This window comes from Thunnus maccoyii, chromosome 7, assembly GCF_910596095.1.
Source record: "Thunnus maccoyii chromosome 7, fThuMac1.1, whole genome shotgun sequence".
Taxonomy (NCBI): Eukaryota; Metazoa; Chordata; class Actinopteri; order Scombriformes; family Scombridae; genus Thunnus; species Thunnus maccoyii.
In genome coordinates this window covers 17,575,387-17,863,744 of record NC_056539.1, presented here as the reverse complement: position 1 = coordinate 17,863,744, position 288,358 = coordinate 17,575,387, and the positions used below count along the sequence as shown (strand labels likewise).

General features: G+C 39.7%; 13 protein-coding genes and 1 long non-coding RNA gene across 24 annotated transcripts; 8 read left to right on the top strand and 6 right to left on the bottom strand.

Annotated features, from left to right (window-relative positions):
* Positions 1-20,334: 20,334 nt before the first annotated feature.
* On the bottom strand, positions 20,335-24,455 carry LOC121900869. The gene is made up of 2 exons (XR_006097121.1): positions 23,963-24,455; positions 20,335-22,035 (listed from the first exon to the last, which is right to left on the bottom strand). It is a non-coding gene; the product is annotated as an uncharacterized LOC121900869 (long non-coding RNA).
* Positions 24,456-120,268: 95,813 nt separating this feature from the next.
* ttll7 (tubulin tyrosine ligase-like family, member 7) lies at positions 120,269-196,764 on the bottom strand. 4 transcript variants are annotated; one of them, XM_042416762.1, is made up of 23 exons: positions 196,481-196,763; positions 195,106-195,798; positions 190,021-190,405; positions 189,444-189,575; positions 187,326-187,447; positions 184,392-184,459; positions 183,902-184,060; positions 179,683-179,899; positions 177,512-177,676; positions 174,127-174,285; positions 163,034-163,128; positions 160,942-161,089; positions 159,413-159,486; positions 156,173-156,308; positions 143,749-143,835; positions 141,023-141,251; positions 138,781-139,076; positions 137,323-137,457; positions 133,482-133,562; positions 131,496-131,656; positions 128,350-128,523; positions 122,657-122,761; positions 122,042-122,128 (listed from the first exon to the last, which is right to left on the bottom strand). In XM_042416762.1, the coding sequence occupies exons 3-22, from the start codon at positions 190,043-190,045 to the stop codon at positions 122,701-122,703; spliced, it is 2,724 nt and encodes a 907-aa protein (XP_042272696.1). In that variant the 5' UTR covers positions 190,046-190,405; positions 195,106-195,798; positions 196,481-196,763; the 3' UTR covers positions 122,042-122,128; positions 122,657-122,700. The 4 variants fall into 4 exon arrangements, with proteins under 4 accessions (XP_042272694.1, XP_042272695.1, XP_042272697.1 ...); XM_042416760.1 differs by lacking the exon at positions 122,657-122,761 and having other exon boundaries at positions 120,269-122,128; positions 196,481-196,764; XM_042416761.1 differs by lacking the exons at positions 122,657-122,761; positions 195,106-195,798 and having other exon boundaries at positions 120,269-122,128; positions 196,481-196,764.
* Positions 196,765-199,269: 2,505 nt separating this feature from the next.
* On the top strand, positions 199,270-211,858 carry prkacba (protein kinase, cAMP-dependent, catalytic, beta a). Of its 2 annotated transcripts, none has more exons than XM_042416699.1 (10): positions 199,270-199,619; positions 203,247-203,308; positions 203,670-203,798; positions 204,890-204,988; positions 205,249-205,331; positions 205,582-205,708; positions 205,899-205,994; positions 206,288-206,410; positions 206,547-206,711; positions 208,492-211,858. In XM_042416699.1, exons 1-10 carry the CDS (start codon positions 199,574-199,576, stop codon positions 208,615-208,617), a joined length of 1,056 nt encoding a protein of 351 aa, XP_042272633.1. In that variant the 5' UTR covers positions 199,270-199,573; the 3' UTR covers positions 208,618-211,858. The 2 variants fall into 2 exon arrangements, with proteins under 2 accessions (XP_042272633.1, XP_042272632.1); XM_042416698.1 differs by lacking the exon at positions 199,270-199,619 and adding an exon at positions 201,292-201,515.
* Positions 211,859-211,990: 132 nt separating this feature from the next.
* On the top strand, positions 211,991-215,040 carry samd13 (sterile alpha motif domain containing 13). The gene is made up of 5 exons (XM_042416700.1): positions 211,991-212,211; positions 212,601-212,727; positions 213,706-213,748; positions 213,851-213,962; positions 214,052-215,040. Exons 2-5 carry the CDS (start codon positions 212,700-212,702, stop codon positions 214,193-214,195), a joined length of 327 nt encoding a protein of 108 aa, XP_042272634.1. The 5' UTR covers positions 211,991-212,211; positions 212,601-212,699; the 3' UTR covers positions 214,196-215,040.
* Positions 215,041-215,655: 615 nt separating this feature from the next.
* Positions 215,656-220,452, bottom strand: uox (urate oxidase). Its single transcript, XM_042416002.1, has 8 exons — positions 220,404-220,452; positions 219,394-219,606; positions 218,068-218,184; positions 217,039-217,117; positions 216,475-216,661; positions 216,188-216,311; positions 215,816-215,899; positions 215,656-215,730 (listed from the first exon to the last, which is right to left on the bottom strand). The coding sequence occupies exons 1-8, from the start codon at positions 220,422-220,424 to the stop codon at positions 215,656-215,658; spliced, it is 900 nt and encodes a 299-aa protein (XP_042271936.1). The 5' UTR covers positions 220,425-220,452.
* Positions 219,365-226,556, top strand: LOC121900070 (deoxyribonuclease-2-beta-like). Of its 3 annotated transcripts, none has more exons than XM_042416000.1 (6): positions 219,365-219,531; positions 222,318-222,492; positions 222,955-223,033; positions 223,590-223,751; positions 224,643-224,840; positions 225,554-226,556. In XM_042416000.1, the coding sequence occupies exons 1-6, from the start codon at positions 219,521-219,523 to the stop codon at positions 225,886-225,888; spliced, it is 960 nt and encodes a 319-aa protein (XP_042271934.1). In that variant the 5' UTR covers positions 219,365-219,520; the 3' UTR covers positions 225,889-226,556. The 3 variants fall into 3 exon arrangements, with proteins under 3 accessions (XP_042271934.1, XP_042271935.1, XP_042271932.1); XM_042416001.1 differs by lacking the exon at positions 219,365-219,531 and adding an exon at positions 221,748-221,775; XM_042415998.1 differs by lacking the exon at positions 219,365-219,531 and adding an exon at positions 222,034-222,158.
* Positions 226,557-228,263: 1,707 nt separating this feature from the next.
* LOC121900067 (deoxyribonuclease-2-alpha-like) lies at positions 228,264-231,723 on the top strand. Its single transcript, XM_042415995.1, has 7 exons — positions 228,264-228,351; positions 229,805-229,902; positions 229,990-230,152; positions 230,244-230,328; positions 230,429-230,587; positions 230,680-230,871; positions 231,154-231,723. Exons 1-7 carry the CDS (start codon positions 228,334-228,336, stop codon positions 231,522-231,524), a joined length of 1,086 nt encoding a protein of 361 aa, XP_042271929.1. The 5' UTR covers positions 228,264-228,333; the 3' UTR covers positions 231,525-231,723.
* Positions 231,724-233,417: 1,694 nt separating this feature from the next.
* Positions 233,418-237,834, top strand: rpf1 (ribosome production factor 1 homolog). Its single transcript, XM_042415997.1, has 9 exons — positions 233,418-233,762; positions 234,362-234,418; positions 234,592-234,672; positions 234,762-234,857; positions 235,100-235,253; positions 235,530-235,612; positions 236,232-236,413; positions 236,552-236,678; positions 237,012-237,834. The coding sequence occupies exons 1-9, from the start codon at positions 233,520-233,522 to the stop codon at positions 237,051-237,053; spliced, it is 1,065 nt and encodes a 354-aa protein (XP_042271931.1). The 5' UTR covers positions 233,418-233,519; the 3' UTR covers positions 237,054-237,834.
* On the bottom strand, positions 237,828-239,434 carry LOC121900072 (guanine nucleotide-binding protein G(I)/G(S)/G(O) subunit gamma-5). The gene is made up of 3 exons (XM_042416003.1): positions 239,251-239,434; positions 238,911-239,062; positions 237,828-238,137 (listed from the first exon to the last, which is right to left on the bottom strand). The coding sequence occupies exons 1-2, from the start codon at positions 239,329-239,331 to the stop codon at positions 238,937-238,939; spliced, it is 207 nt and encodes a 68-aa protein (XP_042271937.1). The 5' UTR covers positions 239,332-239,434; the 3' UTR covers positions 237,828-238,137; positions 238,911-238,936.
* A 127-nt stretch (positions 239,435-239,561) lies between these two features.
* Positions 239,562-245,674, top strand: spata1 (spermatogenesis associated 1). Of its 3 annotated transcripts, none has more exons than XM_042415993.1 (12): positions 239,562-240,534; positions 240,659-240,765; positions 241,308-241,425; positions 241,645-241,698; positions 242,104-242,527; positions 243,064-243,229; positions 243,332-243,392; positions 243,710-243,827; positions 243,909-244,034; positions 244,510-244,685; positions 245,031-245,129; positions 245,333-245,674. In XM_042415993.1, the coding sequence occupies exons 1-12, from the start codon at positions 240,475-240,477 to the stop codon at positions 245,480-245,482; spliced, it is 1,659 nt and encodes a 552-aa protein (XP_042271927.1). In that variant the 5' UTR covers positions 239,562-240,474; the 3' UTR covers positions 245,483-245,674. The 3 variants fall into 3 exon arrangements, with proteins under 3 accessions (XP_042271927.1, XP_042271926.1, XP_042271928.1); XM_042415992.1 differs by having other exon boundaries at positions 245,016-245,129; XM_042415994.1 differs by lacking the exons at positions 239,562-240,534; positions 240,659-240,765 and having other exon boundaries at positions 241,314-241,425; positions 241,645-241,694; positions 245,016-245,129.
* Positions 245,675-245,769: 95 nt separating this feature from the next.
* ctbs (chitobiase, di-N-acetyl-) lies at positions 245,770-250,408 on the bottom strand. The gene is made up of 7 exons (XM_042415996.1): positions 250,198-250,408; positions 248,678-248,816; positions 248,274-248,482; positions 247,980-248,151; positions 247,791-247,888; positions 246,666-246,827; positions 245,770-246,283 (listed from the first exon to the last, which is right to left on the bottom strand). Exons 1-7 carry the CDS (start codon positions 250,309-250,311, stop codon positions 246,095-246,097), a joined length of 1,083 nt encoding a protein of 360 aa, XP_042271930.1. The 5' UTR covers positions 250,312-250,408; the 3' UTR covers positions 245,770-246,094.
* Positions 250,409-250,540: 132 nt separating this feature from the next.
* LOC121900064 (vitellogenin-2-like) lies at positions 250,541-261,876 on the top strand. 2 transcript variants are annotated; one of them, XM_042415988.1, is made up of 34 exons: positions 250,541-252,744; positions 253,150-253,170; positions 253,348-253,499; positions 253,647-253,898; positions 253,988-254,149; positions 254,244-254,392; positions 254,490-254,640; positions 254,735-254,892; positions 254,972-255,137; positions 255,227-255,352; positions 255,439-255,657; positions 255,757-255,974; positions 256,076-256,173; positions 256,257-256,381; positions 256,475-256,576; positions 256,699-256,818; positions 256,918-257,104; positions 257,192-257,285; positions 257,417-257,602; positions 257,691-257,841; positions 257,929-258,145; positions 258,239-258,756; positions 258,844-258,888; positions 258,977-259,045; positions 259,139-259,345; positions 259,434-259,576; positions 259,839-259,977; positions 260,085-260,214; positions 260,305-260,488; positions 260,622-260,716; positions 260,814-260,908; positions 261,033-261,198; positions 261,406-261,567; positions 261,666-261,876. In XM_042415988.1, exons 1-34 carry the CDS (start codon positions 252,705-252,707, stop codon positions 261,776-261,778), a joined length of 5,160 nt encoding a protein of 1,719 aa, XP_042271922.1. In that variant the 5' UTR covers positions 250,541-252,704; the 3' UTR covers positions 261,779-261,876. The 2 variants fall into 2 exon arrangements, with proteins under 2 accessions (XP_042271922.1, XP_042271921.1); XM_042415987.1 differs by having other exon boundaries at positions 250,541-253,499.
* Positions 261,877-267,429: 5,553 nt separating this feature from the next.
* Positions 267,430-276,995, top strand: LOC121900073 (vitellogenin-1-like). The gene is given in 31 exon segments (XM_042416004.1): positions 267,430-267,995; positions 268,086-268,337; positions 268,422-268,583; positions 268,673-268,821; positions 268,910-269,314; positions 269,398-269,563; positions 269,637-269,762; positions 269,858-270,076; positions 270,164-270,381; positions 270,473-270,570; positions 270,660-270,784; positions 270,870-270,971; positions 271,082-271,201; positions 271,307-271,493; positions 271,879-271,972; positions 272,060-272,245; positions 272,357-272,498; positions 272,581-272,797; positions 272,885-273,375; positions 273,491-273,535; positions 273,646-273,726; positions 273,834-274,040; positions 274,137-274,279; positions 274,370-274,505; positions 274,595-274,718; positions 274,817-274,997; positions 275,080-275,174; positions 275,402-275,496; positions 275,703-275,868; positions 276,002-276,163; positions 276,251-276,995. Coding segments are annotated over 31 exon segments (5,199 nt in total). The 5' UTR covers positions 267,430-267,803; the 3' UTR covers positions 276,364-276,995.
* A 190-nt stretch (positions 276,996-277,185) lies between these two features.
* On the bottom strand, positions 277,186-287,641 carry LOC121900065 (afadin- and alpha-actinin-binding protein-like). 2 transcript variants are annotated; one of them, XM_042415989.1, is made up of 14 exons: positions 287,543-287,641; positions 283,178-283,292; positions 282,546-282,700; positions 282,056-282,259; positions 281,353-281,463; positions 281,105-281,240; positions 280,892-280,967; positions 280,380-280,560; positions 279,897-280,044; positions 279,338-279,474; positions 279,028-279,198; positions 278,770-278,887; positions 278,286-278,433; positions 277,186-278,175 (listed from the first exon to the last, which is right to left on the bottom strand). In XM_042415989.1, the coding sequence occupies exons 2-14, from the start codon at positions 283,194-283,196 to the stop codon at positions 278,031-278,033; spliced, it is 1,749 nt and encodes a 582-aa protein (XP_042271923.1). In that variant the 5' UTR covers positions 283,197-283,292; positions 287,543-287,641; the 3' UTR covers positions 277,186-278,030. The 2 variants fall into 2 exon arrangements, with proteins under 2 accessions (XP_042271923.1, XP_042271925.1); XM_042415991.1 differs by having other exon boundaries at positions 282,546-282,697.
* Positions 287,642-288,358: the final 717 nt, after the last annotated feature.

Here is a 288,358-nt window from a genome sequence, read left to right as displayed (position 1 = left end):
CATGTGAGCTGAAAAGAATAACACTATAAGGACTTATCTGAGGAAAGGGCCAAGGAAGAAAAATAATTACAAATGCAGAAAACCATTCTTCAAGCATTGCGGGAAACAAGAAGAAATGTATAGTGAAGGTCTGCAGCATGTGTCAGGTTTCATGTCTGTCACACTCGATCAGTGACCGGAGCTAATGAGATGCTACATGCTGCCTGGGATTCGAGCTGGAAAACTGCTGTTCTGGTGCACATTAGAATCCAGGGAATTCCAAAAATCTAGCATCTGGTGAAAAACAGAGCAACCCTCTGTGGCACAGCAGTCATTAACTTCTGGGATTTACTGAGATACGATACCCTGTTGAGAAAAAGTTTCCACACTGATGAGAACAGTTCTTCCAACTTTACCAATTTTCTGCCCAGCGGAAGCAACGCGAGTTAAGAAAAGAAGCTGCCAATGCCTTTCTATTAGGAAATGTAATGGATATTAAATGATGACATACAGATGTAGTCAAAGAAGTATGTGTGCCGCAGTGGAGTGGATTAAGGCACAGATCAGCAAGTTGTAGAAACAGTAGAAGGATTGATATACATTTGCTTGAGGAAAGCTGAGGGATGACCAAAAGTCAAGGTTTGAACAGTGATTATAATAAAGCATGTAAAAGAATCATTTAAAAAACAATTTGTTAGCATGACAAATGTAAGCTTATATTTTACTCTGTTGATCATTTATTCAGTTGTGAATTATATAGACTTAACAAAATAAAGAAAACTGATCCTTTACTTAAGATTTTGAGAGCATTTTCCCCCAGAGAGCTGACAGTATCAAGAATTTTTTTTTTCTTTGCATGAGTGGTCCCACTGGGAATCAGACCCCTAAGCCCAGTACTGTTTGCAGTGTATTCTGCCTACTGATGTATGCAAAACCACTTAAACAATTTGACATTGGTGTCAGGAAATGGAAAAATCTGAAATATCTTTACTGCCAGAGACAGAAAATTAATCTGCAGCTATTTTGATAATTGATTAACTGTGTTAGTAATTTGTCAAGCAAAAATGCAAAAAAAAATTCACTGCTGTCATGCTCTCAAATTAGAGGATATGATGCTTTTATTTGCCACTTATGGTATTAAGCTAAATATATTGTGACTGTTGGTAGGATAAAACAAGCAATTCAATGACGTCACCCCTATCTCTGGGAAAATGCAATGGGCATTTTTCACTGTTTTATATTTATCTACATTTATAGACAAAACATTTAATTAGTGAGCAAATTAAGCAACAATGAGATTATTTGTTTATTGTTGCTCTAATTAAAACCACATTTCTCATTTCTTTGGTGGTGCATTCTTTGCTGTTAAATATGAAAAGTGAAATAATTGCTGTGATCAATTTAGACCACATTTAGATATTAATTTTCTTAAAGTAATTGCCAAATTGAATCCCAGGGGAGTTCTGTAATACACAATAAAAAATAAAGCTTTTTTAAGTCGTCTCCCTCGACTTAACAGTTCAAATTGTTCCGTTCACACCATTTTACTTTTGTGGTGATGACTCAGATGCCAGTAGATTACAGTTAACCCAGGGCCTTACCTGGTGACTAAAAACATGGTTCCAACTTGATTACATTTCAACCAAGGTAATCCCTCAGAAGATAACAACTGACCCAGGAAATATTCACTGTTGTTGTAAGTCTGAAACACCAGTCGCTCAGTCACTGAACTGCTGCTGCCTAATCGATGGGGATCTTTAATAGCAATTTCCAGGCACCCTGATGCTATTGATTTCAGTCAACAAACATTTCACTTTGATCATTATGATCCCAGGCTTGCAGCACACTTCCCGGGGTTTCTCCTCACGAGAGGCTTACAATTGGTCTTCAAATGGCAATCTAGTGATGGCTGCCACATTGACTTTGTCTAGCCATGCCAGAGAGAGAAATTGAATTGTATTTGAGGAAATGAAGTACACAAACAAGTTAACATTCATGAAAAATTGAGTGTTTAGTGGTTACTTTTTTTTCTCTTTTGAATGTGTCTCTAGAATGCATTCTCTTTTCCCACTGTGTCAAAACTTGTTGCCAGCTTGAGCCAATTTTCCTTCGCCTTCCCATTCTTTCAAATGGTTCATTAATTTCGCATGCACCCGTTGGTTAGCCTTATTGTTCAGCAAACCAATATCATATGATGAGAGAAAGAACACAGAAGGAGCTCTGGAGACTAATTAGAAGTCCTCAAACTTAAAAATCTGTTCAAAGTCTTGTTGTTGCCAGCACACAGAGGCAGTGACCCAGGGTCTCATTTAATGTTTCTAAGTATCTATTAATGTTCCTTGGGTTATGTTTAGAGCTAGGGGAGGCACAGGAGCAGGAGCTGATGGATGAGAAACATTAGACGCCCGGCAGGCACTGAACTCTAATATAATGCAGTCATATGGCTATTTTTTCTTTGGTGTACTTCATTACATTTCTCTTCGGTTGAATATGTTTCTATTTAAATAATTTATTGTTCTCTTTCTTCCAGGTTTCTCCCAAAAATCAATCAGTGGCTGTCTTCCCAGAGATAAGCATGCCTTATTAATGTTAGATCTTTATCGTACCAGGAGGACCACCAGCACTGCTGCTGAGTCTGCTGATAATTGACATTTTCTCTAGATGAGGGTATTTATCATTCTATCATTGTCCGTGGGAGGCCCCACAGCTGACCATACCCATAGAATATTCTGAGAAAGTAGCTGGGATTTTGCATTCTGTATCCAGTATGCCATGCAGTATTCATGTTTCCTCATGAGAGAAAAAAGTTTGTTTCTTAAGGGAGACAGGAAGGATTACCATTGCAAAGCAAAGCATTGAGCAGAATAATACAGGTTGAATGTGAGCTAATGAAAAGGTGATATGCACTATGTGACCTTTAAATCTCACTCTTTTTTTGAATGACTTGGGAGGCGCTTTTCAGCCACACTTAAGTACACACAAAGCAATGTCCCTCCTCCAGAGGACAGTGCATATTGGAAACATCCCCTGCAGCTGACAGTGATAACAGTATACATAACATTGACAGAGCAATGTCACTTTAACCATAAGAATTTGCATTTATATTACATAATTGGGAGATTAGGGCCTTGAATTGTATCATTCTGCACAAATGTAATGATGTAGATTTGGATACATCTCAAAAATAATGCGCTTAGTAATCAAAGGTTTGTTTGTAAAGCTTAGTACTAGCTATCAACACTGACTGAAAGCCATGGTTAGGGTTCATTTTAAGCATCCATGATAACTTTGAATTGGATATTATGAGAGAGAAAAAGAGCAAATTGTTAGAAAGATACAGCCTTTTCAGACAAATTGGTTTAATAATAGTGTCACCATTGTTTGTACAGTACAGACCAAGCAGGGATGGCCCTCAGACAGGACAAAGTGCAGCCTTTGAAAAAAGAAGCACTCTAATGTTTGCTAATCAAATTCAAGACATATGCCAGCCCAGTCATTAATTTTACACTGTTTGGCTGTCATTGTCAGTGGCACATGATATTAGATGCTACACAATGAAATGAAAAGCTAAGGAGTAAGATGTGATATATTACTGAAATAAGTCCTATCTGGGAAATGCATTTTGAATGAGATCACTGTAACTGCATTTGACACACTTCATTTCATCCTCATCTGTCAAGTTTAGCGTCAGATGATGGTAGATGTGCATGGCTTAATGGAAGAGACGTGACAACTTATAAAGTTTGAATGCTGTCTGAGTGACTCCAGGTCACTTTCTTTTCAGGATTGAGCATAGCCCACTTAAAAAACTGTAAAAAAAAAAAAAAAAAAAAAACTTAAAAAAAACTAAAGACCTAAATACCACAGTGAAAATGTATTCACTTTACATAGTGTATTTTTTGATTTTCTATCTGTCTAGTTCTCAACATAACCCATTATTAGATACATAGAAACGTCTCCAGAGCTCCTCATTATAAAATAAAAGATAAAATCCATATTGTAATATAATTTTATATCATGATGTCAATTAGGGCTAGGAAAATACGGTATAAATATCATATAATGATATTTTTCGCAATATATACGTATGACGATATGACGATATTGATGGTATTTGTTTAGTTTTTTTTCCCCATATACAAATGCCATGTGAAAGGAAACAGCAAGCTAAGGTTCCTATTAAAATTGTTAACTATTTGTCGTTGCTTAAGTAAATACAGCTAAAATATGCTAAAGATAAATAAGGATCAATCAAAAATGCTATATTGAATTTCACAGTTTTTATTATTATTAGTTTTGCGGATTAAATCCTTGTGGGTGTCAGTGCTGGTATTTGCCTCGGACTGCATCTTGTTTAAGGTAACAACATGAACTCAAACGGCCACTGTACGTGAACGATGCGGTTTGCTACATTCCGTTGCCATTTTATTTTTACTTTTTAATCAAATTGTGCTAATTTATTTTGAAATATATTAAGTTCAGATCACTAATTCTGTCGTACAGTTGCTTTTAATTGGTTTATTGCTAATTGAAATGTGTAATGACAAAATACTGTTTGACAAAGGTATTACAAAAATGCATACCTTCACATGAATCATTACTGCTAAGCCCTAAATTGTCAATATATATTGTGACATATACTGCACCCTCAAAACGGACTAAGGCTACTTTCCATTTTCTTGTGACAACTTTTATTTTAGGCTCGGTTCAGTTACAAAGCATACTGTTCGTTTTTCTTTAACAACAGAGAAAAACTTCCAAACACAAAACCAGTGAACTGGGTGGCATACAGTTATAGTTACACTACCGAGTACTTCCCAGACTACAAAGCACGATCACAGGAGAAATAGCCAAATATCTTACGCCTGTTTCAGTGTACTGACTTACTTATTGGTACATTGGTAGGCCTCCCAAGTCCTCTAAGTCACAAATGGCAAAAGCTACCACTCCACCTTGCTTAATACATTATTGTATATTACATGCCCTGAGTTGTAGTATTACAATTTACTGATGTAGAGCTCTAAATTCTGTTACACATCCTCTGCACATCATACTAATATTCTTGTGTACTCCATTGTGTTTGATTTTAATAATCTCAGGTAAATAAACCTTTCAAATGACTATATCATAACTGTATCACTCAGCAAATGTCCATTCAATACACCATGAACTAAATCTTTTCTTAAGTACTGTTTCTGTTCTTCCCTCACACTATTTATTGCTTCACTGATGTGTATGTAGGTTGTCCTAGGTTGTCATAAGTGTAGATAGTTCTTGGTCGGTGCCTCCTTGTGGATCATCTTGGTCTCCCGACCTCAGAATCTTCCTCTGACACCTCTGCTATGTCCTCTTGCATTTCTGAATCAGAACTTTGCACTTCAGGCTCCAAGTCCTGCTGGATAGTCTCCTCAGCTTGACTCACATCCTGAGCAGGTACCTTTTCCTCCTGAGTCTGACTCCTCTCGTCCTGGTCAGGTGTCTCAGTCTCAGCTTCCCCTCTCGGATGTTGTTTGGCTCTTGCTACCTGTTGTGTAGGTCCAGAGACTTGGGCTTGTGGTTCAAGACTTGTGTCCTGTGTCAGTTGAGGCATCCACACAGCATACTCTTCCTCGCTGAGGCTATCAGAATCTTCAGGATGAGTATGAATCCTTGTTTTCTCTCTTTGTTTGTTTGTTGTTTTTCTTTGTTCTGTTTTCCTCTCTTTCAGAGGTGTAGCTCTCTGTCCAACAAGGAGGTAAGGGCAAGGTAGCAGAAGGTTTCTGTGTAAAACCCTCTCTCGATTGTCTCCATCCAGAGGCTTCACGACATATACCGGACTGTCAGTCCCTTTTCTTTCCTTAACTACATGTACCTCGTTTTCCCAGTAAGCACGGATCTTTCCTGGTCCTCCCCTTTCTGATAGGTTCCGGATCAGAACATGGTCACCACGTTCAAGAACCGAACTCCATACTCTCTGGTTATAATGTCTCTGTCCTCTTTTGGCCGATTTTCTCATGTTCTTTCCTGCAATGTCGTATGCTTCTTGCATTGACTTCTCAGCATATCCCGCTTGAGATGTCGTATTTTTCTCTCTTCATTTGGAAACATGAGATCGATGGGGAGTGTTGGCTCCCTTCCAAAAAGAAGAAAGAAAGGTGAGAAACCTGTTGATTCATGCACAGTGGAGTTATGGACAACTTTGTTTAGATAGTCTTTCCAATTAGACTTCTGGGTTTCTTCCAGCTTGCGGAGCATACTCAACAACGTTCTGTTGAAACGTTCTGCTGGGTTTGACTGTAGGTGGTATGGCATTGTCCTTGAGTGCTGTATACCACTGTAGCTCTGCAGTTTGCGAAACATCTCATTTTCAAACTCCCTCCCTTGATCATGATGAATTTTGGATGGAAATCCAAATCGTGGGATGAAGTCATCAAAGATCTTACGTGCAGCTGTTTTCCCAGACTTATTTGGTGTAGCATAAGCCTGTGCAAACTTTGTAAAGTGGTCTACTATCACAAGGATATATTCCATACCGCCTTTGCCCCCCCCCAAGTGGAGATAGTTGATTGATATCATTTCAAATGGAGCAGATGTTGTAATACTTTGCAAAGGAGTTCTTGTTGCTCTGTTTGGCTTTCTTTGCTTCAAGCAGCGACAGACTCTTGTCACATAATGTTCAATCTCATCCCTCATTTTAGGCCAAAAAATCTCTCTTTGGCTAAGGACACCATCCTATCTGCTCCCAAGTGGCCCATCTCCTCATGAAGCTGTTCATATATCACTGGCTTTAAGCTTGCTAGTAATACAAGTTGATTTCTGGAGGTAATTTTACAGCGTAGAACGTCATCTTTGTCTAGGTACAAATGAGGCCACTCTCTAAGCAGGGATTTCACTGATGCAGACTCTTTCAGCTTCTCTCTCTGTCGCAGGCGTTCATGCTGCTGCTTAAGTGTGACCACTCTGCTTATCACCTCATCCTCACTCTGTGCAGCTTTTATGTTTTCAGCTGGGATTTGTTTGACTGTGACTTCACAAGTGTTGACGAGTTCTGGTAGCACGTTAACATGGCATGTGATAGCAGAGATCCAGTTAGTATCCCTCTTACTCTGGGCTTCCAGTCCTCTCCCTATTCCTGCTAGAACATCTGGCTGACACTCACCAGTGCATTCTCTCATCATGTCCTCAATCTTTGGAGGTCGGCAGGACAGGAAATCCGCATCACGGTTGCAGGTCCCAGGTCTGTACTTCAGAGTGAAGTGATAGTCTGCTAACTCTGACACCCAGCGGTGCCCTACAGCATTGAGTTTAGCTGATTTCATTACATATGTTAGCGGGTTATTGTCACTATAAACTGTGAAGTGAGGGACATGAAAGAGGTAGTGGTGGAATCGGTCTGTCACAGCCCACTTGAGAGCCAAAAACTCTAGCTTCCCAGAATGGAGTCTGTAATTTTTTTCTGCGGGAGTAAGTGTTCGTGATCCATGTCCTATCACTCTTAATGCTTCTCCCTGCCGCTGATATAGGACAGCCCCGAGGCCTTCTTCAGAAGCATCAGTGTGCAATATAAAGGGCTTCTCAAAATCAGGGTATCCCATTACAGGGGGATTTGACAGTGCATTGACCAATATCTCCACCGCTTGCTGGTGTGGTGCTGTCCATTCAACTGGTTGAGATGGCGGAACCTGAGAGGAACAGTGTTGCTTGTTTCGTTTTTATGTGACCACTTTCTTTTTCTCAATCTTTGGTGGGACAGCAACTCACAGAGAGGCTTAGCGATCCGAGAGAAATCTGCAACGAATGATCTGTAATAGCCAAGAAAACTGACCAGCGATCTCACCTCTCTGACTGTTTTTGTTTTTTCATTTTTCAGAGCTTGTATTGCCGCCACTTCCTTCGGGTTCATCCGATATCCTTCCTCTGAAATGACACGACCTATGTAGCACACTTCCCTCTTGAAGAAGTCACATTTTTTGGGGTCTCAGTTTGATTCCACAAAACTTTTGCCTCTGCAGCACTTTCCGCACATTTTCAACATGAAGGTCAAAGTTCTTACTAAACACCAATATGTCATCGAGATAGGGGACACATACCTCATCCCTTAGATCTCCAAGACATCCCTCCATGTACCGCTGAAAAGCAGCCGGGGCGTTTGTCAGCCCGAAAGGGATCCTGAGCCACTCATATAATCCCCAGGGCGTGATGAAGGCTGTGCACACTCTGCTTTCTTCACTGACAAAGCCCTGGTGGTAGGCTTTGCCCTGATCAAGTACTGTGAACCATGACTTTCTTCCGAGATTTTCCAGTGTCTCCTGGATTCTTGAAATTGGGTGACGGTGAGCCAGTGTCTTTTCGTTTAACTGCCTGTAGTCCACACACAGTCTCATTGTGGAGTCTTTTTTTCTCACAACTACGATAGGAGATGAGTAATAGGAACTGGATCTCTGAATCCACCCGTGACTTAATAAGTCTTGAATGTGATTTTTCACCTCTTGGTACAGATGCCGTGGAATGGCATTGTATGTTTTCTTCACTGGAATGTCATCCTTGAGGTTTATTACCATCTGTAGATCAGAAATACACCCAGTGTCCCAGTCATTCCTGGCAAAAACATCACACTCTTCTCTTAACATTTGTCTCACCTTCTCTTGCTGATCCACTGTTAAGTGTAAGAGGCCAACCGGTGGGTCCCAGTACTCCTTCTCAGTGGTGCCTTTATGGTGCTCATTCACTGTGGTTGTGTTCTTTTCATTCACTTCCACTTTGTTTGAGTTAATAGTTTCACTCTGTTGACCTGAGGTATGAGTTGTGACTTTTTTCACAGGGGAAAATGGCCTCTACCTGATATAACCAGCCAATTACAGTCCGGTTTTGTAGTCTGATATTAGTCTCTGTATTATTCTCTACTGTCACTGTAATCATGGCGTTATCTTTGGTGGGGAGCTGCACAAGTTGTTGATTCACTATCAGTCCAGTAGGCCATGGTGTGTTCTCATTTGGTTCCAGGATTACATAGTCACCTTGCAGCATTTTTTTATTTAGTCTGCCACAGTTCACTTTTATCATGCTATGCTTTGGGATCATGACATCTTGTCTGCCCGTTCGTGCAATTTGAGTTTCTGAGTCATTTTTTTTTCTTCTTTAGGACTGTATATACAGCTCTTGCCTTCTTAGGCCCTATATCCAGTGCTGCACCAAGGCTATGGACAAATCTACGGCTTACTGTCCTGTCTGGAGGTGCATCAGTGGGAGTCAATTCCTCAATAACATTGAAACCAATTATTGATCTTTCCAGTGGGTGAGTACTTACTAAGATAGGCACAGCTAACTCACTGTCTCTGTTTTCTGGTAAGCTAAACTCCACCTTTATCCAGCCCTCATATGGAATGTCTGTTCCATTTGCAGCAGACAGATCCAGCACCCCCTCATCGCAAAGTTCTTGTACTGACTGAATTTCAGCTTCTGGTAAGCATTTGTTTTTCCAGTCTAAGTCACCTATTGACACTTGTGATCCTGTGTCCCACAATACTGTAGTCTCGATTCCTCCAAGATTGCACTGGACAAGGCTTCTGCGTCCGACTAGTTTAGCTGTCTTTTGCTGTTTCTTTGACATTACAGTTTTATCATTCAACACTGCAGGCTGGTTTGTCTTAGTGAGGGAAACTTCGATTTTACAGGTGTTAGCCGTGATGTTTTGTTTCCTTCGACAACCAACAGCCCAGTGTTCACTGCTTCTACATTTGTAGCAATTGTGCATCTCCCCTCTGGGTGTGACTTTTCACATTCTGGGCATTTTCTCTGTTGGCGTTTAGCTCCACCATATTCTTTCTTCCAAGCTTTAGTCTGTCTGTCTTCCTCTCTATTTGTTCCTGCTTTACTGAGGCTAGCAACATGTGTAGTGAGGTTCTGAATAGCTTCACAGATTACTTTGTTTCCAGCATCAAGCTTCTCCAGTATAGGATTGGGTTTAGATGTATGCTCCTTTATCTTCTGGAGTCTTCTGGCCTGCTCAATATCACAGCTATCTTCCTCCTGAACTGCTGCTACTTTCACAGCTTTGGCTTTGGCTACAGATGACAGCTTTTAAGTCTTTAAGTGACAACGTCACAAACTTCGCCATAATATCAGTCATTAATGATTCCCACTCAGGCTCCATACTTTTCTTTGGATTATCTTGCATTGCCGCAGTGCTAGATCCGACATCACGAGCTAATGTGGCTAGCTGGTTCTCCTTCATGCGGCGCACCTCTAAAAAGAAAAACATCGGGTCTTTGGCTCATTGCTCTTTGTAAACCGGGCAGAAACACCAATTTATGTTGCACCCTCAAAACGGACTAGGGCTACTTTCAATTTTCTTGTGACAACTTTTATTTTAGGCTCGGTTCAGTTACAAAGCATACTGTTCGTTTTTCCTTAACAACAGAGAAAAACTTCCAGCCCACAACAACAACACACTTTTTTTTAGAATTTCTCTTAAAATGGGGCAGCGTTCAAACAAATGCAACCTCCTCTAATGACAAAATATGACACCATCATAGCCATGTGATGCCTAATATGTTAGCAGAGATGTTAATAGAATAAAAGAATATATAAACATCTATAATTCCACTGCAAACATAAAGTCACTCCTCTTGATCAAACCTGAGATAACAAGCCTAGGGGTCATTTTAGACTCTGCTTTGAGCTTTAAGTCCCATATAAACAAAGTGACCAAAACAGCATTCTTTCATCTCAGAAATATTGCCAAGGTTTAAGCATTCCTAACTCAGCAAGATGCTGAAAAACTAATTAATGCTTTTATATCAAGTAGGTTGGACTACTGCAATGCATTTTTTATGGGTCCTCCTAAAAAGTACATTGACAGATTACAGTTTATTCAGAACTCCGCTGCTAGACCGCTAACAAAAACAAAAAAGAGAGAACACATCACTCCAGTCTTGGCTGGACTACACTGGCTCCCTGTGTCTTCCAAAATCGATTTTAAAGTCCTTCTACTTGTTTATAAAGCTCTCAATGGGTTAGGGCCGACTTACATCACAGACTGCCTGTTGCTTTATGTTCCTTCTCAAGCCCTTAGATCTTCTACTGCAGACTTGCTAGAGACCCATAACCCTACCCAAAAGAAAACTGGAGATACAGATTTCATCAGTTATGCTCCCAAATTATGGAACACCTTACCTAAAGAAATTAGAGAGGGAGGCTCGGTTGAAACCTTTAAACAACACCTAAAAACATATGTTTTTAACCTAGCCTTTCTATTGTCCCATTTTGCACCATTTTTAGTGTGCCATATCCCACCATCTTTAAGACATTTTATTCCATTTTATTCTGTTTTCATTCTATTTCATTGATTGAATATGTGATTTACTTAAAATTTTTAGCTGTGTTTCCTTTTTAAGTGATTCTCATCCTCTTTTTAATGCAAAGCACTATTTTTCTTGTTTGCCTCCTTTTAATCTTCTCATGTTTCCTGTTTAATGTTCTTAATGTCTGTTTTTTTGCTTTTTATCTCTTTAATGTAAAGCACTTAGAGCTGCATTGTGTATGAAAAGTGCTATAAAATAAAGTTATTATCATTATTGTTATCTGAAGTCCAACTATGCCTTAAAGAAGTCTTGCTCATTGATAGGTAATGTTGTCTGCAATGATAACAACAGAGATGATAAAGGGAGAGCTACCATGATATAAACAGCACATTGCAAATTCTGATGGTTTACAAAATTATATTGTCTGACAATATGTATTTTTATAATGCCCAACTCTAATCAGGACCCTAGAATTGATACATTTAACTATCAAAACTAATTCCATTGCATAAAATTAACTTTGAAGATTTATCACACAGATATTACCTTTGAAGTTGCAGTGAAAGAATTCAAGAAAGACAGAAAAGAAACAAACTAACAAATTGAAGTGAAAGAATTAGAACTTGAAATAGGTCAAACAAATCAAGTAGTTTTCCATTTGTTGACTGTACATTAGAGATATACTCACTGTGATACCCTGTCTTTTAATACTGTCTAACTAGAGCTAACAATAGAACAAGCAAGGGTGAAAAAGTACAAGAACTACACCAGCTGTTGGATTTTGGATTTGTCCTCAAGTTGCTGACTGCCCTTTTTTCATAGAAACATGGTTCCTCTGTTGGAGTTTCTGTGCTTTGGTTTATGGAACGACTGTGCTTCAACACGCTGCTGTGGTTTCTTACTCTACGTTTTCTTCGTGTGCATCACAGTAATTTGCTGTGATAGAAATGTCTCATTGCATAATCCATATCACCTTACCCGGCAGCCATGAACATCATCATGACACTGCATGTGTAAGGGGGGTGAAAAGATTTTGTTTTTCTCTCTCTGTCATATATAATCAGATTATGGACTGCTGATATAAGACTCCATTAACACTGCACTCATTTAACCCTGCATACACAATATTGTTGACTCATTGGCATTGAGTCAACAACGTGAGCGAACTCGGTTGTTCCTATCACTCATCAAGGCACTGCTATTTATGCTGGCAGTAAAACTTTATTAAATAGTATTAGTTTCATATAATAAAAAGCTACACCCAGCTATTTACCTACGCATAGACACATTCAGTACATCACACATTTAACATCTGGCCTTCAATGGCCTAATTATTGCAAGTAATGAGATGCTAATTCCAACACTCATACTGCATGCATGAGCGGCCAGATTCATGTGAAACAGAACTTTATGACAAAACTAATAAATAAAACATCTTACTGGTGGTAAACATTAAGCAACTGAGGGAAAGAAAACAAAATGGGGAGGAGCATGGGACCCGATGATTAACGCTGCTTTTGGATAATCACGCCTGTGCCTGAAGGATGGTTTCTTTTGCCCCACTGTTTACTGGTTTATGAGGAGAGTGATGGGCCATTTCATTAGCTCAGTAAGTAAGTAATGCTCAAAATTAAGCAGCCTTTGATCAATTGTAGGGGCCAGTGTTGTCAGAGCTTTCATTATTTAACTATGAAAACAGAGTGAAATGCTAAAAAGTTAGCATGTCAGCATATCAGCATATGGTACAGTAGAAGAAGTAACCGTATCAGATTTTGGTTAACCTTCCCTTGTCTGGATTCTTTCTCACACTAATGCACAATGTGCAATCGTGAAGTCTGAGATTTGTGTCCTGGGAAATAAACTAGCTCAGTGCGGCAGTATAAAAATTGACTCTGATATCTCCGCCAGTAAGGCCTGAGTCTACCCAGCCCATGTGAAGAATAGATCTCTGGGGGTAATTCCTCACAGCAAGATAAATGAAAACTGTTATATCTCAACACACATATTAATGCTATAGAATCATTTTGTTCACCGACTGTACCTGTTGATAAGCCAGTGGTAGCCACCCATTATTTGGTAATGGCTACCATCTGTAATAGCATTTGTATGAGAGATATAAAAGAATGACTGGTAATAAAGACTAATGTGATCGCAAGACAAAGACTTCCTCAGACTTATCTCAGATAGCTTAATGCATTGTCTTGTAAACAGCGTCTTGTAAGCATCTGTGTCTCTCAAAGAAGAAATATCTGGGTTTATTGTAAATACAAGGTATTAAATAAGTTTTTCTTTCAGCACAAAAGAGGATGTGTACTCTTGCACATTACTCTGTTTAACCTTCAACAAAAGGATAAAGATTGAACTCTTTGAAATGTATATTACAGAGAATATAGCTCAAACATGGGTTATCATTTGCACAATAGAGAGGTTACAGGGATTATTGAGAGGGAAAATATTATGTTACCCAGACAGAGAAAAAACTATAAAAAAACTCATTGTCAGTGTTCACAGCTCTCAAAGTTATTGCGATCACAGCTTTTGCTGATGGTAAAGGGTGAAGAAGAGGTGTTTGCAGCCACTGGTAAACTCTGTGCTGTAAAGCTGCACTTTACATTTCTTGCTGTGGAATCAATGAATTGATTTTAATTTAACTGAATTGAGTTTAAATTAACTTTTTAAAGCTAGCTTGGTGAGATGATAGTTCCAACTGCAAAACAGGGTAAAATACATTGCAGTAGAGCCAACACTTTTTCCTCTGTGGTTTTGACAGCATTAAAAGATTTTTCCCACTCAGTCCTAGTGGTCTTGCAGATAGCTTCAGCTTTCATTGCCAAGATTTTAGATATTTGCAGCTGAGGTTTATGCCATCACCTCATTGCAATAGTGGTAAATGGAATTGTGTTTGTAATACTCGAAGCAATGTCAGACTACATATTGTAAAACTAAATTGCAACATACCATTTTTCCTTTTATCTGAAATACAGGGTGTATGTTTGCAAAATCTGAAATCATTCTTGACAAGGTAATATTTCACACAAGCAGTTATAAAGCATTTTTTTAAAAATCAAAGTAGTCTTTGACTCATGAATTATTTCCCTGGGTTACTGAGGTCTTTGGCACTTGATCTCCTACTCTGTCTAGAGAGAGGATTTGAATTGATGTGACTAATGTAAAACAAGGCCAACTGTCAGATGTAAGCCAGTCACTGCTAGTGCACTTTTGCACCCTCCATTTCCAAGGCATAATGATGCATAGCCATCACACTTAAGCCCAGTCTAGTGCCTACATATGGAAAAGGTGTCAGTTGCACCGAAGGAAATTATGCAGTCAACTAGTTCCCTGTCTAGCGTGGCATCTCAGCTGCACAGCGCTCTCCCTGAAGAAGAGATGACATGTTTATGAGTTATTCCCCTGATGGGGTCTACACCTAGGAATACAGACGTGTCCTTTACCCCTGACTGGCCCACTGAGGGAAGTCTATTGTGAATAACTGAATAAAAAGATTTATAAAATATTCTTTTCACCAAACCAACTATCTAAGAAGCCGAGCTGCTTAATAGTCATACAGAAAGTATAATTTGACACTGAAGAACTGTAATCCCCCCCTCATAATTTATATAATGGAATTAACCTTGAAGGTTTCAAATTTTTGATCCCTTTTCCTTCTGAGTTTTAAAAGAGTGGCAGATGGATGCAGAATATTAGAAATTAATCACAACATACCAGTCATTTTAGAAGCAGATGTACAGGGAATGTTGAGTGTTTTGCAAGCTCGCAGGCGCGGACTGTGAATGTTAGAATGTCACTTGAATGAGAAAAACCTGACCCTCAGGGCTATTTGTCTTTTGTGGCCAACTGTACAACTTTATAAAGCTCCCATGTTCAACATGATCCTATTGCCTTCCTGAGTGACAACAAGTTGAACATTATACTCAGTGCTGTGAAAGTAAAACTCACTATTACTGTAGTTATTAAGTTACTCAGCCATCTTAAGAACTCTGCTCGCAAAATAGATACTAAGAGGACGTAACCATGTGGAAATACTGAGCAATGAACATGAGCCAACATGTGTTGTCCATAAACTGACAGAAAGCATTTTAGAATGAAAGCCTTCGTATATTCCACAGTCTCAGATGAATAACCATGGGTTTTGAAAAGAAGAGGAAAATAACCTGTAATAATTTGTCCCTCCAGTCATGTGGAGATACTGCTGTGGTGTTCCTCTATTTGTCACTGTCAGCCTCCAGACTGAGGATATGAGAAGGCGGCAGAAAGAATGGGAGCAGTGGCGGGGTAGTGGTGGTGAGAGGAAGGGGAGTGTGAAGAAAACGCTGAAGTATGTGATTAAGAATAATGAGTAAAAAATTGCATAAAGCCTTCTCCCAAATCACATATCAACTCCACGCCTGGCATTATCCCTGAAGCATCTCATCAGTCCTGGACCAAGTCCCCATCGTTCTGCGATGCAAGTACACGTGCACCCACCCACACACACACACATACACAATAACAGTCCATTAGTAGCTAACACATGAGCCAACATCTCTCTCTCTCTCTCTCTTTTTCCCTTCCTCTCTCGTCCTCCCTCTCTCGCTCTCTCTCGCTTTCTCTCCCTCTCTCCCTCTCTCTCTCTCTCTCTCTCTCTCTCTGTATCTATCTTTCTCTCAGTGGATCTACATTGTCTTGGGAAGTGAAAGCAACGGCAGGAACAAGACCTGTCAAGTTTCATATCAATACAGTGACCTTCCGTCCCTTGCTGCTGTTCCACCACTCCAGCAAACACAGCCAGGCCTGCCTGTTATCTCCAAACCACTGTTTGGAGAGGCATCTCTATCAGAACAGTGGGAAAACATCCAATGCATATCAATTGGAAGACTTTGATTTTTATTTGTTCTGCATTTGCTCTGTCTTGCTATGGTACATGGAAATGACAGCAGGGTCCACTGTATAAACTTTCAAACCACTTGATTCTTGTTGGACTTTGGTGGAGAAATTCAATCTGTAAATGTTGAACATATTAGTCATTTTACCTCATGCCTCCCCTTTTGTTACACAATATAATATATATGTGCAACTGAGGGTTGAAAGAGCTTCAAAATTTGGAGGGGATACTTAAGCAAAGATAAAGCATGCTTTTACATATTCATTCAATGACATTTTTAAATGCTAAGCAACTCATAAACCCACTAAAACATGAAAATAAATTGGCTTATCAAGTTGTTACAGCTAATCTGTCAGCAAACATTTGCCTTCTTATTCATCTAGCAGACAAAAACATTCCTTTGGAATCCTCTTTTCTCACCACCTGTCCAATAATATTCACTGCCATTTTTATTCCTGGTCTGGTTTCTAACTATAGAGAAAAATATCTTACTCTTGTTATATTTGATTCACTAAATGTTCAGCTTTCTTTGCAGTTTTTGTTTATTTTGGCTCTCTGCTATTTCATGCTGGGCAGGTAGCATGCAACTGGCTTGTGGGAGCTTGTGAGGTATGAGCAGCTGCTCACACTTTTTTACATCTGTTACAATGTTGATAATTGACAAATTGTTTCATTCATTTTCAAGCAACACTTCCTGATTCGAGCTTCTCAAACATGAAGATTTGATGCTTTTCTTTGTCATATATGATAGTAAACTGAATATCTTTTGAGTTTTGGATGTTGGTAGAACAACAAGCAATTTTAATATTTCACCTTGGCCTTTGGGAAATTATAATGGGCATGCTACATTCTGGCATTTTATAGACAAAACTATTAATTCATTAATAATAAAAAACAGATTAATCAATCATGCAGTTAAATGTCACTTCCCTAATAATCCTTAATCACATCTCATTAAGTAATTACACTGAATCATGTCGTATGAGCATATGAACTACCATCCTCTGGTCATAGTCACCTGACCATGACATAGAGTCTCACAACTTCATGAATCAATAGATAGAAAAAAAAATGTCTAGTTGAGCTTGGTACAAGGAGAGCACCAGTAGCGTGTCTTCCTACTCTCAAAAACAATTTAGATTCTAACAGTTTAGATGTTATCTGCTTCTCAGTGTTAGGGGGAAATAGCAAACTAGAGATATAAGCTCAAGTGATTGTCCCATTTCTAACTGTTAGGGCTAAAGATCCTCGACACCGAGTCAATATCGAGCAAATGAAATGCAATCATTTGTAAACAAGGAGACAAACTGCAGTTTCATACAAATGGGATTGAATGACAGACTTCCTGAATGACGTGAGTTGTGTGTTTGTATGTGTTTATCTACAACCCCATGCTATTTCAATGAGAAAAAGATTTGTGTCATGAGACATTAGCCATGTTATTTCAATGTTCATTATGTGTTAATACATAAATATAATTTTAGACACCTGGTGCTGTTAGTGAACAATTATACCAGGTGGAGGATAAAAGCCATCTGTCAGTGGGCAGGTCATATTGACTGCCTCTGGAAAAAGGAGCCAACTTTCTGCTCCCTATGACACAACTGAAGGTGTTATATGAAGACCCACATGGGGGAAAAGGGCCCTGATATTTTAATTAAACTGCTGTCACTCGCCCTCACCAGTGCCAGTCAACTTCATGTCACACTGGCATGCATACATAAGGTGAAATAAGTGAGTGAAAGGATATGAAGAAGTTTTAAAACGTTGTGGGTAGTTGGGGGCAGATGAGTTCCAGTATGCACTGTGAATTAAAGTCATGTCTGGAAGTCATTATTGTATTACTGAAACTTTGGGCAATAAAGGGGGTGGGTCAGAGGAGGTCTGTCTATATCCTGGTGAAAGAGTGACTGAAGATTGGAATCATCAGATTTTCAGCTGTTTTTATGTTCTTGCTTCACTGCAGAGATTTCTTTTCTGTAACCTACAATTTTTTGTTTTGTATCCGTCAATCTCTCCTCTGCCAAACCAATCATCTGGGAAGGACGTCACATTTTGAGAGTGTGAGAGGACAACATAATATCTGTCGACTTCAGCCTCTTTCTCTTTTGCTGTCAGTGAACACCGCATCCCCTCAACAGCTCTTTTAGAGTCCCTTCACCTTCTTCTCTTATCACCTTACATTTTTTTCTTTCATCTTTCAGTGGGATTTTCACACCCTAAGAAATGACAAAAATGCTCATATGTTCTTCTTTGACCTACGCAGCTGGCCATTGTGATCTTGCCAGAGCTGTAGTCTCTAAACTTATAATTGGACTTGAATCAGATATAATATGCTGAAATGGACATTAAAAACTCAGTTTTATGAAGACTTGACCCGCAGCTTGAGAGCAAAATTGCTATGCTTCTTAATTAACTTATTTGTGCTAGTTTTCTTATTTATTGATGATCATACATGTTCTTAATTTTTGTTCAATAGAGAAAATACTGATGCCCTTTCATGTGTGTACTGTACCATGAGTTATGAGACAATCTAGGACAGTTGTAGCCATCCAACACACGGTGTGTGTAATTATTATAAGTATATTCTGCAGGGCTTGTATTTTATCTAACAGATGGCCATGCCTACCCAAACGTTTTTTAGCACCTTTTTGTATTAACAGTTTGGTGACTCTCTATCATGGTGCTACTGGAAAACACTGTTAAGATACTAAAAGAAAATGCCCTGTTGTGATTGGTGTCATTGTAATGGTCATGGACAACATTCAAATGCCAGAAAATTAGCGTTCCGACTTGCTTGCTTTTGAAGACTTAAGACTTTTGTTGGACTTCCCCTTATGGACCAGCGGCCTTACTTGAGAAGACTTGAAAACAATCCCATAAGCCTCCCCATAAAAAATCCTGTGATCACTCTTTGTGGTGGATCCCTTGGGTGTGTGTAGATGAAGAATGTATGGGGCTTTTTTCCTATCTTTATTCAAGAGCATGGTCTTTCAATTTGAGAAGATATTGATTTCACATTCAGATTTTTAATTATATCCCTCAAAACCCTGCCCTCACACTCAAATAGCACGTGCTTGTGCGCAGATTTGCTCGGCTTCTGCTCAAACTGAAATGAATTGGTGAAGTCATATTTGCGGCACAACAACACATCCATGATAATATGTTTGGCTTTCAAGTGTTGTAAATAACATGAACACTGTTGCTAGGCCAATAACAACAAAATGGATGCTATATTTCTTTATCTTTTTTTCTTCTGTATTTTAGTGTTTAGGAATTGATTTTATTTATTCCAATTTATTCCAATCCAAGTTAATGCTACAGTGTGATTACTGGAGATTAGTGTCAGTCAGGCTTCTCTCCTGAGGAGCCATCTTCCAGTTTGGGTCTTGGAGGCAGACACCCTCTCTATGTTTAAGAGTAGGCTAAAAACTTTTCTTCGTGATAAAGCTTATAGTTAGGGCTGGCCCAGTCTTGCCTTGGACCGGCCCCTAGTTATGCTGCTGTAGGTCTAGACTGCTGGGGGACTTCCCATGATGCACTGAGCTCCTCTCTCCTCCCTTACTTCTCCATCTGTATGCATTCTTGCCCCAATAATACATGTTACTAACTTAGCAACGGGGTTTTGTGCTTTCTTGTCTCACAGGAGACCTTCAGTTGTGGACCGCCTGCTGTCCCCTTGGTCCACCTTGACACCCATGGCTGCTACTTTTATTATTAGTCATATTTCTATTATTATTGTTGTTATTATTATTGTTGCTGTGCTTCTCTATGTCCCCCTCTCCTCTGTCCCCCTCCCTCTTTTTCTCTCAACCCAACTGGTCAAGGCAGATGGCTGCCCACTTAGAGCCCAGTTCTGCTTGACATATGTTCCCGTTAAAGGGGAGTTTTTCCTTGCCACTGTCACCAAGTGTTTGCTCATGGGGGAATGTTGGGTCTCTGTAAATTAAAAAGTACAGTCCAGACCTCCTCTATGTGAAAAGTGCCCTGAGATAACTTCTGTTCTGATTCGGCGCTATATAAATAAAATTGACTTGATTTGACTAGTGTTGTCATGACACCAAAAGTTTGATTTGATATCAGTTCCAAGTTTTGCATCACTTGATACTGAAACAATATTTGAAACTGAAACAATACTGATTTGATACACAATACCTAATAGATCAGAAACAGAATGTCCACAAGGGTTAATCACATTTTCGAAATCACAGTTTATTAACAACCTTGTAAAACTCTCAGATTGCTGGACAAGTCTTAAACTGAAAAAATATATATGAAATAAAGCAATTTGAAAAAAAAGAATCTTTCAAAAGTATAAAACATTTTAAGAACAGAATACAGCATCTTTCTATAATAAAGTCTTTCCAAATTAGAACACTTTCACGTTTCAAGTAGGCATGCACATTGCACTCTTCACAATATCCTGTGATATCAGTCTATGTTTAAGACAGGTTCTTTGCCTGTTTTAGGTTCTTGGCCAAGAATACAAGTATATCCACATGCTTCTCTGACGGCCTTATGTGCCTGGGACCGGCAATGATGACAGAGGTGCTTAAAACACATTCTGAGGCACAAGTGGAAGCTGCAATACACATATATCTTTTTGCACAATTTGCAAGGATGGACAGGCTTTTTTCATGATCTTTCCACCAGGAAAGTGCTCCACTGCATGTATCTCTTTACTTTGGCATTAGACCTCAAATTCATTCATGACTCTTTCAGTGGGGTTCTTTTTGAGATCCACTCTCTGAGATTGTATTGTTGTCCCCCTCTTTTCCAAAGTTATGCTGGACAGAAAGCTTTTCAGGCCTGTTTTTCTGCTGCCTGTTCTCCTCTATGGAGGTCAGCCATGAGAGCTCCCTGTAGGACCTCATCCTTCACCTCCTTTTCCATTGGCACAATGGTCATCTTAAACCTTGGATCAAGATATGTTGCTGTGTTGAGCACAAATTGTGGCCTAGGATCTTCATATCTCCTCTTTATGTCATCTCTTATCTTTCTTTTCATGCCACATGTAAGTGTCTCATCAGGATCTTTGCCTGCTAGACAGGAATGGATCTTCCATAGTAGAGACAGGACAGAGGAGAGAGTTGGATCTTTCTTTCCCCTCAAAGCATCTGTGAAGGCATTCAGAGGATCTAGAACATCCCTCACTGTTTCCAAGATGGTGATGTCTGTGTCTTTGGGTATGAGGTGATAATTTTTGTGGTTCTCCGCCAGGACTGCTGCTGCTCACAGAACCTGTCCACCATGCTGAAAGCCGAGTTCCATCTGGTGGGCTCATCATGAATGAGCCTGTACTCTGCAACCTGCAGTGCCTCTTGTTTCTCTTTCAGTGATCTTGTAAGTTTGTTTAACGTAGAGAAGATTGAGGCTGTTCTACAGAGCCTGGACAGACATGTCCAATTCCCATGTTTCACTAACAGTTTCTTCTAAGGCTTCAGTCAGGCGGTCAGAATACATTGCTGTACGGCCTAAACACCAAGACTGCATCTCCCATGATACACTGATAAACTGGATGGTAACAGCCATGTAGGTGTCTACAGCTCTGCTTGTCCATAGATCTGTTGTGCATGCGTAGAATTGTTTCTCTGCCAGTTGTGCAGCAAGGATACTTCTGGTCTCTTGGTAGAGCTTTGGTATTTCAGTGTACATAAAGTAGTTTTTTCTTGGCATGTCATACCGTTTGTCCAACTCACACACAAGACTCCTGAAGCCAGTTTTTTCCACAGTATACACAGGTACCTCATCCAGACAAAAAATAAATTCTGCTACTACCCAGTTAAGTCATTTGGCATCTTTCCCATTTTTGGGGTACTTTTGGGTCAATTGAAGGGTGGTGGTAATGGTAGGCTGGCTTGTGGTCGATTGCTTGGTGGTTTCGCTTGAACTCTGTAATTAAAACAAGAGGACCCGATGAGACACGTGGACATACAGTATGCTGTTGCAAAACCTTGAGACCCACAAAATGTACAAAATACATTTACGATTAAATCTTTACTATTTCATTTTAGTTTCATACATATCAGGGCAAATTGCTAACCTATGGTTATATTTATTGGGGAGTGTGCCGTCTTTACTGGCCATTCTGTCCAAGGCAAGACTGGACCAGCCCTAACTATAAGCTTTATCAAAAGGAAAGTTTTTAGCCTACTCTTAAATATAGAGAGGGTGTCTGCCTCCCTGACCCAAACTGGAAGATGGCTCCACAGGAGAGAAGCCTGACTGACACTAATCTCCAGTAATCACACTGTAGCATTAACTGGGATTGGAATAAATTGGAATAAATAAAATAAACACTAAAATACAGAAGAATAACAAGAAAAATAGCAGCGTCCATTTTGTTGTTAGCTGCCTAGCAACAGTGTTCATGCTGCTTGCAACACTTGAAAGCCAAACATATTATCATGGATGTATTCTTCTGCTGCAAATATGACTTAACCAATTCAATTTGAGGGAAGTAATAGCACCATGAAAATAAAAAATCTTAGTTGAGGTCCTTGACTTTGACGGTCCATGTTGGCCAACAATCCGCTAGACTCTCCTGAGTCATGAAGGTGATGTTATTTTCTCCTCTAGCACACCGATGTGAGGCTGGTGTGCTATACGGCTACTACTATATGTAGCGATTATAGGAAAAAAGTATGGGCGCTAGTATATATATTAACTGTCCTTTTATTCCAAAAGTTGTGCAAGAAAGCAAGGGAAGTACATATAATAAAGCCCTGGAGGATGGGAGTGGATGAACCTGGTTAAAGAGTAAGTGCCCTACAGGATGCTCGAAGAAGTAAAGTGAATGTGCCCACAAGGAGGCAGAGATCATTTCATTGGTCAACACTACACCTGGAATTCTATTGGTTGGGGAATTTTGACAGGGTTGTTGCACAAATAATCCTAAAGCAGAGGAGAAATCTGAGAGCAGACGTTTCACGAGCGCACAGAGGCAGCCTGAGTGCGAGGAGAAGAGCTGAAGCTGAAGCTGGAAATCTGTGCAAGCAACAATATATCTGAGTGCAAACATACAGTTTGAGCAGAAGCAGAGCAAATCTAAGTGCAAGCAGGAGCTATTTGAGTGCGAGGGCAGGGTTTTGAGGGAAAGAATTACAAAATCTGAATCTAAAATCAATAAATCATGCTCTCAAATTGAGAGACCACACACTTGAATAAAGATAGGGAAAAGGCCCATAAGAATGCAGCTAGCTGTGAGAAGAACTAATGTGAATTTCAGGACACACTGATCATCAACACTGTTGACCATTGCCTTTCGCCCTCCTAAGTGCAGATGATGTAGATATTTGAGCGTGGGTTTTGAAGCAAATTCTTGAAATTAATATGTGCTTTCATAATGTTAATCTAAGAAGGAGGATGTAATGCATTCTTATGACAATGTTTCATGGGTTAGTAGTATGAGATTATTCACAAAATGCATTAATAAATTCTGAATCGTATCTAATTGCACTTGCTTGTTGCACAGAATACATGTTCATCATTAACAGGCAGCATCTATGATGACAGCATGATGGTCTGTTAACAATAGGCCAAAGATAATAAATCCAAAGATTATAAATCTAATCAGATAAATCAGATATTCCAAAAACATGATTGATCCCCATGGAGAAACTGGGACTTTGTAGCAGAAAGTGCAATGAGATACAGAATAGAAAAATTTCAGCATATTTCAGGAATATGTCAAACATTTGAGCATGTCAAGAAAAAGAGTAGAAGACTAATGTAAATAAACAGCACCATTATAACAGCTGTCCAGTAAATACAGTTGCAGTGTAAGATGTAAAAGTATATGAAAAAATAATAGCCGTACAAAATAAGAAGGAAGGTCACAATCTGCTCCTCAGTCCTTCTCTGCAGCCACACACTCTCATCCCCAGCTCTCCGCATTACGACTTCCCGGCCATGTTCGTTCTTCTTACTTCCCAGACTTGCCATTTTCCACCAGTCCACCAGATGCCCTCAGACTTTTCTCCATGTTTTGTGAAGACTGGACTGAGTGGGAGAAGTGTTATTTGTGTACTTTTCATGTATATTTTGTCAAGCTATGCCAGTCTGTATTAACCAGGATTGAATGCTCCTGTCTTTGTTTGAGGCAAATTTTGCTACTGCCATCTCATAGTGCCTTTAAACCAGAGTTTATGACATTACCTCAGGAGCTTATATATCGTGAATTTAAATGGGCTAGCAGGACTTTACCATCAGACTCTGATACAATTGGCTTAGTGGATAAATAAGAGTATTGTGTTTCTGGGTTTTTGGTTTTCTGTTTGCCCTGTGTTTTCCCTCCTGTGTCCTCAGCCTACGTTTCCCTCCACACATTCCCTCCACACCTGCCCTGCCTCATCCTTTTTAGCCCTGCCCCACTCCCTGTGTCTTCCCCAGCCAATCAGCTCCTTTCTTGTTCTCCTGTTCCACCTGTACCTCATCCCCTCGTCAGTTTAGTTTGTATTTAAGTCCTGGTTTTAAGTTCAGTCTTATTGGATCATGAATCATTAGAGAAATTTGTTTTTACAAGTTGTCCTGCATTTGGGTCCATCTCCTGCTACTCCCCTGACAGCAACTTTGTGCAATTATTATCAACAATATGACCACTGAGCAATTAGCAAACAATATAACACCTATAAACTGACACACACCACAAACTGTGCATATACAAGTAAACAGAGAAATGGATGCTTTACACAGAAGAAGCTTTCTGTATGGTTCATCACTTGCCAGACTGGTTTCAATACTAGCCGCCTTTTTTAAACAAACCAATTTCGTGTTTGATGCTCTTTTTACATTTGACATAAAACTGGATTTGAGGAATCTCCAAATATCTGAAATAAACAAACAAACAAGCTCCCTGAAGAAATTTAAATTGCAGGAGCAATTGTCTTTCCAGGTGACAAGATAAAGGCTGCAGTTTGATTTAATTTTTATCTCTTTGAAAAACTATTTTCACAGTATTGTGTTATCACATTTTACAACACTAATATTACTTTTAGGGGAACTCATGTTTTACGAGGAGATCCTCTGAAATAAGATCCTCTGAAACTGGTAACAAAGGGGTGCATGTTTATTCCTGAATTTTATGTACGTTTAATTAACCGATCTACTTAACAAGCTTGGCAGGTTGAGATGTGGTTATTAATACTGAACATTTATTCAGAGCAGCTAAAAGGTTGTTTAAGGTCCCCAGTAACCCAAATTTCTAGCACTGAAGGAATTTCATGACTGTGAAATAGCAGGAAAATCTGAAGATATGATTATCATTTTCATGTAACAGCACCAACATGTCAGCTTTAATATCTGTGGTTCATGAAGGCTTTATACAACAGAGAATGTGTCCTCTTTTTCTTCTTTGACTGGGATGTGTGTCAGACTGGTCAGTCTTGGTAATTAAAGCTCACTAGAAATGCAATAACAAGGCTTTTCTTGGAAAGGCCTTTGGATTTTGGAGGTCTAACTAAGCAAACAACCTTCAATTAAAGAGGATTTCTATAATTCTGTCCACTTCCCTTGCATGACTTAAAACATTTAATGAGCCTTTTAAAGAGAAATAAGGTATAGGAAAAGTCACAGAGGTACACATTGCTATATCAGTACTCCATAAAATATGTCCACCTTAATGTTTTATGAGAATTTAAAGATAACTAATGATAGACTAATAACCATAAGGGACTCACTTCGAGACTTATTTTTGGGTTCCAAAACTCATCATTTCAAACAGTTTTTATACTTAAATTGATACTGTAAACAACCATCATTACAAAATAAATCCTAACCCTTGACCAAAATAAAAATGATGAACTAATAATAGAAATACATGCAAACAAAAGGAAACATGCCTTTTTCCCAGAAAATGTACTTGCTTCAATAGATCTGTCAGAAGAATCACTAGGGTTCCTGCACAGTGGAAGTTTGTTAGATAGCCACTAACCTATTGTTTGTCCTCTGTTATATTTATATTTAAGCAGTATACATATTGTATTGTGTGTGTGTACATAGGCGTGTGCTGTAAAACACAGTTTATTCATGCCTGCAAACCCTAATCCAGCGTGTCAGAGCAGCAGCCCAACACACTAAGGCCTGTCTGAGGAGCCTGGACTCCCAACTGAGTCTCACATGAGCAGGCCAGTAAAATTAGGTGATGATTGATCCGACTCTAGTGGGAGTGGAATGTTTTTCTTTTTCTTACTTCTAAATAGATATTGTATTCAAATAGAAGAACAACCATTGACTCTGTAGTCTCTGTACAATAGTAGCTGACGATCAGGAAAAGTCAAGTGTTGTATTTGTCTGTGTGTCACGCTTATCTCCTTTGGTCTCCACAGGCCTGACCATGACATATAGTCTCACATGTTCATGAATCAATAGATAGATTTAAAAAAAACAGTCTAGTTGAGCTTGGTACAAGGAGAGCACCAGTAGCGTGTCTTCCTACTCTCAAAAACAATTTAGAACAGTTTGAATGTAATCTGCTTCCCAGTGTTGGGGGGAAATAGCAAACTAGAGATATAAGCTCAAGTGATTGTCCCATTTCTAACTGTTAGATCTAAAGATCCTCTACACCAAGTCATTATCGAGCAAATGAAATGCAATCATTTGTAAACAAGGAGACAAACTGCAGTGTCATACAAATGGGATTGAACGGCAGACTTGCTGAATGACGTGAGTTGTGTGTTTGTATGTGTTTATCTACAACCTCATACTATTTCAATGAGAAAAAGATTTGTGTCATGAGACATTAGCCATGTTATTTAAATGTTCATTATGTGTTAATACATAAATATAATTTTAGACACCTGGTGCTGTTAGTGAACAATTATACCAGGTGGAGGATAAAAGCCATCTGTCAGTGGGCAGGTCATATTGACTGCCTCTGGAAAAAGGAGCCAACTTTCTGCTCCCTATGACACAACTGAAGGTGTTATATGAAGACCCTCATGGGGGAAAAAAGGCCCTGATATTTTAATTAAACTGCTGTCACTCGTCCTCACCCGTGCCAGTCAACTTCTTGTCACACTGACATGCATACATAAGGTGAAATAAGTGAGTGAAGGGACATGATGAAGTTTTAAAATGATGAAATATGCCAATATGTGAATTAAAGTCATGTCTGGAAGTCATACTGGAACTGGGCAAATGATAATAAAGGGGTTGAGTCATAGGAGGTCTGTCTTTATCCCAGTGAAAGAGTGACTGAAGATTGGAATCATCAGATTTTCAGCTGTTTTTATGTTCTTGTTTCACTGCAGAAGTTTCTTTTCTTTACACTAACAGTTTTTCCTTTTATATCCGTCCATATCAGTTTTTGCGACCACCAAGCCTGCACAAGTAAGACAAAAAAAAATCCATATAATTCATAAGGCACCTGCAAAGGTGTATTTAAATTGGGTAATATGCATACGTTTGGTGCAAAATTGTCCCCTTTCCATGCAATTGACATTATTGCAACAGTCCAATTCACTTATTAATGTCTTCAGAGAGTTGGTGGTAACTGAAGCACATTTATAAGGGGTGTCACACTGAGACTTTCCAGTGATCATGGCAGCAGTGATTGCAGCAGCTTACAATCTGGCACACATCATAATACAAGGTGTGATTGAGCACACCTTTGGCATTCGAAAAAGCAGATTTAGATGCCTGCATAGTAGCAGTGGAGCAATGCTGCATAGTCCTTCCAAAGTATGCCAGATTATAGTCATGTGCTGCATCCTTCACAACATAGCCATGAGAGCTGGTCTGCATCTTGTTGAGCTCAAAGATGATCAAGACTCAGAACAACATGAAGAGGAGCCGCCTGCCCCACTGTCTCATTTGCGAGCAGACCAGGGTAGGTATGTCTGACAAAACATCATTCAACATTATTTCCAATAACATGCTGTTTTCAGTTAGGTTGTTTTACCCCTTCAAACATCTCTGCAACAATTCCACCTTTTTGTATGACCTAAAAAATTAAATTGTCTGTAAATACAGTTTGTAAATAATATTTATTATTGTTATTGTTGTTGTTATTACTGTTGGTGTTGTTATTGTTGTTGTTGTTGTTATTACTACTATAGAACTTTTCAACACGGAGTGCTTCACAAACAAAAGCAAATAAATCAGTAAAACCAAACAATCAATACAACTCAATTTCTCACTCTGAAAATAGCAAGTCACCAGCCTTATTGATCGGTCAGCACAGTGGGCCTTATTTTGGCCTAAAGATTCTGAACCATGGACGGCTCCACTCAAACTCATTTATTTTGTTAGAGGATGCAGTGACAGGATGCAATGACAGTTGTGTCATGAAAAATAAATGAATAAAGCTCCCCCACATAGTCATTTTTGAAAATACATGAGAATAAAAAACAAGAAAAAAACAAATGAAAAATAAGGTTATTATAGATCGATAGATAAATAGAAAACTTTATTAATCCCCAAAGGGAAATTGCATTGTCATAGCAGCCATGACAGATGACAAAAATACATGAAAACACAAGTAAGGCATTAAATCACAGTAGGACATTTAAAACATGATAAAAACACAACAGATACAGACACAGAGGCTATGGTGATTTTTTAAAAAAGCAGGTGACTGAGTGAATAAATACATGCTCATCAGGTAAAGTTAATTCACAGATAGTGTGATGTCACCGTGCCACACAAACTCAAATGAATTGTAAAGTCTGATGGCACTTGGCAGGAATGATCTCTGGTGCCGCTCTCTGAGGCACCGGGGTTGGGTCAGCCTGTTGCTGGTACTAAGGCTACCAGCTTAGTACCACTGTAATATGTATTACATGTTACAATGTTACAATTTCATTTTAGCAGATGCTTCTGACAGTTAATACAACACAAGGAAGGATCTAATCAGGAGAGGACAATGCAAGTATGTGCCATAAAGCTAAGTTCAAGTCCGATAGGACATTGGTGCCAACAGGCAAAGGAGTGCATAGAAGCAGATTTTTTTTTTTTCTTCATCCATCAGTTGCAGAGGTGTTTGTGAAAGAGCTGGGTCTTTAGCTTTTTCTTAAAGATAGAGAGGGACTTAGTGGATAGAATTGAGTTTGGTAGCTCATTCCACCACCGGGGAACTACAGAAGAGAAGAGTCTGGCTAGCAACTTAGGGCCCTGTTGTGGTGGTAGTACCAGGTGCCTTTGAGTGTAATAAGTGGGAGGGAGTGTAGACCTGAATAAGGAAGTTCAGGTAGGCAGGAGCTGTTTTAGTTTCTGTTTTTTAAGTAAGCATCAAGGTTTTGAATTTGATGTGGGCAGCAACTGGTAGCCAGTGAAGGGATATGAACAGTGGGGTGACATGCTGTTTTGGGCTGGTTGAAGACCAGACGTGCCGCTGCATTCTGGATCATCTGCAGAGGTTTGAATGCGCATGCGGGGAGACCTGCCAGTAAGGAGTTGCAGAAGTCAATGCTTGATATTACAAGAGCCTGTACCAGGAGTTGTGCTGCATGCTCAGGCAGGTAGGGTCTAATCTTCCTGATGTTTTACAGGGCAAATCGACCTGACGGACCAATCAAAGCCACGTGAACCTTTAAGGTTAGTTGGTCATCAATCATGACACCCAAGTTTCGGACAGACTTTGTGGGCATGAGTTGAGTTAATCCAGCTGGATATTGATCTGTTGTTGTATAGAGGGACAGGCTGGGATGACAAGGAGCTCAGTCCTAGAGAGGTTAAGCTGAAGGTGGCATGCTTTCATCCACGCTGAGATATTGGTAAGGCATGACGGGATCTGTCCCAAGATTGTGTAGTGAAGTCTTCCAGTGGGAATGTAATAGGAAGAGCTGGGTATCATCAGCATAGCAGTGACATGAGAAACCATGGGAGCAGATGATTGTACCAAGTGAGGTGGTGTATATTGAGAAGAGAAGAGGACCAAGCATTTACCCTTGAGGAATGCCTGTGGATAAAATGTGCAAATTTCCTCCTCGAAGATACTCTAAAAGCTCTCCCGGATAGGTAGAACATGAACCAGTGGAGGGCAGATCCTGAGATACCAAGTTCAGTGAGTGTGGAAGGGGGCTTTGGAAGTTAACCTTGTCGAAGGCAGCTGACAGATCTATCAGCAATATAGCTGAGGACTGACCAGCAGCTCTAGCCGAACGCAGTGATTTCATTAGCAAACAGGAGTGCAGTCTCAGTAGTGACCCTGCTTAAAGCCAGACTGATTCAGATCTAACAGGTTGTTTGCAGAAGAATTCAGAGACTTGGTTTAAGACCATGCACTCAAGTATTTTTGATAGGTTGGGTAGGAGTGAAACCGGTCTGTAGTTTTCAAACTGGGCTGGGTTGAGTGTAAGTTTCCTGAGCAGCAGGGTGACCTAAGCTTAATTGCAGTGGGAAACACCCGTTGTAAGCAAGGAGTTGATGATGTGTGTCACTGCGGGGTTAAGTGCGGGGGAAATGGTCTGTAGTATAAACAAAATTAGAATAATTTGTGTATAAATTGTCTATTCCTTATATAAATGAATAAACAAATTTCCCTCTTTTCCAAAATCCTGGGCTTACATTTTTCCCTTTCCTCTCTCTTAATTGTCTTCAGGAGCTGGAAGTGGCACTCTGGCAAGCCCCTCCTGACAAGACCTCTGGCTCAGGCTGACTTTCACCCCTCACAAGTGATGCACTGGCCTCGAGCGCAGCAGCGATTTAACCCATGACCCCCATCATTTCGGCTGGCCTGCTTTTGGGATCTCAAGCCCAAGATGTTCCTTTTCAAGCCTGCCAGAGCACTGACCAGCTGACTTGAGTTACTGGCTACTGGCCTAAGTTTCGACATATGGCTCTCAATTCAGTTGTTAGACCCTTTAATTGGGAAGCATATTTTTTCTTCACAGACATTTGTTTTTGCTGTTTGACATAGAGGAGTTGGCCAATCGCTTCATAATTCACAGTCACTGAGGAGGGTGGAATGTCCACCAAATTTTGGCTGGGCGCTGAGGTTTGAGGTGGGATGGGGGTTGTCCTCCAGATTTTGGGTGACCACAGTTTCGGTATTACAGGAAGGGCCAGGCATTGGCTGATCTAAAGAGGTGGCACATTTAAATATGTTATATTTTTAGACAAACTAACCCCAGTTAAACAAATAAAACATGTTGCATATAGAAAAAAGGCAGTGTTTTCGAACATAGTAGCTTATAGTCTAAACATACTTTAAAAGTCCTGTAAAAGACATTTGCCTGTGTGAAATCCCTCCAGACCAAGAACTTGCTCAGTCTGGAGAGTTTGCTGCAGTTTCCTCAATGCTATTTAAAGGCTGTTCTTAAGGTGGACCTCTGCCCATTTGAGAAGCTTGTGAAGCATTAAATGATATTTTTGCTTTTGTCCTCTTCAAACCATGCCATTGCAGTCTGAAGGTGTGCGTTTGGAAAAACCAAATGCACACCTTGGGCATGTTTGCACTGTAATATCATTAGCACAATATCCTTTGTGAATGGGACCTTGAGACGGAACAGAGAGCGGTTGCAAGTGATGCACAATTCGTGGTGCTATGAGTGGCTGCAATCTATTCTTTGTGAATTCGCCCTTCAGTTTTCTGATGACTTTACCTGCAGCAAATTTCATCAATTTTGACTCACTAAAATCATTAGCAAAATTAATATGCTTCTTAATTAACTTATTTGTGCTAGTTTTGTTATTTATTGATGATCATACATGTTTTTAATTTTTGTTCAATAGAGAAATTACTGATGCCCTTTCATATGTGTACTGTACCACGAATTATGAGAAATTGTGTAATATTCATGGCCTTGTCTGTTGCAGCCACCCAACACACTTTGCGTGTGTAATTATTATATTCTGCAGGGCCTTGTACCCATTGCTTACAACACTATGCTACTAGCTAATACTTATCAATATAGACTAACAATACAGGTTTATTTTATCTAACAGATGGTCATGCCTACCCATGTTGTTTTGTAGCACCTTTTTAACAGTTCGGTGACTCTCTGTCATGGTGCTATTGGGGACAAAACTTAAGACAGAAAAATACAATGTCTTGTTGGGATTAATGTCATTGTAATGGTCATGGACAGCATTCAAAGGCCTGAAAATTAGCGTTTTGATTTGCTTGCTTTTGAAGACTTAAAACTTTTGTTGGCCTTACTTGAGTTTTGCCCCAAAAGACTTGAAAACAATCCTGGCCTCCCCATAAAAAAACCTGTAACAACTTATGCATCCGTGTGCATCTTATGCATCCGTTGGCTTGTGTGTTGATGAAGAATGCAGCTACTTGTGAGAAGAACTAATATGAATTGCAGGACACACTGATCATCAACACTTTGAATGTACCTTGCCCCTCCAGGTTCCTCTTGGTGCTAAGCCTATCTCTGGGTTGCTTTACTATCAATTGGAAATTGATAGCAAAGCAACCCAGTGTTTCTGCCCAGCGTTTCCACAGCTTGGGCAGTTGCAGGCACCCATTGTCTTTCGCCCTCCTAAATGCAGATGATGTAGATATTTGATGGTGGGTTTTGAAGGAAATTCTTGAAATGAATATGTTTCCATATTGTTAACAATCTAAGAAGGAGGATGTAATGCATTCTTATGACAATGTTTCATGGGTTAGTATGAGATTATTCACAAAATCCATTAATAAATTCTGAATCATATCTAATTGCACTTGCTTGTTGCACAGAATACACGTTCATCATTAACAGGCAGCATCTATCGTGACAGCATGATGGTCTGTTAACAACAGGCCAAAGATAATAAATCCAAAAATTATAAACGTAATCAGATAAATCAGATATTGCAAAACATTATTAATCCCCATGGAGAAACTGGGACTTTGTAGCAGAAAGTGCAATGAAATACAGAACAGAAAAATATTTTAGGACTATGTCAAACATTTGAAGAGTAGAAGGCTGTGTGATGTGAATAAACAGCACCATCATAACGGCTGTCCAGTAAATACAGTAACAGTGTAGGATGCAAAAGTCAATGAAAAAATAATAGCGGTACAAATTAAGAGGAGGGACCATATGGATACAACTTTGTGCAATTATTTCAACAATATGACCACTGAGCAATTAGCAATCAATATAACATCTATCAACTAACACAAACCACAAACTGTACATATACAAATAGAGTGATAATGGGTGATTTACCTTGATGCACAGAGGAAGTTTTCTCTATGGTTCATCACTCACCACCTGCCCTTTTTTATACAAACCAATTAACTTACTAGTGTATGGCACTCTTTTAGCATTTGACATAAAATCGGATGTGAGGAATATCCAAATATCTGAAAGAAACAAACAAGCTTCCTGGAGAATTTAAACTGCAGGAGCAATTGTCTTTCCAGGTAGGCTGCAGTTTGATCTCATTTTTATCTCTTTGAAAAACTATTTTCACAGTATTATGTGTTATCACATTTTGCTACACTAATATTACTTTTAGGGGAACTCATGTTTTACAAGGAGATCCTCTGAAATAAGATCCTCTGAAACTGGTGACAAAGGGGTGCATATTTATTTCGGAATTTTATGTACATTTAATTAATCAATCTACTTAACAAGCTTGGCAGGTTGAGATTAGGTTATTAATACATGTATTCAGAGCCGCTAAAAGGTTGTATAAGGTCCCTATTAATCAAAATTTCTAGTACTGAAGGAATTTCATGACTGTGAAATAGCAGGAAAATCTGAACATATGAATACATGTACATGAAAGCTTTACCCAACAAAGAATGTTTCCTCTTTTTTTCTTGTTTACTGGGATTTGTGTCAGTCTGGTCAGTCTTGGTAATTAAAGCTCACTAGAAATGCAATAATGAAGCTTTTCCTGGAATGGCCAATGGATTTTGGAGGTCTAACTAAGCAAACAATCTTTAATTAAAGAGGATTTCTATAATTCTGTGTATTTCCCTTGCATGACTTAAAACATTTAATGAGCCTTTTTAAAGAGAAATAAGGTGTAGGAAAAGTCCTAGAGGTACACGTTGCGTTTTCATTTCTCAAATTGAAGACAGTACTCCATAAAATGTGGCCACCCTAATGTTACATGAGAATTTATTTTGTCCTTCAGCAGACTAATAACCATAAGCCATCACTTAGTCATCATTTCAAACAGTTTTTACACTTAAATTAATACTGTAAACAATCATCAACACAAGATAAATCAGACTAGAATCTAGACCAAAATAAAAATGATAAATAAATAATAAAAATACATGCAAACAAAAGGAAATGTATCCTTTCCTGTAAAAATGTGCTTGCTTCAGTAGATCTGTCACACAAGATCTGTCTTCACAAGATGAAGATACCCTTCATGCATAGAGGAAGATTTAAGTTATAACATAATTCTAATACTGACATATGTTCATATAATAATAATAATAATAATAATAATAATAATAATAATAATAATAATAATAATAATAATAATAATATAATTGTATATTTCTTGTTTGACTTCATGAAAAAAATGTGCAGATGTGGTGTTCTCTTGCACTTTTTCTCAGTTTGATATTCTGTTGTCACTGATCAATGATAATTGGATTAAATATTTTTACAGCTTGAAAATAACCTTAATTTCTGAGGGGTGCGATTGTTCATATTTGTCTATTTTCACAAGGGAATATATATTATAGATGTTAACAACATACTATAATATAATATGACAACCTTGTATGAGAATACGCTGGACTCAGAAAATTCAGGACTGTGTTCTTTTGTTCATCTCACCTTTTTCCTCTCACTTTGACAGGAATTCCAGTATATCTATTGACTTGTATCACAATTTGACAGGTCTAGTGGGTAACAGACATTTTCTTAGACTTAGAGGCTGAATAAGTTTGTAGTCAGATCATAAGACTGTTTTAAAGTCGAGGTAATCCACCAGAAGCTGTCAAAAGGGAAGTAATCTCTTAGCAGGTTATTCTCAGGTTCCTTATTATTCCCAAGGACGAACTTTTCAACAGTTGCATTTCATCTTGAACTCGATATTTTCCTGTAGGAATACAGATCAAAAAATTAGATTAACAAAAAACTGAAAATAAAATCAGAATAAAACAAAATATTGCAATTTATATGGTAGTGTATTTGATATTTGATTCAGAATTCAAATATACAGTAGATCTAAGATCACACCATAAGAAGTAAACAGCAAAATACAGGGGTTTGTGTAGTATTGTGAATGTTCCATTACAGCGAGAAGTATATTGAATTATACTGCATTGTAATTGTTGATTTCAATGCAAAGCACAGAACTACAGCTCGAATCATCAGCTGTGCATGACATGACAAGACACTTAGGCCCGTGTGGTTTTTGAATATGATTCTGCTTCATCCAATGCGCCTGAGTTGCAAATTTCATCGTTTTTGTGTGTCTGTGTATTTTAAAATATGTGTGTATGAGGTAGCAAGGAATGCGTGTCAGCGTCTGAAACACCCTATGGGTCCCTCGAAGTGTCAAGGCGCTCACTGCTGCTAGCATAATTGACTGGAAAGATTTCATTTTCACCGTAAGATGGAGCAAGACAAGAAACTCAAACACCTTGTGGAGTCAAACGTTGCATGGACAAGTTTAGTTCACATTTTATCATGGCCCCAGTGAAACACACACACACACACGTAGAGGCAATTCTTTCTGGTAACTGGCTCCAATTGATTTCTACATTTGTGGAAATCACTGTGGTTGTCCACTCTCTCCACTCCCTTAAAATGTTAATTTAGAGCTATAACGTTTTTACAACATATAGGTAACCTAGAGGAGAGAAAGTGTTTTGCCCATCGGAAGGCACAAATATGAGAGTATTGGAGTGACATTATGACCCAACATGTAGAGGCAAGGAATAAGAAGAAAGTTGGCAGCAGGTCTTATCAGTCCCCCCTGGGGAGAAACCATTGTGAGGTGTTCTTATACTGTAGGCACTATCAGATGCTGCCACTGGTGAGAGAGAGAGAGATTGTGAGGAGATGTGAAAAATCCTCGAACAACTGGCAGGTGAGTTGTTTTTTTTTCTGCCATATCTCTCCTATTTGTTTTTGAATGTTCTTTTTGTCCTATGAAATTCTGAAAATAACAGATGCAGTTTTAAAAATAATTACTGAATCTTTTGAAAACTTTTAATGGTTTTACATTATTTGCAACTTTTTTGTTAGCCACTAAACTATTTGTCCTGTTTTTATTTAAGCAGCATTTATATTTTATTCTTATTTTGAGTGTGTGTGTGTGTGTGTGTGTGTACATAGGCGTGTGCTGTAAAACACAGTTTAATCATGCCTGCCTGTGAACCTTAATGCAGCGTTTCAGAGCAGCAGCCCAACACACTAAGGCCTGTCTGGGGAGCGTGGACTCCCAACTGCGTCTCACATGAGCAGTCCAGTAAAATTAGTTGATGATTGATCCCACTCTAGTGGGAGTGGAATGTTTTTCTTTTTCTTACTTCTAAATAGATATTGTATTCAAATAGAAGAACAACCATTGACTTTGTAATCCCTGTACAACAGTAGCTGACGAGCAGGAAAAGTCAAGTGTTGTATTTGTCTGTGTGCCACGCTTATCTCCTTTGGTCCCCGCAGGCCTGGCTTGTCAATGTCTGTAGCTTCAAGCTACGCTTAGCTGTCTCTGATATTAAAGAGCACTATCTCTGAGGTGGCCATTTGGGGAGACAGGTTTCTTTTCATTTCAACAAAGACACTCTTTGCCATAATATTCTGAGCATTCTTACTATGTGAAGCTGGATGCACTTTCATCAGAATATAAGATTTGTGCACTCTATCTCTGTGTATATAGATTTCACTCAATACAAATGCCCTTTGTGTAGCTTTATGTAAAATATCCTTTATTGTAGCAGTATTGTAATAAATTGAATTTGCAATATTTTATTTTACTCTCAATATTTTAACCGTTAAAATACATTGAAATTTACAAAAAAAATATAATATAATATAAAAAATGAATAGGTACATTCTTAAAATAATCAACCTGATTACACTTAGTTCCAGGCTGAAAAGATTTTAATGAAGGGTTCTAATAATTTTGATGAAATGCAAAGGTTGTTTCAGTCTTTTGAAATCCTGCATTAAAATCAGCTGCCCTGCATGCACCAATTAGGCAGTAATTACAAAAGCATCCAGTTTTATCTCTACTGTCGTGAGTCCGGTGGTCTGTTATGTACTTATTAAAGTGAATTATCTCTGATAATCATTCTAATCGGGGTTCAGCTCATGTTAGCAGGCTTCCTGCTGGGTGCTAATGTCTAATTACACTGGAGCACGTCTTGATGGGAAGGGTGCCCCGCAGCCCTCCAGCTTCATGTTCTGCTATGCCTCTCTATCCTTGTCTAATCACACACTGGACTGTCAAGTACATATCATGGCCAATCACTAATGATAAGCAGCTGATCAAAGCAACCAGAAAGAACCTGATCAAAAAGACTGTGAGATGTGGAGAGGGAGTACATTCCAGTGAGATCATATTTTTCCCCTGAAGATGACCTTGATACCCTGAAGATGAGTCATCCATGCTCTTTGCTGCTGCTGCTGCTGCTGTGTGTGTGTGTGTGTGTGTGTGTGTGTGTGTGTGTGTGTGTGTGTGTGTGTGTGTGTGTGTGAGACTAAATCCTTGCATATGTTTCCGTGTGTGTCCATCCATGTTTATGCACACAGTGTGTACAAACAAGAATGTGTGTGTTTTTCTGGGGCATGTGTGTAGATGTACGCTCTCTACAGGCAATCAATAAATAAGCATATGCACCTATAAAGAGACACATGAAAAACTTGTTAAATATTTTTCATTCAGTTCAGCACCTGCTGACATAAATAAAATGCAATCCCAGAGAAGAAAAAAATATCTTGTATTTCATATATATGTTCTAAAAAGTAATGAGCATTGCAAAAAAAACTGTTTATCTTTATATTTTAGGCAATCCATCATTACCAAGACAGGCGGTGTATATATAGTCTGCATATTAAAAAATATTAAAAATATGAATCTTCTTATAAAAACCTTTGGTCCACGACAGAGATTTGTATTTCCTCTACTGTTGTCTTTCATGAAAATAAATTGAGTGGAAATCCGCTTCTAAGGCTGGTCATTACCAAGGATAGGTAGAGTGATTTCATGGCAGCAGATTGGAAAATGGCCCTTTGTAGCAACTCCATTTACATAGAGAAATGCTGATGGTTCACAATAACAAATGTGCCATAGTCGACAGAGAGCTGCTCTGCCTGTTGTCTTTCACTGACACTTGATAGTAGTGCATGTACAATTATGCATAATGCACTAATGGTGGTTTCTCATAACTGTCAGAGAAGCTGTGGGTAAAGTGTTTCCTTTGCAGACAACTTGATGCTAGGTCTACCGCCGGCACGTTTTGATTTTTGCTGACGCCAGTACCCTTGACAACAAAATAGCATTGTATCAGCTGAACGTCTGCCTCGGCCATCCTTGCAAAGTTATTGAATAAAAAGTTTGAAATTGCTTAGTGAGAATGGACTGTCACAAGTTGTCTGTGCTTATTTCTCAGAAAAAGAAAATCTTAATAGTAAGAATATGAACACAGTTCACTATCTGGATGTAAGGTGTTTGCAATTATTCAACATTGTTTTAATTTACGGGGGGTTAAAAATCATTTTTGACAAACTTAAAGGATGATGTTTCTAAAACTGCAGGGAGTGAAGCAGATTTCAGCACAACATTAATGTATTTATGGAGATATATATTTCATGCTGACTAGTCCATAAGGATTACAGCGGGACACATTAATGGGGGGAAGCAACCATTACAACAACAAGCTGATGAAAAATTGATTATGTTTTCTTGTTTAACTCTGTTAACTATGTCAGAAGGTAATTAGTGACAACAACAGTTATACTTTAAATTATACTGAATTGTTCGGAATTCATGTCAGCAATAGAAACATGAGCTCTCCTACACAATATTTTTACTCTGCAATACAATTAAAGTAAGAAATTAGAAATTTTATAACTTTTTCAAGAGCTGCGTTTTGAAATATCATTTGCACATTTTAAAATATGTCAGCAAATACGGTATGTTGATGATCCTTAATATTTCAAATAATTTCAAACCCACTGGGAATGGAGATGTTTCAAACATTGAATACACAGTTTGAAAGAAGGAACAAAAGCAGATTACAGAAGGCCTTACAGTGTAATTTGCAACTGGAGAATTTTATTTGAAACAGTACAGTAAGGATAATGTATATACTTACTAATATAATCTTGGTGTCGTGTATATATAATTTTTCGTGCTCACTGGGTAAAGCAACAATTTAGATATCTGAGATTTAGAAAGGTTTTTATTTTATGGCTTTTTTTCTCCCGTTTGCTTAGTTATTATCACTCTTACAAAATTATATTCACTTCTGTATTCCATGTGCCAATATCTAAGCAATTTGTAGGTCAAACAGCCTTGAACTCTATTGTAACTCTTACCTCGCTAGTTCTGCTTTGCTGAATCTGAAACTTTGGTGCCAACATGGATCTAATGTAAGAATAAAGTAGCAAGTCTTTTGAATCAAGTCAAAGGTTTGAGTTTCCCTTTCAAAGCTATGTTATGAGACCAGCTCTGGTTGCCACAACTTCTTTTTGTATGCAATGAATGGGGAAAAAAGAAAAAGAAGAAAAAATGTTTTAAGTGTTAAGGAATTCATGTCGCAATCCAAAGGTTTTAATCATTGCCACAGGAATTTGCTTGCCAGTGTCTCATGAAGTCAGCTGTCACACAAAGAGCACTCTGAGTGGCACTGCCACAAAATCACTGAATTAGAAAGAGTATTCCACACACTGTAGTCCTTAGAAGAAAATGTTATTTATTTATTCTGGGCCTCCCCTCGAGTCCATCTCCAAAATCATGCAGCAAAACTCTAGGGGTGTGATGTTTCTCAATAGTTTCCACTCCACTGTTCGCAGTTCAAATGAATTTCTCTGAAGATTTATTCTTCACAGCTAATCACTTGTTACTTGGATCGAATGAATACAGTAAGTCACACTTGCTTGCACTTTACAGAAAAAGAAAATAACTACGACTGAATCATTGCGTGGCGTGAGGTGATTCTCTCCAAAGTGATTGAATTTCAGAGAACCTCCCCAAATGTATAAGCACCTCATTGCTTTTTAATTTAAGATTAACTTTACTTTCTCTGTCTAACTCCAAAGACAAGGGTTTAGTTTGTACTCCCTTTGTCTCCTGGCTGTCTCTTTCTCTCGCTCTCTCCCTAATATGTTTTGCTCGTTCAGTGCCATCAGTTAGACGTCTGCCAAGCATCACACGTCGTCAACTTGCTCCCAATGACATCCCACTGTTCTGACCATTGATTGGCAGGTCAAGCAGCGAGCGCAAGCAGGAAATCAATAGCAGAGGACCTCTAGACAGTACAGGGGGAGTCTTCAAGGAACTGGCCCGCTGGTCACTGCCAATCACCAACCACAAAATGTAAGGCCAGCCAGCCATGAACAAAAGCTATCTCCAGGCAGAAACACCAGCTTGGATAGTAGATGGATTTATGTTTAGGGAGAAGTTTCTCCGATAGTCCGAGAGGAGGAGAGAAGGACAGGCAAAGTTTTCTGGAAATATATTTGCATTACTTATGCTCATTCATATGCTAAAACTCAAGTGGGATCTAGGACCTTTGGGATTTGGCATTACCAAATGTAGGCTCTTTATCTTAACATGCAGTTGCACCAGGTCTGACAGTCTAAGCATGACAGAGCAAGCTTATTAGCATCTAGTCAGCCATTTCCAACCAGTGAAAGACATAGGAGATAGAAGCGGAGTATACACAGCTATATTCACCCTCTAGCCTCCTTAAAATATGGCCTGAGGGACCCTTGAGGCTTAGTGGAGTTATGCTTTGTCCTCCTTGGTGATGCTTTTCCCATTTTTCTCAGACACACTGTTGGCTGCTGTTGGCGTATCACCAAAACAAACACTCAACTGACACTGGTAACAATAATTCTGGGGCAGGGTTGGAAATAAAACCAGAAAAGGAAATAAGAAGACTGTAAATTTAGCATTGACACTCAGGTCTGCCTCCTCATCAGAAACAGTGTTGTAGCTTAGGCTCTTAGAGGACATGGAGGAATGTTTGTTTTTTTTTCTTTGCCCAGACAAAACACACTTCTCTTGGAGACATATCTTCATAACTATGAGCTCTTAAAGCCAAGATCACTTTGTGCTTTTTTTTATTGTCCTTCAGTTGCTGAGTGTTAGTTGTGTTCCACCACCATTGCAGTTTTATCCTCAGGCATATGCCTCACAATCAATGACCTTTGAACCCAGTCATTTATTTCACTGGTCAACATATATTAAGATGACTCATTGTGCATAATGTTCAAGGGCGTGAACGTGAAGAATCATTAAAATTAAGAACTCCAGATTTACAGGTTTTTTATGTTTACACCTTTTATGTCACACTGTTTTTCTTTAAATTTCTGTAGATGCCAAGTTGATGATTTCAGTAGGAGCTTCATTACTGACCAAAATAATGTGCTTCTCATAAATTTTAGCTTTCAGCAAAGCACCCAGGTGCAGACAAATAGTAATTGCATCTTTGTACATAATTTACAGTTGAAAGATTTGAGAAGTTTGTTTGTCATAAGAGAAGTTCACTCCATCGGAGAACAGAAATGCTATGACCTTGCTTCTGGACCCTGGCAGTTGGTGAAACATTTGAACGTGTTTCAACTACTGTCACCTTGGGTCCCTGCCATGCACCTGCCTTTCACAGTGCAGCTGACAAAAAAAAAAATACCTTGCATTTCCATGGTAACCACTGGAATTAAAAATGCATCAAAACTTCCCAGTGCAAAAGGAGAATGGCAGGAAAAAGAAGCAATGACAGCAGGCGATAGCGTGTTCTCCAAATGCCTGACAGAAATGTACCACATTACGCCAATGTACAAAACAACCTTTCCCTCGCATACATGCACCAATATCCTAACAATCACATACACACATCCTCACCCTCACCTCACCTGCACACAGAACAATGGAACTGCGCTCAGCATAAATTCTACTGTTGCTGACAATGGCTTCTCGCCAGCCTCTGCCCATCTTTTTATGATCTCTTGTATCTACAGCACATTCCTAATGCTCTGTGGATAGATGTTGTACTCTGAGCTCTTGCCTTCACACTATATTTCAAATGTGGATGTTTGTGAAATGGACTGGAATGAAATGGAAAAAAAAAAAGAGCCTGTGTCTTATTTCCACCTCTCACCATCTCCTGCTCTCACTTCAATTTCATTTGCTGCTCTCACTCTCTCCCTGGTGATTAATGATAAAATGTCCAGCATTTGAATTGGTGTCTTCTCTTCGCCCTCAATGACTGCTCAAGACAGGGTGATAATAACAACCACTGAAATGGGTAAATTATACTAAGGACTGAGACAAAGTGGTCTGACTTGGACTCAGGAAGCATGGAAGCCGTTGCTTGGGCCAGTTACAAGGCACTACGTGGAGTGACTACAAGCCTCAATTTCTTACTGAACTCTTCTGCATCTGTTGAGTGTCAGTCAAACTTGATTCTAGCTTTGGATTCTTTGTCCAATATTCCCATCTGTTGAAGTTCTGTATTATTTTGGCTTTGGCGGTGTCAACATCTCTGAAGAGCAACACACTGGTGGTACATGACATCTGTCAAAACACCTGTGCCAAGTGTCTTCTGGTAGCATTGTGATGTGTGTCATTGCAGGTTGATGCATGTCACTGCTTCAAGATATGCCACTGTTCTGTTTCTTATCTTTACTACACATCACTGCTCCAAACAAGCAATCATTTTATCACATTCGCTCCCTACTTGGGCATATTCCAGGTATTGTACTGCAATTACTTATTATGTCTGTATGTCATGTAGGGCTGCATATCAGCACTGATCTCATGATTCGATTTCAGTTCTTGATTCAATTAGATCAGATAAATCTCTTGCTTCCTTTTGTTTTCCTTGAACATTACAGGCTCAATTGACAACACATTTCCCAGTCAACTATGGACTAAGGATTTTCTTCTTGAGCAAATGCAAAAAGACTAAATATGATATATTTTTTAGGCCTACATGCAAAACAGTTGAGCAAGAATAATAAAATACATGCATCGCTAGCAAGGGTTTCATCATTATGCATATTTTAAGAAATAAGTGCCATCCCAGTGTGCAGAGTCTTTTTTTCAGTCTGTTCCTGTCGTAGATGTGATCTCTAGATCCGCTATGAGATAGCCAGAGTCAGCTGACCACCCTGAGTCACGACAGTCCTGTAAACTGCAGCGGGTCTATTGACTGTAACTATTCACGTCACAGTTTATGGACTGTCGTGACTCACGAAGGCTCTTATTGCAGCCATCATCTATGTTACTATTTTACTTAAAATAAGATTTTTGTGCATGCTGTAATAACTAGATTTCCACAAAGTAAACATTTTACGCATCGTGCAGCTCTAACTGAACCATTTACAACAAGTAAACATTGTATATACACAATATTAAGTGCACATGTACATGTTTACTGATTAAAGGTGCAAATGCAAAGATCAAACTCTGGATTTCAAGTTTTAATTATTGATCATTCAAATAAGAATCGTGATTAATCAGAAAATCAATTTTTTTTTTTTTTTTTATCCAGTCCTAATTTCATGTGTGTTATGGGTGTCAAATGACACAATAGTGCTTGATAAAACTGATGTGTTGCCTTCATGAATAATCATAAAGTGACTGGACACTACGCCTGCCTGTGCAGGCATGGCTGTTAAATTTACAAGCCTGGAAGTTGCTGTGGTGATTTGCCCCATAAGCTTTTTATATTACTGACAATGGACCTGTATTTTTTTAATGACAAAATATTGCTGGCTTTTAAAAATATCACCCAAGTACTCGATTTTTGTTATACCTTTGTGAAGCTGCACACAGTAGGCTAATTGGAAAATAGCTGTAGCATCAACTTTTCTGCATTAAGCTATTAACCATGTCAAACAGCAATAACAATAGCTGTTTAATTGTGGGCGTGGTGGGAAGGGCACTTCATCCTCCCAGTACCATTTCATTAATCTTTATGGTACAGATGTCCTGAGCCACCTCTAAGGATCTGTATCAGGGACAATCCAGGCAGATTCTTAAGGATTGACTAAAATAAACCCCGTCAAATGCCGATCCTTTCTTTACTGTCCTGTACTGTGTTAGTGCACCCCAGCCTGCTGCTCTCTTTTATGACAGCCAGGTTCTACTGTCACTGAAAATGCAAGTGAAAATCAGAGCTAACAAATCTGTTATCAAATCTCATCATTCATCTGTCCTTCATGTTACAAAACATTCTGGTAGCAGCCTCTCAGTTTTAGTAGGTACTGAGTGTTGTTTTCCCTGGTTAAAATGTCAATGCTCACTGACAGGTCATTTCAGTTGTTGCTAATCAATGTTTAATCCATGAGTAACTTGATGATATGGCAAATCAATATCAAAATTTTAAGATAATCAGTTTAATAGTTTTGAACCAGGACCTTCAGTATTTAGATCAATAGTGAATCAATCGTGAAAAGTACACAGAGCATCTTTGGCACAGACATTTATCTGTGGGTGAGTTAAATTCTGCCCTATCTCATTTTCAAGTTGTTACTTGAGTGTGTACTGGGCAGCTGTGCCATCTAGGTAAATATAAGTACTGGATCAGACTTTGTATCAGCAGATACTCGGGACTGCAGGCAAAACCCCTGATTGGGACATTCTTACTTTTTTATTTTGCCCAAACTCTTAAACACAATCTGTTTTTCTCACATTTTTTATTCGCCTATTCTACTTATTGTCTGAACACTGCCTTTTGAAACAAAGCATTTGTCATGAGTTCCTGTGGCATGATTTGTCTGTCATGCGCAAGATTATCTGTGACACAGCTTGAAATAATGCATACCATAAAACCAGAAATCCGTATAATGAAGCTTATTGATTCCAAATGCTCTTTGTATGCACATGTTTCATGTATAAATGATAATTGAATTGTTTCCACTGTTCGAAATAAATCAAAATAAGTAAATTAATAAAAGAGTAAGACATACTGTAGCAATTATCATCCAAGAATTAATCATAACAATCTTTGCTGGTTTACCATCTTTGTTGGTTACAGATTTCACACATTGGTAAAACATTACATGTCACTAATTGGCTTAATTTACCTTTAAGTGGGGTTTTATTTCTGAGAGAAAATGGCAGCTGTGTAATCAAAACCATCGCATGCACGGAAATGCAATGTCGTAAATTTAACTCAACCCCTTTAACTGCCGCTTCTTTAAAAGCAGCTTTATAGAGTACAAAGACACATTATGACTCAGAGCATATGTAGAGACTGGAAAAAAGGACAGTTGTACACACAATACAAAGCATTTGTTTGTCCTCATTTGAGTAGTAAGGTATAATTTCAAACAAACAGTGTTTTTTTTTCATTTTGCTCGTTGCTCATGCTCATGCATGAAAGCACATCATGTTTAAAATGACAATAACAGTTGACAATAGGATTGGTGTAGTAGTTATAGTGGTAACAAGTTTATACAGCCCACACTGTTACCCAGTTTACTTTTTAATTCCACCAAAACTGAAAATCAGTGAGCACATCTTGAATCTTTGTTTCCTTGTCTGGCATCTAGAACAATGTTCAATGTCCGTTTCCACAGCTCAGGGTCAGAAGATCACCCGACAAAAAAAAACAGTCATTCCTCATCTCCTTTACAAGGGAGGCGACATCATCAACTCCCAAACTCCATGTTGACAAGCCAGGGACTTCTCAGACAACCGGTGTGCTGACAGGCCAGTGTTTTGGCACTCTGGTCCAGAGATACCCCTCCTCTTTGCCTTCGCTTCAGCGTGGAAGCCACATGTCATGGGTCAAGCAGAAGAAAATACTTCACTGCTTGTTATTCCTCTCTGCTGCCGCTCGGAAAGGATCTGTTGAGAGACAGATGAGCCTATCTTCATGAATTGAACGACAGACGGTTTATAAAGTACTTCAGCCTTTGCCAGTACCTGTGTTTGTTTTACCGCCACTCTTTGCCTTGGGGACACAACTTGAAAATATTAAATGACTGAGTTTAAAGTTACAGCTCGTGGACAAACCTTCCCAGGAGCACAACAGAATAATGAAATACCAACATTCATCTTGTTGTCCCCGCCTGCCTGAAATGGTCACCTTATCAACAAAACTAAGGAAGTGTCAGTGTACTGAGAGGTTTCACAACATCAAAATCATGAAAAATGATACACCCAATCTTAGACCCTTGAAAAAATTCAACTTTGTAAATTAAAATTATTAGAGCTGCAACTAACAATTATTTTCCTTATCAATTATCAATTATCTTCTCTATTCATCATTTTCTCTGTAAGTGTCAGAAAATAATGAAAATTGTCCATCACAATTTCCCAGAGACCATGGTGATGTCCTTAAATTGTGTTTTTGGGCTGTTGGTTGGATAAAACAAGCATAGATATTTGATTTACTATCAAGTATCAAATCCTCATATCTGACTGGCTGTATCAGTACTTGCTGATACATTTTCTTTCAATTAATAAGCTAATAGTTTCAGCTTCAAAACTTAAGGCAAAAAACAGAGGGCTGAAACATATGCATAAATGCCTCGTATAGAGTATCTTAACTTGTATACTGTTAATGCTGTTCAACATTGTCATTATTCTAATAAAAATGATTTTTAACATCGATTAAATATTATGTAATGATGTTATGTGATTATAATGTGTTAAGATGTGTCACAACAATTGCAATACTAGTGCACTGTTAAAGAGCAACTCGATTAAAAGTGTTGGCAAATAGTTTCTGCAACTTAATTGGCTATGTTTATTAATAAGTAAGTCAAAAAGCATTGATTTTGACAGTGGAGGGTGAGCTTCTTGCTGTGCGATAGCTAGACCTCTTGCTGTTTTCTGCAAGCAGGACTCTTGCTGTGTAGAAGTGATTGCAACATATCCTTCTGATTACTGTCAGCGAATGTTATTAGGTGTTTTCTGATTGGGCTTGCATCGGCTGCAGGGTTCACTCTACAGGCTTCATGGGAATATGCAAAGTGCTTTGGCAAGTAAACCTCCATCTTAAATACAATGCAGCCATCGCTACTGCTTTTGTGGGCATAATTTGACACAGATGCTGGGGCTGTCACAAAGGCAGTGGAAAACACATTAGCAATGGAAAAGCCAGCATGTCCCTTTGCCCAAAGACAAAGCTGTTTGAGGATTGTGGTGTAACCACCAAAGGATGCCACTTGATTTTTCTCAATAGCGTTGCCTAGTTTTCCTCAGTCCTGAAAATGCCTTTCCTTGTGTGAGTATGGACTCACTGGAAAGCATATGTTGTTGGACACCCTTTAATAATATGATATTTTGGAGAATCATATTCATTTTTTTGGTGGGAGGGGGGTTGATGCCTTGGTGTTAATCCCCTTGTCAAGCTCCGGGAGGTTCCCCTACCACAAAAAGTCTCGTCTAAGAAAGCAAAATCCAGCGTCCCTTCTCTCTCCTCCACATTACTTAGCAATAAAATACTAGCATCCACTATTTGCAGCTTTCATCTCACTATATCTTTAGCAATAAGGCAAGCCAAGAAGGGGGATATACAATATCATCCCAGTCTGCCTCTCCAATGTTGTTCCACATCCACAATTCTCAGAGGATTACATGCACACTGAAGTATATACATGAAGCCTTCAGCAGATATTTTCATTCCTTTGTACTCTTTGTATGAGTGAGTGTGTGTGTGTGTGTGTGTGTGTGTGTGTGTGTGTGTGTGTGTGTTTCCCATTATTCAAATACTTGGCTAGTATTCCTGCACGTTAAACCCAGACGCAACATTCACACATTAAAGAGGGATAGCATGCTGCATGTTGGCATTATTGGTGCTTGATAAACAATCATAACTCTACCTGAACCTGTAATGGTATTACACAGGATATTATGGCACTAACAAATTCAAATACATGTCTACACCATCGTCTCATCTATCCAGTTTCTTTTCACTTCCTAGACGTAATGCTGGTCATTCAATCTGAAAGCAATTTAGTCCATTAGCTTGACGTTTAGAAGGCCAACTAAACCATGTGCATCTACTCTCCAGCCTTCATACGGAACTAATTTGTTTGTTAATAATGCGGGCAGTGTTTCTCAATGTTGGAAACAGAGCATTTCTTACAATAATGCAAACAACAACAGGATGTATGCAGGGATTGGGTAAATGCTCATTGAGCAGAAGGAAGCATTTACAGAGATCTCCACGAGGGTTAATTGGCCGGGTTATATTCAACACTGTAAGCTCTTTAATTAGTAAGGTTCTTACTCTGTTGAGTTATTGTTTTAAGATACCATGAACTTCAGCAGGGGTGTATGCAGTTGGAAAGACTTTACTCAAACACAGAGATTCTTTGAAGAATCCACTCCATGAGTATGTTTTTAAAATTTTTGCATTGAGAGTTTTAAAGAGCAACAGTGGTAAAGTGTAGTTTTGCCTCCCACCATGGACTGGTGCATTAGTTCTTGTACTAATGCACTTGTACTACTTGCAGTGCTTGTGACCCCTTAAAGCAAAGAGATGGCCCCCATGTGGATATGAGCTGTGAGCAGTTCAGTTATGTGAGTGTGAGCAAGTGTTTCATTTGAATGCTTTTCAAAAGCCAGCAGAGAAAACCTTATTAAACATTTCACAAAAAGGCAGAAATTGGAGAAAATTTTTTTAAAAAATCTGTGTAAGTGACATGTTTTATCTTGGGATGTCTTGGTGATTCTGGTTTTTTTTTTTGTGAAAAAAACACACAAAGAGCCAGAAAACTTCTTAAGATGATTTGAAGTAAAGAGAGGGTGTGAAATTAATTGGCAACTCTGCTAAATAAGCATCCAGTAATTGGCATAGCCCCAGTGATTGGCATTTGTCATTAGGGTTATCGTCTTGTCTTCCCAAGAAAACATCCAGCTTTATTTTATTTAATCAGTGAAAATCATCAAAATATTTTTGCCAACCACTGCTTACACCACAGTCAGTGAACATTTTAATGACTTCATGCTAGCTTAACGAAAACTGATCCCAATTATTGCACTTTTGATTTGAGACCTCCCGTACTCAGGGGTTATTAAACTGAAGTGTTTTCTTGCCATTTTATCCACTTAACAGTGGCAGTGAACCAGTGTATATGGATTTGATGATCATCTCTATTAAATGTGAGGTTGTGATGAAGAAGAAAAAAAGAGATTTTCAGTATGCCCTAAGTGACCAGAAGATTGTAATATTGTGGCATAAAAAATGGATGTTGCATTTGAGAATGAAGAAGACTATACAGTATATACTTATTTTCTACTTTAATGTAACCACAAAATCGAACATCAAACAATGCAAAGCATTTAGCCTCAATATCTGCATATGATCTGTGTGCTCTGTTCTTTATGTGAAGAATGTTTCTGTGCCAGACACACTTGAAGCTTTCAGGTAAGAAGTCATCAATCACTGGCCCACTTCTGACATTAACTTTTTTGTCAATGCCACTGTCTCCAGTTTGTCTGCAGACTGAAAGATTTGAGAGGCACTCTTTATTTGCACGCTTTTAACTCCGCCCAGCTGGGGTAATGGAGCTGGTTGTGTGCAAGCAATTAATGCAACCACAATGCCAAAAGTGGTGATTTGTCATACACCGGTGATACATAATCATTATATGGAATGTAACGCTCCTAAACTGCCCAGCCTCAGTTGATGTTGTGATTGTGTCTTTCCTCGGATGTCTACGGTCTTGCCTAGTACTCCCATTTCCATATGCACAGCCAAAGACACACACAGACACAAGCAAAAAATGCACACAATGTTTCCTTGAGTTTCTATTTTATTGCGTTCTATTATCTATGATTTCATCTATGGTTACTTTTGTGCAAAGCAATATGGCAAAAAATGGCCCTTCACAAATATACTTAACCCCTTTAACTCTCTGTCAAACACAGCTAGTATTTCTTGGTAACTGCATGGTATATGAATGGCTATTGCATGTTGTTGTGTAGTTCCCGCTTGTCATTTGTTTTGACTTTATAAGAAACAGTGCAGCCAATTTATCGTACCTCTAATTTTAACTCCCTGGACTCTCTAGCTCCTGTCTACTCTTGCCCTTAATATGAAGGCATTTCAATAGCAGTGAAGCCCCTAGGCTGACAGCCATGAGATTAGTATGAATGTATTACCCCCTTGGGTGCCATAGCCTGTAATAAGTTCCCCATTAATCGTATCCGTTGGGGAAAATTTGTTTAGGCCTTAATTACATATCATTAAAATTGGTCTTGATTCTCTGAGATTTAAGCTCAGAATTAGACTGCACATTTTATGCTTTCTTTGCCTTTGGCCAATCTGCAAATTTATATTATTTTGCTTCCTCCACCGGTGTGATTTCTCTTGGCCTCAATGATTGCTCTAATGTTTTCCTGTTCCTTGAAACACACTTGTTTTCACTGGCATTTAAATTAATAATTTTATAGTTCTGGCTTTGTTTGTGTCTGTATTTTGCATTTAGTCTTATTTTTATGTTTCCTTTGTCTCTTGTTGCAAAGCTCTTTGAATGGTTTTGAAATGTGCTACATAAACAGTGTACTTACTGTGGATAGGAACCCCTCAGCGATATAAGCTAGATTCTTGTTTCAAGTGCAAGACTATCATTCACCATAGAACGGTGAGGTTTGTCAAGCCCAGTTAGTCCGCACATAACATGTCTTAAATGGAGGCTTAAATTTCATACTGTTGTCTTCAGGGGGAATTTCTGTTTACACTACTGGAGCTTTAAGCAGAATCGTGGTTGTCTTTAAATCCCTTTCCTCGATTTGCCAAAGCACTCTGAAGTCAACTGCCAGCAATGAAGTTCTCATATGACTTTGGCTGAAATGTGCAGTTGAAGAGCTGGTGACCTCTAACAGTTTCACATGACTACTAATCCATTTCAAACGATATCCAGAATATTCTACTTGGAAAACCGTCCAGTATTGTAGGGTTCCATAATGGTCATCACAAAGGTCTTTTATAGTTTTTCTGTGTTTACATCCAAGAGACAAAGCTGAATGCTTGTCTTGGATTACAATAATTTGATAACAATATGGTTAAACCGATCAGATTTAATTTTAAGATTAGTACTTTTGACTTTTTTTTTTTCCTCCAGGACAAAAACAAGACTAAATCAGAATAAGAAGTAGTAGTAGTATATTTATAGTATACATGTTTCATCAATGAATAAAAACTCAACAATAATGTGACAAATGGACGAATTAATTAATGTGTTAATGAAAAGTCTTATTCAGTGACCTGCATGCATCTGTAGAATCACAAACTGTAGCTCCTGATTAATAAAACAGTATCCTCCACCTCCCCAAAAATATCTGATGATCAGAATTTAACTGAGCTGCTTGACCTGTTGCACTACCATTAATAAGAAGCATGTGGCATTCAGTAACATTATGTCTTTGTCCAGAGATATAGGCATAGTTTGCAAGATGGTTGGTTAGTACTAACTAAAGTCAGTAGCCATCTCTCAATCTGGTTGTTTAGTCCTCTGGCTCGCTAGCTAGTCATGACTTATGTAGAGCAGACTGCAGACCTCGATGTTGCAAGATAGGATGGCTGATCTGATTGTCATTGCAGTCGAGGCAGAGAGGAGCCAGGAAGTGAACTTGGAGAGAGTTAGGGCTTCCTTTTGGAGTCTTGCAGACAGACGTCAAAGTATGTGTAAAGGAAAATCAGAAATTTCCTTTTAAACACATTATACATATTAGAAAACATTTTTTTAAAACATGTGAAAAGACTGAACCATGTAGTACTGAACTGTGGAGTTAGAGTGTTAAACTGGGCGAGCCTGAAGTGGTGGCTCGATGACATAGAGGGGTTACTAGTATGACCCCTCCCCCACTATATAAACACTAAAGTGCACGTACTCATAGTTACTATTTTTACACCAGTAGTTTTACAAACTTTTATCAGAGACAACTGGGATTCACTTTGGATAATCCTCTGTCACTGCTGAATGCAGCCATTTTCAGTCAACATTAGCACTCAGTTATTTTAAAACCAACTGTAGCGTCCGTTGACAGGTGGAGCCGCCAGCAGCTTCAGCCCCGGCTGTGCAGCTGGGAGGATGGGTAGAGTCAACGGACGCAGCGCTGGCAGTGGCCGACACCCGCTGCCATCCACAGCTTCGGCTTCAACACCGGCTGTGCAGCTTGGAGGTCCCCGGCCAGAGGGAGAGCATTTGCAGCACTTCACCAAAAAGCACAGCATAAGAGGCTTCTGCTCCAAGGGTGTTGGTCACGATGAAGCCACTTTTCAGCAGAGAAGTGAGTAACGTTAAGTGCACCAAACAAAAAATGACAATTTAACATAACAATGATTGGTGATGGATCACTTGTTACCTAGTCATTTAAGTTACATTTTTACTGAAACAAGTCCACATTAACCTAACAGGTGCCAAATTAAACAATGGCTCCTAACATTATTTTATTTTTAAAATATCATCCATGTTTTTTGCCTTACACCTACAAACAAGGCCTATTTTAAATTGCGTATTTTTATGTGGGAGTTTGGTATGAGCGTTCAGTTAGACACGACCTAGTGTTTCAGAGCAGAGAATACTGCTTATGTTTCCACGGTTTTGAAACCTAATTTTATATACTTGGCAATTTTTTAATCATTCAAATTTGTCCGGGTGGTTAATTACACATTTTTCTGTGGTGTGACAAACTCAGAACACATTTATTATTGCTTTACACAGACTTTAAGATAGGCATAAGGATACTGCACTTGGCTATAGCTTCCCCCATCTCTCTCTCTCTGTAGTTATATCAGTGTGTATAGGTGTGGTTACAGGTTATATGTACTTAGTCTAGTGGTGATGATGGATCTTTCAAGGAGGCTGAGTAGTTTGGAAAATAGGTTACTACTGCTCAGTCTGAGCTTTTACTGGCAATGGAGTAGACACTGCTATGTGATGTCAGCAAAGTCTCATCTGTACTCATGCTGCTTCCTGTGCACCGTGTTTGAAAATACAGCCATTACCATGTTGGCAGGTTCCTTTCATCTGTGGCTTTATTATCTATATTCTTCTTGTAGAGGGTAGTGTAGAGGTGAGTGAATAAGTGTCATTTTCAATAACCATAACAGCACAAATAATTGACATGAAAACCTCTAAATGAATATACAGCATTTACACTAATATAACATGGGAGATTACTGAGCTGCAAAAATTGATTTAGTGAAGTTTTAAAATAATCCCCCCAAAGTCTTTGAATATAAAGGTCAAATTGCAGAAAATTGCATCATTATTTTCTTTTCTTTTTTTTTCTGGGGAAGGACCTCCATCCCCTCCGCTCTAATTGTAACCCCCCCCATCTCCTCACCCCCAGAATTTTGGCTTGTATGCTTCCCCTGTCTCTGTCAGTAATGTTCTCTGACATTACCAGTTGTGGGAAGAAACAGATGTGTTGATTAACTTAATCTACAATCCCTTAAACAATAGACAAGAAGTGGCAACAAAACAGCTGGGACAAGCTATGAAAACATGCAAGCAGTAAGCCAACATTAATATAAAAGGTAAGCTAATGTAACATTATCAGGTGCTGTGGATGTGGATGTACTGTTAATGTTACTTTCAGCTATCGTGGGTTTTGCTATCAAGAAATTCCAGGATTAATGTCAGTGGTCAGCCATCTAAATCTTCCTCTAGATGTTCACCAAAGAAATATCACTACGTTATCCAATGATTTAGCTTCTTCTCTAAATCTAAACCCAGACAATTAATTTTAGTGAACAGTACAAGTGAGTGAATCCAGCTTCAGATTGATCAGCTGCTCTGCAATGGAGAAAACAGGTATAGTAGCTGTGTTAATGCTGGGTGAGCAGAGATGACAGAGAGTGAGCAGCTCTCAGTTTGGAAAATAATGTATATAAATAACAGCTAGATGCACTAAGGAGAGTTACTCAGTTATAGCTGTTGACGAGAACAACACTTATAACCATGGTAACTGTACACAACAAATATGGCAACAAAAATTTAACTAAAATGTCTTTAGTTTTTGTTGACTAAAATTAACAAAACTCAAATTACTAAAATTTGATAACTAATATACAGTACATTTCCCTCAAATTTAAACTAAACCAAAATCAGGTGCCAAAATCAACACTGCTGCCAATAGGAAGAAGTCTCTGAAAGTAATTAGATGAAAGTGCCTCTAGAAATGATGATGACTCAGTGTTTGTTCATGACTTGTAACTTAATCAAATCCGCCTGACAAAATCATGTCCTCTCAGAAGATGTCAAGTAAGTGACTCATAACGTAACATGCTCTCTATTATGTAGACATCATTAGGCAGTCTTAACTGGGCTTCTCATTTGTTGCATGTTTCTGGCTGGATGCGTGTTAATGAATGAATCATGAACATCAAGTTTTGCATGCCCGTTCACAAGGTTTACACGTCTTCGCCTCAACTAGCAGAGTTTGGAGTCACCATATGTTAGCGTCATAACTGCCTGTTATTATTATTATTATCATTAGAGGGTGCAATTTTATATACTGAATAACTACATATGTACATTTCGAAATTATCATTTATGATTTCCATTTACATTGCATTCTGCATTTTAGCTCTGTCTTAAGTTAAAAATGTGTTGTCTTGTGTCAGATTGTTTGTCAGACATCAGGTTTTGTGACTATAATGGTTTCACAAAATGAGCCCAAGAAAGGTGTTGATTTAATCCAAGTCCTGCCGGGCGACAGGTCAAATGTCTATTGTTTTAATGTCAGCGGTACAGTGACACTGTACCAGTACATGTAACGATAGCTTCAGCTCAGCTGTCACAAGATTTTCTCTTTAAAATGTTTCATGCAAAGAGACTAGAGTAGTGGTCCCTGAAATAAAACAGGTTTAAAAAATTGACAGGCATTTATTTTAGCAATAAGGTTGTTGAAAACATCTGTATGTTATTGTAACATAATGAATTTGCTTTCTACAGACCAAAATATATAGTGTAACTTTGTTACATACGGTTTTCTGTGGCAGAAAAAGATAATCAATTAATGTAGAGTTTTATTTAAAAGAAATAGATATTTCCTTCTCAACTACAATATTCTAATTTTAGGATATTAAAGATAGGGTACCTGAAATATATGTTCAGTATTTCACAGTGTTGACTTCTTTGAGTCTTAAATATTCCCTGATTTACAGATAGATAACTTGTGATTGAATAAAAACGAAAGGTGTCCAGAATTAGGGAATCAGTATCTTGGGTTTAAATTTTTCATCCCACATATTACTCTTGTGCTGGAACGAATAACCTTTTACCTTGAATTACAAGTAACCTGAGTCAAGCTGTGAAGAAGATTATAGCAGCTGAAGTTTCTCTTAATTGTTATCTATGGCAACAGGGATGCCTAGTTATATAGTATCAAAGCTGCATATAAGCAGCTTAACTGATCAAATGAGACTTTAAGCAGAATATGGTCAAGGGATTTGCTACCCCATCCATTTAAATGCAGCCAATAACAACACCTGCAATACCTGCAGCACATAATGTTTACATTTCCTGATAGCATTTAGCATGAGAGGAGCCCTCAGACAGGAAGACTGTTCAGATAACGAGCTGTCAGCGGTAACCTTTTCACAGCTTCATTCTCCAACACAGACCACCTGTAGAGCAGTGGATGTTTTCTTGGCAATGTATTGTGCTTTATTAAAGATCCAGGGCAGAGCTATCATGCCTTTTATTTGGCTGTTTAGATGCCTTGTTTCCAGGAAAAAGACACACAATTTAAAACTGAGAATGTTTCACAAGTCTCTACAAAGAAATGGTGATAATTTTGACTTTTTTAACATGACCTGGACAGGATTAAGGGTTATTTATATTGGCTCGCTACATCGTCTGCTTCTCCAGTTAGAAACCTGGGAATGGCAACAGTTCATTGGTGCAATCTGACTCGATATGCCGATGATTTATCAGACCTCTGGGACCATTTGGGCTTGTAAAACATGAGGTGAAGCCAAGACCATTAAGCTATGTAATCAGCCATGGTCAGCCTGATACAACACTCTCTACTTCAATACATTCATGGTCCAAGGACCAAAGCACATACTTATTGGTTGTTACTACTGTTCTTCAATGTTTTTCTTCTGTTTGTCTGACCAATTATTTCCTCTTTTCAAAGGCTTGGTGTATGCCCCATTGGTACAAATCGAGCATGTGTGGGAACCAAAAAGTTCTCCACAAAGCACTTTTTTAAATGCATTTCCTCTCATTGGATTTAATGGTGTTGTTTCAGTGTAATAACACAGCACAAGAGACATTTTATGTCTAAGCAACATTATGTTCACCACATGTGATTATTCCACATACTCCTGCTTGAAAAACATTATCTTCTCCAATAACAACAGCTAAATACACCTTCTAAAATACTCCTTAGCTTCCATCAGAGCTAAACACATGGAAATCGGTTCACTGGTTCAGACTTAGTTATTATTCACATGGACTGGTTCACCAGTATAAGAGGCTGTTCCATAAACTTTTCTCCAAGATGGATTGTATTTACTGATTTTCCCTAATGATGTCTCTCAGGGAGACTGTCGTATTTGTAAGCAGCTAAAGGGGAGACACTTCAGTGTAGGCATGAGTTTTTTTAAGGTTCATTACAGTAACATAATGGTTTAACTTTTGTGGAGAAACGTCAAGGCAATGGTAATTTGTCCAATAAGTTTTCATCTTGCCATACAAGATTAATTTCCATATCCCATAGTATTTCCCTAAAGACTTTTCTTTTCAGTAAGCAAGCTGTAGGTCATAAAGGTATCGAGCTAGACTAGAAAAAAAGAAAAACCTGAAGCACAGACCATACCTGTATGTGAGACACTCAGACATGTCCTTCCTAACAACTTTTATAGAACTGCTTTCATTTTAGTCAAAGGAAAAACTTAGAAAAAAGTAGGTCTTCAACAAAGTTTCACCATTTGCATTTGATGCATACACTTTATAATCCTCACCCTGATTATTAGTTTATCCTTCATTGTAAGACTGACCCTATAGCTCTGAAACTGAATATACACATACTGGTTATCACACAACAGTATTACTAGAAACTCTGTGTATTTGTTTATGTGCATGTAATAAAAGTAGTTGTGTGAATGCTGAAGTATACATTTACACCGCAACCGTAACATATGATCCATTACGTCGTCTGATTAGACAGCTGTATTAATAAAACAGAAGCATATCTGTTCCATCAGAAGTGCATCAGATGGACGACAAAAAAGTGTGACTGACATGCCTCCAGTGTATTCAAGCTTTTAGTCTTTTGGTTGCAGTGTGTGAATAAGGTGACAGACAGTACGAGTGGGCTTACAAGACCTGAACATTTCACAGTTTTATGTCTTTTAGAAATGTCCATAAAACTTTAAACTAACAATTCATGTGGTTATTGTGAAACACATATATTTTATTTAAGTCAATATTTTTATAAGACATTTTAAAACAAAATTATTGCATGCAATACCTTACAGGTACAACTAAATAGATTCTCCCAAACTGCAATTTTAAGGCAATGCTGCTAAAACCAGGATTTCTGTATCAAGACATCAAAGCATAACTGATTTGTGTGAGGGATGAATCTTATTTAGAAACCCTGATGAAACTCAGGAGAAATGAAAATGTTCTACATCCTTGATCCATCCTTCAGTGCAATTTTAGCATTAGGTTGCTTCATAATAATATAATTATTTGTTACTGTCACTTTAAAGGAGGTTGTCATTGTTTGGCCTTATCACAGAGATGCAATGTCATTAATAGAGCAGCAGTAGACATGCACAACCAACTACACACAAGTGCACTACAAAGTAAAGCAGGTCGGAGTGTTGGGTGCTCTATAAATGTTAACTATGTGTAAATGATACTGTAAATTGCTTTGGAAGATAATTGAAGAAGAATAGCACAACAGTTTAAAGGGAGTCTCATCGCATCTCCTCCCAGATTTCTACTCTATTAATACAATAACTATCATTTGTTTAGCAGTTCTTGGATGTGCGACTGACTCCACGGTTACAAATCGTCTTGATCTCTAATTACCTCAGTCCCCTCAGAAAGAGCTTACCTCTCAGAGGGAAGGAAGCCTAAAAATTACTATTCCATACAATACCATGAAAGAGGTGTTTTCTTTTGATGATAACAATACGAGGAGTGATGAGTGGAAGCTGTTAAAGGATCTGGACTCACACCCTTCCCACGGGATAAAATGTATTTTAACGTGACTGTAGGGGAAATGCATTCATCCAACCACTAGTTCACGTGTAAGCAACAGATTTCATAAACCCCAAGGTAGAGTACTTGTGGAAAAGGAGGAGATTTGAGGTCATGTTCCTAACATCTGTGCAATACATCAGTTTTAAAGTCAATACAGTAAGAGACTGCAAATAGGATCAGGGGCAGGAGTGTGAATGTAGAATCTCAATACCCCTCTCTTTTTCTGAGAAAAATAAAAACTGCAATGTAATGCAATTCAGCCTAACAGCTCTGTAATCAATGTATTTACTTTACTTTTTAATTTGGTTGATACTGTGTATCATACTCTGTCCTCAAAATATTAGAAAGGTCTTAATTATAATGCAGTCCAATGCAACAGCACCACAGAAATTTCAGCCTCAAAACATTAACTGTCTTGTCCACAGTCTTATACTCAGATATGACAAGATACCAAGAAATAGTTTCACTTGACTTGTTGCTACATGACTGCATCTATATTGTACTCACAAGAAGGTGGCTCACCTACTGTGAACCTCTCCATCCTTTCCTTTCCCAGAATTCCTCTCTGTATTTCAGCCGTCTACTGGTCTTCTCATTTCTCTGTGGGAGGTTGGAGAGCAGAGGAAGGAAGCCTTTTGTGGTTCACTTGCACTGGAGTGTTATCCGAGACCTTATCAGCATGCGGCTGCCTCAGACAATGGGAAGTACATGTGTTGCAAGCCAGTTCATGTCCAGCATCAACACACCCCTGAGTTCCTGCCCTCCATCTTCTCTCTGAGGAACCTGCAATCATCTTAGCTCTCAGCTTATGGATAGATAGCAGGAGCCCTGCATTTAATGTTTAGCTAGAGCTGCAACGATTACTGAATTAATCAATTGACAGAAAAAATTGGTTGGTTTCAGCCTCTCAAATGTGATCATTAAATGCTTTTCTTTGTTATACACAATAGTAAACCGAATATCTTTGGGTTTTGGACTGTTGATCAGACAAGACATCTGAAGACATCACCTTTGAACCTGGGAAAAAAGTAATTTTTCAGTATTTTCTGACATTTTATAGACCAAACGATTAATTTATAATAAATTCTTACACTCTATTTTATATTGCTCTACCTAAACTAAAGCACTGTGTTGGACAAGGTATTTTGTACGATAACATTTTATTTGACTGGGCTTAGAGCTGCAGCAGTGCTTGTCCTGCAGGGGTTTTCTGATATTAAGACATGCCTGTTGCACAATGTGCAATACAGGCCCTCTGGAAGAGACTCTCCTCTCTGTGCGGCTTTGAACTGAAGCCACATGGCCTGCAGTAACCATGTGCAGCAGGAGGCTTCGCTGCTGTGGAAGTCAATGGCCTCCTCTGAGAGGAGAGGCAAGTGAGCTACCAAGACGGAAATCAAATTCCACCTACCCACTTCGAGATTTATAAGTAAATATGTCAGTCTCAAGATGTGAAAGCACAAACCTTTTAATGCCAGATAACAAGTCCAAAGATATGTGTTGGTGTTTAGTATTACTGATCTCTGCAGGAGAAGAGTATATCAGAAATGTAAAGTAGACCATATTACTGTATATTCAAGTAATTACAGCTCTTCTGTGCAATCAGTGAGGCCTCAGTTCTGCACTCAGAATGCTTGTTTCTATTGTTAGATATTTTCTGAGACACATTCGTGTTAACTCCTTATCTTATAAATGCATGTGTACATGTTAGTTAACCCTGTGTGGCTTAAAGCAATGGGTTATGAGAAACTGTATTTAAAATATTAATATTATTTTTAAAAATGTCCTTTTCATAACATGTACAATTTAGGTTTACAAATTGCTATGTGTACTATTGTCAATACCATAAGTTACAAAAAAATTCACTTTTAAAAACCACTGTAATTAAGCATTTTTTACAGACTTGACAGGATGTTAGTGGTGTTCCTTCTATATGCAAATTAATCAAGAAGGCTACATGAATAATACTAACAACCTCAAGATGTCACACAAAAACAAATGTGGTTTGTGTTGCTAGAAGACTGCTGGTGACATACGCTGTAGGCTTTTATTTTAGAGCATTAAGAGCTGAACCCCTCAGCACAAAAAGCAAGTCAGTGTTAAGTGTGTGAGAACACTGATGGAGCAAAAAGTCACCTGTTGTCGGCACAGTGCCAACAATTGAACTCTGTCCTGCACCTTGTTTACCAGGCCCATTCAATGCTACTGGTCTTCTATTGACTGCTGGCTGAAATGCACACTGGAGACATAATTTTTGTTGTCACAACACATTTGTTGAGTGGATTTCAGTAGCTGGTCACAGATAGTGGTGTAACAGAACGTAGTTGATCCGTGATCCGTACAGATCGCCCTCACGGTCCGGAATGCATGTGAACCTCGGATTAGTTGCAAAATTTAATGTCTCATTGGAGACAAAGTAAACAAACTGCTGTATCTACAAGTCACAGACAGACAGCGTGTCACTAACAGGGATTTTGAAGAGCAATGACCAAACCAGCATCTATCGGGTCCGAAATGATATTTGCAGGTATATTCACATGCTGTTTAGCTATCTAGCTGCTAACTGATGTTAATATTCCTCTGTGAATATTTGTTTGGTGGCTCATTCAAGAAGCTAAGCTGCAGGACAAGACATGTGTTCATGTTTGTAAGTTATCATCAAGTTTCGATTTTTTTCATTCACTACCATGTTTAAAGAAAGAGGGTATCATGTCTCTTATTGCACTTTAATTTAACAATTGAGTAATGAATATTTTATATATTTTAAGATTTTATTTAAACATTTTTTTGCTGTGACTCCAAACCTTGATACAATCTAAAGCGTGAGTTTTGTGATCCGTTGCACCACTAGTTTCAGACAGACATTTCACATAGCATCCAGTGTAACAAAATATATTTGTCAATCATATATCAAATTTGACACCTAGGAAGGAGCAGCACTCCAATATTTGGAAACTTTCTATCGACAAAAAAAAATTGACAGTTGTTTTGAGTTGCCTGCTGGTACCAGGAAATGAAGATAGAAAATGAAGGGAAAGGAACAGCAAAGAAGAGCTGATGATATTTCAGAAAGTTAATGACAAGATTTTCAACACAATTAACACCTGATGAATAACAAATTCAAGTATTGCCTTAATAAAGTTATTAAATCTCAAAAAATGAAAACTCAACTTAGTTTTTGACCTTCTAACTGCTTACTTTTCACTTTTGAAGGAATTCAGTGTCTCCTGCTTATGCGTGAGGGTGTATAATTGTCAGTATTCTCAAAGTTAAACGCAGTTGTTTGGGTAAGAGAAATAGTATTATCTGATATTCTTATTCTGGCGCCGGTGCCTAGCTTTAAATCCTCCTTAGAACTTGTGGTACTTTCTTGTGGGATAATGTTTCATCCATCTTGTCAAGACAAAAGTCACACTCACTCTATTATAGTCTTCGGGATCTCTCGTCACATTCTTCCTGTCTCTGTGAAAGCAAACGTGCTAATGAGTGAAATCCCACAGATGGACAGTCATTGTTAAAATGCTTAAGCAGTCATCTGAAGTCTTCAACCCTGACTTACCACATGACACGGGCGGGTCTGTCATTTGGAGTCATCAGAGGGAGCGATATATGGAACCCTGGGAAATCAGGGCATATAATACGGTCATTGTTCTGTGGGGAGTTGCAATGCACTTCAGTTTTTCCCACTGTACGCATTATGATTGAAGCCCTAAATGGCCAAAACAACGAAGAGAATATTGGACTTGAATAATTCTTTCATGCAGGGGTGGAATTCATATTGTGACACCGACATATTAACTACACAGCAAACCTTTGATTCAGCTCCTTTGTAAGTTCTGTTTGCAGTATTCATTGGAGGTAACTAAGGTTCATCCCCTGTTTGCTGTTCTACTAGTTAATGATGTAGTAGTGGAGGGAATAAGTTGGGTCCACACTCTCCTTTATTCATCTTTTTACTTTGCTATTCCTCATTTTCAATAGAAAGATGTGCATAACAAACTAGTTGATGAAAGGAGAGAAAAAAAGACCAGCCAGCAGGTTTTATTTATGGATTCTCAGAGACTTTTTTTTCTTTTTTGACCAGGCCCAGCTATGGGCATTCTGGCCACCAGTGAATTTATTCCACACTCTCTAAAATGATGACATACACCAGGCTTTGTTGTGGGGGGGAGTGTGTTTACCGTGAGGCTGTAAGCTTCCCTGTGCAGTTGTTTGGTCTGACCTCTCCTCCCCGTCAGTGACATACCATTAACTACTACACATGCTTCTCTGTGCACCCACCATCCCTCGTCAGCGCAGGCAATATATTTTGTTTGTGTTTTTCAAAGGTGGCACTGCTGGTGCTATACTCCCAGCTGCTTTCTTGGCTTCACTGCTTACCATACAGTATGTTAATGGGCCTTACAGATGTCCTTCAAAGGATGGGGAGAAAGGAGTGTATTTTGTAGTCATGTCACATTACTGTTCTTTCAGAACTGATGTTAGCTGCTGACAGTTGCAATTAAGTGTAAAATAACATGCTGTTCCTTTCCTGTCAAAGCAAAGGGCTTGGGCAGAATGCCTTCACCCGAGAATGGCCAGAAGGGTAACTCTACATAGTCCCATTTAATGGAGATGCTGGAGTGTGCCAGTATGCTGGCAAAATGTAAGTGGGTTGCTAGTCTCTTCTTTTTTTCTTGCCTTTTTTTTTCTTCTTATGTGACACCTATACAGTCTCTCTCACTCCTCCTCTTTTTCTTTTCTGCACACTGTCTTTCTGCGTCAGGAGAGCACTGGAAGCTCATCTGACACTCAAGCTGAGATTTAATGTAAAAGTGTAATAAGAGCTTTGAAGAGAGTCAGCTCCCTTCTAAAGTGCTGTCCCTTCTGATTTCAGTGTTTTCGGAGGGTATTGTTATGGGTCGTTGAGGCACCGGCGCTTCTCTCCGGTGAGAGTGGCGTCCAACATATTGGCCTGTCGTCCTCGGTGATGATGGAGTCCATATTTTATGGGAGTTGCACTCTAAGTGAAACTGAGAGGTGTTCCTGCAAAATGGGAGATGGAGGGGGGCGTGGGGTCACAGTGATGGCCCCTTTATTCCCAGCTGCCAATTTCAACTTTGATACAAGTGTTTGGGTTACCATGTTATCAAGGAGAGCAAAATGACTTTTCAGGATCCAGACGAGAGTCGTGTTTCTCTCACACCTTAAGTCTGAAATCCAAATCAACTTGTCAATTACACAGTTCATACTGTGACACTGCAGCTGACATTTGTGGCAGAGTGAACTATGAAAGACGAGCAGGAGTTGGGTGGTTTTAAATCTGATGCCCTCATGACTTCTTAATAGTTTCATTATATGCATCTGCATAAGGGAATATGTTAAAATACTACAAATTAGGGATTTCTTGTGGTTGGAGGAACTCGCTATACTCCACTGCACAGAGTAAACTTGATTTTATGCTTAAAAGACGAGCAAATGAATTCCAATGCTCTTGTGTTATTTTCTCAGCCATTCTATATTTTCTTTCCTAGATTTAGTGTTCATATTTATAAAGTGTGTACTGTAGAGAGAAATGAATGGCTCAGACTATCTTTTAATTAAGTTTTTTTGCATTCCACTGTTGCTCAAAAAATGTCAGGACAGAAGGGTCAAGGTCAGAACAAATTAATTACATTTTCATATCAAGACAGGGAGTAAAATGTTTTGTGAAAAGTACTGTGTGTCAGGATTTTGGAGGGGATGGAGAGGGGGGACTAAGTTTGGAAAGGGAGAGAAAATGAAGAGCTCATCAGAATGTCATTTCTACCGCAGGAATGTAAATAAATAAACCGCATTTTCAAGTGTCATGCGTATCGCTGAAACAGATAAAGAAATTTGTGTTTTTCATCTCTGCTTTGGTTAGGCTGACAGTGCTGCCTCCAAAGTGCACAATTTAGATCCGTTTTCACTTCCTATATGACAGAAAAATGTGCATCGTACTGACTCATCGAAGGTGAAAGGCTGTTTGATTTGAATCTCATTTGAATTAAGTACCAAGATTCTTAGCATGTTAGAATTTTGTTTTAATATCCAAAGTGAAAACCTTTTGTTATGGCTATTGTCCCATTACTTGTTAGAGCTGAAATGAAGAGATTAGTTACTTAGATTACTTAGATCAATAATTTTATCAATTTTTTAAGCAAAAATGCCAAATATTTGTTGGTTCTGGCTTCTCAAATGTGAGAATTTGCTGCTTGTTTCTGTCTTGACTGTAAACTAAATATCTGGTCAGACAAAACAAGTAGTTTTAAGTTGTCACACTGGGTTTTTGGGAAATTCTGACATTTTATAGATAAAACAATTAATCAGATTATAATGATTGATATCAGAAGCTGTGTGCTTACATCAATGTGTGAGTTTGTATATGTATGTGTCTCTATCATCATGGCACAGGTAGTACTGGTAAAATGATTTGTTTTACAGTAGGTCTGGGGGATATAATTACCACTGAAATGTTTTTCTCATGCAAATGCCTCTTATTTATTTCATGGTGTAGTCTGTGGGGCAGGGTCAACAAACATGATTGGTTCTGTTGCTCGGCAGAGACTCAGACAAAAGGTATCAAGTAAGACCCATATATTGTATGTAAACTCATCACCGGTCAGGTCATTCAGAAACTGAGTTGAAAAAACAGAGAGGAGACAAGAAACATTTCGATTGAGGACCATTGTTGAAGATTTTTAGGGAGTCCTGTGGAAAGATTAGGAGATTCTACTGTAGCACCAGCACCAGATCCAGGTTCAGGACTCCAGTTCAAGATAGGCTATAGACATCTAAGCCAAGCTTTTAAAATTATTATTAAAATGACTCCTAACAATAAAGTTACTGTTACTCTAATTTTAGTGTGCACAGATATGGTGTTATTAAAAGTCACTATATTCTTTGTAGCTAGCCTGAAATGTGATAAAGTTAACACAATACATTCTTACAGCAACACATTGTTAACATGAAAACACTTGCACTTAGTGCAAAAAAAAAAAAAATTCCTGTGGTGACTTTGTGATAGATGTGAGCTTGTTAATAATATTTGTCAGAAAGAAATAAAGCTTAGAAATAAAATTGTGTACATAGAGTTTTAAAATTAACAGATAGTGATTTGTTTCAGTAGATTTTATTAATTAAGGTTACGGAAAGACATATTTTTCATTTGATATTTATTTACGTCTTCTTCATATATTTTATCACTTGTTTGTCAATTAATGAATTAAACTGTCTATTTTATTAATATGATTATGACCCCTCTTGTCTTTGTTAGCTTTCAATACTGATGTTTTCTTTTAGTGTGTGCGTGTGTGCGTGTGTGTGTGTGTAGGTGTGTGCGTGCATGCATGATCAACTGTGCGCCAACAACAAGCTGAGTGAGAGAGGGTAGCTGAGCGGCACCAAGCTGCGTCAGCCCTAATCTGTCTCTTGACAGTCCAGCCTTATTTTGAGCAGAATACTCATATTGATCTGTGCGCCTGTTACACAAATAAATAAATAAGTCAACTACACTGCACCTGAGTTCACAACCTGCCCTTGACAATACTCTGATCGTGTGCAGAGAGAGACGGGGTGTGGAGGTGGAGGGGTTGCTGTTGTGCAGCAGGGGAGCAGAGAGTCAGAAAGGGTTCTGCATTGTTGATCCAGTATGACATTGATAGACAGCAGCTGAAGGAAAGCTGATAGCCATGTTTGGCGTGCTGGTTTTTAAAGGACGGACGTGACTGCCGATCCAAAGTTGACTGAGCATGAATTCAGCGGGCGATCGCCCCAAGTGGTTGTGCCAAAGAGAGGTGAGGAAGGAAAGTTTCACATATGACTTGCTTGACTTTCCATCTTTTCCACCGTTATTATTCTCCCCTTGAACTACTTGTTTCTGCCAGGGTTGTTTTTTACATGAGCCTGCAACTCTTTGTTTAACACAGCAATATGTGTTTGTTTCTCTCTGCTCCACCTCGGGCAGGAAGTAAACTTTTACAGTCAAATCCGACCTTTCCCTTGAAAAAAAATGTCCTCATGGATTGTCCATATTAAATGAAAATGTCTCTCATTATCATGGAGTTGTCTAGTCAATGATGATGATGTCTACAGTTCTGTAAAACAACGGCCTTCTTAATGCCAAACAGTACTGCAGCTTGAACTTGGTCACCTCACCGTTGATGTTAAGTCCTTTTTGTCACGGATCAAAATATTTTCTGCTTCTCTGCCAATTATGCACACTGTAAACATTGCATGTTAACTTTATAATGAATTACAACTGGCTACTACATGCAACACCTTCACAGTAGCTCTTCTAACTACTGTAGTTATCGGTAGCAGCTACTCTGTGAGGGACACAACTGAAATTGCTGCCCTATTCATGGTGAAAGACAGATATAAAGGCTACCCAAGACTTAATGTTGCCTGTAATTGACTGAGTCAACAATGAAATATATTTATATTTATATTTATATTCAAGTGTTTCAGGAATAAAAGCACTAAAGTGAATGAATAATATGGCTGACAGCAGCTACACCAGGTACATGACCTGATGACAGCTTTCATAACATAGCATTGATGCAAAAAGTTTTTTGTTGGGAATGAACTCAAAGGCTTCTTTGACATGATACACTCTCTTGAACTTTTTCATTCTGCACAGTGCAAGAAACTTTACTGAGGAACCCTGAGAGTCTCTGGGAGCACTAAGCATTGTGTCGAATCCTTACAAAAACAATATCAAATTCAGTTAGCTATCTTGCTACAGTAGGTCTCTGGTTAGCCTCACTTTTCAAAGTGCCACTTGACACTCTTTAGAGGGGCTTGCAGCAGCTGCTGTTCCAAGTAAGATAGTATAAGGCCAGCTAAAAAACCAACTAACAGCCCCTGACAAATTGATCTTAAATGGGGACTGAAGACCAGCAAAGCACCTGCTGTATAGTTTGTGAGGCACTATAAGCTGCTCTTTGAGATCAGCTGGCTCCTTTTACTCACCTCTACACACGCTTAACACCTCTACGTGGTTATTATCAGGACTGATAATGCTAAAACATTTCTCATATTTTTGAAAAACAGATATTCAACTATTTGAGCAGGGTTACATTCTTTCATTTTTTCAGGCATGGGTCACAGAATCTGTTGTTTAAGTGCATATAATTATCCAAAGCAACTCACAGAATCAATTAAAATTTTTATGGCAGAGAGGGGCCTCAAAGGGCACCAAACCCTGGCATTGTTAGTGTTATTTTTCTGTAAACTGAACTGTAGAACAGACACTGTGGACATGATTAAGCTTTAGGCCTTGTGTCATTGTGCTGTTTGGTTTTGGCATGGGACAGGTCTTTGCTGGCACTCACACAATATTTCTTCTCAATTTTCAAGTTTGTTTCTTTGTTAGTATGCAGTTAGCCTCGCTTGGGACTAATAACTTGTGCTATTATAATTTAGTTATTAAATAAAAAAGAAAAACAAGACATCCTCTGCAGGAAAAAGTAAGCTAAATATTTGGCAGGGCTATAGTGAATGGTCTCTCATTCTGTCTGTCTGTTGGCTGACATTTTCGAAAGATGGAGCAATTCACATGTAATCAAAGGCTACTGTGTTAGATTGTCAGATAACATTGCCCACAGTACTGCTATGCTCTCTGGGGAGTTTTTATAAAGGCAAGCCAATGGGCAGATTGATGATGGTGCACCAGGCAGTTATGTCTGCAGTGAGTGAGGATGTGATTTTAAGTTAAGAAACAACATAAAATAAGAGACAAGCCAGAGCGGTTTGCTAAGTGAGTTGTGTTTCCTCACATTTGCTGAGCCCTGAGTTGTTGAAGACTAATTAATTCAAGAACAAACGTCCCCAAAGGCTGCAATTAATGATAAACTTATTAGACATGATGGTGCCCATGAGGTCTGGATCTCATCGTGGTGTCCACGCTCCTGGTGGTGTTACTTACCCAGCTGTCACTTCAAATAAAGAAAGAATGGGTACAACGTGTGTGTGTGTGCATGTGCGTGCATGTGTGTGTGTGTGTGTGTGTGTGGGTGTGTGTGCACTGATGTAAGTCTGTTCATGCTTTATAATTCCATTTTTCAAGACACAGTCAGCTTTCATACAACCCCTCAATCTAGTTCTATCACTTGACATTTGACATGACTCTGTTAAGTTTTTTATGACACCATGGCCAGCATTGAGGTGAAAGGATATAAATGTAACATATAGACAAGTGGTGTGTGTGCTTCCTAATGAGTCTGTCAAAACTGAATTCTCAGTAGAATGGACGTCTTCCACACTGCCTTACAGAGACTGTCAGTGCTGAAGAATGAGGGGTGATTCAATGACCTCCTTTCTTGCTAACTCTATCAGACTACAACAGCTGCACCCGGGCCATTTACAATTTAGTTAAAATGTCCCCCTGAGCACAGTCACCCTACCTTGCCATACTAAACAGAGAAGTGCAGTGAATGTGTGTGGGTGAGAGAGAGAGAGAGAGAGAAAAGGAGAGACAGAGAGCCTGAGAAAAATAAGAAATTAATCTCAAGTCAGGCAGGCTGCGTTCAGGGTAACCTCACGCCTCACCAGTTTCACTTCAGTTTTACATCCCCAGGGGTTAATACCTCTCACTACGCTGCCCCGCTCCACTCTAACGATGCCGAGTGACGTCAGAGATGTAGAAGCAGTGTCAACAGATGTAAACGCTGTTTGTGTAGTACTTAAGACTGGTGATGACTTTTGGGTCCCCAAAATTCCCCATGCCATTCTTGCACACATGCCATTACTTCACCCGCTGAATTGCCCAAGAGAAAGTAAAACCTTTTGTTGAATCAATTTAAACTAACACCTCACAGCTTCACATAGTGGTTTTAAGTAATTTTTTGTATCCCTCCGTGAATCCAAGAGAGTAGCAACAAAGGCAGCCAGAGCATTTATGTGAATTCAAAACAACACATGGTTAACAAGCAAATGTGAGTCAACGTGAGCACTTAATTTAGCGCTGAATCCACGCTATGGGAAATGTAGAGGAGGGTGATTGCAATATGTATCCCCCCATCGAACAGTCCCTTGCCGGACTGACAAGTGTGAAAGTAACCGGCTGGTAACACGACAGTGACAGAGCAATGCCAGTAATGTATTGAGGATGCATGGATATCCAGAGTCACACATTTTATTTATTTTTTTCATTTTTCAGGTTTGGTTCAAAGAGCTTGGAATCTAAGCAACACCCTGCTCCACACTGACACAAATAAGGCCTCAATAAACTTAAAACAAAGTCCTCATCAGACTGTCTAACAGCGTTTGGAGCTCCCTTTCCGATTTCAGAATTGGGGAACGCTTTCTTTTTTCACTCTTTACACAACTACTTCTGTCGCTTTTTGTCTGTACAGCTGAGTGCAACACCATGAATGACAGGAGAAACTGTCTAAAAGTGTGCACACTTATTCTGTTTTGTATGTTTCGACTAAAATGTTGGCAGCTGTGGCTGTAGAGCAGCTCGTCCACTAATCACGAGGTCAGCGGTTTGATCCCCAGCTCCTCCTGTCCGCATGTGCTATTTGTGTGTGAGTGTATATTTGTGAATAGATGAGTGGCAAAATGTAAAACACTTCGGATAAAAAACACTATATGAAAGTAGCCATTTAAGATTTACGCAAAAGACAAATGTCTTGGAGAGAGAGCGGGAAGGCAGTGGGATACAGCCAGGAGGAGGCTAGGATGGCAGGCTCATTTCCCTGCCTTCAAGCGTGACCACTCACAACGGGTATAAACACTTTTTGCCATTAGATGTGGTCAGACAATGGGTCCTACAATCTTATCTGCTGGCCACTGAGCAGTGCATGGCTCAAGCTTAGCTCAGTGGTGGTAATAAGGGAGGGGCAGCTGCTTTAAGCCACCGCTGCCCTGAATTTAATAAACATCAGCCATCTGGCTACTTGCAAGTTGGAGTAAACTTCTTGAAAGACTGCCAGTTTCTCTTAATGTTTATATGCGGTGCAGTACTATTAATTTTTTTCCATTTTGCAAAGTTGTCTAAATATGGAAAGCTAAATGTATAAAAGTTGAGTTAGTTGAGGCTAACATCATAGCAGGTGAACTAAAGCACAAAGTAGATATATGTGCACTCTACTGCATGTTTATACTTTCTTGATAGTCTTGTCTTTGTGTGCATTTATGCAAGTGACATCCTCCAGCCACTTTCTGAGCCTCTCCTAGTAGTTTGAAACAGACCAAATGAGCTTTCCAAAAGTGCAAAGATTTTAATCCAACTTCCAGATCCTCTAACCTACTGTATGACATTTCTCCTTGCTTCCTGCCTTGGAAACAGAGTCTGCATGGGGGATTCTATGTCTCACTGTTAAAGCCAGCTAAATTAGGAGTTAGACTGGTTGTGGGCGAGGGGGATGTGGTTGTGGTGGGTTCTGCTGCTGCCAAAGGGTGTGTCGGGGCAATTTATTAGCTTGCTATGCATGCATGTGTATGAGCGTGTGTGCCAGAGTGTGTTCCCAGCCCTTGGCAGCTAAGCGCACTCAATGACTGAGGCACAGCTGTACCACTGTTCTAATATGGAGTCATTATGGCCATCCACGGTGTGCCTCCAGTTAATTCGCAGATTTGACCATAACAGAGCAACTTTTTTCAAAAACTTAGATGACAATCTCGTGTTCCGTGCATTTCTAGGTTACATTAACCTGAAGCTATGGTGCAATTTTGCTATTCTGACTGATTTGCGTGTACCACTCAGACTATGCAACGCATGCACAGCAGGTAACAGGTGTTCAACATAAAAACATAGATTGGTCCCTCTGGGAGGAGGAGTTTGAGTATAAGCTGCAGTGCTGCCAGTGCTGAGGTTTTGTGTGTGTGTGTGTGCGTGTGTGAATATGTGGTTGTTTGTAATTACATGTTAATGACCCCCCTCTTGTATTCAGCTGTGTCGCTAGTAGAGTAGCAGCCGTCCGATCAAGGATCAGACAGTGGAGGAATACAGTGATAAGGTTTACATACTGCTGGCACCTGCTCTGCTCCCAGTTCCCTTTAGCTTTCTTCAGAGGCCAAAACAGATGCTAGGGGACACTTAGCCTGCAAAATGTGATCTGCAAGACTTGTTCATTGCGTTTGGGGAGCAAAAAACAAAATGATAGAAAAAAGTACAAAAATGTCTGTAAGCACCTGCAGGTCTTGCTCACACTGGAACATTTTAATTGACCAAGCAAAAAAGTCACAGTGACAGGGGGGAGCGCCTGTACGAGTATCCCCACCTAATCTGAACAAACGGCTGGTTTCAAAGCCCCATCAGTAATCCTTTGCTGTAATGAGCGAGGTTTTTACGAAATTGGGAGTTGGTGTCAGTTTACTATCTTTGAGCTGTAGGTCCTGCTGTCCAAAATGTGGGATTGCAGGAGAGAGGTGCTGTCAAAACACAATAGGCACAGACCTCAGCACAAAGTTAGAGAGAGGGAGTCCAAGTCACCATGCCTAGACTTGCAGTTCTTTTGAGCACCACACAAATGAAGTCTCTAGACTATTATGAACCAGAAGAAAACACACACATTTACAGAGTCAGTAACAATAGCAACACAATCTATTTTTCTCTGGCTCGTTGATTAACTAAATTTTACAACAAAGGACAACACTACCATTGACAAAGGAACCAAAGCTCCTTGTTTGTCATTTATTTTGAAAGCAATCATTGCTCACCCAGGCACAGTGAAGGTAATAAATATTTATACCTCTTTTTGGAAATGTAAACCATATAAATTTTTACCAACATTTGCTTTGAGAGTGACTGCCCTTGATGATAACAGTATCATTTAAATGTCTTTTCTCTATTTCCCTTGTTTTCCCTCTCCCATTATCTCTGTCCTGTTCACTCCGTTTTCCCCCAACACAATGTTAACAAGCTCCTTTTCTGCCCTATCTGGTGTAGGTGAGACAGTTCCATAAAATGACAAGGTGAGAGGGCGTGTGTGTGTGTGTGTGTGTGTGTTTTTTTTTCCTGTGTTTGTGTCTGTATCTGTCTCTGTGTGTCTGCATATGTGTGTAGGTTTGTGGCTTTGCTTGCACTGTGCGTCATGTGTGACCACCAGCCACTGTCAGGGCTCATGTTGCCCCCGACGGTAACAATAATCATGGGATTTGATTGCCAGTTCCCTTACCCTCCATAATTGATGAGTCCAATATTTACTCTGTTACCTGTTTGTTGTAAACATTCATTATGGGGTTCCTTCCCAGATAGGTGAGCAGGAGAGGAGAATGGGACAAGTCCTGCCTGCAGGGACCAGCTGTCAGTTTGACTAATGACAGAAATGAATAAAATCTCATAATTACTTTAGAAAAAAGGACAGTCTCCACCTTATCTCGAGCCAATATGCATTTTAAAAATTTTTGGCGGGTTTATTAAATTCCAAGCCACCCCCACCACCTCCACCACCCAGCCCCCACCATAATACATTACAGACAGAGGCAAGTTCTCAAATTTCAAATTTAATTTTCTACTCGCCATACACACACAGGCTGCATAATCAGATTGGGACATTATTGTGTTTCTATTGACATTAGCATTGTTATTATTTTGTACTGTGTAAATATCAGTAACCGGAGCACGCCTGGTTGCTTTGCCAGGAAGGGATTATTTTGTGTATTTATTTTGTTCTAATGCTCTCAAAAATATCCTTTCAAGATGATATCCGATGCATTCCATTATCAGGAGATGCCATCTCTGGATGTTATGATGCAGTGTTATTTTAACGCAGAGCTCTACACAACTAAATTAAATTGGCTACCTGGAGTTTTCATGTCTGCTTTATTGTGACACCCCATACATGTGACATAGCAACTACAGGGACCCTGCTGTATGCTACAGGGCCCCTGAAATAGGATATCAATGAGACACATCAGATTTGCTATTAGACAGAAAGCCACCACAGGTCAGTCCATGCTTTTAGAGCTTCTTGTTGTGTGCGTGTGTATGTGTGTATAATTGGATAAGTCTTTCAATAGTGTGTATGTGTTTTTAAGTTAGTGCATGTGATTTGCAGCGCACCACGTCTCAGGAATAGGCTGCAGCATAGTGAAGTGCAAAGCTCTCAGCCAAATCAGGTATTCAAGATAGAGGGATGGAGGGATAGATTAATGGCAGTAGGAATGGAGGGAGAGTAGAGGGGAGGGAGGGACAGATATGGGGAGAGACAGCGCAGTGATATACAGTAGGCTGTACTTAGACAAGTCGACTCCTCTGTGCCATTAGGCCTAACAGGGGGCAGACTGTGGGAGAGCCATAGTGTAGAGGTAAAAGAGCTATCAAATAAACAGGCACGTCTCCCACAGTCTATGTCCAATGTATGCTTGTGCATGCATGCACACATGATTTATACAAATAATTTGCGTTCATTTGTAGCCTCTCTTGTTCTGTGTTGTTCTTTCAAACACACATGAAACTCTAAATATCAGACAAAACTCAACTTGATTCCATTTGAGTAGCTATTCTCTAATGTCTTTTTTTGCCGAGTGGAATCCCACATAGAAGCGTGTAATACAGCATATTTGTGTCTCATGGAGGCAGACAGCTGATCGTGTCCATTTGTCATGCTGTCAAGTTAATTACCAGATTGAAAAGGAGAATGAGATTACCCCCTCCCCTTCCAACGGACACTCACACCTCTGCACTTGCAACACACTCACACACACAGAAACACACACACACTTTAAGTGTCACAAGGAAATTTTCAGTGTGCCATTGTAACAACTTACTGGAGTCGAGTGAACAACAAGCAGAAGTAAAGGGAAGAAATTACACAAGGTCAGGCTAATGTCTTCTACTGTGAGTGTGTGTGTGTGTGTGTGTGTGTGTGCGCTGCAGTGCATGACGCAGCATGCTACCTTTGCATATTTTACTTTATCTCGATCACAGGAAAAGAAGAAATCTTTTGGCTCTTTTGAAGTTCTTGTTAAAAATGTGCTTTTTTCTTCATTTCTGCTCTCCTGAGTCCTGCCCACTGAGAAACTAGCTCTTAGCCACAAGTGTAACGTAATTCTCATGTACTTGAACTGTGTTCTGTGCAAAGAAGTTTGTGTCTATACTTCCGTAATCAAAGAGGAAACTTTGAAAAAGCGGACAGATCATTAGCGCATAATGAGCCGAAGTACTCTGGGCAGTAAGGAGGATTTCCCCAATAAGTGATGGCTTAAGGAGATGGACACAAGAGGGTGGGAATCAGATTCTTTCGGCTGCAGGCAACCTTTCTTCTCACCAGGTGAGTCCTCTGCCTCTGTGCATGTTTGAAGTTGAGCGCAACTCAAACAAGCTGGCTAAGAGAATTAACAAGGCCTTTTGGCACCCTGACAGTCATGTCTCCAGGTCTTGATAGTTCTTGTGTGCAGTAGATCGTTCCTATTATGAGGACGCATGCTGAAGATCTGAGTTATACATTCACCAGGCTCCAGACATGTGAGGACAGCACCTACAAAGATTCCCAGCCCCGGCAATAATTCCAGGATGAAACACGCATAGTTTTTTGTCAGCCACTGACAAACAGAAGTATCATAGGGAAGAGAAAGAGGCTTTGATGTGCTTGTAGTTGTACAGAGTGAATTACAACACAGGACAGAAGCGGGTTTGTTGCAAACTTGGAAGACAACCCAAGACCCTTGGGAGCCAAGACAAAGAGTACAGGGATATCAAACAAGTGATGAAAGGGAGGTGATTCACTCTTGTGCATGTGTGGAGCATACTTATTCATTAAAACCTTGATTAAACACCCATTCTTCCTCTTCTGTCTCATCTTGACAACTAGGAGTTCTATCCGGGAGCTGGAAGTAATTTGTTTACTAGTTTCAGAGCAGACCTTCTAATGCAACTATTTTCAATATGCTTGTTGATCATGTAACAATGCAGCTCTATTAATAGCCCCCCCCCCCCGCAGGGTTTTTAAAGTCATGGATTGCTTAGTTGAGATGTGATGGGGCTCTGTGACGGCACCCAGCTGGCCAAAGTTCTGCAAGGGTGGCCTTCGTGACATCACCGCAAGTGGCGCGTGAAAAACCGCCAGCACACCAGTCGCGACCCACGAAATAATCTCCGACAGACGAGGACAAGGGCCATCTTGGCTCGTACTCCCACCCAATGCCCTTTTACCCCATCCTCCACCAGCACAAGAGGCAGGCTGGGCTTTCAGAAAGGTGTCAAATGCACAGCGTGTAGCGCCAAATGGGAAGTTGCATCCTGTCAGGTGATGACAAGTAAGTGGCAGGGGAGGAAAAATTAAACACATCACCCAGATCCCCCCCCTCCCATACTTTCCAATGCTGTCAATTAGTCTCAATCAATCCCAGTCGTTTCTGTTTAGAGTTGTTATGGCAACTCCAGTCTGTCTTCCCATCCGTCAACGCATAATAAATACGCTCTACAATATATGTTATCTCAACACTTCTGTCAACCACTGGCAGCAGCAGCCCTCCCTAATTGTGCTGCCACACAGGACAAAATGAGTGCTGCTTCATTTGAACACATCTGGGGGGATATACGAAATAAATGAAACCCCAGACTTGTTTTGGATTGTCAGGACATGTTGCCCCCTCTAGCCTCTCCGAAAATTCAATCGCGTCAGAGTCCTCTGATCGTAGATGTGAGACAGAACTGGGAAAAAGTGACTGAGAAAGTCATCTCCTCAAATGAGAAGACGTGATTGGCCTCTAACGACTCTTCTTTTAGCTGTATTTTAGAGTGTGAGGTGAAGCGGTGCTTATCAATAGAGTAAGTCTGCCGCAATGTATTATTAACAGGTGATGGCGTGCAGGGTTTGCTTGGCTAAAAAGGACTTAAGTGATGTGGGAGCAACACTGTCAATCTTAGCCTTCCTCTGAGAGTCAATTAGGAGATAAACAGGGCTACATGTCTTTGGCAGTGGGGAGAAGGCTGATAGGCTGTCCCATGGATGTCCTGGGGCAAGGTAAACTGACAGTACAGCTTTGCCGTCAGGGATGGAGGCAGAAAGAACAATGTGCGACTGCCCATGCCACTTGAGAGAGTAGGCTATGTGTGTTTTTATGTCGGCATGCATGTGTGCGGATGTGCAATATGTGCTGGATTGTTTTCTGTTTGTGAGTATGTGTGTTTGTCCACTCAGCTGACTGAGCTGAAGAATCTGAATGTGGTAATGATGCCTTTCCAAGAAAAGTCAATGTGGAAGGTGAAAAATGATGATGAGGATAAGTTGAGACGATGATGGCTGTGAATATTGATTAGTCATTGTTCTAAATAAATACATTTGTATTCACTTCTCCAAATGTACACATTTATTCAGAATGAACAGCAAGTCAATTTTATTTATATAGCGGTGAAAAGGAGTATGTGCGTATATGTATTTATATGCATGTGTGAATATTTCCGTGCATGGGTGTTTGTGAGTAAGAAAAACAAGCAAACAGAGAATACAGTAGTATTTACTGACTTCATGTATGCAATATTTATTTTCAGTATAACATTATGTGTGTGCCTGATATAGAAAACAGCTTTTCACATGGTTTATATTTAGTGTGCGTTGGGAAGTCACAAAGTAGGTCTCTCCAAAGCACAATTACATGCTCATTAAGTATGTAGATCCTCAGGTCATACGTTGTAGCCCTTTTCATAAGAATACATTACAGAAGCAGTATACTGCATGTTATCAGTATTGCATTGTGTAGGCTTACAGTAAACAATTCTCCACAATGTATATTTAACCAGCAAGTCACCATGTGGCTCAGTTGAGGATATTATTACATGCTCATTAAGTATATAGATATTCGGGTCTTTACACCAACAGTGGTGTTTTTCATATAATTAAGTGTGTCAATATAATGAGATAATTTTCCAATATCTTCTTTCTCCATGTCATTTGATTCACGCTCTACACTAAGCTGAAAAAAAAAGCTCAACAGATGAATTTTAATGAGTGGTGTGCCATTATTACCCTCATTATTTTCCAATTAGCAAACTGTACACTACATCAGCACAGCACCAAAAGATCAACTACTGTACCATACAATAAATACATCTCCTCTCTTATCTGTAAATAACAAGAAACTCAATACCAGGCAGTAAAGGACTCCACAAAGGATAGATCATTGCGAGTGCGCTGCATGAGAAAAAATTCAAACGAGCTGGGACAAAATGTACTAAAGATAATGAAGGCTATGGTAGCCCATACCAAGAGCCATCCACTGCTAGGAATACGGATAGAAAATAACAGAGTACCGGAATTAGAGGCATTAATTCTGCAACATGACAGAAAAACTGAATGGAGGGGAGGGCAACAGAAAACTGACCCTGCATGTTTTTTATCTTTATAATGGCAACAGGCTGGTTAGTCTTGTCACAGTGAATTAGCAAAGGAATGTGTTTGTGGTTTAAACGGAAAGATCTAAGTCCAGGCTCACAAGTCTGAGGCTTGGGTCTGATACAAGGATGGTACTGAGTTACAAATAATTGACTCACCAGAAAAAACAGGAATAAAGAAATGCCGATACTGAGCTGCGAAGCCTTGAAATTATTTTAAAAAGATGATATATATGTTTGATATAATAGTTTGACAACAATATTTATCATGATTATGGCTAATATATCTCCACAAATGTTCATATGGCTGTAGATCTTTGTATGTATGAGGAGCCTTGATTTCAACAACAAAATTATCTTTTATTAATTCAGGAATAAAGCAATTAGCGCCTTCCTGCAGTCTAGAAACAGAAGGAGGCTGTATGTGATGATGGGCTATATTGTAAGTATAGTAAGAGCGCCACCCATCTCTGCTCCATGCTATTGCACCCTCTATTCTGATGTACACGCCCTCCATAGCAGCCATTTTCAGATGAACCACATCCGCATGGTGTTTGACCTATTTTCCGCGGGCTTGCTTCGTATGCGTATAAGGGAAAAAAATACAAATGGTGTCACTGTATTTCAGTCAGCTCAGTTATTTTGGGGCGAAAAAGAGCCGTCTTCGGGCGCATATGTAGCGTGAAATGCAAGTGGCGGACGAATGACACTGTCAGCTCGTTTTCTCCACCTTGTCTTTCGGTTGCGGAGCGTAAGAGCTGGTTGGCAAGACAGGCGGGGGCTATGGGGTCATTGTGTGTGTATGGAGAGATGCGCTGAGTGAATAACCTTCCCCGGTAACAGCTGTCAGATCCACCGGAGCAGAGCAGAGGACAGAAGAGCAGGCCCAGCCAGGCCCAACCCAGACACAAGACTGATAGGGGTGGATTGTAGAAGGGTGGGTGTGGGCTGCACTATCTGCAGTTCTCGAATGCTGGGCTCAAGGGTTTTGATGGGTGGCCACACCGAGCCTCTTGACGGGGGTCTCAGCACCCAGGCAGCTTATTGTTTAACACATTGCTCATCTCTTTTATTCCCCCCAATGCAGATTCCATGCACAGCAGTGCAGAGCACACAGCCCCAACAGTGGCCTGGGACGCCGCCTTTGTCGAGGTGTCAGTCGCCAACGCAGTGTCTCAGCATGGTTCACCACTGGGCATGACAGGGGATGCAGACCCCATGAAGGGGGATTAGTACTGCACCTATTGTCTGAGGGCACAGTGGTGCTGGATTTGGCTACATGGCTATTCAACGACTGTATTTCTATTCTTTGACACTTGACAGGGACGCTCAGTGGCCCCACTTTTGTTCCGCTGCAGTTTCAGAATGTGTTCATGTCATGCCCCCAGCCGAGGCCCTTATTATCTCAGTTGACATGACGAGGAAAGGTGCGATGGTGGATTCTGTTATTGCTGTCTGCTGCCTGACCTGCAGGTTAGGGTGTTTTAATGGGTTAGGTAGAAGCTTGCTTCTCATGTATAATTTACTGTTGATTCTGTTAACGCTGAAAGGAGAGCATGTTGACCGAGACTTAACCTATGAGGGTTTGGCCGGATTTAATGTTATGAATACACAATTAAGGGATTTTTGGGGGGGGGTTTGTTGGTTTTGTTTTATTTGCGCTCTTTTATCATTCAAATCAAATCTCATCCATTTTGTTTCACATGGAGCCCTTTGAATAAATCACATCATTTCCAACTGTCAGATCATTGCTGTGCATTCATGTACCGTCATGTATTTTAAAAGTCACAGGAAAAATGTGACCTAACGTGGAATGACAGAAAATTTGTCCTGAACTTGACTTCTGAATATATTTTTTTAAAAATTCAAAGATTATTACATTAACAATTTTAAGAAACTGGTGGTTAAAATATATTGTTAATTTCTTTCATTTGAAAACAAAATTCCACATGAATCTCCTCCTCAGTGGAAAACAATGCAGTAATGGATGTTGTAGTACTGTAGCACTGTGTACAGTTGCTCAAAGGCCAAAAACCTTTGGCCAGCCCCACAGTACTCATTTCTATGTTGAGAGAGCAGTTTGGGCAGTAAAGCACTGTGGAAAATAGTGATGGATGGCTCCTTGGTCTCTCATAGAATAGAGAAGCAGTGGAAGTTTTTTTTTCTCCTTCTTTTTTTTAGATTAAGGCAGCAGCTGAAGGAGATACAGGTTTACAGTGAATGTATTTTTTTCACTGCTGTGCTGTCTGAAAAAGCTTTCAGCTTCAACCTCTGCATTTCTTAAATTTTTGGCATTTGGTGCCACTCTCATGCAAACTCTATCAAAGTCCATTAGAGCAACATATTCATTCCATTCAACTCAACCGTTGCATCTTAAAAGATAAAGTATGGGTTCCCCAAAATCGTCCTTAGCTCTTGAGTCATTATTTCAGACAATAAACAATGCGTTATTTGAAAAATTCCCCCTGCTCAGATATAGAAAAACACTTTCACATGTAAACAAATTATGAGATGTGATCGTTCTGCAGTTGTGCAAGCATTGCCAAGGCATGCTCCAATGTTGATGATAGAGTAAACAAAACTTCACTGTGACTTCATCCGGACTTAAAACTGAATTGCAGACATATGCTGCACTGTACACTATCCTGGTCTGAATTTTAGTTTTCCCCCTCAGCTCTGTTTATCAAAAGATTTTCCACATACCTTTCCAGGAGATGTTGAAATAAAGAGACAAGAAAATCCTGCAAAGCATAGCTCAACAGCGCTTTGCCAAGTAGCAAGAAGCTCCATACCTCAGAGGTACCACAAGTGCTGAAATGGATATTTCTATTACCAGCTATTACTAACACACTTGCCTTACAACTGCTTCTCATTTATGAAGATCAGAGGGTAACACTCAGAGAAGACCGTATAGAGAATACCATCTTTGTTTTTATTTTTCTCCCTTGTCTTCCCCCTTGTCGAAGTGTTGATGTCACTGGAAGGTGAACAACTGGGTCATGGTAAGCTCAGAGGTTGCTGAGGTTTTACTGGCCTTGATCCCTGTCAAGCAGCCATAATGAGGAGGTTCCGCTTTCCCCATCAGCTGGGAGTAATGGTCGCCATAAAGGCCTTGATTGCAGCTGCTGCTGAACACTCCTCCACATGGCAGAATGACTCTTGAACTCCTTCAATCATCCGTCTGACTCATATACAACCTGCCATCCCCTCAGACCATTTTGTCAATGTATATCACTTGTAGCCCCACTACTCCTTAAACATGCCATGTTAAACTATAATGTAAAGCACTTAAAATGTAAGAGGAATTTTCCCCCATGACACAGGGTAATAGCTTTATGAGCTGTCACATGAAGAAGTGCTAATGTTGTTTCACCTCCTGGAATATTTAGCTGATAAATTTCATCATAAAAACCAGATTTAAGAAATGTTGCATTAATTTGTGTAAATATAATGAAAATGACTTCAAATTTTCTGTTGCTTGTAATTTGTTTCACATTTTCATTTTGCCAAAAAATAATATATTGTGATAAACTCATTCAATTCAGTACAGACAGAATGGAGAAAAAGTACTCCCTTCAAATCACACAAAGGTGAGACGGGACCTGAGGTTGTGCCTGAATCTGTACAGTCAGCCTGCTAAACATTAATCTCTCTCTAAACAGGCTGCAAAAATACTGTGTTCATTTACCTGTTAGACAGAACGTCATGTTGTCTTGTTAAAGCCTCAGTCCATGACAGCAGGGTGGCTCCCCCTGTTGAAACAATGTCACTCCAACACAGCACGCTGCACCTACACTGATTTACTGAGTTAAAAATATAGATTTTTTCCCCCACTCTTATTTTATTATTCTCTGTGCTTTGATACAAATTACAGTGCCTTTCTGCAAAACATTAGTTGAACATTGAATTAGAATTTAACACATTTAAGTAAAACCTTTAACTATATAATTATACTTAAAGTTTAGATGGGAAAATAAATTCTAGCTTGCCATAAGAGGATAATATAAGCGTGGTAAAGGGGGCCACGCAGGAGAACAACGTCACACAGAGTGTGGGCGGTGACCAGACATGGCAGAAATCTGGAAGAGGTGTCCCACTTTTGTGTAGGTCGCTTCCAATTCACTGGATCACCATGTTCATTTACAATCAGCCCCGTAATTAAGGGGTACCAACCCAGAAATTATCAATCAGTTAATTACTGGGATGCTGCAAAACAAATCCAGCTCCTGATTGAAGCCCACTGGCTGCTCTTACAAGATGCTGCCGTCATCCAAATGAAACCAAAAAGGGAAGTGACCAACAGAAAACAAATGTCCATATTTTTAAAGGGGCTCAGATTTAGCTTTTTAAGCATTAGAAGTACTTTTAGGTTGAGGTAAAATTTTTAATCACCTTTAATTTACAGTGTTGTAGCAGTGGCTTGGCAACTCTCCATGTTTAAAGTGCTTATGATTGTGTGTGTGTGTGTGTTTTTTTTTTTGTTTTTTTTTGCAGTTGTGCAGCCAGTGGCACAATAAATATGTCATATAACATGTAACCAGCTATTAAATCCCCAATGACTAGGAAATAGAGATGTAATTCAATTGCAGAATGCCATGTTTAGTGGTTTCTTTGTGCTTGAAAATTGTACAGCAGGAAAATACTTATGCTTTTAAAAAGCGAATAATCTTGAAGCTTGGTTGGAAAAAGTTGGCATTTATGTCACTTTAGTGGCGGATAGAAAAAAGGGGATGTAAAAATATACTGTACACTCACAGACACACTTGCACACACACTTGCAGTTTAAGTAGTGTGTTAGAGACTCCATTTTTCCTCAAAAGCTCATTCTGTGAATATTTGAAATAAAAGCACCATCACTCCTCCTTTATTATTTTCTGAACATTTTAATTTACTTATTTAGTAGCCCATAACTCCCAAAATAATTATATTGCTATTTTATGCATTTTTCAACCCATGTAATGCATTTAATATATATTCTATGTATCCAAAACAAGCTTTTGTAAACAATCCTGACCAAAAATGCAGAGGGGCTCCAGCTGGAAACTGCACACCACAGTGCTCATTGTGATTCACTTAACTCTTTTCCCATATGGGAAAGAAAAGGACCTATAAATTGCTTGACTCAGGACCTCTATTTCCCATCAATACATTTCCTCTGCCCCCTCCAGGCATTTGAGCATCAAAATGCATAAAAATCCCCTGATAGTGTCAGCAACCTACGGCTCATCTCTAAAGTAAATGCTGGCCAGATGGAATTAAAGAGGAGGTCCTGTGTTTTTCTTGGCAAAAACATTTTCATGATTTCTCGGTTAAAGAGATGTCATCACCAGAGACAAAAACAAAAAGGAAAAAATGCAGCTTGGCAGTCCAGAAGATGACAGCCCATCAGGAAACTACTAAATGTGAAAATACTGGAACCTGTAGTCTCTCAGATAGGGCTCTGCTTAATAATAGATCTTGAATAAAAGCCAGTCCCTAACTATAAGCCCACCTCCACCTATGATGAAACTTGTCATTAGAAATGAACAAATCTTTCCTCATATTGGCTCTAGATTCAATATCGCTTTGATTGTCTTTCTTTTTTATCACGGTTCTCTTCAGTTATGTCTTGTAATTGGTTTCCTCATGGATTCTCTGAACACAATGCAGATTGCGCAGCGCCACAGATCTGAGCTTGTTCTGACTTGTGTGAAATGACCCCATACAGTAGCCAGTGACTTCAAGATGTTTCTGGGAGCTGCATCCAAACAAGGATGCAACACAAACGGGGACCTGTGCTGGTAGCAGGTGGGGGGGGGGGGGCGGGATTGGAATGAGCCTCGAGAGGCCAAAACACCGAATCTGGGCACGGGGTTTTTTGGCAGGCAGCAGAGTGTGAAATTTACAGAATTTCTTATGTTGGTAGTGCAGCTGCCTCTGTGCTTGCACCAAGGTAGCCTATTGTCATCCAGTAGCTCTGAGAGAGGACTGTAGTGCTGGATAGTAGGAGTGGAAGAATTCAGATGTGACATTTTGCCAGCGTTTGTAAACTACAATACTACAATGCAGATAAGATGGCACAATTGGTAGGTGACATTGATTTTTCTATGTATAATAACGCTTCAACAGCTATATTTTTGGCTTCTTAAACTGTTTTTGTCCTTTTTGTCCTCTCTATTACTTCTGCAATTCTCCTGGTGTAGCTAAGAGTAGGGGACAGTTTGAAACACTATTAAAATCAGGGATTCCTCCGAAATTTGGAGTAGCAAGAATCAAACGAGCACAAACAAAAACCAAAAAAAAAAAAAAAAAAGCTGTGCGTCACTGTTTATTTCTTTGCTCCTTTTTTTACTCTGTTTTCCTTTTCCGTCTCCTCGTAAGAGCCCAAAGCCACTTATATTTACATGGCAGTGAGGTGGAAGTACTGCAGCATGCCTAATTTGCAGCAGGCCCCATGTTTTCTTTACAAATTGCAGTCACATATCATTTAGTTTCCTTTTATTATTGCAAAGAAAAACAATCAGAAAACCTCAAATGGGGGCCATCGTACACTGGTCTCATCCCTGGCTCCGGCTTCCCTCCCAGTTCATCTCACTAACTGTCTCTGCCTCTGCCAGGATTTGCTGGAACAGATGCCTTCTTATTTTGACGGCCTGCTGCTTGCCTCAGTCAGTTGGGCAGCAGGTCACAAATGCTCACATACCCATGAGGACACATGGGCACACACACATACATGTACGCTGCGATGGCTGTGAAGCATGTGTGTTTAACTTACTGGTTGTTTAAGTAAGCTGAGAAGAATCCCCTCAGGTGATTAGTTCATTTGCAAGTCCCCGGCTGTTGAGGCAAGTACAGGCCTGCTGCCCCACCCTTTCTGTTTCTTTCTCTGTTTAGCCCTTACTCTCTTTCTTTTTTATTCTTTCACAATCAGCCTTGCTTGCTCAATCCGCTTTCTCTTTTCCCCCCTCTGTTCTGCTGTTGTTTGTGTTTCTCTGGACTCTGAGGGAGGAGAAGGAAACAGAGTGAGAGCAAAAAAAAAAAGGGGGGAAAAAAAATAAGAGAGAGAAATGTTAAGTCGGCTCGAGTAATAGCGTCGGTCTTTGTCCTGCACTCATTATTTTCGCTTTGATTACAATCTGGAGCAGCTCAAGTTACCCTAATTCGGCCGGCTGAGGCTCTGGCTGAAATTGTGCTGTGCTGAGTGATGGTTGAATTGAAGCTGCCAGGGGGGTCAGCGCTGGATCGGGTGTGGAAAGGGAAAAAAAAAATCATAATAATAATAAACTAAGAGATAAAGATGAAAACAAAGGCAGCATCGACTGTAATAATGCGACAAACGCGCAGCAACATAATAAACACAATCTCCGGGTAAATTTCAGACTCATCCAGCATGGAGGAGATGTAAACGATGAGACCAACCGTGTAATTCCTTCTGGGACGCTTTCATGCCAACGGGACGTCTTGTTTATGTCAGAATGAGAATGTTGAGAAATGGTCTCGGTGTTGCGCAGCGCTGAGTGGATGAAAGAACAGGCAGGCATGCTGGGATTCTCTGACCAGTGACGGTGGTGCCATAGGAGGGGAATGAGTGGTGAGGGCGCCGCTTCAGGGGCCAACCACCACTAGACACTAAGCACTGCAGAAGCCTGGTCCCCATGTAGCACTAATCACAACCCCCTGCTCCTTCCATCTGTTCTCCATCAGTGGCCTTACAGTACTACTCCACCCTTTACCTCTATACACCTCCACTTCTGGGTACCGCTCTCACTATCTCTTAACCTACTGTAGCTTCACTTTTACTTTAGCTTTTTCCTTGGATGGTATTTCTTTACCTGGTACTTGTAAGGATGCAGTATTGGTTATAGCTATTGAGGGCAGAGGCTTGACCCGTTTCCCCCTGAATATTAGTCTCTGTTTTCAAAGATGTCAGTTTTTTGCTCCTGCAGCTAAGCTAAAATACCTCCATAGAATACAACATATTGACCCTGCTGAATGCTTTCATGAACTCTTGTCTTTGTCACACTTTTATTTTTCCTCCCGCGCAATAATTCTTGATTAACCTCGCTTTGTGCCTTCTGGTCGCAGCACGTAATCTGGTAGAGATGGCAGAAAGTGTCATCAGACAGATGTGACTTTTCTTACTATGTCACCGCCATGACTTCAGTTATTAGCCTGGTTCACAGTTGTATTATAGCTATGCTGCCCTTAATGATCAGATTAGATTTACTAATTAAAAAAGAAAAAAAAAAAGAAAAAAAACAATATTACAAGCTGCCCTAACGCTTCTCTGGGCGGTGATGAGTGAGGGCAAAGTTATTATTCTTTTGAACTCCTGCCGTGTGGGGGAAAGACAGCAGACATTCAAAGCAGCAGGACATTTGGTGTTTGCTATTTCTTTTTTAATTTTATTAATTCCTGGGCCAGTGATTTATGGCTCGATAAGTGCCTTTTTCTTTTAACTTTTCTTTTTTTCAAATGGGAATAATTTAAACACACCTCACAGGCAGGCTTTTTTCTCTCTTTTTCTTTCTGTTCATCTGTTTCTCTCAGTCTTGCTCTGTTTTTTTCTGTTCTCCTTTTATTTCTGGCAGGGTTTTTCCCCTGTTATCTGCACAATAGCGGACGTGATTTGTTTTTCCTATTGGGATTTACTGTAACCTCTACACATTTTAATGCAATTCAACCTCCTATCTTTGAAAAAGAAATGCATGACATGACCACTTGTGTTTCTTTCTCCAGTGTATTTAAACTTTTAAGTCATGTCCATAAGCTCACGTATTCGCACCCGTGAATTGTGTCACGTAGCATTTTGGCTATAGCACACAAATGTTGTGTGGAGAGAGAACAGTAAATAAAATATGTCTGAGGCCAAGAAGACAACCCACACACACAGATGTTCTCTCCTGCTGCGCATTTAATCCATTTCACCCACTTGCCTCAGATTTTAACAACTCTGTTAGAAGTTTTTGGCCTTTTCTTTTTTCCAGAGCAAGTGTAAAAGATGCTTATGGATGTAGGTCAGAAAATTTGGATTGAATATACTGTATTTCTCATAGATTTGGTATTACCATACCATCTCACCCAGGAGCTTCTTGTGGTGGTGCCCAAAAGCTATCGGTGTATAGCACTTCCTCGTTCAGCCATTACATCATTTGTTTCTATTTCCTGTCAAGCGTGACTGCTCAACAGCCCATCCGTATAATTAAAATGCCCTTTAAGCAATTTGCTGTTGAGTTTCTAATATTTTTAGCCTGGTCATTATTCCCAATGCACAGATGTAACATGTCAAGGAGGGAACGCAGGCCTGACAGCATCTTGCTCCCTATTGTTCATTTGGGAAAAAAAAAAATGTGGGTAAAGGTAGTCAGGTTGGTGATGGAGCTATTGCCCAATTTATTCATACAAGTGTCAGTTATACAGACAGATATGTGTAGCGCCAATGTGGGCCTGAATTTTGGAGCTGTTACAGCCTGTCAACATAGTGAGAGCGCAGTCATTAATCACCATACATTTGATCAGAATGCAGCAAACCTCTACTGTTTCCTGTGATGGAAGGACAATGGAAGGCTGTGTTAGATCTTATTCCGCTAATTGGGTTAGTCCAGCTAATGGCCATTTAGATGGCGGATAACAGGGATGCATTTTACTGCACAAATGTGGTGATGGAACAGAAGCTATCATGTATTTGAATTATACTCAAGACAAAAACAGCTCACAATTTTTGGTAAGGCTTGCTTCGGACTTCTTAGATTATAGTGTGAATGTTCTTTGGTAAATTCTACCGTCAAACTGTGTCTTGGTTGCCAGGTAATCTTTAAAGTGTGCTTTGCCACAGCAGAAAAACACTCTGCAGGTATTTGTTTTGTTATTTCTTTTATTCTCACAATCCATGTGTAATAGGTTTGACAAATTTGTGGAAGGTATACAAGAAAGTGTGTAAAGAGGACTTCAAAAATGCTACAAGTGGTTTCTAATTTGACCAAAATGCTGTGTGAAATAACATCAGGCGCTTCTCTGTATCCCTCACAGTTTCAGCACACAGAGCACTTTCAAGGAAATGTTACTTCAAACTCGTTTGAGAAGAACAACAGTCCACTGTACAGGGACGTGGGAATTGAGAAGGGAATTAAAATTACAATACCTGCATGCCCAACTGCCCAACTCAAATTGCTCGGCTGTTATATGCTTCTCTGTGCAATATCCTGCCATTGAGCTCTGTGTAAGGCACGCTAATAATGAAGCTGTCTCTGGTGTAGGGATTCCCGTGTGCAGGTCATGAAAAGTGGAAAAGAGGGAATAGATATGTGACTGTACTGACCTAAATGGGCTAGGGGGCTTTGTATTCCCCAACCAAAGTCACTGCTACTGTTTGTGTGGCGTCCAGTGGAAATGACTGCCCAGTTGACATGAACACATGGCCAGCTTGAAACTACTCAAAGCAACTCAAAAAGTGAAATAAATCCACTAATATCTGAGGACGTCTACACAGCTCTTTTAGTTTTACCAAAAAAAAAAAAAAAAAAAGAAACAAAAAACAAACAAAGACTGGCTGGCGTCCTTGGTTGAGTGTAGCTCTGGGCGCAGTTTCTGTTTGGCTGCCAGCGCAGTATCTGGCACCGTTATTTCCTTCCAAATGAGAAAGAAATGCCGTTTGTCCCCACCACGAGCAAGCGGCCGCTGAGATGAGGAATAGGCCCACTGCTTCACACAGACTAACGTGACAGGCTGCATGACATCACTTAGCCAAAATGGATTGCCACTTCAAAATGGGACAGTTCTGCCCAGTGTTAGCAGGGCTCTCACTGGAAGAAAATAATTGACTCTGAAACGTATTCAATGTATTTTCATTTTGTTTTAGTTCTGGCAGTGGTATTGTTTTTCTGTGGGTGGGAAAGATTAGTTAGCAGTGTTTGGCATCTTCAGCTTGGATTTGTGTGGGGAAAAATGAATTAAAGACGAGAATTAAAACTCCCTAATTAGAGTGTTGACAGTTTTTCACAACTTCCTATGGTGTGTTTAATAACTTATGTTCAGTTGTATTTCCCAGGTATGATATTTAGCTAATGAAGATCACCTTGGTGACTCCCACAGACTAAATTTAGGGATCCATAGACCCATATAAAAATGTTGATGGTTGGACCAAAGATTGCCAGTGTTATTTTCAGTCAGTGAAAATATAGGCACAAATGTTTGCTGATTTGCATCACATTAAAAAGGATTAGGTCATCCAAATCACAAAATAAAAGCAATGGAAATAGTTGGTAGTGGTTGGTTTATTTGTTGAGGTTTTGAGATATTTGCTGTTTAAACTTCTGCCGCCATAGAAAATCTCATCAAAAATATATTTTTCATGAAAAAACATCCTGTTAACGCCAGACCTTGTTGTCAACAGAATTATTTTCCAGTAGGTTTCTCAACGGGTGAAATCTCAAAACTTTGGCAAATTAAACCGAAAATATCTCCATGGCTAAATACCACTGGGGAAAAGTTTGAAAATATGTTTTTCCTAATTTGTGTTTTTCTCATTTGTATTCTTTTTCCTAACTACAAATCAAGGTCATGCAGTCTGCAACTCTTGTTGGGAGGTTCACATTAGTCAAATAAAAAAATGTTAAATGCACATAGCTGTTTTCCCGTGAGTGTGTAGGAGTGTGTGTGATCCTCCCACCCCACCCCCACTTTTTCTTAGGTGACCTGTGCACCACTAAGGCCCTGGGGGCTCAGGCACACACATGGCCTGATCTGCAGCTTCTGAACACACAAATTTCACTCCATCCACAAAATACACATGTACACATATACACATATATTCTCACAGCACAAGCACATCTGGTTTCCAGGATGACTCTCATGAATGCAGACCTTTTAGCTGCCGGTATAGGCAGGCTGCTGGTGTTAATGACTGGGGCATTCCTCGGCTCCCAGGATGAAAATGGGGAGAGGATGCAAAACAGAGGCAGCCATTGCTTCGAAGGGGTAACCCAATCCATCCAGCAGGAGCTACGTGTGTGTGTGTGTGTGTGTGTGAGAATAAATGGCCGAAGGGGGTAGGCCAATGAAAGGTCCTTGGGGTCAGGAGAGGCTGCCATAGCACCCCGGCGCGTATGTGCCAGGTCTGGTTTCCTCCCAAAAGCACAGAGAGGTCACAGCAATTTCCCCAAGTCAGGAGTGGGTTAGGGTCCCACTTCCCTTATGTATCAGTCACTGAAGGATGAGGAGGAGCGCGCAAGGCATGGTCTTTGTAGAGTTACGTCCCCTAATCCCCAGAGTGTCAGGACTGGGGGGAAAGTATGCTGTAGGTTGGCAGGGCATGAGGTTATGTGAGGGGAAATGTGAAAGCTGGAAGACTTTATTTCTCAGTCTGCAACTTAAAATGTAATTATTCCATTCATAATTGGTGGGGAATTTCCACACAGGTGTCATTATCTTTCTGATTATTGGCACAGTCTCACAATGCTCTCCGTTAAGTTGTTTTCTAACGTCACCTCACCTCACTTGGCAGCAATAAGTGAACAGGGGTGCTTTGCTCAGTATCTGAAAGTGAATACATTAAGGGTGGAAGTAAAACGTTGCCCCGAAAAAAGTTCAATCATGATTTAAGTAGCTTGCAGCAGAAGGGATTATTTGACTGATTTTTTTCCTCTTTTTTTTTTCCTTTGAGAAGTTTTTCCTTGACCCAAATAGCAGGCTTCTCTCTGTCTCTTCTCCGCTTACTTCCTCCCCCCCATCTCGCTTTTGAATCCCCAAAGAAAGGTAGGAGTCCAAACATAATCCATATTCATTGCTGCGCGGTCATTTAGCGGATTGCTTTGAATACATCTTCCCCCCCCAAAAAACTCCACCTGTGTGAAGTTAATGGACCAGTTCTGCTCACCCAAAACCAGCCATGGGTGACGTCGAGGGACTTAATTTAACAGACTTAGGACTAATACCATCAATACATTAAGCAGCTTGATCCCTGATTTTTCTGGCTCTTGACAAATGCAAAATGTGTTTGGGGTAGGGGAGCTTTCTGCTCAGCATACATTTCTGTAGATTGCAGTGATGATTAATCATTATGAAGATCTAAATCCCTCCATAAGTATGACTCAGACAGCCCTGAAAAGTTTGCTTAAGGGCAAGGAAAGCCGATATTGGTTCATCAAAATGGACTTGTAATTGACAACCCTCCAGTGATGACTAATATGAACTGAGAAACCTATTGGTGCAGAAGAGAATGCAACTCCATGTGAGAATTCACATATCCTATAGGCCTACAACTGGCCCAAAATGGCTCAATCAATATTTGGACCCATGAACCACTATAGGGGAAAGTAGTGAATGCTCAATTTTATGCAAAATGAAGTTATCCAAGCGAAGAAGAAAAACATCAGTCCCGAAGTCCCCCTTGTTATTTCTTCATATTTCTTTTTGTTTATTTCTCAATTTTAATGCTCTGGCAGCAACCTTAAGGCTTTACCATGCACACACCCACACCATGTCATTAACAATTAAGGAGTATTTATTGGCAAATATAAAAAGCAATAAACATGTGTCCAGGGATGGTTACATGGCTCTCCACCTCGGGAGCCTGCTGCCCTGCAAAGATCGAAACCCATCAGAGCTCTGTCCTTTCCAGTTGCATGAATAAATCTTGAAGGAAAAAAAAAACAGCACAGCGCTGTCCACTCTCTTAAAAATGCTAATCCTATGGAAAAGGAAAAAAAAATCTAAGAAAAATTTAAATTGTCAGCGCTTCTAGCATTTTTTTCATACTGAAATAAACACTGAAATAAATACAAAAAAATTGGAAAAATAATTTAATAGCCTCTCTCTTCCTCCCACCGTCCCTGTTGCAATAACATATTTCAATGGATGCATGATTAACTTCGCATCTGAAAGCACGAGTCAGCCACCCGGACGCTACAGCAAACAGGCTGCCTGCGTGGTACTCGAGCTGTTGATAACAAAAGCCATCACCCTGTGCACTGCTAAGCAGTTACCACATGATTTTATGAGAGCCGTGCTCATTTATGAGTGCAATCAGTTGCAACCCAATGCCCCATAGGATGTCAGTGTTAGCGCCCCTCTTTGTCCTATGATGATGGACTGTCGGTTCAATGGCGTTATTGTAGCTCTAGTGGCCATCCAGGGAGTAATACATTGATAACAATATCAGCTCATAAAGATGGGCTGTTGGAGAAAAGGTCACTCCCTTTTCTTGCCCGTACTGTATCAGTCTTTCCACCTCCCTCCATCTCATGATTCCTCCCCGGATCCTCCGTCACTCCTGCCCTCCCTCTCTTCTTGTGCCTGTGTCTCTCTATCTCGCTCAATCGGGGTGACGACGGCTGCCCCTCGGTGTGTAAGGAAGCTGGAATGTCACGTTTTAACTGGAGTTAGAGGTATGTTGACAGGCCAGACAGAGGGAACAGATGGCAGCGTGACATGCCCAAGGTCATCTGGCATGCCGCTGTCGGGAGCGCTGGATTTGAAACCCAACACTTTTTTGCCTGCTTCCTTTTTCTTTCTTTAGGATTTCTCCTCTCCCCCTCCCTGCCTCCCTCCCCCCCACTCCCTCCCTCCATCTTTCATTCTTTCTTTCACCTCTATCTCTCACCTCTTTATCACTTTCTCTGTTTTTCATTCTCTAACCCTTCCCCTCTCTCCTCTGCGTGCCCTGTGTTACTTCTTTTCTTTCTGTTTATCACTCTTTCCCACCTCAATGTAGGTCACAAAGCCCTCCTGTACAGGCTGCTGCCTATCTCTGCTTAAACACACTGCCCCCTAAACTCTCCTGACTACTCTATTCACACACACACATACGCACACATTCACCTCATTCAGCAGCCATATTCTTTCTCACTTCCTTTCCTCTTTCTCTGCTACACATGCTCAGTTGGAGTCCCATCTGCCCTGAGCCCCATAAAAATGTGCCAAGCTACTTTTGTCTCCTAAAGTCTTGCCCCAAACAGCCCTGTCAGAAGAGAAAGAATCCAAATGAGTTTTAATTACCTGTGCAGCCATGCCTGGAAGGTCGTGCACCGGAAATCCCAACCACATCTGTACAATAAACATGCCGTGTTGCAACACATGGCTTCTTTGTCTTCCAGCTAATTTCCAACAGAAGCATAAAGTGGAAAGTGTTAAAAAAAAAAGGGGGGGGGGGGGGGGGGGATGAGGGAGATAAAGAGAGGAGGCAAAAAGGGGGGGGGAAACTGCTGTTCCTGCTGCTGTACCATCTTCAGTGAATGTTTTTAAGGGCTTGTAGCAAAAATCCCAAGCAGAGCAGGGCAGAGCGCAATGTCCTCACCTTACCCAAACCTTGTCAGAAGTGTTTGTTTCAGCTCAGCAGGCAGAGCCGCTGCCCTAAAACAGCATTGGCTTTTTTTTTCCTTTTTGCTGTGATAAAGAAAACATTTCAGTGGTGATGCAAAAAGCAGGTTAGGAGGGTAAAAAGTCAAGGGGCGAATGCAAAAAAATGTATTTGTGTAATTTACATTTCGGAGCCAGCTGCATGCAGTGTGTGTGTGAGATTTTCTTGTTTATCTAGCATGTCAGACAGCGCATCTCCCATCCTGCCCAGAACTGGTAACCTCTCGTTATATTTTTAATGTTCCCCTGTGAGACTCATACTGGTGCTTTAGCGCCATTTGGAGCTTTCACAGGTTGCTCTCAGCCACAGAGAGAGTGGCCCGTACAAATCCTAACGAGGTGAAAATAACACCATGACAACAGCAGCTACGCAAGGTGACATTTCCTTGACATAAGCAGCCCCAACAAATAAATACACAAATTTGTTTTTGAGAGACCTCGTTTAACTAGGTCTGCCTTTTCCCCCCTCAGATCACTGACTCAAAACAGTCTGTGTTGTGTTTATTAGCATGTGTTTACGGTTGGTATTTGTAGTCATTGGGGCTGTGTTTGTCATTGCTGTTGCTCAGGCCCTGTGATTATGCCTGTCGTTTTTTTTGGCAGAGGGTTGTCTGAATATTAACAACATAACAATGCTAGGGCTGATTAGTCTTGAATGCAGCATAGACGGCAGATCTCTATCTGGGGTGATACAGCAGTAAAATCATGCTGAGAGGGAGAGAGAGAGGAAGCACAGAAGGAGAGAGGAAGGGAGGGAAAAAACTGTTTCAAATCTTCTCATCTACAAAGGTTATTTTCTGAATAGTAAGTCTTTCAGCATAAAACCGCATGTTTTTCCTCGAATAGAAATATGCGTAGCCACAAACAGAGAGCATATGGATGTATTTATGGCTCCTCTTTGTTCTTGCAGTGTTGAATGTGTAATGTTGAGACTTTAAAAAGCCTCTTTTCATCTCTTGTTTTTTCCTACGTTCCCCTGCTTTTTCAAAACGGCGTTTTAGTCTGTGAGAATGGAATTACAAGGTATATTACAAGTAAACGCCAGTATAATTTGTCGCAATTACACCTTATAAACCAAGTTGTTGCTCGATATGTCTGGCACTCTAGCAGCTTTCTTGCGGTTGTGGGAATGTGGAACATTTGCTTTTAAAAAAAAAAAGAATAGGTCTGAAGTATTGAACAAATAAAAAGGGCTATACGTTTGCTCACTGGGGACAACAAAACTCGATGGCAGTCAAAGTTGGGGTCTGCATTGACATTTCAGTGAGAAATTTGATTTTGTGAACAACTCCAAAGTTGTTTCTTCGGCCATTAATCATCTGTCCCCGGAGAAGGGAACTCAGTGGAGCACAGGGCCCTCTCTGTGTCGCCACGACAGACTGAAAGCTAAACCCAGCTTTCTTGAACAATAGATGCCCCAACGTGACACCATTTTGTTACAGTGTGCGAGTGCATGTGTTTGTGTGAGGGGGCAGGATGGATTCTTGAAAGTACAGTGACACCTAAAGGCCTAATCCTACAGGCTCTCTCTCTCTCTCCCTCCCTCTCTCTCTCTCTCTCTCTCTCTCTCTCTTTCTCTCTCTCTCTCTCTCTAACAACACAACAAGGACATTGTGAAATTTTGGGAAAAACTGATGAGTTTTCACTTTTACTGCACCTGATAGTTCCAAGCGCTTGTATGGGGCATCAAATTCCTCTCCTAATGACATGCCTGGGGCTGCCTGCAGGAAAAGTGGCATTTTCATCTTCAAGCTAAGCATTTGATTGGACATTGGGTGGAAGAGCCCAAAAAATGGATGCAGTGCTTTTTTTAAGTGTTGGTAGACTTGACTTTGTTTTTGTGCCGGCAAACCAATAATTCCTTTTTTTTGTTTTTCTTGATTTGTTATGTTTCATGTTCGTAGTTTTTTGGGTTTTTTTTTCTTTTAGTTCTTTTAAAATGTTTGTCTACTGTTAAGGTTGGGTCACAAGTGTAACTTGTGAATATTTGGACAGAATAAGTCTTACAGTACAGTGCGTTTTTTTATACAATACAATACACACAGGAATGTACGGAAATATAGACTCAACCAAGCAGTTCATCTATTAACTTATTATCAGAATATAATTTACTTACTGATCTGATGACATAAATTCATAGTTAAACAGCAGAAAATGAACATAAATATCATGAAGGTCATTAAGGGTGTTTAAGGATTTTTTTAATGTATTTTTTTTAAAATTTCTTTTACTTATGTATCTAAATTTGGTATAATATCTTAATATGAGCAACTCACGATCATATTTAATCTATGTATTTATTTCCTGCTCATACAGTGCTATTTTGTATTTTAACTGTGTCTATATTACTATACAGAGCCGTTCACACAGCACACACACTTACACACACATTCCCCAGCTGAACAGTACCACTGTAGTGGTGAGATCCTCACTGGGCAGCCCTTTGATCTCGACTCGTCTCTTGTGTCTGCTTTCACGGCCAGCTCTGCATGCAGAGCCAGTTTTTAATATGGCAGCGCACTCAGGGTCCCAGAGTAACAATAAACTTTACCTTCAACTGTCAGCAGGTCTTAATCACTGGGATTACTGCAGCACTAAATGTTGGATTCCTGTTAATATTCCTGCTGCTGAAAAAGGTAAACAGACCCAAAGAGATAAATATCGCCCACCCCTCAACAGAAATATCCTTTGGAGTTCACAATCTCATTTTCATCACTTGCAAATATGGCGCGGAAGTCAAAAAGGCGGATAGAATAAGCCTCAGTTTCGATGAATGTGGACAATCACAATGGAATTCTTTTTTGGCGGTAGGCTTTCTCCCACAAACGTACAATCGGTCATTCTCAAAGAGCCTTCAGCAGAGCTGTTATTTGCTGTCCCATGAGGCACCATAGCTGAAGCTCACCAAGCCAACTAATGGAGCTTCAGAGGCCTGCAAATGGCAGCAATAGATTTAGGTCTCCATTAAGTTTAGCTTCCCTGCGGAATGAAGAGAAAACAAGCGAGATATTACAGAAATTAAAATTATTATTATTATCATTATCATTATCATTATCATTATCATTACCATTACCATTACCATTATCATTATTATTATTATTATTACAACTATTATTGTTATTATTATTATTGTTTATTATTATTAGACTGTGGTTCACTGGTATAAATAATTATAAAATAAATTAATATCAGTTGCAATAAGTATAGTAATAGTGATAATATAATTACATTTATTTCCTGCTGATAGTTCATTATATATAAGTATTATAATATAATAAGTATTATTACGGCACTACAAGCTATGTTTCTATTATACTGTATGCAGTGTTTGATAAAGCACAGCATCATTCATTTGCAACAATGTTGCATTCACAGCGTATAATTAAGTATAATTTTTGTTTTATTTATCAAATATATTTTTTTTATTACTTAAACCAGGATGACTCATATGTGTCGATAGTTTTGGTTCTTTCGATGTCAAAATTGTATCTCATTGTGTACATTTTTCTTACAGCCTCCCTAACAGGCAAAATATTTGAAATGAACACATACCCAATTTGACAAAAGTCAGTGTCATCCATATATTCAGACACCCTAAAAATGGCATCTAGTGGAGTGAAGCGTGCTGTTTCAGAAACTAAATCCGGGCTCCGCTGGCTACAAATATTTTACCATAGCTTAGCTGCTCCACTAAAATCTGCACTTGTGTGCACTCCATTGCCCCTTCATCTTGCTTTGAAAACACCACTGGATTAGAGGCCGTTGTCTCAGGACTCAGGCGGCTTGACTCCTCCGCGACACGGGTCTCATGCCTGTGTCATGTTGTGGGAATAGTCGACAGGGAGAGAGAGAGAGCGAGAGAGAGAGAGAGAGAGAGAGATTTAAACAATTCAAGAGCACAGTCTCTTCAGGGAAGAGCCACTGCAGGCTCTGAAAGGTTGGGCCTGTGAACAAGTGTTCATGCATTTTCATCAACAGTGATATCATTCAAAGGGAATGCAATTCAGGTTGGTTTGAATGAATACATTAAGTAACAAGGGGCAGACATTTATTTAGATTGTGCTGTATAGTCAATGTTTAGGCTGTGCATGGCTGAGCAAAATGGCTTTGTGTGCATTTGATTTTTTTTTCGCACTTTTTCATCCTCATTCATTCAATTGTATTCAATGTAAGTGACCCTACCTCATTTTTTTCTAGCACTCTAAAACAAATTTGAATGTATGAATAAACCCATGCAATCACATGCCTGCGAGATCCCCAAAACTAGAACCACATGAATATTTTCATAAAAAACTTGTGTTTTCACTTGAAAAGCAGAGTTTTCTCATACATCAATTGTCTTTGGTTTTTCAACGCAAAGCTTGGCGAGTAAAGGGAATATTATCAGGCAGAGACATTTCCATCACCCTATTCCTTTTAGCTAATTAAATTGCTATGAATCCTGCTATCACAGTGTTAGCACCACGGATATATGATGGCAGTCTTTATTGAAATGATTTCCATGGGTGTTTGTCTCACTCCTGGCTCTGTGTCAGGCTTTTAGGAAGAGAGATGGAGAGCAAGAGGCGGGGAGAGACAGAGGGGGATGGGGTTGGTGGGGATGTGGGGAAAAGAGAATATGAAATTGATTAGTGAGCTGGGATGGAAAATAAAGACTTCATCAGGATCACTTTGTGCAGTCCTCACAATCAGCTGTGAAACAATGCAGCCTCCCTAATGAGGACAGAGAGGCAGGGACTGTGTGTGCATCTGTGTAGCTGCATGATATTTGTGTGTGTTTTGCTGTGTTGTGCCACTGAAATTAAAGTGAAAGGGATCAGAAAGAGAGAGTGCGTACTGAGAGGGTTTGTGTCACATTCACTCAGATCCCCCACATCTTCCATAAGAGTTTATGAATCAAAAAGTCAGCAACGCCATTTCAAAAACCTTCAGGCAAAGAACCAAATGAATCTCCTTTTAAATTCTCACTTGAGTGCTGTTGAATTTAATTTTTCCAAGTCTCATCAAAGATTAGAATTGTAATTATTGTGAACAATTTCTGAGAGGGACAGTAGAAGCGGTGCCCTTGTGGGTGACGGATATTATTCACACAAAAGACTTCAGCAAATACAAGTTTAAATAGCAGTTAAAAAAAAAAATAGACTGACAAAACACAACATGTAGATTTAGACATAGTAGCTTCTATCAAGTTTTTAAAATTTAACTAATTTTACTTTTTACATTTCATAAATAGAAAAAAAACTCAAATAACCAAATAGCATCTAGTTATTTACAATTCGGCAAATAATTAAATTGCAATCAACACTATGTAATAAATATTTGGTGTTTACGAGAACAATCAGTTCTCAGGCTTATATGAATTTATGGTGACTTATAGAGTCATGTGGGCTGGACATAGCTGTATGCATGATACAATAATGAAAATTTCATTTTTAGTAGCTGTAATTTTCGGTAAAGAAAAAAATATTTAAAGATAAATCAATTTTTGCAATGAGCTGCGTGACTCAGAAAACTGAGGAAATAATATTTTTTATTTTAGCCTTGATGTGTGATAAGCAGTATTTGAAAAAAAATATTGAAAAGGTTGAAGGTTTTAAAAAAAAAATGTCCAACTATTTTTTTTTTCTCTCTTATCAAATTAACCTTTTTTCTCTCTACAGTAGCATAACTAGATCTCTGCACTCTCTCATTTAAGGAACTCTGTCACACTTTACTCTTGTCTTTTGGGTTTTATTGCTATGGGTAAGCTTTTGTAGCAAATAATTGTATTTGTTTTGTGCCAGTATAGTTTGATCTACATCAGACAATAATATCACACTAATCAGAGAATAACCAGTTTAAACTGTCACTATGTTTATGAGTTAAAACGTACAGATACAATGAAGTTCTTGGGACCATGTTGGAAATAAGTGTTTTCACATGTTATCATGCTATCTCTTGGATTTGTGTGTGTGTGTGTGTGTGTGTGTGTGTGTGTGTGTGTGTGTGTGTGTGTGTGTGTGTGTGTGTGTGTGTGTGTGTGTGTGTGTGTCTGATAATCCACAAACTCAATCAATCAATGAGGTTCTCACTTAAAATATTCTTTTTTGAGATCAACAGAAAAGCAGCAGGTGCTTGATGTTCACTCTCCGACTCATGACACCTTGACGTGTATTCAACCACGTAGTCGCTGCTACAGGAATATTATGCAGCCCGACCTGCTCCATACACCTGAAAACCCACTGAGATACATTCGATAAACTACAGTGGAAGCATGACAGAGATGCAGCAGATACAAAAACATCAAACACTGAAGCAATTATTGACATATTTTCAGGAGGAAAAAAATGGTCTCACAGTGCTAACGCTAATAAAGTAAAATAAATTTACAGAGCAATTACAACTGAACAAAAGAATACAATATTCTCAATTTTCTAAATTTGCCTCTCTTTTAGAGCCTCTTTAGCTCACCATCAGGGTGCCAATAACTCTGTGAGACACTATATTTATAACACTTCAATACACAAGACCATCATTTAAAGTCTAATTGTGAAGTTCTTATTATCGACATCATGGACAGTTGTGAGATTCATTAAACTCAAGTCTCCAACCGTGAGGGAAAGATACGCACCAAACTGGGGCACGTTGCAACAGCCAATAAAGACCGAGCACCATCAGGCAGGCACCCTATCAGGAGGCTGCTTCAGGTCGTGCTGATGAATCACTCAAAACTTTTTTTCCCCTCTTCATGTTCCTCTCCTTACTTATCTCTATGCTGATGGAGTATTCTGACTGAATGTGAGAATGGCTGCATTGCCACAGTGTTGCTCTCAGAGTCTCCTCTCCTCTAGTTATTTTGGTACGGTAGAGAAACTGTGGCTGACTCCTGGAAGAAACCCTCTGGCGACTGCTATTTATAGGGAAGAGACACAGTCACATTTGCATCTGGAGCTTATGAGAGAGGGAAAGACGGAGAGCGAATGAGAGAGATGCATGAAGGATACAGTCAATTTTTGAAATAATTAATTTATCTTGTAACCCAAGTCATTTCTTTCCAGGACAAATAAAAGAAGAAAGGGGGTGGGGGGGGTCGAAGTGTAGGAGAGACTTTGCCCAGATTCTCTTTTCCTGCCCATAAGTGAAAAAAACCCACCTTGAAATAAGACAGGCTGACCCAAATTGAATTAAATCGATTTGGATTCTCCTGAGCCTGCTTTTTCCACAGTGTACACAGTATTATCCTCCATTTCCTGTGACAGTGTCATGAGCAGTATGCATTACTCAGCTCCTTATAAAAAAATACTCAGGACCTACAGTATCGATTCTTGTGCTTCAATAATTGAGCCGCCAATGCAGAACAATGACATCCCTATTGTTCCCATTTGTGCCGCTGAAAGTGAATCCCCTTTAAGGCCTGCTCATGGGAAGAAAAAAAAGCCGTGGCCTGTAAGCACAGAGTGAAAGAATGACGTTCACCATGAGATCAGTAAAATATGTATGGATTCAAACAGAGAGGACAATGCTGATTAAAACCTTGATATATTCAAGATTCAAGTTTGATTCCGTACAAAGGAAATGGTCAAAAGAGAAAGAGAGAAGGGGGAGAAAAAAAACGTCTTGATGGCTTAAACACATTTTCTGCCTGTGTGCGTTTGCTCTGTTTGAAGTTGTGTGTGTGGAGCTCGGATGTGATCTGCATGAAGCTCAAAGTGTGCAGCGTGCTCGTTCAACATGAGATGGAGCACAAAAAAACTCACCGCTCGCTACGTCACTGAGAGAATCATAGAGAAATGCAGTAGGGCCTCTTAGACAGATCACAGCACCTTAATCTCTCACTCCACAGACATACACACCATGAGAGACTGCGCAACACTGAGTGTGTGAGCTCACTTCGTGTGCGTGTGTGTGTGTGTGTGTGCACATGACCCCTCTCTATGACAACCACAACAGCCAAAACATCCAAGTGACCATTTCTGGAGCAGACTTTTAGACATGTTTGGGTTCAGCGACACATTAAGACGGCATAATTAAAGAGCAGCGTTGAAGTGTGAAAGGAGTTGTGTTCTCGAGGCTTTCAAATGAGTCCATTTACATCGTCGTTGTTGTCACAATTTTTTCGGATGGGGGCTTAAGATATAAATATGTTAATGCGTGTTTACCCCCATTCACCGCAAGGGCACGGACGCATTGAGTGTGGTGGAGCACGCAGTTGTGTGGTGGAAGGGGGCTGAATGGGGAGAGAGTTAAGGAAGAGAGGCAGAGGGAGAAGTGGGGAGAAAAAAGATGGAGGGAGGGAGGGAGGGAGTAAGGGAGGGGGAGGTGGCGTATACATTATTAACTACGACTTCATCACATGTTCCCAGTTTCTTGGGGACTTATTATTCCGAGGTGCTTTAATGAATAACAAGAAGACAGGGCAGAGGGAGAGAAAGCAAAAGGGAGTGATTGATGAAGCAAGTGCAGACACCGCCACCAGCTGACTGGCTCCAGTACTGCTCCACAAACAGCAATACCAGAGAGATATACTGTTTGTAAAAATAGCCACAGAGGGCAACAACCTAAGTGTCCCTGGCATTAGCATTTGACAAGGTCCCCGCCTGCCACACTGCATATAGATTGGGGTTTGCTTTGTCAAGGATACTTGTCAAGTGGATGCATGACAGCCAGATTTCATAAGCTCTGCGCAACAGCGAGGTTGGACATCGAGGCAGGCGCTCTGTAAAGCCTCCCAGTGGGTGTGTGTGTGTGTGTATGTGTGTGTGTGTTTTCAAGAGAGAGAAAGAAAGTATGTTTGAGTTTTTGTGCTTGTGCAGTGTGTTTGTGTTCGCAGGTATGTGTGCCTGTGTCCGTCTGTGTTTGTGTGATTGCAAAAGAAAATTGGAGGGTAAGATTCGCTGTATCCAAGGTGACCGCTGCCTTTTTTTTCTTTCTCTCTCTCTCTCTAAAAGCGGGTGGGGGCATTTCTGATCATCAGCGTCCTACTTTCCACAAGTTTATCCTCTCACGTAAGAGAAATGGACATTTCTGTGTAATTCCCTTCCATATTACTCACTGTCCGCTGGTGATTACAAATGTAGAAGAGAGACAGAAAGAAAAGAAAAGAAAGTTAGGGGGAAGAATTGAAGACAGGGTTGTTTTTGTTTTACAATGCCGATCTTTCTTGTAACCTTACATTGTCTTATGGATAGTTTGTGCTTGCCTTTTAATGTTGGCAATGTGATCTGTCTGCATATCTGTTTGTTAGACAAGAACTACCCCAAAGAGTTGCTCCTGAGCAGCTTCTGCACGCTGCGGGTCCTCAGAAAAAAGAATAAAAGGAGAGTGAGTGAGCGGGGGGAAAGTGTGGACCTTCTGGGAAAGAGGAAAAAGAGGATGCAATATCTGAGGTTGTCAGGTCCATTTAGAGAGCAGTGTGATTCAGGCCTGTGAGCTCTTTGCTGCTGTCTTTCATTTTGACTCACAGGAGAAAGTGCAGCATGTTTAGAGGGCCTTTGTAGGGGAACTCATAAGAGAAGAACAGCTTTTACACTTTTATCCAATCCCCTCATTTCAGCCCCACTTTTTCTGTCTTCTGTCCATACAAGTGAATAAGTGGCAGCTCACACCACATGCCACCTACCTGTCCAAAACTTTGCTGCTCTTTCAAAGTTAAGTGTTTTCTTATAGATCAAGAAAATACTCAATCAGGCGGTGAGTATGTTTTTAGTTTATTAATTAAAGATTAAAGGTAACTAAAGGTTTTAGGGCATTTTTCACTATTTGTGTACATTTTGTTGACCAAACAATTAATCAAGAAAATAATCTGCAGATTAATCAATAATAATTAGTTGCAGCATTAAATATAATAAATATCTGCAAATTGTGTGAACCAAGCAACAAATCAAACAGCCAATCAATAAATATTACAGACATACTGTGAAGCAATGTTTCACTCAGTGGCAGAAAAGGAAGTCAAAACTGTTGGAATGTTTGGATTTAGGAACAGCGGTAAATGAAATGACAGGGCACATTAATAAGGTTTCAGTCTGTTCTCAGTCGTCGCCTCAGTTTTGATGCCACTCCAGATCAGAAGCGGCGTCGATGGCAAAACTTAGTGAAAGGTGACGTCTTGTCAAAACTGGAATACCAGCCCCTTTGTAATGGCTGTAAAACTTCGACAGTCAGTCTCCCACAAATGACCACAGTCTGGTCTGGTCCTCGTCATCTTTATTTTGTAACCCTAACCCCATCTGCAGCTGTTTTTGCAGCCCTTTGATTTTCCTTTTTCTTCTCAACAATCAGGCCAACTGGTACTGTGTTGCACAAAAGGCTGCTACTTGTCCTCTCTGATGTGTGACAGCTTAACTGTTTCTCTGCTTGGCCAAGACTGAGTGCAGCAAACAAGCAGCAAAGTCCCAGGGATTCAGTTGGTGACTACCGACAGTCAGACTTCATAGACATGGCTAACCGTGTTTATTACACGGGGTCAGAGGTCACGCATTTCCTAATAACCTCAGGCGGGGCATGCCGTTGCGGCTGGCTGGAGAGGAAAGGCGGAGGCGGACAGGAGCGGCTGTTGCACTTGTTTCCTCAGAAGAAGAAAGGAGAAGAGTGATGGCAGAGTTTGAGTTTAAGAGTTTTGGGAATTGGGAGGGTCTACACCTGTAACCTGTCACTCAAAGCCTGTCATCGCCGATCTCAGCCATTCATCATCTTCGTAAAATCATTAATCTCATTCTTCCCCAGGAGCAACTGGTTGCAGATGGGATCCAGCTCTGTCTTGTTCCGCTAAGAGACACCTTCATCTGTTACGTCTTGGTAGCGAGGCAGCTTACATCCATGCTGAAACGTTACAATCTGAAATATAAAGCCTGTAGTCACTCTAGCAAAACTCTTTTGTCCCAGGGTTGCAGCGCACACTTGCAATAAGCAGTGACATATAAATGTATCAGTGAGTTCTCCAGGTGATGAAAACCAGGATGAGTTCACATGCAGCCTCCAGACTAAATCATCTATCATGTTGTCGTACAAGACTGGACAAAAAAATCACACGCACAAACCAGAAAGCAATGGGTTTGTACGCTGGCTGCAGCAGAGGTAATCTCCTAAGACTTGGCTTTATTGCCTCTCTCAGCCCTATAATGATGTTAAGACTCTGGGCTGCTTTGGTTTGTCGTGCTTTGGCTCCCCAGCCAGCCTCCAATTGGCTTTGGGTGAGAACGTGATATTGGCCAGTCTGCATTGAAATTTCCCCTAACAGGTTAAACCTCAGTTTATACTGCAGACACACATAATGGAAATATGCATGTACACACACACTCACAATGGGGCATGTAGACAAAAATACACCTGATGTACCTGCATTTGTTGACCTATACATATTATAATATATGTGTACAAGCAGTCACACATAAGTGAAGCACACTTTTACATTTGTGTTAACTCCTTAGCTCACAGTTTCATCCCTTTTGTTATCCCTCCAGCAGCTTTAAAGTCAGAAAAATCATTTTCTACCACACTGAGTAAAAAATTCAAACCCGAGACTCCACTACATCAAAGGAAATATTCTACATGTCTTGTCATTTTTTACACATCTCGATGTTTGGCCGCACAGCATGAGTTTGTGATGTCTGACCCACCCAATGGGCATATGCTTGTTAAAGGCGTTTAAATGTGAGTTGAGATGAAAAGAGGAGAAAGATGTAACTCCCTCAAAACATTACATATAATCACAACTTGGGTCTTATTTTTGTAATTTCTGTTGGCATTTCTGTCAGTTATGACAACAATATACTCACCAAAGTACATTCTGGGATCTTGGAACATTGCAACATCACTACAATTAAGTGCCACAAGGCAAGAAATGAGCTGTCAGATGATCAGACAGGTTGTAAACAAGCCAAAAGATTATCAAAACCACTTTAATTAGAGGTAGAGGTATGAGATGGAAAAATAGGGCATCCTTAAAGTCTGTAATTAACCCACATTACACAGGAAAACTGTGCAAGTTTGGTGGGTCAAACGTGAGTGTGTAAGGCTGGAACATGCTTCTCAGGGTTGCGCATAAGCCAACATGTACTTTCTTTTACAGTCGTATGGACGTACATTTAAACTTTTTTTTTTTCCTTTCAAACCTGCCTCCCAGCAAAAAATCTGATCTATCAATCAGCTTGTTTGATGTGCAGAGCCTCACAGCCCTTTGTTGAGATTTGAGAGGTGTGTGTGTGTTGACTCTGCGAGCCTCTGCATCCTACAGTTACCCATAAAACCTCTCTCTGCACAAGCCCGCAAAGATGTTTACATGTAGCTTTGCAGAATTGGTATGCCAATCTAAACTGTGGTGGATATTTACAAAGGACAGGCTGATAATTCTACCAATTTTGCATTTCTTTTCTCTTTCAAATAAGTTTGGCTAAACTGGCGGTTGGTTTAATATCTTTCTGATCATCTGACTGCTCATGTTTCTTCCCCCATTTTTTTATCAATGTCGTGCATTCCCAGATCTCAGCAATTAACTTGGTGAGTGTATACTTATTATTGATTATACTTGTGAGATTGATGACCAAAGCTGCATAAATAAGACCAAAGTTATATGAAACTGGAATTTCCCTTAATAACATTGTGAGGTTGGGTGGATTAAGTGGGTGTAAAGGTGTCTCAATGTGTGTTACTCTTGGCAAACAACATAAAATAAATGATGCAATTACTTAAAAGCCACTACACATCCTTCTACCAAATTGCACAGCTGTGACCATGTGTGTGTGTGTTTGTGTGTGGCCACTTGTTCACAGGCTCTCTTCTGAATTTATCATGTCACATAAACTCATAGTTGCTTAACTCTTCAGGGGGCTTTTTTAAGAGCGCTCTGTATACTCTCACAGACACACACACACGCACACAAAAATATAAAACACACTAGCCCTACTTTGGGGTTCAACAGTTCACATGGTCATCTTGTGAACTATCCTTCAACCTCTGTTCTACATCAGTGGTCCCTCTACTCTCCAGAGCAAAGGGAGAGGACTTAAATGAAATAATAAATATCCGCAGTATGTCTCCCACTTGCACACCAGGCCACTCTGACCCCTCTCAGGACCTTCCAAACCAGGCAGGAAGAGCCAGCGAGGGGCAGGGAGCGGGAGGATGTAGGGGAGGGAGGGTTGCACGCTGCTCAGGTGACCCAGGAAATGCCTGGAAAAGGCTGGGGACCATTTGATTGTTTCAGTGGGGCCAAGAGTGAACGGCCGGACAGTTGAGCAGTGGTCAACAGAAAAACTGGAGCCTTAGCTGAGCTGTGTTGAGCCAACCTAAGCCAGGCAGCTGGCAGTCATCACAGAAAATATGTTTGTGTGCTCTGGACAAAGCAGGTCAGAGGGGCTCTGATCCAGGAGGGGGAGAGAGAGATGGAAGAGGCAATGAAATAAGGAGATAAAAAGAAAAATAAACTGTGGAAGAAAAGCAAGAGAAAACATAAGCTCTGAAGATCAACAAGACAAAGTAATTTCTGCAATATAAACTTCTTTATTTCATGGCCTAAGAACACAAAACACAAAAAACAAGGAAATATTCAGAAAGAAGAAACTAAGACTTCATTTCTAAAACAAAATCTACAAAATTTGTGGCAGAGCTTGAACCATTCCTCACATCTTGTTACGTTATCGCTCATTCATCCACTTTTGCAAAGTATATTATCTTTAACAAGTGATATATGTCGACTCCTTTTTGATCCTCCAATGTGTCCTTGACCCCAAACAGGACACCGTAGGAGTGACGTCTACAGGTCCAGATGCTGCAGTCTGTGAAAACACGGTGTGGGCGAGCCCCCTTCTCTCTGAGGGCTCAAGTTCAGAGCTGTTATAACACGAGAGGACAGCGGGATCAGGTGAAAACCTACAGCTGTGGCTGGAGTGTGTGTGTGTGTGTGTGTGAGGAAGAGAGAGAGGATACAAAAGCTTTAAAGGATGGGTGGTAAATTGAGAGATGGAAAGATTGTGTTTGACATTTGTATGCAAGGAGGTGCATGTGTGCATATGTATATACGTATGGAGGGGCGGCAGGTTAGTCACTGATGACTGTAATTGTACTGGGCAGGTTTCAGTCATGAATGTGTGGAAGTGTGAATGTAAATCTGGATGTTATTAGAGGGCGAGCAGGCTCAAGTGTCCTTCACTGAATGAAAACAGGTATTTGTAGACATTGAAAAACATATAAAGAAAATCCATGTATGTGTGCATTTAAACCAAGAACGTGTGTGTGTCTTTCTAACGCAGTCAACACAACACTAACTTCCTACGCAGGACTCAAATTGCAGTTCATTTCCTCACTTTATTTAGTTGTTAAAACATTACAAACTAATAATAGAGTATCACATAAAAACATAGACATGAGCCTATTTTGGCTGGAAAAACAAAGTCAGAATTTTCATACAAATACTTTATATACTATTTTCTCCAAGGGAGTTCTGCATGATAAAACATTACATCAGCTGTACTTTCAGAAGGTGTATATTTCCATGTAGGTGGTACATGGATTGCAATAATTAAAAGAAAAATTTAAATGAATGTGGGGGGGAACTGTCAAACAGCTGAAAACATGGCAGCAGCGTCAAATAGTCCACCGCATCCTGAACGATTTCCAAGCCCAGCTGTTTGCCAAAACACATGCCAGGAACCAAATATCCAACTATTTCACTTACAGAGCCGACATCAACCGACGTCCAAACATCAAAATCAAAATCCCTGTCGAATTGCTGCTACAAAGTGGTCTAATTCAAGCGCAAGAAACACACTACTGTTTTTTTCTCATCTGGCAGAGTATCTCTGTATGAAAACAGTTCTGATACTTGACTTAACAAGAATTGTTTGATTACATTTGTGATGACTGATAAAAAAAATAAAAAAAAAAATGTTTTTGATTTACTCACAGCTATCACAGTGTCTGTCTCTCCTCTCCCTGTATGTCTTTTCCTGTCTCTCCCTCCAACAGGCATCCAGGGACAGGCTTCAGTACAGCGCATTTCTAAACAGCCTGTCTACAGGGGGTTAGTTTGTTTTACTGTCCCAGCAGGAGGGCTGATGGGAGTCAACTGGGGTCAGAGCAGGCTGAGGCTTCATAGCAGTACTTTGACAGAGGGGCGTAGCCTCTTCAGACCCCACAGATTGCTGGTTCAATAACGGCACCAAGCACTGCTCACGGTTGTTCATATACCCTTTATAGAGGACAACTTTAATCAACCACAGTTGAGCTGTTTGTGTTATTGTTTTAAAGGAGTAATAAGTCACTTCTTTTTTTCTAGACTGTGTCAGTTTTTCATTTAAGTGTGTGTGGAATGCAGTTGGCCATGAAGCTTTCCTCTGAATTTATGGCCTCTGTGTGAAAGATGGAGAAAAACGGAGGCTTAACCTTTCATCAAGCTTGCTTTTTAATTTGGAGGTTAAACAGAAAACTTTCCTGTCACAAATGGAGCATAGTAATGGCAAAATGAGGATGTTATTAAAAATCTGAGCAGCACGCCACTTTAGCATAGATAGAGTAACTTTTTTTGTGTTGGGGGATGTATTGAGGCCAGAGTTTTTACCCACCATTGTCATCGTTGTGCGTTGTGATGTCCCGCCCCTGGAGGATGTGTGAGAGGAGTTTACGGGCATGGCGAACAGCTCTTGGCAGATGTGAGCAGCTGGGCTCTGCAGAAGGGCTACTTAAAGAGGCCTTACAGGTGCGGTAATGAGCAGGTTTTTAAAATCCCCCCGCCGCCTCGCTCCTAATCAGCCTCGGGGCTATTTTTACCAACCCCTACGGACCCCTCGGGCTCATCCACTTTGAGTTGCTCTGAGAGGGCACGTTGTTCTCACTGAAACACACACAGAAATAAAGTGACACAGCACACACACTCACGTATATGTAAAATTTAGTACACACACATTGAGACACACATTCACATCTAATATGAAGCCACAGGCAAGACAGTAGTCACATGCTATCACCGTGTTGGAGCGCTTAGAGGTTTGTGTGGTGGTTTAAAGTTTTGTCTGGTAAGAAGTGATGGATTCAACTTCTATCTCCTGAGACGCTGAAAAAAAAAAAATTACAACCTCGGTTTTAAAATAGACAAAATGCAGGATTTTCCCACAATTTGACACAGTGATAAATGTGATCTATATATTTCTGATTCAGACTCAAAAAAAACTTCATGGAGTTGTGAAGTGGGTGGCATTCAGGGTTCTGGATGTAAAGGTCTCGTTCATTTATTGCATAGGCAGTGTAAGGTGACTGGTAGTTGGAGCACTGCCAAGGCTCGGTTGGGAACTAAACTTTCTCTGTTGAAGCATCAGTATTAAAGATGAGCAACGGTGTTAGAAAATATCAGATTCTTTTATTAAAAAGTCACAGTAGGGGTGCCCTGGTGGAGGAAGGGTTAATGCGCCAATTATTAACTGCTACACCGAGGATCGCGTCCAGCTGGGGACCTTTGTTGCATGTCATTCCCCATCTTTCCTTTCATTTCCTGTCATCTCTATCTCTTCATGTCATCTGACTAATAAAGGCATAAAATGCCCCAAAATACCTTTAAAAACCAAAAATCCATTTTTCAATGTACAAAAGTACAAGCCTGTATAAAAACAGTACGGAGAGAAGTTAATGGAATTATGAAATGTTCAATCACCAAGCTTAAATTTCTGTTGCATACAGAAGCAGAAGCTTAATTTTACACTTTCGCTAGTCATGTAAATCAGTTCAATTTTAGATTTTTCATCATTTTTGGATTCATTTTGTTGATTTGTGCATTCAACTAGCCTTTTCTCCTCTGCAACAGATGCTGGGTAATGCAGTATTTAGAATCAATGAAACATTATTTCTTAGAAACAAATTAAGAATAATTAAAACTGATGGTTATAATATAAATTAATAGTATCATTAAATTATCCCAGAGACTCAAGTGTTTCTACGTTGAAAAATATTGAGAATATCACTAAAAATGGGAATTTACAGTGAGGAATATTAATTCTGGAATCAGCAGTTCAATAATAACATACATATCGTAATTCCTAATAACAGTCTGATGTAGGGTTTTATTTTAGCTTTAAATCAATAATACATTAACATATTATAAGGTATTAAATGTTTTGAGATCTGACAAGGCCAAAGTAAGATATTAATATAATGAACGCTGTGCTGTAACTTCTCACTGACCTCTAATGAGAACTACAGCTTTTCAAAACATCTTTTTTCTATCCATCCCTCCTACTCCCTCAATGTTTCCCAGCTTGACTGACACTGTGGAAGGTCAGCAACATGCTCAGTACATGAAGCTACACGTCAATACACACTCAAATACACAACATGACGCATGGTGGTGGTCTTCCAGCTGGTGGAAAATCACCATCCTGTCACCCCGTGGAAAGGGGATGTAAGCATGGTTGGACATTGCCATGGCAGCAGCTAACATTTGGCCTGGAGGAGCTCCGTTTGGTCGTTTGAGTTCAATTTGTAAAACTTCTAAGATGGAGATACACACACTGGCAACAACTGGATATTTATACATGACACACAAAGTGGCTTTTCATGCTCTTGTGGCAGCATCAGCATCGGGGTACTAGTCATGCTCACTATGAGCATCTTCACTTCCCCCAGAAACTCTTTTTGCTCCCCATCTGTCTCTCAGTCTGGCTGTTGGAGAAAGCTCACCATTTGTCGCTGTGTCTTTCTCTGAATCTCTTTCTCCTTTCATATTGAATCTACGGAGTGCATTCTATCATTCACAAGGATAAAAAGAAAGAGGAGGATTGGGATTAATTATCCATTATTGCATACATTTGAAGAGCACAGTTCAAGTTTCAAGGCAGCTCTCTCCATTTTGCCTTCCATCACAGGAGTTTGAAGCCCTCAGATCATCTGTAACATTTAAATCTGCACGAGGCCTTTGAAATGATTGCACAGAAAAGGGACGCTCATTTTAAAATTAAGTTGAAAATTTTCCCTTTGCGCTGTGTTTCTTTTCCCTCATCACACACATCTGCATTTAAAAGTTCTGTGCTGCAGTGGAGACGTGCCTACTGTACTTGTCGCCTCTGTTGCAGCAAAGTCCACAAACCAGGACTGTCACTTCCTAGAGCTGCAGAGCCTATAGCCCAAGTGCATATATTCCTTGATGACAAAAGAGAACAGAAGTAGGTTATTAATCCGGTCATTCATCCTCCAGTGACAGACTCACGCATGAAATCTGCACCTAGAGTACAGCTGATGAAGGCTCACTCATCTCATGGTCTTCTCATGAACGCAAATAATCTTGCTTTTAATTTGACAAGCTTACATTATTAACTTCTAGTTGACATTGCGGATGTATGTGATGTGCTATTGTGTGTAGCTTTGTATTTGGTATTATGTGTCCTGTCCTTTTTGCTTTGTACTGTTTGTTGTTGTGCTGTTATGTGTTTTAATTGTGACCTGCCTAAAGGACTGCAGATGAAAATTAGCTATAAGCTAACTCTGGTATAGTACATCAAATGGTAACATTTATGTTTAACATTGTATATGGTCCCAATAAATACATAAATAAATAAATAAAAGCCCTGGGCTAGAGTTGTTCTGACACTCTTACACATTAGCTAGGAATCGTATCCATGTGAATTCTTGAATTACTGAGTAGACTGAAACACCTACTCAACTCCAGTGTCATCCCTCAAATCATCTGGACAGCTACGTGTTACAGTATTTACTATAAGTATACAGTATTCATAATTTTCATTGATAGCCTTTCATTCACAGTGAAATGCTATCAAAATGCAACATGAAAATGCTTGAAGGTAAAATTTTTCAGATATAACAGCGTGTTGTTATGCTAACAACATATATCAACGTGTTATTCATTATTTTTCTTATTGAAAATAAATCCCATTAAAAGACCAAATTCAAAAATGTGTCTCTTAATACTGTTTGACTGGTTCCTACTGAAGACATATACCTTTAAAATGGGTCACAAATGCATACTCTTGTACATTAAAATCATGTCAGTGTAGCTTTTAGCAAACATTACTCAAACTGAAGTAAACATGGCATTTGTTGTGAACTATTTTCAACCACAGATTAAATGTTAAATGGACTGCACTTATATAGCGCCCTTCTAGTCTTCCGACCACTCAAAGCTCTTTACACTGCATGCCAACATTCACCCATTCATTCACTGATGGCAGGGGCTACCATACTAGGTGCCAACCCGCTCATCAGGAGGGGAACCTAACACATTCACACACACTCAAACAAGAGAGCAATTTGGGGTTCAGTATCTTGCCCAAGGACACTTCAACATGCGGATTGGAGGAACCGGGGATCGAACCACCAATCCTCCAATTACTGGACGAACCGCTCTACCTCCTGAGCCACAGCCCTCCCCATAATTAATACACATGTGGTGTATTAAGCAAGTACTTTACAGCAGCAAGGTGTATATGGGACTGGCTCAAAATAAACTACAGTGCCATGTTCATGGTAATGAAGGATCATGTCACCCTCAGTGATGTGTTTTTAATAGTTTCTGGACAATGCAGGTCTGTGGATCAGAGGAATAAGCTATATCGGGCTTTAGATACACAAGCGCTACTTATTAGTGAGATCAGTCCATTGTTGGTTTTGGTCTTTTCATGGGATTTGTTGCCCATGTGTAGCATCGACACTAGCCCTCATTAAGCTGTAGTTTCGGTGAATAGCTGGTTGTAAAATATTCAGTGTTTACCCAAAACACTGATGTTTTTAATTCATCAGCTTAATTATAAGTTTCAGTTTGTGTGACAGTTCATTTGAACGCTGAAATATAGCCTGTGTCCATTAGGCTCTGTAATTAACCAAGTCACACGGTTCCAGTGTTGTTGGTTGTTGATGTTGTTTAAAAGATCAGCTCTAAAGTAATTATACTCACAGCTGTATTGAGCACCCTCAACTGTGGAAATAAAACTTTATGAAAATACAGTTCATGACTTTTTCTTTGAGTAGATTTCAACTGAAATTTAAATTACAGTATGGGTATAACCAGTTGGTGAAGAAGTACTCAGATTATTTAGTTTAGTAAAAGTAGCAATACCACACTATAAAAACTAAAATAAATTACTAAAATTGTATTAACAGCAAAATGTACATGAGGTATCACATGTTAAAGTACTCCTTTTACAGAAAAGCTCCTCTCTGTTATATTACATAATACATTTGATGCATTAACATCTCAGTAGTACTTCAGTATTGTAGTTGCTTGAGGTGCAGTAAAGTTTATCCTAACATACATGTAGGTTTCTGGGTATCTTGATCTCCAAGGTGAAGAGACTACATCCATTTGCCAAGTTCACCATCGTAGTCTAACATTTGCTAATTAGCACTAAAAACAGTGGTTAATAGGAATTTCAGTAGTTTTGGAGGTATTTAGTCATAAGCCAAAGTATTGGACAACCTGATGGCACTAAAATGAAAAGTCAAAGGATCGCCAAAGTTATTAGAATTTATCTCCTCTTAAATATCTGGAGCAAATTATAAAGGAAATCCCTCCAGAAGTTGTTGAGATATTTCTGTGGTGATGGACCAACTGAAATCGTCCTAGAGCCAAGGTTCTACCGTGGCTAAAATTGCAGCATTAGGTGATCATACTGTATGCTTTGTGTGTAACGTCTTAATATTAAAAGTCCAATAACTTTCTCAGAAAGGTAGTGGAGTAGAAGAATAAAATAGCATTAAATGGAGCTGAAATACCTCATAATTGTACTGATGTACAGAGCTTTAGTAAATGTTACTTCCCACCACTAGGTATGAAGCCAAAAGAAGATAGTGAATAGCATTATAAGAGAGCTACAATGATTTCTGCAAGGTTTTGTGTAATTGTATTGAACTTGATACGCGCTTGACGTGCACGCTGTTTTATGGTGATAATGTCAACGTGGGCATGGCATCAGGTTCAAGAATGAAGCTGTACAAGTTGAGAGATGCAGATACACCAGCAGTCTGAGAGGCCAATTATTTCTAGTTTCAAAGGCTGTAAGAATGCTCCGGTAATTATCGAAAACTGAGCTTGTTCAGTTGTTGAAAAGCTGCAGATACTCTAGAACAATTTGCTCCCACTGAGTACCTAGACTAATTAACGTCAGCCTTAGTATTGAGAGAAAGTTTGTTTTTTAGTCATCCATTTACGTAAGCTACTTTGATTTACCACCTCAACTTCAAAAGTATTTTGAGCAGCTGCGACATGAGTTGTACCGTCGCTGAAAGGAAACACAAGTTTGAGGGACCTTGAGTGGTGCGCGTCTTCCTGCGGGTATTTAAAATGTCATCTTCAAAAGACCGGCTTTCTGAGACATAATGGAAGCAAGATAACAGCTATATTTACTGAAGTGATTTCATGCAAAATTACCACACTGCCTATGAAATACAAACAAGGATTTGCGTAAATACACAATGCACACAGTAAGCACACAAACGGAAAAACACCAAAACATACATTCACACACATCTGACACACAAATCTCCCACAAAGTCTAATCTCGCCAAATCTTACTATTTAGCCTCTCCAGCTTAAAAACAACAACAAAAAAAGTCCTGCATTCAGTCTAAGTTGGCAAGATGCTGCGAGGCAGAAAATCCCAACATGTCCACTGGGTGGATGAAGAACACAAAGTGTTCACACAAAACATTTTGCATTTACACAAGTGACAAATAAGGCACAAAATGTGACTGCGTATAAGAGTGTGCTTAAAACAAGATTTTTGGATCAAACTCTGGAAATCGTGAGCTGTGAGGAAAAAAAACCTTTTATGTAAGTCACTCTGGGATATTTACCAGACCAGATATGTTTATCTTCACTTTACTAGAGTGGACCTAGACACCCAAAGGATCACCAAAGAGGTCATTAACACCAGTGACCTGTGTCCGGCTTATTGTTGCAGGATAATGGCTGGGACAAAATGGAACTGGGGAGCCGTAAAAAAGACAGTCAGACACCTGAAGTGGAGTCATAAAGGGAAAAAAAAAGGACTGCAGATATAGGAGGGGGGAAAAGCTTGCAGCTTGGCGAGGTTTGTGGCATCACCGTTTTTTAAATCCCTCTTGTTTTTGAAAAAGACAAGGTCACAATTTCGCCTGTTTAAGCCATCTGAGAGGGATTCAAAATGGCAACTGGCTCAATAGATTGAGCTGTGTTTTTTGGGGGGGGGTTTTAGATTTCTTTAGTTTCCTTTGTGCAAAAGCGCAGAGCAGATCAGTCAGAGCTCTGTCCCTGTGAATCATCGAGGTTAAAGCGAAGACAGGGGATGATTTGGCATTTGAGTAACAGACAGCAACATGAGGGGAAGCTAAAAAATGAACAAGAGCTGAATATTAGACAACATCTCAGCGAGTGATGCATCTAATACCCTCAAATCTTCATTTGGCCTATATTTTATATATTACTGCCTGTTGAAATATGTATGATTACACTTTATCTTCCTATTTTGCATTAGAGCGGGAGATTAGCTAGCTAACCATTTTCCATAGAAAGCACTTGTTGGCTTCAGTTCAACACATGGATGGTTTCAACTATTTGCAATTTTTTAGAAATGCAAATACAAGGTCAGCTTCCTCATTACACAAATGGAATATCAAACAACTCTGAAACAAAATGGAGATTTAAAACACATAGGAGTGATTGAGATGAGACTGGGCAAAAAAGCATTCCCCCATGAAACAAAGCTCTTAAAAAGAGCAGGGCACATGTAATTAAAGGAGTGGACAGCACGTTTGCGGTGTAGGAGTACTTTGGCGCCGTAAAAGGCAGGTGAATGAAGAAGAAATGAGCAGAATAATGCTGCAAAGATTATGAAGAGATCTGCGAGAGATGGAGCAAGGTCAGGGGAGGAACAGGAAAGTGACGATGGAGGTTGAAGAAGAAGGAAACAAAGAAGGTGAAAAGAGAAATTGAGGCAGATCAATGTGGCAAATCGGAAAAGACTTTGAGTAGGTAAGGATGAGGCAAAGATGGAGGACTGGTTGGCAGAGGCTCCAGTCAAACCAGCTGTTCCCCCTAACACCGATGCTCAGCAGTAGACTAATAGGCAGAGTGAATCAGTGGCTCCGTCTTCTGTCTCCCAGGCTGCCTGGAGGGGCTGTATTGATAATATCCCAGCCTGCAAGGCTCAATCCATCCCCTGGGGCGCTCAGCAGCAAGTGGATGAAGAGTCCCCGGACGGTCTTTTGGCTCCACAGCTAGACACTGCAGCAGAGGAAGAGATGTGAACACACAGGAGGCAGGTACATGCATGCATAGACACACACACATGTGCACGCAAACAGGCACACTGCCCAAATGCCTTCCCCACACCTCATTTATTCTCATTTTGAGTCTCCCCTCTCACACTTGCTGCAGAGTGAGGGGCAGAGAGCAATGATCACAGAGGAGGCGAGGAGATGTGCGAGGGAGGGAATGGAGAGACGGGGAGAAAGAGAGGAGAGAGAATGACAGCCAACGCTGAGGATCGTTCTCCTCTCTCTTCTCTCCCATCAGAAGTGCCAGTCCAGCTGGTGGAGGTGCAGACCACCACTCACACCTGCCTGCTCCTCTCCATCTTGTTAGAGGCCAGATGGGAGAGAAAGTGACTTCCTGCTGTACTTCCACCACAGGGCTCGTTCCCTCACATTAATACCTTTACTGCTCGGCTCCATTTGTTACACACACTCAAGACACACACTCAGGGGGAGCCTGAGGCTGTGAATGATGGCCATATGCAGAACTGTGCTCATCTATAACCCCCTGTGGTTGGAACAAAGTACAGTAGACTCCTTGAGTGTTGAAACCAAGGTTAACATTTGGAAGTGGTGCAGTGCAGTCTGATTTAGAGGCTCTGCGTAGAAGTACACCCAGCCGGGGTCACCGGGACCATAAAGGTTAGTGAAGTGGGTTTATAGGTAGAAGGTCAGTTGTTTAAATTTATATGTGTGAAAGCATATGTGTGTGTAAAAATCTGGCAGGGAAGGTGAACGAATAACTCAATGCCCTCTTCAAGCAACCACTGTGAGATGTCATGTGACTGCTCCACAGCCAACAGCAGCTAGCGGTCACCGCACAGCTCCCAGGTGTCAAAGTGTGTTAATATGTGAATGTGAAAGCAGATCTGGAAAAGCATGCATGCTCAGCACTACCCCTCCCCTGATAAATAGAGGTGGAAAACACAAGATAGTTGATGGGTGGATCAAAGGAGAAAACACTAGAGGATTCGCGGTCAGGCACACCAAACCAACACCAGCTTACCATTAAAATTCAAACAGGGCAAACCAAGGATATGGAGACTAATGCACAATGATTGGTGTTGGAAATGTGTGTATTTGGCCATGAAGCAAAACAATGGAAGATTATTCCATTACACAGGACACATCATTTCCTAGTTATTTTGTTGATTAATGTAGCATTTTGTGTTTGTGGAAGAAAGACAAAACATGATGATCTCTGCCTGAATAAACTAGTATAACCTTGAATTAGCTCCATATCCACCAGCGTTTGTGTGAGTGTATCTGTGTGGAAGAGACGATATTTATTATTTGATATCCCATTTATAATTAACCAATGTATTGACATCTTCCAGACATGAACTCACCTGGTCTTTGCACAAAGAATTTAGAGTATAAACCAAAATAAGAATAATTGAGAGATGCGTCAGAGGCCAAATTATAGAGGAATGTCCAAACTAGGACTGCAACTTATGATCATTTTCATTATTGATTACTCTGTTGGCTATTTGTGTGACAAAGCAATTACTTGTTTAGTTTATAAAATGTCAAAAATAGAGAAAAATGCAGATCATAAACTTCCCAGAGCCCTGGTGACGTCTTCAAATTGTTTGACTATTTTGAAGAACTTCAAAGATATTAATTTCACAATGATGTAACAAAGAGAAAATCAGCAAATCCTTCTCTTAAAAGTTCATTTTGGGTTTGTGTTTGTTTTTTCCTTTCTTGGACAGCAAACAATAGAGAGACAACATGTTACAAAGGTCTCTGAACTGATTCAAACCTTGGATGCTGTGGTTCAGATCAGCACCTTAAACCCCTACTGTGGGCCAACAGGCTTTTTGACAAGCTGACACCAGTAAGTAATATAGTAAATAATATAATAAATAAAATAAATATAATAATTTAATGGATTATCAAAATTGTTTTTGATAGTTTTCTGGCAATAATAGACTTATTGTTTCAGCAATAGTCCAAATTCAGGACTCCAGTACAGAAACTTTTACAGAAAATTTAAAATTAAAATCATTTTATTAAAAATCTATCACTAATTATGAAATATTAACAAATGAACAAAAAGATATTACTATTTAATCATGTTACCATCTGTGAAATGTTTGAAATAAAGCAAGACATTGCTCAGAAAATGCAAATATGTGTGTGTAGACAGGCAGAAATATGTGTACAGTAAATAACTCGAGCTACTGGGAAAACCTGAGTGAAGACCATCCAGGCTCCTCCGTGTGCATGTGTTTATCTGTTGGTTTATGTGTCATTTAGAGGCAGGACCCCTGCTGAGAGCAAAGATGTTGTAAACGAGGCACCGCAGATAATGTATTGCAGCGGGTGTCATTGAATGTGTCCCTTAGAGAGTACACATAAAACACACAAACACACACAAATGTCAGAACACAGAAGCAGTTGTGCGGCCTGGAAAAACTAATAAAACACAGCAGTGAACATATGTGACCATGCTATACACACACATAACAGTACAGTGCATGCTGCCATTACACACACAGCGGGAAGCAGAGATAGCTAATCCGCACACACACACACACACACACACCTTTTCATACACAGGCTGTACACAAGCAATATTTGTCTGATAAGAAAGGTCACTTTTGTCATTTGAAAGCACACAAACCACTACAAGCTCAACTTTTAAAGCTTTTGTAGAGAGGAAAAAGGAGGGCAGCCGTGTCTTTGGACACCTCACTCAGGCAGTCATAATTACAGAACAAATCACATTGCTCTTTTCCCTCCATGTCATTTGAAATAGTGGATTAACTGCAAAAAAAGAGCAGATTTTTGAAGCCCGGGCCATCTGTGTTTGCGCAAGAGCATGTGTGTCTGTGTGCCTGCTTCTTTATCTCATCTGAACCATCCACCTCTCACACAGCTCCCATTCGGTTTTTTACTCTCCAAGCCGGAGAGGTCGGCTTAGGGCCCTGAAACTGGGTCATCTGGGTCTTGATTTAAAAAAAATAAAAAGTAAAATAAAATAAATTAAGGCTGGACACTGGCTGCAAAGCTGCCTGGACCACGTACAGATAGGGGGAAAAGGGATAGAGCGATTGGTGGTATGCGGCCAGGGAGAGTGATGAGTGGAAAGGTCAGGACAGAACAGCGCAGCCCCGTTGCTAGGGGAGATATTTTTGGACAGCACGCCAGAGTCATAGCGCCAGACCGTCAGCCTCTGCTCTCGTTCGGTTGCAGGGGCCACGGCCAAGGTGGAGGCCGGAGAGCCTCAAGGTCATGCCCTGCACCTCCTCTGCTGACAGAAAGAGGGGGGGAGAGAGGGACGGAGGGGTGGGGAGGTCAGACGAACCTGGACGCCAGGCTGCTGTTACAGGTCTAAATAAAACTGACTCCGTTCTTTTTGAGTGCAGGCGTGGGCACATAACACATCCACTCAGGGCGGCTGTCAGGTCAAGATGGAACAAGAAAGGGCTGCTGGGTACACTCTTATTTCTGAAGCGAGTGACAGGTCAGGAGTGTCACCTGTCCACAGGGGCATCTGGTGTGAAATGTGATATCACTCAAGAGGCTGACCCAGATAGCCTCAGAGCTCCATAAGTAATGGATATCAGGTGGACAGGAAGTTTTAAAACCCATATAAGAGTTCTACAGCATTTCAGTTCAATGTTTATAATTAGTTCTGCTTGATTTTGCCTATTTTTTCAGCTCATACTTCTATTAATTTATAATGAATTATAATGAAATGAAATTAATTATAATGTAACTGTCTGCATTTCTGCAGGATAAGAAATGAGTTGCAAGTGATCCTGCAAAAAAGCCGAATAATAATTATATGACTTTATAGGCTATTTTTTGCTGCAATTACCTTGAGCTTCAGTCTTATTTACCTAAATTAGTAATGTGTGTATAGACAGATAGATAGATAGATAGATAGATAGATAGATAGATAGATAAACATTAACTATAATCATTTTTTAACTATAAAAGCTTATTTGTATGTTAAAGGAATAAAATCTGCAGATAGATATGCAATTGTCAATATAGAAACAGTCGGGAACGACTGACTGCTCCTTCAAGAAAACCAATGACAAAAAGAGGGAATTTGTTTGTTTAAACATTTTATTGCTATGTAAAATTAAAAATCTCATACCTCCAATGAAAAAGTTCTACTTTTAAATAACACAAATAAAATCAGGCAAAATAAAAATATTTGGCATTATAAACTGATGTCCAGTATATGGGGAGAACTTGATTTTAGCAGTTTTAGCACAGCATTGCTGCTATTAGTCAGAGTTGTTATAAAATGTGCACTGTACTGTGTTGTACAGTCTTTTGGCGCACTACCACCTTTAATAGTCTAATAAATGTATCATCTCACGGGGTAGTACACAGAGCCAAGTAAACTACTAAACATATAACACTGCTTTTCTCCCTAACAACATTTAATACTGTATTTAATTGAGGTCCTATGGTAGTTCATGACATATTAACCTTAAATTAAATCAAACTTAACACATGGAGTAGATGTGCTTATTATTGGCACATCCATGTTATCCCTGGCACTCGCACCTACAGCGCGGCTGGGAAAAAAAGGCTGCAGCTGCTTGTCCCAGGCAGATCACCTCTGTTACAGTACAGTACATGTTGGGCTTATGAGCCCGGTCATTCAATGTGCTGCACAATCTCTGAGTGATGCAAAATGTTGATACTTAAAACGGCAAATGTGAAAGTGAAGCGTCTTCTTCTGAGCGCAGCCGATACAAAGACACAATAAATGATGACAAAATAAAAGTTCAAGTATATTCCAAACGCTGCTCCTCTCTCTAACGACTACATCTGGGTGACAGGCTAAACTCTATGCATGCAAATGCTACTGTAATGTGCACCCACTTAGCGGTGTCTTCGTTCTCTTTCTGTGACAAACTGCAAAGTGCATATTAGGAACCGGGTGCTCTCTGGGACTTCAGTTTGGCTCTTTACGCTGTGGCGTCAAAGTCAGCTCATTCTCTAAGAGGCAAACAGGCTTGGCATTACTACATTGACATTCTAAACATAGTGTTGCTTAATAATGCTGCACTTAATATCACACAGGTAAAACATGAAGCTTTAGCATTCAAAAGTTAAACATTTTTAGTTGTCTGGGCACCGCCTCTCTACTGTACTCTGAACTGCAAAAACTAGAACATAAAGTGACTGTTAAAACATTTCTTAACATAAAGCCTCTGATATAAGTTATGAAATAAATTAAATTCAGTGTAAATACAGAAATAAAATAAATGATTACAGCCAGCAAAAATAAGCTTTTTGTTGTTTTTTTTTACATCCACTTTCTCAAACAAGGGATCGCTATGTTGATATCATTCCATATCTGCATTCTGCGTCAGCATTCACTGCATTCATGGAATATCTTACAAAATAAATAAGTACATAAATAAATAATCCTTGCATTGTTTAGTATTTTGTTATTCTTTCCTTTTACAGTACCATGACTTGTAACTGTACAGTGAGTATGTATAATACAGCAATTACAATGAGAGAGGAGGGGTAAACCCATTGTCTGGTATTACTGGAGGAGAAAGGTAGGGATTGAGGGTACAGGTGGTCTGCTGGTCTGGGCAGGGCCAACTAAACTAAACCGAACAAGGCCCTTTAGCAATCCCAAATCATCCGGCTTTTGTTGGTCTTCAGCAGGGGATTTGGCCAAGGTTGAGGCTCCATCCGGTGTCCAGAGTTGCCCCAAATTCTGATCCATACCGGGAGTGCTGAGATCGGAGTTTGGCTGGGTGAGAGTCAGGGGAGGGCGGTTGAGGTCAAAAGGCGAGGGTTTCTGAAGCCAGGGTTGCCACGGTGACCTCAGAAGTGGCCCATCCTGGCGGCAAAAAGGCTGCGGGAGCGTGGCATAGCCGAGGAGATGCGACCAAAGCTGGACGAAGGCCACTTCATGATGAACTGGGAGGTCACTGGCAGCAGATACCTGGACAGACGGACAAGAACGAGGGATGGAGGGATTAGGGGAAAGGATGAACATAATGAGAGGATTAGATATGCAAAGGTCACAATTTAGAGGTCAGGTCGCATTAGTGCTCAGCACGGAAACCAAATACCGCCCGTTTTTCATATATCAATTTTACCATTTATGGACATCTCACATTTGCACATCGCAATTTTAATAATGGCTTGGTATTCTCAAGATCATATGACATCCCTCCCCTTCATCAAAAGAAGAAAAAAAAAAAGTAAAAGTTGGAGGCTCAAATTGTGAGATCCATATGATCTTAAATATTTTCTGTAATGTACCAAATCTAAAATGTCATATACAACACAAAGTGCTATCACTTACATCTGTTTAATTGGTTTATATGCATTTTTATATATCTTCTCATATAGTAATGAATTATGGGCCTCACTGACAGAAGCAAGTCGTTTTTTCTTTTCTTTCAGGACATCTGAATTTTCAACTTTGACCCTTAAATTTTTGGTATCATGAACAGAAAATCCTCACCTATCATTCCGAGGCATAGACGTCAGTACCTTTCTAAGACTTTTCTATGACACCTTCCACCGAGACAGAGCAGTGAGGCAGCTCCTGCTAACAGCGTTCCAGTACCTGAGAATGAGACCAGTGTCAGGTTGAGATAAGAGTCAGGAGGGGCTGAACCCTGCTCCCATCTTCCTTAGTTACTGGAAATGAGTCAGATATGGTTGTCAGAGCAATGTCAGATGAGATGATCAAATCCTGGATAAGGTTAACTGAAGGTTATGCAAATGTTGGGGTTCTATTCAGAGGACATGAGACAGGGGGCAGGTTGAATTCTTCCAGACTGATCAGTTGGAAGAATGACTTACATTTATGGGCTTTTGCAGCACACTTGTCATTTTGCGTGATATTATACATTATGTGACCTTGTTGCCACATCCACAGCAAGGATCTTTAGTTAATAAAAAACTACATCTAATACTCGTTTAGTTAAACGAATACAATGGTCAAAAGAAATAGTCCCTGTGGAAACATTTAAAATGTGACAATCTAATCAAAAAGGAGCCACTGGGGTTGAGGATTACAGAGTGAAGAAATAATATCTTCTTTTAAGCTGGTGCAGAGATAGCACACTTTTCTCTGACAGCTCTCTTTACCTGTGAAATAGCTCTTGGACAAATTAGCTGCACAGCTTCTTCTAAAGTCAACCGGAAAGAAAAAAGAAAAAAAAACGTCGCTGAGGGCGTCTGCTTCAACATAGCCCCAGACCCAGGAGAGTTAGGATGGATTCAAATTAACTTCATTTAGTCCAACAAGAGTGTCCTTGAAACAGCTTCAAGTGGGCCGTAGGTATCCCTCCAGCACATCATCTTCAGCTGTGACTGGACTCATTGAACAAGGGCTCAGTCCAGCACCTCTTCTTGGACTTCTTCAATCAAACCCCAACAGAACAGTAGGGCAAAGTATGTTTTACCTTCAGCCTTTCACATCTGCTTCTGTTAGGTTGCAGTCTTAGAAGTAGCATTTAGTGATTTCGTTCCATGATTTTGTGTCACCCTTGGATTAATTTTGTCTACATTTCTTATGTTTCTCCTCCCCCTGTTTGGCACTTTATTCCAGCACCCTCTTCTATGAGATTCACCACGTATCCACAGGCATCCTGTTCGTCGACTTGTGGTGTGATTTCTCCTTTCTCCCCTCCATTTCCATAAGGTTTTTACTGAAAACCCAAGCCTAGACATGGAAATGGCTGTCAAAAAAAAAGAAGAAGAAGAAGAAAAAAAAAGAAAATCAAATATTGAACATTCATTGGGGGCCGAGTGTGTGTTCTTCAGAGCTCCTCTGCTATTCACTTTGAGAATATTCTGCTCATAGAAAGAATCGTGGTGGTGGTAGTGGCGTGGGGTGGGGCGGGGTGGTGGAGCTTCTCACGTCCAAGCGGCTGCTGTCTCTGCAGGCTACATTTAATTGGACCCTCATTCGGCATCTTCCAGGTTCATCCTCCTTTTGATCATGAAGAAGATCTAGGCAACAACATGCATGCTTGAAAGCCAGGGGGAGGCTTGTTCATGCACTTCTGCTTTGCTTCAATCCATCAGTTGACAGGGAGACAGAAAGATACTCTCCTGCTCTACTCCTTACATGCAAAACTACAATCTACTCCTGTTCCTACTGACAGACCTTCCCTGCCACTCTTAAGTCCTCCATCGAGATGCAACTAGCATGGTGAATTAAGTGGAGGCCAGGCTGAATGACATAGCATGACTAAGGATGGAGGGGGAGACCGCTATGATAGCTGACGCAATCATAAACCAAGAGGTACAAAGAGGCTTGAAGGTTATCTGCAGCCCACATTCAGCTCAACACCCCAATTAACCCTAATTACCGCCACACTTTTCAGACACATGAAAGTTAATAGAATCTGAAACTTTTGTCAACATGGAAAAATTGTCTTTGGCTAGTGACAGTAATTCCAGGCTTAACAAGGAAGTCATTAGTGGAGCTATTTGGCTAGTTCCTCTCATCTGCCCACACAGACTGAAGGACTTTTCTAAGACCCATGGGAGGCTGTTGACACGCCTGATTAGGGCACTCCACAGAGGAAGGATGCTTGAACAAGAGCAGGCAGGTGTGGTCAACAATGGAGACCCAAAAGACCCCAGCTAACAGACCCACTTTGACATGCGCCAAAGGTTGAGAGTGCATGTGTGAGAGTGTATGGGTTTGTACGTATGTGTACATGCACCAGAGACAACGTGGACAATGTTGCATTTAAAGGAGCCAAAATTGCCTGCATATATGAGCTCTGATTTCAATGTGTGAAATATGTGAAGTAGTCAGACTGTGGGGGTCTGCCAAACATCGGGCTTCTGTACAAGTTTTTGTGTGTGTGTGTGTGTGTGTGTGTGTGTGTGTGTGTGTGTGTGTGTGCATCTGTGCACATTTGTGTGTGTATTTGAATGTATTTAATTTAAAAAGAAGAATGGAAATGGTAAAACTTTCATTTCAAAATTCCTCTTTTTCGACATTACTATGTGCAAAATATCTGTCCACAGCCTTTGAGAAATGTCATACATAGCTTACAGGTGTCAATTATGGTAACGTTCCTGACCATGACTGATTAAAACCGGGTGCAGTAGGATATTTTACATTTCTTAGTTTTCATCTTTGGAATAAAACAACTCACCTAATAGCAATTAATTCTTGACCTACTGTTTCTCTCTTGGCTTTCTCTGACATTTAGTTTGGTTCAGTTGTGATGAAGAGATGAAAAAATACACCTAAAAATAAAATTACTCATTATTATTTAATCATATATTTAAAGGTTTAAGGATTCAACCCTGTAAATGGCAATATGTACATTTAAACAGTTTTTGGTTACTGTAATCATTACTCCAGATTATTTCAAAATCCACAGTCTTTGTTTTGTTCAGCAGAAATTAACATGAGGCTTCAGCCAAATCAAGTGAATATCTTCCAGAATTACAGTTTATCTTTTTTGTACAAAATTCCCTATTTGTGTTTTCTTAAACAGTAAGAAAACTGTGTTGAGAGTAATTGTTTTTAGGGAATGACGACTGTGGGTGTTTGCCATCTCTTACACTCAAACTGTGTTACGCAGGAATCTCTTCGCAGCCAATGTGGAATAGATGAACAATAATAGCTACCAAAAATAGTTTCAATGTGGGCATGGGAATATTGTTTTAAGAAAGACTCGAAAAATGTGAACCGATCCTTTAAATTTGGTCATTTGATGTGAACACAGCTCGAGAGAAATATTTGGAGGTTAGCTGAGTATACTCAGTCACTGTGGAAGGACAGATGATTGTTGAGTAACATTCACATGACATCGCACATGCACACTCTCATACACACACAGTTTACCCTCTCATAGAAAGCTTATGCATCAATGAGAAAATAATCCTAATTGCTTCTCAACTATCTGAAGTGGCGTTGGGTTGCGACTGTTCCCTGCATGCCTGATGGAGAGATGTGAATCGCTAGTGTTGTGAAACTGCAAACCATACGATGCAAGCCGAGCTATTCTGTGTCTTCTTGTGACAAGAAGAGAGCGGTGCTTAGGTTGATCATGACACTGAAGCGGTGCAGGTGAGGCGCTCAGTTCCCTCTTAGGCCACTCGTACTGAAAATGCACTCAGGCTAAGAAGCTCTTGATAAAGCATTGAGTGAAAGGCATAGTTTAGCATGTGGCAGCGGGGTGATTGGCTGGTGATGTACAGCAAGCTGGCTGAATGGTTGCGGTGTTGACAAACAGAGCTCCAAGCAGTCTTAATATGCTTCCTTCTCCCATCTCCTTTCCTTCAAATATATTCCATATAATTTTGGACAATGAATAATCAAATACTTAAAATTATATCCCATTCTCTTGCTGTATAAGTCAATCCAAACATCCCTTATTTGAATCTAAGTGAGGGAAAGGAGAGGAGACCATGCCAGACTGTTGGCTGTGCAGCCAAAGCAACCATCATTGGGCAGGTGGGACCAAGCCTTTGTTAAAGCTGTGAGGTGGAGGGAGCAGCAGAAAGCAGTGAATAGGGACGGTGCTGGAAGATGATGGGGGGGTTTAGCACAACTAAACCAAGCAGAGACCTGCGTCGAGGGGCGAAGAGACGGAGGAAGAAGAGGAAGAAGAAGCAGCAGCGACAGCAGCAGAGGTGGAGCCATGGGTAGAGGCTGGTCCAGCAGCAAATGGTAAGCTTTTTTACACAAACATATATAGACACAGAAGAAATAAGGAGAGACAGGCCAATGCATGCTTAAATAGACTCTCAAGGATACCTACTCCATCATTTTCATGCTCGCTCGACTTATTAAATCCCATTACAGTTATATCTTTAAATCGTCAACTGATAAATGTATATTCTTAAATCTATCCTCAAAACAAAACGGCTCAAGATAAGACAATCAACGGCAACAATATCAGAGTACTCAAAACATTAGAAATTCTACAATTTGTTGTATAAATACAAACCTCATGCACTTTTTTTTTTTTAAACAGCTGTGGTTTTTATAATGTAGGCGCTAAGTGATAGCCTGTTAAAATATGCGCAAGAGTTATGAATCATGTAAAGCGAGGCCCCAGGAAAAAAGGAGCTCTCTCTCATAAGGTCATTTGCTGCACGGGCTCATCTGGGCTCTAATTGAATTAAGCAGGCCCCGGGGGGCCCCGGGCTAACCTGAGTGCTAATCTGTGGGCCATTATTTCCTGTTAACAGCACACTCCTTCTCTCCCTCTCCCCACCCTCCACCCTCCTGTCTGCCAGCCCAAAGCATATGTGCTTTAAAAGTTCACTCACTCCGAACCTTAGCTGTTGTCTCCTGCAGGGATCAACTTTAAAAATAGAATGAGGCTGACTTCTGTTTGTTTGTTTTATTGGGGTTATGTGATGAAGATGACGGCTCTAAGGGACAGGATGTGTTTCCTGAGATACGTTTAATGTTGATAACTCTTGAAATTTTCAAATCAAGGTTTTCTTGCCTGTGTGTCAAAGTGTGTTTCCTGTTTCATGTTTCATTATTCATGTATTCACTCCATTTGGTTTTATTTATTTCAGATCTTTCTAAAGGGAGTTTTAACCAAGTTTATTATTAAGCATCTCTGGGGTTCCTACTGCTTTAACAAACTCAGCCTTACCCACTTTACATCTGGACACCAGTATAAATATTCCTAACACCAAGGATGTCTCCTGTTTATCTTTATGCTGGTGTAGTATCCCGGTGATCTTAATAATATGCAGTGCATGTTTTATCATTTTTATGTGCGTGTTTTTTGGTATTATGATGACCATGTTCTGTACACGGTGCACTAGTTTAATCTGTAAACTAGGACAACGTAAAGCGTGAAAACTACCTACTTAATGGTCTGAAGACTTCATGTGACATTTGCTACACGACATCTGCTGCCCTCACTCTCTGGGATTTTCTTTTACGATAGTATAGATTTGCTTCTCAGGCATTTAGATTAATGCTCTTTCCAGAGCTAAAGCTCCAAATCTTGCAAAGGGACTTGTGCAACCTGAGACCTAACAGTGGACTAGATCAGGCTTCTTAAATCCTATCCTATCGTATGTATACTTGAATCTTATCCGGCCACCCAAATATATAACTGGTATCTATTGCAGCAGGAATGCTGTAAGAATCTTCCAAAAATAAAGTGTTCAGTGGGAAGACATCAAAGGGTTGGGTTTCCTTCTCACCTGGTGTCATCCCACTCTGGGCTGAGTCCGGTCAAAGAGCCACGGGACTCGGAGACAAACTTGTAGACGACCAACAGGCAGTCTCTACAAAGCTGGACCAGCCTGCGGCAGCATTGCAGCTCCTGGGGTGTCACCACCTCGCTGCTCTTACTGAAGATGGTCTCCCACGCTGAACTGGAGATCAGAAGAGAAGGCAAATTCACATACACATACACACACAAAGAGTCAAATTAAGTTAGCGGTTATAATTTAGCATGACATAGATAATAGATTAGTATTTTATCAATATACACGTCTAGACTGTACATATACGTGTATATAGTATATAATGTGTATGCATGATGGACGCCCACAGATTAAGTCTCATGTGACCTTTCACTGAACATGTGTTCATACATATTTGCATACACATCCCCTCTCTTACTCAGACATACAGGAAGACACACAGACACACAGAGGGAAAGGATGAAACAAATCCAAGTACAGTTAACCCCCTTTATAACCCCGGACATACCCCTGACTGTGAGAGAGCTTCAACAACTGAGACACACAACCCCGGGGGGTACGTTTGATGTCTACCCCCCTTTACTCCTTGGGAGGTAGGGGGTGCTTACTCTGAAAGGGTTCAAAACTGTGTGTTTCCATTCTCTTCCTCTAAGTCGTTTTTCAAAGCCTGTTGAATTCATTGCCCACAATAGCTGCTTGGCTGTTTGATTGTTGTTAAGTCCCTTAGATAAAATATCAAACAAGAGACAGAGAGGAGTGGGGGGGGGGTTGCACACGGATTTGGAGTGTGCTTTTCGAGGTGCACCGCTTCACTGTCGCCGCGTGACATCAGGGCCCCCTGTTGGGTTCATCCATGTTGGGGCTGTGGCCTGTTGTAGGGAGGGGCCTGACGATAGGCTAGCGAGCAAGCTGGAGCATTCAGGGCAGGCTGTAATTAGACAAAAGCTGCAAGGGGCGTAGCATGCAGGGGGTAGCTGAGGCTAGGCTAGGCTAATCCTCCCGGGCCACTACCCCTCCACATAGTCTTTACCAGTCTCTACCATTTTTTACGATGTCTCATTTTCAATCACTCTCATCTCAGCTTCTTCTCTGTCACTGCGTCCCTCCCCTTCTGTCCTTCTACTTATCATCCCCTTCATCTCTATCACTCACTTGCTCCCCTCCTCACTCTCCCTCAATCACGACTGCCAAGAAAGTAAGGTAAGAGGAAAATGGAGAGCTGTGTGGGCAGCGACTTCAGTTACACCCTCTGAGCCCTCTGTGTCGAGGGAAACACGGCCACTGAACAACTGAACTGTAAAGAATATGTAGAGGAGGAGATGCGGGAAGGTCACACCTTCATCACAGACGAAATGAAAAGCCGCCAGCACAGCAGCTGTCTGCATGTCAGGGTTGCATATGTGCGTGTTTCTATGCATGTGTAGGTCTATTTGAGGGTGCTAATGTGTCTGTTTGAAGAAATAAATGTGGAAACTAACTTCATGCATCTGAAGATGTCTGTCTTTGAGGGAAGCAAAATATGTGTCTAAGAAAGCCAGTGTGAACCACTGATGGGAAACAGAACAGTTGTGTGTGTGAGTGTGTGTGTGTGTGTGTGTGTGCATGTTTGTGTGTCTTGTCTGCAGGAGGATTTGGGATTTCTATACGGACATGATCAAGTGGGCTGTCACTGCAGTGACTCATCTTGTAGGAAGCCACTTTCTGTCGCATCAAAAAAGTATGAAAAAAATAGAAGAAAAAAGTAACCACTAGAAAACTTCAAAGTATCAGATAATAAACCAAAGTAAAAAAAAACCTACGAGGTCTTCATTCACCTTCTTCCTGCTTCCATCCTTCCCTTCTCCTTTTCTTGCTCTCACTTGTGAAAAAGCCCTGATTAACAGCCCAGATTTGTGACCTTAATTTGCGCTCTGTCTCCACAGAGTTACATGTTTCTTTCATCCCTGAGAGCTTTCAGGAAAGTGCAGCAGGGTCTGGTTGGTCTGTCAGTCATTCTCTGTCTTTCAGCTCGTGTTGCTTCCTCAGTCACACTGAATAAAAAAGACAAATTGTCCCCGCTGTCACTAAAACTTGAATATTGACAAGCACCGGGCTCACGGACATGGGAAGATTGCACAGTGCGTGAACTAGTTATGGAGATGAAAGACTGGCGCTATGCAATGAATAGAGTGGTAATTGGCCTGGCTGTGGTCATTTGTTTGTGTTGATTCTGAAAAACAAGATTCCATGAACACCTCGGTTCATTCAGGAGGGCTCTTCATGATACAAAAGGTCTTTTTTTTCAATGTCTCTGTTGAATTAATTTTATTTTTAGCACTGCTCTTGGCATGGCTATAGGAATTGGCAATGTTTGTCAGTTGGTCCACCATTTTGACAGATTGACATGAAATTTGGTGCGGATATTCATGGTGTCCAGAGGATGAATCCTCATGACGTTGGCAATGCCCTGACTTTTTGTCTAGCGCCACCATGCACAGACATTCATGTCCCCCTCAGGATGAACTTTGGAGACCCCTTCACTTTTCATCTAGCGCCATCATTAGGTCAAAATTGAATTTATAATTAAATTTAGCCAATACTTTGGTTTATGACCAAATATGTGCAAGACTGATAACATTCCCATGGGCTGTACTTTGTGATTAGGGCTAATTAGCAAATATTAGCATGCTAATAAGCTAACCTAAGATGGTGAACACAGTAAGCAATATACCTGCTAAATATTAGCATGTTAGCATTATAATAGTGAGAATATTAGCATGCAGATATTAGCATTTAGCTCAAAATACCTCCATGCCTGAGGACAGTCATCTCACCAAGCTGCTAGCATGGCTGTAGACCCTTAATATTGTTTTTTGTCTTGGTTGGTTTTTGTTTTATATCATATTCTAGATAAGATATTTAGGTTGTTTTTATTTATAGGTATTTAGATCAGTCTTTCATTTTGCTTATTGTGATATTTTGTTATTTTTCTTATTTTGATGGTTCTTCATATGTAGCAGATTCTTGACCTAAGGGCTAATCAAATAAATTGAAAAATAAATTGAATTTGAAATGACGGCAGCTATATTCATTTGTTTATCTTCATTTTAGCACAACCTTGTCTGATATACTCATTCAGAGTGTATATTGCTCAGGCTTACCCGGTGTTGGAGAAGCAGTTCCACAGGCCCTGGCCGTGACTCCAGAGCAGCCGGTTGAAGACTCGGTTAAAGAGCCGGTAGAGGTGCAGGCTCTCTATGTCTGGCTCCCTCCAGATCCGCTGCAGTGCTGAGCGTACATTTGTACGAACAATGTCCAACACCTGAGTGACAGAAAAGAAAGAGGAAGATGGGGAACGGGAGAAAGCAACAAAGATTTAAATCAAGCATGTGATAACGAGGGAAATGAATGCTGCAAGACAAAAGGTGACAGTATTTGTAATTGATATACGTGAGTTGGCATTTGATCCAACTGTAAAGGTTTTTCTTTTTATCTTCCCTTAAATTTAGCAATCACTGGAGCTAATGCATTCACTCAGTAACAGAAAGCAAGCTTGCATTTATGAATAAATACAGACAGATGCATACACACACAAGAATACAAACACAATCTGAACTATACAAAAACTAATTTACCTTACACACCACACAATGAGGGTTTGAGTTGGTTTTATACCTGCATTCATTTAAATGCATGCACAGCATATATATAGTTTGTGTGTGTGTGTGTGTGTGTGTGTGTGTGTGTGTGTGTGTGTGTGTGTGTGTGTGTGTGTGGCTGTGGTTGAGGCAGGACAAAAAGTGCTGGGGCAGACAGTGGTGAGTATGGGAGAGAACTAATTGCTGCACCAACGTCAGTCTTGGTGAGAAGGTGTCAGAAGTTCCCAGGCGGTCTGAGGACACCTGTGCCAGCCTTCCATCTTCCCCTCTTCGTTTTCCCATCCCTCCCCACCTCACTGCCTTCTCTACCTCCCTCTTTCTTTCTCTTTTCACCCCACTCAGAGTGCAGCGCTGTGGCTCTTTTGACTTTGATTCCTTGGCTCCTCATTACTGACGTGCCCGTCTGACTGTGTGTGCGTGCATGTGTGTTTGCGATGCGAAGAGGCAAGATTTCCCTACAGCAATGAGGCAAGCGAGACACGCATTCACACTCAGACAAACTGATAGATGAGTAAACACACACACAGATATGTTTTGGTATGGTAATAAGATGGCAGAGCAGTGGGCGCTACATTCCTGACCTCTGCCTGCTGCTCATTAGGCTGCTCCACTCCAAATAAAACACCAGCTCGCATCGCCACAGCCCACAACACAGCAGAGCACAGTTCTGCAGAAAGCAGCAGCTGAGAGATCACATCATTACTGACACGCCTACTGGATGCTATTTCGCGTCTTGTCCCCTCTTCTATTTTGTTTACATCCTATTTGGTATCTGTACCTCTCACTCACTGCCTGACATGGTAATGATCTTCATGCTTGTCTGATACTTTTTAAAAGTTGTTCAAAAGAGTTCAAAGGAACAGGTAGGAGTGGTGGCATTTTGTTAGGTTCACTGGTGTTCGATACAGAGAGACAGTACAGACGGTGTGGCAGCAAAGGCAGAGGAAGGCGATTTATATGTGTTTAAAGATAAATATGGTTAAAGACTTTCAGAATTGACACATCCAAACATGTAGCATTATCTCTGACAATAGTAAAGTCTTAATAACTAGATCATGTTCATGTTCTCCCTCACAGACGCTCGCTCTATGTCTTTCTCAGGCACCCAGAAGTACCTGCTCACTTTGTTCTATCAGTTTGGTCAAGGACACGTAGGTCTCTGCAATTTAAGACCACATTTCCACCACCCTCTCCCTCTCCCCTTTAGCTCTCTTCCAAACCAGTAGGCTACAACAACTTGTTTTCTATTTCAAAAGTCCTCTTTTTCCCCTAGTTTTTAAATTGTCCCTCGGTGTCTGTTGAGGTTATAATCTGGTTCACTAAGAGAGCAGTGACATTCAGTCCACATTCTTGCAAATATCAAACAAGTTCATGTTTGAAATAATCAAGTGGCTACAGAAGACCTGGAATCCTCCAATTCTCTGCAGGGACAAATTCAGTGGTAAATCGGCTCTCTATCTTGCAATCTAATTCTGGCATGAGACTCACCTTCCGCTGTTTGGTTGAGTCCAACTTTACAAGCCAATAGGAGGCCACCTTTGGTTTATGGTATTTCCAGTTGTCGAGGATCTGTGGAAGAAAATGAGGGTAAAAAAATGTGAAAAACTATTTTCTGTACACACACAAAACCTGTGTTAATACAGATTTCTCAAAACTTAGAATTGCAATCAAGCAAATATATTTAAAAACACCCTCAGGGCATTTTATTAGTATATTTTTAACAAAAAAGAACAGTGCAAGTACATTACACTGCTATTGCATTTCATCCGTTGTTTCACTGCAATCCTCCGTCAAAACCCAAGTTATTACAATATTCTTACAGGCAGCCTCAATGACTGCCAAAAACAACAACAATAAAATCAGCAGGTCGGGCTAGAAAGACACCTACAAGGGAAAATTAATACACCTTTTTAACTTGAGGACAGACTTTGATGAAAAGTATTCTATAAGTGTTCCCTGTGCTCATTATACTACTCTATAGCAACCTGTCACTGCCATGCTAGGGAGCACCACGCTAGAGCACAGTTAAATTATTATTAGTACAACTGTATGAATGTGTCGGAAAAGGCAGAAGAACATATGGAGCTCATTCCCACAGTCACAGACTTTCTTTCACACATCAGCCCAAGCATGTAATCTATAACAATACCGAGTTCATCTATCTCTTAATGAAGTGGCCTTTTGGCTTTCACACATAGGTCTCTGTTATGGAGAAGTTCCATGGTCAAACATGACAGCACCATTATGGATCAAAGTGCAATACTTGTGCAATATCTGGCATCTGGCACACGAAACTAGGCGAAACAGGAAATATAATGCAAGAGGTGAAAGATAATTTACGGAAACGTATCACTGACATGTCTTGAGAGGAATGCTCTAATTCTGGTGTCCGACCAATTTCCAGTTATTTTTCATAAAACATGTTAAAATGTTATTCATACTTCTCCTGGCAATATGTTTTATTCACACCAGAGTTTTGTAATTTCAGGCAGACTGCCAAGAGTCCTTTCTATGGAAAAATGACAAGGTAATTTTCAAACATGACACCAAGATGTAAAATTGACAGAGCATTTACAGAATACAGTGCATTGAAATGAAATTAGCTTTTGTGTGGTATATTTTTGTTTGTGAATGCAAATGTAGCAAAAACTGAGGGATACTAGTAAAATTGAATTGCGATCTTTGGTACCTCAGCAGAAAACCCCTAGGTTTCATTAGCGTGTCAAAAATCCTTGGGGTATATGTCGTTATGCTCAAAAGCTGTTGTGGATATTCCCATGCACTTGCTCCCAGTGCCAGTATCACTGTGTACCTATAGGCACTGTTATTGTTGCTGTGTTGACTTAGTCTACACCTCCCCACTGGTGCACATAAACCTCTCACGTAGCATGCTAGATCCCCTGCAAACAGTGCTCCCAATGGGAGGCTCTAGTTTAAACTTTATGTGTACACACAAACATGTGAACATGCACACACACAAAAAAAAAACATTCCACAAGGATTCACAGATACAGAGCTATGGTATACAGCAAGCACTTCTGTTCACTTTCCAGAAAGTTACTTGTTTACTTGTTTAGAATTTTATCTCAGTAAGAACCTTATGAACCTTGTCTGGTAAGCTGCACGCTCATTTGTCACATTTGTTTCATATGTGCACAAATTACCCTCAATTAATGCATGACAAAATGCACTTGATACATTTCACCTTTCAATGATTCCAACTGCAACAAAAAAAGCAGGTTTTGAGTGAAGATAAAGGAGGTAATTACTCCGATACAAACACATCATTAGCCCAATTAGACCTCAACTTTAAATCATGGAAAACATAAAATGCCAAAGATTGTTTTTATGCCAAGTGAACACTCCTTCTATCCTGAGGGGGAACACTAAACAGTACAGGTGCAGTCGCTCATCTGTGTTTCCATGGTGCTTTCATTAGGCTTTGTTAACAGTACAGGTGCGGTGGTAATTGTCTCTCACGACCCCGACACACCCAGTTGTCACACACAAACAATTGTTGAGTTTTTTTTTTGTTGCTGTTATTAGGAAGACATTGTATTGGTGTACATTAATTCTCTGGTGGCTTGCCCTAACTTAACCTTAATCAGAAAAACTGCACACAATTGTTATTAGGAATGTCATGTCAATCATGAATGCTGCATGTAATCATACAAACTGAGATAATGCTAATATTTGCAGGTCAAGTTCTGTTTGCAACGGCTCCTTCAATACCCAGTATTCTCTGTGTCTATTCTCAGAATGGTGTGATGTGTATCCCAAATTAAAAAAATACAAAACAAAAACGATACAAATACGAATCACATGAATTAATCACTAAACTAATAAATTGTGTATTTGTTGAATACTTTGAAGTAAACAGTTTGCTTTGTATAATATTTGCTTCTTGTATCCTCTCCTTCACATCTCACATCCAAGAAATTAGCTTAGTTCCTAATTCTGTGATTTATCAATTATCTCTATTGTATAAATTTTGTTAATTGTGTCCTTCCAGTTGGTAAGTCTCACTTATTTCAGTCCAGGACAGTTTACTTTCTGCAGGGTCTCTCGGCTCACCAGGACCACTTTGATCAGACTACATCTGGTGATACAATATTAGCACAGTTAAAACAGCAGTTGTGAGAGGGACCACTGACCTTGTACTTCAGCCTGGGTGTACACAAATAAACATCCTCTTTTGTTCTCATGTAGTACCCTGAAAACAATTTTGTCCCTTAGTGTGTTGTTTTGCTGGTATTTCTGTCATTAGTCAACCTGGTGAGGACAGTCTGACTGGCTGCTGTCCTTTCAGCACTGCGGGAGCTGTGGTGCTGAACGGACAGCTGGTTCTGAGGACAGCTATGGCCGTAACGGAGGTCAAAGTCAGTGTAGATTGGACGGATGGATGCTTTCATAGTACACATAAGCACATTCATGATACCACTGATGCGTCACTTCTGGTGTAAATTCAAGGTGAGCCTCTGCCTCTCTTTGTCTCTTTTTTAAGTTGGGCTCTTTTATTTTCTTATGACTTTGACAAACTATTTCAGCTGTAAATTTTCCATTAATCAAAATAAGGCATATGGAGCATGAGCATGTCTTAAATATGAACTGCTGTTTGTTCATGGCCATCAATGCAATAGTAATTGGTTTTGGGATGTTTCTGTTCGTTAACTGTTTGAAACACTCTGTAGAAAAAGTAACCATTCTGAGATTCTGACTGCTTCCGACAGTACATGCATCATAAAATCATCATAAAATCATTTTCATCCATAGACTTCAGTATATTACTAACAGCCATATGAGACAATTCTTGTGTTGTTTGTACACTAATATTTTACATAAAATTAAATTTAAGCAATAGCTTTAGCAGTAGCACAAACATACACGTACACATGCAAAATGCAAGGACACCGAGATCTCACCAGAAATAGAGGAGGCACTGATTAATACAAAGGAGCAGTGGGGAATAGTGCAGGACTGCAAACTGACCGACAGGTTGTCACTGGGGTCACTTGAAAGACAATGGGAGCCAGGCCAGAGCGGACAGGCTATTGTGGAGCGAGGCGAAGAGGTCACTTTTAGTTACGCTGCAGAGTGACCGCACCTGGCCACAAAGGGGGCTCTGGGAATAAAGTGGGTCCAGATTTACACTTTTCTTTCTCTTGTTTATATTTTGTCTTGGTTTACGTTACTTTTTTACATTTTGTGCCTCTAACATTTTCTGTCTATTTCTCTAAACACAAAAATACACATTATTGTATAAGGTATTAAGGTATTGCACACACAAACACACAGACACACACATAAACAATAGAAATAGTGCACCTACCTCATCAAGCACAGCCTCGGCCTCTTCCTCGGTTTTACCAGGAAACCTGATCCTCATGGCGGTGAGCGCAGCCAGAGTCTGACGCACCAGCTCTGCTTCCTGCTCTTTACTCCTCAGGTTTATCAGTGGATCACCCTACACACACACGTACAAGTAGAAAGAAACCAAATGAAGATACAGATACACATTAATGTTAAAGCAAAAGTTTTATTCAACACTATTATCTCACATCTATAACAAACCAAAATAGACTGAAAGAAATGCAAGAGGATTTGTTTTTGTCTGGTAAAAGACAGCAAGAGTTTTTTAGCTTTAAGGACAATTCAGATTTTGGCACAAATGGCTGCAATTAATTATTATTTTCAATATTAATTGCATATCAATGGATGGTATTTTGCCTGACAAGATATATTAATGTTTTCGTGACAGAGGACGTTTTAACAATTGCAATTTATGTAAAGAGCTCTTCCAAATCAACTCAACACAAGAGAGAATACAGATAAGTCACATTCACACATTTATGTTCGTTAACATGTCAAAAATGTCAACAGTGTAATGAAGTATTAAAAATATTATTATTTCTAATTATCAGGGACACATTCACATTTTATGACATTTTATCCACAAGTGCTCATTAATTTACGAACTGTTAGTCCATCCAACATGAAACATGCGTAAAAATAACCTCCTTAAAAATAGCATTTCTTCATTGCTACTGCAACGCAATCACTAGTATAACTATATCCAGTTTGAGATTTTCTGTACCAGCATGTACTTATCACCACATGTGCTGTACGACTCCCACAGGGAAGTTAAGTGAGTAAAAAGAGGTAAAAACCAGAAAAAAATGAGAAAATTCTCCTGTCACTTTGTATACATGTATGTCAGGATACAAGCATACAACTGGTGCACTCCATAGCCTTTTTCAATATTAATGTTTTCCACTCAGTTCTATTCTCAATGTAAAAAAGTATTCTGCTCCATTTTAATTTGCTCCGCTATATCCAAAGGTTACCAGCGTACTTGTAAAGAAGGAAAGAGAATGGAGGAGGCAGGCGGAAAGCAACAGATGGCAACATAATAGAAGATCATTGTCATGGGCTACAGTAGGCCTATACAGTATTGAAGGAGCTGCTTAAGAGATTTCAGTGGGCCAGGGTACAATATATGCCAGAGGAGGCGAAAAGCAAAGGGGGAAGGTAACAGAGGGAAAATAAAAGTATAATGGTAGAAAAGTGAATTAGTGCATCAGACTTTGGTGAAATAGAATTGGGAAGTAATTCTTGATTGTGTACTTTAAATCTACTTGGAGTAGAGGATCAGCAGAGGATTGCCGTATTGATCAATGTGACTGCCCGACTATTTGTAAATTAATATACTATACTTTTCTATGACTGACATCTCATCTGACACATTCTGAATTGTAAAGAGGTACTTTGTGTGTGTTGAATATCTTACTATGTTGGAGTGGATGGTCCCCAGGCTGTTGCTATGAGGCACACGGTGGGCGGAGCCACTGCGGCTCAGCGAATGAGAGCGAAGCGTGGCGGAGCTCGGCCTGACGAGGGGAGTGGCCACGGGAACAGTAGGGGAAGGTCTGGTGGACAATGCCCGCACCTCACTGGGTGATGAGAGGGAAGCGATGGAGCGCGGGCAGGAGATGGAGCGCCTGATTGGACCAGAAAGTGTCGGAGAAGCAGAGGGGGCGGGGCCGGGTTTCAGTGACTTGATTGGCGGTTTCCAGTGCATGCGACCTGTAGGGAAACAGAACAGAGGGAGAGTGAAAGGGGGGGGGGCACTCACTCACTGTCACACTTCAATTTCTTTTCTTCCCTGATCCTGTCTCAGTGCCCCAGTCACTGTCAAGCTCTCCTCTCTGCTTTCCACCCACTGCTGGTGGCTTTGGAGATGAAGTGTGGCATTAAAACTCCCATAGCCACACTCAGGCACACTGGCACAGTGGCCCAGTGTGTGCGGGTTTTTAACGATCACAGCATGCGTAGTCAAAAACCAGAAACTAAACAGTAGTCCTGTCTGGTTTGGGGATGGATTAAAGACACACATGTACACACACACACATTGAACAAACACATTAAGCTGAAAACCCACACTGACACTCTCCATCACCCTTGAAACTCCTCCAGCTTGTCTACCAGCCAGTGCATTAGTGTGTTTCCTATGTGTGCAGTGTGTGTGTGTGACATCAAGTGTACACACAAGTGATTATAAATGTGTCTGTCTGTGTGTGTTTGTGTGTGTGTGCGTGTGGCTCCTGAATCTTCTGAGGTTTGGCCATTGCCAAATGAGAGCATTATGAGGCTTAGTCCTAGCAGCCCTTTGGTGGCTTGGTATGGAGTAGGGCTTGGCAGGGTTGCTGTCTCTCTCTGTACACACATGCAAACACGCACACATACACAAAGTCCAAAAGTTGGGCTTTTTCATGGTTGTTTCTTATTTTGTGACAACAGAATGAGCTCATGCAAGGATCCTTTCTATCGAGCAGTAAAACCAGCTGCCCACAATGCAACCAGAGAATTTTTCCATTCCAAGGTCGGTACATAGACTGCTATGAAAGTGTGTCTTTCTCACATCAGAGGGCTGAAACTGAGTTCTTGTATCCGACCTATGCGACTTTGCAGGAATGTCTGACATTCTCACGATAAAACTGGGAATATTTCAGGATTAAACTCAAGGTGTTTTCAAGGTAAACAGCAAAAGCATTCTTTTCTTCCTCCTGTTCTCTTTCGATCAAATTCCTCCTTCTCTTCATATCTGCCTCTTCATTCACTTTCCATTCTCTGGAACTTTGCTCTTTAGGACACTTTTTTATCCTCAAGTGCTCTCCAGTGCTTCAACATTTGTGTGTGTGTGTGTGTGTGTGTGTGTCCACAGCTGTGACGCTAGGATGCTGAGGAACTCGGCAACAAAGAGCCACATCCCATGAGTCTATGATCACCCTGCATACACTTTAATTAAAATCCAAGGATCTGGTGCCATTTTATCACATCAATTAGGCACATAAACACTGTCAGGCAGATGAACATCTGTAATGTTGCCCCTGGTGGCTCACACCATCTCAATCTGCCAGGCTCTGCTGCTGAGGACTGTGTATGTGCATGCACTGTGGGTGCTGATCAAAGCAAAACTCTCAACATTTTTATTTAAGTGTGTATGCACATGCGTGTATATGGATATGTAAGTGTTAACGATATAGAGGGCTGGAGTGGATGTCATGTTTCATGCAGCATCACAGGATCATTTACAGTTTCCTTACTGTATCATTACATACACTCAAGCCCTCTATCTCACTCTAGCCCGTACTTTAATTCTCTATCATAATCAAATAAAATGAAAATGGAGTTAGAAACGCTAAAACAGAAATCTCAAAATTGTGTATAGATGTAGGTGTGTGATTTCTTATTTACACATCTGAAAAACAAGTAATTTTAGCAATTAAGCTGAACACTTTAATTAGATAGAGGGATTCAGCTACAAAAGAAGGAAACAGGGCAGGAAGAGGAGAGAACAAGACAAAATGAGGAGAAAGCAAGCAAGCAAAAAAACAAAACAAAACAAAACAAAGTAAACATGAAAGCAAGCAAGAAAGAAAGATCTCAGGAAACGAGGTCCATGTCAAAACCCCAGTCTGGCTCGCTAATAAAGACATTCTCAGACACTTTTATACATCCTGCCTTTTTACCTGAGCGCTCAGCTAAGTTCTTCTCCTTGCTCTCCCCAAGGTCGTATGAAACTTTCTTCTCCCTCTTCTCTCCACCTCTCCCTCCTCCTCCTGCTTTCCTCCTCTCCTCCTCCTCTTCGTCTGAGGAGGAGCAGGAGTTTTCAGCGCTGCTGCCGCTGGTGAAGTCAGCCAGGTAGTCTGGTCGTTGACGTCTTGGTGTCTGGCTGCACTCTGGCATGGCGGTCAAGCTCTGGCAGGGAAAAAACACATACACATAAGGCACATACACACACATATGTTGCTTGAGACATACAAATGCTACACTTGAGAGAAACATATTGATATACAGAAGATTATGAATACACACAAAGAGGTCACAGACACACACACAAGATAACCACATACATAAACATCCTTCTACTTTTATCCTCATGGAACGGAACGATACATTCATTTCCTTACCCTCAACCATCCAAAATAACCTCATTTTGGAAAAACATCCTCCTTCCAAAGGTCTAAAATTCAAACAGGCTCTCACAAGGACATAAGTTCGAGAATATACATACACACACACACACACACACTTAAGTATGAAGACGTTGAGATGTTGTCAGCCTCCCTCCCTCAGCCTCTCCTCGCCCTCAGCCCATTACCATCTGTCACTGGGAGACCTGGTGGTGACACGACTAGCCCATGTGCCCACATGTGTGTATTGCTTGCGAGCTCATTATGCACAGATACAGTACACAATTACACATGCACTCCTTTAAAAGCCTGACTGCCACTATAAGTAGGAACTTGAGCGGTTTCATACCTTGAACAAATTTGACCTGATTAGATATGTAGAGGTGTAAAACATGTTTTAATATCATATGTTTTACATATTCGTTTCTGTAAATGACACAATAAAATGACTGTATGTAGAAAAACAGTTGGAACATCTGATGACTTCTATGATGTTCCTTCTTCGGGCTTGACACAAACCTGCTGTTGTTTTTCTACTAATAAGAAAAAGGTGAAATAACATTAGTCAGTATTTCATGCAAGTGCAACTGTGATGCTTGAATTCTAAAACACTGTGGGGTGATAATCACAGCACTGACTTGCACACATGAAATCTACTTCTGCCCCAAAATACACAAGTTTTTTTTAGTTTGAGGTTCATTAAATTAAGTGTCTATTTTACATCCTGGCAGGGGACACACTGACAGCATTAATAACGCATTTATACATCTGTTATTCTGCGTTTAGCTCGGGCAGTGCTGTCAGGCCACACAAATTAATGGGCAGGAAGTGATCACAGGGCTTACACAGTCACCGCCGGGTAGTTGTGTGGGTGAGTGATAGAGGAGGATAGAGACAGAAAGAGATTAAATACATGAGAGGAGAATAAAGGGGAAGATGGGAACATGAGATTGATGGGGAGAGAACTAAAGAGGAGGACAAGGTGAATCTGAGTATGGAAGCTGAGAGAGACAGAGAGGAGGCATTGAATAGATGGAGAGAAACGGAAATTAACAAAGAGAGAAAAGGACACAGAGCATATGAGTGGAGAGACAAAAAAGGAGACGTGAACAGACAGTGGATAAACAGTGGAAAGCAAGATAAAGAGAGAGAGAAAGAAACTTTGGATATGTGTGAAGAGTACATTCAAGCAAGCATGGAGAGCTGAGTGGACAGAGGAAGATGAGGAGAAAGGTTGGGAAAGAAGGGACCATGAGGGACAAATTTGATAGGGTGCATATAATAAGATTGAAGAAGTTGGAGTCAAAAAAATAAGAGAAGCAACTAAATCAAATAAAAAGAGAAAGAAAACCTGAAGGCCTAACTCTCCCTCTACAGCACTATTTCACTTCTTTCCTTCCTTGTTCTCGGTCTCTCCGCCTCTCCGTCTGAATAGTTCCTCAGTGATAACAAACCTTAGCGCCCCTTCCTTCCCTGAAAATCCTGTCTCTAATCCCTTGCCTCACTCCTCTATTCTAGTTCTCGCATATTCGTTGGTTCAGTTTCACCAGATGGCTTGTGAGCACTAAACCCCAAGGAGTGAATCTATCCGTCACAGCTCTTTCTTTCTCCTGCACTCAATGTCTCTCTCCGCACACTCAGTAACATCGAAACTGACGGCACCCAAATTAATTTGGACAACAGTGATTGTGTCTGAACAAGTCCTCATTCCAGCTAAGGCCTCTCTAATGCAGCGCTGAACTGCCCTGTCGAGTTCCTAACACACTCTTTGAGTGTTCCAGCCAATTTAGCCCTTGAGTGAGGGATGGATGTAGATGTGCAGGGAGAGAAAAGAGGATGGAGAGGTGAAGGGAGGCGAGTGAAGCAAGGTGATGGAGGGAGTAATGTACTGTCGTGGGAAATCGAGGGGGCGTATAGGTGTATGTGACAGATAGAGAGAGAGAAAGAGAGGGAGATAGACAGAAAGAAAGATAGCATGGAGAGAGCGAGAGAGACAGCCTGACAGCTGTCCCCTTGGGGAGTTGGGTCTTTTCTTTGGGCCTCTTTCTGATTCTTTATTTTCTCACCTAACCCGCTACCCCCCTCTTTATTTTTCTGAAACACGTCCTATGTGCTTTCTGTGGGCGTTAGCTCCAGGCATCTGCCTACCTGCCTCCCCCCTCACTCTTTCTCTCCCTCTCTGACACTCTTCTTTGCACACTTTCTTGGGTCCCTTGAGGCATGTGGCCCCTATTCTCCCATATCTCTTAGTTTGTGTGTCTTCCTATATCTCTTTCACCTACCTTAGGGCCTCGTTGCCTGGAGGATTTGCCCATAAGCTTCTCGTCGTCCAGTTCACATTGCTCCAGCAGATCCAAGATGTCCTCCTCCTACACACCAACACATACAGAAAACACAAGGTAGATGAAAATATGCCAAAGATGTTGATTTTGATTACATAAGAGACATATTGTATAAAGCATCAGCAGAATAACAGGGTAGTTACATCTTGATGATACACTGATAAGGAATAATTAAAATGCTTTGATGTTTCATAACTCTAATTACTTTGAAGTCAAATGAGGTGTGAGAAAACAAGAAACTTCAATTGTTAAAAAAAAGTGGGAGGAGGGATGAAAAAGTTTGACTTCACAGGCATATGTGCCTTATCTGGGGTTTAGAAAAAAGGCCCTGGCTGAACATGCATTGCTCTTTGGCAGTGCTGATAGAGGCTGAATTTGGAAAAGGCAGCATCACGGCCATCGCCAATATGCTGGGGCCTTGGCCATTTGGCAACAGCTGAAATGCAGGCAAAGGTGATTAATGTTGTTTCACGGCTGGGACATAAAAAGCTCCCACTTGCCGCTCAAATACAGATGAAAAGTGATTGTTTTCTCTCAGATTAGCCATCAAGCTGCTTTCTGGGGTCTGTGAAAAGGTCAACATGCCCCTGACTCTTGCTTTGTTTGTCCACGTGTGTGCGTGTACATGTGTGTACAGTGGCATATTTCCTTGTCTGGAAGTCCATGTTCCTCTGTCTTACACTTACATAACTATCCGACCATTTATGTGTGTTGGTTTCAACTTGTGTGTGTGTCAGCCATAACAGGATTGGGATGAGCTTGGTCTTGTTGTAGCCTGATTAGTCGGTTAAGCTGATGTCAGATTTGTGTACACTTAAAATTCCCACCACACATTTCCCACATATATCAGATAATAAATATAAGAAATAAAGGCGAAAAACACAGTGATGAGAGCAAACAGGTTATCTCTTGTGAGTTAAATGTTATGTTAAAACATTATCTTTATGGATATTCCTGTAAAAACTGTAAGTTGTAAATAGTTAATTGTAATGTGGACTGTGTGTTGCAAAATAGCATGCCAGCTGTCTGGCATACTGGCCCTATGATTACAGCTGCAAGAACCATAATAGCTATTACAAAAAGAGGGTAAAATACTATTTTGTGTACAGCCATTCATTTAGATGGGAAAATATGATGCATTTCATAATACACTAAAAGAATTTTACGAGTGTCACTTCTGGTTATCAAGGCATAGAGAACAGACGCGGGGTACCATCCTCCGCTCAATAGCTCACTAAAATTAGCCTTCTGACGATTCTTGACTGAAATAATTCGATATCACCCTTACTTTCAAGTGAAGATACTGAAAGTGATTATGCCACCAAAAAAGAATGAAGGTACAACAACAAAGGATGAGAAAAGTAGGCAAGTACAGGTCACTGCAACAACGCCCAGCAGACGGCACCACTGTGCCACTGTGATCCAGCTCTTCCGCTTTTCTGACACTGTCAAAATCATTGATGTAGCCCAGAACAAAAGCTTACTACATTATGGCAATTCAACTTCAGAGATACATCTACAGCCCCATACAAAAAGAGGACAGCCTTTACTTCACCGAAAAGGAAACTCAAAGAAAAAAACATCATTTTCAGGATGCTGCATCCAACCACCTTCACTATGGATCTAAAGGGAGGAAGGCACACCTTCACAACACCGCAAGCTGCTGAAAACTACCTGAGGAAATATCAACCAGACGTGCTGCCACAAGACTAACCAGCCGAACACCCTGAGCTAATTATGCCGGCTTTGTTTCATACTGTTCGGAGTTGTTCATTATTTACATCATAGGTCCCAAATGTAAGTTGTCTACCGGTGGGGTGCTTATGGATATGTGCTTAGAGGGATGCTTAGAAAATGTTCAGAAAGCGCTACAACATACACATACACCCTCTAGGCTCTTATATGCTGCAAACTAATGTTCCCATGGTAAAACAAAACTGATCACTTTCTTTTCTATCCCACTTAAGCAGCAGGTTATTTTTAGATATTTTTATTTTCCTCTTTAGAGCAACATGATTTCCAACCATCTTTTAGTCATCTTTTTAGCTATATGATTTTTTTGTGTTTGATGTTCAAGGTTTCTCACACCAGGGGATTAGCCGGAATAGCCTCCCCTGGTGTTGTTACAGGGAACTGTTCTACATTATAAAACAATTAAATTGGATTTTCACTTTAACTAGCGTAAATTTTCATTGTAAATTTGGTTACCCCACTTCCTTAGTTGGGGAGGAAGTGGGGTAAAGGGAGGAGTTATAGGGTTTAGTTTGACTTTTTTGTATCTATTTTCTTTTCTTTTTACTTTTATATTTACCTTCAATGTACAAGACAGAAATTAATTGCTTAGATGAGGCAGTGGCCTGGGCCAGATACCCCAATTGGCTTCATTGTCTCTTACATTACCTTATGGGAGAAACAGATAGGTAAAATGACAATTGCAGCCCTTAGGGATTTGACATGGAACACTAACGGCATCAACAAACTGTCAAAACGTAAAAAGGTACTTAACTTTCTGAAAAACATATAAAACAACAAATAACAACAAATAAACATAGCTCTACTACAAGAGACCCATTTAACGGATGCTGAACAAACTGATACGTCAATGGCAGGGGCAGTTCTTTTATTCAGCCTTTACATCTCCTTTAGGTAAAATGTCTCTTTACATGTGGATACTTGATACCTAAAGGCTCAGGTGAACCTATTACACTAGTTAATATTTATGGCCCAAATTATAATTGCCCCCTATTCTTTCAAAGTTTGATTTTCACACTTACATGTCCTGCTAATGAGCTTATTATAGGTGTAGATTTGAATTTAGTTTTGGATCCATTCAAAGATCGGTCATCTTCCAATCCTAAAGTTCTAACCCAAGCAGCTAAGGCACTCAAAAAAGAAATGGTAGACTTCAAACTTGTAGATGTCTGGAGGGAAAGACTAATTACTAGGTGAGTACTCCTTCTACTCACATGCTCATAACTTATTCTAGAATTGATATATTTCTTGCTCATGCTGAAAGAATCCACCTTATATCCTCATGTGAAAATCTAGCTATGACTCATACAGACCATGCCCCTCTCATGCTCCTAATAGCTCAGAAGAACAGTGCTAGTAGTGATGGACTATGGTGATTCCCCATATACCTTCTCAATGACACAGATTATGTTAAAATTATCAGAAACAACACTGACAGTTTTCTTAGCATTAACAAAGGGACTGCCTCGCTAATCATTGTATGGGAATCCTTAAAGCCTTCTTTGAGAGGTGAGACTATAAATTATACATTATGAAAAAAAGCAGCATCTGTTAAAAACCAAAACACATGAATCAGAGATTAGGAATCCCGAAAGGGGACACTTTCAACCACAAAACGAGATGACTTTTGACCTCCTAAACAACAAAAGAGTTGAATATAACATGCTAACCACTTGGGTGATTGAAAATGCCATGGCTAGAACTAAACAACAATACTACGAACATGGGGATAAAAGTGGTAAATTATTAGCCTGGCAGATCCAGAAAGAGGATAGCTCAAGATGTATCTCCTCAGTTAAGATCAAAGATGGTGCTACTGTAGTCCATAATCCTAAATTCATCGAAGAGACTATTTAGGACTTTAATTTAGACTTATACTCCTCTCAGGGTGTAGATACTCATAAAATGAATAACTTCTTAGAGGGACTTGCTGTTCGGGGAATGGCTGCAGAGACACGGGACAATCTAGAGGCTGACATTATTAAACAGAAGTTCTAGATGCAATAGGAAAGCCTTCGAGAGGAAATTCATCAGGGCCAGATGGGTTCCGTATCGATTTCTACGAGGCTTTTGCATCTAGTCTGCTTACACCACTAGTGGATATCTTTAAGTATGCAATTGAGATCTACCAGGTACCCAAAACTTTAGAAAAGGCTCCATTTACAGTTCTGCTAAACTAGGCAAAGACCCAAAACTCTGTGGATCCTACAGGCCCGTTGCCCTCTTCTCATCAAAATATAAGGTGTTTACCAAGGTTATAGCCACTAGACTGGAGACTGTGATACCTAGGCTTATAAATGAAGATTAGACCGGCTTTATTCAAAAACGCTTTTCCTCATATAATATTCGAACGTTCCTCAACATTATCCACTGTGCCAAAAAAATCAATATCCCTGTAGTTGCCCTTTCATTAGATGCGGAAAAGGCATTTGATCATTTACAATGGTCCTTTCTTTTCACAGTTTTACAAAAAATGAATTTTGGTCCAAATCTGACACGAATGATACACATACTCTATCTCAACGCCTCAGCAATGATTCGAACAAATCCTAATATCTCATCTCTTTTCCCCTTGTCAGGCACACACCAGGGTTATTCTCTTCTCACTGGCAACTGAACCTTTTGCAACTACTGCAACTACTTGAACAGGAAAAACATAATTTTACTATACGCTGCTGATATTATGTTGTACTTGACCAATGTGGTGATATCGCTCCCTGCCCTTAGCACCCCACTAGATGAATATAGCTCCAGCTCTGGATACAAAATAAACACACATAAAAGTGTGATAATGCCACTCAATTAAGTGGCCCAAGAATTATCAAGGGAGAACGTTCCCTTTCGTTGGGAACTTTATGAGCTTTGTTATCTTGGTCTGCAAACGCCCAACCAATTAGATCAAATTTTCTCCCTCAACTATGGATTTCTAGATTCCTATGGAACGGTAAGGTACCTAGAGTCAAGCTCAGAATCCTCTGTTGTCCCACTGAACAAGGAGGGCTAAACCTACCTGACTTTCATTTATACTATCTGACTGCTCAATCTAGAGCTATTTGGACATGGATTAAAGATTTAGAACACCCTCCAGCAGGGAAACAAAATGAACGGTCTCATACAGCAGAAGTGCTGTCAAGTATTCCATTTATTTATTCCTCAATATCAAAGTCATAAAAATGTAACTCAAAATTCAATGATAAAACATACATCTAAAATATGGCATGAAATTAGAGTTAAGTTTCAAAGTATCCTCACTATATACAGATCTACCACATTCCATTTTAATCTTGTTACCTAGGGCATTGAGAGATGGCATTAGTAGAGACTGGTATAACAGAGGTATATGTACATTCGGACGTCTATACTCAGCCAACACAAGACTGACACTACTGGGGGACCTCTCGGTTTTACTGGTCAATATGAGGGGCAACATTCCCTTATCAGACTAGCCCTAATTGCAGCAAATTAATATATAGCCGTTTGCTGGAGAAGTGAGGAGCTCGCTGGTGTATCTTTGTGGTTTTAAAAGCTTTCATCATACTTACCTTCAGAAAAGATTATGTTTAATCTTCGGAAAAAAAAACATTACTTTTTGATGAATGCTGTGGAGGCTTTGTAACCTTTTTACAAAATAGACCCTCTCTTAATTTTGATGTCCATGGTCACACTTGAAGCTGCACTGCAGTGCTCTGCAGAGGTCATGGGTTCTCCCTGGGGCTGTTGGCTATGCTTGAGATAGCTTGGGTTTTTGGGACTGGGGGCACGGTTATCCTCTGGGGCCTGATTTTTGGGGGAATCTGTGGGGATGGGACTGGGGCTGTCCCTGTGGGTGTCTCTGGGTTGGGTGGTTGCGTTTTCTGCCTCTTTCAGTCCAAGCAGTCCTGGGCGTTTGCTGGCCCCTGGGTGCCTAAGGTTTTTTGTACGGTTCTATAAACCACAAAAATTCGGTTAACCACAAAAAAGGCTGAGTGCAATGCATCACAGAACAATACACTGCATGCTTTATCCTGTAAGTAGGTCTATCTCCTGTACTAATTTTTGTGTCTCTGTTCTTGTTTTATTTACTTTTTTCTGTTGTACTTTCATTAACACATTATACCTGTCACAATTGTGAATACTGTTGTTTGTTGAGAAAGCAGTATTTTTTCTACTCTTGGCAGCTTCTACCATGACATTTTCTGTTTCCATATTTCTTGGCCCATTGACAGATGATACTGTGATAATGTAGTCATAACATTCTTTACGCTGATTAAGACCCTATTTCCACCATGGTAAAAAAAAACAAACAAAAAAAAACAGATGAAGTGAGCCAGCGGCAAAAATCTGCGTGTAATTTCAATGGGTTCATTAGGCACTTTTGGGGTTTGACTAATGCTAGCTGACATAATGTAGACAGGTAGAAACCTGCTAGCCTAACAACATAGGGCTACAAACAACCAATAATATAACCCTTTCCTTAAGTGAGATACAACAATAGAATTTTTATAAGTTAAGAAAAAACATTGTTGTATTTCTTCGATGCATATCGATGTTAAATATGCAGAATCTATTGCTGTGCTTGCCTGTAGATGGCACATATCTGCATGTCAGCAGTTCTAAACTGCTACAACTGTAACTTTTTACCTGTAGGTGGTGCTGTTTGGACTGGGACTTAAGGTGTTAGGATCTGCTGTTGGATGATATTGGCTGAGCAACATGCTTCCCATCTATGACACTGGCTGAAAGTATTTTTTATTTTGCCTGGTGTGCATTATCAGCAGCACATTGGTGTTGTCTCCCTACTGTATATATAATTCAGGAAAAAAACAGCTTAAAAATATCTACTCTTTTCTTTTAAACTAAACTTAAAAAACATTGGGTTATTTTGAAGAAAATCGGTAAAAGCCAAAAACAAATAACCTTAAAGACACCCTTAACACCTTTCCCCTATATTTACGGCGCTTGCAGACCACTTCTATAGGATCTGACTTACTGTGAAGTGTTCCCAGACAACACTTGCAGTTTGTGTACTTGTGCTTTTTTTTGTCTTTTTTTTTTTTACTGGCGGAATCCTCTTTCTTTTATTTTCAGTATCCATGTGAGAGAAATGTAGGAATGGGAAGACATCAGCTGAGCGTGTGGGAAAACATAAATACTGTAGCTAACAAAACGAACAATTTGATGCATACCTGTCAACCTAGCTGTAATGGAAGTGGGGAGAAGGGTGATGCAAACCCTGTAGAAACCAGTGTAACCCCTGGCTGCGTTAAATGTAGCACAGCAAGACTGGGAGGGATTTCTGCAGTGCATCGGCAAGTTATCAATGGGGTTACAACACACTTTTTATTTTCTTTGATAGTGTGACAATCCGTGACATTTTTCAATTCCAGGCCCTGAGGAGCCCACAAAGGCAGCAAACATGAGTCCTGAGGGTACAATGTCTGGCAGACTCAACAAATATGTTGATGGCAAGCTGGCAAATGATCTCTGGCCTTTTGATACAGGAAAAACTAGCCAAACAAGCAATACAAGTCAGAAGTCCCCGGGTTAAGGGCCAAAGCACTGTGACTTGTGTACAAAATCAGAGGCTTTGGTTTATCGTAAGATCATTAGTTGTTATGTTTAGGTACAAACCAAGCCGCAACTACCATGGCTTGAGGCTGAAGCCAATGCAGAAGTACCTTAAAGTGCAATGCCACCAACAGCTGCTAGATGCTGACTCCAATTGACTCCTATTCAAAAAGCATCATCTTCTCTCTAGAAATTATTAAAGTCAATCATTTTTTTTAACAACTCATTATGATCTCAACCATTAAATTCAGGCCCTCTAATAAGTGTGCTGGTGGTCATTTTGGAAATTATTGCTCAGTTAATAAGATTTGAAGAGTTATAGTAGCTTTGATGTCTGCCATGCGGGCATTGATTGCTGTGATGGACAGTTTGCTCACCTGCTTCTCTCCTCGGCTCCGGAACTCACACTTAGTTGGACTGAGTTGGACTGAGTTGGACTGAGTTGGACGCTGAGTCGCAATATTTTTAGGGACCGAGCCCAAAAGGCAGAGGACTACTGTAAAACAGTAGTACTCGCCTAAGGGCGAGGACCCTATTTAGGGCCTGAGCCCCAAAGGGGCGAAGACCCTATTGTATTTCGTGTGTTTGTTTCTTTCTTCTTCTTCGTATTCTTTCTTTATTATTATGCCACTTCAACCTTTAATTTGACCTCCTAAACATGCTCAAAAACTCACCAAATTTGGTAAGCACATCAGGTCTGGTGAAAAATTTGATAAAATGTAAAAATTATCTCCCAAAGTGCCAAAATGTGCTCTCTAGTGCCACCTATGTATCTAATATGGCTGCCACGGCCCGTAGGAATGTCGCAGAGAGATCGAACCAAAACTCAATTATTCATCTCATCAAGACCTACAAATCATACACTGACACCCCTGACCTAAATCCAACAGGAAGTCCGCAATATGCCCATGAAAGGCGTTAATGGTATCGGCCTCAAACTTCAATACATGTCTTAATACACTGTGCTGAACAAAAGTTATTAAAAATTTTGTAATAACTCGAACGGTTTAGATATTGTAAGCCCCGAAAGTTGTTGTGCCACATCACACCTTACAATGTAAACCAATGGGGAGGCAATCTCTAGGCATGGTCTAAACTATAAGTCTGACCACTTTGAAACCTGTATCAATGGATTTGCGACGAAATTTCCTACTGAAAAAAATGATTTTTAATGTAAGATTTGGCCAAAGTAATGGGATTTATCAGGAGATTTCACAAAAAGCATACTCAAAATTCTCCTCTAACTGCTCCTGGTGATGTCACTCCCTCAGTGCTGTGAAATATTCCGCAATACACACTCATTATAAAATCACAGGAGGAGCAAGAAAAGACTTAAAAACTCACACTCTAATATCTCAAAAACAAGAAAAGATCATTAAAGCTGTAAGCAGTGTTGAACTGGTCAGACTTATAGTTTAGACGTCAGATGCCTCAGTTTGGCACAAAGTCCATGCCCAGAGATTGCCTTCCTATTGGTTTACATTGTAAGGTGCGATGTGGCACTCCAACTTTCGGGGCTTACAAAATCTAAACTGTTCCAAGTTATTACAAAGTTTTTAATAACTTTTGTTCAGCACAGTGTGATAAGTCATGTATTAAAGTTTGAAGCCGATACCATTAACGCCCTAGGAGGAGATAGCGTTTATTCAAGGTCCAAAATTGGCACAAAGTCATACTTTAATGGGTTAATTGTGGACTTCCTGTTGGATTTAGGTCAGGGGTGTCAGTGTATGATTTGTAGGTCTTGATGAGATGAATAATTGAGTTTTGGTTCGATCTCTCTACGACATTCCTACGGGCCGTGGCGGCCATTTTAGTGACATAGGTGGAGCTATAGAGCACATTTTGGCACTTTGGGGATAATTTTTACATTTTATCAAATTCTTCACCAGACCTGATGTGCTTACCAAATTTGGTGAGTTTTTGAGCATGTTTAGGGGGTCAAATTTAGGGTTGAAGTGGCGGATTAATAAAGAAAGAAGAAAGAAAGAAAGAAAGAAAGAAACAGAACAGATACAAGACGGTCTTCGCCCCTTTGGGGCTCAGGCCCTAAAAAACATGTAAATTCAGGATTTGTAGGTCAAAGTCTTGTGACTGATTTAAAGTTGAAATGAAGTTTGTATCTAAAACTGTGTGGAAGCAGTAAGTGTTCAAAAAGGTGTGGGTTCGCTCACGCTCTCCATTCAAATCAAACTTTGACCAGGTCATGTGGGTTAAAAGTCTTTCCTTTTCTAAAAATAGACTTGATGAAAATTAGGAAAATAATTTGTTTTACACACAAACTCATCAAGAGTTTTCAATTTACTAATTGAAATTCAAGTGAATGGGCCCAAAACTTGCATGATTTTGACGACACAGGTGTAAGCAGGACAGACATGTCTCACCCTGCAGAAAATTCTCATCCTGTCAATCAATCTTTCAAAATAAAAGCACACCACACTTGTAATAAATCTCCCCCATTTTTAAAAAGCAAAATGATCTGATCCCGACGGGCCAGAGTGCAAGGTCCCGACCAACGCTGCTTGCAGCTTTAATTTAAGTTTAATATTACTTGATTACAATACCTGCCCTCTTGGCACAATTTAGCTTAATTAGCTAACCTTAGTTCAAGTGCACTGCTTGGTGTTCCCAGTAAGCTAGCACTCACTCTGGTCCGAGGTAGTGGGGTGTGTTTCCAGGGCATGAGAGAAAACACCAGGCACTCCTCATCTAAAAGATCCTGGCTCCAAATGAAAAAGATGGGGCTGACTATAAGCAGCAACTCTGGGCTTCAAACCAGCTCCAATGCAAACCAATGGGTGACATCATACCTCGTTATGTCCATCTTTATGTACAGTCTATGGTATAAACCTTAAGATGTGTGGGTTTAGTTACAAAGTTTGCAATGGTCATGTTTAGGTTAAGATTAGAGGTGGCTAGAATTAGGTATCACTGTAAATTTTATGGATGGAATCCCGGTCAGACTTCCATCTCTGCCCATGAGAGCACTGGGATCCATAGGATTGCTATATCCTTGCTAATGGTAGATATAACTTGTGCACTTTATGTTTTCATGCAGCAAATACAGCTATATAGTGCTAGACAGCTAATACTAACATTGATTCACTAATTGTCTAACAAGGTAAAAAAAAAAGTGCCATGTGAGCAGAGCCAACGGGGAACAATAAAAGACCACTACTAGTGCTTGAGTAGACAACTAGACAAACTTGAAGAAGCAATAATGCTAACATAACAGCAAATTATGCAGGCTAAAATCCAGCTGAACTCTGTGTCTCCACTGTCAATGTGTGTAGTCACTGGGAGAATCTACATAGAAACAAGGCTGAGGAGCACAAATATATCTATCATAAGTCTGTCGAGAAAAGTAAGTCACGTTTTATTCTTGACTGTAGATAGGCTTAAAAATACACATAATATTAAAAAATGTAACAAAAATTATCTGCATAAAATGCTTCATTTGTGGTCTGCTGAATATCTTGTCCAGATTCAGGAACATTCATTCCTCACAATAAATTGCAAAGATTAGGATCTCACACTCTGTCCCTTAATTAGGACACTCCAGTTGTCAGTCATGATCATGTTATTAGATAGCAAACTATAGAGCATGTTTTGTTCTTATTATCTCTATCCCTTCATACTTTGAACAAGATCCACATCTCTGTGTGTTGACTAAATTAAACTTTCCTCGGCCTGGTGTTTCGACTCCGTCTGATCATTGATTGACATCTCTATAAAAAATCCTCTGCAGGGATTTTACTTTTGTAAGGACACACAATAACTTTCTAAAAAAAAAAAAAAAAAAAAAAAACTGCAAAGGGGTAAAGGCTGTTGTTTCTGGAAAAGCTGTAATAGTTGCATATGACATCTTCTCCCAGTGTTTTGATATGATTTATAATGTTAATACTACTGTCAAAAATATTTATATTCAGTATTCACTATTACCATTCAGTTGCCAAGGTTTTTTGTTTCATCTGCATCTTCCCTACTTATATCCCTCAATGCCTTACTCTGTCTTTTTGTTTTATTGATTTGTTCCTTCTGAATACATAACCAGACTTGAAAACAGAAAATTGCCTCTTTTTGTTGCTTATTTTTTTGTACTCTATTCAAGTCATCTTGTTTAATAAACTGTGTCTATAATAGTCTGCCACAATACTTTAAACAGAATTTCACAAAAACAAAAGTGCCAAAACAACTATTGCTCAGTTCTTTCTTTGCACTGTCTTTACTTGACGACTATTTTTCTCGTCCTCCTCTCATCAACACTCTGCATTCTTCTCCATCCCCGGCACTCTCTGCCTCTGTCCTGTTAAGTTGTATGGTATGGAAATCAACTTCTCTCCTTTGCAAAGGCTCTTCATACCTTTACCTTCAAAGCTTCGCTGACACTATATTCCTCCTGGTATCAGAAAGCTTACATGCATACAATGACTTCTACCCTTGTCCCAACATGCACATCTCACACAAGCTTATGTGTGCATTCACATGTATATGTTCAAACATGTGTCTCTGAGTCTTTGTAATAAACTAAATAATGAACCGGCAGGAAAGCAAATTCAAATTTGTGGGCAGCAACAGTAATCAACTTTGAAGCTTCTTCACAACTAACTTCAACAGAAAGGAAAAATAAGACAGGAATATACAGAAAGAGGTAAACTGAAGAGAGTGTCTCGCTATTAAGAAACAAAAATGACATTGTTGTGTGGGATTTGATTTGCTTTTAAAATCTCATGTACACAGCACAATAAATATTTGTGGAGAGACAGAGTGAATGACAGTTGGAAAGCGAAGCAAATAGATAGGAGAAAAAGGACATTGTGTCAAACACTCTAAAAAAAAAACGAAGGACTGCGGCACACTTTCCGCATTATTTGCGCGTCCTTTTTTGTCTCTGTGGGCAGAATCTTAATAGAAATGCATGTGTGTTTTTTTTCTTTGACATCTGCTTGTCCACAAGTGTCTGCATATTGTGTGTATATGTTTGTGTGTGAGTCTCTGCAAGTTTCTATGATGTGTGTGTGTGTGTGTGTGTGCGTGCGTGACAGTCTGCCACTGACGTACGTGCCTTCATTCGTTTCAGAGGATTATTCATTTCCTTTTGAAGTGAGGCAGCTCGCCCAGCGAGGAAGGTCTGAAAGGCGGCCGAGAGCAGGCTTTCATACTTCTCCAACAGCAGCTTGTCGTCTGGGGGGTAAATACGTCTGTAGGCCGCAGAGACACAGAGAGAAAAGCAAGGAGAGTGAGGGAGGAGTGGAAAAAGAGGGGGGAAGAATAGGCGAAGAAGAAGGGTCATCAATTCAGGAAGAAAGAAGATTGGAAGGGGAGAGAATAAATTATGGAATGGAGAAAGAGAAAACAGAGTTAGGGGGTCACAAAGGAGAGGATGGGAGTGAGAAAGAAAAAGGGAGATTGGGGTTCAGCAAAGGAAGGATACAAGGTGAGAGGAGGAGTGGTGACAGAATAGTGAAGGATTGGGCAGTGAGGGATAAAGGAGAAAAAAGGGAGAATGGTAAGGAAAGGAGAGAGAGAGGGTTGGCAAAGAGATAGATAAGAGATGAGGAAAATGAGAGAAAAAGAAATAATAGGGATACAGACAAGGAAGGATTGAGAAAGGAAAAGATTGTAAGGAGAGGAGTGGACGGAGTAAGGCACAGAGAGGTCGAGGCACAGCAGGTGATAGTAGTAGATGGACAGAAAAAAGAGCAAGCAGGAGGGAAAACACAGACCGAAAGAATTACAAGTGTTGCAATGAAAAGTGTGAAATGAAGGAGAGACAAAGGGAAAGGTGATTGGCAGGATCAAGGGATAAGAATAAAGGAGGAGGTGCAAAGAGAAAAGACAGAAAGAAAGAAGTATTAATGGAGACCTTTAGTTAAGTAACTACAAATTTCAGTCACTCTTTTCACATAGTGTGATGCATTAATGCACAACTGCTTCCCACACTTACACAAACACCCTCACTGAGATGTGCACTTACTTTCCCGTTTGTCGCAGTCTTAGCTAATGTGCCTATTCACACGTTCCTTGTAGTTTTGTGCCCTAACAGACTAAACTAACAGTGCTCTGTGTTTATCTTAGGCCTGAGGGGATTAGGAAAATGTATAAACCTCCGCCTGGTTATCCTCATAATACATCTCCAAATTCCCAGCCAAGTCATCGCTTTAGCCATCAAATCAAAACAATGACAGTGTTATACAGTAATCAAAATAAGCATTGGCCAGTCTGGAGTGTAAAAGCAGGGGAATAGTTTGGCTTCGACGAGGACATATTTAGACCCAGACTCGTCTGGAGTTGAAAGGTTCACTGACACAAGCACAGACCTCCTTTTAAAAAAACAAAGATAGAGGGCTGGATTTACTGTTAATGCAGCAGCAGGAAATTTCTGCCATGGCAAGATGTTTTGGTTATTTTTTTGTGAATATTGATTACAAAACTCATTAAATTTTCTATTTGGGAATGTACTTAGGATGGAGATGCAGGATGTTCCAAGTTATTCACACATCAGCATCTGAGATTTTAGTGCAAGTATAATGCCGAGTAAGGTTTAAAATTATACAACTATACCATTAAAACTTTTACTGCACTACATCTGTCTTTTTTTTACAAACTTATGTAGTGATGTTGTTTTAAGTACATGATTTTCATATTGTTGAGAAGTTGACCCAATTCTATGTATTATTTTAGTTACAGCAGTCAAATCAACCAGCTACTGAATGTTCAAAGACCTGAGATGAACCAACTGCAAAGTCACTTTAGTTCCTTCCCTCGGCACCATCCTATATGAGATTTTTTTAACTGCCGTACTTTTTAAGCACCTTTAAGGTACATGGACCAGAATATTTTCTTACCCTTGAGATACAATCCTATAAATATGTCATAACAGCTGGATAAACTAAACAGAAATGATAATATATGAAAAGAGCCAGAACTTGTCAATCCTCAAAGAGCAACATAAATCACTCGACTAGAAAGCAAAAGGTCAACACTTTAATAGTGGGTGTTAACTGCGCTCTCTTTTTGGCATCCTCCATCTCTGAACATATGGACATTTTATTTGAGGGTGACCCTGCAATATTTTTTTTTTTTTACATAAAATGTTCATGCTGAGGCCTATTTTCCTTCCACATGTTCCCAGTTGGGCTAGAGGCAAAACTATTATTCATATCCTATTTGCATCAGTTTAAAACTATCTTCCTTTTGGTCATCTTTCAAGTATCCTGATTCCAACTACTTAAAAGATGTTAAATGAACAGTGACAATGACATCAACCATCTGGGTTTCCCTCTAATGCCACAGGGTCTTGGCTTGTCTGTACCTGATGATGAAGTTTCATCTAATAGCCAAATGTAAGTTCATTACCCGAACTCCTATAATGAGAAGCAGTGTGGTAATCACACTCCAGTGCTGTGCCGGGACACCATTTGAATGCTAAGAGGTCTTTATTAGGGGTGCTCCAGACAGACCTCAGCCTGTCTGATTGACTGTCTGGCTGCCTGTCGGAAAAGAGGAAGGAGGTGACAGCACTTCATGCAGGCTGGGATCAGCATTCTGACTAGCCATTCAGTCAAGTGATGAGTCAAGAAGTCACTTAGACTTGGGGAGACGGCAAGAAGGGCAAGTGTGTGTGAGCCAATTGTGTAGGCGCGTGTGTCTGTCTGTGTGTGATTGTGTGCACACAATTGTGTAGGTGCAAGACCTGGAAATGTGTATATGTGTACATGTTGGATAAAGAGACAGAGGCAGGAAGAGAAACTGGGGGAGTGAAGGAGTAAAGGAGCATTAACAATTCATAAGGGACAAGCTGCAAATCAGAACTGTTGCTGAGTCATGCTCTGAGGTGGATCTGCTTTGTCTGTGAGGTGACTATTAAAAATTGACACACTCGATGTCTTCCAAGGTCCAAGCTGGAGTTAGAAGAGAAAAAAAATATAAGAGTGTGGGGGGGGGGTGCATGTAAAATGGCTTGCAGTAGGCAAATACGTGCTAATTTGAATTTCAGAAATGTGGCAAAGGTAACTTTGGGGAGTAACAGAAAGAACCTTGCCATTAGACACCACCTCTGATTTCCTTTCTTCCTCTCACTCTATTTTACATATTCTCTCAGTCTTAATTCTTGTGTCTTTATGTTCTCAGAAAATTGGGTATTCTCTTTTGTTTGCTCTCCCTGCAGCAGCATTATTTATTCTCCTGAGAGCTTGGCGCTCTACAGATGACCCCATAAATGTACGCGGAGCTGGCACGGGAATTGTGGGTTGAGTTCCTGGAGGGACAACCCCCTCTCCCTGGCTGTTTGCCTCTTCCTTACCTGTAGTTCCCCAGATGTTGTTTTTCATGCTCCTCCCTGGAGATCTGCTTGCGGACCTGTGCCAGCCGCTCTTTCTACAAAAAAAGAGACAACGAAAAGAAATAAAAGACTAAATCTTTCAGGTGAAAGTCACTGCTACCCCCACCCTATCTTCTACTAGAAATAGAAAAAGAATGAAGTCTTAAAAAGGAGAAAGATAAGAAAAAGTTGTCTCACCCATCCAGTGAATGATTTATAATTTAGAGGCATTTTTCCATTGACTCTCTTATTAATATGTTACGAAGGTATAATTGTGGAGCTCAGTTGGCCAATTTGAACAAAAGCAGAGAGGAGAGGTTCACTTCAGGACTGGCACTGCCCTATCATTGAGTCATTTGTGCCTGCAATAGACCTGAACCTGGCCCCGCACTTCAACCATAGCACCACTCATAGATGAGGTAGTGTGCTATGGAGCTAATTTCCTGCCAAAACTTAACAAACACAACATGTTTTACAAATGCTCCACAATTCACTAAAAAACACAGTGTGGTTTACAAAACACCATTAACAAACTAATGCATTTTGTTGTGCAAATACAAAATGTACCTATCCAACAAATACACAATATATTTCTAATACATCATGCTTCAGAATAAATACAGCATGTCTTACATGTACAAAAAAATATATCCTACAATATATCCTACAAAGACAAAAAAATATCACATGACTTTTGGCGCAATCTTTCTGCCGAGATTGTGCTGAGGATTTTCTCACAAATGTCCTGAGTAATTTGCCCTCCACAACAACAAGTGGTGCTATGAGTCAATTTAAACGCACCTCTAAAATAGTGCCTCTGTGCCATCTTTCCTTATTCATGCTAATTATGGCCGTGGCTGATCAAAAGGCTAATCAAAGAGGGTGGGAAGTGTAAAACACTAGTAGCTGCCACTTTTCCCCATATAGATGAGAGAAGCTCATTGACTCCTTCATTTCAAAGGGAAAATAATTAAACGGTATGTTTCTCAGAAAATTGACAAAACGTAGAGTAAGAAAAAAGTGAAGCAGAATTCCTTCTTTGTTCTCGTTTAAACCTTTCTTGTTTCAGTCCTGAGGAACATGTACAGCACATTGGTGTATTGTTCAGTTGTTTACTGCAGTGAACTTGTCCTGTTAAATAGGAATTTCTATTTTTGTTTTTGTACTAACTGATTAATGTATCTACTAATGTCTCTGATAATATCTTTGAACACATCTCTGATGAGCACCTGTCCCGAACTGAACTGTGGCTGCCAAGTCAGTGTTCACCTTTTGTTCTCATTTTGGTGTGGCCTAAAAACCTTGAAAGATATCTAATGACTTATCAACAGGGCTCATGACGATACAGTCAAATTGTAGCACCTTGTATAGGTGTTAAGCATCCTAGATGCTCCCCTGTAGTTGGTCAGTAGCCAACAGAGCAGAGTGAAGCAGATTTTTTCTCAGCAAATCTTTTATTGAAAATAATAAAGCTTGAACCAAATATAATAGTTAATTTATTTGTGCCTTACCAGTTCTTCTCTCCTTCGCTCTAGTGTGTGACGTTGTTTCTCCCAGTCTGAGGAAGCAGCTGAGAGTTTTTTCATGGAGCCGTGTCCATAGAGCCGTCTCTGAGCCTCTGCCTTTTGCTGAGCCAGGTTGCGTTTTTTATCACTGGCTCTGGATCAATACATAGAAGTACAGGAGTCAGGACAATGCATAAGGAAAGGGTTCAGACACCATAAGAGTAGACTACCTAAGAACAAAACCACTGATAAACATTTTCTGTTTCTATCCCGTGAAGCTCAGACAACTTTTCCAACAATACTTTGCATCTTTGACTTGTTTCTCTAGCAGAACTGCTGTTGAGAAACAAATGCAACTGAAATTGATTTGTTTTAAACCGTATAAATATTGTTGCCCTTATTGTTATTTATATCAGGCAGCTATATGTAAAAGTCCTTTTAGAATATTTTAACACTGGATACTACTCAGTAAAGAACAGGCATTATCTGCAGTTAACAGTTTTCATGAATGCTGTCTACTATAATGAAGTTTGACAGCATGCAAGTCTCATCCCTACCCGATGGATTGACCTGAATTTGTCTTTTGATCATCACATCATTGTAATGAGGAAGAAAGAAAACATCCCACAAAACACCAAACAATACAGAGATACAATATGGAGCTGAGACACAAACAAACCCACTAACTCAGGATGAACAGGACCAGACAGCTAATTCTGAACAAGGGGGCCATTGCGGTCTAGAGAAAGGGCAATTCATTTTAGTCAATCGCTGGCCCTTTAAATTGGATATTGAGTGCTGTTGGGGAGCTGAGGTTTATCAATGTCCATGCCCGGCCGGGTCTGAATTGATCCCACGTTGATACAGTTGGTGTTGTGAGTAGAGTCATGAGCCGACCCTACCTCTTACACACCCCTCCCTTTAGGGAAGCAAAGCCATTACTATATAAGGAGAAAGTGAGCAAGGTAGAACAAAGCCCTTATTCACTCCAGCATGAACATAAGCAGTTTGTCCAGTGGAAAGAGCTCCCCGTCGCCTTTCAAGGCCCCCTACAATTTATTTGTCATGAAATAATCAAATCTCCCCTTTTAATCTGTGGGAACACAGCAAACATCAGCCATGAAACAAATCATTTTGATAAGAGATTTGTTTGTGCTGACTGAAGCTGGGCGGGAGGATGAAGTGAGTTTTTATGTGGGATGGCTGCACCACGCACCACACTTGGCCAAACTAGATCTATGGTGCTGCATGTAATTGATCCATTGTGTGTTTGTGTGTGTGTGTGTGCATGTGTGTGTGTGTGTGTGTGTGTCTAGTAGAGTTGAGACTATATTTAGAGCAGTAAGAGGAGGACAAGCACAGAGAGTGAAAGAGAAAAAGAGAGCAGAGATCCAGAGGTCTGGTGTACAATGATCAATCAGTGGACAGACTCATTGTAGCCAGGGGACAGAAAAGCATGCCAACAAACACACACATACACAAACACACACACTACATATAAAAAACATACATTACACAAGAGTGAAAGAATGCATCACATAAAGAGGCAAATAAATACACCCACAAAACAAAGAAAAAGAGCATTGCATGAAGCTTTTGTAAATATAAAGAGCAGGGTAAACAATGGAACAGATATAACTTACAGGTAAACATTAGATATTCAAACAAACACACACACACACACACACACACAGCATGTCTGATTGAAGGGTGCACAAAGCGCACAATAAAGGCATAGCTTTGTACCATGGCCATTATCTGTTTTTGTATGTACCACAGCAACACCAATACACATTTTTACAAGGACAGCGTTTTTTTGTACAAAGCTAAAATGTCTTGTTACTTTCAGACGAGTGTCACTCGTGTGTCATCAGTCTGAAACCAAAACAAGATGAAGGCTGAATTGTGCCCTGCATCAAAATAATTTCAGAGTCTTCAGGGTTGACAAATAAAGAAAAACTGAAAGAATCGATTGTGATCTTCAAACATTCAGAGCCCTGTAAAATAGTGTTTGACGTAAGCTTTGCCTGCCTCTGCACTTTAAATGTAATGGGGCCCTAGATGGAATTCATGTGTGTCTGATGGTGGAGAACAGTACCTAATGTTGAGGAGTTTGAGAGCATTGAGCAGCACCCCTTTCTTCACATCGTAATCAATCTTCTGATCAGTCCCAAAGCTCGGAGCTCGATTGATCTGCCAGAGAGAAGGGGAGAGAAACATTCAAAGAATATTTTACTTCATCTCATTTTTTTTTTTCTTTCTTGTGAATTCAGCAGACAGAAACGCTATGCAATTACAGGAGTAGATTTAGGGCATCTTTGGAAAAAAGAGATCTGTTCCCAGAAGAAGGAGAGGAAAGAGGAAAGAAGAAGGGAGAAAGATGCAAGGGGAGGGTTTTTTCTCTTTGAAGGACACTTTAGCATGCTTAGCCTTTGCCTAGGCATAAATCCTGTCTAACACTGATGTGTGTATACTGGTGCATGAAGAAAAGGGTATGTTTGCACGCTTGAATGCATGCACACATTGTGTAGGTTAAAGTGTCACCCGATAAGTAACCTTGCCCTTTCAAACACAGTAAGCGGTCCATGACTCTGTAACCTAAGTATGCCAACCACAGCCAGGCACTGCAACACCCATCCATACCACTGCCATCAATAATCTCTTTGTGAGCCCCAGCGCATTACTACAGCGCAGCTCAATGCCATCATATACAATCAACTACACTCAGAAAGAATCAACTGAGTGAGAACAGAATAAGCCACCTGTGATTTGAGGTACAAAAGCCCGAATCACCTGGGGAAAAATTCAAGAGCGGCTTACCTTTTTTAACAGAACAATATCCAGTACCAGTGCAAGGTATTCAGATATCAGTTATTATACCTGACACAACAAATCAATTCTTCCTTTTTGCTCTTTGTTATGTTCCCTCTGTCTCTCTCCCAAGGTGAGAAAGAGATTGTGTGAGACAACAAAAGGACCAGCAAAAGGAGAGAAGTGCACAGGTAGGGTGAATGAACTGGCAACTGTGATTGGAATGGTGTCTTCCTATGAGGTGACTTCAAATGACAATGCAACAGATGCTCACCAAAAGGTTGGCTCAGGCTGATAAACCTTGATTGTTGAGATAAGTCTGGTCCCCTGCTAACGTCTTTCAAAAGCTCAAACTGTCGATTTTCTTTCCATGTGGGAACAATAGGACGGGTGGCACCTTTTGATGTCATTAGATTTGTAATAGCTTTAATAAAGGTGTATTTGTTTGAAAAGAACAAATACACCATACATTTGAGCAAAAGTAAGTACATGTGAGAATTGTGGATGAATGTCTTCAACACAAAGGGATATGTAAAAGTGTATACTGTATCACTAGACAGAACCTCATCCACTAGCAAGGTGCAGACAATGGCCTGATAACATTAGGATAAAAATATAATCCAGGTAGGACCCTGTATAGGGCAGTAGGAACCGAGGAAGCTATATTTAAACCTACAGTGTAGCTGCTGTCATTTTTCATTATTACTGATTTGAACATACAGTATGTATATATAATTGCTAAAAGGTTCTCTGGAAAAGTTTTTTATCAAATATATCTTTATACAGTATACAAGGGCATAGAAGTTTTTACCAGTTGGAAACTTGTTAACTTAGCCATATTGTTTTAACATGCCATCCCTCCCTTTTTTTGTGTTTGGAATCATCTAATTATCTTTGTCACGTTACTATAATGTCTGCCTTACTTTGCACAAATATTGCTTCATCTTTTGGTAGTCTATTGGCTTTCATTATCTCACTTTCATTATCTCTAAAATAATTACTTGATTGATGATATTTACTTTGACTTTTACTTGTTTTTTGTTGTTTTTTTGCATTTACATATACTTGTACATGGATCCATTTACACATAAGCCAAATGCCAAAATGTATCAGTTTGATGAATAAAAATCACTGCTAATAAGTCTGGAAACATAGCTGGAAATTTATCCTTCCCAGTAACCTTAATCTGCAGTCAGAGTGAGTATTTGTGTCAGAAACATTATTCATCCTGTTCCTATCCTCCTTTAGAGAAAAGCAGTTGGATACAGTTGAACATATCAAAGCAGCACGACAGCTAATCACAAAACGTAATTTCAGTCACAGAGCAACACTGAGCCAATCAGAAGCTTTATAGTATGTTATAGATCCATTCTACCCGCCAATCAGCATTGTCGGTAAAAAGCGGTGAAATAAAAGAAAAAGAAAATAGCTTGGTGTGCAACATCAGGACATTTGGAACCATCAAGATTTTTTGGCAGAAAATAAGCAACAAAACCCAAAAGCTCCTTTACCAAGACATGCAAAGCGTCTCAAGGGTTGCGGGGGTAGCAGTTAGAAACTCCATCCCTCATTCTCTCCCCGTCTTCTGAACTAGCCATTACTAATCCTGACACAAAGGTGCTTACTGCTGTGTGGCAGATTTGGGAACAGTGTTTTAAGATAATATTTCACAACCACAACCAAGCTTCCAAGAACTGAGAGAGCCACAGTGTTGGCTGTGTTTCCAGCTGTGGGGCAGATAACCCAAAAAGTGGTAACTACTGAATGACCATCCATTTGGATCAATCTAGGCAGGCTTAACTGCATCAGTAAAGCTGCCTCCTACATCAATAGTTACTCCCAAATTGTCCTTCAGCCAGACACTGAAACTCCTACGAAGTTGTTAAAAAAGCAAAAGTGTGAAGTAGGGAATAGGTGAATAAGAGCACACAAGCTTGAGAAACCTTGAGAAATCCCAAGCTGAAGTTTTCTATGTTACCCTGAAGCATCTATACAACCTCCTCTGAGCCTCTTGGGCCATCACTGCTCGAGTCTTCGACTACTTCAGAGCATAGATCCACAAATACCACAAGTTAGCAACTAAATCTACACCAACATGAGGTGGGTTGGTATGGGCGTGCCTTTGTCGGTGTGTGCAAGCACCCACCTGAGTTTTTCTATACAGCAATCTATCAGAAGGAGGGGGAGGTTGTTGATGAATCTCCTCCAGCGCAAAGCAGAAAAAAGGAACAGAGACCCTATCCAACTCTTTCATTCAATAGAAAGAAGTTTACAATACATTCCTCTGTGTGCTGAGGAGGACAGAGCTACGCTTCGACCTACAGTAAGAAAAAAAATTACAAAAGAAAAAGAGGGAAGAGGTCTGTTTTCATTTAAGCACTCGCCGATATGACAGCCACAATGAAAAGAGTATGGCTTTAGTGCGCTGTAGCCTATAGGTAACAGCCAGACTGGCAGTGATCCTGGCGACGGTTGTCTCGTTACTTGTCTTCATTTCTTAGTTTGATTTGTGGTGTCAAGCTGTCACAGGGTAGACTGGCATTGCAACACTTGCTGTCTCTCTTTGCTCTCCTTCAATCTTTCGTCTCTCTCTTTCTGCTCTCTGCCTGTCGCACTCCTCCTCTTCTGGTTAGTTTCTCTTCCCACTCTGTTTCTTGCTGCCTCTCACCCCGTTTTCTGGTCACTTGTGCCTCCCCCCCTGCTTGCTGGCCCTCACTCTCTGGTCGTTACCTCTGTCTTATTCATTTCTCTCTCTGTTTCTGTGTTCTCCTTTTTCTCTCTGGCAGAGGAAGTTGGACTAGTCTGGTCCTAATGAACCCCTGCAGGCTCCCAAAACCCCCACTCTGATTTCCTTAAGTGACTCTGGCAGGGTCTTAAAGAAGCCCTCAGTTGCTCCAAGACGCATTCAATAAAAATGTCAGATGAAAAGATTAGACACTCCTTTTTACTTTGATTCGGTTCAGCATCAGCATCGCATCAGTGTAGCCCAAATATCGCTTGGCCAAACAGCAGAATGCAGGAAAAGAACATATCAGTCAGTAACTTTTCACAGGACAGTTTTATCCTCTTCTGATCATTCAATTAAACATACCGACCCTTTTATTTTCTGCACCTGGAGGTGTGTGGCTTTGACGTACAAGTAACCTGCCAATGTTTATGGCAGAGTTTGTGAAATAAAGATTGTGGTAGGGGGCCTTATTACATTTTTTCAATGTCCATTTGGTTTGAATTGTCTGTGAACTGCAGGTCTCTCTAGTGATCTTTATTGCAGGTCCTAGAGTACAAACAGAGGGGATGAAGTGCAACTAGCAAATTTTAAATAACCTATTTGATCTGATATAGTTTATTAATTTCCAAGTGGGAAATTCTCTTGACCCTGTGGTTCGGATGCAGGGCCAGTCTGCTAATGTGTGTCCCTCTTCCTGAGCAAGTAAGAATGTAGTGTATTGCTGAAGTATTTCCGGTAAGTAAGTAATGGTTATACAGCGAGATCAAACCTTAACAATAACACTATTATTACATAGCCATAGGCCATTATTCTGCTCCTGCACACTTACAGAGAATAGTCAATTTCACTTCATACTATGGTATGCCCATTGGTCAGATTGCAACTCCGTCCTCCTCTTCATTGTGATAATTTCAATTGAAAATAAAACCAGTAAGAAAAAAATCCTCTCCGATGATCATACGGCTCACTCATTGTTGAAAATGTAGCGGGCATCAAACAGTTTGTGTCTGTGGCCTCTGCTGTGTCACACCGACCCTAATAACATAGCAACAGCAATGGATCAGCAACAATCAGCTGCTTTCTTTCCACAACAAATTGCTTCCCCCCATCGACATCTATTCTGTGTCTGGAATACTCGTCAAACAAGTGCAAGGGCTGCTCGTGATTAATCGGTTCAGAAAAACGAACCCCTCTTATTATTCCTGACAGAGTGTAAACAACCACTGCTTTGACAAGCCTCCCATTCTGCCACGCACACTCGAGGGTATCGGCACAGTTCAACCGCTGTCAGAATGGAGTGTTTGTTGCTGCACAATGGTGGAATGATAAAGGGAGGCAGAAAGGGAGAGAGGGGGGGGAAGCATGAGTAGCAGAGCGACAGAAAGACAGACAGCTGGCCGCCCTGTTAAGTCGCGCTCTTGTTTCAGCCGTCTTATCAATCACTGTTTTGTTCTTTTCGTGCCGTTTTTAGTGGTCCAGTCGGACACAGGGAAACTCTAGCTGAGCTGAGCATGCTGAGCTGCTAGTAAAGGTCCTGGGAGTGAGCAGGCCAACTCAGCCACTAGTCAACCTGATTTGCTTTTTTTTTTTTTTTTTTTTTTTTTTGAAGACACACAGATATACAATCAGACACAACCACAAAAAGCAAAAGGTGCTTCAAAGGTGCACAGAAAAGGTAAGAGTGGGCACATTTAAAGCCAAATCAAGCACTCACAAACATGCAAGAATACATCAATAAAACATACTTGAGGTCCTTGAGGACAGTTCGATATGCAAAAATATATCCTCTTTTTCAGTCTCTCACACATTCACACACATAACCACACACTACAGTTCCATATGTCACTCATAAACATGCAATATACAGTACCAGTCAAAAGTTTGGACACACCTTCCCATTCACTTGAATAAGAAAGTGTGTCCAAACTTTTGACTGGTACTGTATATTTTCCATCTCAATCACATGCACGCACACAAACACAGACACACACACACAGACACTAGTGCTGCCGTATACATGCCTGATGATAAATGACTAAATGTTGGGGTGTGTTTTCAACTGCCCCATATACGAGGCCTGTGCACTCCTAATTTGATACTTATTCCATGAAATAGTCATGTTGGGGGAAAATGGATGGGGATAGAGACAGACAGTCCCATACATCATTCTAATTATTCTTTAATAAACCTTTTATAAGCCAAAGAGCGGCTTGTAGGTAACTACTGCCACCTAGAGTTCACAAGGGGAAAGGCACTCCCTCAGAGCTAAGGACGATATCCATGGACATTTAAATAAGAATGAATCCTACTAAGTGCCACATATTAATCAAAGGCAAAAGGAAAATGAAAGGTGGAAGGGGGCAAGAGAGACTCTGAAAGATAATTGAGTATGTCAAACTGTATGTATTCTCCTCTCCTCATTTTTTTCACCCGGGAATACAAATCATAAATTCAATCATGACTGGAGCAAGCACAGGTAGCAAGTAAATTCCTCCATAATCACCATGAAAACGCAATAATGTTCCACTAGACTGTTGTAGGGGTTAGAAAACATGTCTTAAATTTCCTGAGGAAATATCTGAAAAGCTTGCTAACCTCTAAATCATTCTTCCAAAACTCCTAGTAAAACAGCAACACTTTAAATGGCTACTCTTTAGACTTTTATGAAAAGCTATAAGAACAAACAATTTCCACCTCATTCCGCACAGATGAAATTGAATTTCAGTTGAATGGTTACATAAGTAAGAGCTACTATTTTTTCTGCGCAGGAAAATTAAGAGTATTTTTCAGCAGTTGTAATTCATTTGCAGTTCGTGTCTTTGTGTGAGTATCGAGAGGAAGGCAAATTAAAAAAAAAAAAAATCCATGTGTGGGTTTCTATGTGTATGTGTGTATCGTGGCATCTGTTTACACTTGCCATCGCAGATTACTCCCCACAAACACACCCCCAACACAAACACACATACACGTACATTTGCACTCAAAGAAAAGGAAGTCTGGATTATGTTGGCTCTGAGGGAGGGACAGGCAAACCAAACTCATCTTGAAACAATCGGGGACAGAGCACTGAAACAGGGGAAAGTTGCAGGAAGGGAAGGAGGGATGGAGGGAGGGAGGGAGGGGAGGGGGACGGAGGGGTGAAGTATCACCGCCCTTGGGGGAACAGTCCAGATGCAGTCTGTTGGTCTGTTGTCGTAATGCCCATTCACACACACACACACTGAGACACAAACAAACCCGTGCCACGGTTGACCTAACCATGCCCGCCTCATTAGTTGCCAATCACTCTGCACAACTCGTCCTGAGTAGCAGGAGGGATAGAAAGGCGGGAAGAGATGGATGGCGAGATGGCGGTTAAGTTGCAGCCATCAATATTCATTTGAGCTCTGGTGTCCGGTGGGATCTCAACACTGACATGTAAAACACAGTGAAAGTTGGCAGGAGAGGTATCTTCTTATCACGTTTTTGTGTTGTTTATTAAATTGGTCTATTTGTGTGTTTTGAGCAGGATTCCTCCCTGCGTCTCTGGCTGGATAAAAACACGAGCTGCGGGCTGGAGTTTGATTGTAGGCAGATCAGAACCCCCCACACACACACACACACTACAGAGGACTATTAACCGAGGTACAAAGACCACATAGCCACATACATGCACATGCAGACACACACACACATAGAGTAGAAGCATTCACTAAAAAACACAGACACACCAGTACTCTTGGTTGCACGCAGTGGCTCTAGTAGCGCACATGTATGTTCATAGTGCAGAGCAAACATACGTACTGTACCTATGTACCCATTCAAACACAGCATGCACTGACGCAGCACAAATCAAGTTTAGCACCCTTACACGCTGACTGTGGCCCTAACAAGCAAGCCGACAAGCCTTTGAGCTGCCTGGAGCCCAGCACAAGAGACAGCTTCGCACAGACCAGGCAGGTTTCTAATTATTCGTGCTCGCTACAAACACTTGTTTCTTCTTATTTAGAGTTGACCAGCTGGAGCTTTTTTTATACTGTGTGTGGGGGGAACAGCAAAAAAAAAAAAAAGAAAAAGAAAAAGAAAAAGAAAAAGTGAAGTGAGCCGGAGACTATAATGAGGCTGGGCCTCAATCCACCAGTCCTTGTGTTGGGTTCCATGGACACCCATCGGGACCTCATGAGAATGATCAATTGTGCTCTTTGTCGGTTTCTGTTTCAGATATAAAGGGTGGAGCATTTTTTGTGTATATATTCCTCTTCTCCTCGCCCATCACCCACCGAACCTCTAGTAATATTTTTCCCATTTTCCTCACTCCATTTGACATTATTTGTCATGCCGGCTTACAGCACACGGGCCCTGGATAGACTTGAGAGAAAGAGGGGTGGAGGTGTTGCAGGGGTGATAATGCTGTCCCACTGCTATATTTTGCCACTGAGTAAATGCACTCCTTATGACTTACACTGGATTTGGAAACGCGTGCTGTTCTCTTTGACCCACACACCCCAAATTGAAGACAACACCACATGCTAACAGAATTTATGAGTAAAGCCAGTGTCATGATGCTGTTCATGAACTAAAATGAATATATGTGCATTTCTGCATTGATTATTTTTTCCTTGCATGTTTGTTTTGCTTTTATTTTTATTTTGCTCTCGAAAGACAAAGAAAACACTCAATGAAGCCCTCAAAGCAAATGCCTTGGCACTGACAATACAAACCACAGTCTGTGCAGACTGTGCGCGCGCGTGTGTGTGTGTGTGTGTCTGTGTGTGTGTGTGTCTGCGTGAAGTGAGGATCACGGCTCAATGAAACGCCTTTCCTATACGAGTCACAGATGCTGTCTGGGCTGGTTTAATGAAAGTGAACGTCTCGGGTTACGCCATTTGAGCAAGTGTGCATGTACGTTCGTGCGCGCCTATGTAGTGCTGATAGTCTGAATGTCAATAGGAGGTAAAACTTGTGTTGAAAACCCTGATGAATTGAGATAAGGATCACACAAAAGCCTGTCTCTCTCCTTTTTCTTTCTCCTCTCTCCTTTCTATACTTGCTGACCACAATGTGCCTGTTTGATGCCTGGCCTTGGTTTGAGAAGCATCACTCTTGCCTTCTCTGTTTTCACCCCTGTGACAAGCTATTTGGCAGGTGTGCACTGGTCTGTGAGTATCCGTATTCGTTATCAGCATATTTGCAACAATTTCTCTTTGTGCTTGTCTGCTTAAAAAGAGCCTGTGTATGGTGTCATGAACAGAGTTTTTTTACAATACCAAGATAAAAGCAAAGACGTCCTCTAATCACAGGAGTTTGGAGGTGCACAATTTTAAATACCTTGTCTAGTAAAAAAAAAACAAAATTCTGTGGGTATAATTGGAGGATGTGAGAGGCAATCATGTTCCTTTTACCTCCGTATTCTCCTACACAGACTCAGAAAATGGCAGACAAAAATACAAATACAAAAGGCAGGATTAATGTCATTTGACAGTTTCTTATATATGATACCATCTAGCTTTCAGGTATCTGACTGGCTTTCAGTTTACACAGGTTGAACTTTCATTTCCTGGCTGCAAGTTTGCATGTCCAACAACCAACTTTGACGTTTTAAAGAGTAAAAGAGGAAGACAGTCGGAACAGCAGTCTGGGTAAAGCCCCAACGAGGCGTGGCACACATAATTCACAGTGACACCAATAAGGAAACCTGAGAGGTGAAGTCCACAGATTCAAAACAAACCTGTGAGACCTAGATTATGTTTCAATTCCTGACACAATTTTTACTGTTTTGGAACTCAAGGGAGTGACAAAAAAAAAATGGTGAAATACGGTGAAATAGATTCAATTTACCACAAAATGTTGCAGTGATCTGCTGAAAAAATTAATTTGGACCTGAGGGCTTGCCATAGGGTACGGTTTGTGGCAACCAGCCTATGGGCCCGGCTGCGTGTTGCGTCCCTGCTGAATAGGAATGAACATCGACAGGCTAAAGTGGTAATAAAGTTATTTTCAGGCTTGACAGCCTGCGCAGTGAGGATTTGAGAAGGGGTCTCTATGCTTGCAACTATCCCCTGACTAATCAGTTGAATTTTGGAAATAAATGATTGTTGCTGTAAATGTTGCGTGAAAGAGAATCAGGGTTGTGCGTGTGTATGTGTGTATGTGTGTATGTGTGCGTGGGATGTTAATTGATGAGAGTTATAGAGAGCTGCTAGTAGCACAGGGGGGATCATTACCGCTGGAGTGGAACAACTGCATTCACGGCTGTTTGCCATGTCTCATACACATTTACACTCACACTCACTGTCACACTGCAACAGCAGTCAAAAGGAACACCACTCTGGCTCTCTATTGTACATCCTTTTGTCATATAGTACAAATGCTCAGTCACATAAAAAGAGTCAGGTAGGGTAATTATAACACCCTAATTCCATGATCACTCTTCTGAAAACACCAACCGACTATCAAATGTCATTCTTTTTTTTTTTTCCTCCAAATCATAGGCTTTTGTAAATTGCAAGATTTATTTTGGGTTGGCATGATAGGGAAAAACAAACAATTATCCCAAAGGCATTTCCCATTTTTGAGACAATTTGTGGAAAAAGAGGGGGGAAAAGGCGCACAGCCACTTTGGGTTAAAGGATTTAGGTCACGCTTTAACTGACTGGCTGACATCAAAACAGTGAGACAGAAATCCTGGAGTGGACTCTGAAGTAGAATCCTACTCCTGAATGATTGACACTTGAGAGACTGACACTGAATGAGGGGCGGGCGTCTTGCTAGTCAACTTGCCGCCCTGACCTATATTTTCATACCCTGCCTCTGTGTGTGTGTGTGTGTGTATGTGCGTGCATGTATATGTGTGTGTGTGTGTGTGTGTGTGTGTGTGTGTGTGTGTGTGTGTGTGCCTTTGGAAGAGGAAGAGGTGTCTTTGTCTTGGCTTTCTGTGCATGCTTCTATTTCTACACCTATATGTGGGTGTATATAAAGGCACACGTGCATGTAACTGTGTTTGTACGTTTGTGGTTGTGTGTCTGCCTAAATAAGAGTGTGTACATGCATGTTTGTGACTTTGTAAGTTCCTTTGATTTTATATAGGAATGTGTCTCTCCTTGTGTTCAGGGGTGCATAAATACATACTTGAGACTGTGCGGGTGTTTGTGTGTGTTTCGGTGCACCAGGGACGAGAGTGTGTAAGCAAAATCAGTGTGTGTTTATGCTTTCTGTCAGTGTGAGGCAGAGTCTTCCTCTCTCCAGCTGATGGCACATTACTTCAGTTTAGGAGCCGCTGTCACTTTAGTAGCAGCATAGACAGGTGAAACTCCACAGACTGCGGCCATTCTTTTTCTGACACACACGAACACACACACACACTCAAATACAATTTTATAAAGTACAGTAGTATGACGCCTACTGCACATTCATAATTTTCCGGTGTTTTTATGAATACAAAAACATTTTTATGAAATTACATGAAATATTGTTTAAAAATGAAAATTCAAAATACTCAATTATTTTTTTAATTAAATGTATTATAATTACCTTTTTAGAGCAAATAGAAAATAACAAATTAATAAGATAGGTCTCCCTTTAAATAACATAAAAACACCTCTTTTGTATTTTAAAAAAATTAAATGCGGTTTTTGACAGCAACAGCAAGTACACACACACATACGGAGTTGTACCTCCAGTAGCCAGGGTTTGAGTTTGCGGTCCAGGATGATGTCAAAGCCCAGGACCTCAAAGCAGACGCTGTCGCTCCCTGGTGGTTGGCCGGGGCGACACATGCGGTAGGCGTGCAGTACATGAGGCTCAGCTACTATTAACGTCTTCACAACCAGCTCCTGGCAGGGCATACACGAACACAAAGAGAGAGAGAGAGCGAGAATCACCAAGCCGAACCGACACAAAGAAAGAATAAAAATCTCACGTTTTTATTTAGTCAGTTTCATTCATCCTAAAAAGCCACAGGCTGGAATTTTTAGTTCCTGATTAAAGGTCTTAAACTGAAAATGGTACAATTACAAGTCCAACTTTAATTGCAGGTTGCAACTGCAGACTAATAACAGCACCTTTAGATTTAGAACTAGACTCAATGGAGTAATAATAAGTAAACAATTGAGCAATCATGACACATAGACCTGTAACCTACAGACCGTCTTTACAGAGGTAGTTCGACACAATCAATGACATTTTTCCTGTGCTTTAAGACATTCTGGCAGTTTGAAAGCCAAGGAGATACACAAAGTGTTACTGGCACAGAATCTTTTGAATTTCACTCACACACAGACTTATTCCAACGTTGGTGGTGGTCCATCTGTGTGGCTAGTGGCTCCCAATCTGTGTGCATGTGCATGTTTGCACTTATGTTTGCTGGCTGCTACCTGCCTGCCTACTCCCACTGTGCAACTGGGGTAAACATACTCACTCTGACACACATACTCTGCACAAAGCTTCCCACCAGTCAAGCCCCACACAGTGCTGCTGGCCTGCAGTGTGCCCAGACCAGTCTGACTGCTGGGTGCAGGAGAGGGGTACGGTGGTCTGGCCCTGGCCTGATAAGGCGGCAGCCCCCCGCCACCCTTTTCTATCTGTCTGTCGCTCACACACCTACCTCCATCTGTCCATCCATCCCCCCGTCCGAACCACAGGCTTCACAGTACAAACACCTGCTCCCACTACCTCTGTTGTTGCCCTAAGTCCCCTGCACTGGCTGGTGTGTATGTGTTTGCGTGTCTTTGTCCCTCCCCCCATCAACTCATTCCTTATCCCGAGCCCCCAGCATTGGCCACTGCCTAGCACTTTGCATGTGTGTACATGTATGCACGTGTGCCTGTCTTTTGTTAGCTTTGAGCTTAAATTGTTTTATAAGCCTCTAAATTTTTTTTATCCTTTTATTTTTTTAAATTTCACTTGCATACATTTGTACATTATTTCAACTATTGTGCATGCAGGTAAAATTTATTCATTTAATAGCATCTTTCACTTGTGAAACAATGGTGCTTATAGTGAGGTCTTTTCCTGATGGGGGTTCCTTGGTTCAGTTGATATTGTAGTATCACTGACAATATGGAGAATATATAGTACCAGTCAAAAGTCTGGACACACTTTCTCATTCAAGTGAATGAGAAGGTACATACAGATAGTAATGCGTATAATGCTTCTCTGTTAACGCAAGAACTCGTTGCCTTTATATAAGCGTTTATGTGCCAAATTTTTCTGCAATCCACTAAAGTGATTTATTATTTGGTCAATATAAATATATGCATGAGAATTCTTCAAAGCTATTTTCTGAAACCCTGCATTTTAATTGATAACTGTATTAACTGTAGGACAAAGATGATCACTTGGGATATTTTATTTTTCCAAGTGGCATAAAAATTCTTACTTTTTTTTGTTTCTGAGTAGATCTAATGGATCAGAAAAGGATCACTAATGGCCCTCAAATGAGTACCATGCCAATTGACCAAGTGTAACTATTTCACACTGACCAGCAAACTAAGAGGAACAGACATGTCTTTAGTCTTTGGCAAGGCCACGCATTTAAACTACAAGCTACAATTGCTGCCCAACTATATTTTTTATCCAATTTTTTTTGCAAGTGTGTGTGTGTATTAGAAAATATAAAATCCATAACTAACCCATTTGTAGTCAGAAACTGCTCTCAAAATTACACCCATATAAAAAAGCTGCGGATTTGCTGGTCAAACCCTGGATACTCTGCCCCTCATCAATAATACTGCAATATGAAATAGATGCCAGTATTTCACATGAAAAAAAAAAAAAACATGACATTCTTAAACCCCACAGACAATCTTTCTGGCAAACGAACTGTCTGACTCTTACTCTGACCGTGACTGTTGGCAAAAAGAGTCAGGGCAGCTCGCTATGTCTGTACGGGAACAAAATGTAAAAGGAGAGATGAAATGCGAAGGAGAGAGGAGAGTGAGCAGAGAGCAGAGAGCATAAATACAGAGTTGAAACAAAGCACGGTGTGTGAGTGCGAACTGACAGCACTAACACCAAAGTGGGGCAACTTCGGAAGAAAGGGCAGAAAAAAAGCCAAGAGAGCAAAGGAAGAGAGCAGTCTGGCTAAGTCAGAGGGTGACGCTTTGGTGTGTCACAGAGGGACAGGACAGATGAGAGAGAAAGAATCAGAAGTGAAGGAAAGGAAGGGGAAATTTTAACGCAGTGACAAAATGGAGCACACAGAGAGATTGTACAACATGGATAAGAGAGGACTAAGAACGAGGAAATGTTACTTAATTTAACCCATCGGGTAAAGCACGGGCCACATTACCTTGTCTTAAATGCCGCTTTGTTAAACAGAAACATAAAAAAGAGAAATTTGATTGAAAGAAGAAATAAAAGATTGCCTTGAGCAGAGTATAATAACCAATGAGATTTGATTTTGTGGTTGCATGCTGGTAGCACAGAGACAGAGAACAAGCACTGAGGGACTATACAACCCAAATGACTAAAGACAGAGGGACTAAAAGTCAAGGTCAAGAAGAATGAAACAGAAAAGAACAGCACCAGGGCTAAAGAAATGGGTATAAATGAGTAACTCAGAGTAGTAAGAGTAAGACAAAAGGGCACACAACAGTGTGTTGTAAGTAAGAAGAACAAATCAGCTTCAGGAAGTAAAAGAATCATCCAAACAGACATTGATAAAAGAAAATGAACAAGGTAAAGGTGTTTTATGAGCTGGGAGTAGTGCCAGATAGGAAGAGCTCACCCTCAAGGAATGATGTTTTCACCAAGCTCTTCCAGAAGTTAAACAAAGCTCTGAAGCTCACTGAATTACTGTCATAACAAATCATATCAAACCTTTACTGGTCCACTTGTGTTTTGTGTGCAGGCGTGTGTTGGTTAGTTGGTTAGTGTGTATATGTGAGTATTCGCTTACAGATTACACTTGCGGATGTATGCATGTGTTGTTTGCATTTGTGGTGTATTTGTTATCATACCCAACATCCTTTCTTTGGTGGAAGTACACATCTGTTGTGATATGTCTGCATGTAACTGTGTATCTGTGTTTGCATGTGTTTGGGTAGACTACCCACGTACAGAGACATCTCCCCAAAATTTGGCCACGTCGTAGTCGTTGGTGCGGAGGAACTCTGTGAACCAACTGATGGATCTCTTGCTGCCTTTGTCCACGGTCTCATCTCGCTCAAAGTTCTCATTGTGTTTGTTGACTGAGTAGTTGGTCAGATGCATGTAGAGCTGGCTCTGTGAAGACAAGCATTAGACATTAGCATGTTGACTAACAATTTACTAACTTTATTTAATTTTACAGCAGTGCAACAACTTTATGAGATAGCTCTTACATGGAAACAGATCTAAAAGGACGATTTTAGATACTAAATGCACTGGACACATTACTACTGTCATATGAATGATAACAAAATAAGCCTTGCCCTTTTCTTTAATATTGAAAAATAGAGTACATCTAATAGCAATTCGACTATATGTGGTCAAAATGAGTGAAAGGTTTTTGGCGTACTTGTAAATGACCTTCTTTATAAGTTCTGACCATAGTAAAAATCCAATGTCATAGCAATCGCAGATCATATTATCACCAGATGGCATGTTTTGATCGTTGTTGCATAAAAAATATTCTTTTCTTCTTTCTCCTAGATTCCTTTATTAACTAAGTTGATGAAGAAATTAAGCTTTTTTTCCACATACTTCATACTCCCAGATGCATCCATACCATAATACAAATAACTACTAATAACTTCACTGAAGCATGGGAGAGGGCAGTGCAACACCAAATACAACGAAATGTAATTTTCATACATAGTGTACATATTGTATATTGTACCTAAATAGCTATGGTACCTATGATGTAGCTCTTAACTTTAATTATACCTTCATCAGTGGTGATAATCATCACAGATAACAACATACTTAAGGGTGTTTCGTGCTTTTATCCCTACAGAGCACATACCTACGATGTAATGTAAAACATTTTCTCCAAAGTAATATGGTTAGACAAGAATAAAAGGCAAAAGCAAAAGCATCACAAACTGCCCCCTTGGCAACAACTAAAGGAGGTAAGAAATGGTGCAGTAAAAGAAATAAAGAACAGCTTGCTGTGCTGTACGGGAATTATCAACGTTGTATTTTAAAATGTTTCTCAGGCGATGCTCTTGTGGGAATGACGGATAATGAGTCAACAGCAGAGCAAGTTTACAATCATACATCACTAAACTCTCAAGCATTCAGTGATAAGAGGAGTCAGAGCGCTAGTGCACCACAGTTCCCACAGTGCATGGCTAAAATGCATCATCGAGTGGTTGACTATTACTAGCCATTGTGTAAACCCTGTTGTATCCCCCCTCTTTAAACACTATCTCTCACAGTTGAAGACAATACATCCTTGTCCTTAGCCTACAAGGTAATAATGCTGTGACCGCAGGCCACTCCAGCTCCTGATGGCTGTCTGGAAGCCACTCTCTGTGGGATTGAACATCCATCTCCATGGCATGACTCACTCCATCATGTGTCACAGACTGGGTAAGACAATACACACTTGTGTCACAGGAGGGGTGCGGCGTGTCTATGTGTGTGTGTGTGTGTAGATAAGCATCATGCTTGATAGGAAGCTGTTGTGTTTGTGTGTGTTTGTGTGTGTGTGTTTGTGTATACATCCCATCATCAGCAACAGACTGTGCTTCAGCAGGTGCAGAACCTCAAGGCAAATATGAGCGGCTTGATATTACAGGGGACATCTGGCATGTGGACATTTACGCTCAGCTGTGTGCATACAGTATGCCTGCACATTCTGTGTGTGTGTGTGTTTGTGTGTGTGTGAGGGTGGAGGTGTTGAGCAATACAGCCTTGCAGTTTTCTGCATTTGGACATCGTTTAACCGTGTGCATGAGAACATGTTTTTGTGATCATATGGAAGTTATAGTCTTTCCTAACTCCGTCCTCCTGTGTATTAGTGTATCTTATTTTCATTATGTTGAGTTGTACATGCCCGTGACTCCAGTTCAAGGGAGTGCATGGCAAACACATTGTTCTGTGTATGTACTTCTATCTCATCTGTCTTTCTGACTCACCTAACTGGCCATACACTAAGTACTGTTTGTATTTTCGAACAGAAATCATTTGTATATACATTTACAGCTCATCAAACTGGCCTTGTGCACAGATAGTACACAGACAAAGATGCATGTATTGTTATTAGCTACAAGGTATGTGTATATGGCCATGTGTGTCTGACTCACCAGGTTGGCCTCGCTGGGTGCGTGGTACTTCTCGGTACCCATGCGCACCAGGCCATCGTTGTAGAGGAAAATGCGAAGCGGATCACAGGAAGTGACAAGGATGTAGATGCGCAGATCAAACTTGTAGCCCTCCATCAGGAAGGGTTTGTCCAGGTACTCCTGAACGATAAAGTGCTCCTGGGCTGGCAGCTTCTCACAGTTACGGATAAGCGAGATCCTGGATAGACAGAAACTTTATTAATCCTCAGGGGGGAAATTGGGGTGTCGTCAGCAGCATAATAAAATATGGCATAGGAAAGACAAAAAAGATAATTAAAAAAATGATAGATGAGAGCACAGCAGGGACCGTGAACATGACTGATGACATTGGCACTGTCTTATATACATGTTGAGCAAAAAATTGAGCCAAACAGTATACAGATTTTATAAGTTTCAGCACATTATTTCATTTCATTCAATGTCATCGAGGAACATTGAGAACATATTTCTGATATTTCTGGGGTACCACATCTGGCTATTCTGGTGATACTTTCAATCTTTACATCCCAAGATTGACTTTGTCCTGCTTCTGTTTTTTTTTAAAGCAATGAGTAATAAGCATAACGTTCTAAAGGAGCAATAGATGCAGTCGGAGGGAGAAGATATGTTCTTACTGTGCATGGTATGAGTCTAATTTACATTAAAGTCGTTTAGCCCTTAAGAGCGAAGGGGTCAGAGATATGGTGCCCTCATGGTATTCATGTGACCTTGCACTGCTACAAAGCGTTCACTGAAAACATATGTAAATGAGTGCACTCAGCATGCCTCAGGTCTAGTTTGAGCAGGACAAGCTGTTTGGCTCTGTGGGGCATAGGATTTTCCAAAAATTTTGTTACTCTGTTCATTACCTAGCCCTATAAACAAAACAGTTGAAAAATAAATGTACAAAAAACAGACAGGTACAACACAAATGCTGGTTTGTCTGAGCAAAACTCTGCAAGCATCTGGAGAACATTGTAATTTTCTAAAGCCAAACTCCACTCTGTCTGAATGGCACAGTGCATCAAATGCTGTTGCAGGGTCTTTCAGCTGTGTGTGGGTTAATAGGAGCAGACATTGCGCTTCGATTCAACCTCCCCTCTAATTCATTTGCTTTGGTCTCATGTCACTGGCACTCAGGCCTTATAGTACGCAGACCATTGCTAGCTGTACTCAAGAATGAGCTGTCTTAGTCTGTGCGCATCCATGTGACTGTGCACGCGAGAGTGAGGGGCAACGTTTTCAAAACTTTTTTGCGTGTGAGAGTGTGTATGCCTGTCCATATGTATGTGGGTGTAAGTATGTGTGTGTAGGGAGGGTGAGGGGTCGTTGTTAAACAATCTCCCACTATGTACAAGCAACGCGACTGACCTATATCACCATCACTCATAGTTAAGGCGGACTTTTCCTAAATTGGTTGCATGCACAGTCTGGAAGGCTCCATTCTACGCATGCAAGCAGAGACACCACACACACAAACACAATATTTGGTCAAGATGTAAAGACTTGATTGTTCAAAAAGTACAGTTTGAGCTATTGAGATATTGTGGCACCAAGCCACCAGAGGGCAAACATTGCTCTGCTTTGTGGCTTGGTGTAATCACAGCCAGAACTTACAGTATGCCGGGAACAGTGCAGTCTATGTTGTTATAATTTAGCCAAATAATTCACCAGTTCAGTTAGCTCTAATGAGGCACAAACATGGAAGCGTTGTTGCTGAGCTTCTAGGGAAGATTTATTTACCAAAAATCCAAGAGGAGATATGAGAATCTAGGTCAGGTGTTGGCTTTCAGATTATGATGAAGGTCTTAGTTCAGAGTTCTTCCCTTCAGATAAAACCTTCCCAGCTAGATCTGCTTGAGCATGATGTTGTTGTTACTCTGGGTTTATCAGTCACTCCTCAGCACCACTTGCTCTTGCCAACTGAGACTGCTGTATTATAGGGCAGCACTTCATTGGGCTGCTTATCACTGCACTTGAACAGAAAAGAACAGGGAGAAGTTGATGGGATCCTGACCGACGATGTGAGGGGGCCTCCTAACAGGCAGGACAGCAAGCTGAATGATGAGGACAGGGTTAACAGTGTTAGTTAGTCGAGGAGGAGTAGCTGAGGAGAAGACGACATGATTGATGAGCTGGGGTGTCAGATAATCACGGCCCACTCTCCCCTGCCTATTTAATTTGGCACCAGAGGGGATCTCACCTTTTTAAGCCCCGCACGCGCTTTTATTTTGCTTCCCTTATAACAAGCTGCGCTTCAGACAAAAACAATAACTTCATTTAGTTGGCCGACGGAAAAATAAATTACAGGGGGTAGATATAACTTAATTTCCTGCCGCGTCACACCATGCAAAAAAATAGAGAAAAATCTAATCTTGTGAGCCACCCGCCGTTGAGTGGTCGAGCTAAACTCATCATCTTTCATATTCTTAATGTATTGCAATAATTCAGCGTTTGCTGCCTTTTATTGTTTAATAAAAAAGGGCTTAGTGCAGCATGGAGTTATAAGTAATGCTCACATTATACCAGAAAGGACAAATTCAAAGAGAATTAGAGGGAGAGGTGAAGCACGCTGAGCTATTTGTACTTCAATATCCCCATCTATTGGTGCCAGTGATGAATGCAATCCAAACTATTTCTTCTTACATGCACTTGAGGGATAATATTTTTTCAAAGAATAAAAAGTCAAAAAGAATGCTTAAAAATTGTTTTGTAATCTGAGCAGTTTCAGCATCAGCTATGTGCAATGTGCAAAGCAAAAACAAATTTCTTTTCAGAAGACAGCATATTTTAGCCAAATCATAATATTCACTGTTTGGCCTGTCTTTTGTCTCATATTTTATCTTATGAAACAGTCGAGGTTTTTTGCCACCCAAACAATCAGTGTTTGGGTGACAAAAAAGCCTAAATGTCCCTTTCCCCAGGGAGCTTCCTAACTTCCATTAACTCATCTTGGTAATGAGATGTAATCCCTCCAGCGTGTCTTGGCTCTGCCCAAGGGTCTATTTCCAATCAGTGCATCCTTTAAACACCTCCAAAGGGAGACAGCCAGGAGAATTAAGGTGACCAAACCAACTGGATTATTTTAAAGCAAAAGGAGCCTCAAAATCAATACCAAAGTCCTCTATCACACAGAGTGAGGCTCCCCACACTCATCCAGGTATATTATGTTCAGTTGTGTTGATGGTGACAGAGGGGAGTTGATTTAACTCTTTGGTCACTTTTAAGACTGTAGTTGTGATGTTGAGTTGGACTACATATTCTTCTGGCGTGTTTCTTAATTTTTATTTTGATTTACACAAATTGGGGTGAATATTAGTAACACCTCTCAATATAATGCCAAGAAAAGAACACTATGGGCTCAAAAATAACTTGAGTTGTATCAACACTTCTCTGACTTCATCAACAAAAACAAAAGCTGCTTTGAATGCTGGGATTTTGCTTTTTTATGGGCATACCTAATAAACTGGTAAGTCTAAGGAGTTAACGTCACGCTTGCTTGCACTTCAGGACAAATTGTATTTGGTGCTGATTCTCTAAATACTTCATGACTTCAACTGTCAGAATAGTGAAAACATACCATGGAAATGTGATATCACAACCTGAGATGGGCTCTTACCCCATGGGACTAAAAGTATGAAATATGCATTCAGTACCACGGCTTGTCCATCTTTTGATAAAGAGATGCTATTGAGAGACAGAGTTCCCTGCAGCTGCCATCTTGGTCCATTTTCTACTCTGACTGGTCACTGCTGATGGTGCCTCATAAAGGAATCCAATAATCACATGCAGAGACCTTCAGGGAAGGAACTACAGTAACTGCCAGGGACCATGTGTGTATGCATGTGTGTGTCCACTGGTAGCGATAACCTCTGATTTATGGTGAGTGTGACCATCGAGGACAATGAGGCCAACAATGAGATTCACCACACCCTCTCAGCTCAAATACTCAATCTGGTCCCAGCCATAATGCTATTTCCATAGACCCCCATGTCAGGGTCACAAACCTCTCGTTGGCTTGTTTTGTTGTGTTTGTCCTCTATTTGTTTTACTTCTAATTTCCTCTTTCACTCACTCACTCTCTTCCTTTTTATCCTCTCCTTTAAGTCGTTCTCTCCTTCACCCTCTTGTCCCGGCCCCCTGTCAGTCTTATAGTCAGTGTGTTAGATTGCTCTGGGGCACTTGCTAGCTTCTGACCTACCCGTGACCCATGGCTCCGTTGGCAGGTTTGACAATAAAGGTCTTCTGCTTGCGTTTCCTGCGTAGCTCCTTGACATAGTTCTGAAACTGAGTGTACTCGGCGGGGAAGATCCAAGTTTTGGGTATGAAGCTGTACTCTTGAGGCTGGCACTTGATCATTCTGGAACAAAGAGTGTGTGTGAGATTAAGGTGATTAAATTCAAGAAACACCTTGTTCTTCTTTCCTAACAACAACATTTTATACTTTTAGATGAATTTGTACTTTTTCCTGCACTTTTCCAGCAGTAACATTATTAGTTGCATTTTGTATTTCAAAAGATGCAATTTGTGCTTTTATAGCAGTGTCTTATACTTATCTTGCTTTAAATGGTAGAGTACTACAAGTACCCAATTCTAACTTCTCAGAGTGCCAGCTGGCTCAACACTTAGCTTTGAAATGCTCTTATTTTATGCACATCTACAACCCGAACAAAGAGAGACAAAAAACTTACTTGGACATGTTTCTTGCTAGGCAGTCTTTGCGGCAAATTTCACCCATACCAGGGAAATGGTTAATTCTCTGCAGAGGGACAGGCAGACATAATAATGTTGTTAGGGCCATTACGCTACTCAATTCCACCCCCACCCCTTCATAAAAATGAGCACATTAAAGGCAGCAACCTGAAGTGAGCTTACAATGTTCTGACATTTATGCCCAATTACGGACTCAAAACAAAAAGGTGACGCTGAGACCTTTCTCAACCCTTATTTAGTTTACCATGTTTTTTTATACTTTAAAGGTTGGGGAGGGAAGAGGCAAGAAAAAAAAAGATCAATCTCAACTCTGAGGGGCCGAGGTAATTGGTTCTGCATCGCAAGCTCCTGCAGTGACAGTTGAATGAATTGCTTTGAATATGCCGAAAGGGGGGTTGGGGGGGTAAAGGAAAAACTCTGGGTTTTCTGTATTCTTTGACCAAATGATCCTGAACAGGGGCGTTAATTAGGCTCGTATGAACTGAAACTTGACAGCAAACTCTCACAGTACATCACTAAAAGGAAAAAAGGGAAAAAAAATTAAAAGAGAGAGAGAGGAGAGGGGGAAAAAACAAGAACGCAGAGTGTAAAAGGGATCCGTGATTATTATCCAAACGAGACAGACGTAATTAGGGATTCGGAAGAGATTGCACAATTATGCCAATGCCGCGAGACGGTGTGGCTTGTGAGGGGAAATCAAAACCAATTGTTGAGGGACTTCTACTTTTCTTCTGAGAAATTATCTTATGAAACACCACAGCAAGCGAAGAAGCAAGTGAAAACAATTGACGGCAAATCACCAGTACTGTGTGAAGCATTAGCCACATCGCTACACGTTAAGCTGTTACAGTATTTGTAATATCAGTCTACTTAGCTGAACTCTTGCTGCCCCTATCTTAACAAGCCATACTCTTTCTGACTAGCTTGTGATTTAATCGATCATTAGTGCCCAGTCTAATCAAATAAGCACTCAGTAAGATGGATGGCTAACGCTTGGAGCTGAGGGGGAGCAGCCAAGTTCACTCAGCAGGACAGGGAGGTCAAACAGAGGTAAGATCACTCTCAGACTGGTACACAGAACTCAGAGCAACCCTTGTTGTTTAGGCCTGTCTTATCAACATCACTAGTGACATCTGAAACCTGCCTCCCCACCCCCTGCTGCTCACAACTTGTCAGTCTACCTGTCAATCATCCATCTGTCTCTGTGAAAGCTCTGTTGTTCCCTCTCATTCTGTCCACCCTTCTTTCTTATTTGCTGTCTCTCTCTTACCTCCCACAGTCTGAGGAAAAGCAGATGGACAGATTCAGAGTGTTCCGCACACCATCATCTTTTTCCTTTCCTTTCATTTTATTCAGATATTTACTATATTTCCACTGACCATTCATCTGTCCCAAACTTTTCTCCTCACTTTTTTCCTGTACCTATTCTTTTAACTCTACTTATCACTGGTCAAAAAATGTATTATAAGGCAGGATGGTGTGTTACGACCCCACAGGCCCAGGGTCGGGTGCAGGGTTTGGGAGTCCACACCACATTATACAGAAACTGATTAGATTCAGCTTCATCATTCTGCAGCTTCATGGTCTGAAGCAACCTGAGCCAAGCTGTTCTTGGAAACTGTTTCATTTCTGTAAAGTGTGTGAACATATAATACTTTCTGTTCTGTTTTAATTTATACTAACAGTGTGGAACAAATTGATACAAATTGCCTTATCTAGTTTTGATTTATATATCTTATTACTGGATACTTCTAAACACAACATGCAAAATGGTATCTTGCACATTGATCACATTTAGTTTTTTAGAGTTAAATAACAAATGACAGTAATTTATAATCTCATTTCCCCCTCCTAGTCTCCTCAGGAATACAGCTGGAAATGGTTCTGCTCTACTCTTAAGTTTTTATATACAAAAAGTTGTGTTGTCCGTTATTTGAAAGTTTGAGAACATGATAACCTGACAGATAAGGTTAACTACAATCATTTATAAAATTTCACACATACGTTTATTGACAAGTGTCAATAAAAAATAAGTAATGTTTTCTAATTTCTCAACAAACCTCTTCATATGCATGTAGCATGTGCTTATTGCTGTCCTGGGATATCTGGTGACAGGTGAATTTACGCTCCATTTTTTTTCTTATTATAAAATTTGACATAATATATACAACATGTATAAGCGTGAATAAATATTTTGTAACAGTTCAGATTTAAACATACTACAGTGCACACTTTTAGAAGCTTTGGAGCAGGTTTGTTCTCCTTACAAGAGTGTAAAAAACGTATCTAGAAATGCTTTGTGCTGTAATAAGTTCTAAGCATCTGCAGGAAATTGTGTCATGTTTATCCAACTCTAAGCGAAGGAGTATTTGAAGCAAGGGATTCATCTTTCTTTGAAGGAAAATCATTTAGATAAAATTCTCTAAGCAGGGGAAGGTTAAAGTAGATGTCGTGTTCTTTCATCCTTTAAATCTCTTTCTTCTGGGGCACTGCACTGTTTCATTTCAAAGAGATCTCTTTCACCTTTTCTCTTAGGAATCCCTGGGGAAAATCCTACCTTACCTTACCTGCTAGTGATACGCATTAGTGCAGACAGGTTATTTGGTTTCACATTTTGTTTACCAGTGTAAAGTCAGCTAAACACATAGCACATGATCTTTTCAGAAGTGTTCCTACAGACATTTAATTTCCAAACTGACTGGGAGTTCACCTGGGAGTTGATCAGTATCATAGTCTTTAGCTGTTGCCCACTGAGCACCTTTATTGGAGCATAAAGGTTAAGATCCAGATTTTCCTGTTCAGTGCAGCAATTGGATGTGACACCCTTATCTTCATAAGCTTTCCTCTCTAACCTCTAGGCTAGTGCCCCCAACCAAGGTGTGCTGACTTAACATGGTAGTCATGCAGTGTACCTGATAATTCCTGAGCTCAGCGATTTTCTCATGCTGCACGGCCGAGTCGTTCCAGATGAGGTTGGCAGTTTCGTCATCCTCCCGGGTCTTGATAAAGTCCATCTCGTTGATGACTATACGAACTGGGTGGAAAACAATCACATAAGATTTATATTCCATTAATAGAATGAGCAATTCAGACATTTAAATCAACTTTTTTTTTTTAGACTTAACAATCCAAGAGGACTTGTGTGGCCATATAAATGATGGCAAAGCAACTTACTGATACTCCACAAATCAAATATTTCTACTTAACAGATCAATGTTTCACTCAAACATTTTGCAGGCTTAAATTTTGTCTTTGCATACATTAAGAGAGCGTGAGTCCTGGAGATTATAGATCAAAAAGCTCACAGCAATATTTACCATTCGTGGAATGGTTGCAGAGCAGCCAATCGTAATGCCTCTCTTCAAAAAGATAAATTAATTGTCTGTAATGCATTCAAATCCCAATGGAAACCCCATAGCATGAGAGATAGGTGGCAAGCCCATTTGGACATTAATCCAACAATGATTCATTATTCAGTGAGTAATGAAAAATTCATATGCCCTAACGAAACGAGGTATTAATTAATTTCTTGAAAGCCTTCACAAACCTGAAGAAGGCTTGCCTAATGTTGCATGATGGCACTTGAATAGGAAAAAGATGTTTCCGATGTGACTTCATCAATCTGTTAACAAGAGGTTGACTGGACTATCTGGAACAGGGAGGGTTTACATCACAGCAGGCCTATGCTTACAGTTACCAGTAGGGTCTTTGAGTACAAAGCTATAATCAATCCTCTCTTACACATCTCACTAAACAGACATCCTTAGGGCCAGAGTTTACATTCCCTTCTCAGTGGGTGTAAAACAAATTTCCAACACCATATTCCTTTACCTTTAACCTTTATCTGTAATACTATCAATTCTGAAACAAAAAAAAAGACAGGCGCAAAAAAGGAAAGAGCAAAAATGACCCATGCATCTGGCCCTTAGTGTTAATTTTCCTTCAAAATAGCCTTGCACTGCCCTCAAAATGGCCACTGTGAGAGTCTCGTCACAGCTAGCAAACTGACTCACAGCTAGACTTCCATCTACCTACAGGATCCCGACAGCCCCTGACTTCAACTTGCTACTGCTGACTCCTTAGTTTCATCTGTGTAGTTCACCCCTGAGAGCTCTGCTGCCACACAATATACTGAACATGTGAGGAGTGCTTACTATGCTCTTTCAGCCCTTCTCAAAAAAAGCTCACTGCCCACTTAAATTACCTCGATAAAGATTTATGTACAGTATCTATGTAAGGCTGAGTTGTCTCGGCGTGAACTGTTTCATTGGAATGAAACTCTATTAGCTTTTATTTAATATGTTAAATAACTATGCCCCCTTTCAAAACAATCCACCACAGCAAATTAGATTTTATTATTGAGACAATACTGGGATTGGATTTGTGTTTCTGAGGGACTGACTGACCCGAAACCGAGAGTTGTTTCTAAAATGAATATACCATTCATTGTGTCACAGTATATTCATCTTACCTGCGGGACCAACCAAAATGTTGGTCTTGCTCAATAATAAAATTTTCATGAATACTGAAATACTGAAGCTTTGTATTATACACAATGTGGCTGGATCTGATATAATCTCATTTTACCCGACAAGACCAATGATCATTTACTGTGTGTTCAATAATGTTAACAGTGCTTCTCACCAGTCTGTGTATGTAGAATCCTGTAGTTACATTAATACTACAACTGAAACTATAACCACTTACCCTACTGATATGGTAAACCCTTCCAGGCTACTCCCTTGTTTTCCAAGAACAAACAATACTAAGATAATACACATCAATGAAAGGGTTTCATCACCATTTCACAGAAAGCCTCTTTTCATCCTACACCGGCTACACTCAGACACAAGATCAAAAGATATTTTATCTTTGTAGACTGACATTTCTGTAGTATACATGACTGTTTCAGTTCCTTTTCAAACCTGTTTTTAATCATGTCTAACATCTTTACTGTACATTTTTATGTATTGTTGCTGTTGTAGTAATTTGGAAAGCTTATAGTTACTATTAGAAATAGGTTACTATACCAATCTCATATTTGGTGCCAGCGACATTGGCGGTGATGGTGCCTTTCTTCTTTTTGGTGCGCACCTTCCTCTTCCCACTGCTCTGGTAGGAGCCCACAGATGGCACATTCACGGGGGATGCTCCTTGATCCTCTGGAGGAGGAGACAGCACACAACAAAACTAGATACAGTCACAGCTTGCGCTCCAGGCTGGAAGGGAGCAGGAGTTGCTGGAGTCCTCTAATGTGTTTTCCCTCGTTTCTGCAGGGGATTTAGCGAGGTTTGTTTGTGGAGCTGTTGTGTAAATGAATTAGGTTTCTAGTTTGGTATAGCTGCATGCATCATGATTCTTTCATCATGATCTGACTGTGTGTGTGTGTGTGTGTGTGTGTGTGTGTGTGTGTGTGTGTGTGTGTGTGTGTGTGCGTGTGTGTGTGTGTGCGTGTGCGTGTGTGTGTGGGGTTCTGTGCAGGAAAGAATAACACTGATGAACAGGCAGGCAGGTACATACTGTATATGAGCAGGTGTGTTTATGTGTGCATGCATTTATTTTTTACAAAAACCTATCAGTCCTGAATGTTGGGCCCCTCTTACTCACCTCCATCATTGGGAGGGGAGGGCATCTCAGGGGCTGGAGGAGTGAAGGGGGAAGCCAAGCTGTCTGCCAGGCTTGGCGGGGCAGGCCTTACAGGGTACTGGCAGCACCCTCCAAGGGCTCTCTCACACTCGCACCAGTTAGTCTTCCCTGTCTTGGGTTGTATGGACAATGTGGTTCAGGATGGCCCAATGGATCATCTGAGCATCTCCCAGGCGCCTTTCAGCAGCATAAAGAGCAGCAGCAGAGTCTTGCTGGGCAGGGGAGTTTGAAGAGGGAAGAGTGGGAGGGGGAGGGCCTCTCAGGGGTCTACACGGCCCCAGCTTATTTACAACCCCAAGAGGAGAAAGGGAGGGAGGGGGATGGACAGAGGGATGGATAGGAATGCCTGTGGAGGACAAGAAAAAATATCTTTTACAGCTGCAGAATAGTGGTAGACTAACTGCTCAGAGGGTGACTAGTGCATGGTGTGGATCAGTGTGCATTTTCTTTCTGGACTGGAGTGCACTGGACATGCTTTTGATGTAAAGCAGCAGCAACAGCAGCACACGGGCCTATCAAAGGCTACATCAGTCAATCTGACACTGACCGTAACAGTTCAGTGAGAACTCTGTACAGCTCTGACACTGCAGTTCTACTAATGAAATAATCCAAAACTGTGTGATGTCCACTGGATTAATTGGTATTCTGTGGAACCATGGTGAAATATTAATGTGGTTGTCAAGTTAAGGGTTTGCAGCATCTCATCGCGTTTCATGCTAATGCCAGCTGGGTTTCATTGTATGTCTGCGAGGTCACTTCTTTCAAGCAGATGGCATTTTTACAGTGGTTTGTATAAAGGATGCTTCAAGCTATGAACAGTGTGGGGAATTTACACCACTCACCAGCCAGATTCTGTTATTGTTTGGCTGCGGTCTTTGAGTGTGTCATCAAACCAATGTTGAGGTAATCAGCCATTGTTTAGACGTCCTGTCACATTACATTTTTTGCTGGCTCGGGAATCGGGCAGCCTAGTGACTCAGTGGTTAGCACCGTTGCCTAAGTGCAGGAGGGGACAAGATTTGAGTCCTTGTCTTCTCTGTGTGAGGTTCGCATGTTCTCCTTTTGTCAGTGTGGGTACCCATGTCCAGTTGTTCTACATTCTCCAATTTTCAAACACAAAGCAGCGCTGAGGTGGACTGGAGACTACAAACTGCCCACAGGTGTGAATCTCTGTGAGTCAGTTCAGTGATGGACTGGCAAGCCGTAAATTGTTTCCTGGACTTACAGTATGCTTCAATAGATTCCAGCTGCTCATGACGCTTGCTCAATAAATGGCACATGTAGCTGCAAAATTTTTATTCAGCAATGATCCATACTAGTGGCTCTCAACCAGAAGGGTTGGAACCCAGAGGTGGCAAGATAAATCTGAGGGGTTGTGAGATGATTAATAGGATAGGAAAGCAGATAAACAACATATTTCTGCTACACAAAATTACATATATTAATCTACGATATATTCCTCTAATCTTGGCTTTTAAATAGTGAGTTACTGGATTTTTTTTACCTCTAGAGGCCTCTAAAAATTAATCAAATAAAATAAGGGGAAAAAATTATGTGACTTTGGGATATGATGACATCTATGCATACCCTTTATAAGGCAGTTTCCTATGATTGAAAAGAAAGAAATCACAAATTCTAGTCGAGATGTTATTATTTGCAGAGAAGAAATAAATGCAATCAAAAAAGTTAACTCAAAAATATGAAGGGCATTGGTCTGTGAAATATAGTATACATAAAAAGACACATAAATCATAGATTATGAACATAAACCAGTTAGGCTACATCTACAGTACACTGTCTTCTGGTCCCACTTTTGAATTTCATAAAGAGATCAACAGTAGCCTCTAGTGGTGAGAATATACTGAAAGGCCTATTTTTTTTTCTACCACTGTTCACTGTCCACATGCACACACATACAGATACGCCTACAGGAGCACATTACACCTACACACATCGGAAGATATGCACACAAGCTGACTTGAAAAGCAACCCCATCGATTCAATCAGCATTCTCTGGACAAATTAGAATGGGGAAACAATCCAATCGCATTACTGCATCACTCAGGAGTCTTCACTGTCATCCCCTTGGTCTGCCTGTGGTAAGCACAAGACATTGATCCTGGGGAGGACAGAGACTGGAACAGGTTCAGCAGAGAGAGGGGGAGCAACAACAAAGAGTCAGAGTGATAAAGTGAGGCAAGCTGCGCTGCTGACAACCTGCCCCCACCTCCCAGTGGTGTGCTGGATCTCTGTACAGGAGGCAGGGAACACAGTCTCTATGGGAGCACTGGACCTTGGTGTCATGTAAACCCTCAGGAACAAGGGTGATCTGATAGACACATGATGCACCAAACACATACCATTACACATACAACTAGAACACATGTGCATACTATAAGTAATCTCTGAAAAATACACAATTCTCACACTATGTCCACAGGAATATATCTGAGATGTTAATCCTAATTATTCTGCACAATACTCCTGGATTATTAATCTTCATAATGTAAGGAGTAATTATTTTATTGCCCCTTTCATGTTATATAACATCTTAATTGTTTTCAGCTACAGTCAATATTCCCAATTAAAATTCTGTTTAAATATTGCTATGTATCCCAATAATAGCAATGATTAAACCTCATTTTAAGCTTAAGATCTTCTTTTAGATCTTTAGTATCAAAGAGCTAATATTAGATATTAATACAGAGCTAAGACATGCTACCATAAGAACTGAAAAAAGAAATTCTGTTTTCAAATATCTTCACTGCTAATGTGATTGAATTTCTTTCTTTGTGCCTTTCAAGAGTAAAATGTCAACACAGATTTCTATGCAGGCCTGTTTGCGTGGCTACCATATGAGGTCATAGATGAGGCGCTTTGGTAGCACACTGATGGATGATCCAACAAGAGGAGGCTCTCTCATGTTTTGCTCATTTGTCTTGGTGGTAGCGGTGGTTATCAGCAACAACACGGCCTACTTTTACTTGCGTTCACGTTATAGAAGTGGGATTTCATTGTAATCAGACACCAGATTAGAGGTACTGTTATTGCTGACTGCCCGGGGGACTGAAGCAGGGATATCCTGATGTGACGTCACAGGTTTGAATTCAGCTCAGTGACTTGTGTCATACCCTCCATGATGTTACAGTCTAACATTTCCTGATAAAAAATAGAAATGTTTCCATCTTTAAAAGGTAGATAGTGTAACCTTTGAAATGTATAGTACATACTACAGACTAAAAATACATACTAGACAATAACATACAATACTGTCATGTACAACATCCAGGAGAGAAGATGAGTTTGTCGACATGACTTGCTATTATATTTTACCGCGAGCATTAGAAAACATCATTACAATTAATCCAGCAGTGAAGTATTAACAACTAAATCTTAACTAAATCCCTTTCACTAAGTACAGCAAGTAGTTAATCCTCTGACGCAGTAACACTTTTTCTCCAACAGAGGGAGCCAGAGGGCCAACAAAGCAGCTGAATGGGCAGAGCTCCTATGGATGCTGAGCTCATGCACTTCCCCTGTGCCACACAACACAGAAAGACTTCATTGTAGTCAGCTCTTCATGCTGCTCATCTGCATCACTCTCTTGTTTTGCAGGCCCTAAATGCATGACAAGTGCATGTCTGTCTTTCAGGGCATTGTTATGCAGAGTTTTTCCCTAATTATCCTGCACTAGTTGGTAATGCAAGTGTCCCATTGTGTTCTTTTACTGTACATGTCTGTTTAAGGAATATATACTGTATTTTGCTGCAGTATTTAGGCTACATTAAAAACTTTTAATGAAACAATATCAGGAAGTGACATGATTCTCGTTCAAAACTACAAAGAAATTCATCTTCACACAGATATTATTCTCTATCATAAGGCAATGACACTTCAAAAATACTCTTTTTACATCAAAAGCAAAGCCACAAAGAGACAGCACAAATAGCTTTACAAGATGTGTGAAAAAGGAAAAGCTGAGCTGAACTGAAGCAGTAGACTCTATTTAAGTGGTGTCACACCTATTACAGAAGTCCCTTCAACAACCAGCAGTACATCCCTGAGGGGCTTGTTTTATGTTTTCCCTGCCTTACATGAAACTACATCTTGAAAGCAGTCATCAAATACAGAATCAACAGAGAGACTTGGGGAAACACCACTTAGATGTGTGTTGTGCTGAAAGAGCGGGATTTGCAGACACTGGCTATTTCCTGTACATGCGGTATGCCCCAGTCTTGCCATTACAGCAGTGATGGGACCTCAGGGCATGTAAAGCCATTGAAAAGGCAAGAGACACTGGCTAAGAATGGAGTCATGTTGTACTATTACACATCCTTGACTGAAAAGCAAATGTAAACAAAAGAATTTTGTTGTAATACAGATAGTATAAAACCCTTTTCACTGGATGTTTTCTTGCGTTTACAAGGAACAATGCCAAAGTGATTCTGTGCATCTTCAAGGCTTAAAACATACAGTATACTTGCAAGATCTCTTCTGTGAAAAACGGTCTCTACTTCTGTCACTGTGTATTTGGCCACTACTACCACATTGCTCTCTCAGGGAAAGCGATAGCTGAGTTCGCGGACTACTCTCACAGGAAAGTAGATGGTTTAGAATTGCCAGTGGATCTAAAATTAGCTCAAACCAGTGACCCAACTATGGCTTCGTGCCTTCTTCCAGATATGATGAGGAACGAGTGTGGGAGCTATCAGCCCACAGGGTACTGAAATACACCAACAAACATCTGAAAGCAAAGCTTAACTTTTACAGTGATACAGACAAAATGGTCATATGTGAAATTCAGCCACTGCTTTAGCAATTCTATTAAACATTTGTGTTAACTACAATCTCATCTGACCTTATTTTCTGTAAGACAAAGTTGAGCAAATATTTGTGTGATCACAACATGTGGCTGCTACAGTGTGCACTTACTATAGGTGTTTGTTTAAGCACCGCACTGTTGTTACAAAGTAAGCTTTGTGTGTGGAGGTGTATTATCAACAGATATAAATATGGGTTCAACTCAAACACTTCCAAACTTCTTACCTAATCCTGTCTGAGTACTGAGAAATCAGCGAGAGTTTCACTAGCTGGTGTGTAGTCAAAAAACAGGCAAGGATCTGTAGATATAAGCGAAGTCAATGGAATTACAAGTCAAGCAGAATTTAACTGGTAAATCAATAAACAAGTAAAAACAAAGTCCTTCTGTGGTGTGCTGCAGATTGGCTGCTGACACAGACAATATGTGAACTTGTATGACAAACAAGACTACTCACAGTCAGAGATTAATTTAAGCATATGGTATTTGTCAAAAATAACAAAAACTGCAATGCATATGACATTATTTAAAAAATGTGAACCTGATGAACAATGTAGAAGTCCAATCTTTGGAGTGAACAAATAGCTCAAACCTGCCTAAAATGATGGTGTTCTCCAGCTTCAGGGGTGTGAAACAGCAACCAAGCCTAATTTACATGGATACTGTGGTAGTGTGTAGTGCTGTAGTGTGCAACGCTGCAACAAATATCCTATATGAATCCAAAACCTCCAGTATGCCAACTGTAGCCTGCATTAAAATAAAAGATTATACATATCATATCTTCCTAAATAGACTTATCTCTGGGATATGTCCGGGAGGCAGGATGCCATCCAGAAATCATATGTCATGCTGGTATTTTTATGTAATCCATCTGCCCTGTTGGGAATGGTCATCTCCAGGGTGATGTTTCAGCATGTGGTCTGTAAGTGGCACAGTTGAGTACAAACAGACTATACTACATCATATAAATACTAGCTCTTCAAACATCATAGCCTTTGTGTAAATAACAAGGCTCATAGCATCCTGCTAAACGTGCATGGCAAGACACATCATCTTACGGGTCCTTGCAAAGCTAGCTTGAGCTAAGAAACAGCATAGCAACCAATATGGTATCTTCCAGATGACTGGAAGGATCGGAGGCCATCCCCTTTCTGGAGATCTTGTCTGTATTTCAGGACTAGCAAACACTGGAATTAAATCTTGCATGTAGCGTTAATATCTTGGATATATGAGGGTTTTTCAGGAAATTAGTTGCGCTGCCAAATTAAATGTCACAAAGCCTAAGCAGGTGCATTATTGCTATGAAATAGTTGCTAGCGAGCTGCAGCTAACGTTAGGTTGCTAGCCACTTGTGTGGGTCAGGTGGAAGGATCGCAAAGGGAAACAATCTGGTAATGCTGCTACTCGACTCCTCCAAATGAAGCGTTAACGTTTAACTGCCAAGCGAATGAGGGCGTTTTCATTTCAGGTTCCTACAGCATGACATGAACAAATTCCTGAATGAGACACCGTCTAATAATTCAAAAGCAAACAATGACCCTGGACTACTCTACTGTTAGCTTAGCCGCAGCGGTTGAAAGTGAAGTAGCCCGTTAACGTTACCTTATTTATTCCGGACACTTTGCAGTGCAGCTCTTCTGCTGCTCTCATCCAAGCGACACAGCCGCTGGGGTCTCTTTAGATAAACCGTCCAGCCCTGAGAGTATTTTCAAAACTACAATAGTGTTTATGGTGTATAACAGCGTTACTACTGAAAACACTGGTTGACAGACACAAAAAAATCAGTATCTTTTAGTCGCTTGTAGTCCTCCAGTGTGCTATGAGAGCTGGAGCGAGTCCATGGGCTGAACCATTCGCTCTCCAAGAGGAGGGGGGATCTGAATTAAGTGCTGAAGTTTGCATTCACAATCTGGTACCAACATGACGTTTATTGCGCTGTAGGGCTTACGTGTTAAGTCAGCACATATTATTATCCAACTTTTAACTAAAAACAGAAGACTTCCCAGCGCTTTCAGTTATATTTCGTTCACCTTTATTTTACAGGTTTCGATGCAGCTTCTTCCGTCATGCTCTCCGATACAAACACTGAAGCTACCTAGCAACTGTGTCGCTGACCATGGTGCTAAAAAAAAACACAACCCTGCCGTTTATGGGCGCGTCCCGCCCAGAGGTCATTCACTTCTTAATACCTTCAGTGTTTATCGCTATACAGTAACAACGAAATACTATTTTTGCAAACATTTACTAAACATTAATATTTTTGTCAAAGTGACAAGACCTGCAAGTTTCCTGGCAGGTTTTCATTCAGCTACAATAATAATAATGATAATAATAATAATAATAAACTTTTCATTCGCAGTGAATCTCAAAGTGCTACATATAACATAGCTATAATCTCCCTGAATAAAAAGAAAAACAGTTCAAAGCCTTGGTTTTGATTTATTTGTACAAACAAACCTCTCCACTTGAATCAAATGCAAATTTTTCGGATGAAAAAAAAAACCACAATGAATAATAAAATGATTAAAAATGCCATTATGACCCATGGTTTTCGTAGTAATTTAATTGTGATACTGCCATGACATTTGTTTCCACCCTTTGACTGGTTCTTTGTTGACAAATCCATTTTCTGCAATCCCCGTGAGGCCACGTTAGATTAATGTTGTATTGCTGCTTGTTCCAAAGGTTTTTGGTTGTTTATTTATTTTTTACTTCTTTAATATTTTTTATTTATTTTCAAACCTATTTCATTTATCCATTAATTTCCTCATATAATGATTTATTATTTTGTTCACTATTTTTCAAAACATCCATTAAGGTATCACCATCTAGGATTATGTGCACTTCTCAACAATTAGCATCCAGCTGTCTGTCTTTGTTAATAATATAACACTGCACTGATCCTTTGTTAAAGATATAACACTGCTAACAATACAGCATCCCTGAAGTAAAAAAAAAGTAAAAAAGTAAAAGTAATTGGAATATTCCCACTTTATGTGTCATTTTTCAACACCTGACTATGGGGAGAGAAGTTAGAGCATGCAACAATTTAACTTTCCTTCAGGATCCTGACACATCATATTACAGCAACAGTGTTTGCTTTTTATTCCTGTGGCCTTAATGACTCAGATCACAATATAATGAGTTTTACATCATCTTCTTCTAATAATATAATCAAATTCTCTTTTTTTCAAAATGAAATTGTCTCATTTCTCAGCACTTCATATTTTACTCTAAATAATAAAGTTTACTCAAAGGTGTACCCAGTAGGCAATTTGAGCAGGGATACCATCCCCCTTGTTAGCAAAGTGACCAAAATGCATCCCCCCCGTTAATCTGCCATCCCCCCCTCTCCATCTCCTAGTAGCAGAGAGAGTGCAGGGGAAGAGATGTTGTTTAGGTGAATATGTTATTCTAGTCTGCCTGACAAATTGTTCCTTTATCTAACTGAGGTTTGTGTAGGTTAGAATCTATGGCCCCCACCATGGCTCTGAAATATCAGTAGCCAAACTGTGCTGTGTATTGATAAATTCATTGCGCCGTCTGTGGTGCTGAAGTAGCCGGATGTAGACGGATTTTTAATTGTGCCTTTTTCTCTCAGCCCTGCCCTTCTGTCAGTATCGTCTTGGATTTATAATATTCTCTAAACTATATACAATAAATACTCAGTTCTGTACTATATTGTAGCCTATATACTCCATAGAGTAGTGTCATATAGAGTAGAGACATAACTACAGATATAGTCTTTACTATAGATATTTGGTGTAACCTGGGAGTGGAGCAGGTAATGTGACTGAGGAAATTAACCTGCACTGACAGCACCGCTCAGCTGCTACAGTTACATAATTTGAGGTGAGGTTTATACCATCAAAACTACAGTGTGTTTTGGAAAATAAGCATTATTAAAATGCTTAATGTCCATATGCAGTAAAAGAATAGGCCTACACAAAATATGTATTTAGCGTAAAAGCAGTTCTATTAAATCAAAATTATAAATCGCAATTATATATATCAAAATTTAGGCTAGACCTATATAATAATCCTGCAGTCCTCAGTGGGCCATCCCCCCTGTTGAAAATTAACAAATCACCTACTGGGTGTACCTAAATTTTAATAGCAAAGCATTATTTTTTAGAGATAGATTCAACCCACCAAGTCATCACCTGTCATTGGTCAAAGTGATGGAGCCCAAGTAAAAAAAATGAAGTTTTTTTTGTACAAAATGTAATTACAGATATTTATGGCATATTTCAATAATACAAAACGTACACTCGTGTTGAAGCAGTACTAAAATTTGAAGTGAAAAATGCTGAATTCAAGAAAAAAAAAGTGCTTACGATTTCCGACCGGCTCATGAAGGCAGCATTTCACCCATCGAGTCAGTTGTGGGTATTCCCATATGACGTGAACGCAGCATAAAACGACAGCAGGCAGAGGTGAAAAGTCTGGATCATGTTTTCATTCCAGCGGAGGCACACTTGAACGACAAAAGGACATTGTAAATAAAGATCAATAGGGCGGTTAGCAGAGCACGTCGAGGTTCTGTTCACGGAGAGAAGACATTGATGTTGTTGTTAGCCAACCAGCTAGCACAAGTTAAAATTTGTTAACGCTAGCTAACGGAGGACCCTGTTAGCTAACCGCCACCATCATCGCTCCTAGCCAGCCAGCTGTGCATCGCCCTGTCTTCCTACGATGGGAAACGCAGCAACTGCCAAGAAAGGCAATGAGCAAGAAAGCGGTGAGCACTATTCAGCTACCTTGTTAGCCATCAAATGTTAGTAATTATACAGCGTGAGGTTGCTTATCCTGAAGTCAGTGAAGAGCAGCCTTTAGCAGTGGTTGTCCAGTGTTAGCAGGACAGTACAGGGATATAGGCTACAGAGAAGAACCATCTTTGGTAGGGCAGTTTACAAGGTGTATTAGCTTCTTCGTTATCATAGCTGTCTGTTTATCTTTAACGGGAGCACCACAGAGGATGCAGCCAGCTAATTATTGTATGTGGCATATAAGCAAAATGGCAGGGTTTCTTTCCCACAGCAGTGAATTCAAAGACAGACTATTGAGTCGATTAAATAAAGCTTTTTACAATTGTCTCATATTGTAACGTTAACTAAAGTTATCAAGGCACCTTGTTTGATTTCTAAAGAGCTAATATTAGCTGACTGCGGCCAGATAACATCCACAAACATTGGTTTCTACTATAGCTGCAGTGCAAGGCCTGCTCACAGCTAACAACAGGTACCTGATAACGACTAAAAAGCCAAGTTGACCTGGAGGCTTGATGTGGCTAAACCAGGCTAATGACTGTAATACAACAAGTGTTTTTTTTTTTGGTTTCTAGTGTCGCTTTGTTTTCTAAACAAGGACTGCAAAATGGCTCGCAACAGTTTCCATCCAACATGGTTAACACTGATGTGTCAAGTCAGCTGTCAACAAGTTTACTGTAAATCAAAATGTTATGCCTTTATCGCTGCTTTTCTTACAGTGACATTACCCTATTGTGTTGATGCTATAACATCAAGGGAAAGGTAGCTCCCTTCCTAGTTAGATTGCACCTGTTGAGGAGCAATACAAAGTGCTCTATCAATCACTTGAGAACAGTAGCCAGAGGGCACTCAGTCGTGTTTAGTGTGTATTTGGCAGTAATGACCGAGCTAATCCACTAAACTGTACCATGCCTAGTGGTCTGTCTGGAAAGCACTGATCTTGACCTGCTTTCTGATTGGCAGTCATCCACACAGTCTCACGGCCTTGTGACTTAAGCCACCTGTAGTTTCTACAGGGAGGGCCTGAGTGTTGTGTACAATTACACCGTGATGCAAACAGCAAGCTGCTTAGAAACATGTTAACATGTTCTAGGTCTCATTTAGATTTTTGTTTTCATCTGAGGCCTTTTATGCAGTTAGTGGCCCATACTGAGTGTGACTACAAAACAAACCTTGCATGTCTTTAATACCAGCATCCCTTAAAACAACAGAATGCAGTATGGGGGTCAGATTGTAAGGGTGACTTCAGGCATAAGAGAAAGCTGTTTGAGGAACTGCATTGTTCAGTTTTACCGCCAGAGAGCATGATAACCTGGAGATAATTTGCCTCTATGTTAGTCAGTGGGCGTTAGAGACCTACACTTAGTTTCCTTATCAGCACTCTGAATGCACCATAGCTGTGCAATGTTTTTGACATAACATTCAGAGGCTGGCCTTTTAGTGTGCTTTCCTTACTTTGTATACCTTTTTGTCAAAACATCACCATTTGCATAGGGGACCTACTGTACAAGTGCTTTCAAATGACACAGCACAGAGAAAGTCGACATACAGTTGGTCACTGAAACTGAAGTAGTGTACTTAAACAGGAAGCTTAACTTTATGTGGTTAGCCGAGCATTGCAATGTACTCGGCTGCATACAGGAAGCTGGTATCACTCGTTGGTCTCCAGTGTGAAAACGGTTACTTTGCTTGCGAGCCCTTTTTTTTCTCAGACATCAGGAAATTCATCTAAAAAATGGCCCAGGGAAAGGATCAATCTTTCGCCAGCCGTCTTTTTCACATATGTCGTAAGACTAACCAAGAGCACAAAGGACAAGAGAGTGAGGTGCCTCATATCTCTGAGTTCACCATCATGTGGGATAAGTTGAGTAAGTGCAGTGTTACTTTTACACAGAAAATGAGTCCACCACTATCTGTAGCGCTGAGCTGGAGGAGTTTTAGTCTGTGTTTGTTGCGCTTGTTTGCAGGAAGATTGATTAACATGAAGTTTATAATAAGTGGCACATTACTCTATTATGATTTTAGTAAGTTTGAGAAGCCTTTATGTTTGATTAGGCATGGATGTGGTTGTTCAGTCAGCTCTCATTTGTTGAACAACAAGCAGCAGTCTGGTTTCATATCCTTTTATTATTTAGAGTTTCTCCTTACCTCCTTTTTGGATCTGACATCAGTAAAAGCAGCTTAGGTGTGACACTTTGTAGTACAGGCCATTTGCAGCGCTTCAGTTGCTTTCTTCATCTTTAATATCTCTGTCCTGTCATTTTTTTCGTGCACGGTGTTCTGCAAATTATGAAAAGTGTTTTTTTATGTGTGCTTTGTACAATGTCTTTTCAGTCTGTTGTTTTTTCCTTCTTTGTGACAAATGTTTGTATTTTTTCAATATTTTCCAGAGTATTCTCCAATACCTTTGAGGAGTTTGACCTAAATATTGAACAGAATTGAACCCTACTGAACAGAAATATCCTGTTGTTAAGAACTAACTAAAAATTAAGATGCTGTTACAACATTATATAAATGATTCCCCTGAGTATTGATTATAGCTATATTTTTCTGAGACATTGGAATAAAAACAGTCTTTTTTTTAACCCAAATGATCTTGTTGTTTTAATGTAGCATAATTTCTGTCAGGTGGTAGGAATGCCTTATGTTGTCTTCTTCAGTGTCATTTTGTTGTGTGTTGCATTGAATCCACTTGAATCTCTAATGTTCTTGTTTTATACACTTCATAAATGTTTCTTCCTCTCTTTCTCTTCTCCATCATTTCCATCCATGTGGGTGAATGTTCCTGCAAACCCTTGGTGAACTGTAGAGACTTTTGGTATGCTCATTTTTCTATGAGACATCCTAAGTCACAGAGAGGATGTTAGGCTTACTTGAGTTTATTCTTCAGCCTACCAGGCTTGTATTGTATTGTATCTTATTACAGAGATTTAGATTAATTGGGCTATGCAGCTTCCACATATAAAACAGTATTTCAATGTTAGGTATGTATTTAAATCAGTAGCTGCCTACCAAAGTGCTCCACCAATAGACACTAGACACTTGCCATGACTCTGTGACTTTGGACATCTCATGTCTGCTGTGACTTTCACAATGCACTGTCTTTCTAATGCCTGCACTGTAGTCTCAGTTGTGTTCTGCATTTTGTCTTTTCTCCTTTTCTGCCTATTATTATTATTATGATTATTATTATTATCATTATTATTATTATTATTATTATTATTATTATTGCCTCCCCCTTTACTCCCACCTACTCCTGAAAGGGATGCAGAATAGCTTTTTTTAAATTGGCCAGTTCTGTAAAGCCCACAAGAGCTCTTTGCATCACTTTATTCATTAAAATTTCCCGCTTAGATGTGTGGTTTTGTTCAGGAGGTATCTTTTGCTGAATTTTGTCAAGTATAGTCCTTTCTCCCCAGTACTTGACATTTGCCTGACCTTATAAGATGCATTTTTCCTGAACATGTGAACTGCCTTTGTTTATTTTTCCTGAATACGTTAAACTGCCCTGGTTTGTTATTTCCCCCCTCAACGTGTCATGACATTGTTTGACTGCCGAAATGCTAATTGTTGTTTTACAATTTCCTCTCTTTTTATAGTGAAAGAGTTCTTAGCTAAAGCCAAAGAAGATTTTTTAAGAAAATGGGAGTGTCCACCACAGGTAACATGATCATGATATTTCTCCATAAGTACTTTCCTTTAAGAATTAAGACTTTTAATTCCCCTTGATACTCTGGGGACAAATGATTAGACGTTTTGGAAGATAGCATCTAGCCACTTCCTTTAGTTCAAAATAGCATAGATCTTGTTGATTTGAATGCAAGCTGATTGCGTAATTTAACTGTGTCCATAAGAGGCATTTACTCTATAACATCTCCATCCAGCTACATGTGTCAATGAAAACATAACGTTTAATTAGTAGTATCTACAAGAGCTAAAAGTATACCAAACTTGCAAATAGAATTGGAGCATTGAAATCATCAGTTTGCTTTCTCACTTCTACTGACAATGTTTTTCCTCAGAGCACAACGGGCCTGGACGACTTTGATAGGTTCAAGACTCTGGGTACTGGCTCATTCGGGCGAGTTATGCTTGTCAAACATAAAGGAACAAACCAGTTCTACGCCATGAAGATCTTGGACAAACAAAAAGTAGGTGTATGGTTTTAAAGAAAACATTTCACCCTTTCTCAAGAACTAGTGTTGTTAATGAGGGTAGTCTGTCATAAGCAAACTTCTGTAAGCTTGGCAAATGCTGTAAAAACATAAATCTTGTGAATCTCACAAAAGGAAATGCTACACTTCCTTTTGTGTTTCGTGTGCTGCCTTTATGTTATCATTAAAAACCTCAGAGGCGCTTCATATTTCGATCCTTTAAATACTGATGTGAAAGACGTAGGAGGAGATTAGCGGGTCCGCAGCGCGTTGCTCGTCTGTCAGTATTCTTTCCCCTTGAATTTCACACAGTTGGTTTAAGTAAAGGAAACATGTCTGACTTTCTGTTTCGGCTTCACTGCTTAAAGACTTTCCTTTTTATGGTTTCTCATTGGCTCTCACTGTATGGCTTCTCAGTTTGTATGCTGAGCTCTTATTGTTCCATCCCAGAGGTCCTAAAGGATTATAGTGTTTTTTGCAGATTTTAATCCATTTACTACAAATCATGTACTGTATACGTCACATTGCTGCTAACCACTGTATGCCATAGTCTTCAGGTTTGTGTTTTTACTGCTTTCCAGGTAGCAATGGGTTCCCATCTACTGTAGATATTTCACTACAGTATGCAAATGAATCAGAGTAAACATCGTGGCCAGGTGTTTTATTATTGCGTGGTATTGCAGTTGATTGAATACATGTCTGAAAGTTGGTTGTGGTGACATGCTAGTTTGAATGTCTGACATTTCACACTTGAAAGTAAGCATTCAAACACAAGCCTTTTTCTTTTTTTTTTTTCTTTTTTTTTTAAAGCAAAGCGTTACCAAATAAGGATGAACTTTTCCATGATGTCTGTAATGTGTTGTTTTTATTGATAGTCATCTGACTTTGACTCTCTGACAGTGTAGTTTATGGATGCAATGCTGTTCAGCAGCTGCCTCTTTTGTATCTCAATGCTTACCATAAACTCATAAAATGCACCAGACTGGCAGAATTTTCAAATCACTTGCACTTTCTATTACTTAACCTTGTAACAGAAATTTTGGCAGAAATAAAAACAGAGCCAGTTATAGCTTGTTTTGATTTTTCAGGTGGTGAAGTTGAAGCAGATAGAACACACACTAAATGAAAAGAGAATATTACAGGCCGTCTCCTTCCCCTTCCTCGTCAGATTGGAGTACGCTTTCAAGGTATGTGCAGGCACCCAACTCTTCCAAGCAACTAGCCGGTTACAAGTTGTTACCATATTACCAGAGATTGGCTGACCGTTTAGTCCATGTGTCATAGTTGATACATTTTACCTACAACAAATCAGCCAACTAAATGTAAACAATAAAACATAGACACAACAGAATAGCCATATTATACCATTATTTAGCCGATTGGTGATTTTCCACCATGTGATCAGTTGTTGTGGCCCTGTTTATGAGTTTCTTGCTTTGATTAACAGGACAACTCAAACCTCTACATGGTGATGGAATATGTGCCCGGTGGAGAGATGTTCTCACACCTCAGACGCATTGGAAGGTTCAGGTATGGCGTAGATATAATTTAAAATGTTATTTTAAGTATTTAATTTTTTATTTTTTTTTGCAGTGTTCTTTCAACCACTCAGAGTTGGACAGAGGTTCAGCTGGTCTGGCAATTTTGTGGATGAAATGGCTTGAGACAGACATAATTTTGAGTTGGCTCTACTATAAATGATTCAGTTCAGTCCTTCATTCACAAGAGACTTGTTCATATATTGCACCAATGCCTGACTGTCCATCCTCCCCTCTTTCAGTGAACACCATGCACGATTTTATGCAGCTCAGATAGTACTCACCTTCGAGTACCTCCATTCCTTAGACCTCATCTACAGAGACCTGAAGCCTGAAAATCTGCTCATAGATCAACATGGCTATATCCAGGTACACAACTAAACTATTTGTTGTGCCCCGTCGGTAGGCAAGAGAGGAATCAGAAACATTTTTCCCTCACTTATCAGTTGCTATTAGAAAACAGCTGAGAATTAATGTGTGCAGCCCCTGCATATGAGTATAAAGACAAGTAACACTGAAAAATAGCCATGGTTTTATAATGTTGCTGTTTTTTCATCAGGTCACAGACTTTGGCTTTGCCAAAAGAGTAAAAGGCAGGACCTGGACATTGTGTGGAACTCCTGAGTACCTGGCTCCAGAAATCATCCTCAGCAAGGTGAGCCCTACATATCCAACAGAGCCCTTACAGATGTTACTACAGCACAGTATAGTAACGTGTTTATGGGCAAAAGTGTTAGGACAATAGCATGTACCTGGTTGGTGGTTATTTTTTATTATTTATTTTATTATTTGTGTTATTTTTGCTCTGTACTCCAGCACACTGGATTTGAAATGAAACATCATTTCAAAACACAATGTCATTCAAAGTAGATTTCCATCAAAACTCTTGGTTTACAGCCAACCAAGTACAGCCATTGTAAATTCATTGAATTTTCCTGTTTCTCTCAGGGCTACAACAAAGCTGTGGACTGGTGGGCACTTGGAGTCCTTATCTATGAGATGGCTGCTGGTTACCCTCCCTTTTTTGCTGATCAGCCCATCCAGATCTATGAAAAGATTGTGTCTGGCAAGGTACACTGAGATCACCACAAAGTCTTAGAGTTTAAAACTACTTGAATTTCAACCACAAGTACTGTGATATTGTTTATCCAAATGCTGCTCATGCTTATTTATCTTATAGTTCCATTCTTCTTTTTCGCTCCTGCAGGTACGATTCCCCTCTCACTTTAGCTCTGACCTGAAGGATCTGCTGAGAAACCTGCTCCAGGTGGACCTGACAAAGAGATTCGGGAACCTGAAGAATGGTGTGAATGACATAAAAAATCACAAGTGGTTCTCCACAACAGACTGGATCGCCATCTACGAGAGAAAGGTTGGTTTTGATTCTTTTGTCTTAAGGAAGAACCAGTATATCAGTCCACCAGGTGATGAGTATTTATTGTGCCAAAACATGTTTCTGAATCCAGAACCATGTTAGGACGTATCTGTTACTCTCCATCGTTTGGTTCCTGTTCTTTTTATAGAAAGTTCTCATGTTAAAGAGATCCCTAAGAGCCACTATTGTGCCTCATGTTCAAGTGTTACCCATTTTATTTTCAAAGTTAGTCTCACTACTTCAAAAAACTAATATTTCTTTGTACTATTACTCATTTCAAAAGTGATTCATTACATCTTGTTACATTTTTTGCAATTAGCAACTGTATTTTTAACTTAAAAATTATGTACAGGTGTCTTTCCACTGCATGTTTCTCTGAGAAGCTTGAAATTTTTTAAAATCTGTATCACAAACTTGGTAAAACTGCCAATCAGGAGACGACATAATTTACCACTAATACCACTAAATCATCCGGCCCTCTGGAAGTAATGCGGCCCCGTGCTTTTTACATCTGGACATGTGTTTGGTTGTTTTTGTGCTCATCCTCCTCTAAAAGCTTGTTTCCATTTAGAAAAAAAAAATCTTTTAACATTGCTCTCGCCAAAACACATCACTTTTGTCAGTCCATTAGTTGTAAATAAAATTCCCCAAAATAATCAAGAAGACATTAGGTTATTCTTTTGCACTTATTTTACCCCTGAGAGTCATGGCCTCCACTGAAAAAAGTTTGACACAAAAGACATTTGTAAAGAATATCAGTTCATACCAATCGACCAATCAATTAGAGCACCTGAGTGCTCTTTATTTATGACTTTTTAACAAATCTTCTTTATTTTTCTTAACAAGAGTATAAACACAAATGATTTATTGCCATTGAACATACCGTAACATCTCAGTTGGAGTAACAATGAGCCCCATTTATACAAGCTGTCCACAATTCCATGTAAATAATGTCAAGAAAAGTTAGAACCCATTGTCTGACGGTCAAAATGTGTCAGGGGCTTCCAGCGTACTGCAATCATTTTCTTAGTGGCTGTTATACATGAAAGCACTAGACGCTTCTGATATTAAGGGCCCCAAAATGAAGAAATGGCATTCAGAATTAAAACTGGTATGGTCGCAGGCACTGTTTCTGAAATAAGTGCCGTCAGTTTGGAGGCAACACCCTGCCAGAATTGGGCAACAGGCGGGCATTCTTGTGTCATATGGAGAAATGTGCCAGGAGTTTTTAATGAGCACAAGGAAACATCCATAACTCTCGTGAGATAAAACTCCTGTGCACAAAATTATAATGAATCTGCAGATGGTCGGGATTCCGAGAGACCAGGTTAATATTAGCCCGTACCGCACTCCAATCAAAGTCATGCTCCCATCCTAGGACATCCCCTCTCTATATTCTGTCTAAAGGGAGCGTTTTGTAGGAGGCCTCAATAAAATACTGGTAGAAGGCGGACACCGTACCTCTAGATCCTCTTTTTGTAACGATCAGCTCATGAAGTGGATGTACGGACAACAGGTGCTGCCGTGGTACACCGTGCGCCTTGAGAGCTGCCCAAAGCTGTAAATTAAAAAAAGAAGGATGTGCCTGGCACGTTGAAGCTGTTCTTAATGACCTGAAAGGAGTGTAACCCGTCTGTATCCTCTTACTAAATGATGAGGGAAATGAATACAGCGTGTAGAACCTTAACAGAAAATCATGAATTACATATAAATAATATCAGGCCTTGATTTACATACATTGATAGTTTGAAAAAAAACAAACTTGTTTTTCTCTTAGGTTGAAGCCCCCTTCTTGCCAAAGTGCAGAGGACCAGGAGACACGAGCAACTTTGACGACTATGAAGAGGAGGACATTCGTATCTCACAAACAGAAAAGTGTGCAAAAGAGTTTGCTGAGTTCTAGTGAGTGGGCAAGAGTCCCATCTGGGCTCACGTGTTTTGGGATATTTGCACTCTCCTGAGGGTTAAGGTGGAGCTGGGGCTGTCACGTGTTCAAAACAAATGCCTAGTTCCTTCATTACACACAGCTGAATGAGGTCCTTCTTGCCATGATATTGCGTGCAGTTAGCACTAACCTATACACAGGCACATTATGCAGACACCCCTTGTGCTGCGACACAAAAATACTAGACCACGTTCTCATCTTCTGTCCTCCTTTTTTTTCCTTTTTTTTTTAAAATTTTGTTTCCTATGTTTGCCACTTTTGAAAATCCTCCCTGCTCCTGGTTTCAATTCAAATAATTGTTTGAAAAGCAACATGAAAACTAATATTATGCCCTTTCTCAAGTGGCACAAAGAGTGATTGATTGTATTAGCTGGTATTGCACATATTGTGATTTTAAGCTTTTGGTTCCTAACATTGAGTTTTGCCAGTTATCTATCGTCTGTTACATGCCTGAGTGTGTTTTTAGGGTTCCGTTTATTATTCATTAATCATTAACCGTTGTTCATCATTCTGGTGTCCTTAAGGCCTAGAACCGTGTATTTGTGCATATAGAAATATATATGAGACATAAGATTTTCAAAAACTTTGTGTTGTTAAAAAGCATGACCAAAATTCAAGTGAAGGAAAAGAAACACTGATGACTTCTTGTAGTTTCTTGGTTTCAGCACTCGGGCATTCAATTCTGGAGCAGTTGGATTTACAGTGACAAGTGTTATTATGATGCAGAAAACTTGTCAGTGCTGTATTAGTTGATCAATTGTAGCATTGTTTTATCCATATCCGGTCACAGGACATTTCCTTTTACCTCAGACTAGGTGTGGTATTAAATGAATGGAATGAGATATATTTTTCAGGTACAACTCTGTCACAAGTATGTCACTCCTCACAGTAGGTCATGGTCTTTGGCACATCCAAAAAATATATGAAGTGCGTCGACATAGCATTTTTCACGACATTGCTGAAAGCTGAAAGGTCAGTTGTCATTGTGGATGCGAAGCAGTGTTGGTCACATGGACATATTTTGTCCAGTCTGGCTTTTCGATTTTTGTTTTTAAATGCTAATTGCGCTTTAGCAGCGCTCTCGAGACATTGTGTAACTGCCATATTTGTTTAATTTTCATATTTACTTTTGCATGTTTGTTACGTTTGTACAGCAGTGTCACAACAAGGTAATAGTGCCCTAAAAGTGTTCCCATCTTTTCCTTTCTTTTTTTTTTTGTCATTTTTGTTTTGTTACCTTTTAAATTGTTTCATAGCCTTGGACATTGATGCATTAGATTTTTATCTCAGTGACGTATTCCTCTGCATAATCCCATGAAAGCAAAACTAAACAATTAACCATGAAACGATAACAGCAAACTGAAATATCATAACCTTAAAATATTCATTCATATTGGTCACTACGTGGTTGAACCATCTACTTACTGCAGCTATAACTTGTAGTCTCTTTGCATCATTTTCCAAGCAATGTGCACACTGTGATGGAGCAATATTTGCTCATTCTTCCTCGCAAAATTGCTTAGGCTGAGTCAGGTCAGTTAGAGAACGTCAATAGACAAAAACATTGGGGTCTTGTCACACATTTTCAAAGGGAAACAGGTCAAGAGATTGACTTTTGAAGAACATTTTTGTCATTGTAAATCACTCCTGTTAAGTTATTGTTCACGCATATTTAATACATATATTCTCCCCTTGAGAGAAATGTAGGTTTTTATAAGGGATTTTTCTGTACTGGGCACCATTCATTTCCCATTAATTCTGACGCATTGCCTGTCCTTGCTGCTGAAATGTAGCTCCTGCCTCCGCAGACTCCTCACAGGCATGACCGGTTGACATTGTATCCTAACAGGTGTTTATACAACCTGTTTGTCAAACGTTCAACACCTACAAGGCTATTGTGTCTGCCTGTTGAACTTCCAGATGTCAGAAAAGCACCTGATCGTTCTTGCTTTTGTGAACCTTTGAGAGAAGTTTGTCTTTGTCTGCCTCCCACAGGACGGTCAGTTTAAGATCATTTCTGCAGGTCGGACACTCAGGGTTGTGGGGAAATCAAAGTTTTACATTTCACTCCTCGTTGGAAACAATAATGCGTTGTTGACAGTCTTTTAATTTAAAGTCTCATGAATCTTCTGAAGTTTTTAATCATTATTTGACATTATTTGTGCTCAAGTCTTTGTAGATGAGAAAAAAAATGCAATTTAATCAAGTTCAACAATCTTTGACAACCAAAATGTGAAAAGGTTTGGAGACTGAGTGCTTTTTTTAAGGTACTGATGTACTGTATATGGATATTGGCTATGCCTGAATTTCAACTTTTTTTTTCCGTAGATTGAGCACATGATGCAATGTTTTATTTAGCCCTTATTTCCTTTCAAAAGGCACAACAGTTTCTTATGCTATTTTTATTTATATTTGTCTAATAAAATTACATTTTAAATGATAGTTCTCAGTATGTATAAGGAGACATGTTTTATTCACAAAAGTGTTATAAACAGTGAATATTATTATTTATTTGTACATTTATTTTCATTTGCCCTTATTAAAAAGAAAACATTTATAGAAATTAAGATATTTACCAGAGTTAATGCACATTGATGCCTCTCATGCCTATTTAAAATGGTAGCCTTTTTAATTTCTTTCTTTCTTTACCCTTTTATTGCTTTAGGAAATTAAGTTTATTCGAAGGGAATCCAACATTATTTTCCCAGTTTGGTATAATAGGGTTGAACAGAATGTAATTGTGGATCCATGATATGTTTTATTTGGACAAAGTCTGAAAAACTACACCTGGGAATTCAGCATGTTTCAATCCAAACTGCCTGTGTGTAAATCTTCCCAGAAACTGTGTAGGAAATCCACAGCTCTTGTTATGTGTCATTTATCCCCCCTCATGTGTGTAATAATGTTTGTCATATGTGATGTAAATGATGGCACTTTCCCTGAGCCTCTTCACACTCCTGACTAAAGAAAATCAGTTTGAGTTATTTGTAGTTAGTCACACATGCCAGTATGGGATCAATAATCTGAGATCTGTGTTTGTATTTAGTTTGTGGGATATTTTGCACATCATTTAGAAGGCTGACACGTTTTTCTCACCCATATTTACTTGTGTTTGCAAGGGGAATATTCTTTGCTGTAGCAGATTTTATGTAACAAAGGATATGTCACTATAATAAATTCTTTTTATTAAAAATCATAATTGTTTGTATTTAATGTCATAAAATATTCCTGTATGTGTAGACCATGGTGTAGACATGTTAGTCATGTACTGAAGCAGATAGTTAAAAATAGAAGAACTACAAACGCTGGCGTTTGAACAGCCAAGAACTTCATTTCCCATGAATCTCTGCTGTCATGTGGGCGAAGAAGCTAAACCGATGAAGAGAAGCTAGTTGGCTTTACTTGTCTAAATCTTGATTTTATCAAGTGAATTTCTCCCATTAGTCCCTTGTAAAATATCTCAGCGATTAGAAAAGTTTTTTACTATCTAAAGTACATATATAGCTAGTTTAGACGAACTGTTGTTGTGAAGCAGGAATCATCTAAAATAAGGTAACTGTTAAATTTTGTATTAGCAAACCCAGCTAACTATCCCTGTTAGCTAAATACGAAATACGACGAGATAACGATTAAATAATAGCCATCTTAATGTAGCGTAACGATATTTCTAATTTTATCTGCACTGAATTTCGCTGGTGAACTTTGTCTGTGTACGTGGCAATTAAGGCATTTTCGTGTTTTATGTATCGTTATTCTGCTATTTTTAATTCAGCTAACAGCGTGAGTTTTTGGCTGGTCGTCATTTTCACACACTGCAGCGCTTCCCGTTGTCAGTTACTGAGACATCACCAGCTTTGTTTTGCTATTTTTCTGTAGTGTTTCCGTTTGTTTTACGGGTAATGCTTTTTTTTCACTGTTTTAACAGTCGTGTTATATTACAGTTATTCCGGTAGAAACATCCGGTGGATGCCAGACTGAAAGAGAAACAATGATGGTGTTTGAACTGCCAACCCACTGAGCTCTCCGAGAGAAAACATCTGATGAAAATTAACTGCAGCGTTACAGATTGTAAGTCACAATTTGCCACTGATGGTTAAATGAGTGCTTAAACGTCAACCGCAAGCTTCCTTACTCACAAGCAGTCAAACTGTGGTTTCTGTTTCACAGGAACTACATGCTCACTGCCCTTAAACCGAGTAAAGTTGGCTGACAGTTTTTTGTTTGCTTCTTTACCTGCTTTGACCCTTTTGTATCTACATCAGGAACTTGTGTTATGAATTTGTGGCCGAACAGTGTTTAAACCCGCATATCCTCTAAGATCTAAATTAATGTAAATAATTGTAATTAAAAAGATCCAGACCTTTTAAAGATGACAATTATGTAAGCCTGAATGCCAGGTTAATGTGTTGCTCAAATCATCAAAAACTTATATTGGTTATTAAAAATTGTATGTTGAATATTGATGTTAGTCAAACTGCCAGAAAAAGGAATAGCACATTCAGTTTATTTCATGTTCACAAAAAACATGTGGAAAAATGTTTTGTATGAATATTCATTATTTTGTCAATAAAATGTCAGAAAATAAAAATGATCAGAAAATAAAGGGGCATATGCTTGTCACCGTTTCCCAGAGCCCAAGATGAAGTCTCCAAATGTCTTGTTTTGTCTGACCAATAGTCCAAAACTCAAAGATAGTCAATTTGCACTGATATGAAAGAAAAGTAGTAGTTTGACAAAATAATCTTAAGTCAAGGTCCACTCACTAGCTTTTACTGGAGCAGTCTTAATCAACAAATGGAGTTTGCTCAGTTGTCCACCTATTAACAGCTCCAGAAAAGGCTTGTAAGAAACCTTGAAGTAAGAACATCATGTCAAAGAATATAAAATATATGTCATGTTGTAAGAACTGTGGAAATTGTTTTTGAAGCTATTCAACAGAGTTTTTGTGGGGAATATTTCAAACACTGGCTTCAAATTACTACATGTATTGTCTGTTTTGATGTTGGTTATTGTTGTAATAATTTATCTTCCTTGTTTTGTTTACAGCTGGCATGGAAGACAAAGCAAATGGCTCTGTTGACACCAAAAGGTATTATCTCAAATTAGTATAAGACATTGTTTAGTGAAAAACAGCTTTTGCAATTTAGTGTGCATGCACATTATGATGAGTCCATTCAATGTGACCCCACAGCCCAGTGGAGAACGGTCAGCTGCCGGACCCTGCCAACTGGGGGGTCGCCGACGTCGTCAATTACTTCAAAGCAACAGGGTTCGAGGAGCAAGCCACGGCTTTCCAGGATCAGGTCGGAGTGCTCTTCCTGCTCAAAATTCCTGTCACGTGATGACAACAAACTAGGATGTCTATCAAAAAAATTCTCTCTCCGCCTGACAGGAAATCGATGGGAAGTCCCTGCTCCTGATGACGCGCAACGATGTCCTGACGGGGCTGTCGATAAAGCTGGGCCCTGCACTGAAGATCTATGAGTATCATGTGAAGCCGCTGCAAACTCAACACCTGAAGAGCAACGCCTCGTAGCACCGCAGACCGTCTCAACACCCACCTCAGTGACAATCATCGTGTCAGGCGACTCCAGGTTAGCTGCCGATTCACAAAGACTCCTCTGGCCACAGTGGCACCTTAACAGGATCTATTTGAATGCTGTATGTTTTATAAGTTTATAAGCGTGGACCCCAGAAAATGGGTTGCACACGGGGTCCACTCAGCTGTTTACCCTTTCAGCCATTCTTATTTCTGCGGCTTGAGATGTGTATTTTATTTTTTTTGTGTGTGTTTTATTTAAAACAAGAAAATTTAAGGATGAAATCCTGCAGGTATGATTTTTGTGTGTGTGCGTGTGTGTATGTACATGTTTGTGCGTGTGTGTGTGTGTGTGTGTGCAAAGTGAATTAACCTATGTTGGTTTAAAAAAAAAAAGTATTTGTATATAAGATTATATATATAGTTGAAAACTGTGTTTGACCTGTCGTACCTGAACACTTTGATACATGCAGAAAGTTTTTCTGATGCATCCTATTTTACCCTAAAATCTGTTTTTATGCTCTAAACTGTGCAGCTGAGTCCTTGAGTCGTCCTTAGCATGTAACAATGAAGCATTTTGTTTTCCCATACACAAGGAGCCGTCTGAAAGCCTTTCTGTTCCTGCACACCTACATTATCCAGGCTCGAGGCTCTTGATATGGAAATATTTATGTGTATATATATTCTTATTATGTTCCTACATGTGGTGCTTTCAGCATTGTCACAAAGACAACTGTATTGAAGTGTGTATGACCAATGTATATGTGCAACATAACACTGGAGTTTGAATATCTGAATCAAAGATTTGCAATAAATGGTGCTCTTTTCTCACCAAAGAACAATATTAGTGTATGAATTTATTGATGGTGGGGAATTTTATTTAGTTGAATTTTCAATTTACATGCTCAGAAGATTAAAGGTGCAGTGTGTAGAATTTTGTGGCATCTACCTGAGCAGACTTGGCAGAAATGGAGTATAATATTCATAAGTATGTTGTAATTAGTGTTTTTGTTACTTTATAATGAGCCCTTTATATCTACATAGGGAGTGGGTCCTCTTTCACGGAGCCCGCCATGTTTCTACAGTAGCCCAAAACGGACAAACCAAACACTGGCTCTAGAGAGGGCCTTTTGCGTTTTTCGCGAGTTTTGCGGCCATCATAGGTTCTCCTACACGCTTGGAATGGGAGGGGTGGGAGAGGGCGGGTTATTCAGTTTGTTGCAGTTTGCAACCTCTATGCTAGATGCCACTTAATCCTACACACTGGTCCTTTAAATCACGTTTGGGAAAGTTTAAGTTAGTTTTACAAATTTCTGACAAAAATATTTAAAAGCTATTCTTGTATTCAGAACTTGATTAGATCCACATGATATCAGATTTGATTCTCTATTAAATAGCTTATTCAGGTTGATATTTAGATCACATTAGCAGCTTTTCCTGGATTTGTGTAGATTCCTTCACAGCCTGGCTCGCTGTTTCCTGCGCACCGTCCCTGTGATGTTTCCTGAGGGGTTATCAAGGGGAAGAAGAACCTGTGAGGGGGAAAAAAATACACGTCAGTAACCAAATAATTTCACAGTTAAACACCTTGAAAGATTGGTTGTAATAACAACTTACCTCATCTCTGTTATGGATGCCCATTTTTGTCATGTCTATGGTGAAGTAATGCTGGTTGGGCATGACAATCTCAATTTCATCCACCTGAAAGACAAGTGTACTCAACACCATGAGTTTTCTGGATGAGCCCGTTGTACATGTGGCCAAGAATTTAGCCTCTTAGAGTTTTATTGAAGGTCTTTGTTTTTGTGTAAATGTGTGTTCACAAGTAGGAATGTAGAGAAAAATGTAGATGACAAGACTGATTCTACACACATTTATGCCTTTATTATTTTTTGAAGAGTAAAGTGGAGTTTTTATGTATAGCATATGTGTCACAATGATAGATTTCAACTCTGCTAAACAGCATCTCTGCAAATGATGTGGGCCTACCTCAGGAATTCTATCCAGGACCAGAACTTGTGTCTCATAAAGGGTCTTCTGCACAGAGGGTGAGTACTCTCCACGATCGTAGGGGCCAGCAAACTTCTCAATAATTGTCTCCTTAACACATTTCCTGTAAGTACAGTGATACGGTGATCATTAGATGTAGAAAGCAGGTGATTTCAGTTTCAGTCTTCTATTTTGTGTCCAGAACCCTTTATTTTTTGGACACCTATAACGAAGATGTCCAGTGAATGCAGTGTTTTCCGTTAACAAATCATTAACTGATAAATTACCATGCAGCATCAAAGTTGACATCCTGAACCTTGTTGTAGCGCCACCTAGAATAGACAGAGGTGCAGAAACACCTGTCTGAGGTGTCTTGCAGCGTAGTGAAGCGATCTCGGTGGAAACCCGAAAAACCAGACTGAGTAGTTTTCAACACCTTCATGTTCTTCACCCCGCTGTGAAGTACTGGGATTCCTGTGAGGGGTACAGAGTCAAATAATCAGAAACATCACAATATATTTTGACAGATTGCTCAGTAGCACAGAGAAGACACACACATGACACCAGAACCCCTAAGATATAGCCTAAAGGAGCCCCAGAAGCTCCTTCATTGACAGCAGCAGGATGAAAGCAGACCTCAGCCTTGATCAGGTATGTACCCTGCTCATTTTTTAAAACAACATCTGCTTCAAGTACAAACATTGTGTCTTTAGAAGGAAGATGGGATGTTGAGTTTTGATCTCCTTTCTACTCGGTCATAGGAGATTTATGGCAATACATTTTCAAATACAGTACATTCAATCTAAATACTGCCTGTATGTGTTTAAGTGTGTGTGTGAGATTGTATTTACCGCCAAGATTCTGTTCAGCATCACAGAAGCGATAGGCTTCTGGGCTGTAGATAAATGCATGAGCATGTTCTACCCCGTTCTGAGAGAGAGAGAAAAAAGTATGCATCTTAGTATAAAGTTGAATGGATATTTCACATATTTGAACAAGTTAAAGAAATACAGTAGTTAAACATTTTGGGAAATACATTTATTCGCTTTCTTGCTGAGTGCTAGATGACAAGACTGATACCACTCTCATGCTATGCATGGTCTGTCGATATGAAGGCTGGGAACAGTTACCAGGCAACCAATGGAGACTACAGGAAGTAACTAGTCAGAAATAGTCCACCACATAACCCTCACGTGAAACAATGAGTTGCTGTTTTTACACTTTGGGGGTTTTTTGTGTTTGTTTGCTTGTTTTAGGTTTAGGTGTTTCCCTCTGTTTCCAGTCTGTATGTTAAGCCGTGCTGTGTTAAGAGTGGCATCGATCTTCTCATGTAACTCTCCACAAGAAGGCAAATAGATATATATAAACATATATAAAATATATATAAACACATATATATAAATAAACATATTTCCCCGATATGACAAACTATTCCTTTAAAGAGTAGCTTAACACCAGGCTGAAAAGCAGAACCAAAATCACGGATGTGTGTGCTTTTTTTGCACTATTAACCACACCCATCAGTGATCCTGGATTACACCAGTACATCACTACAACAAGGTGAGAGGTTAAACCACTGGAGGCCTGAAAAAACGAGACTTTCAGCAGTTGTTAAGTTACTCTTTAAAATGTTCTTTAATTATGGAGCTGCTTTATTAGTTTGAATCAATGACAGATTACTGATAATGAAATAAGATCAGATCTGATGTTTTGAGATGTCATAGCAGGAAAAGCACATGTGCAACTGATGACACTAATGTCCTGGACGTTCACCCCTTGTTAACGTCATTAGTTCAACCTGCGCTTTTCCTGTTATGACAAGTAAAAATGTCTCCCATCAAAAATGCCAACTGACTGATCAATAAACTCTGTATTTTTACCTTCTCCAACTTTCTCCATGGAGCCTCCTCCATGTAAACCTTGGCCCGCAGCACATGCTTGAAAGAGGTCAGGAAATGATGACAGATATCCAGGGAAAACTGCTCAATGGTCTTCACCTGGACACAAACAATGATAAAAATCTTTTAATAAAACTCTCAAAAAAGTTTCCGTTATGATTGAGTAACAGTTGTCATAATAAGACAAGCGTGGTATAATAAAAGTGCTGAGTAAAGTCCTAACTGGACAGATCAGTGTGTTTTGAGCTATGGATAGTCAGGAGGTTAGTTGTGACTGTAATGTGGGTTAAATCAATAACCTTTATACAGTCAGTCCTTTACTTAAATTGTATTATTTTTTCAAGTGTGAAGTGTAATATATCTGTACTTCCTTTATTCCAAATTTAATTTAATTGAAGCCACCTCAAAATAGATTAAGATTTGGAATCCTAATGATTGCTAATGATCCTTAAAGTTTTATCCCGCTGCTCCTACTACAGAGAACTTTCCTCTTGTAGATAAGCCAATTAGCCGATCTTAGGTCCTGAGAAACAAAAGTCACTCCTTGATGATATTTTAATTAATTTATCAGGTTTTACAAGAAGGACAATCCTGGGCTTAACATTTACAGGTGACCTGCCTGTCAACAAACATATTAATTACGTCCCCAGCGTCGCTTAATTTCACTTTCATTGCATTGTCCAGTATGGTGGACAATGACACTTAAATGCCAGGTTGTTTTAAACACTGCATCATGGTTTCTGATGACAACCTATACTCCAGTCTTTGCCTCCCTACACCGACTTTGTATCTATAGTATGCTGATTTTAAATTGATTGTCATAATGTATCCAATACATGGATGGTGCTAATTAACACAACCCATTTTTTTCCATCTTCCTAGAGAGCTTGGGCTTGGTTGGGTAATGTTGCTCAGGGCCTCAGAAACCTTTGAGGTGTTGAATGTGATATTGGGCTTTACAAATAAGCTTAACTTGAAGTGGAAATCCACAGTCACAGGTTTAGGCTTTTGATGTCACATCAATGTGACAATATTTTTAGGTCATTAGCATTACATACAGTTTATTAAACTGTTGCTTTTTATAAATATTCAACATAATGGTGACAGAAAATTATGCTGCACAGTCTTTAAAACTCTGTGGGTAGTTACCTTAGTTACCTCTCTGATCCTAACTGCCTTCCATTACTTTCTATGGCTAGAAATCGTTGTCTTTGTAAAAATGGAAATGTTGTGATGAGGTCACTGAGGTCACAAGCTACATTATATTAACATGTTCTTTATGTCCGTCAATAGAGGCTGGTGACTTACCCCCTTGAGCTTGGCCAGGGCGTGAACGGTGTTCTTGATGGTGTCGGTGGGGATGATGTCTGAGTTGTCTCCGGTTAGATAATCCTTGCGTGAATTGAGTGTGAGCTCCACGTCAGCCTTCAGCTCAATGATGTCATGGTGGGTCCCCTGTCTCCTGATGAAAAGCACCTTCACTATGTTCTTGCCGTAGCCTGTTCGCACAAACTCCACATTCTGCACACACATGAGCAAAGTCAGTGTCATGTCACACATGAACAGGTGAACCATTATGTTACCTGGTGTTTTTTATGCCATGTGTGCATATGTTTGTGTCATTTTTAACTGTATATTGACTTTTTTTTAACATATACTGTTTAATGTGCTACATTTCTCTGTTTTTTCCCTATAAAGTTCTATTATTGTGCAGTTTATAGACTGTGTCACCTGAGTATGAGCTCTGGGATATTTGTACATCCCTTTTCGTTGTTCAGATTTATCTGTTGAAGGCATATTTTGATTGAAATATGATTTTTATATGATAAACTATTAAAGGATGCTGATTTTTGGATCAGTCTGCCAACATCCTCTCGTTTAATGTGGCACTGTTGTCCCGATTGGTTGTTTGAGCATGATTATTTTCCATAACATTAATTCATCCCTTTAACATATTAATAAAACATGCCTCAAGATAGTAATATGACATTGTGAAATAAAACAAAAATATATTTCAATCACTATGCTTTGAAATTTATATTTTTTATAATTTATATACATTATAATCTGATATCCGCTGTGAGAGGAATAAGAAATATGACAATAAATCTTAATATTTTGACATCAGTTTGTAACATTAGTGTTTGACAGTGGTTTAGAGTTCTAACATGGTTTGGCCCTGTGGTCATTGACCCCAAAATGAGATAAACTTTGTGCTGAATCTTTTAAAGTATCCTTTGATAGTCAAAAAAATAGTCTTTTTCTGTGTTTCAGAAAATGATAATGATAATGTTATGTACAACATGTTGAATTGTTACCTGATTTGAAGCCATTGCCATAGTGTCTTCCTTTCTTTTTCCCTGCTGTGTGTCCTCCTCAGTCCCTGTCCCGTCTCCAGCAAAAGGTTTTCTCCGCTGATTGATGAGGCTTTTGTAGAGAGGGCGTGCCTCGCTTTGCACTCAGGCTATTGGAAGTTATATTAGATGAGGCTGAACCCGTTTTACCTGTACATTGCTCACACAAATATACACTTTCGTCTTGCTTTATTATGTGCACATGTATATTTACAGAGAGACAAACCAAAGTACATTTTCTAATGCAGATCTTTTTGTTGTGCTGTACCTGCCTGTTGTTTTATCACTGAACTCTCTTGTTCCAGCACTTGTGCAGTCGTCCAGGTTATATTTTGACATTGAAAAGCTGAGACAAGCTGCACATCCATGAACACTCTGAACTGTATAAAAGTGTGCATGTCTAAATTCTCCAAAATTGTAATATCCTGGTCTTGAAGAAAGACTCAAAAGAGGTTGAAATCTAGTTTTAAGATTAATTGTTTTTGTTTATATTAGGTTCATTTGTTGTAAAGTTGTGCCTATCAAATTGCACACACAAAACTGAGGATAAGGTAGTATTATTCCATCGGAGGAGTAATGTAAGGCTACATTATAATTATTTGCATTATCAATAGGTGATTTTCTTCAATTCTTATCAACAATTGAATATTAAGTGTATAAAATGTCAAAAAATAGTAGAAAAATAACCATCATTTTTCCCTGAAGCCCAAGTTAACATATTCAAATTACTTGTTTTGTTTGACCAAGATGTTGAGTTTACCATCATGAGAAACTGGGAAAACTAGCAAATATTCACATTTGAGAAGCTAGTACCAGTGAGTTTTGGAGAATTCCGCATTAAAATATGATCAACATAGTTGGCATTTTTTTTCTGTCACTTGGGTAATTGATTAATCATCTAATCATTTCTGCTCCAGAGTACTATGATGTATAGTCGGGGTCAGTTGGGACCCAACAACAAACTTTTTCCCCAGGGCCCCACAAGATGTTAATCCAGCCATGCACCTAATAAGCCACCAAGCCTGCAGATATAAATATTACTAAGTTTTAATGAATGGATTATTGGTTCAGATGGCCTGCAGGTCTTTTCTAGCAGGTAAAGGCTTGAAAAATGATGAACTAACTGGATTAACTCTCATTTAATCCATCAACCTTAATCAGTATCACTGACAGTTAAAAATAGAATACAAAATTGAAAGTATTTCGTTTCACACCTGTTTGTTTTTTGTAACAGATTTTTTCCGGTTCAGCGCTCCCATTGCTAATAAAAGATGACTGTGGTTGTAATGTGAAACTGAGGAACAGTGCTGAAAAGACAAAAACTGGGTTAGTAAAGGTACAGTATATACTAAAAACTCAAGGTATTTACACACTACGGGAGCCTGTGAAAGCAACCAAAACTTTAATTTAATATCGCCCCTATAAACTCTCATGTTCCCTTCAGGATTCCCCTGTCATGTGACTTCGTCTTATGACTTCCTGTTTTGCATCCACGGGCAGCTGTGCTGTATTCACTTTCATAGTTACCCAATCATGAAGCATGCAAAAAGATTTCAAATTCCCTTTTCTTTCACTACAGTGTTCAGTTCAGCTGCAGGAGTCGGTCACGATGGACGCGTACATCAGTTTATGTGTACAGATTGTTGTCATGTTTTTGTGTGGTTCAGTGTTTAGTACTGACATTTCCTGTAAAAATGAAGCTGGTGAGCCTGTTGATTGGTGAGTTGATATGACAGATGACGTTTTAATGACATACTGAGTTTTATTCATGGTGTTTGAAATGTTTCCTGTCTTTTGTCTTTTCCGAAGATGTCCTCTTCCTTAAATACCAAAGGAAAAGTATATTATTCTCTCTCTCTCTCTCTCTCTCTGCTGCAGGTTTATCATCTACAAGCTGCCCAGGTATAAGATTGGCGAGGTCGGTAGTGGAGTGGACTACATGTACCTGGACTCCTCAGTAGGGAGCTGGCAGATGAGTAAATTCATGGTTAACGACAGTGAAGGAGCCATAGCGAACACACTGAACCAGCTTTACATGGGAGAGGCCTACAAGGTGAGATTATGTCCTTGTTCCTCAAGTGGGTTTCATACACTGATTCTGGTGCAAGGAGTGAAAGAGACCCCATGAGGCTTTTATCGCACTTCAACTCTGGTGCCAATGTCATGCGTAGACACTCTTTTGTTTCCTATAGGGAACTATTGTAGCAGCTGAACTGAAGTTGGTGATAAATGAGCTTCCACAGCCAGAAAATAACACAGTCCTTCCTCATGCCATTTACTTTATAGGGCATGTAATTGCAGATTTTTTTCTGTGTGAGAAGATAAATCTCTGTGTAGGGTCAGGGAAGTTATAGGAGCAAAGACATCCTGAGAAGAAAGAAGGAAATTACTTAAATGTCTTTAAGAATGAATAATGATTGTATGTCCAAAATGACTGAAATGTTACAAAGTAATTTGCATCCCAAGAAGTGTACTTCTCCATATACTATGTGTATAAAACAAGTATTTCCCTCAGTCTAACAGCTCAGTCTACGCACTCTACAATGATGCCCCACCGATCCTGGATTACCTCCGAGGATATGGACACACTAAAGGTACAGACGAAAAACTCATCTTTGCTTTTTTCAAGATTTACTTTTTTCAGTATGATGAATATTGATCATGGCTGCATGAAAAGGTTGATAACACTTTAAACTTCACATATTACAACATGTACTTAACCACATAATATACAGTACAGTCAGTATCTGAAAACCTGGAGATCTGGTCCTCCAAATGTCATACTTCTCATAAACAGAGGGCACCTGATGGTATTACTGTAAAAGTAGTGCCTCTTCTTGCATTATGGTGCATTCAGGGAACTATGAACTATGCGTATGACATTAAATGACAATGTATTTCCAGGTTCATGTTTAAGCTTTGTAATGCTATGATGTTGCAAAAAAGAACCAATCAATATGGTTTAGGGGGGTCAATATGGTGTCAGGGGGAGGTAACGGGCAAAGAGCATCTGTCTGATAAGTGCTATTGACTCTTGATCACCAACTGCCCTGATGTGTCTTTGATGAAAGTGTTTGCAAGCATGCGTGCCAGTTTGCATGTGTGTACACATTTATTTTACTTTTATAATTGATTGTGCGCATCCTGCAGGGGTACTGCTCTTTGACCGCTCTCAAGGTTTCTGGCTATCGCACAGCATTCCCCATTTCCCCTCATTCCCTGAGAAAGGCTACCGTTACCCCTCCTCTGGCAAAGTCAATGGCCAGACTGCTCTGTGTGTGACCTACCAGTATGATCAGTTCCTCCACATAGGTGAGTGAACGTTCGTGAAACAACAGCAAACCTACAGCTTACAAAATTTTCTATTTGCTGAAAACAAAAAAACATTTACACACTGATGTTATGTGAGGACATCAGTGCCTTGTGTACACATATACAAGATTCCAAATGTACACAAACCTCCATCATATTTGTTCAATGATGTTTTGAGATGTCACTCTTATATAATCAGCTCTGGAAAAATGGAAAATAAAAACTACTTGTTCAAATATTGCAAAGCAGTGTTAATCAGAGTTACACTGTCTTCAGTGCTGTTGAAGAATAATTTATATTTTATGTCTTCAAAACTTTATATTAGTCAAACCTTAATCATTTTAGCAAGATTTGACTAATATAAAGTTTTGAAGGTTCATGGCATTGGTTTTGAAAAAAGACTGCTTAAAGTCATTATTTTGTGACAATATTCAATATCTTCGAGTTTTACCAGCTAATGAAATATTTCAATGACTAGCTGCTCTTTAAAGGACCACTTACACATTTTAGGAGTACATTTTTCTTACTGTCAAACACACGGCAAAATAGATGAGAAATTGATTAAATAGATGTCCTTAATGAAACAGAGGGTTCTCTTAACTTGGCCCATCACAACTTTGCAATTATAAAGGAAAATCTTGGATACAAAATACTATTAATGTAGCTGTGTTCTTACAGAGGAACATAGCTATAGCATTGAATATAAATAGACAATATTAGCCTGATATATATCAGCAAAACAGTATTGGTCCAATCCTACCAGATAAAATGTAAATATTGTAGGAATACTGTCAAACTTTATAGCAGCCTGTGGTGCACGGACTTATATTTTCTAACATACAGTTTATCTTATTTCTCTCTTCTTTGTGACGCACATTCCTCCCTCTCCAGCAAAGCAGATGGCATACATTTACCCGCGTTTCTATAACTGCTCAACTCCTGCTGCATTCTTGGCCGACCTGCCACAGTTGGCGCAGTTATGTGAAGGCTCCAAACCTCCGCTGGCCTCAGATAAGGGAGTGGAGCAGCTCTTCTCCGTCCAAGGGGACAAGTTTGTCAGTTTTGTCAAATCTGAACGTTTTGTGGATGGTAAAGTATTCCTTGTGTTCTTTTTCTTTTTTTTTTTTTAGACATTTATTTTATTATATATTTATTTATTATTTTAGCCATATATGTGTGTGTGTGTGTGTGTGTGTGTGTGTGTGTGTGTGTGTGTGTGTGTGTGTAATGCAACTAAAGCACTTTTTTGGCTTTTTGGGAAAATGAAGTTACACAACCATTGTTGGCACTTGAACACTTATTTCTCAGAAAATTTGACCGCAAAACTACAGCTGTGAACTTTTTACACAATTTCAGAACTTTGCAAAACAATTCTTCCTATACCATCTTGTTTTTTTCCAACTGTCACAGACACTCATTATCAGGTGCAAACACACTATCATCACAGAACAGTGAGGTGCTTGAACACACACCCCACCCCAGGCTTTCAAAAGTCTTCTCCAAACCAATGTGATGAATGTTATATTTATGCTGTAAAACATCACAGAGAAAGTTCATTTAAAACATTGATCACCAAAATCAGCATACATACAGCACAATTACCGCTGTAAGAACTTATTATTTGAATGTGCATTTTTAAAAACACATTTCAAGACAACCAGTATTTTTATGAAAATATTAGAATATTATTTAAAAGTTCTAATGCATATTAATAACCCATTTTAGCTTTCCTCACCCCACTGTTTTTATAACATTTTTCATCAAAGTGCAACTGAACTAACCCCTGATTGGCATTCATTCAGATATCTACACGGGCTGGGTGGCTCAGGCCCTGGATACCGACCTGCTGGTAGAGACCTGGCAGACACAAAACCACGAGCTGCCGTCCAACTGCTCCCTGCCCAGACATACCATGAACATCAAGAGGATTCAGCTTCCTGGATCAGCCAAGTTCTTGTCTCACCACGACCACTCCAAGTGGTGTGTGTCGCGGGTTTATGAGGACCAGGTGACCTGCTTGGGGGACCTGAACAGGGAGAAGGCCCAAATGTGGCGTGGCGGGGGGCTGGTGTGCTCTTTCAACCCTTTGATTTACAAGGCCTTCAGACAGGCGGTGGACTTGTACATAAGTTGTTGAACAAAAGACAAAGACAGCATGATTGAGAATGGATCAGTCTTCAATAGGTCAAATCTGTTTTCAAATTTAGGGAACAAAATGTGGAAGGTTTAAGGTTTAAAAGCAGCTGGAATGCAACCATCAGACCACAAGCATCAGATTAGACATCAGTTTTAGAAACTAAAGCTACATTTAGCGTCTTTATTAGCTTGTTGGATCTTAGCTAAGTATATTCTTGTAGCAAACTATGGGATCGATCATGTAAATTTTATTCCACTTCCATTTACACTTCAGCTGGAAATCTGTGTGTGTTCATCTATGTATCTTAACACACAAGATTATATGAATTTTTGTTTTATCAGGTAATTTTCCCTCCTGAAAACAGTAGAATCACTGTAAAGTTTAATACCTTGTTGAGTTTGGCAATATTTAACATATGTAAAATATATTAAGAATATAAGTTTTGAATGAATAGGTTAATGCATAAACTTGTGTTTCTGTGGTCCAGCTGGTATTGATATGCTGACATGGTCCTTTTCCATACAAATCTCTTCACCTCTCTGTGGTTCAGGCCTTTGATAATCTACTGAGAAAAAAAATAATCTATGGTTTTATTTCACTAGTGGTGTGATGTTTTTATATTGTGTGTGATTTTCATTTTTATAGTATAAAGTGACTTAGGCCATATACTGTGGCTAAATGTTTATTTAATAAAGATAAATTAAAAAAAACAAGTGTCTCAGTTGTCATCACCTTACAACTTCATTAATTTGCATTACATTACTTGCTTGTGTTTCTTTGAGTATGACAACCTTTATTTCTTTACTCTTAATGTTTTTTTTAGTCTAAATTAAATACTTTAAATTCTGAATATACTCAGACTTTAAAAGATCAAGGACAATGGTGGTTTGAAGGTTAGAGAAAAGGGTAAATCTGGGTGGAGAAAGTGTAGACAGTGGTTGTACTGCTGTATAAGGGAGTGTGATTAGAGTCTTTCTACAAAACTAAGCACACCCCGCAGTGAAACATCCCTGAATAAATAATAGTGCATGTACTCTATCAGCATCCACTGAAGTTTTTTACTGTATTTTATGAGGGTGGATACTGTAACTTCATGTACCATTGGCATGTCTGGACAATTATTTTGTCTGGGGGAAGATGCTCTGAGTTTATAACTGAAGTCCTCACTGTTTTGTGTAAACAGTGTCACCCAGTGGTTGGACTGATGGAGGAAGTTCAGTATTTCCTCTGTAGTTGTACTGCTCTCTGCATTTAACCAATTATTGCCTCCTAATTCTCGTTTTCCTAAAACAAACCAAAGATTCTGCCACAGGGTTAAGATTCTTTCATGTTTCCAATACAAATCATCGTATTTCAAGAAATTTTATGTGTGTGCGTGTGTGTATGTTATGTGTTATGTGTGTATTAATAGTAGTACAGACATTTCTTTTCTCAGCTTTTGACACTCTTGGGCCTGTGAAGCAGCTCTCCCACTGGCTGTGCTGCCACCACATCTCAGTCCTGGAGGTCGTCCTTCACTGTCTGCAAATGTTCACACACCTTATGATTCATTATGGTTTTTCATATGTAAACACACAGATGAATGCACTCAAGGAACTTTTAGTCCCTGAATGTTGTGTCCATCGTTTACCTGACCTATGGAGGCATCAGAGTTGGAGTGCTACTGTGTGAGCCCACTTAGCAACAACCGCTGTTGTCAGAATCGTTATCAACAGTAATTACACCCTTGCGTCGTGTCTCCTCCAAGATACAATCTTCATATAGACTACATGCCAAAACTGGTTTGACCAGCAGAGACAAAGAGAACAAAAATGTTCTGCATGTCTAACAAAATGAACTTTTAATTTGAGAACTTGTAGTTTTGATTTGTCCTGTTGGTTTTTGTCTGGTCCTTGATGCTTCATTTCGGTGAAGGTATGTTTTGTATTGGTTGTAATGCCCTTGAAGTGCCAGGTGGGAGCAGTAATACGGATTGTGTCAAGAAATTTGTCAAATAACATTTCACTTTCATAATGATTATCCTTGGAGACATTTAAAAATGTTTCTTGATGACTGAAAAAGTATTAATTTAATACTTATTTTAAAGAATATGTCCATAGTTTTAAGTCTTTGTAGATTAGTAGATTTACCATCAAGTGCAGTAACCCTTAAGTTATAGTAGAAACATACAGTTCAGAGAGTAAATCTTGTCTTATCAATATCATTAAAACAGATCAGCAAACAGATTAGCAAACTGGTTCATACTGTACGGTGAGCCAGGTTCATAACAGGCATGTCAACATTCTGATGTCAGGCAGCTAATCAATGAATCATCTATGAGGACATTTCAAGTGAGGAACAAGGAAGCAGACGATATATGACAGAAGTGGGTGTCTGTTTAGTTTAACAGTGACATATGACAAAAGCAACTTTGCACAAGGGATGTACTGTGGACTGTGAAGAGATATGGAGATGGATAGATATGTAAGTAAAATGTTTACATGTCTAAAAATAATCTTAATAATAAGTGTTGACTGGCATGTTGGTTCAGGTTGTTTATGGCTTAATTTAAAGAGCAATGGCTGAAATTCACAGTATTCTGTATGAGAGTACTGCATGTATATGTACATTATAGTACACTCTACTTCTAGATATGTAGATTGTTACACAGCATGACAAATATTAAATGTAAATATATGATGAGCTTCATATGTTTTAGATGCAAAGGACTACAGAGCCATTTAATTCAAATGTTGACTGTTGCTTTGACTTCCTACTATTCTCTGGGAAACTGAGCTGGTTCGGTAGTGTTGCACTATTGGTGGATGCAATCTTTTAGGTCCAGGAAGTGGTTTCAAAGGAATGCAGAACTCTGACCGTCCTCTGATACCTCTTCTTTTTTTTTCAACATCATTCCGCCACCATAAAAACTGAAAATCCTACAAGAGCCCTGAAATGTGCCATACTTAAAAGTTGAAAAATTTCAGTTCTAATTTTCCTTTTTTTAAAAAAAAAATGCATGTAGATGAGTGTCAAAAGAAAGGAAAAACTTGAATAAATAAGGAAAAAATGCAGATACAGTACTTCCATTCAGACACCAGGGGTCGCTGAATTATTTGATGAGTATGAAAATGGTGTGAATTATATAATGCTCTCCACCGCCATAATCAAAACACCAAATGAGGGAATACCTTTTGGAGGATAGAGTTCAAGATACATAATGGGGATGCCATAATCACAATCCTCTGTTAGTTTAGGGGTTAAGCTGCCAACTATAAACCTCAACAGCTGGAGAGAATTTTGTTGCATCTCTCTCCGCCTCGTCACAGAGCAATGAAACTGTTCTGGCATTTCAATGAGGATCAACACCTCATTAAAACACTTAATGTTGTTTTTTCCTTTAACTGTACTAAATATGGTTCAGTTGTGTAATTTTCAGAGTGTGTAAAAATTGTAAAGCTTGTTCTGTCAAATTGCTAAATTAAAATGACTTCAAATCTTGGAGCAAGTTCATTTTTGACCTTGGGAACAGCAGCTTGTCGAAATAATCTTAACTCAAGGTCCACTTACAAGCTATTTCTGGAGCTTTCAACCACACCTCACAGCTTTTGTCAGCAAATGGAGTTTGCTGAGTTAACATGGAATTGGTTCAGGTGTCCCTTATTGTGTGTGTGTGTGTGTGTGTGTGTGTGTGTGTGTGTGTGTGTGTGTGTGTGTGTGTGTGTGTGTGTGTGTTTATAAATGTAAATGTTTATAAATTTTTATAAATTTTTATGATAAGATTCTTTACTTGTCTTGTCTATTCACATAAAAATGTAATATATATTATACCAGACCATCAACTGGTGTTTAATATGCAATTAAAACACAGGACTGGAATGACTCCTGTCAATGTTTTTCTATTATAATACGATATGATCATTTTTTATTGTTTCAGAGAACAATTATGAGATTCCTCCTAATTGTTGGGGTCCTTTTTCATGGGTGTGAGTCAGACGTGAAATGCAGAAATGACAACGGAGACGAGGTGGACTGGTTGGTGGAAATTTTGAGTTGTGGCAATTTATACTATTAAGTTTCAGCTCAATACATAATAGCATACATTTATCTCCGTGTCATTAGGTATATTTTATACAAGTTGCCTCCTATGAATGATGATGGTTTGTCATATGCGTACATGGATGAGAGCACCAACGGATGGGTATTCAGCAGAGAGACAATCAACAGTAAATCTGGCACCCTGGCAAACACCCTGAAACCTCTTCTTGACTTCTATGACAGAAAGGTGACATATTAAAGGATGTGTGTGTGTCTCTTGCATGGCACAATGTTTAATTAGGACACTGATTCAGAGCTCCTTGTTGTGTTTTTTGTAGACAGAAGGTTTTGGATTCATGCTCTATAATGATCAACCTGCGAATTCTAAATCTGCAGCCCCTTCATCATTTGGCCACAGCAAAGGTGAGCGCATCGATGTTCTAATTTATTGCTTTCAAAGTCAAGAACATCACAATGTAATAAGTTCTATTTCTGCTGTTTTCACTTTTTTTACTTCCCGAAGGGGTTGTGATGTTAGACAGACAAACTGGAGTTTGGCTTTCACACAGTACACCTAAATTTCCAACATATCGCAGCAGAGACTTCTGGCCAAACAGTGGAAACGTCAACGCTCAAACATTTATCTGTGTGACTTACTCCTATGATGAATTTAAAAAGATAGGTGAGTTAATGCAAATGATTAATGCATCATTTTTTAAAACGTATTTACAAAAGCAATGATGATACAATAAAAATGTCTTTCTAAATTCTCAGGATTGCAGCTTATGTACATTCATGCTTATTCATACGACTCTGACATCCCCACAACCTTTCACAATGACCTGCGATGTGTTGCTCAGCGAAGCTGCTACCCAAAGAAGGAACCCTGGTTTCATGTGACAACGCTGACTTCAATGGAAGGACGTAATTTCTCCACTTTTGCAAAATACAAACGTTTTGGGGATGGTAAGTGTTTAGGACATATATATATCTGGAGTGAAAACAAGGTTTTTACACAAATTTAATGTTAGGTTGATGATAAATCAGACTTTTTTTCAGCAGAGTAAGATTTGGAACATGTGTGTGATTGGCTGTCATGTTGTCTCTTGAAAACAAGAAAACATGCCCTGTATATGTCTGTCTTTTTGTTTTGTTTGCAGTTTTGTAATGTGTGTATGAAATGTTCTCAATGTACAGGCATCATTGTTAATAGTACTGTGTTCTGTTTTGTTTCCCATTCCTCTGTAGACCTTTATTCTGGCCTTATTGTAAACTACTTGGAGCAGGATCTGTATGTCAAGAGCTGGGGAAAGATGCGTCGCCCTCTGCCCTCCAACTGCAGCATCCCTCATTGTGTGTACAATGTGACGGAAGTAAAGGTCCCTGGGAGGAAGCCCTTCAGTGATACTGTGGATCACTCCAAGTGGTGTGTGACCTCTGGTGGCGGCTGGGCCTGCATTGCTGACATGAACAGAGAAGAGAGTCAGATGGACAGAGGTGGAGGTGCAATATGCACTAATGACGTTGCAGTTGGGAAAGCTTTCGATGCAATGATCTCAAAGTATAAACAGTGTAAACGTGAACGTCCAAATTCTGATGCTCAACATAGAGAACTTTAAAGGCACACATCTCAGTTGAAATATAACAAAATGTGAAGCTACCAAAAACTAAAAGACAAGACTGGAACTTACTATTATGTCCAAAAAACGACTAATCTATTATATATCCAGACTTAAAATTGTTGCAGGTTTGACTTGATTTTTATAAATCGTGTTTTGTTGTATGTTGTCTTCTGTTTCCTGTATGATGTGTTTTTTCTGTATGTATGATTTGTGTGTTTTTTGTTTTCAAAATCATGTCTTCAGGTGAAAAATGAAAACAAGTGATTATACTGAATCAATATTAAACTACAAATTCCATGTCTGTCTCTATTAATAAACAATTCACTTTCTGAGTCCGTTCAGTGTTTGAGAAAATGAGAGCAACAAGTTCCACTACCAGCATTATCAGAGGATAATAAATCAACATTAACTTCTTAAAACTGAAATGTTAACAAAAAGCAATGTTCATCTCTCTGGTACCCTATAAATATTTGCCCCTCTATGTATCACAGATCAGATCAGTAGGCTGGAGTCCTGATAATATGCAGCGATTTTGTGTTTTTGAAATAAACTTCGCTCGCCATCTCAAGGATTAGACACATTTATATATCTATCAAAAGCTGCAGACTTGATACAAGCATACAGTTAGAACAATAACTCATTCAGTTCATATCGTGCCTTTTTCTTCTTACTGTAAACTGAGTCCTACTGTGCAACAAAGTTAAGTTGTCCCCTGCTTATTTATGGTGTCAGGCTCACAATCAATCAATCATTTGCAGTATAGAGAGAGGGTTTTGAGAGAGTAACAAGGAAACAGATGAAATGTGAGAGCTGTGGGTTTCAATTTCAACAGTGAAAGGTGACAAAAGCATCTTCTTGCAAAAAGGGATGTGCAGTTAGTTGACTGTGAAGATCTCACAGTAAGAACAGAAACACAGAGATGGTGAAGTTTGCAAGTAAAAAGTTTACAGGGTTAAAAATGATGCTAAAATAATGATAGTAGAATAAAAAGATATATTTTTGTTGTTTTGACTATTATGACATAAAATGCGTATATTGATATGCTATATTCTTGCTGTTTAAGCTATTTTCATTTAAATATATGATAAACAGGACAATATACAACTTGCAAATGATGACGGTTTGTTGTATCTGTACATGGATAAGAGCACCAACCGATGGGAACTCAGTGGTGTATGTGTTTTTCTTTTTGTTCAATTCACCCTCTCTCTCAGCTCAGTGTTAACAGTATTAGAGAAAATTAGATAAGAAGATGATGAATCAACTTTAACCACTTAAAATTTCTAGGCAAAAGTGATCATCTTAACCAACTCAAACTGTGGTTTTCTTATAAATATTTGTCCCATGTACTATTAGCCATGAATCGGTTTAGTGTCTGACATTATTGATATTACCTGAATTACTTGTTAGCCTCTTTGCACTGGGTTACCGTGGTCATATAGGTTCTTGTCTTATATGTTTTCTTTCCACAAAAAAGTTAAATTACCTTCTCAAATGTTCTTACATACATAAATAATTCTGTGAGGGTCCAACATTCAAGTGAAGAAATAAATAAGCAAACAAGTTTTTCACTGGTGCACTAAAAAAGACTGTAATGTCGAAAGATATCTACTTGATTTGACTAATTAGGACGGCTGAAGCTTCATATTAGCTTACTTAGCTAAACTTTTAAATACATTTTGCATAGAAGGAGGACTTTGGATTTTAGACCCCATCACTTACATTGTAAGAGTATTATGAACAGGAGGAATGATTATGGCAAGAAAAACGTATTTCAATGTTCATTTGGGACCTGACCCTTGTTTCAAGACAAACTTTGAAAATTGTCCCGGATATCTGTTCCCTCTCTATCTCCTCCTCACCACTAGGTGTCACACATTCCCACCGACGACCCAAAATCAGTCACTTCCTTTATAACCCGGATGTGAGCACATGAGCAAAGAAGCAGCAGCACACGTGAAAATATCTGCCAAAACAGACATCTGACACAAGATGGATATCAAAGAGGTCCCCGTGACCCAGACAGACAGCAAAGGTAAGAAAAAGAAGAACAAGAAGACAAAGAAGAAGACAGCAGAAGATGCAGAGAGCAGCGGTGTCGAGCAGAAAGAGGAGAAGATGGAGAAGAGCGAGTCAGCTGAAGCTGCCTTCCCCCCCACCTTCAGTGTGTCTGAAATCAAGAACAAACAGCGGAGACACCTCATGTTCATGAAACTGAAGCAGGAGAAAAGAAAGGTGATACACATTCACAATATGTAGAGATGACATTAGCAAGTAAACAACACTTTGTTTGTTACATCCAGATAAAACTCGTGCAGGTTTATACAGAAACCCGAAACAAGTCCCATATTCATCAAGGACATAAAGTGCAAGTTTTGTTGAAATTGTTTTAGAAGTGTTGATTCAACTTTTTGGTCATTTTGGAGACTGTTTTTGGTGCTGTTGGATTGTATTGTATTGTGTAATACTGAGTGTTTTTCTATTACTCAGTCCACACTTATCAATGGTTGAAAGTAACTAAGTACGTTTTCTCAAAGATTGTACTTAAGTACAATGTTAAGGTAATTTTGTACTTGATTATTTCAATGTTATGCTACTTTTTATACTCTGCTACATTTCAGAGGCAATTAATGTACTTCTTACTCCACTACACTTATCTGAAAACTATGGTTCCTTTACATATGATGGTTTTAAAAACAATACATATGATCAGCTTATAAAATACTGAGTAAGTGATTAAACAAAACAAAAAGAGATTGAGCTCTCAGTACTACAGTAAATGTAAACTCTCTTGGAGTTTTGATGTTAATATTTTGTCTGTCTTCATATTTCAGCAAAAGATGCAGCTCAAGAAAAAGAAGAAAAAAGAAAGAGAGGCTTTAGGTGACAAGGTGAGGTTTTTTTCTTGGTATCTTGTCCCAAATGTTGCCATTAACAGTCAGACTCACATTTACTATGTGGGGTCATATGAATAGATTGTTTGTTTGGTTTTTTTCACGTTAAACAAGGTAACAGCATTTATGTTTGGTATTCATGTTTTTATTTTATTCCGTTCCTAATGTAGGCTCCACCAAAAGAAGTCCCCAAGACGATAGAAAACCAGAGGGTGTACGACGAAACCATAGTCGACCCAGAAGATGAAGAGGTACGGCTGTTTTTGGCTGAGATCAGACTATCTCGGGTAATATCTGTGATGAATTTGTGTTCATCTGTGTGTTTTTCTGTCATTAACAGGTGGCTTTTGATGAGGGAACAGATGAATTTTCTGCCTACTTTAATGGACTGACAAACCCTAAAGTGCTCATCACGACATCAGACAGACCCAGAGGGGTGAGTGGCTGCTGCTCGACTATATGTGTCTTTATCACTTGACAGACTCTATCAGCTTAATAATGTTGGATATCAGCAAACATGCAGGAAATTATTTTAGATCTGTTTAAATTATAATGGTCCATTTGTTTTCTTTATTTCTGCCACACTTTGTGTTTTTACTTGATATGATGGTTTATGCATGAAAGCTTTTTTTTTTTTTTTAGATTTAGAAAGAATTAATAGTTTGTCCTTTCTTGCAGAGGACGGTGAGGTTTTGCGAGCAGCTGGCCACAGTAATCCCAAACGCACACGTGTACTACAGAAGAGGTCTGGCCCTGAAGAGGGTCATTCCCCAGTGCGTCGCCAGGAACTTCACGTACCTCATGGTGATCAACGAGGACCGCAAAATACCCAGTATCCTCCAAGACACCTGTGTCAGGGGCGTGAAAGGATGATACATAGAGCTCTAGATTGCTTCATATTATCCACAATTTATTCCATTGCTGTAATTTTGATCATGAATGAGAATTCTGTTTAAAACATGACATTTTGATACTTTTTACCAAACTTTAAGACTCACATTCTTTCAGAGACTCAGAGATAAAACCTCAGTGGATGAAAGATGAAGGTCCATGTTTTCCATTTGGACTGTACAGTGTAACATCAGCCTCCTTAACTGTGACTTTTAAGATGGTATGGTTCTCTGTCACCTACCCGACGGGCCGACTGCTCACTTCAAGATCAGCAGTGTTCGACTACGTAAGGAGCTAAAGGCAAGTAGATAAATCCAAACATTTTTCCCTGTTAGTTTTTATCTGTCTTTGTAGTAAGGTGGAAATAAGTAATAACATAATAATAGTAATAATAATAACAATAATGAGTTTATATGACATCTTTCTAAAGCTTATAAAGAGATAATGTAGGTCCATGCAGTACTTTGTGTGGTTTAGCTCAAAAAGTGGAAAGTGGGGAGAAACAATTAGCTTCTGAAGAACTCCTAAGCTGTCTTAGTTCATGTTGTGATGTACTTCATGTATTCAACACATCTAGAAATAGATAATTCAGCATTTTTGTGTCGGCTTACGTGCTGGTACTTTTTTCTGACCACAAACAGCCGGACACAGTGGCTGAGAAATCCAGCTTTCATAGTGAAGTTGCTGATTTGCACACTGTCATCACTCTAGATGTATTTATGATCAGCTGTGCTAAATGTTATAGCATTCTTGACAGTATTTCTCAAGTTGTCTTGCTCTGGAACCAAGTCTTGGATGAGCATAGTGACCAATCATTGTTTTTATTAATCAAACCACTATTTGCATCCCTCAGAGTAGCTGGATTTCCCGACTAATTTTAATTTTTTGCAAACAATTTTATCATTTTCTTTGTCTGTAGAGACGAGGTAAGGATCCAACTGAACACTCTCCAGAGGTGATCCTAAACAACTTCTCCACACGTCTGGGCCACAGCATCGGCCGGCTTTTAGCTGCCCTTTTTCCACAAGACCCTCAGTTTGTTGGCCGGCAGGTCGCCACCTTCCACAACCAGAGAGACTTCATCTTTTTCAGATTCCACAGGTGAGCATTTCTGCTGCAAAGTGTGACTGAACCTGGACATGATGCGAACTGATATAACCCTCCTTTTGCACACGTTTTTCAAGAAAGTTTATCTTGAATTTAGAAGTCCAAACAAACATTTTTTTTGCATATCTAAAGGTACATCTTCAAGAATGAGAAGAAAGTTGGCATTCAGGAGCTGGGACCTCGCTTCACCCTCAAACTCCGCTCTCTACAGAAAGGCACCTTCGACTCAAAGTTCGGCGAGTACGAGTGGGTCCTGAAGGTGAGTCTGTCAGCACTGATGCTTCTCTTTGAGCTGGCAGAAGAGCTACGATGATGGAATTAATGGAGTTAATATGAGAACAATATAAAGACAGTTTTTCAGCATGTGGTAGTTTCTATGCTCCAATAAAACTCTTGTCATGCCACATGCGCAGTGGACACACTTTTGACATTTTCCTAAATTTGCCACGCTTTTCAGCTGTTCAAAAATGATTGCAATTAACTTTAGCAACATTTAGCAATGTTAAAAGTACTTGTTAAATGTGACTTGATATTGGTGTAATGTTTCAGACTTTTTTTGTAAAATTTATTAATTGTCTTTTTGTGTTCCCAGCGCCATGAGATGGATGCCTGCAGACGGAAGTTCCAGCTCTGAATGCAGAACAACCGCCAGCTTTTGCGGTCGGACAAGGCAACCTCATCTGTTATCCAACATCTTCCAGCTGTTTGTGGCTTTACACAAATGGACTTCATAGTGGATGTTGCAGATTCTTTGTGGACAACTAGTGGCAACAGTTACACTTGTTCTCTCAGCACAATTACAAATTTGACAGAGACAACTGGATTTTTACTCAACTGTGTTGCTACATATTCACGTTTTTCCTGAAAATGACTTTTATAAACCTGTATTTCCAGTACTTATCTAGCTCCACCCTTAATCTTTTGACATGTTTTATGGGCACGTCAGGGCTGAAGGTTCAGCTGAGGATTGGAGCCTGTAGCCCACACTGGAGACTTTTCTATCAGCTGGGAGACACCAGATGGGACATAAAGGCACTCCACATGAATCCTGTGGACTTGAAAACGCTGACCTGCCTGCTTGTGTGTAAATTGTATTGACAGATGTGCAGTTTCTATCAATTGTATCTCTATGGATGTAGCCCAAAATGGATCTGAAAATCAGATTGTGCTCTTCCTATTCATCATATTGAACATACAGTTACTAATATTGGTCTGTTGAGCATGCAGACACACATATCTGCTGCATCCTGACCTGTGTAAATGACAAAAGGAACAGCAACAGTAGCTAAGTAAATGGTTAGAATTGTATCTACAGTGCAGCTGCTTTTGTATGACAGGATTTTCAAAAATGATTACGGATGAGTGTCTAAATGTGTATATTCTCATTTTAATAAAACATGGCTGCAAGTTTAAAATGTGGAAATAACATTTATTTATTCTCGCAATCAGGCATGAAAAATGTACAATTCAAAAAGGCACGTGTGAGTGTGTGTGTGTGTGTGATATCGTTAGTTAATTCTACACAAGTCAGTTAAGACATTTTTAGTGCTACAACAGCACCTGGAAATGTGTCCTCATGACGTTTTACAGAGGTAAAAATAAAAAAAAACAGTTAAGTTAGTTGTATGTCCCCATATTCCCTAACACTCCTGAGGCGATTCCAGTCCATGGTGCAGGTCCTGCAGCCCAGGTCCACAAGGCACTGCATTGTCCAAAACCTGTGGAAATGTTACATGCATTTGTTTTTGTGATTGCACAGCATTTTACTCAAGTCACAGTACATAAGTCATCTCAAAGTTACAACTTATAAAAAATAGAATCCAGCTATACAGCAGAAAATTTAATCTGCCTGGCTCATTTTTTTCTCCAGGTTCCACAGATAATGTGGCTGCAAAACAGAAACAAGGATGTTGGAATACATCTTTAACCGCTTCTTTGCCGTTCCTCCCCCTCCCATGAAGATTTCTCATTTTAATTAGGAGTTAATTTGAAAGTTAAGTGACATGCCTAGAAAAAAAATAAAAAAATCTGGCCAAATATTGATGGGAAGATAAATGGAGCTGCTCCTGTTTCTGCCTCTTGACTCTGCCAGATTCATCAGTAGGTGTTATTTTAAAACTTCATGTCTTGCAGTCAAACATTGTTGAAACTGTCAATACTACTTTAAGTTCTAGTCAAGATCTAAACGTTTTCAAATGTATAATGAATTCTAGGGAAATGTGTATAAAGTGATACAGCCATAAACATGTTAGGTTAGATTGAGTATTTCACTATCAAACTAGAGGAAAGGGTTTTTGTAAATAGTAAAAGTAATTTAATGATACAAACGTTTTAGATGTTAAGTAGCAGTGTACACAGTGAATATGTGCGCAGTATATTGACTTATTGATCAGTGTGATTAAAAACCAGTGTGGTTAAAAATGGTCGGAGTATGTAGTAGAATGAAATAAATAGAGCACATTTTGAGAATGATAACTTCTGTGGTACTCACAGAGGAAGGCGGTCAGTATGTCGGCGCTATAGGAAAGAGCAGACTTTCTGCGGTCTGAACGGGTTGTTGCTGGACGACATGCCGGTGAGCAGAGGGTCCTGCTGGGCGTTCTGGAGGCAGAACTGCTGCAGGTCCGCCGCGGCCTGCGACACCTGTGGAGAGACAACAGAGCCCAGGACAACCGTGACGTTAACGTACAGAAAACAGTGTGTTTTCAGTGTAGAGCAAAACCCCTGGGTGACAGCTTTGTTATTAAGCTAAAAAAAAACGAAACCGGCGACAAATGCCCGAGAAACAACACACGCCCTGAAAGAGTAACCGTAACGATCCCAACCGTTACCTTAACTCTGTTTATGCCCGCTTCAAGGCGCAACTGTTGGACGATTTTCTTCATCGCTACGATGTTGGATGATCCCGACATTCTTGTGGTTTTGAGAGACTTTAGTCTTAATAGCGATGAGTATTAAACTTTTACAAATAATTAGCCAGCTAACTACTTCTTCCTTTACGCGGAGTTTCCGGTTTTATTTAAAGGAGTGTCCGCCATCGTTGCCTTCATGGGAAGCCCGTAAACTCGGCAGGTTCAACTAGGAACTGTTTTTGAACGTTATTTTCTATGGAAAAGGCGCCAAATGATAACGCTTACTTATTAATGAAAGTAGCCTATTTTAGCTCGGAAATTAACTCAATCATTTACCCCATAAACTGAGAGTAGTACGGGGGAAAAGCATAGCTTTAACATAGCTCATGATTTGGTTATTTTATTTGCCGAAATGTGTCTTCTATATCTGTTTTGCCGATGTAGTTTATGTGGTCTCTTCCACTCTGTAATTCACATCGGAAACACGACTGAGTTTCGGAGAGGAAAAACAAAAAAGAAAAGGAAAATAACTAGAAAAACAATTCTCGTCTTACAGAATTACAACTGCCAGAGTACATGAACGTTACATCATTGAATAGAAATTGCGGCCTCTAGTGGTGAAAATGTGACAACACACTGTACCATGTGACAAGTGGTCTCTGAAATCGAGATAAAATCGTGACTGTTATCAATAAAATAGGTGAATTTAATTAAGTAGCATTAATTTGTATACAATATACTACAAAATAAAACGCAACAAATGTATTTATAATGGGCAATTCCTTCATTTCAAATTTTTTAAAGCAAGAAAATGTAAAAGAAAAAAGCCAGTTGTAACTTTCACACTGTGGGGTAAAAACTAAGACAAAACAAAACACGCATTACTTCTTAAGGGTAAAAAAAAAACTATTATAACTGCATAATCAATCAAATTAATTAAATGCCAGTTGATGAGATAAGCGCCTTCTTCCTGCAGCAGTTGTCATCATCAGCACCAGAGCAACCAGTGCTGGCACTCTCATAAAAGAAACTCCACTGGCCGACTGACTGTGTCTGATTACACGAGATTGTTACTTAGCAGTACCGCCTTCACCAGGCAAAAAAAAAACAACAAAAAAACAAAAAAACAAGGCCTCCTGCAAATAAACGTAACGGGAATCTGCTTCTCTCCGCTTCTTCGTATGCTGAACTGGACTGATAATAATGGAGCTTTCGTGTGAGTCAGTGAGATATCCTGAGGATAGAAGACCGACCAGTTGTAAGGTGAGAAAATGTATGCATCACAGAAGACAAATTTGTTTACTACTGGGATTTTGATGAAGCAAACATTTGCAGTCATTTTCAAGTTGTCAGATTTTTTTTTTCCAAATGTTTTTCATGTGTTTAGTTTGTGGAGCTTCATGTGCTTTATGTGCCAGATGACCAGTGGAATGTAAAGCTGAATAAAGTCCCCGCTGAAGCCATAGAGAGCTTCATATCTGCTGGCTTCATCAGGTGAAACTACTGGAAACGTTTGAATTTATTCATATCAAACTCAGAGGATGGCAAGAATTTGTACTGAATTGTAATGTAGCTGCATACATGCAAAGGTTACACATCTTCATCGTGAACAGATGGCTAAAAGACCAAATTTAAGACTTGCAGATCTCAGTGTTCATACATTTTAGTAAAAACAAAGGGGTGTTATCGTTGCAACATGTAAGCAAAATAATGTATTGCTGGTCAAGGTGGTATTATATACTGGTTTATTGGCTTGTTACGACTATAGAAATGCATCATATGAACTTTTTCTATATTAAACATGAACAGTCTTAATCTGCAAAGTAACCACAGCTGTCAGACACATTCAGTGTTATTTACCTATTATTCAACTGTATACTTATCATTTTCAGTATTTAGACTGTGATTGGTCCGACTAATCAAACTGTTCAGTGTTGGTTTCTCCTGTGTTATCACACTGCAAACATAATGTAAAACAAATAATCTTATGCATATGTATTGTTTTACAGTTCAGTTATCTAAAATCTTGTTGTTAGGGTTCATCCTGATATCACCTTGAAAACTCTGAGAAGTGAGCTGGGAGCTCTTCTTGGAGCCGAAAGGAGCATCGACAAATTCTCCTTCCTGAAATGTGTGGGGCGCAGTTTGGCTCTGGTGAGTGCAGCTGGCTGTTTAGTGCTGTTTTCTATAGCTGGTTGTGTTTCACCAGGCAAGACAGTAGAGAGAAACAATGCAGACAGTTTGATTAACAAGTTCACTATTCAAGCAGGCTACACTAAAGGATGTAAAGCTTGTATGTGTGTGTGAGAGAGAGAAAGCACAGTTTTTACTGCCTTGCTTCTTACAACAACCACATTTTCTCTGGTGTTACAGGTCAAAAGCAAACAGGAGAGGGATCTAAAAGTGAAAACATTCGCTCCACCGTATGTATGTAGAATCCAGATTCCATATTTGCACTGAACTTTTATTTTCCTAAAGTTGACAAGTGTCTCTTAGGCACGGTTTCATACGTACATATCACTGACAAAAAAATCAGTTACAATGTTATTACATTGTCTTACATTTTTAGTGAGATCTTATATAATGAAGAATAGTATTTCAGGTTTTTTAAAATGTCTAAAAACCCAAATACACTCTCGTGCTCTCAGTCACAGCAGTTGGATTACAAATGTATGTTTTTGCCGTGTTCATCCTCTACTTGTGTCACTATTAGCTTTAACTTTGTCCCAACATGTTGTTCTGAATTTCAGTTAAATTCTTGCAAATGTTCTTTGTTTATTAGATATCTTCAGCTGTCAGTACTGGTAATGTGTTGCCGTCTCTTGTCGGCAGGCCGCGCAGCCGGAGCTTTACCTGCTGCCTGCTGTGGAGAACGACAGCAGTGTTTACTCCCAGTCTCTCACCCCAGACACCAGCAGCAGCTCCTCAGACCACCAGACATATTACCCTCCCAAGACGTGCGGCCTGCCAGCAAGGACAAAGGAGCCTGTTAAATTCCCGCATATCACCCAGTGTTCCCATCAACCACCTCCCACCCCCAGCCTGGAAGAGGAGGACGAGAAGGAAGAAGAAGAAGAAGAAGAAGATGAGGAGGAGGAGGGAGAGGAGGAGGAGCGAAGCTACAGCTCTTTGGAGGCAGAGGGAGAAAATGAAGCGGAGGTTCTCTCCTCCACCAAGCCTGACTGGGGAGAGCAGGAGCATTGCCCGAGAAAGTCACACAATCAAAGGGCAGCGCTGCCCGTTTCACAGAATAAAGGTAAAAAATAAATACTCGTGCACTGAGGCAAGGAATGAATTATCCAGTTTAGTTGTACAAGTTCCTGCTCAGACATTTATCATTCATCTTGATGAGCTGTGCAGTTATCACATGTGATGAAGGAGCAGATTGCTAACACAGCCATTCTTGCACTTGTTTGGAGGCCTCCAGCCAACAGCTACACCCAAGCACAAAAAAATTGGAAATGTGAAAATGAAATAGCAATTCAGTGCAATTATCATTTTACCAAATGTCCTAATAGACAATTTAAGGTAACAGAGGGTCTTGGATAGGAATACAAACACAAACTGGTGTTTATTTAAGTTATATATGCATGATTTTATTTGTTTTATGGGAAAAAGGTCCATATTTTAGCTTCAAAATGATAAACTGGCATTGTATGATTTGGTACATCAGTGGAAAATGTTGCATCTTCCACCCAGCCTCTTCACAGTGGATTTTTTAGCATTTCTAAAAACAAATCTTCAAGATCTCTTATGATGATACTAAGCTCTTTATTTGCTTTATAACCACAGCTTTACGACTGTGTGAAGCTGATGCAGCTCGAGTGAAAGAGTTGCCAAAGGAAGAAGAAAGCAGCAGAAAGAAGACACACTACCACAGACCAAACAGAGCGGCCAGAGATTCAGGAGTAGCCGAGTCCCTGGAGGACAGAGATTCAGGCTTGTCCCTCACAGACGGGTACTGTGTAGCCAGAACACAGAGCTGAAGCTTTACTGTGCACCATAGTTGTTCTCCACAGTGAATAATATGACAACTAATCATAACAGTGTCTGTTTGCAGGCTTGGGAAATCAAAAGATGCACACACATTTAAATCTACCAGGAATAAACCAACAAGTGAGGTAATATAAGACATTACATTACATCTGTATGTGTCAGCATTCTTTAACAGATCTCAGCATGTCTACTCCAGCCTTTTCTCGTCAACGTTAACCTTCAAGAAAGGTTGTTCTGTAAAGTTTTACACAGGGCCTTTAAAACGAGCAGGGATTGATCAGTTTCTTGCAAGTTATTTGGTGTAGTGATTAGTTCAAATTCCACTGCCAGCAGGTGGGTCCGGTGGAGTGTTTGAGGTATTTGAGGTGAACAAAGAACATGAATCCAGCAAGTCCATGAAAATCTATTCAGATGAATGTTGTATTTATTGCCTGTTTTTAAGGTGACAGAAAGTCTGGCTGTGTTGTCTCGGCCTGTTCGGTGTACTTCTCCACCTCCGGGTCTAGACCTGGCCTCGGCTGCAAAGAAATCTGCTGCCTCTCCTATCTTTCAGACAAACAGTAAGCTGTCACTTTGTCACAGATACCCAGGATAAATAATCATTGTTTTTGAATGCAACTGACACAGTTTGTCTCTGCAAGGAGAGGAACTAATCGAGGAAATCAAGCTGGTGAGAGAGGAGAGAAAACAGCTGGAGTGGACGAGGCAAGAGTTGTTAAGAAAGGGGAAAGACCTGTTGGCCCAGAACAGACACCGCAGGAACCAAGGTGGGCAAAAAAATACCGTACAATAAAAAGCAAAATGTTATGTTAAAAATGTTGAATAATCAGAAGTTCTTCAATTTCCCAGCAAGGTGTGAACACATTTAACAGTCAATGAAGAACCCCTTTTGTAAATTGTTCCTGATAGTGCTGCCTTAAGATTTTCAAATATTGCAGCCAAAATTAGCTTTAGTCACCTTCCAAATCACTTTGGATAAACTCAGAGTGCCTGTTGGTTTAACTTGTTTAACCAAAGGTTTATATTTTTGGACAGTTTCACATGACAGTAATGATATAGAGTTCTTAAACACCCTTTAGACTTAATTATTCTAGTGCAAAACCTCTGACTGGTAGCTCAGTTTGGATAGCAGAAGGACCCCTGATGAATCCCCATTCCTATATCACAGTGCACAAAAAAGGTCAAAGTTGGCACAACTAACTGAATTTTGTGGCTGCTCTTTTCTTCCCCATGATCTTAAAGCACGTGACAGTTGGAAAAAGAAATATTTTGACACCAAGAAGGCCACAGCACCACTGGAGGACAATCTGAGAAATGTACGGCAAGACTTGGAGACATTTTACAACAAACTCTTGCACCAGCTCCACGCCAGAGACAACAGAGGCAAGCCAAGAAGGCAGGGCCGATCTTCTATAAAGGTAAAATCTAATTATTAGTTATTATATGTACTGTCTATATTACAAGGTAGGGAAAGTATGTCTGGTTAATTTCTCCAATGACTGCTTAACCTTTTTCTGCTTTTTATTCTGTAATAGATGGAGCCTCATTTTTATATAGTTACCAAAAACGTATAACGTTTGTATCACTGAGTGATATTTTGAATTGTCAATTGTGTGATGAATAGCTTGTTTCTTCAGCATGAATGATAGTGTAGTCAATAAACACATATCAAGCATTGTACAAACTATTTTCTGCAAGTTTTTTTCTCATCTTAAACCACAGAATTCATGTGAATAACTGAATGTAAGATTATGTGTTTTCAGAATGAGCTCATCATTCAGATCATGACAGAGAGCCATGAGATTGACAACCTGAAGAGGAAGGTAGAGGATGCCAAGATGAAGCTGGTAACAGAGATCAAAGTAAGATCAAAATGTTTTAATAACCAAAGATAAAATTTAAAAAAAAAAACGGCTGATGAATTAGTCGGTAAAGAGATATTTGAACATTATTTTTCATGAGGACAGTAGTCGTCACTCACTGAGCACTTGAGGGTAGGTCAGTGTTTGTTGTGGAATATACTACATTCACTTACCATGTTATTTTTCCATGAATGGCTGTGTAGTTGAGGAAACAGGCAGCCACAGAGCTGAGGGCGCTGAAGGCTGAGCTGGCCCAGAAGAAGAGCCAGTCATCTCATCCTGGACCTGTGGCCTCTCTGGGCTTTCGAAATACCACACGGGACAAACCACAAGTTCAAAGTAGCTCCATCTAGTTCAGTATGAACAAAACTGTAAACTGTTGTCTGGCATTTCTATGCTGGGACAAATGGATTCTGCTCTGGCAAATTTTTCAGGAGAGTAAATGAAAAATGACTTAAGTGACTGAAAATTTATGTTTGTTTTTTATTCTTTTATTATCTTTTCAACATGGCTGTTTTGTACCCGAGTTTTGTTTTTTGGTGTCTGATGTTTGATCCTCAGGTGCTTTAAGCTTGTTGCTGATAGAAGAAAGCTAAAACTAAAATGTTTAACTGGCTGTGTAACTTCAATAACTGACAAATTTATCAGAAAATGTTTTATTTATGAAAAATAAAGTGCACAAATTTCAGTAAGCTCAATATCAGTCAATCAAAAAAAAAGCTATTTGTGTTCATCACATTAAAAAGATCATCCTTTTCAGAGAATCACAGTCATTTCATTTAGCCCGGTGGAATGTCTACATTCAAAGACAACAGCAATAAAAGCCACAATAAACTCCGAAGTGCAAGTATGCATCCCCAAAGTCGCACCCCGTTACTGCTACAAAGGGATATATTGACTTAGCAACAAACAGCAGTGGGTTCAGGGGTGGTGTACATTTCTGCAGCGGTGTAAGTGTATCCCAGCTAGCATCCTAAGAGGGCATTCCACATCATTGCGGTCTGCTGCTTGGCGACAGGATCATCGCTGTAGTCCAAGATGTTTCCATTCCACATGCCAATGCCCCTCAAACCTTTAGATTTCACCAAGTCCGCCTTGGGACAGATACTCTCCGGGTCGTCATACCAAACCTGGTGAATCTTTCCTTCCTGGTCCTGAGGAAAATGCAGGTGATTGACAAGAAAATGAGAACGGATGATGGCACCAACTTGTGGTAAAACCCTCCCTGAAGGCATTCAATGGGAATGTTTTATTGCTGTTTCAAAGGGCGATTTGTTTTGTTTGGGAAGTGACATTATGGTAGCTCGGGTGGACGCCAGCACTCCAGATGAATAGCTCTCGCTGAAATGCCTGCCTGATTTGTTGAAGTGTAATTTATTGGGACTTTGGAGATAATAGTCAAGCTGACAGAAAAACAAATCATTCGCTAAAGGGGTTCCCACTTTGTTACAACAATGCCACATCTTACTCAAACATATTTGGATATTTTTAACCTAATTAAAACAGGATTAAGACTTGAAATATAAGTTTACCTACCTTGTAATTGAAGTAGGGAGCCTGCTGCTTGCTGTCCCACAGCCTGCCGGACAACGAGCTTTTGACCTGCTGCATGATCCAGCTGTATTTTTTCTGTATTCCAGCTGCATCGCTGCAAGGGACTCCACGGAAAGGGACTTTGGGAATAAAACATATTCCCTCCTGGTATAGGAGAAGACATGAATGACTATCTGTATTTACACTTGAGAGAGAACAATACAATAAGTATAAATAATAGTAGTAGTGTGCTTTGGATTTAACAACACTTGGAGGACAAAAATATAAAACATTTCAGATATATGCTAGGTAAAGAAATGAGACATGGGGAGAAAAGGCTAAAATAAAGTGTGTACTGTTTAACTGTGGATAGCTTTAAGTAATTTCACTGTGAATATTGTGTCATTGCATTTCTTATTTAAGGCATAGCAAGTTCATTCACATAGTATATTTCAAACACAAAGGCAATTAAAATGCAATAAAGAATGAGGTGTTTTTTCTTATTGTCAACAAATCCCATAAAAGACCAAAAATAACGTCTTAGTCCGTCTCTCAGTGCTTTCCAACTTTCCTACCCTCCCAATGGCTCTCAGCCCCGAGCCTGTTTGTTCCTCCTGAAGATGTAAATCTTAAAAAACGGGTCACAAATATATTTTGGTTTCCTTTTCAAAAAAAGGTTTAATAATAGTAAAACAGCTGGGCACTGTAGCTTTTAGCAAACATTAGTCAAACAGGAGTAAGTAGTGCATTTCTAGGGGACTATTTTCAGATGCACATGAATACACATTTTATGTGTTGGTGAGTAACTGACAGTATATGGGGGATTGAATTAAAACAAACTACAGCGCCTGTGTTCATCGTAATATAATGTCACCCGGTAAAACAGTGGCTCACCAATCACCAGTGTTTCTAATAGTTTTTGGACAATAATGGAGCTCAGAGGCACAAAGAAATAATATTTATCAGGTTTTGGATGCACAGACAATACCTGTTGGCAGGTTAGCAGTTCATTTTTAGTTTTGGTCATGGGATTTGTTGGAAAGAAGAAAAATTAAGAATATCATCAAAATGATCCTTTAAAAACATGCAAAAACAAACATTTAAACTGTGTAGCATTTAAATACTTACCTGGGAAAGGTTGAGGCATGGGTAGTCATAGCCGTACCATGGCACACCCATCACCAGCTTCTTTGGATCAATATTCAGATTCAAATACTGATCATAGGCTGGAAAGACAGACAAACATCTATTAATAAAGAGGTCATTAGTAGTGAGCTGATTTCTACTCACTTGTTACCACACAACTAGTCAACAAACCATTGAGTGTTTGAGAGAACGGAGCATTTGCCATTGCGATACAGTCCCCTGTGATCTGGCTCTGCTCATCGTAGGACATCACAAACAGCAGGTCGCAGGATTCGGCGATGGTGACGTAATCATAGCAGCGCTTGTCGATACATTTAGGTGACCAGGCAACATCGAATGAGACCTAGAGATCAGGGTTAGGCAGGTTAGGGAGGGCTTATTAGACTTTATGTACTGTCAAGCCTGCTCCTGTTCAGAGTGATATTGTCAAAACATTTTTTATTTAACATTAATATTTTATTTCACCTGAGAACCTGGGATCTCCCTGTGGAAAGCCTCAGTGGTCTCTTTGACCAGGTTTGTCAGAGCAAGGTACTCTGGCGAGTCCTGTTCTACTGCTTGTTCAATGTCTATGTTGATCCCATCCATAAACTGACTCTTGGCCAATTTGACCTTCTCCGTTATCCACGCCGTCCTGTTGTCTTGGTCCACAATATACGAGAGGCGAACATCACCTTTTCTCATCAACATTGAAAAAGAGAGATGATGACAACAATGAGAACAATGAGAACAATGAGTACATGAACTGTTGACTGAACAAGCAAGAAATAGGATAAAAAGTGACTCTTTAGCTCTTAAACTTTGTAAATTAAAGTAAGAACAAACAACTAAACTCAGTCAAATGACTTCATTCTGTTGTGAAGTCCTACCTTTGAGGACTACCCGCGCTCCTTTGGAATGAGCATAACACATGAGTTCAGCATCATATTTTCCAAATGTTGCCACTGTCGTCACCATGCTCCAGTTGTAAGACTTCCATGTCTTTCCGCCCACGTCAAAAACAAACACCTGGACACAGAGAGAAACACACAGAAACGTGAATGTAGGATTACCTGCTCCTATTCATACTTAATAGTATCCCTGTGCATTTTTTATTGATAAATTCACAAAAAGGAAACGTGTGAGACGGAGCGGCGGGGGGAGGGGTCAGTCTCGCTTCTCTTTATCTGACCACAAACTTTGTTAGCCGCTAACGGGCAAAGATGACAGCCTGGTTTTACATCTATTCACACCCCATTTACTCTCAGTTAGGCCAGTTTTGTCGATACATTTAGCTTGTCCAATTATTCTTTCTGCAGTTGGAAACATGGTTCACATGGTCATAAAAATACTCGAAAATTACATAAAATTTGAAAAATGTGCTCCAAAATATTTCCACAACCTTTTTTCAAAATGTGGAATAACAAGTTTTGGAAAATTCATTTTTTAAATAGAGATACAATGGATGAAAGCATGTTTTATATACAGTATTCTAGGACCCTGAACATGTTTCTTTGTTTGTGTGCAAATAAAATGTTACTAAATGAAGTGTGTAGGCTATATAAACTTGAACACTTCCTGAAAAAAAAGACTTTGAGGAAACTTCATCACGAATACATTTACAGCTACAAAGGTGATGTTAGTTACATTGGGTTGAATAACAATAGACATTTCTCAGTGCAGACATTTAAACTCACAACAAAAACACAGGTGAAGCTCATAACATTAACAATGGCTCCATTCAGAGGTGACAGTAAACCAAACCAGTGCACAATATCAAACTGTCTCCTGTCAGATTTGTAATCTATAAAATATTCAACATAGATATTTGCACAGCTACAGAATGGGTGTGTTAACTATGACTTTCATATGTGAGCGTTGAATCAACACGAGACTCTGAACAAGAGGCAAAATGTACCCAAAAAGAGGAACCCTCCCCTGAAAATGACCCCACCATAAAGCAGAGAACACACAGCCAAAGAGGATAAAGAGGAACAGTATTTTTAAACTGAAACTTACATTAAAAACATGTGATCCATTTTGATTTATTGCTATGCAGCCAATACATTTATAGAAGTGTTAAGAGTGGCGATTTTTCAAAATGTTCTTTAAACTTTTGAAGTCGTTTGTCATGATGTGTTTTAATTCATCAATTCATCAATTCATCATTGATCAGGGTGAAGTATTTTGATGCTAAGAGCTCAGTAGAGTTGTCAATAATAGTTATATATTTACAGCATGGAGCTCCAGCAGCAGCTTTGACACTAGTCTGTTCACACATATGTTCCCTTATTTACTGCTACTACTAATTACCAGCAGCTTTGAGACAGTAAGCAGGGTGTTAAAGCACTAAACTGAACAGTTATGTGTTGATGATCATATCTGGTTGTAGGCTGAACAGTTTAACTACCTCAAAGTCTCTCTCTTCGTGTATCTGCTGACACAGCTCGGGTCTCTCACACGGACACACGCTGGCACCGCACACCACGATGACCGAAGATACAAACACAAGAAACCAGGTCATTTTGGGGGGCCGGTGGGGGATCAGGAGGTCGTTTTCAAACCGAATAGGACTTCTCAAAAACAGTCGGTCTCTGAACTGTCAACCGTGGAAGTACAAATCACATTATCCGCTTCGTGTCTGTACGGGGGCCGACAGGGGACAAACTTCATCCAGTCAGCGAGGTTGTTGACCAGAAGTACATCGAAGTATTGCCACAGAAAAAAACCCACTTTCATTGAGAGTTTGTCATGTCAGGAGGATTTTTTTAAATCAAAAATGAGCTCCAAATGTTGAACTCTGACTTTCTTTTAAAAGTTGCCATTGACATTGGCTAATGCAACAAATTCTATGATGTCAAGCATGATAAAGGGTTTTCTATGCCTGGAAAACCCAAATCCATACCATAGCAGCCTACAGGAAAGATAAAGACTGTTTTGTTTTGTTTTGTTTTGTTTTTTGTTTTTTGTTTTTCAGAAAATAAGTACCAAGTGTCATAATCACTGCACAGTGCACAGACTTACAGCACAATTAATTCTGGGAAAGTGAGTGTCTTCCTGCATGTTGAACAGCATTGCATTTACCACCAATCTATGAAAAACTTCAGTTTACGGTTTTAAATTATGAACTTTGCCACAGATTGCTCAACATAAAGGTACAGAAATGTTTTGCATCACTTGCAATTAGTTAAGTTTGATTTAGGCTAAAACAATTTGACATTTTGACATTTTTGACATTTTAAAAGTAGTTCACCTGTGCAGACCATGTGGCATCCTTCACGGCTGAACGCTGAAGTGAATATGGTCAATATTCTTTAAGACGTATTTCTTATAGATTGTACTGAAGTTAAGGGGGGAACCACATTTCTATAGAAATAATATAGTCAATACATTTTTCAACTAGGCACTTTTCAAGTTAGGGCCTTAGTAATTTGCCAAAAACATACATACATACATTTCTTACATACATTTCATTGCTTTTCATTTCTTCGACTTATGTCTGTCCGAACTAATATTAAATGTTTCCCAACAAACTAAATGCCATTTTATGTTTTGTGGGGAGAAGTAGAAAAAAGAAGAAGAAAATGTTTTGACTTTAAATTACTATAAATGGGTTATATAGCACATGCGTTTTGCTTCAAACAAGTGAATCCTGTTGGATTATTATTTTTGGAGCATGTGGTAAAGTTAAAGTATACTGTATAATGTACAGAATGTATAAAGGCTGTTAAGGCTTTGCTGCAGGTGATTCATTGGTTTTAAAAAAGCAGCAACAATCAGTTTATCCATCTAATCAATGCACAGTGTCAGAAATTGCATTCAACTGTTCTTCATTTTCTTCTCATCCTAGTTTTATGTTTTTCTGGACAGTTGGTAGAATCCTTTGCACACTGTTATTTTTGCACTACATTCTGCAGCTGGTTTATATTCATTTGTGGTGTCTTGTAAACCCTTGCTGGCTGGGCATAATTCTATGGAGGACATATTAATGTTTAAGGCAAGGCAAATTCATTAACATAGCACATTTCATACCCATAGTGCTTTACAGAGCACACAGGCAAAAGCACAAAAAACAAATGATAAAAACAATAAAAGCACTCGAGCAAAAGGACACAGAATAAAAACGATAAACAAACAAGCAAATAATTTTGATCAAAAACTCATCATAACATGAATTTAGATTTAATTGACTTGATTTGGATACAGTTTGATTTTTGAGGTGATGATTCTGAAACATTTCGACAAAGTGAAGTTAACTCATGTTGGATTATTGCATTTGGACAGTCAACAGATGCTGGAACAAAGTGACAGGACTGTGAAAAAATTGCAGGTCAGGACATGATGACATTGGAACCTGTTTTGCACAAGTTTGTGCAATCCACATAAAGTATTCTATAATAGCATTTGCATAATAATATTTGTCTTCACAATAATGTTTTTCTATTGTAATTGTTTGCTTGTTTAAATCATTGGCAGCGTCAGAACCATTTAATGAATGATAGGACAATAATAAAATTGTAGATATTGCTTTGTAGTGAAATGTATGAGAGCTACAATATTTTTTAGGAGAATGTAATATTTTAATGTACAACACTGTTAAATGTTGAATTATTTTTTAAATACAAGTAGCATTGCAGTTCATCTTGTGTGAAATGTGTAATGTCACAAGAGAAAAAACTTTTTTGGGACATCGGGCTGTTTGTGCCACTGAAGTCAGGAGTCAGGTTAAGATAACTTGTTACATCTGTGACATTTTTTATTACTCTGTTTGTCTAATCTTCGTGGTCAGGGCAAGGTAACATCAATGACAATGAAAGGCTGATGCTTGGTTAATGATCCATTTTGATGGGCACGCAGTCAGCAAAAACTGGCTTTAAATAGGAGACATCTGGTACAAGTCGATCACATTCAGCAGCCATGAGGGTGCTTGTACTCGCTCTCACTGTGGCCCTTGCAGGTGAGTCTTTAAACTGCTTTTATCACTTTGGATGCAATTTAAATTAATTATCTGAAAACTTTGCTTAGTTTAGTATCACTATTATGAAGCATATAGGGTAACACTTCTCAACAGTTTTACTATGACAAAAATATTCAAAGAAAATTATGATAAAAGACAGAAAAATCATGATGCAAAAGAACTGCTATTGCATTTTCTGGCAGTGTAAAGTCACTGCTTATATCAAACTTAGCATAGAAAATAGACAGTTCTTTAGTTTCTCTTGCCAATAATATGCAGCAGTTTTTAAAATGATGAGAAGATGGGATACATTTCAATTTTTCAAATTTATAGTTTTACTTCTTTTTCATGTATTTTATTTCTCTCTCATGAACACCAAAATAACATTTTATTCCTTTTTTTTAGCTGGCTACCAGGTCAGCTTTGGTAAGTTTTTTATTTTGTTACATACTGTCAAAAATGTGCATTGACTTAACAGTTAAACACTTTAAAAAACTTGTAGTGCATATATGGAAAGTTGTTTTCACACCATACTTTCCTGTCTTAGTTTAGTTTTTTTATTGAGGTTTTTATTAAAGATTATTTTCTTGTTTATTATTGCAGCCCCAGAATTTGCTACTGGAAAGACTTACGTGTACAAATATGAAGCACTTCTGATGGGCGGCCTGCCTGAGGAGGGTCTGGCACGGGCCGGAGTGAAAGTGACAAGCAAAGTCCTGATCAGTGCAGCGGCTGCCGACACCTTCATGCTGAAGGTAAAGACTATTCATGAGTATTAGTACAATTTTCTACTGATCAACAACTTGTGTGACCCAGACTACTATTTTCCATGTGGCTAAAAATGATAATATAAGACAGTTTTTGTGGTCACACTTCATTCAACCTGTCACTTTTCCTTGTAGCTTGTAGACCCTCAAATCTTTGAGTACAGTGGCATCTGGCCCAAAGATGCTTTCATCCCAGCCACCAAGCTCACCTCAGCCCTGGCTGCTCAGCTCCTGACACCCATCAAGTTTGAGTATGCCAATGGTGTCGTCGGCAAAGTATTCGCACCCGCTAGCGTCACTGCAACTGTGCTGAATGTCTACAGGGGAATCCTCAACATCTTCCAGATGAACATCAAGAAGACACAGAGCGTCTATGACCTCCAGGAGGTACATATAACTGATTTTTCTTATAGCTCCAAATACAAAACACCACTATACTTAAGCTAACAAGCTGTATTTTGATCTGTTTTAACTAGCCTGGAGCTCAGGGTGTGTGCAAGACCCACTACGCCATCAGTGAGGACGCAAAGGCTGACCGCATCACTGTGACCAAGACCAAGGACCTGAACCACTGCCAGGAGAGAATCATTAAGGACATCGGCTTGGCTTACACAGAGAGATGTGTTGAGTGTGAGGCTGTAAGTGCAATTTTACTGGCATTACCTACCTTCTAAATGTGCTGTATACTTCCAGAAACTGCTGGTGTAATAATACTATCTCTTGTTTATATAGAGCGGAAATACCCTGAAGGGAACTGTAGCCTTTGACTACATCATGAAGCCTTTGGCCACAGGTTCTCTGATCTTGGAGGCAACTGCTACAGAGGTCATCCAGTTCTCACCTTTCAACATCTTGAACGGCGCCGCCCAGATGGAGGCTAAGTACGTGGTTAAAATGAAAAATAAGTGGTGTATGATTGCTATTAGCAACACAAAATGCTGCAATGAAGATTGATTCAATGCTCACATATATTCACAGGCAAACCTTGACCTTCCTGGAGATCGAGAGGGTCCCTGTGGAGCCCATCAGAGCTGACTATCTTCACCATGGATCCCTGCAGTACGAGTTTGGCAGTGAGCTTCTCCAGACACCCATCCAGCTTCTGAAGATTAGCAATGTTGAGGCTCAGGTACTTCAGATAACATTCCTTCTTCATTCGATTTTTGTTGAATTCATCCTGTAGCAAAACACTTTAACATGGGAAGAATTTTGTTTTCTGACAGATTATTGAGATTCTGAACCACCTGGTGGCCTTCAATGTAGCCAAGGTCCATGAAGATGCACCTCTGAAGTTTATTGAGCTTGTCCAGTTAATGCGTGAGGCCAGATTTGAAATTATTGAGGCCCTCTGGAGTCAGTACAAAGTTAGATCTGATTACAGGTAAACAGCATTTAAAAAAGAGCAGTGTACAGAAACATAATGCTGATTATCACTTAATAATAATACTTTTCTTTCTCAGGCACTGGATCCTGAATGCCATCCCTGCCATTGGTTCTCATGTTGCTCTGAGGTTCATCAAGGAGAAGTTCCTTGCTGGTGAGCTGACTATTGCTGAAGCTGCTCAAGCTCTGCTGGCATCTGTGCACATGGTGACAGCTGACCGGGAAGCCATCAAGCTTGTTGAGGTGAGTCAACATTAAAAGCAGTCTTCTGTCATTGCCCCAATATGAGAACTGGGACACATAACCAGGTTTTCATTTTCACCAATCCTAAGGGCCTGACTATGAACCACAAGATTCAAGAAAACCCAGTCCTGCGTGAGATTGTCATGCTGGGCTACGGCACCCTGGTTGCTAAATACTGCGCAGAGAACCCAACTTGCCCAGCTGATTTTGTGAGGGTATGTATTGTTTGTGCATTTGATTTCTAAAACTAAACTTCAGTTATAAAATCAGTGACATGAATGTTGTTCTGTACCTCCCACAGCCCATCCATGAACTCCTTGTCCAGGCTGTTGCCAGTGGTGATATTAAGGAACTCACTGTTGTTCTCAAAGTTCTGGGTAACGCTGGACATCCTGCCAGCCTCAAGCCAATCACAAAGCTCCTGCCTGGCTTTGGCAGTGCTGCTGCTAATCTGCCACATAGAGTTCACATTGATGCTGTTCTGGCCCTGAGGAACATTGCAAAGAAGGAGCCCAAGAGGGTGAGATAACATTTTCTGATTCCTTCCATTCATAATATATGTTTAAAACCTATTTTGTTATGTGCCGCTGTATTTATAACATTCATCTTTGTGAATTAGATCCAGGAAATGGCTCTTCAGCTGTTCATGGATAAGGCTCTCCAACCAGAAGAACGTATGGTTGCTGCTATCGTGTTGTTTGAGACCAAACCGCCTACGGGTCTGGTGACTACCCTTGCCGACAAACTCTTGAAAGAAACAAACCTGCAGGTCGCTAGCTTTGTCTACTCTTACATGAAGGCCATGACGAAGAACACTGCCCCTGACTTTTCTTCTGTGTAAGAACCTCAATAATATTCACATTTTTGTTTTTTTTAATTTATTTAAACATGTTACTGCTTAGAATCTCACTCTGTATATTTTAATGTTCTATGTTCAGTGCTGCCGCCTGTAATGTTGCTGTGAAGATCCTCAGCCCCAAATTCGACAGACTGAGCTACCGCTTCAGCAGAGCTCTCTATTCTGATGCCTACTACAGTAAGAGGATAACAGAATAATAATAATACTATGTCATCAGCTTAAAACATGTGGTTTAATGGCTCTTATGTTTTGCCGTGCAGGCTCCTGGATGATGGGTGCTGCTGCCAGTGCCTTCTATGTCAATGATGCTGCGACTATTTTGCCAAGAGCCATTGTGGCCAAAGCTCGCACCTACCTGGCAGGAGCTTATGCTGATGTCCTTGAGGTAAGAGAATGGCTAAATAGATCTTACACATAGCATTTTTTGTAATAATTTTGAAGATACTTACCCATCAAATGGCCTTTTTTCTTTTTTCAGCTTGGAGTGAGAACTGAGGGAATCCAGGAGGCCGCTCTGAAAATCCCCAAGGCTCCTGAGAATGCTGAAAGGATCACCAAGATGAAACAAGTTATGAAGGCTGTAAGTTCAAGGGATCATTCTAATGTTAATATTACTTCTATTTTAAAAGTACTGTGTAATCAAAGCACATTTCCTTCATAGAAACTAAGGTGTGTATTTTTTTTATTTTCTTGCTCACACAGCTCTCTGAGTGGAAGGCTAATCCTTTAAGCCAGCCCCTGGCCTCTGTGTACGTGAAATTCTTCGGACAGGAAATTGCATTTGCCAACATTGACAAAGCCATTGTTGACCAGATTATTGAGGTACTGTATCTCCTACTGTTACATATTGTATGATTGCTACTTAATAATCACATTACAAACTGAACATCTGATGTCTTGTACGTAATTTTGTGTTGACAGCTTGCCTCCGGATCTGAAATTCACAATTATGGAAGGAAGGTTATGGATGCTCTGCTGTCTGGTGTGGCAGCTCATTATGTTAAGCCAATACTGGTTGCTGAGGTTCGTCGCATCCTACCCACTGCTGTTGGTCTGCCAATGGAGCTCAGTTTCTATACTGCTGCTGTGGCTGCTGCATCTGTTGAATGTAAGTTTGACCGGTGAAGCTTAAGTGTTGCTGATTTGAATAATGTATTCACACTGATTCACAAAAAAACTGTGTTGGTTTTCATAGTCAAAGCCTCTGTGACACCACCTCTTCCTGCGAACTTCCACGCTTCTCAGCTTCTTAAGTCTGATATCAGCCTGAGTGCTGCAATTTCTCCAAGGTAAACTGATTGTAATTAACTTGAACAAGCTTCTTCCTATTCATTAACCTGAATCTTTACTGTTGTCAAATGCGAAAACAAATGTATCATTAAGAAAAACCCTGTGTGTTTATGTTTTCTGTGTCTTGCAGTGTTTCCATGCACACCTATGCAGTTATGGGTGTGAATACTGCTTTGATCCAGGCTTCCCTGCTGTCAAGAGCCAGAGTTCACACAATTGTTCCTGCACAAATGGAAGCAAGAATTGATATGATTAAGGGCAACTTCAAGCTCCAGTTCCTGCCTGTTCAGGGCGTCGATAAGATTGCATCTGCACTGTATGTTTCTTTTATGTGTGTTAACTTATATCACACAGTTTTAAAATTTCTTTGGATTTCTTGACATTATTTTTTCTTTCTTCCACAGTGTTGAGACTTTTGCTGTCGCAAGAAATGTGGAAGACCTCGCAGCTGCCAAGATAACACCAATGATTCCAGCTGAAGCTGTGGCTCAGCTGTCAAGGGAGACCTTCTCTTCAAGGATTTCTAGGATGGCATCCACTGTGATCGGTAGCATGGTGAGTCTGGTTTCCTGACCACCTTTTCCATCACGAAATTATACCATCCTCCAAACTAATGTGGTGGCCTTTGTTGTGGTTTTACAGTCAGCATCATCTGAAATCCTTCCTGTTGAGGTGCCAAGCAAACTTGCCAACAAGGTGAAACTCCCCAGGGCCTTTGAGAAGAAAATGTGTGCTGCATTTGAAACCTTTGGAATCAAGGCATGCACTGAGATTGAATCTCGCAACGCTGCTTTCATCAAAGACTGTCCACTCTATGCCATAATTGGAAAACATGCTATCCTGGTTGAGGTTGTTCCAGGCAAGTACAATGGATGACATCAAGTTACTGACCTCAGTTGTTTTGTAAGCAGTTGCTGAAAAATAATGTGTCTGTTTATTTCTTTGGTTGTAGTTGCTGGACCCGTCATTGAGAAGATTGAAATTGAGATTCAGGTTGGCGATAAAGCAGCAGAAAAGATCATCAAAGTGATTAACGTGAGCGAGGAAGAGGAAATTCTCGAGGACAAGAACGTCCTGATGAAACTCAAGAAAATCCTGGTTCCTGGTCTAAAGAACAGAACTTCCTCCAGCTCCAGCAGTTCTCGTTCTCTCAGCTCCCGCTCCAGCAGCTCCCGTTCCAGCAGCTCCCGCTCCAGCCGCTCCAGCTCTGTCAGTTCAAGTGCCTCTTCCTCTGTATCATCCAAGTCTTCCTCCAGCTCCTCCTCTCGCCGCAAGAGCAAGATGGTCGATGTTGCTGCCCTGGGAAGCAAGGCATCAAAGAAACTGAGCAGGCATTCCAGCAGTGCCTCCAGCAGCCAATCAAGCTCCTCCAGCGCCCGCTCCAATAGCGCTTCAAGCAGCCGCTCATCTGTCCTGTCCGGCAGCCACTCTTCCAGCTCTAGCTCCTCCAGGTCCAGCTCCATGTCAAAGGTGAGGCACAAATTTACCATTGAAAATGTGAAACGGTAGAATTATAAAGTATGTGCAGGAATTCATGTGCTAATTTTTCTATTGCAGCAAGAGCTGTATGACATGACGTTCACCAAGAACCACATCCACCAGGTATTTGACCAAACTGATGTGTAAAAAGCATTAGACAGTCAAATCATGTACTCTGTTTGAGCAAGCTAAATATTTTCTTTGTTTGCAGCATGCTATCTCCACAGCCCGTGACACCAGTGGGAGCAGCGCCTACAGCTTCGAAGCCATCTACAATAAAGTGAGTAATCATACCCAGCCATTTATAGTTTCATGTATTTAATGGGCAAAATCAAAACTTCTATTAATGTCATTCACTGGTTTGCACTCTCAGGCCAAGTACCTCGCCAGTACTGTCACTCCTGCTGTGGTCATTCTCATCCGCGCTGTTAGAGCCGACCACAAGGTTCAGGGATACCAGATCGCAGCTTACTTTGACAAATCAACCACCAGACTGCAGGTCATTTTCGCCAACCTGGCAGAGAGTGACCACTGGAGAATCTGTGCTGATGGTGTGATGCTGAGCAACCACAAGCTGATGGTACAGTAAAACCTTTGATGTGGTCTGACATGAATTAAGCCGGCAGTAACAGTTGAGATTTTAACTCCAGCTGGAATGTATTTTTTAGGCCCATATTGGCTGGGGAATGGAATGCAATCAATACAAGACTGAGATCACAGCTGAAACTGGTCTTGTGGCTCAAGCACCTGCATTCCGCCTGAAGCTGACCTGGGACCATCTTCCAAAACCCATGAGGCGCTATGCAAAGAGGTAACGTCACAATCTAATTTCAAACATTTTCTTCTATTTCCTAAAACCTTACAAAAGAAAGTAATTACTTCCTATGTACTCTTGGCACTGACTTAATTGAAAATGCAATGTTTCAGTCATAAACCTTAGTCAGACATCCTGGATGTGGAAGTGTGTGGGAATTCATTACTTTCTTTTGCATGGTTTCATTTTGCTAAACACCTGTCTACCAGGTGTTTGTTAGACAACAGTTGATTTAACATTTACTTTTATGTCTCTCTAGGCTGTCTGAGTACATTTCAGATATTGCTCCAGCGACTGGATTAACTCTGGCAAAGGTCAAGAATGTTCGTCATCAGATCAAACTGACTGTGGCTGCTGCTTCTGAGAAAAGCCTGAATGTTGTGCTGAAGACACCAAAGGTGCAGTGTTATTCCCCATTTCTATGTGCACACAGGAAATGTCTCCATCACACCATGTCACTCAGAGTATATATCTCCTCTCTGACTGTTTTAATTTCATAATATAGAGGACCATCTACAAACGTGACCTGGGTCTCCCTGTTTATCTGCCATTTGGAGACACTGCTGCAGAGCTGGAAGCATACCAGGACAACATGCTTGACAAGATCTCCTACATGTTCACCAAGGCCCATGCAGGTGAAAACATTTAAAGGAACAGGTTTTACTGAATAGTCATGCTGATTAGTAAATAGCTAACTTACTGGTTAATCTTTCTTTCTGCTCCAGCTAAGTGTGCCATGATCAAAGACACACTGATCACCTTCAACAACAGGAAATACAAGAACGAAATGCCCCACTCTTGCTACCAGGTTTTGGCTCAGGATTGCACCCCAGAACTCAAATTCATGGTTCTGCTGAAGAGAGACCAAACACAGGAACAGAACCAAATCAATGTGAAGATTGCAGACATGTAAGAACAATTAGTATTTATATCTAAATTGTCAGAAAATAAAAAAAATCTCAACCTGGAAATCCAGAAAACTATATATAACATTAACATTATATAACACTATGATTCATATATTTCACTTCTTTTTCAACAGTGACATAGACATGTATCCGAGGAATAGTGTTGTCATGGTGACGGTCAATGGAATAGAAATCCCCATCAGCAACCTGCCATACCAGCATCCAACAGGTTGTTTATTTTATCACTTTAGTTTGAACTTTAATGTTACAACTAACTGCTGAAAAAGTAAAAAATAATACATATTTTGTATTTTCATTAATTTTAGGCAAAATTCAGATCAGACAGAAAGGTGAGGGCATTGCTCTCCATGCTCCTAGCCATGGTCTTCAGGAGGTCTACTTTGGACTGAACGCATTGAAGGTAATGAAAGAAATCTGATTATGTTGTGCAATTTTTCTACGTTTAAATGTTTAATAATCTATATTATGGTAACGGCACAATCAAAACATAGTTCTAAAAACATTGTTGTTTTGCTTTTCTTCAGGTTAAAGTTGTGGACTGGATGAGGGGACAGACCTGTGGACTCTGTGGAAAGGCTGATGGGGAAGTCAGAGAGGAGTACCGCACACCCAACGAACGCCTGACCAAGAATGCAGTCAGCTACGCTCACTCCTGGGTTATGCCTGGAAAGAGCTGCCGCGACTCCTCTGGTAAAACTGGCTTTACCTTGTTCTTTAAGAATATCATTTACACTCATTATGGCAAAATGTAGCATATAAAGAAATTCAAATGATGATAACAAACCCACACCAAACCATTATTGTATAAGATTATAGAAAAATCTAGAATCAATGAATATTTGTTTTCAGCTAAGGGCTGCTGTAGTGCTTACTTTTCTTTTTTTCAACCTTTTCTAGAGTGCTTAATGAAGCTTGAATCTGTGAAGCTGGAAAAGCAAATGGTCCTCCACGGCGAGGAGTCCAAATGCTACTCTGTTGAGCCTGTGCTGCGCTGCTTGCCCGGCTGCATGCCAGTGAGAACCACCACCGTCACTGTCGGCTTCCACTGCCTGCCTGCTGGTGAGTCTGCAAGACAATTACAGATGAATCGCCAAACTGACACACTTTACATCTATGTTCTACAGTGCTTAATCACTTTGTTCTCTGTACTGTTGCAGATTCCTACATGAATCGCTCTGAGGGTCTGAGCAACATCTACCAGAAGAGCGAGGATGTAACAGAAACAGCCGAAGCCCACCTGGCCTGTCGCTGCCATGCTCAGTGCGCTTAATCTCACGGCCTTCAATCACATTGTTTTATTTTCTTTTTTGTTCTTTCATTGTTAATCACTCTGAACTGTAAACTTAAATAAACTAAAGAAGCATATGAGGCATGTGTTGTGTGTTGTGTGCATATACAGCTGTATTTAAACTAAACAAACATCATTCATCTACACTGAGGTCATTAATCCCAATACACTGATATTACCACACATGTTGGAATGAAACATAGCTAATATAAATTAAAAAAGGAATATTCTTTAACCAACAGGCAAGATTTCGACCCAAAAATAGGAAAAAAAGCTCTTTAAAGCCATTTCTAAATGTTCAACTTCTTCATTATCTAAAATGACAATCCCATTGATTGACAGATAGATACCTTTATTTATTCAGGGGGACACCAATTGAGAGCAACACTCTTATTTACAATGGTGCCCTGCAAATATACAACCAAACAAGTCATATAACAAAAAGTGTAAAACCAACACTCTTATACCAAACATAAATACAATACAAACACAAGACAAATTACTTAAAAAAAACATACAACATACAAAAGAACAAAAACAACAGTAACATAAGTACATTACACAGGAATAACACAGACACATTAAGAAAAACATAGAATGCGTACTTCAGTGGTGGTAATTTGAGACTTAATAAGCAAAAACTCAGAAAGTACACAATCTGTAAATCGGCGCCTAGGTCTCTGAAGCTATAAGTAAACACAGCCTCCCTTTTCCCAACGGACACAGACTCACCACCAGTCTTGATCAACCGAAATAAGCCTCTTTCAGCTTCCCACAGGTTTAACCTCACTGTGGGTCTTATCTGTGTTGGGCTCAACCCAAAGCTGCCCTGGAAAGAAACCACCCTTAGTGGTACAGTGGGAGTTGAAAACACTACACCACAGCCTTTTCTCAAACCTACCAACAACTATCCTCAGCACCCATGTAACATAAGATCGAAAATGAAACCCACTTGATAATAAGAAAATATCTTGATTTTTTTGTTTTGTTTTGTTTTGTTTTTACAATCTCTAGTGGCTAAATCACAAACTCTAAACTATGAAGGTATGAAGCCACAACATGAATGTGCTCCATTTATAGTGGAAATGTTCTGTGCAGACACTGTATGTTGGTGCATTTTCTTAATTTCACTGCTATGTAATATGACAACTTCATCACCAACAACTGCTCCTTTCATTTTACAGCCTGTAGTCTTCATTCTCTGGAGTCTCCTCTCAGATCAGTGTTGTTCATGTTGCATTAGATTGGTATTGTCTAAAATATCAAAATATCATGTAAGTCCCTGTCTACTCAGAAATGTGTTTTGCTTATTGTTACTTCAGTTGGATGTTTGAGCTTCACTATGCAGAATAATGTAGTTTGTAGTTTGACACTAAAAGGCTGTTTTCATATTCATCTGCTGAGAGGGGAAAGTTTTGTTGTGCTCACTAAAAATCTGTCCAGTACGCAACTTACACAAGTGTGATGGAAAAACGTAAAGCCTTGTGCACATACACTGAGAACAGACTTCACAGTGAAGTAGGAGACATCTTGTGTCAAGCAGTTAAACTTCTGAAATGAGCAATGTTTGCATATTCATTGATTTGTTTGATTTCAATGAGGGAGAAAGAGATGTAATTTTATTTTAATGATGTAAATGGACCCTTTATGTGGGAAAACCATATTCGACACATATTGTTATTGCAAGCAAGTATTTTTATATATCTCACCATATGTCTGGAGAGGGATAGTTAATGATATGACAAGAAAAAAATATAATTGAGTAAGTGCTATCAAACATTTTATCAGTCTTATTAAATATCTGTCATATATACTAAGAGCAAACATTAAAGAAGTCATGGTTGTGGTTTAAAAGAGGAGAATGACTTAAGTTCCTTTCACACTCATCATCACATTTCAATAAGTGAGACGGTCTGACTGCTGTCTCTCTAATGCAAGACTGAATGTTTCATAGTACATCATCTATAAAGAGCTACACAGCCAGTTCAGAGAGAAAAAGACATTCATTTACTAGTACTTCAACTACTTGGTGTGTTCAGTAGCTGATGTTTATACTGTGAAAACACAAAACTGAATTGAAAAACATTACTAATAGGTAAAAAAAACAAAAAACAATTGCATTTAGTTTCATAATAATGTCATCTTGATATAACTGCACAAAGTTTGGATTTATTTAGCTGAGAACGTTCAAAATGCATCTGCAGTTAAGGTAGCCTGATATAAACAGAAGCCATACGGCCCTCGTTCACAACCCCATCTCTCTTTGACAGGAGTACAACTGAGAAAAGTGGGCGACTGCTCCAGGTTCACTGTGTGTCATTTGGTTTGATTAATTTAATTAATAGCAAATTTGTTTGTAACATGCACCACTAAATTATTACATCAACTGAAATCTTAAGAGTACTTTTTATCAGAAGTTGAGGCCCTGACTTGTAGAGGGGCCATGTGTCAAAATCTAGTTTTAAGACCTTCCTAAACAACATAACACTTTGAACCTGGAGCCAGATGCTCCAGAGCAAATATACTGATATTATGGAGCTGCAATGTGTAGGGTGCTGTGTGCGCTGTACATGACTGGTACTTACAGACAACATACAGTACAGTATACAGCGCATAAAGGGAGGAGGAGGAGCAGCAGTAGCAGGTTAATGTGGATAATTTGCTTGAGAATCATCAAGTTGTAAAAAAAGAATCAGACACAACATACTTATCTTTTGTACTGATCTAATGTTATAGTGAATAGTTAAATACTGTCATGCACAAATATACAAATATTATACAAATATGTAAATATTATAAATGTTACAGGGGTTAAGTGGCTTCCCATCATCTCCACACTATTTTGGTTTTATTCTAAGTAGTTGATGTTCTGTTATCTTTTCTAACATACTTTCCCATTTTTGATATCTGATTTTTGTATTTTTTGTCAAACACGGTCCATATTTTCATGTGATAATAAACAACAGCATTACAAGATTTGCCTGATTTGCCTGTTTGCCTTGCAGATATGTACATATGCTATAAATATGTAAATATGCTTACAAACTGAGTGATTTGGACAATGATGTGTAATTAAACAACTAATTAATCAATGGACAAATCAAATGATACCTATGTGGAAAAACAGTATCAGTGAATAAATCAATTTTAAAAAAGACATGACTATTTTAGACTATTTTAGACTAGACAGACTATTTCATCTAAAATCTAAAGATTAAAAAGAAAATTGCAAAAATATATAATTATTAGAAAAAAATAATATACATATGAATTACAATATGAATTCCTAAATATAATAACTGTTGGCCTATAATTATTTTATTATTTGCATGTTTGCATCCATATATCTTTGTAATGATGCAACACTGCAGAGCCACTAAATTAGTGTTTGTATGATTAAAATGTATTTCAGATTTGAAACTAAAACTTTGTAACTAAAATATTAAACAACAACTTATGGACAACTTACTTTATAATGAGAATTTATGTGAATGTTCGTTACAATCACTAAGCATGATTTGGTGAATGAAAGGTAAGATGGCTGCTCTTTTTTGTTATGCAAGCATTGGACAAAAGGCAAAGAAACACCCTGATCACACAACCATGCCCCCGTTGGAATATTATTCTTTATGGTTTTTATTGATGGTTAATTTATATTTAAATGTATGATGTATTTACAGCAATAAATATACAGTTTGAAACAAGGCTGTGGATGACAGCTGAAGTTTGATGATTCATTTTAAATTAAAATTTAATTTATCAACCTGATCTATTGTTTGCCTTTTCTGTTTTCTTCTTATGATTTACAAATAACATTATTAATCAAAATTTGGATTACAGGTCGCTATTGTATGATGTACCCAGAATTATTAGGTCCCAGAAGATTAAAAAAATATATATTTTGAACAAAGTAAACATTTTCTGTCAGTACATATTGTGCCGTAACGGTCACTCTTATTTCACAGTTGAAACACTGTCAAGAACAGATGTGCTAAAATGTCGTGTCATCGGAGGTCACCCTGACCACAACAAATAAAGTGAGCAAACAGCCATAGTCATTGTGCCCTCCTGTGTAAACTTTGAAACTGCATTTCAAAAATATGATGGAGAGATGCCACAGACCATCATGGCCAATATAAAATGAATTAATGGCACCTTGATGAATATAGAAAGACAAACATTAACTACCTAGAGTACATTACATATGAATATGAAGAATTACAAAAGTGCAATAACCATACCTTCTGTTCAATAAATGAAGGTCTTGTTATTCATTTTTCCTTTTATCAAAGCTTTTGGGTCTTATAACCCTTGGGTCCTACAAAAAATGTTTTTTTTAAGGTTTAAAAAAAAGATTTTACACAGCTTGACTACTTTTTTTCTGATAAATTGGCAGCTTTTTACTTGTTTTGTATGTCAAATAATAACCAAATATAGCAAATAATAAGAGCACATACAGCAACTGCCACAAATATATATATACGTAATATATTTATACAATATATTTTCAACCAACATAATGATTGTGGTGGGAAAACACAATTTTCTTCGAATGTATTGTTGTAAAATTAACTGTGAGACAGAGCAAACATTTTGAAACTGATACTTAACTTTGACTTGTCATATCTGAGGAAAACAAGGTCAGGTGGCCTTAACTTTCCATCCACTGATACACACCCTCCCCAAACCCAAACCATAAGCAAGCCCAAACATTCCAGGGTTCACACCATACCTTCATGACATCCCTGTTGGACTTTGTCTGCACAAATTTCCATTAAAAAGGCTGCGTGTGACTGCAGTCACTCACAACCCTATCAGCCATGAGAGTGGTTGTGCTTGCCCTGACTCTGGCCCTTGTGGGTGAGTAAGATTTCTACTTCTGTGAGCGTGTTTCACATTTTAAAATTACTGTAGCACTTGTATTTTGATGTCTTCAAATGACACATTTGAGATTTTTTAATGAAGAAAAAGTTGAATGTTGTTTATCACAGCACAGCAGCAAACACTTGGTATAGTTGGGTTCTAGTTACTTAAACTTGTATATTGTAACTTCATTGGTATTACCTGTCTGTTTTTATTAACACCAGGATTACCAGTATGTCATTTTATACTGCTAGTAAATGTTTTTTTCAGCACTGAAAGGATATTTTGGGTTAAATCATTTTAAATAGCTTAAACTGTGCAAAGAGAATCACTTCATCTCATTAAACATTATTTAGACCAAAATGGAAATTATTACATTACTTTTTGGCACCTGTAGCAGACAACATACTGTATATCTGTTGTATAGTTGATGCTTTTGAATTTTATATTGTATCCAAACATACACAGACTTAACTGGTTGACCTTTACGGTGCTCCTGTTATTAAGAGCCACATTATGACCTGAGAGTTCGCTGTATTAATTATAAGGTATAATGTAATGTAATGTAAAGACTTGGGCTGTTGGAAGGGCTTTAAAAATATCATCTGACAAAGACTGAGAAGGCAATCTACACTATGAGGGGAAAAAAAGTCTCATAGATAAACTGCTGCAACAATATCAGGATCAGATTAACAGCTGTATTCTGTACACTGGATATGCTACATTTAGATAAATGCACAGTATTTTGTCAGTAATAGATGTTTACTGGAAATAAGATTATAAGTTCATCTCCAAAAAAACAAAAACAAAAAACATTTCACATTTTTGCTCGTATCTATTTATTTCTTTTTAGGGTATTTTTAGGGTATTTAACAGTTTGGCCATTTACTTGCAGGATTATTAATTTCTTTTTTCATTTCATTTTAGCTGGTCATCCACAAAATTTTGGTAAGTATTATAATCCTAAAGGACAGTTTCCATTTTTCTAAACAACAGATGGAAATCCATAAGTAATTGGACACACAATAATGAAACATTTACCACAGCTAAAGTTAAACAAAGGTTAATTGTCCTAGAGAAACACATTTGTTTTCTTAAATTATAGTTCATACTATTCATAAATTACTCAAATAGCTTTTGGGACATGGGTGAATATTTCTCACTGAGTGAAATTGTTCTTACAGCTCCTGATTTTGCTGCTGGTAAGACATACGTGTACAAGTATGAAGCACTGCTCCTGGGCGGTCTGCCAGAGGAAGGCTTGGCAAGAGCCGGCCTCAAAATCAGCAGCAAAGTTCTCATCAGTAACACAGCCCAGAACATATTCATGTTGAAGGTAAAGATCAAAATTATGTGCAAGCAACACTGTTTTTACTTTTTAATTGCAAACTGTAATGCGATTAATATTCTTATTATTACACTCTAGCTTGCGGAACCTGAACTCTATGAGTACAGTGGCATTTGGCCGAAGGATCCTGTAATCCCAGCAACCAAGCTGACTGCAGCCCTAGCACCTCAGCTCATGACTCCCATCAAGTTTGAGTATACCAATGGTGTTGTCGGAAAAATGTTTGCCCCTGAGGGAATCCCAGTAATGGTGCTGAACATCTACAGAGGTATCCTGAATGTCCTTCAGCTAAACATCAAGAAAACACAGAATGTCTACGAGTTGCAGGAGGTTAGTCAGAGATCCTACAGATTTGATTATAAATCCAATACAGAAAGTTGAATCTCCCCAATAACAATATGCTTTGCTCATTAGGCTGGAGCTCAGGGTGTGTGCAAGACCCTCTATGCCATCACCGAAGACGACAAGGCTGAACGCATCCTTATGACAAAGACCAGGGATCTGAACCACTGTCAGGAGAAGGTCATGAAGGACATGGGGTTGGCATACACTCAGTCATGTCCAAAATGCCAGCAGGTAAATTCAAATCCATTTTTTGTCATGTACATATCTATTAAAGTGGAAAACGTTGCATGACGAAGCAACTATGTCATTTGTCTTAACAGGATTCAAAGAACCTCAGAGGAGCTACAGGATACAACTACATCTTGAAGCCAGTTGCTAATGGCATCCTGATCTTGGAGGCAGCCGTCAATGAGCTGATTCAGTTCTCACCTTTCACTGAGATGAACGGAGCTGCTCAGATGCAGACCAAGTATGTCAATAGATACTGAGAATGTAAAAATGGCAGTGTTTGGATTTAATGAAGCTGCAGATTAATCATTTTTCCCATGACTTTCAAGGCAATCCCTGGTCTTCCTTGAGGTTCAGAGGGCCCCTATTGTACCCATCCAAGCAGAGTATCTTCACCGTGGATCTCTCAAGTATGAGTTTTCCACCGAACTGCTTCAGACACCCATTCAGCTCATTAAGATCACCAATGCACAGGCCCAGGTATCCTTTCAGACTGGTTTAAGAGATCAGTGAAGTCCCATATAAACATCTGTGAATCTCTACCATATTTTATGATTTCCTGTCATTCCTGTGTAGATTGCGGAGATTCTGAATCATCTAATCACCCACAATGTGGAGAAAGTCCATGAGGATGCCCCTCTGAAGTTTTTGGAGCTTATTCAAATTCTTCGTGCAGCCCGCTTTGAAGACCTGGAGATGCTCTGGAGCCAATACAGGAACAAACCTGCCTACAGGTGACTTTTAGTGTTTGAACATTTGAAAGAAGATGTAAAAATAACATGTATACAGGATCACTTACTCATTTTTTGTTTTTAAGACAGTGGATCTTGGATGCCATTCCTGTCATTGGAACTCCTGCTGCTCTGAGATTCATCAAGGAGAAATTCCTGGCTGAGCAACTGACTGTTGCTGAAACAGCTCAGGCTTTGATTGCATCTATTCACATGGTGACAGCAAACACTGAGACCATCAAGCAGATTGAGGTGAGTAAACCCCAAAGAAGGTTACTTTGACAGTAACAAGAGTGGAAATATGAAACATTTCTGATTTTTCTAGGCCCTGGCAGTCAACAACAAAATAGTGGAGAATCCAGTTCTGCGTGAGATCGTCCTCCTTGGATATGGTACCATGATTTCCAAATACTGTGTTGAGAAGGCTGTCTGCCCTGCTGGACTCATCAAGGTGAAATACTCTTGTTCTTTTCATATTATTTCAAGTTCTTTTGCACATTTCTAGATGAGAATATGGAGATTATATTGTTTCAATTTCCCCAACAGCCCATCCAGGACCTTCTTGCAGAGGCTGTTGCTAAGGATGACACCCAGGAAATCATCCTGCTTTTGAAGGTTTTGGGTAATGCTGGCCATCCTACTAGCCTTAAGCCAATCACAAAGATCCTGCCCATACATGGCACTGCAGCTGCATCTCTTCCCATGAGAGTTCATGCTGATGCAATCATGGCCTTGAGGAACATCGCAAAGAAAGAGCCCAGAATGGTAAGTTCACATTACTGATGAGTATTTCAGACTATTCTAGTTTTCACAAAGAAATCCATACTGAGTGTGCTTTCCCACCTAAATTAGATCCAGGAATTGGCTCTTCAGCTCTACATGGACAAGGCTCTTCACCCAGAGCTTCGTATGCTTTCATGCATCCTACTGTTTGAGACAAGACCTCCAATGGGTTTGGTGACAACTCTTGCCAACATTGTGAAGACAGAGGAGAATCTGCAGGTTGCAAGCTTCACTTATTCTCACATGAAGTCCCTGACCAGGAGCACTGCTGCTATCCATGCTTCAGTGTAAGAGCCCTGTCTGATCCCCATTCATCATTAAGTCTATCTATACGAACTCATGCCTGTGTACTCAGCTCTTTTATGGTTTTTATTACAGTGCTGCAGCTTGCAACGTCGCCATCAAAATCTTGAGCCCAAGACTGGACAGACTGAGCTTACGTTTCAGCAAAGCCATCCACATGGATATGTATAACAGTAAGGACAATGTCACATCTGGTTTAAGCTGCCTAAAGTTTCATTTTACCCGTAGCATCAACTAACTGCATCTCATCAAACTCTGTCAGGTCCCTTGATGCTTGGTGCTGCTGCCAGCACTTTCTACATCAATGATGCTGCCACCATTTTGCCCAAATCTATTGTGGCTAAGACCAGTGCCTACCTTGCTGGAGCTGCTGCTGATATTCTGGAGGTAAAGAAATAGAAAACATGGCCTCTAAGATATTCAGTTACCAGTTTGGGAAGTTTCAGTTTTAATATTGTTTTTTTTTTCCTAGGTTGGAATCAGAACTGAGGGACTCCAGGAGGCGCTTCTGAAAAACCCTGCACTTATTGACAATGCTGACAGGATCACCAAGATGAAGCGTGTCATTAAGGCTGTAAGCAATAAACATTACCTAGTCACAATTAATGGATAGAATATCATACAATGGCATCTGACTATACACAGCAGGCTATTGATAAGTTGGATTGTTTTCTCTTTCCACAGCTGTCTGAGTTGAGGTCTCTGCCCAAAAGCACACCTCTGGCCTCCATCTATGTCAAGTTCTTTGGGCAAGAAATTGCCTTTGCCAACATTGACAAAGCCATCATTGACCAGGCCATTGCGGTATGATTCAAAAGACAATATCTCAATCTCAAGACGAATATCACAACAAATTGCTTGTCAGGATTTTGCAAGACACAATAGTAAAGATACATTTTTCCCTTACAGCTCGCCACTGGACCATCCGCTCAGGCTTTTGGTAGGGACACTTTCAAGGCTCTGCTGTCTGGTGCTTCCTTCCACATTGCTAAGCCTCTGCTGGCTACTGAAGTGAGGCGCATCCTGCCTACTGCTGCTGGTCTTCCAATGGAGCTCAGTCTTTACACTGCTGCTGTGGCTGCTGCAGCTGTTCAAGGTGAGTAGAAGCTCCAAAGATCCACCTATCCCACTTCTATCTAGTTAACTTTATGCTAATCAAAAAATATGGTGACTCACTCTTAAAAGTACCTGGAAACAGCCACATAAACATACCACATACAGCCTTGATAAGTCTTGACTGAAAATACTTTAATATTTTAAAGCCTAATATTATCATCTTAACCAAATAAATGCAAACTCATAAAAGCAAGTGTTGATTTTTCACATTGCTTTGCCAAAGAAAAAAAGTGTTGTTTGGCTTTAATAAAAACAGACAGAAGCATTGGTGGGGCATGGCAAAAAATTTAATCTAACAGTGGTACCCATAGTGTTTAAAGTATCATGATACAAAGTGACACATGGGTATATTTTTGTTTTCTAAGTCAAGGCCACCACGACACCACCTCTGCCAGAAAACTTCCACCTCACTCACCTTCTGAAGACCGACATGCAGCTTGAGACTGAGATCAAACCAAGGTACATACAATGTCTGACACTTAAATTAAGGATCATCATAAAATATATTGTATCATAAAATAAAATGTGCATGTCATCCTCTTCTAGCATTGCTATGAACACATTTGCTGTGATGGGAATAAACACCGCTATCCTCCAGACTGCCCTGCTATCAAGAGCCAAGTTCAACTCCATTGTGCCTGCCAAAATCGCTGCAAGACTTAACATCAATGAGGGTCATTTTAAGATTGAGGCCCTGCCTGTTTCTGTGCCTGAGCACATTGCAGCTGTGCAGTGAGATAACCATTTCAATCTCAAGTTGTACTTCAAAATATCAACTTTCTGTCCAATCAAAGGTGTATCTTATTTAAAGCAAACATGATTCAGTTCTTTATCTTTCAACAGTGTTGAGACTTTTGCTGTGGCGAGAAATATTGAGGATCTTGCTGCTGAAAGAATCACTCCCATTATCCCTGCCAAAGTCTGGGAACCCATCTCAAGGGAGATTCTCACATCTAAGTTTGCTTCCTCTGCTTCTGCTAGCTGGGTGAGCTTTAAATAATGTCTTTTAAGATAGCTGCAGGAGTATCAACAATTACAATATAATTAATCTGTCTTTGTCTTAACAGTCAAAATCCTCAGAGATCCTTCACCAGGATGTGGTAGCTGACAAGCCAATTTTAAAACCCAAAGCAGCTCAGTTTGAGAAGAAGTATTGTGCTAAAACTTATGCCATTGGGCTGAAGAGCTGTTTGAAGATTGCCACTGAAAATGCTGCTTTTATGAGGGACATTGCCCTGTATAAACTGGCTGGAAAGCACACTGTTGCTCTTTCTTTGAAACCAAGTAAGTGTTGAGAACATAAAACTTGCATTTTGTAGAAGCAGTGTGCATAAATCAATTATTAATAGCATTATGTAATGACACTTTCAGTTGAAGGTGAAGTCATTGAGAGACTGGAGATGGAGGTTCAAGTTGGACCAAAGGCTGCAGAGAAGCTCATTAAACAGATTAATCTGAGCGAAGAAGAACTCGTTGCAGGAAGGCCCATCTTGATGAAGCTCAAGAAAATCCTGGCTCCTGGTCTGAGGAACGGCACCTTATCCTCCTCCTCTAGCTCCAGCAGCTCTCGTTCAAAGTCCTCTTCTGCCTTTTCCAGCTCCTCATCTCGAGTCAGTAGCAAGGCCATTGATGCAGTTGCTCAAGCCAGAAGTCTTCGCAGCAGCAGCAGCAGCAGCAGCAGCAGCAGCCATAGCAGCAGCCACAGCAGCAGCCGCAGCAGCAGCAGCAGCAGCAGCAGCCGCAGCAGCAGCCGCTCCTCCAAATCTGTGGGCAGGTCTTCCAGGTCCAGCTCCGCATCTAGCCTTGCATCTCTCTTCAGCTCTAGCTCTAGTTCCTCTCGCTCCAGTGCTCGTATCTCAAAGGTAAATTAATCAAGACTGTTTTGTGACTTTGTGAAGAACACTGAAATGTAATTTCTTTATATCACAGTAAGAGTGGAATCTAATTTTTTTTTTTTTTTTTAATTTTTCCTAACAGCAAGTGATTTATCGCCACAAGTTCCAGAAGAACCACAAGAGACAGGTAAGTTTAGATGGTGCTCTGAATAATGACAATATATTTTAGTTTGAACATATTAACTTGTGTTTCAGGATTTCATGATAGTTTTTATCTTTCACATATTACTGTTGCAGGCTTTCACCTCTCAACGCACCTCAGCCGCAGTTTCCAAGAGCAGAAGCAGTGCCTCAAGCTTTGAGGCCATCTACAGCAAGGTGAAACTTGGTCATCTTAAATATAAAAACTCCTCCCCTCAAATCTTCTTTTCACTGATGGGTTTGTGGGTGTACTCCTAATTAATTAACCCTTATTGTTCCCACAGAACAAATTCCTAGGCAATGAAGTTGCTCCTAGCTTTGCCATCATCTTCCGGGCTGTCAGAGCTGACCACAAGGTGCATGGTTTCGAACTCTCCGCCTACTTGGACAGGTCTACCGCAAGACTTCAGATTATTCTGGCTGCCTTGGCACCTGATAACAACTGGAAGTTCTGTGCTGACGGAGTTGTGCTTAGCAAGCACAAAGTCACAGTAAGAGAGAGTCTTGCTTATATCATAGATCTTTGTTCATAACCTAAAAAGGCTATCCTTGAAATCAGCTGCATCTCATCTACTGTGTCTTAATAGGCCAAAATTGCCTGGGGAGCAGAATGCAAGCAATACGACACCATGATCACAGCTGAGACGGGTCTTCTTGGTCCAAGCCCTGCAGCTCGCTTCAGAGTGGCCTGGAATGAACTACCTTCTGCATTTAAACGCTATGCAAAGAGGTATGCAAGATTATTCACACTGTCCTAAGTCTGCTCATAAAATGTAGACTATGTAAAATGTTTGATGTTGGTTGGGAAATTCTTTCACAGGGCCTATGACTACATCCCTGCCTCAACGTGGGCTGGCTTGATTAAAGGAAAGGATGAAAACAGCGTGAAGCAGCTGTCACTTACAGTGGTTGCAACATCTGACAAAACCCTTGACCTCATTTGGAAAACACCAACAGTATGAATAATCAACAGTTTTCTAAAAATATGATTTCATATTTGTTTTAAAATAAATTTTCTGATCATTGTGAATTGTTCTGTCTACAGCGTACTGTCTATAAGCTGGCTTTGCATCTTCCCATTGCTCTGCCACTTGAAGAAGTCAAAGGTCTCACCCCCTTTGATGACCTTGCTGATAAAGCCCACTACTTGTTCGCCAAGGCTAACGCAGGTAGCAACGCATTTCATATTATTATTTCATATGAAATGCACTCGCAGTTATTCTTTAACTGTGAGACAAGGATTAAGTTATTCAATTTTCCTTACCAGCTGAATGTAGCTTCGCCAGAGACACACTGACCACATTCAACAACAGGAGATACAAGAACGAGATGCCCTTGTCTTGCTACCAAGTTCTGGCACAGGATTGCACCGAGGAGCTGAAATTCATTGTCTTGCTGAAGAAGGATCACATTGAACAGAACCATATCAATGTGAAAATTGCTGACATGTGAGTGTTCATTAAAAACAAGAAAGAAACTGTTTTTCATCCACAAGTTGACAAAACTAAATTGTCATTTCTGTACTTTAAGTGATATTGACCTGCACCCGAAAAACACTGATGTGATTGTGAAGATTAATGGAAGAGAAATACCCATCAACAACCTGCCATACCAGCATCCCACCGGTTTCTATACTCATTCATTACACCCTTAAAATCAGCGACAACTACAAATCTCAATACCCCAAAGTTGTTTCTATTTAATTTTAACAGCAACATTTACCTTTATTCTTAATACTTGCTTCAAATAGGCCTGATAAAGTTAGTGTTGAGTAACTTGTGCTGTGTGTATTATATTTAAATTCACTTACAGTAAATCTTGAATTATAATATGAAACTGCTTTTTCTTACAGCTAAAATTCAGATCAGACCAAAGGGTGAGGGCATCTCCATCTTTGCTCCAAGCCATGGACTTCACGAAGTCTACTTTGACAGGAACACATGGAAGGTAAAAACAACATGAATTATGAATAATTTAAAAATAGGAATAAATGAAAATTATGTCACCTCAAAAAGATTTTTAACAGTCATTTCATTCTGAGCAACTCCAGCCTTAAAACTGTGGGAAGTCTAAGTCAAGCTGAGAGTCTAGTCTAATAAGTTTTACGGATATATTCCATATTTTGTAATGTCCTATGTAATCTTGCCATGCAGGTTAAAGTTGTGGACTGGATGAAGGGACAGACCTGTGGTCTCTGTGGAAAGGCTGACGGGGAGGTCAAACAGGAGTACCGCACACCCAACGGACGCCTGACCAAGAATGCAGTCAGCTACGCTCATTCCTGGGTGCTGCCAGCTGAGAGCTGCCGGGACACCACTGGTGAGACATTAAGTTTATCATGAAATTATTTTTACAGCAGCATCACTTTTATCAGACAAATGTCCACCTCTGTCTCCCAGTTTGATGTCACACAGATCTTTTAAACTGACTCATCTACACCTTTCTCTTACAGAGTGCCGGCTGAAGCACGAATCTGTGCAGCTGCAGAAACAGATAAATCTCCACGGCCAGGAGTCCAGCTGCTACTCTGTTGAGCCTGTGCTGCGCTGCCTGCCTGGCTGCTTCCCTGTAAAGACCACATCAGTGACTGTTGGATTCCACTGCATGTCTGCCGGTGAGTCTGCAAGAAATCACAACTGGTGCAAAGGACAAAATTGCTCTAAAATTGTTTCTAATTGCTCTGCTCTCTTTACTTGTGCAGACTCTGCTCTGAATCACCCTGAGAGTCTGAGCAGCATCTATGATAACAGTGTGGACCTGAGGGAAACTGCAGAAGCCCACCTAGCCTGCAGCTGCACTGCTCAGTGTGCTTAATAACACTTCCTCTGTCACTCACTTGTGTCCTGTATGTTTTGAATGTAATTTTAAAAAAACTGCATCTCAATTTTTTTTTTCCTGGAATATCATATCATATCTGATCCAGATGCTTTAATGCATATTGGTGGTGAAGTATTACAGTAATGTTAAGACACTGTATGAACAACAGAAGCTGCTTCCTTTACTCAAGCAGTTTGGGAAAGGTTTCCTTTTATGCAACAAAATGATGTGTGAAAGGGACAAAGCTAGAGGAAATCATCACTCATGACACCCAAAACATTTAAGAGAATTTACTCCCTGAGTTGAGTATTTTGTAAATTTCAATTGATTTTAATATTTCCAGTCACTTGTAGATTGCTGACAAAATGGAGAAAAAGTTTTGTTGACATAAAACATTTTCTGCTAGCATTGTGTTGAGTACTGTCATTTTTCATGATAATGTGCTTTAATGGGTCAAAAAAACAAAATGACTGTTGTACAATATCCATGGCAGAAAGTAATAGAAACATTGATCAATATAAATATTTGCCAATATTGCAAGACAGTTCAGCTCCAAAACACACAGGAGCCCGACTGTCTAGTCACAAAAGCAAATGACAAAGCAATTTATTACAGCACTTACCTCTAAACTTGAAATCCCTGTTGAATTGCTGCTTCAGTGTGGTTTACGTCTGTGGACTCCATTTAAAATAGTTGACAGTTACAGGCCATCATAGCTCAACAGGAAGGGACAGGTGAAGGGGCTCTGTTGATCAGTAATTTGTTTCCAACAGAGGCCAATAAATGCCAATTTTACAAGAAATTTGTGTTACAAGAAAGTATAATCAATGTTTCAAGAATATATTTCAAGAATATAGGATTTTCTAGAATACATCATGTCACATTTCAGTTGTAAGAACTATTCTGATCTGTTAATATAAAGCCACAATAACAAAAACATGAATTAAAAAAAAAAGAAAAAGGAATTTACATTCGTAGAGTGTTATGCTACACATTATGAACTAAATAAACTAACTGCAACAGCACCCACTACTAATGTAACTGCAACTTTTACGAGATCTCAATTTTGTGTGTCAGCCACATTTCAATATTGAACTATAGAAGCATACTTCATGTTATACCAGGTTTCTTATTGCATTCAGTGAAATAGCAGCATTAATTCTACAGTCTACAATAGTGCGCCAAATGACAAGTTTAACATGATAACATAACTTGAAAAGGTGTGATATAAACGCCAACATTTAAGCAATTTTAGGTGCAAGAGTAACCGATAAACAGAGCCAAGCAACTTCTCATTACCGGGATACGTGATTTTTTTTTGTTGCACACCAACATTGCCAAAATCCTTGACATGAGATGAGACTGCCAAAAACACTTACAGTACCACATAAATAAATAATTTATCACATAATCTAAAAATAAAACTGTATGATAATAAAAAACAATTAAATTACAATTTTTCTCTCAGTCACTCAATACACAGAACACCAGCAGCTGACCAGAACTTGTTTGGCTTCGACTGTTAACAGTTATTTAATCATTTCACAATCTATCTTCAAGTGTTTGGCATTTACCTTTCAGGTGTATTACTGTAATACCACAAATCATCCATAATTGATGGACATTCCCATTAATCTTGATTCAAATGCTGAAAGTTTTTGGATTCATATAGAGCTGTTTTTTCCCCATGTGAGTATGCTGTGGTCTTCACTGTCACTCCACTGTTCGTGCTGCTGCACTGGAACGTTTCCATTACAAAAGATGCTTAGTTCTTCAATATGTTCAGTCTTTGTCTTTGGTTTTGTTGAGCTGGAAGTCACATTTACCAGACAATTAGGGACGCACAATAGCAGCATTCATTTAGAGGTATAATCATGATTTTTTTTTTTAGATCATCTGTTCAGAAACAGATATTTTACCTGTTTTCTGGGATAAGGCAAAGTGAGCGATACAGGTCGGCTGTGGACGATGATGTGAGGGGGACACATCTGGGCGAGGGGGAGGATGTGTCAGACGGGCATTTGACAAGCTTTTCTGGAGCCGACGCTGTACTCCGCTCTGATGCAGCTGCAAAGATGAGGAAACATTGTTAACCCTAATCAGGAAATTGACTTATTGATTGCTATAAATGAAGAAAATGCAGCTGGGAAAAAGAGAGAAGGATATAAACCTGTAACTCAAATATAAATATATAGAATATATAGATATAATCTAAATAAATAATTAGAGTACAAAGTTAAACACGGTTATACTGCATCACAGGACTGTGACCAGCACATTGTTCAGTCTACTGATTACCTATTACTATCATTCAGTCTATTGACTAGCGTTAAAATTCAACAACCAACCAGATTCTAATGTCAAGAAACAACAATACATCTAAGTGAAGGACAAGACACTCACATATTTGAAAGGCACTTTTTGACTTTGACATCTTAGGTTTCTTTGAGTCAGCAAATGGACTCAAGTTTAGGAACTGGTGTTTGAGCCACATTGCACGATCCTCTTCGAAGGCCTTCCTCTGCAGGTTTAACCAGATATAAGTCAAAACTACTCAGAGCAGCTAAATTCAGCACAAAGATATGAGCCAGTCATTTTGGCACGTAACTTTCTTGAATTCTACTTTAAACTAATTTTTGGAGAGGTTTGGGTTTAAATCACCTCATGGCTCAGTCTGATGGCTGCTTCAGTGAAGTTACTCCTCTCCCTCTCGAAGTTCTTTCTCTGTTCCTCTAGGGTCTTCCACTCCTCTCTGAGGCGATCTTTCTCCTGCAGCATGAAGCAGTCATTCAGCAGTGATGCTGTCTCATCACATGGAGAGCTCAGCTGCTGCTACAATAAGAGAAACAACAGGTATGGTTGGTTCGCATCTCAGACTCTGTGTTTGGTAAATGTCTAAAAACAGATCGTAAACACTGATAAGAATTAAAGCTATTCAATTTGAATCCCAAAAACGTCAATCCAATCTTACCTGCAGGAGATGCTGTTGTGTTTGGATAAAGTCTTTGCACTGCTGGATCTCCAGCTTTAGTTTGTCCATCTCCTCATCGTGAGTCTCTCGGGAAACGGCATCAGTGTTTATACTTTCACCCATCTGTGCCAAAGATGCTGAAAAAACAACCCAGAAAATCCAATTTTTACAACAGTATTTATATCCATCTTCTATGTATTGCTGCTAAAAGGAAGTAAACCCAGTCTGTAATGTTATTGGAAAATGATTCTGTCCACACATTAGTTTCCATACAACATTTGATTATAGTAACAATTTCATCCAACATATTACGGTTTAATTGTTTCAGTTGTTTCCAGACTGATGGCTTAAGTAAATAATGTTGCATCATTTGGTTGTCTTGATATTTTCTCTGAAGTTCAACAAGCTTCCTCATTCTTCTGTCTTCAGGAAAAAATTAAGACACTTCTTTCAAGTGTTTTTTTCCAAAATCCCCTGAAATGAAATCCTCATGTGACAAAAAGTCACATTCCTTCATGTATTGAAGTCAAACAGTGACTGCGTGATGCGTGATGACTACCTTGGCTGTCCAGTCTTTCGACGTGGCTCTTGAGTCGTCTCCACTGGAGGCGGATACTGTTAGTCAGCTTCTCCCGGGCGTGAACACAGAATAGCTCTACGCTTTCCTTACTGGAATCAAACACTTCCTCTTCCTCCTCTGAGTCAGCCTGACAGAACAATGACAATATTTGTCTATTGTTAACACATCTGGCAAACATATCTAAAAGAATAAATACTAAGGCATGGAGACGATTATCAGCTGTCAGTCAAGTGTTATAAATTTTAGCTGAGGTTATCATGTTTGTGTGCTTAATTAACCACCGTACAATCAATGTTTTTAGGATCTTTTCCACCTAATTTGGTTGTTCAAATACTGGAAGCAAAAAGGAAAAAAATGTCTGATAACCCCTGATGAGAGATAAATTAGTCTACATGCAGTATATTAAGAAACATAAATTGATGAATACTGTTAAGAAAGAGAAAAAAAGCCAACTTGTCCAACCTGTATGACACCATCTTCATGTTTGTCCCCCTTCAGAGTTGGCTTCCTTGAACTCAGTATGGACACCATGTCTTTTTTCATCTGCTGCAACACTTTCCTCAACTCTGCGTTCTCAAGCACCAGCTCCCTCTGTCGGTTGTCATAGTCACTCAGCAGAGTCTTATACATCTCCCCCTCATGCCTTAGGATGAGAGAGACAATTCAGAAATTACAACCTGACATACGTAACATTTTTACAGGAAAGTTATCATCCAGGATTCAACAGTGCAGACATGTTTGAAGCCTACATTCCTGTCATGCAGAAATGCAGAAAAAAATGAAAGGGGCTGATATGAAACTTGTCTAAGATTCAAAAGTGAGATGACCACTTTTGAAGTATTTTCTTTCTGATCATGCCGTTCATTTCTTTATTCTTGCATTTCTTTATTTACAAAATTACTATATGTTTCTTTTAAAACAAAATTCATAGAGCTATACCAACTAGACAAACAGCCATAAGAAGTGAACCTTACTTTGCCTCTGTCTTTTCAGTTTTCCAAAGGCTTCTCTTCCCATCAGCTCTTCCAATGTTGTTTAATACATCAATGGCTGAAAGCAAAAAAACAAATGTAGAAAATAAGAAGAGTCTACAGGGCATGTACATTTTTTCATCTTGTGTATAAACAGGTTGGTTTAATTTAAAAATGTTAAAAGTTGGTGCAAAGAGGAAGGCTTTTCCATTTAACCTTGTTTCTTCTCCTTTTTGTCAACCAGGAGTTGATTCAGTCGTTCCTTCAGTTTGTTAAATTCTCTTTCTTTCCTTTTCATCTCGTGATTATACTGGCTGGCACGGCTTGCAATTATGTTCTGAAGTTTTTGCACCTGGCAAAAGGGGTGACAAAACAGGTTGTTACTGTTACCTTCCCCTGAGACAAAAAGAGCTTTCTGTGAACTCATTCTTTGTGGTCTGTGGCTGAAATGCTTGACAAAGTACCTCTTCTTTTTCATTTTTCAGGCAGTTCTGCAAGCTCTTTACTTTCAGCTGTAGCTGTCGTTCTCTCTCAAGTAGTCCGGTGTTTTCCCTTTTAGAAAGTTCAAGCTGCTCCTACGATACCAAAGTAACAAAGAAAGAGTGAGCAAAAGATTTTGTAAATGAATGACTAATTTTTTATGCTGGAATGAACGTAATCAAATACAAGTGAATGCAGTTTACAGTATTGACAGAAGTAGCACAACTCTATAGACCTTCTTTCAGTACCAGTTATGGCAGTAAATATTACTAAAGGCAATGTTATCTGAATTTTTTATATAAATAAAGAATTTTTCCAAAGGAGATATTTGCACATCCAATCATATCAGATGCAGGTACATTGGAAAGTATCGCTTCAGTCTTGAGACAAGAAGATGTGATAATGTGACAGATTGTGCACATGTCACTGTCAATTTTTGAGACACTCCCACAGGAGAATAAGTGACCCACATCTGTGCACACAGAATAGGCGGAGTAATATCTATTTAAGATCATTGTTGTAAGAATTGTTTAATACTCTTGACGAAGGTCAAGAGGGACCGAAACGTTGGTATGATCAATAAATCCTGATGCTGAGCAAGAGTAGAGTGCAGAATCTTCTTTTCTCAAGACGGATTTAGATACAGAATAAATACAGAGAAATCACTGGATTAAAGAATTACTGTACCTTTAGCCTGGTGCTGGTGAGTTGCAGGCAGTCCAAATTGCTGTTTGACTTAAGCTGCTCCACTTCCATGTTTTCCAAGGTGCGGAGGCCCCTGCGGTGCAGCTGAATCAGGTCATACATGCAATTTAGCACAGCCACAACATTAAATTCTGAGCTGCCGCTCGACTCTGTCCAAACTGGTGGGAGACCAAGAGATGACACCTCCTGTAAAAGCGGGAGGAAAGAAAGAAAGGAAAAAGATATGGAGCACTAGATCAGCTTCCCTTATCAAACATGATTTCTCTGTAATTTTTTTGCGTCACTGTTGTCTGAGGGTAGGTTTAAACTACATACATCCTAAACACAGAAAAATGCAGGAAAACAAGCATTTTAACCAGGTTTTTAAAAAGATGTTTTAATAACGTAGCCTTTAAATTGCACATGTCCACATGCATTTACATACGAATAACTGTGCTAATACTACATCAAAGACATGTATGAGGTTACCAACCTGACTGATGTGTAATAGACATTCTTGCACGTTGTGCTCTGTGCAGAAGGTACTGAGCGTGTAGGAGTTCTTTCGCAGCGACAGCGATGATTGGCTGAACTGCCTCAAGGGGGCTGTTCTACATTCAACAGAGCTGCGGCGAATGTCCTTGACTTCTGTGGAAAAAATGTCTGTCAAATGCATAGAGTCCATAGGCCTACACTAATTCACTGTACAAAATGGTGTTCTGTCCCATCAGAAGTGGCATGTAAATAACTGAGCAAGACTTGAGCTAAAAAAGTTAAGTGATTTTTTTCAAATGAAATGTTACAGAAATTGAGGTTACTAGCGGAACACAAACTATGAATAGCATCCATCAGTTATTTGTGTCAGTGTAACCTGTTTCTTACACACAAGACATGAAACAGAGCACAAGACAGAGGTCAACATTGAACACAGTAACCTACATAAAGCCAAAGTCATGTTTAAGAATATTGTTCAGTTTGCTCCTCTTTCTGAGACATGTTAAGGTGTTGTGTGCTTCAATTAAGTTAATAGATTTTAAGTTTTGTTTAAAAAAGGCCGAGTACAACAAGAAAGTGTTGAACATGTTTCATTTGTAGTGCTCAAAAGGTTTGAAAATCAAAACTCACCCAGCGAGGACTCCGGCATTGTTGCAGTGCAGCCTTCAGGCTACGTGTCTAGATCATGTACTACATGTGCAGGATACACAAATCTCGCCACAAGATCCACCTACGCAGTCTGCTCCTGAAATAGAGGGTCAGATTAGCAGCGCCTATTCAACATAGTCTGGATTAGAAGGTAATGGGAGTACACACGCAGCGCTGAGGGGTGGAAACACAAAGCAACCAAAACAACGGAGAGTTGAGAGAGTGAGGATTGCAGATTCATGAGGGCCGACTTATTAATTTATCACAGGCAACAAGCTAAACAGTGATCACATAGTGTATTCACAGCCATCATGTAGATTCTTTAACATCTTTTATTAAAATGTATGTTAATGGAGAGTCTTTTACAAGGTGAATTATGATTATTTTAATGTTGTATAATGTCAATTATTGAGACAATATACAATTATTGTCAGTATAGTCATTGCAGGCTGAGCACTTCACAGGTTACAAGTTGGGACCACGCCAGCATCTTATCTCAATGCTCTTATCATCAGCTGATCAGACTAATCCCTGACAGACAGTATGGTGGTTTGTCTGCAGAGAAACACAATCAGAAACATGGACCAACACCTGCTTTTTGTCCTGTAGGAATAATACCTGTGCTATCAAGAAATAGACAGACCGTATACAGATATTACCTAAAAATTTATATTGAAAATACTTCATCTCATTTCAGCAGGCAGAGGAAGAGAAGAAGCTGCATTTCAAATTTGATTATTTTAGAAATATCTCGCTATCTTATGAAGAACATTTTGTGAACTGCATGCATTTTAGCCAAAAGAAGGCTGTGACTCATTAACTAAAGAGACCTACCTTTTGGTTTCAGTGATACTTAATCAGTCTGGTGAGACAGATGGCAAGCCTACCACCGGAAAGCTTAACAAGTCTACACCCAGCTAAGACTCAACAAGTGTTAACCTTCAGTCATTAGTCAGACTTCAATTCAGAAATAATATAAAATCTCCCATATGGATACAGGAGGAAAGAGGAGAAGAAAAGACCTGTTAGTAACAATGGGGATGATCTGATCTTTGCTAATTACTTAAATACAGTCTATGCTAGGTTACATCAAATTTCTACACTGAATGTAACTTAATTAGGCAACAACTTGACCGTGTCCAGCACTTGGTCATAACAGCTGAGGAGGTTTGTAGAACCTTTAAAAAGATTAATCCAAGAAAGGCAGCTGGTCCTGACAGGATCAGAGGTAGGGTTCTGAGGCAGTGCAGGAACAACTTAGCCCTGAGTCTGGACAGCTTTTTCAAATGTCACTTGATGCACAGCAGAGCATGTAAAACTTAGCTCATAGTGCCGGTTCCAAAAATGTCAAAACCATCTGTTTTAAATGATTATCGACCAGTTGCTCTAGAATCAGTTGTAATGAAGAGCCTTGAGAGGATTGTTTTAAACCATGTCCTCAGGGAAGCGCAACATGAACTTGACCCCATACAATTAGCATATAGGAATGGGAGGAGTATGGATGATGCTCTGTGCTGCATTGGGCTTGGGCGGTATCAAGGTATTACGGTACACCAGGGTATTTAGAAATCCCAAAGGTATGATTTTCACTACCATCAAGTTGTTCCTCTTTCCATTAAACTGATACGGAGATGCTGTATTGAGGTGATGTATTGTAGTGCACAGCACGTGCCACAAGAGGTCAGTCTTTACTGGTGGAACAGGCAGCTAAGCTGAGAGAAATGGCGACTGCAAGCGGAGGGGATAACGTTACAGGACTAGTAAAAAAGAAAAATGTCTCTGCCCCTGTTTGGGATTTTTTTGGGTTTAGTCTCAATGATAAAGGTGAGCCAACCTTCTACCAACTACAAAAGCAGTTTATTAGCCACATTATTTTATTCAACTGCGAGTCTGCCACCACCACCCGCACATCATCTCCGTTCAGCCCACTAATGTAATGTGTCACTATCCGCCACAGCTACAAGTGTCCTCCAGCAAGAATCTATGGAAGAAGGGCACTGATTTCCTATCTATTCATTATTCTACTGGCCATAAGTATTTCAACCCAGCAAGACTTGTCCATGTAGGCTAATTGCATAATACACACACAGCATTGTAGGCTAGACAATGTCATACATGCTACAATGACGTCTATCATCAGCAGCTCAACATTTTTTTTCTTTCTTTTTTCACAAATACCATCATATTCCATATACTCTGGTGAAATGTCAGGACGGTTTGAAGGTAGGAAAAAATACATATCGCGCAAGCCTATGCTGCATAATATTTATTGTCATCTTGATCGTTTCAAACTATCAGACCCCATATTTTGATGGAGAGATTACTGCAGTTAGGAGTAAATAGTAACATCATCAGATGGGTAGAGTCCTTTGTGACTGACTGATTACAGTGTGTCAGAGTAAATGGAGCAGTGTCTTCTTCTATTACTACTAATACTGGGGCTCCACAAGGGAGCACTATTTCCCCAGTTTTATTTACCCTCTATACAAGATATTTAAGATGATGAAGAAACCAGCTACTGGGTGTGGGTAGATCAGTTTGTTGGTTGGTGCAGGTCCAATTTTCTTCATTTGAACACCAAGAAAACTAAAGAAATCATCTTTGATCTTAGGAATGGTAACAACACCTACCAACAAATGATTATTGATGGGGAGGGTATTGAAGTCGTAGATGACCACAATTATTTAGGAACAATAATAGATGCTAAACTGTCATGGTAATCTAACACAGATGTTATTTATAAGAAGGGTCTGAAGCATCTATATTTCATGCGTAAACTGAGACAGTTTAGAGCAGACAAGGATATATTGGTCCTCTTCTATCGTTCCTTTGTGGAGAGCATTTGAACTTTTTTTTCCATTGCCTGGTACTTTTCATTGTCAGTGAATAATAAAAACAAGTTGCATAAGATAGTCAATATATCCAGAAAGATTGCTGGACAACAGCAGAATTGCTTGACGATGACCTGTGAGTCCTGAGTGGTGAGGAGAGGGCAGGCCATTAATACAGATGTATTACATCCCCTATTTAGCGTATACGAGCCATTACCATCAGGCAGATGGTATAGGGTGCCATCTCTCCGAACCAACCTGGCTCGCAGATCATTCGTGCCTACCAGTATTGCAATGCTGAACAAACTGTAAAACAAAAATAATTCATAAAATATAGAGCATTTTGGTGATATGTTGTGTATAGGTCTGTGATTATGTCGAGGTGTTCTGTTGTTGTTTGTTTGTGCTGTTGTCGTTGTTGCAATTGTAGTTGTTTGTTTGGTAATCTGACGATTGCTGCACGGCATGTGATGAATTTCTGAAAGAACTAATAAATATCTTTCTATCAATTACAGCCTCCAAAATGGCTATAAAGGTAAATCAATGCCTCTCTAAGTCATTTTCCACAGAAACTGGACATTAAAGGATAGGTTCACAATGCATTTAAAGTTTATCTGAAGCTTATATGAGGCTTCAGCAGTCTGAGTTAGTCATCGAGTGAATATCTGCCACTTTTAAGTATCAAGTATAGTAACAAAAATAGGGACTCTGGCACTAAAAAGACTGTAACATTGAAAGATATCCATAATATCTTTAGATAAACTTTTAAATACATTTTTGCACAAAAGAAGGGCTGTGGACTTTGGCCCCCATCACCTACATTGTAAGTGTATTATGAAGAGTGATTAGAGCAAGAAAAACCTATTTCAGTGTTTATTTGGCCACTTGACCATTGTTTTAAGACAGACTTGAAAAATTGTGAACCCATCCTTTAAAGCCTTCACGAGGCCAGAGCTTAAGCTATTGCAAAACTGTTGTATGAGATTGCATTACTTTAAAAGGTCTTTATTTCTATACAGTGCATTTGAGTGCACTTGGAAACAGAATGTAACGTTAAAGTACCTTTAAAGTGTGCTCAAACTGACATTTCAACAACTCGGTCATTGCTAGGACTAACGAGGAAACGCTGAAACACTTTACTACACTACTTCTAGCTAACAGTCAAGCATGCGAGACAAACGCAATAGCCTGGAACAAGTCTATGTTATGTCAACAATTTGTTAGATAACGCAATGTAACGACAACTACTGTAGCTTTAGCTAACTCCAGGACGGCGTTCAACCATCACAAATCATGTTTTGATAAAACCAAACAAGGCAACGGTTGTGCGTGTCTTTTAAAAAGCAGTCGGTGTCGAAGTAACGTTACCCACCGAGTGCTCCCACCCCCAAACAAACTGACATTGAACGCTCGGCTGGCTGCATTATTAGCCAAACAAGTTCACTATTTACGAGAACAGACGTTTCAAATGTTTACTTCGTGAAGAAGCAAATAACAAAATGTTTTGAGAACTTACGTAACGTTACAGTTTGTAATATTTTCCAAACTGCTTTTCGCCTCACGGATGCAGCTCCTGAGCCATGTCTGTCCGAAATGACAGTACACACGACTGCACGCAAACTAAACAGCACGCTAATTGGCTGACTCGTTGTCTAGCAACCAAAGACGGCTCCATATGATTGGCTCTTGACCGTAGTGCACTTTAAGTGTTCTCAACGGCAATTAATATTTAAATTCCCTTTTTAAATGATGCTAACGTTATTGTTTAAAGCCCTCTGGCAAATAAGGAGAAAATTAAAGTATTTGTCTTTATTATATTCCAAAATTACTTTGTGACATATTTTTAAATTCTGTGTTACTTTTTATATTATGACCATAAGTCTAAGATTAGAATCAAATAGCCTAAGAAGAAAATTATTGTCTTCAGATAAACGAGCCAAAGACACTTTTAAAGGACGTGTTCACAATTTTTTTAAGTCTGTCTTAAAACAACAGTCTGGTGCAAAAATTAACATTGAAATAGATTTTTCTTGCTGTAATCATTCCTCCTGTTTATACTGGCTATTAGAAGACCCCTTCATAATGTTCTTACAATGTAAGTGATGGGGAGCCAAAATCCACAAGCCTCCTTCTGTGCAAAAATGCATTTAAAAGTTTATCTGAAGTGAACATGAAGCTTCAGCTATCCAAATAAATATAATCAAGTAGATATCTTTCAACTTTACAGTCTTTTTAGTGCCAAAGTCCCTCTTTTTATTACTATACTTCCACCACAGCTCAATAGGGAAACACTGTCCTGGGAAACACAGAGAGGGAATTTGATGCTAAAAAA

Excerpts from the sequence above, each read along its gene's own strand:
- LOC121900064 (XM_042415987.1), top strand. The coding sequence starts at position 253,254 with ATGGAAAGTTGTTTTCACACCATACTTTCCTGTCTTAGTTTAGTTTTT. Across the intron at positions 253,500-253,646 it reads CCGACACCTTCATGCTGAAG|CTTGTAGACCCTCAAATCTT; the intron begins GTAAAGACTATT and ends TTTTCCTTGTAG. Across the intron at positions 257,105-257,191 it reads GGCTGCTGCATCTGTTGAAT|TCAAAGCCTCTGTGACACCA; the intron begins GTAAGTTTGACC and ends TGGTTTTCATAG.
- uox (XM_042416002.1), bottom strand. The coding sequence starts at position 220,424 with ATGGCAATGGCTTCAAATCAG. Across the intron at positions 217,118-218,067 it reads CATGGAGAAAGTTGGAGAAG|AACGGGGTAGAACATGCTCA; the intron begins GTAAAAATACAG and ends TCTCTCTCTCAG. Across the intron at positions 215,900-216,187 it reads TCCTGGATAGAATTCCTGAG|GTGGATGAAATTGAGATTGT; the intron begins GTAGGCCCACAT and ends CTTGTCTTTCAG.
- LOC121900070 (XM_042415998.1), top strand. The coding sequence starts at position 222,049 with ATGGACGCGTACATCAGTTTATGTGTACAGATTGTTGTCATGTTTTTG. Across the intron at positions 222,493-222,954 it reads ACATGGGAGAGGCCTACAAG|TCTAACAGCTCAGTCTACGC; the intron begins GTGAGATTATGT and ends TATTTCCCTCAG. Across the intron at positions 223,034-223,589 it reads AGGATATGGACACACTAAAG|GGGTACTGCTCTTTGACCGC; the intron begins GTACAGACGAAA and ends CGCATCCTGCAG.
- spata1 (XM_042415992.1), top strand. The coding sequence starts at position 240,475 with ATGGAGCTTTCGTGTGAGTCAGTGAGATATCCTGAGGATAGAAGACCG. Across the intron at positions 243,393-243,709 it reads GGAATAAACCAACAAGTGAG|GTGACAGAAAGTCTGGCTGT; the intron begins GTAATATAAGAC and ends CCTGTTTTTAAG. Across the intron at positions 243,828-243,908 it reads TCCTATCTTTCAGACAAACA|GAGAGGAACTAATCGAGGAA; the intron begins GTAAGCTGTCAC and ends TGTCTCTGCAAG.
- rpf1 (XM_042415997.1), top strand. The coding sequence starts at position 233,520 with ATGGATATCAAAGAGGTCCCCGTGACCCAGACAGACAGCAAAGGTAAG. Across the intron at positions 234,858-235,099 it reads CATCAGACAGACCCAGAGGG|AGGACGGTGAGGTTTTGCGA; the intron begins GTGAGTGGCTGC and ends CCTTTCTTGCAG. Across the intron at positions 235,613-236,231 it reads GACTACGTAAGGAGCTAAAG|AGACGAGGTAAGGATCCAAC; the intron begins GCAAGTAGATAA and ends CTTTGTCTGTAG.
- ctbs (XM_042415996.1), bottom strand. The coding sequence starts at position 250,311 with ATGACCTGGTTTCTTGTGTTTGTATCTTCGGTCATCGTGGTGTGCGGT. Across the intron at positions 248,817-250,197 it reads ACGAAGAGAGAGACTTTGAG|GTGTTTGTTTTTGACGTGGG; the intron begins GTAGTTAAACTG and ends CTCTGTGTCCAG. Across the intron at positions 246,284-246,665 it reads CTCCCTACTTCAATTACAAG|GACCAGGAAGGAAAGATTCA; the intron begins GTAGGTAAACTT and ends CATTTTCCTCAG.
- LOC121900065 (XM_042415989.1), bottom strand. Across the intron at positions 281,241-281,352 it reads TGAAAAATGAAAAAGAAGAG|GTGCAAAAACTTCAGAACAT; the intron begins GTACTTTGTCAA and ends CCCTTTTGCCAG. Across the intron at positions 278,176-278,285 it reads TGCCTTATCCCAGAAAACAG|CTCAACAAAACCAAAGACAA; the intron begins GTAAAATATCTG and ends TGTGACTTCCAG.
- samd13 (XM_042416700.1), top strand. The coding sequence starts at position 212,700 with ATGAAAATTAACTGCAGCGTTACAGATT. Across the intron at positions 213,749-213,850 it reads GGCTCTGTTGACACCAAAAG|CCCAGTGGAGAACGGTCAGC; the intron begins GTATTATCTCAA and ends GTGACCCCACAG. Across the intron at positions 213,963-214,051 it reads CCACGGCTTTCCAGGATCAG|GAAATCGATGGGAAGTCCCT; the intron begins GTCGGAGTGCTC and ends TCCGCCTGACAG.
- prkacba (XM_042416698.1), top strand. The coding sequence starts at position 201,383 with ATGGCCCAGGGAAAGGATCAATCTTTCGCCAGCCGTCTTTTTCACATA. Across the intron at positions 201,516-203,246 it reads CATCATGTGGGATAAGTTGA|TGAAAGAGTTCTTAGCTAAA; the intron begins GTAAGTGCAGTG and ends CTCTTTTTATAG. Across the intron at positions 205,332-205,581 it reads AGACGCATTGGAAGGTTCAG|TGAACACCATGCACGATTTT; the intron begins GTATGGCGTAGA and ends CCCCTCTTTCAG.
- LOC121900072 (XM_042416003.1), bottom strand. The coding sequence starts at position 239,331 with ATGTCGGGATCATCCAACATCGTAGCGATGAAGAAAATCGTCCAACAG. Across the intron at positions 239,063-239,250 it reads CGGGCATAAACAGAGTTAAG|GTGTCGCAGGCCGCGGCGGA; the intron begins GTAACGGTTGGG and ends GTCTCTCCACAG.
- LOC121900067 (XM_042415995.1), top strand. Across the intron at positions 229,903-229,989 it reads AACGGAGACGAGGTGGACTG|GTATATTTTATACAAGTTGC; the intron begins GTTGGTGGAAAT and ends CCGTGTCATTAG. Across the intron at positions 230,588-230,679 it reads TGATGAATTTAAAAAGATAG|GATTGCAGCTTATGTACATT; the intron begins GTGAGTTAATGC and ends CTAAATTCTCAG.
- ttll7 (XM_042416760.1), bottom strand. The coding sequence starts at position 190,045 with ATGCCCTCCCCTCCCAATGATGGAG. Across the intron at positions 187,448-189,443 it reads TGGCACCAAATATGAGATTG|TTCGTATAGTCATCAACGAG; the intron begins GTATAGTAACCT and ends TTTTCCACCCAG. Across the intron at positions 184,061-184,391 it reads CTAGCAAGAAACATGTCCAA|AATGATCAAGTGCCAGCCTC; the intron begins GTAAGTTTTTTG and ends TCTTTGTTCCAG.